Source organism: Mya arenaria, chromosome 3, assembly GCF_026914265.1.
Source record: "Mya arenaria isolate MELC-2E11 chromosome 3, ASM2691426v1".
Classification (NCBI taxonomy): domain Eukaryota; kingdom Metazoa; phylum Mollusca; class Bivalvia; order Myida; family Myidae; genus Mya; species Mya arenaria.
The window spans coordinates 47,556,921-47,845,278 of record NC_069124.1 but is presented as its reverse complement, the minus strand read 5'-3'; the positions used below and the strand labels follow the sequence as shown (position 1 = coordinate 47,845,278).

Sequence of the window (288,358 nt, the reverse complement as noted above, 5' to 3'; positions counted from 1 at the left end):
AGCAAGAAAAGAAAATCATGAACGAAATATATACTAACTCAAACACGTCTTTAAAAATTGATTTGTCCGGTAATTCATTTGTGTGTACATGCACATCTGAATCGTTGGCAACAATTGAATGGCTGAATGCTGGTTCTGGCACATATTTGGTTGGTGATGATGACCAATACACTTGCTCTTTAGAGGGAAAAAGAATCCAGATTATTCCAGATGCTTTGTCGAAGACTAAGACTTTCTGTAGACGAAAGAAAATGATAATGGAACTCATCATTGCAACGCCGACCGTGACCTTTGTTCTCGTGTTAGTTGCTGTTATATTGATAATACGTTCGAAAATAAAAGCCAAGAATTTTGCATTTGAAACAGTATTATCGCAATTGAGAAATGGCTCATTTCGAAAAGAGCATCTTGTTTTCCTTTCGTTTTGTTCGGAAGATGTAAATGTGGCTGTTGACATTAAGCGTGAGATGAAACGGAAGATGAGGGATATTTACAGAATCAGCAACGACAATCTTATCTGCTCTGGAGACACCCACTTCAGACCCGGGTTAAGGATTGGCGATGAAATGATCAGATGCATTGGTAATTCGGCCGTTGTTGTGTTTGTTGTGTCGAACGACTTCTGTCAAAAAGATTGGTGTAGAAGAGAGATTCGGGAATCATTTGATCAGAACAAACCAACAATTATCTTCTTGGTTGACCACGTCGATCCATCTTTAATGGACACGACCTTACAGAATTTGTATGAAAGAACCGTCCATGTGTCTTGCAGACAAAGTGGCATCGAGCTGTGTATACAACCAAGTTGGAATGTTGTTTGTAAAACAATTATTTCACTGGCTACAAAATCCCTAATTGGTGCGGACAGAAGAAACAGTGGTCGCGAGGATGAAAGATCAAGACTTCTAAATTGAATAAGAAAGTTTATGTTTTATGTTAGTCATCGATCTGTACTCAGATGTAGATAATTACTCTTCCATAGTTTTCAACTAGCATAAGCGCATGCATATACATGAGTATACTTTGCTTAAATGTCTAGTTTAAGGAATGAATGGCATGATAATCCCCTGCTGTTCAGGGCCATTTAGGGTCCATTTCGATAATAAAGACCTTCAAAACTGCAGAGCAGGATACTCGGATCAGAGATTTGATAAGACAATTAGATTAAGATCATCACACAGAGGTTGTGTTCTATGGACATTTTTTACGGGGGGAGGGGGGATATTTAAAGAAAGATTGAACTAAGCCTTTAAGGAAGACACATTGCTTAAAGAGTTGATTTATTGGTATTGTGGTAACATTATGGTCTTATCTTTTCTTAACTGTAGTTATCTGGGTTCATCATTTGTATTGTACGTCTTATAAGTTTAAGGTTGCTATCAAATTAATTTTTTGACAAATATGTTTGCTATCAAACAATTTCATCTACATTTGGCGTACTTCTTGTCAGTTGATATAATTGCCAATATACCTGAAAAGATTTGTGATTTAAATACAATGGTTGATACATGCAAGGATCAATATGTACAAGATGGGAATAATGCTATTCACGGTCAACACGGAATGGAATATTATAAAATGTTTAAAACTAACGAGATATAGAAATTACATATTGCTAAAGATACAGTCATAATTTATAATAGAAATGTACTATCCGAATCTACAGTTTCTTCTCGTTGTCTTGATTTTGAAATTGGTATACACAATACATCTCTAGAAATAAAAGTACATGTAAACTAAACTTGAATACTAATTTTACAATGTTTTCAATATACTTATACATGTGTAAAAGTACCTTAATCCTAACATAGAAAAGTTCACTAACAAAATCTCAATAGAATCTCGGACTTTATGCACCAGTCTATTATAACCACATCCCCCAGGTCCGGGGGTATTCCGGGGATAGCCAGGGAAATTGGCCGTGTTTTTACCTTCCATGTGGCCCCGCAGTGCTGTTTGAATGCGGTTGGTTTGTATACGCACCAAATATAGCGGGAACTGGTCCTTACCTAGTGTCCCTGGGATGCGGGGGCATTTGGCAGGGGTTTTACGAGCAGTTCGTCCCCGCAGGGCGGGGATTTTACCCAGGCTTGGCTGGACCGAAAGTCAAAGTCCCCGCTATTCCCCGGACCTGGGGGCGTGGTTACAATTGACTGGTGCATTATGGGTGAAGCATTTGAGCTAAAAGAGGAACTCATTAATTTGTTAGCTTCTTCCTTAGCAGTAATGGCCATCCCACACAATCACAATGAGTGTGTACTTAACCTCCTGGAGGAGCATGTGCCTGTCTCCTGGGTCCATCCTTACTCACACACCGGTACACATTCTTCTTTGATAGATTAAAAACAATTTGTATTCATACATGTATTAAATTAGATGTTAGGAGTGTTCTCTAGAATGTTTGTGTGTGTATGTATGATATTCATATATGGCTACATGTATTGGTCATCTTATTTATATGTTTTCAATGTTAATAGCCAAAGGCAATAAAATATGTCGATTTGCCAATAAACTTTGTTATATGCAGCTACTCAGGCACTATGATATATTTTTGATACTCCGCAAAGAATCGTGTTATGACATGTGACATGTGATTTTTGAAATATTTTTAGTACAATATGTATTGTTACGTATATTTGTTATAAGACTACTGCACTCGGTCACAAACGCTTGTAATTCTGGTTCGTCATGGTTTGTGTATAGAAATGAAGAATGTATGTATTAATTACAAATAATATATTGTTTTATATTACAGATTGGTATAATTTCTTATGATGATAATTATGCATAGACTGTATCACAGTATTTGGTTGTATTTTCACGTCCGTCCATATTAAAGATTCACTTTTACTCACCAACAAAATTTACCACAAATAATACCAATGTTTTGATATACCAAAAGGATGAATAACTATTGACAACAAAGGTTCTTATATAAGATACCGAGTTTAATTTAAAGATGCAGAAAAAATGGTTTATCTACCTTATGAGACTATAGTATATCACAGTTAATCTTTTAGCATTCACCAATCATTTAATATAGTTGCGTTTTCACCTATTAAATACACAGTTACAATCTTATCATCAGTATTTAATATTTTCCATACATGCATTATTTAGTAAGTAGTTAAATGTTAATCAATCAAAATTAATTTTTGGTATACATGTGTATATATTGATTTTGAATTAGAGTATCACTCTAATTAAACGACTTGCATTGTATGTGTTGAAGTGTTTGAATCACGGGCCGCATTGACTCATTCAAATTTATACGTTGTACATATTGATTCTGAATATAAGTGTTGTTTTTTTCTTCTTTTTCTAAAAGCGGATTTTCCGACAAACAGCGATATCATTAATCTTTCATTTTTCTCACACCAAGTTTATTTGTCGTTAGATGAATTTTATATAACCGACCCTCATATTTTCTCTTATTGTTTTCTTCAGAAGTGAGCAAAATAACACTTTCTTTAATGCAAACAATGCAACATATGTTATACATCCCAGTCACCTCCAGGAAAATAATAACGTTAATCTGAAATGAATACACCATTGAGTATTTTAATAAAGGGAGGGAGCGCAAGCTTATGCTATAATTATTCCGAATGATAAAATACAGATGGGAAAATGTTCCTTTGCCCGCTCCTGTTTTATTAGAATAAATGATTTTTTTTGTATTTGCTCCAGTTTCTTCTGTTTCAAATACCTATAACAATTGTTTTTTTATTAATATTAAAGTTTATAATGACAAATACTTTTTTAAGTATGTCGGTACAATTTTAAAAAAATGGGAGGATTTCTGCTGCAAGTAATTGCGCATATCTTAGCTTAAATGTCTATTTGAATGTTATTAAAGTAATAAAGGTTCTAGTGTGAATGAACTCGTCAATTAATGAATACAACCACATTCACAACGCCATTCTGCATTGAAGGGACACTCAATGTGTAGCGCCCAAAAAGCGGTTGCTAGCAGTTAGTCTTCGGCACTTCAAAGATGTTCTGTTTTCGTGCCTACCTTCTGAGCCTTATTTTAAGCTACGCTTTATTTGGCCGGTTAAAGTAAAAGCAATGCAAACTGTACATGAATTGATGCTTTGCGGGTTATTGAAGTATTTTCATCATAGTGATACGACAAAGGTTACGCCTTATCACTGATTATATTGATGTGGAATGTCAACTTGATATGGAATCCACCTGTCGGATTTGGGAGCACTAATGTATCATATGTCATTATCATTCAATGAATCAACTACTAGAAAATTCATTTGCAAACAGTAGTATGGAAGTGTCTTATGGCATGCCATATTTCAGCTATAACCTTCGTCAGTCCTACCATAACAGTGTTATCTACAACCGCCTAACCATTCGTGATAAGATAAAGTAAAACACCTTGCAGTATTAATGAACACAAACAATTAAGGACTACATGTATATCATTTATGCTTAACGTTTTATATTCCTATGATTTATAGATGTTAAGACAATTGCGAGTACTCATAAATAGTTTAAACCCCAAGTGAATTCCTGTTTCGATAACCCTTTGAAGGTCATGAATATGTAAGTGTTAACTGTATTTGTTGTGTTGTGTCGTCGTGAGTCTCAAGCTGCCTGTTAGGCATTGAATTCTCTTACCCAAAATAGGCTCATCGCTAGATGTTTGGCTACTTGAATTAGCCAATGGTAGCCCTGTGGGGTTATTATCCAATGACAGTCCTGTGGAGTAAGCTTATATTATCCCTATGAAGTTAGCCAATGTAAGCAATGTGGAATAAGAAATGTTAGCCCTGTGGAATTGTAAATGTCAGCCATATTGGGTTAGCCAATGCCAGCCACAATGAGTTGACCATGCAAGCCCTGTGGCGTTAGCATATGTAAGCCCCGTTAAGTTACCCAATGTAAGCCCTGTAAAGCTACCCTATGTAAGCCCTGTAGAGTTATCCAATGATAGCCTTGTTGGGTTACCCAATGTAAGTTCTGTGCAGTTAGCCGATGGTAGCCTTGTGGAGTTAGCCAATGTCTACATGGCGCAGAAAGCCAATGTCAGCTCTGTGGAAGTAGTAAATCTTACCCTCTGGAGTAACCCAGTGTAATGCCTTGTGGGGTTAGAAATATGCAGCACTGTGACATTTAGCTAATGTTAGACATGTAAAGTAAGACAAGGTCAGCCCTATAAAGAAAGCCAATGTCAACTATGGATAATTACCCATTGTCGGCCCGGTGGCGTAAGCGTATGTCTGCCCTGTGGCGTAAGCGTACGAATGTCCTGTGGAATTAGCCAATGTATCCCTGTGAACTTAGCCAATGTAGGCCCTGTGGATTTAGCCAGTGTAGGCCTTGTGAACTTAGCCAATGTAGGCCCTGTGGGCGTAGCCAATGTAGACCCTGTGGACTTAGCCAATGTAGGCTTTGTGGACTTAGCCAATGTAGGTCCTGTGGACTTAACCAATGTAGGCCCTGTGGACTTAGCCAGCCAATGTTAGCCCTGCGGACTTAGCCAATGTAGGCCCTGTGGACTTAGCCAATATAGGTCCTATATATTTAGCCAATGTAGGTCCTGTGGACTTAGCCAATGTAGACCATGTGGGCTTAGCCAATGTAGGCCCTGTGGACTTAGCCAATGTAGGCCCTGTGGACTTAGCCAATGGAGGCGCTGTGGACTTAGCCAATGTAGGCCCTGTGGACTTAGCCAATGTAGGCCCTGCTGACTTAGCCAATGTAGACCCTGTGGACTTAGCCAATGTAAGCCCTGTGGACTTAGCCAATGTAGGCCCTGTGGACTTAGCCAATGTAGGCCCTGTGGACTTAGCCAATGTAGGCCCTGTGGACTTAGCCAATGTAGGCCCTGTGGACTTAGCCAATGTAAGCCCTTGTGTACTTAGCCAATGTATGCCCTGTGGATTTAGCCAATGTAGGCCCTGTGGGCTTAGCCAATGTAGGCCATGTGGACTTAGCCAATGTAGGCCCTGTGGACTTAGCCAATGAAGGTCCTGTGTACTTAGCCAATGTAGGCCTTGTGGACATAGTCAATGTAGGCCCTGTGGAGTTAGCCAATGTAGGCCCTGTGGACTTAGCCAATGTAGGCCCTGTGGACTTAGCCAATGTAGACCCTGTGGGCTTAGCCAATGTAGGCCCTGTGGGCTTAGCCAATGTAGGCCATGTGGACTTAGTCAATGTAGGCCCTGTGGACTTAGCCAATGAAGGTCCTGTGTACTTAGCCAATGTAGGCCATGTGGACTTAGCCAATGTAGGCCCTGTGGACTTAGCCAATGTAGGCCCTGTGGACTTAGCCAATGTAGGCCCTCTGGACTTAGCCAATGTAGGCCCTGTGGACTTAGCCAATGTAGGCCCTGTGGACTTAGCCAATGTAAGCCCTTGTGTACTTAGCCAATGTATGCCCTGTGGATTTAGCCAATGTAGGCCCTGTGGGCTTAGCCAATGTAGGCCATGTGGACTTAGCCAGTGTAGGCCCTGTGGACTTAGCCAATGTAAGCCCTGTGGACTTAGCCAATGTAGGCCCTGTGGGCTTAGCCTATGTAGGCCCTGTGGACTAAGCCAGTGTAGGCCCTGTGGACTTAGCCTGTGTAGGCCCTGTGGACTTACCCAATGTAGGCCCTGTGGACTTAGCCAATGTAGGCCCTGTGGACTTAGCCAATGTAGGCCCTGAGGACTTAGCCAATGTAGGCCCTGTGGACTTAGCCAATGTAAGCCCTTGTGTACTTAGCCAATGTAGGCCCTGTGGACTTAGCCAATGTAGGCCCTGTGGGCTTAGCCAATGTAGGCCCTGAGGACTTAGCCAATGTAGGCCCTGCAGACGTAGCCAATGTAGGCCCTGTGGACTTAGCCAATGGAGGCGCTGTGGACTTAGCCAATGTAGGCCCTGTGGACTTAGCCAATGTAGGCCCTGTTGACGTAGCCAATGTAGGCCCTGTGGACTTAGCCAATGTAGGCCCTGTGGACTAAATCAGTGTTGGCCCTGTGGACTTAGCCAGTGTAGACCCTGTGGACTTAGCCAATGAAGGCCCTATGGATTTAGCCAATGTAGGCCTTGTGGACTTAGCCAGTGTAGGCCCTGTGGATTAGCCAAGCCAATGTAGGCCCTGTGGACTAAGCCAGTGTAGACCCTGTGGACTTAGCCAATGTAGGCCTTGTGGACTTAGCCAATGTAGGCCCTGTGGACTTAGCCAATGTAGGCCCTGTGGACTTAGCCAATGTAGGCCCTGTGGACTTAGCCAATTTAGGCCCTGTTGACTTAGCCAATGTAAGCCCTTGTGTTCTAAGCCAATGTATGTCCTTGTGGATTTAGCCAATGTAGGCCCGGTGGGCTTAGCCAATGTAGGCCCTGTTGACTTAGCCAATGTAGGCCCTGTGGACTTAACCAATGTAAGCGCTGTGGAGTTAACCAATGTAAGCCCTGTGGAGTTAGCCAATGTAGGCCCTGTGGACTAAGCCAGTGTAGGCCCTGTGGACTTAGCCAGTGTAGGCCCTGTGGACTTAGCCAATGTAGGCCCTGTGGAGTTAGCCAATGTAGGCCCTGTGGACTTAGCCAATGTAGGCCCTGTGGACTTATCCAATGTAGGCCCTGTGGACTTAGCCAATGTAAACCTTTGTGTACTAAGCCAATATAGGCCCTGTGGACTTAGCCAATATAGGACCTGTGGGCTTAGCCAATGTAGGCCCTGAGGACTTAGCCAATGTAGGCTCGCGGACTTAGCCAATGAAGGCCCTGTTGACGTAGCCAATATAGGCCCTGTGGACTTAGCCAATGAAGGCCCTGTGGACTAAGTCAGTGTTGGCCCTGTAGACTTAGCCAATGTAGACCCTGTGGACTTAGCCAATGTAGGCCCTGTGGACTTAGCCAATGTAGGCTTGTGGACATAGCCAATGTAGGCCCTGTGGACTTAGCCAATGTAGGCCCTGTGGACTTAGCCAATGTAGGCCTGTGGACTTAGCCAATGAAGGCCCTGTGGACTTAGCCAATGTAAGCCCTGTTGACTTAGCCAATGTAGGCCCTGTGGACTTAGCCAATATAGGCCTTGTGGACTTAGCCAATGTAGGCCCTGTGGACTTAGCCAATATAAACCCTGTGGACTTAGCCAATGTAGGCCCTGTGGACTTAGCCAATGTAGGCCCTGTGGGCTTAGCCAATGTAGGCCTTGTGGACTCAGCCAATGTAGGACCTGTGGACTTAGCAATTATTAGCCCTGTGGAATAAGCAAATGTCAACCATGTGGACTAAGCGTACGTCAGCCTTGTTGAGTTACCAAATGTTAGCCATGTGAAGTTAGCGTATGTCAGCCCTGAGGAGTAAGTTAATGTCAACCCTGTGTAATTAACAAATTGAAATTTCGTTGAATTTCAAAATGCAAGCCATGTTGAGTTACATTATATAAGCTCTGTGGAGTTAACTAATGTAAGCCCTGTTAAGTTTCCCAATGTAAGCCATGTGGAATAGACAATGTAAGCCCTATATCATGTAGGTTCAATTGTATTTTTTAATCCTCTGTGGTTTGAGCAACTTACTAGCGAGGCTTTCGATGATTGTTGACTGGTCGAGTTAATTCAACTGCAGCACGCCATGTGCACATCGGAGCCACAGCTGATTTTTCGATAGTAGAAATTCCCCAACGCATCTTCCGCTGTGGGGCCTAGCACCAGAAAATAGAGGTTATGGGTAAAACTAGTCTTTTGTTTCTCCCTTGTAGATTTTAATACGGATACAAAAACACATCGGATAATGAAGTTCTAAACAGGAAATATGTGTTGTTTTAAATGAAAAAATCTGAGCAAAAAATCAAAATCTGATCGTCTAAAACTTGCTCAACTTACTATAAATTAATATTAAAGGCAGAATCTTGATACTTGATATTAATGCAGTGTGCTCGTTCTGTATGTTTAAGTGTTTCCATGACACATGTTTAGCTTTGTTATTCACAAAAGATTACATTTTTACAAATTTTAGATCTTCACTTACTATACTTGATAGACTAGGCTCGATTTAGTTATCGTGTGGTGCCAATGAATGTACTCTTTATGGTGCCAATGCATATACTTGTGGTGACAGTGCACCGTCTGGGCGCCCATGCATTCGATTGTTACTAAGTAGGATAGTATGGTAAAATACTTGATTAAAATAACTTAATTAAGAACTGACGTGGTTGACGTTATTGTTGATTTTTTTAAAAGTATTCACCATCACACTGCATTTGCGTCATTTAACATTAATTTTGTGTTTATGTAAACAAATCTTTAAATGCGAAATACTGCATGTCAAGGGTTTTACGGTATCATGAAGAAATTAAATTCACTCAATTAAAGCCAGATGTCCGCCGACTGAAAAAAAAGATGTGTATAAATGTATGACGCATTCTTTGCAGTATTCATTCTGAAGTATTTAGTTGAAACCCATTTTGCTAAAATATGAATAATGAAATAATAATTGCGCAATACTCAATAGCATGTGTCGCGTAACGCTCGTAGCTAGTCAGAGTTACCTGGCAAGGTTCGGAAGGCCGAGGTGGTTCGCCCTCTTGCGCAAATCCTTTAAGCGAGGCACGAAACGGGGTATAAAGTAGCTGTTGACATAAACTTTATCATTACAGTTGTTTTAAATATAAAGCGTTCAGTGTTTGTACAGTTCTTGGTTAAAAGCAAGCGTTTATTGTTAAGACTCACACATGTTATGCCCAGTGGCGTAGCTACATTGAGGCCTTGTATGCCTAGGTTTACAACTTTTTTGAAACAAATGAGATATTAAAGTATCCCCAAAATGCAATAAAACCTTATAGCTACACAAACACTTGAAACAAAAGTTTCTGTTTTTTTAATCATCTACGATATCGCAAACACCGTCATAAAAGTATAATGTATTCTCCCCAAGTATAATGTATAGGCCCCACTCCGATGAGGAAGTAAATTACGAATGGGAATTTCCATTTAAGAAACTGTATCGGATATTACTTCCTTGTTATTTTGAAAATTGTATGTGTGATCAGATTAAATAAAATTCAGATTCATAATCAGACGCTCAGATTCGTTTACATATATGTCTGAAACAAAATGAAATGAGAATTTATTGGAGATCGTTTAATGACAATATATATACACATATATATTTAATTTTCATGACATTTAAAAATGGGCGGTCTCCAGTCATTTCCGGAGTTTCCGAGTAGAACTCTCGTCGAGGGACAATCATCATGGTACCAAGATTTTGAGAAATATCCTATTGGACGTATTCTAAATGACCTTGATTCTAAAATCAAAGAATAGAATGATATAATTGATAATTTAAAGAAAGGACAAATGAGTAGAGAAAAGAAAATGTACATGTTTTCACTGATGATTCAAACTTCAGATTTTCTAATGAGTATGGTAAGCACATTGTTTCTTTATGTTGTTGTTAAAATGTTGATACATGCGTATATACGATTCCTAAAATATTATGAGTGTATGCGATTACGAGTGTATTATCAGTTTACACGATAACGAGTATATACTTGCGATTACGAGTATATTATGGGTATAAACGATTACGGGTATATTGTGGTAATACACGATAACGAGTATATACTGGCTATGAGCGATAACGAGTGTATTATGAGTATAATCATTAACGAGTATATACTGGGTATAAGCGATTACGAGTACATTATAGGTAGAAACGATTACGTAATATTATGGGAAAACGAGTATAATCTGGATATAAGCGATAACGAATGTATTATGAGTATAAACGTTAACGAGTATATAATGGGAATACACGATGACGAGTATATTATGAGTATAAACGATAACGAGTATATTTTGAGTATATACGTAAAGAGTATACTATGTATATATACGCTTTCAAGTAAATTATGGGTATAAACGATTACGAATATATTATATAGATATAGGAGAAATCTTTCGTTGCACCACAATTGCATAACAAATCCCATACGATGTAAATGTTTGCATAAATAAAAATATATATGAGTACACCAATGAGCAACATATCTAATAGATTTTTTTCGATGAGTCTGGTTAAAGAAAAACAAAACTGAATTTGAATACGAAACCATATATATTATAATTTCTGTTTTCTTAGGTCCCGCCGGAATTTTATACTTCATTCATAAAACAAGGAGCAGATCATAATACACATATACCATATGAGCACCGACACCAACAGGTACCTCGCCACCAGGAAGGTCATCAGAGTGCACATGAGGAAGAGAGAAAGATAAGGCGAGACAATGCACCACCGCGGCCCCAAACTGCATCTCCAGGCGGCAGGAATAATGAGCTGGAAAAACTAAAGAGAGAAAATAAGGAACTGCAGACAAGTTTGAAAGACGTTCAACTGGTTGGAGAAGACCTACAAAGGGAGAAAGAACTTCTCCTTATCAGGTATTTCAGAATCAAAGTTTCTATTCATGGCAAATAACATGCCTCAAGCAATCTTTAGACGTACGGATATGATCGGGAATAGTACCTGTGGTGCCAATATTAATTTCTAAAGACGAACTTAAACATCTAGACAAAACACTAGCGGGTAAACTTGTCAAAGTGATCCTTTGATGCCAATATGGTAGATAATTGATGCGTGCAAGTTTCGTACAACTAAATAAACCCATTGAGGCTTGATTTTGCGAAAACATTCTAGGGCACAAAACCAAAGTACAACGTCTGCCGTCGCGCACACAAGAGGCAGCTACACCCCGTCACAAGGCGCACCCACACCCCGTCACAAGACGCACCAATATCCCTACACAAGACGCACCCACACGCAGTCACAACACGCACCAATATCCCTTCATAAGACGCACCCACACCCCGTCACAAGGCGGACTTATATCCCTTCACAAGACGCAACCACACACGCAGTCACAAGACGCACCAACATCCCGTCACAAGACGAACCCAGACGCAGTCACAAGAAGCGCCATCACAATGAGCCCCTGCAGTTCACTTGAGTCAAAAAATATAAACTATAAAAATGGCACTATGTGAGTTCCACTGAAATCAGTTATCACCAATTTTCATTCTGTTATTGAATGTCTGTTTTTAGGTTAAGTAGATTTGCAGGCGAAAAACTAACAGCAGAGAATCCAAACATAGCTGACCTCAGTGATCCTTGTCGGCCCACCAGGCTCGGGGAACAATACAGCGAGATATATGACAACGAATGGACTAACGCGTTTGAAGGCCTTCTCGACTGTGGTTATACTGATAGTGAAGCTATTGATACACTTAGGGACACGCTCATGGTTAGTTGACTGTTTTGAAGTCATTTTATCTAAACAATGTGTAATATACTTAAATATTCATATATAAACATAACTATATTAAATGACTCAAAAAGCGGACAGATCCATGCAAATCTTGACATTCCCCGGCGAGTTGATATTATGTTATCTTAAGAAACTGGAAAACTAAATAAGAATAATACGATACTTCACTGAATAGTGCCATGTTTGTTCAGATACAAATTGAAATAACCTACAATGACTTATGAAGTGCATGTTTGCGATATAAATTGAATATTTCAATATGATATGTACACTATCCGTTGAAAAATGGCTGTCTTAAATGTTTGTTTTTTTACATTCCAGAATATTGACACGTTTTGCAATCAAAAGGCTGACATGGTTTTGAAAAAGCTGAAGACGCTGTGAATCTTTTGTTTGAAGATTACACAAAATCATTTAACTTCAAGGTGAATAGAAAAATGTTAACATATTCAATAAGAAAATACTTTATAAATGTTAGGTTTATTGTTTTGGTTATAGAACTATGTATTTTTCAGTGCCACAAACATCGTTGTGATTTCGAAATGAAATTTAAAACTATTGTGTTGCATTTTTTTCTGATTTAAGATTGGTATACCTGAAATAACAATACGGAGTGGACGGGTAAGTACACTTTGCTGACTCGATTTCAATTTGTTTTGAAGAATGCATATGAACAAAATATTTTCAGGTTAAATAACTATTTGACGCACATATATTTCGATATTTTATGATTCCAGGTTAACTTAAACGAACAATCAATAGATGTGTCAGCTAAAAAGAAGCACATGGTAAGTCTTTAAAGAACTTCAATCGATGTATGGTTTACTGGAATTGTCCTTCTATTGTTCGTAATAGTTGTAAATCGAAGAGTATGCATTAGTTTTCAGATGTGCTTAATAGCGCTACAATGGGAGCCATGGGCCTGCAGAAAAGGTGGCTACCAAAAGGTGGCAATCAACCAGCATCGCTTTCTGCCATGCAGACAAAACTTGTAAGTGATTTCTTTCATTGTCTTATGTAATGTATCGTAAATTTTATGTATATCTATGTTTATCACTACTTTTGTCTACACTTCAGGACGTAAAACCAGTAAATATTGAAGATAAGCTGAAGAAACTGAGAAAAGAAGTTTCATCTTCGATGGTTCCAATCGTACAACGGGTATTCCAAACAAAGACTTTCCAAAATATATTTGTAATATGTTCATAGCAATTATTAATAAGTTATTTAAAACACACTCCTGCCGTTAAAATTGATTGTATACCTTGGCTATTTGGAATGCAAATTCGAAACTGTTGACATTTTGTTTTTAAGGCCTACATCGAGGCTTTTTGGAACAGAGAGTGTATACCAGTCCTCAAACCATTCGTGAAAGCCTGCCTGCATCTTTGTTGGAAAATGGTCGTCCAGAGTCCGCCTATGCGCTTTAAACTGGTGGTCACCAAAGGTCAACATTTTGATGCCAATTTATATAAGGAGTACATACTTTCTGGAACTACGATTGATTTCGTCGTTTGGCCTGCGCTACTTTTGCATGATGGTGGCCCTCTTATTGCAAAAGGTATTGCGCAACCTGTTGGGAGGAACAAGATTGAGTCATCAGAACGAAACTAGATAAACTCTCCACTTCATTCTAGCGATGTTTTTTTTCCTGTGAGAACGACAAGGTTCACCGAATAATGCTTTAACAAATACATAGTATTGATTGATGTGATTATTCAAACTGTCCGACTGCATTTCGGAATCAAAATCAAATTAAATGTATTCAATGTTTATATGTAGATTAAGATGAACATCTGTGACAATGTTTTGGCTATATCATAATGTGGTGTGATAATTTGACAAAATGTTGAGTCAAGCATTTAAGCAATGCCGAAAATAATGCATCTCACTATAGTGAATACAGTTTTAAGTTTACTTTTAACTTTCAAAATGTGTGTATTGGTGCCTTTAAGAAATACTTTTTCATTGTTACTATGTCGCCTCTTCACGCTTCTTATTGTCCATTTGATTGATATGTTGTTACGTTTTGTTTTTATTGCTTACTAGTGATATCATGTTTTAGTCAAATATTCTGTCTCTGTTGTTTTGAGATCTATAAGAGTCTGTTTGCGCCCATTGGTTGCCTTATGAGTTAACCCTGCTGTACGTCAACTTGTTTATTTTAGGCCCAAAATGGACACGAGTTTTAAGTGACTGCAAATACCTGTCACATTGTAACTGCCAGAAGTTTTATTTTTATTTTTAGTAAGTCTTGCTGGTCTAAAATGTATCTCTCTGATAAATACCGTTCATTACATATTATGAAATGCACTTTATTGGAATGGCCTTTGTTGAAATGAAGTATCTGGTTGGGTTCCCTATCTATTGGTAACCCTACGGTAGTTTTAAAGACGTTTTGTGTTACTAAGAGTTGCCTATTCCTTCCGGTACAGGTTTTCATACCATTGATACTTTTTATTTGTATACTTTTTAACTGAATTTGTTTTATTTGGCACTATTGTTATCACTTGACATATTACTGCATACATCGGATGTAATATAGAGATGGCGAAGTTTAGAAAGTTATATTTATTGTGTTTTGGTTATATGCAAATACACAGTTTATGAAATTAAATACATATTTTAACTGAAAACGAAGTTTCGTTTTGTTTTGCTTTTAGATTTATTGCGCATTTAAAGCAGATCGAATCATATAATAAGAACACATATGGAGTTAAGTAATTAAATATGATAAAATATTTTACCGCGTGAACGTTGCTATGCCAGGTTTTAGTGGACACCCAGTGAAATATATTACGATCTTACACTGAAACAAACAATTATCCTCTATTTATTGCACCAGAATATCAGATCACATTTAACTAGAAAGCAATTAAAGAAAAAAAACATTAACGTACGCCATGATATAAAGCTTGCTGTCCAACATAATGATGTATCATAATTATTCGATGAATATAGTGTTAAGAAACAAATATATAAAAAATCACATTGTACATAGCAAACAGATTTTAATAACATGTAAAAGATTGCCCATTAACATATTCCTGCCTCTGTGTTAATAAAACAAACTTCCAAAATAAGTCTTGGGACGTTCAAGTCTTACTGATAAGATAGTAAGTAGCTCAGTGAACTTCATTTCTTCAAATGATATTTAAAGTAGGAGAGTTGTATTCATTGTAGAAAATAAAATAATCAAAGATGCGTCAACAAGATGTTTGATGTTGTACTAAAGACTCATCTCTCTTTCATCAAAATATATAAATCATTTAAACTATTTATATATTAGCAAAAATAGCGTGTATCAGAAACAAATCATAATGCTTTAAAAATATTAATTCCAAAATTATCATGTGACTGGAAGTTCGCATTGTACCGAATGAGTCTCGGACGGTGAGACTGCAAGTTTGCATTGTACCGAATGAGTCTCGGACGGTGAGACTGCAAGTTCGCATTGTACCGAATGAGTCTCGGACGGTGTGACTGGAAGTTCGCATTGTACCGAATGAGTCTCGGACGGTGAGGGCAATCTAGTCATTAAAAGAGTTTCGTTCGAAGCGCACTATTAATATCTGCAACCAATATGAAAAACGTGTACAAGGATTATGCATAACATTTAGATTTACCTTCCGCCATTCGTCTTATTGAGCTAATTGGAATGGAGCCGTATTTGCAAAAAAACTGCTTGAGACATTTCTTAATTTTAGTCAATTTTTCAAAATGTTCTAAATCATATTGTAAGAAAATTGTATTTTGAAAACAATAGTTTGAAAATTCAATTAAATCAACGAAAATAAAGGCTTTCATATATGATTAGGTTATCATTTATTATTATTACTTTGGGGATATTTAACTTAAGAAATGGTTTTAAGATGTTTTATGAATACCGACCATGGTGAATAGTTACATGGATGGCATCAATACGGCGTGATAAAATAGTAGATATATAATTATGCATCTAGATCAACAGTGAGTGCTGGTGTGTACTTCACAGATATATACTACGTTAAAAGAATTCGAAAGACATTATTGTTGATAATATTGTTAAACATTTAAGGGATAAGAGTGGTCTAATGATATAGGAGTCCACCCCTCGCCTTAATGATTGTGGTTTAGATCCGTACCTGGGATTCCTATTTATGGCCTCTCATAAAGAGCATCGGTCTGGATTTCGGCCTCGCGTGTGATAAGCTATTAACTTCCGCCACAACCGAGCTAAAATATATATCAGTATAAGTCGCTGTTTGTTTAATTCGAACCTTACGTAAACATCTTAACAAGGAATACGTAAAACGGGCAACTAGGTCTACAGGCAATTATTGGAAGTCTTAAGCGGATGTGCGATCTGTTTGTTGAGCATTTGCCTTGCATGTCCACAAATTCAACATACCTATGACAGTAATATTAGACGTTTGCATCCATGAGCTCACATGTTCAAGTTATCGGCTTTTAGGACGTACGTACTGAGAAAACGCGTGTTATAAATCGTTTGAATCATATAAATAATTGAGTTTCGGTGGTGGATATATCAATAAAAACGTTCCAGCCATGTTCGTTATTTTTTATATTTTACCATTATAACATATTATCTGAAGAAAAAATGAACAGTGCATAGTAAAATTCGTCTTAATATTTCCATGAAAAATATCAGTCTGGTTTGTATATATGTTTTATCATAAACTGTATTTAACTACAAAAATATTTCAACACAAAGTGTATACTAGTATACATTTTGGGGATATGTATCGGCTCTAATTTAAAGATATCAACCTTGAAAGATATTGAAAACACCCGGAAGAAGTTTATGGTTATACGAGTAGTCTTCAAACGTTTAAATTCAATGAATTTAAGAGTGGTTTAATACTAATAATTTGTATAATTACGCACCATTTGAAGAATTGTAATATTGTTTCATTAACATAATACTTAGAATAACGGAAATGAGTAGCAGTGACACGATACAATACGGCTTTTCAATAGCTTATTCGTAGAAGTTGTTAAGAGTTAAGAATAGTTTACCTTCGAGAAAGTGGAAGTTGGGAAAATCGACAAGGAAGTTTTAAAGTCAACTGAACTTGAAGGATGATTCTAATTTTGAGGAAATACATTCTTTAATTTCGTTGTTATCTTGTACAAGCCAATCCAAGGTAAGTCGACTTATAGAACAGTACCATATAAATTTATAAATATATCATTGTTATATTTTTCTCATCGAGTCATTTAAATACTGTTAATTTAAACATGTTTAAGAATCTAAATTTTAAACGTACAAAAGCAATTATAAATTGTAAATATAAATTGTTATATTTTAGTACAGAAATGGCAGAGGTTTTAAAAGAAATGCTTAATAGGGACTCAAACAGACCTTCTCCTTACCAAAATTTTGATACGATACCAACTGAAGAGGTCCTAGAGCAGTTAGAGCAGGAAACGAAGAAGTGGACAGAGTATTTAACGAAATTAAGAAGCCAGGAGAAAATTGACGGTCAAACAAAGTTTGAACTTTTCCGGAAAATAGACCAAACATCCGTATCGTTTTCAAAGATGGTAAATATTTGGATACCTATCTGGATATTGGATACCTATCTGGACTATATTTGTTACATTTTAAGTTTACAGACTTGGATCTACACTCAATGTTATCCGTATGTGTTTCAGATTCCACCCGCTGTGCAATCAAAACTCGGATCGAGGGAGACTACAGCTCAAGAACCTGCACCAGTCATAGATACAAAGGTTCCAGCTAATGAACATTTGGAGCCGCGACCTGCATCGCCTATTGCTGTGGAAGAGGAGAAACTTTATTTACAGGAAAATGCGAAGAAAATAAAAGAACAAAACAAAACTCTTGAAGACAAAGTAAAAGAACTTGAACTCGCCATTGAGACTCAAAAGAACAATGAACATATATTGACAGAACAAAATTCAAAACTGGATCAACAATTGAAAACCACTGAATATTCAATGCAAGAAGTTAGGAAACAAAAGGAAGATATGATGCTCAGGTAGAATATATATAATACTTTTATGTTAAGCACTTACTTGAAGGATCTCCTTGAAATAATAAATAAGCTATCAATTATGACCATCATTATATTGCTGAATCAATTTTGATATTTTCAGACTAAGCAAACTTGCTGGGGACAAGCTAACGAAAAATAACCCCGACATTACCGATCTAAGCGACCCGAACCGTCCACTGAAACTTGCTGATAAATACAACGAACTATACGATAATGAATGGACCAACGCTTTTGAGGTCTTGGTAGACAGTGGTTACACAGAAATGGAAGCTATAGAGACGCTCCAACTAACGCTTCTAGTATTTAAATGTTTTTCCCCTTTCATTTCTTATAAATATCTCTGAATTTGACATTCATCGATTGACAAAGAAACTGCAGGCAAACCCCAACAGTCAAGCTATTTCCATTATTTTGTTAAATGTTTTCATTTTCTGGGAACGATAAAACTATCAATTTTATTTTTACTGTATACAGAATGCATTTGAGTTCTGCGAAATAAAAGCAACCTTGGTACTGAAAGACACTGAGAGGGCAATGAATCTGCTGCTCGAGGTTGAATATCCACAGGATGAAAAGGTACGGAGAAATACATCAACGTTTACATAATATCACGTTTTAAACACCGAATTGATATTGCGTTAGTGAATGTGGTTGCCTTTTGTCCCTTTAAATATTTCCTTTTCAAAATCATTTTAGTTTGCTTTTCAGACCGTTCCTGTAATGGCAACAATGCCAAAGAAACGGGTGCGTAGTTTTGCTTCACATACAATTATTAATATATCCTTTTCAAAACGTTTTCTATGAAACACATTTATGTTAAATGCATGGACAATCAAAAACATGTACACCTAAAACTATCTGTTCTTTTAAAGCTTGCCAAAGAATTAGCCCAGTATATGAGACAAAATTCTTCTTTGGAAGACTATAAGTTACAGCAGAAGTGGCAGGCGAAGCGTACAAGTTTTTCCGACCCAAATACAGATGATTCGACAGCTGTGGATCAAGTATGATTATTCATCATCGCTTTAACATAATATCAAATGGTTAAAAATATGTTTTAAAGTTTTAATCTTCTGCAATTGTATTTCAATATCACTTTGCCTATATGAGCATCTTATGTGTGAAATTAACAAAACATAAACATGCCCATTGCATCATCATTTAAGGAAGCTAAATCAGTGCATGTTGATGACCAGATGAAGAACCTCCGTAAAGACGTATCCGTTTCCATGATACCTGTTGTCCAAAGAGTAAGTTTACACGTATGCAAAAAAATCATCGTATACTCGTTGTATCTTTCTTCATTTAATATACGTGTTGGGCCTTTAAAGCAGCACTCTCACAGATATACCATTTTTACAACTTTAATATTTTTTTGTCTTGGAAAGGGCAGTTTTTGCAGAAATATCTGCAAACCAATTATGTAAGATTGCTGACAAAAAATCAGATCGTAGATTATCATACTCCCGTTCGAAAATTAATGTTTTATGGTAACGGTTTATGAAAAATGCATAAAACATCATTTTATGGTTTAAATATAAAAATCTGCGATCTAATTTTTGTAAGCAGTCTTATATAACTGGTTTCCATGGATTTTCGCAGAAATTGGCTCGTTCCAAGACAAACAATAAACAAGTTGTCAAAGCGTTTAGTCTGTGAGAGTGCAGCTTTAAGTGGTAATCATTGAGTTACGCATCGCTTATTCCGCAAACTCTCTTTTTACACGTAGGCTTACATGAAAGCCCGCTGGAGCAAGAAGTGTCTGAACGATCTACAGCCATTCATTCGTGGATGCATAGACCTGTGTTGGTTGATGGTAGTGCAAAGCCCTCCTATGTGTTTCAAACTTCAAGACAAAGACGAGCGTTTTGACACAAATTGCTACAAGCAGTATACAAAGACAGGCCATCTGGTGGACTTTGTTGTTTGGCCAGCACTACTCTTGCACGAAGGCGGATCCCTAGTAGGAAAAGGTGTTGCTCAGGCGAAGAAAGAATGACCTGAATAGCTCACAGTTTGTACATGGTTCATGTGCAGTTCTTTGCATGTTGATACTGATTTCAAATTATATATACAACGAACGTTCTGCGTATGTTTTATTATCTTGATACTCCACTCATTCTTGACGATTATAAATAATCCAGATTGAAATAACTGAAACACTAGATGATATAAATCTGATGTACAATACATGATTGTTTTAAGCTTATTTTATCTCATTCAATTGTAGAAGACTTAATAATATTATACTTAAGTGGTGATTGAGGAAGGTTTTGATGAACATTTCATTGATTCGAATATGTACAAGATAATTTTTTGTATTTGTAAAAATATGTAAGCTGCATTGTTATTGTTTCGCCTATGTATCGCTTTCAGTGTTATAAAGGAATGCCCCTGTAAAACTAAAATTGCAATATTTCTTATCTTTCAATATGCACATTAACATTTGGACGGTGAAGACATGTGTCTGAACCTTTGAACATATTTAAGACCATAAAAAAACGTAACTACCGTCAGGGATATCAACATGAAGCTTATTTTATTCTAACTCACAAAGTTAATTTCATATAGTTGTGACTTAAAACGGTGTCATTTTCTTCAAAACAACTACAGTTTATGGCCGATTTTCAAAAGAAGTTAAGTCCAAATAAAAAAAATATATCTAAAAACCAAGAAAAAATCGACGTCATTATAAATGTTTTTTCTTAATCAGAAACGTCTTTTAAATGGAGTAAACAAATACTGAAATATTAATATATATCAAAATTATATAAACTGTTTTTATAACGAAATAATTTTAAGGATGACCATTAACTTGTCATCATCCTTAAATGTCAACATTGGAAGTTACATCGTACATTAGAAGCAAACCGATATTTGATTCAGAATTTAAAAAGGAAACTTTTACTAGGGAACTACTTTTGGAAAACGTGTTTCAATTAAGAACACCGTAAATTAACGTTCTCCACCAACATCTCATGATCTGTTAAATTGATAACCCGAGATTATTTGAAATTTGAGCTATGCAACCAGAATTAATGCCGAAAGTCAAGAACCAATTATTGTGTCAGAAGATATTTTCAAATTTACGACGATGTTGGAAAAATAACTTATATTAATCTTGATAAAACCATGTCATTTTCACTCAGCGATGCATGAAAAAACGGTTTCAAACGGAAAGCTCAACAAAAATAATAAATGTTTTCGCCCACCAATGAAAAACACTAGATCCAAAGGAGGCAACTGAATTTAAATTTTATATTTGAACGAAATGAGTTGTCGCTGCTCTTTTTGATAAATTGTGTTGATGATAACTCTACTTAAATTATTGTAGTGAAGTGGATGATTATAACCATCAGACATTCAATTAGTTGATTCACACTACAGTTCTTTATTAATCCACGAGGAAAATAATAACTGCTATCTACTTCACTTTTAACCACATTCTAGTTCAATCCGGAAACACCCAATGTAGGCAAAAAAGAAAGGAAGTGAAGTCGGGGTGTATACTGACAGGCGATAACATATCGAACGAGTTCAAAGTTAAAATTCTATAAATTCATGTATTATATCTACGGTTTAGGATTATAAGAATAAAATAAGACAAAGGCTTGATTGTTCATGCGTATACAAGGAGGTTTCATCGTGGCTCATTTGTACTGATATCGACGCTCTGGCGGGATCAAGTACTAAGATAGTTTTACACATTTATGTACAGATGCCACTTGACTCGACTAATGACCACAAGCAGTTGACGACGTTCAGCAGTTGAACGACAGCTTTCAGCAAGTTCGATAGGCCAGTAATTCTATTCGGTTGATTTTCGTACAAGGAAGGAAGAATAGCCACGTGGCAAAGAGCCGGCCCACCACGTGGCAGGGTCTCGTCAGAACCTGATAGAGCCTTAAGGAATCTGCAGAGGCGATAAAGTAGGCCCGGGAAATATATAAATATAAGGGAAGATACTGATTTAGCCCTAAAGTTAAATCACGCGCAATATCGCTTTCTCGTGAATGTCTTCAGAATAACAACAATAGCAATTTATTATTACATCTCAACATTCAAATAGTATAGGCTTTAAACTTTCTATATAAATTATCATAACATCAACACACTACAACTAAATGCATGTTGTTTTAAAGCATAGTATCATTAAAATATGTCACAATAGACATTGATTAATATATTTATGTTTAAATTAAACACTATTAATTGCAATTACAAAGATATTATGCATTTAAGATGGGGTTGTAAGGTTATTCCATCTTTTTTTCGATTTCACATCAAATAAATGGGACATGTTTGTAGCACCAGACAATTTTTTACGAATAAGATACATAACGGCATCATTGTTCTCTAAATGAACTCTTCCCTGATTTAAGGACCAAACCAATAGTAATATTACCTTCTCCGGAATAGACAATACACAACCTTATCACGATAAGTATTTTAAGAGTCATAAAATAAACTAGAACTTACAACTTAAACATTGAAATTGTTTTAGATTTCCGCACTTGAACTAGATACGCCATTGTTATTCTTTAAATTTCATTTGAACGAAAACTTACAATCAAACTTTCCATCAAATATCATAGTGGAATTTCGGTATATGTTTCACCATCATTTCACAGTACACGACGAACAGAACCAACATATTTTAAGCAATTTATATCTCACCACTAGCTACCTAAAAAGGTCATTTTAACTCGCTATTTTAAAACATTAATTTCTGAAGAAATACGTATGCCAGGAACAAAAGCTTCGCAATTGTTTTTTGCATGCACAAATTTATCTTTACAAATATGATATTAAAGCGAAGTCGACAGTTTTCTTATTTTGGAAGTTTTTTTCTCATGACGAGGCGAATTATCATAATAAAAATATAATAATATATAATAAATTTGTATTAACGTAACACTTATCTGTATTACATTGTAGTTCGTATGATTGGTACAAGTTAGTTAGGATGATATACACATTAAGATGCCTCGATCCACCATTTAAAGACGGAAAACCTAACTTTGAGGACTCAAATACATAGATAAATACTATACCATCGGATATTTATCTTGTTTTTACCGTTAGTAAATGTATTAAACATTCTGCCCACATCAATATTGCAAAACACGAGTCGATGATTAAACTCATTGCTCACCAATTGTGTTCTTTTCTTAATTTAAGAAGTCATATAGACCAATGGGAACTTTCTTATTGAATTTTGATTTATCAGTCAGACCACATTGAACATAAGTCGAAGGCTGAGGTATGCTGAGTGAGAGGTCATTGGAATGCTGTGAGATCAGATGCGGTCAATATTTCGCGCTTTAAAATAACATTGAAATATTCAAATAATACAAAAACCCGTCAAACTGAAGGCGAAAACACACCAAGTTGAGAGCAAAAACACGAAATAGTAATACATCGGCAGGTACAATAACATTAAAAAATGAAAACGGCCGCAGATGCTAACTTGCAGTTCAGTTTCTCAACCAAAAGACGAAATATTAAACATAAGCTTTGATAAACGGAACAAAAACCAATTATCTTGATTAGCTTAAATATCATAGAAATTGACATAACATGTAAGCGGAGCTGACCTACATAACTGGCTAGGGAAGTACAAACTAATTTCGTCTAACCTTAACTTAAATATGAAATTCGCTATTAAATTTAAAGGATCAGTCCGTGAAGTTTTCAGCAAACATAACTAAACCTATGGTGGTTGTTTAGTGCCATTCCGTGTTTTCTCCTTTGCGGGGTGAAAATAGTAAAATACTTATGCACAAAATTCTGTCACCCCTTTCGGGCCAAAAGAATAACAAAACTATACAAAACCCGTTAAACATGCCAAATTATTACACGTAATAAATATCTGATGGGGTTTTGTCGAAGAGATGACGATTTATTGTTTTTCTCACTTGGCACTAAAGTCGCTTTTCGTCGTATTTTCGCTCTTTAAGGAAGTGGGGGAACACTTGAACATACCAAACCCGCCACAGGTTACCCGTTTCTTGTCGCGAAGAATACGAAACATGAAAACCCATCAGCAATACGAAAGTGTGAGGGAGAAAAACCGATATTTTCGTGTTTTCGCCCTCGATTTGCTGACTTATCGCCTTCAACTTTGCGGGTGGTCGTAACTTCCTACTTTTGCCAAAAAAGTAAATCAAATATGGAAAAAATGAATTATCATATAAACCCGTGTATTTTTTTCCAACTGAATCCAATGTTTTATATATTCATTTCATACGGAATTAGTGTTACCTAAACAATAATAGGAAGTAAATTCGTGAATAATTGTTCAACTTATTTGACTTCGTTACTGTCAGTCTAATCGACTTTACGATTGTATTCATGAAGATCTTTGTGCTCCTATATAGAAGAAATGTTAATGATTTGACTAGATAAACCTGTTTATAATGCATATAGGACAGGGTGTAAGAAGACTATCCATGGGCTTCAGCCTTATTAAGAGTATCAGACTTGTTAGGTTATGGGTCATAGTACACACATAGAATATATCACTGGTTTAAGATGTCCTGATTCAATAACGTGTGACAGTGTACAACGAAGACTGTTTTTGTTTCGGGGAATCGAACCTGCCTGGCCTGGGTGTTCAATCATGTCTTACCGTTAGCCAACTCAACTACGGGCCCGCCACCCGCACAGTCAGCTTCATATGCGCGTATTGTTCTTTTTATAGAACGCAATTTAGTCTATTTTCGATATAATATTGCAAATTTGGAGTGGTATTTTAATCAGTTATTATTGGAGTGGTAAAATCTACCATTTAAGGAATGAATTGCGGGGTTGATGTCATTATCGGGGTATGAACGCAATTGGGTTGGTCAATGTGTGTGGAGTCCGAAGGACTCCACGCGTACTTTGACCAACCCAATTGCGTTCATATCCCCGATAATGACATCAACCCCGCAATTCATTCCTTATATTTACACCAATAGTTTATTATTTCATTCAAAAATTGTTAAAAAAATTCTTCATTTCATTTAAGAAAACCTTTAAGTAATCCGTTCTTACCCTTCTGTAAATAGAACGACCCGACTATAACCGGAAACATTTTTTTCAAATGACGTCACAATAACGCGGGAAGAGATCAACCACTTGAAATCAATTTAAAACGTAAGATTAAAACACTTCTGGTACCATTATGTATAAAATATAATAAACTAACACTTTTAAAAATGTTGATCTATATTTTACGGGACCTGCAGACACAATATAACCAATAACAAGATCAATAGCTTTCATGTATATTGTTATGCAATGAATTACGATCCGAACATATCCGAAGATGTTGCGTTCATCGATTGATGAACGCAATTGCCTAAAGGCAGTTCATTTAAGGAATGGAAGTTGAGGTGTAGATATATGTAGTTATTCATATTCAGGTCATTCGGGAGCATTGCACTTGACTAGGTATACAATCGCGTGTAACGTATGCAGATTTTAGAGTTAATTTCAACAACATCAGGCAATATACCCATGCGTACACAGGCATAGAAATATGTTCTAAAATGTTTTAGTCAAATGTCATGTACAAGCACAAAATGCTAGGTTTGTGAAATTATAAAACCGGATTTATCTTTATTTTGAATTTCTCATTACAGGTAAATTATGCAATGAAGAGCTATCATACTTCTTAATTTAATATGTTTCTTGTTCAAAACATTTTGTTTTATTTCACCCAAATTGATCCACGTTTTACTTAAGACAGTCAATATAATATATCCGTTCTTGTAAACCACATTCTGACAACAACACAATACCAATAGAATACGATAGCATAAAGACTTGAACACATCTAGATCTAGACCTGATAAGTCTGTGTCATATAAAAAAAAAATCTACATCATTTAGATACATTGAAAACAAAAGCGGAGTCAACGATTTTCTTTGACGAACCCATAACAAACATGTTTAACGACTACTTACAAAAAAGTCCACAGAAGACTTAACAATCAAATACATCGAACAAAAAGCATCTAGTTATTTACCTTTTACTCCAAGATTCATAAGATTATACCATATTATTTATCTTACAACTTTATCAAACACGTTAATGAAGTCCCAAAATGCAGTAGACAACTCTTTGATTCTATTCGATAAGTTATCAGTAGCACTTTGCAAAAACATACCGAAACACCCGTTGGTTTAGTTTATTTTTCCATCCATAGGAACTCTCATACAGAAAACTGATCCAAACGAAATGACAGAATGTTCCTTTAATACAGTATATTTATATAAATAGTGCATATGCTTAATATTGTGATTGTTAAACCACTTTGCAGCCACTCAACATGTTTCATATACTAGATATAATTCGGATTAAACTTGGTAAGAACTAGATTAATGACCGTAAGGATCGCATATGAAATGCATTATACCGCTAACTTTAATTTGTAGGTGCCTTATATGTTATGGGATCGGATATTTAATTTTCAGATATCAAGTTTTGAATTCAGTTACCTGCGCTCTCTGCAATCTGTCTGCCTGCCAAATTTGTATAATACGAAACACTTTATGAACAACATAGATTCATTTAATTTTTTGCTAAACGTACATATTGCAACATTAATGAGAAATAATTGGATACGATGTTACTCTCGATTAAACATTATGAAGCCAGAAGTTGTTTAAAACCGTTATATGAAACCAAGCAATTATCTAACAAATGGTAAAAAAGGCACACAAGCAGATACCTGCTAATAAAATCTTTTCCATTTAATAGGCTGAGCCAATCATGAACAAAAACAAATTAAAGAATCTAGAGAGTACTCAAGGTATCTTCACAATTGTTTCCGTGAAATAAAGAATAAAGGTTATAAATGTAACACATCGAAGTTGAATGTCAAATCCTTTTTATAACATCAAAATGCGTTTGTTCTTCATTGATTTACAATAAAGCCCTGATGTTGCTACTTGTTAACTTGTTGGTCGCCTCGCAAGCATTCATCACCAGCAGCAACGACGAGTACCAAGTATGGCTGACGACAGGCGACGGTTCTAAAAAGCTTCGAAGAGAAGCGCCCTGGCTCCGGACGCCCAACGGCCACGGGTACAGCGTCTGGGTGGATCGAACAAAGCGTCGGCAATCCATGGGGTGCTTTGGCGCATCTTTGACTAACGCGGCCGCCTATGTAATCTATCACAGTCCGAATCGACATTTGATTATGAGGGATCTTTTAGGAAACAGCTTGGATGACCTCGGTAGGTCCATGTTGCATTTCGAATTATTGTTATTCATTGGAATGATTTTCTTGTAGTATTAGGTTCCATTTAATTGTGTCGTGTAAAGTTAATCTACTTAAAGTATTGCAGGAGTAACCTTTCTACGATTAGTGATGGGTGCGTCAGATTTCCAAGGAGTCAATCCCTACACTAACGACGATCTGACAAACAACCACAACACAGACTATGACTTGAATCATTTTAAAGATCGCGCCTTTGTGATACCCAAGAGGCAAACTATATCAATCCCAATCTCCGTATTCTCGCTACGTCGTAGACGGCGCCCGCATGGATGAAAACCTCCCACAATATGTTTGGTGGTGATTTGAACGGCGGCGGGCAATACCTAGAAGCATATGCCAAGTAATGCGTTACTGTATTAGCTTTTATTAAACTTCTATTGCTTTTGTTTTATTGTCCATTTTTTGAATCACGGTTTATGTTTGTTTCATGTCGAATTAAACACTAAGCCAATTTCGTATTTAACACTCCTTATATATATATATATATATATATATATATATATATATATATATATATATATATATATATATATATATATATATATATATATATATATATATATATATATATACGAGGAAGTTTCTAGTAATGTATGTCATCCATTTTCATCAAAGTTGTCTATGTTTTCGTTTGATAGATATTTCGTCAGATTTATCCAAGCGTACCAAAATGAGGGTATACACATCGACTACCTTAGCATTCAAAACGAACCCCTGCTGTCTAGAAACGATTACCCAACTATGGTTATCAACGTTGACCTCATGAAGACTTCCATACGTGATCACGTAGGACCCCAGTTTCGGAAAAACAATATCAATACCAACCTGATAGTTTATGATCATAACTGGTCTGACAGTTGGTATCCCGAACAGCTTCTCAGCGATAGTAAGATTCTTAATAAATCAGTCAATCATTATGTTTATTTGGTAAAGGTGTTTAACTCCCGTCTGAAAACGTTGCAATTGTATGCAATTTGAGCAGCGAACTGTAACGAAAGTGCGTTAAAATAAAATAAATAAGATAAGAATGATTCAAATTTTGTACGTGTAATCGTTAGGCTTGACCAATCAGACATAACTCAATGCAAATAGACTTATTTGAACAACAAGCTATTAATAAACAAGTTATTATATTCATTATATAAGACAGTGTGAAACAATATGTTTCTGGTGTGGCATGGCATGGCTATGACGGTAACCATGATGTTCCAGGATGCCTCCACAACAAACAACTTGACGTCGGTACGGCCTTTAGTTTCAGACTGTATTTGTTTTTTTAATCTGCATGATAAATAATATTATTGAAACTGATATAAATGATGTCTGCCGAATAGCGAAGGGGATATAATAATAGTATGTTTTGACTTATTATCCTTTATTAATTTCCATATTTATGTTTTTGCCTAGAGCATAACATGAAAAGCCTTTCGGGTATTGAATTCAAGGTTTGTATACAGACAGATCTCATACTTGAGAATTGCAGTGCACAAGAACCATAAATCTGCAGAAGTATTTGTGTTATTGACCATTGTCAATTTTCACACTTCAGTTTTGTCCGCTGCATAACTTGAAAAGTCTTAGAGGTTTTTGCTTAAAACTTCATATACAGATATATCTCATTTAGGAAAAGTACAGTGCACACGGACAATAACTCTGGGTGCAGTATATTTTATTAAGTGTCCATTGTTTAATTGTTAGTCGTAAGGCATAGTTGATTCTGTTTTTAATTCGGCGGGTGATATGGCAGTCGGTACCTGCAGTTGTTTAGCTTTATTTTGGCCTTAACACAGGATATTGGTTACCATTTAGGCTATTTGGCTTAAGTCTTAGAGTTTCCATTATTTTATGAAAATGCATAGAAACTTTTTTTACAAATTTCGTTTTCTCACAATCAAACTGGTATGTCATGCCTTGTAAATAATAATAAGTAGTAAACTAAAGCCAAACTATAGAGCACGTTAACTCTATTGGCTGTTTGATATTAAATAATACTATTCAAACTACTCATACACATATTAACATCCATGTCGTCAGTGTGGTAGTCAAGAATCGATGGTTTCAACTTTTTACAGAATTATTATGCACATTAGCGCTGCTTTGTTAGAAACATGCGGGATATAAAAAGGCAGTTCCTCTAAAACGAATAAATGGATTACTTATGTTTGCATAAAATTTTCACTTAAATGGAGATAAATATTTCGACCTTTTAACAACGCAATTTGAATTCAATAAAGGGTCGGCTACTGGTAATTTGAAATGTCCAGGTCCAAGAAGTAAATATGCGGACAAAGATTTCTTAAGACTGTTGACCGTGACCTTAACCCTTCTGACCAAAAACAATAGTGGTTCTCTACTGGTCAATGGCAACCAAGCTTTGTGGTCTCATGGTCCTACGTTAAACTTTAATAAAGTCATTGTGTGAAGTAAACAAATCATCAGACTACTCGCCTGAACACAATAAAGGGGTCATTTAATGGTTAAATCATTGCAGTTTCTATGTCAAAAAGACATGGATTTAAATACAAATGATCATGACCTTGACCTTTCAACTACTGACTTCAAAACAGTTGGGTTCATTTATTTATTAATGGAAAGTTTCCACAGACAAAGCATCGCCTATCGACCGATCTACAAACATATCAAACAGCATCCGGTATAAGTTTGCAAATCCGGTTTACTTGCAAACTTAGTTTTTTTATTATCTTAGATATCAACTTCAAAAGCGACACATAGAGAGTTTGTCCATTAAATTAAAAATATTTTAAGTAAAATTAAAAAAAAAGTTTTAAGAAATATGAAAATTTCAATTCCAAAATTGATTTCTCCCGTTGGCCACCAAATGACCAATTGGATTTTAGGTCCCCCGCGGGGTTTTGGCAAACTCCAATTGGAGAATTTTCCATATGAGCCGAAACGGGGGAAAAAATCAGCAATTTGAAAAAAATCAAATATTACAATTTGGAACAGAAAATTACATTTCTATTTATGTTTTGAGTACTAGAGTTATTAACTTTATTAAAATCTAAAAAAAAATCAAAAATTATGATTTTGTAAAAACGGTTCTCCAATTGGAGAAATTTCCAATTGGAGAATTCCACAGTCAATTTCTATTGATAAAATTCACCAATTGGAGAATACAGAAGTTGGAGAACACAGAAGTTGGAGAAATCACCAGTTGGAGATTTCCACAGTATTACAGCTGCTGGGTTAAAAAAAGTTGGGATATATACATGTCATAATATAATTGCTAATTAATTTAATATTGATAGAATATTCAAGAAAATAACAAATGCAAGATGTTAGTTGTTACCTGATTTCGCGTATACCATCGGCATTTTCAACTTGTGTGTAATCTAAAGCAGTTTTATTATATACAACTGCGTCAGATGTGTAGTTTTATTATTCCTTTTCAGAAAACTGTTTTATCAAAATGCATATTTCACTAATAAATCTAAAAAATCAAACTGTTTGCTTAATTTTGCATTTTCCAAAGATACTTCCTGGTGGTACTTGGTTATAATATTGAAATTTTAATCGACTTTAAGGTTAGAGAACACTGAATGTATTCCTTAAGACCACTCGGTCAAGGATTACCCGTGAAAGCGCAAGCACTTGCTTCAAACAGGGTCCTTTAATTATTTTTCAAAGCACCGATGAAGGGGTACAACTTTCATTGGTTAAATCTAACTAAAATACAAGCTCGATTTTGCTAAAGGTGATTAGCTGATAAAATCACTATCGAGTCCGTTTCCTGGCTAGAAACTGTTAGTGTGTCATTTTTGAGAGGCCATCCATGAGATAGTACCCCTGGTAGGGATCGAACCCACATAGTCATGGGTAAGAAGCAGAAACCTACACCACTAAACCACTTCCATCCTTAAAGTACCGAGAGGCAGGCATCACGCGGCAAAGGGATCGAGCTAAATGGACCATGGAATGAACCCACGACTACGACTTCAATAGGCTACGCCTTAACCAATAGGCTACGGAGACGGTATTAATGCATGTACTCAATTGCAGATTCAGTGGGAGGAGGGGGGGGGGTCAGTCGTCCGTTTATACATTCTTAGTCAATATCGGGGAAAATACAATATTAAGATAAAAATGCCCTATTTCGGACTATAAATTAGAGGAGTACACCTACCCCGGCCCAACATTTTAAGCCATTCAATTTCTGTTCTGAAGGAGGGGCAGATGTGGAAAGATTGAGCCAATGAGTTTCTGTAATCAGAATTGTTGTTTCATAATGTTATAGTTCCTTTAAAAAGTTTAAACGTTTTAGGACATCGAAATAAACAGACGCATGTTCAGTTTAAACATACTCTGTATACAACGTTCTCGTACTCCAGTGCGATGATGCTATGCATTATATTTATCATCCGACCTCTGATGAACAGGAATGACAACGTTTAAAAGCTATTATTTATACAATTATGATCATCTGACTGACTATCTGCCAAAACTTTTCTGTTTAAAGAGACTCTCTCATGTTTTAACACCAGACATATTTTTTTCTCGTAATGCATCTGAACACTTATATTTATTTTACTCCTTGGTACTGAATTTGCAGAAATAATATTTAGTAACCAGGTTGATTTTCTTTTATACTTCAATTGCATTTTTAAAAAAAGATGGGCGCAAGCCCATGCCGGTGCAGATAACACATACTCGAAGATTATGTCAATCAAATGATTGTGCAACAGCCTTTTGTTGAATCGTGTTTGTAACGCATTTCAAAATTTTGGACTTCAAAGACTATATATTTTAGCACATATAAACATTTAGGGTTCCAGCCATCAATAGCTTAGCTTTAACACTTAGTTTGATTCACAATACTTTATTTCGTAATAACAAGCTATAAAATCCAAGTAAAAGATGCATTTTCAAAACCCTGTACGCTTCGCTTAAATTCACTCAAAAACTCAAGTTAGAAAGATTTAAAAAAGTATGTCATAAACATATCCCTTTAGCGGCTGAGGAAGCCGGTCCAAACCATTCACATACTAAAAAACTGAGTTTCTTAATATATAAATCTCTAATAAATTTGCCAAATAAAATTCAGCATGGGTGAACAACTATAAAAAAAATAACGTATTTTATGTATTGCAACATATTTATAAAAAGATAAAGTCAATTGAATCAAATGAATATTTTCAATGTACTTTCTTTCCCGCGGTAAGTGGACTTTTCATCTTACTCCAACAAGCGAGGAGTATGGTTGATTCTCTTCGTGACTGAAATCAACATTTTTAAACACTTGGTGTATTTCAAATCTAGTCCATATAAACATCCCCTTTAGATTCTTTGACGATTGCATTTTCCATGGGAGATCACTGCGTAGGATAATCATACAAGTGTTGTTTAGCCACACTGTGATTTCAATAATGTCAGGGGCGTAGCTAGCCCTCTATTCATGTGGATTCATAAATGTGCTGGGGGTTCGGGGGCATGCCCCCCTCAGAAAATTTTGAAAACCATGGTGCAATCTAGTGCATTCTGGGCGTTTCGATGTGCATTATTTTGTACTGGAAAATAACCAGTTTTTGGATCATGTAGTCAAGTTCGCATACTGCTTCTTCGGTGGTTTTTTTCAGAACCATGTTTTTTCAGCCGCGTATTCACGTATAGGTGGCTACACGCCTGTATGTTGTGCATATGAATGTATAATTTGGTTTATATGATGCATCCTTAATGTAAATCCTCCTTGCTGCTACACTAATAGAAACTTCATTGGATATTAGCAGTAAAAGAACTAGCACTGACGTTCCCAATTTTCGTCTGGGTCATTTAAATAATAGAAAAGAAAACAAATTACAAGATAAACAAATTTGTTTTGACTTCTTTAATGAATTATATAAACACATTGTACAAACATATCGTGACACTTTTAAACAAAAAGTATGGCTGTCAATTAAACAGTATGTTAGCTTTAAAGATTGAGGCAATCCAGCGGACTTAAAAAGGTGTATTTAAAGCTGCAATCTCACTAATTGATCGTTTTGACTACCGGCACTCTTTTATTGTTGGTCTATAAATAGACTATTTTTTGCATAGACCCAATTTTAAGTGATATAAGACTGCTGAAATAAGATCAGATTGCATTTTGTCATATTTATGGCTAAAATGATGTTTTATGGGTATAGTAGCATTACGAACAATTTAATGTAAATGAACTTTTCGGCAGTCTTACCAAACATTTTTGATTGGTTCTGTTGTGAATTATCTAATATGACTGAATTAAAGGAATGATAACCAAATCAGCTTTTGAGACAAATTTTTTAAAGTGTCTAAAATGACAATCTGTGAAAGTGCAGCTTTAAGTTTTGATCATTTACACATTGTTAAATTATAAATAACTGTTTAAAAGGTCTCATGTACAAAATAAGATAATAATTTTCATACAAATATCTAAAATTGATTAAAATAATAAAGTACCATTAACATATTTCTTAATAGTGCTGTTTCTCAACTGACAAAACCATTCAAAGCCATCATTTCAACTATGAAGTTATTTTTAACTTTCAACTTTTTTATAGCATATATATGCAACAAAATATACCAAAAATACAAGCCATGAACAATATGATTGTTCAACTTGCATTGTCCTTGACCTTTTAAAATGACCATTTTCCTGTTCTGTCTATTTGTAAGTTGTGCCCTGGGGAATGAAGTATGACTGCATGAATCACAAAAAGCAATAAAAAAAAATCCCCCCTGTAAATTCTAATACAGCAGTAAAATCAAGCAATGTTCAAGATTGATTGTGCTGCCAAATCAAAAACATGTTTGCCAAAACATTTAGAGCTGCATTCTCACAGATTTACCGTTTTAACAACTTTTGTTTTGTCTTGGAATGAGCAAATTTTTGCGTAAATATCAGCAAACCAATGGTAAAAGATTGCTGACAAAACATCAAATCCCAGATTTCATATTTCCTTCAAAGATTAATGTTACTAACGGTTTAAGAAAAGTGCATAAAACATCAATGTTTTCACTTAAATAAAAAAGTCTGCAATTGAATTTTTTGTCAGTAGTCTTATATTACTGGTTTCCATGCATTTTTCGCAAAGATTGGATGGTACCAATCCAAAACAAACAAGAGGCCCAAAAGGGCCTATGCTCTACTGGCTGGGTTTGTGTGGTCAACATCACTGTTTTCGAAAAGAACCAACCCCTTATGGGTATCTGAATACTCAAAACTGAAGACTGTATCATATTCGCAAGCATTTATTACAAAATAGCATTTTTTATACTATCAAGGCCCATCATCTAATAATTTCAAGGCCAATAATCCAGGAAACATGGGCAGATCAGGTTTTTGAAAGGAACTGAGCTCTAATGGATATACTGGACAAGTTTCATCAAGATACAATCAAAACTGAAGACTGTATCGTGTTACCGAGCAATTGTTTACTGACACACTATTTTTTTTTATTATCAAGGCCCATAATCTTGGCATGCATGGGCGGATCTGGCTGGTTTTCGAAAGGAACCGAGCTCATATGGATATGTAGATACTGTACAAGTTTCATTGAGATACAATCAACAAGAGGACCATGATGGCCCTGTATCGCTCACCTGTAGCTTTGCTAAATAAAGTGAACATTCTGACCTATTATCATAAAGATCCAATGAAAAGTATGGCCCCTAGAGGCCACTCTTTTATTTGTCCCACTGACCTAGTTTTTTACCCCACATGACCCTATCAGTAGGCAATGCTTCAAACCAAATATTTAAGACCTAGTCCTTGTGGCTTCAGACAAGAAAATTTTAATGTTTTTTCCTATGTAAGCCTATGTAAAACTTGTGACACCCAGGGTGAGGCCTCTTTTCACCACAGGTGCACAAATTGAACAATCTTGGTAGCGGGCCACTAGGTTATGCCACATATAAAATGCCAATGTCTTGTTGGTTTAGACAAGAAGTTTTTTGTTCTATATAAGCCTATGCAAAACTTGTGACTCCCCCCAGGATAGGGCCTCTTCTCCCCAGGGGCATAAATTGAACAATCTTGGTAGAGGACCACTTGGTTATGATACATACCAAATATTGAATGCGTAGGCCTTGCATTTTCAGACAAGAAGATTTTTAAACACTTTCCTTATATAAGCCTATGTAAAACTTGTGACCCCCTAGGTGGGGCCTCTTATCACTCAGGGGCATAATTTGAATAATCTCGGTAGAGAACCACAAGGTAAAGCTACATACCATATATCAAATGCCTAGGCCTTGTGGTTTTAGACAAGATTTTAAGTTTTCACTAAATAAGCCTATGTAAAACTTGCGACCCCCGGGCAGGGCCTCTTATCACTCCAGAGGCATAATTAGAACAATCTTGGTAGATGTCCATAAAGAAATTATACATGCCAAATATCAAAGCCCTAGGACTTCTAGTTTTGGAGAAGATTTGTTAAGTTTTCCATATCTAAGTCTATGTAAACCACGTGATCCGGGGCGCGGATGACCCAATATCGAACTTGACCTAAATTTTATAGAGATGATCATTCTGACCAAGTTGCATTGAGATTAGGCTAAAATTGTGACCTCTAATGTGTTCACAAGGTATTTCTACTAATTGACCTACTGACCTAGTTTTTGACCCCAGATGACCCAATATCGAACTTGACCTAGATTTCATAGAGATGATCAGTCTGACCAAGTTTCATAAAGATTAGGTCAAAATTGTGACCTCTGTTGTGTTCACAAGGTTTTTCTAATAATTGACCTAGTGACCTAGTTATTGACTGCGGATGACCCAATATCGAACTTGACCTAGATTTTATAGAGATGATTATTCTGACCAACTTACATTGAGATTAGGCTAAAATTGTGACCTCTATTGTGTTCACAAGGTTTTTGTACTAATTGACCTAGTGACCTAGTTATTGACCGTGAATGACCCAATATCAAACTTGACCTACATTTTACAGCGATGATCATTCTGACCAATTTGCATTGAGATTAGGCTAAAATTGTGACTTCTATTGTGTTCACAAGGTTTTTCTACTAATTGACCTAGTGACCTAGTTATTGACCGCGGATGACCCAATATCGAACTTGACCTAGATTTTATAGAGATGATAATTCTGACCAAGTTGCATTGAGATTAGGCTAAAATTGTGACCTCTAATGTGTTCACAAGGTATTTCTACTAATTGACCTACTGACCTAGTTTTTGACCCCAGATGACCCAATATCGAACTTGACCTAGATTTCATAGAGATGATCAGTCTGACCAAGTTTCATAAAGATTAGGTCAAAATTGTGACCTCTGTTGTGTTCACAAGGTTTTTCTAATAATTGACCTAGTGACCTAGTTATTGACTGCGGATGACCCAATATCGAACTTGACCTAGATTTTATAGAGATGATTATTCTGACCAAGTTGCATTGAGATTAGGCAAAAATTGTGACCTCTATTGTGTTCACAAGGTTTTTGTACTAATTGACCTAGTGACCTAGTTGTTGACCGCGGATGACCCAATATCGACCTTGACCTACATTTTATAGAGATGATCATTCTGACCAAGTTGCATTGAGATTAGGCTAAAATTGTGACCTCTATTGTGTTCACAAGGTTTTTCTACTAATTGACCTAGTGACCTAATTATTGACCGCGGATGACCCAATATCGAACTTGACCTAGATTTTATAGAGATGACCATTCTGACCAAGTTGCATTGAGATTAGGCTAAAATTGTGACCTCTATTGTGTTCACAAGGTTTTTCTACTAATTGACCTAGTGACCTAGTTTTTGACCCCAGATGACCCAATATCGAACTTGGCCTAGATTTTATAGAGATGATCAGTCTGACCAAGTTTCATAAAGATTAGGTCAAAATTGTGACCTCTATTGTGTTCACAAGCAATTGTGAACGGACAGACGGACGGACGGACGGCGGACGAAGAGTGATCACAAAAGCTCACCTTGTCACTACGTGACAGGTGAGCTAAAAAGGCTGTATCATGTTAACGAGCAATTGCCTACTGACACACTGATTTTTGTATACTATCAAGGCCCATAAACTAGGCATACATGGGCGGATCTGGCTGGTTTTCGAAAGGAACTGTAGGCTGTATCATGTAAACGAGGATTGTTTACAGATGCACATACTACGTACACATTACCATCGCATAAGCTCTTCTGGCCTTTGGCCAGTAGAGCTAAAAATGAAAAAAGTTGTCAAAACATCCAAAGTGTGAGAGTGCATCTTTAACATTTGAAAGTAACTCTGTTTGCCTCATGCCCCTTAACAAGGTTTAATCATATTACATGAGCAGTGGGCTTGTCCCCGTATTTTTTATTGTATGATTGCAGTAATGGATACGGGTCTCATTACCTTCTGACAATTTTTCATCAATTTTAAGGAAACAGAAAACACATATTAAGCTCATATAACGCTGTACAAATTTAATCTATTTCATTACGTTGAGAAATAGTCCCTAAAAATATTAATTGTGGAAACATATGTTATTTAAATACATACAGGAAATGGCGACATCATTTACCAATTTAGTATGAAAAATGCAGTTTCCTGATATTTGAATAGTGGTTCTTTATTTAAGCATCTCAATTCATTCAACATACACATAGTATGTATCAAGTTTCAAAAGAAACCAAATCATTGTAACAATTGTTTTCAAAGCAAATATTCACACTCTTGACAAACTTCTCTTCCTAGTTTCAACCTTGAGACTTTTTGATGAGTCTGCACCTTCCCTCCTCTTATACAGTGGCTTCAAGCAATAAAGCTAAAAGCTCAAGTTGCGCAGCTGGTGAACAAGACTGCTGTGTTGATAGTTAGTTGACAAACTGCACACTTGATGCCATAAATCATGTCCATCAACCTCTACAATGAAGAAATGACGCAGCACAGAATTGATTTCAATTGGACCTCTCTGTACTTTCATCCCCTAAGGCCTTGTTGTAGTCAAAGACTATGTCTTAGTGTGCAGTGCGTGATCTTGAGAAGCCTAAATCTGCTCGTCTGAGGAAGTAAGTCTGGCAGAGTGTGAAACTCCTGTCTACTCATATGTTATACGCCTGTGATCTATGTCTTCTTGTGTGTGCCCAACCATCACCTGAAGAGAATTTAGAGGAAGTTAGTGCTTGATTACAAGTTAATGTGACAAAACAAGGTCTTTTATTTATGCCACCAAGATCTAGTATTCCAAGTGTCATATCTTGTATGTTAACTCAAAGCAATTGAGCATAAACTGTTTGGTAATTTATTTTAAGTCACTGCTTCCACTTATACTAGGCCTAAAAAAAAAATGGTTTGGTTAGGGTTACATCCTTTTCAAAAATAGGTAGGGTAGGTAGGCTTTTTTTTTTTTTTTTTTTTTTTTTTTATTAGGCTTTATATAAGAATGTCATTTTCATCATTGGTGAATGGTGTTAAAGTTATCTTCTATATAAGCAATTAAGATTTTAAACTACATATTGAAAAGCAAAAAAAAAAAGAAAAACAATTTTTTATTTTTTTTAGTTTTTCATTTTTTTTTTCAAACTGACTATAAAAACGTTAGAGTCGGCGCCTATTCCGTAGGTAGGGTCGGGTAACCCGAACCAAATGTATTTATTTTTTTAGGCCCTATCAGTAATATTGAACATGAACCGACTGACCCAAATATTATTCTAAATATTTTTATGTGCAGAAACCATAATCCTATTAACCCAAAAGTAATCCAATTGTATGTCTTCACAAAACATTTTACAACAATATTTGTCAATTTAACTCAAATATTGATTATTGTTTTTTTGTCAGACAAACACAGAGATGGCCCTATATATATTGCTCACCAGATTTGAGAAAGGATTCTAAATTAGTTATTGTTTGAACACTTACTGGACACTTTTGGTCTGACTTTATAATGCAGCTGGTGAAAATATTAAATGTCCCTTTATAATGGGCTTACAAAAACATAAAAAAAAATGTATTTGTTTAAAAATTACAAAGGGCCATACTACTTACAAAATAAGTTTGTATTGAGCAGAATAAAAAGGTTTTGCCTAAAATACAACCTCAGAACTATATTTACAAGTAAAACAAAAAAATCTACAACTTGAAATATGTTTGCTATATCTGGTTTTGAGAGAGAATGATCAGAAGAAAACATCACACATTCACAATCATATTAAAAAATAATTTAGTTTTTTTTTTTTTAATAAATTCTATTTCAAAAACACTGCAAAAGACAAGACACTTACATTCAATTTCTTGATTTAATACATTGATGATTATCAATTCTCATGAAGCGAGATGGGTCTTACACTCTAACCAGTGCAACTTGCATGTTCTTAGTTGCTCAGTTATTACCTTTTTTAAATTTCTCCTCTTGATCTGAGCCACGCCAAAATGATGGGAGATGCTTTTGTTGTCTTTTCCATCAGAATGTATAGCACCTCTGTGTTTCTGTTTATTTCCTGAAACAGTAATAGTTTATTAATAATAATAATAATAATTAGTGACTTTTATTGGAATTATTTTCACCGCTTGTGCCTTGCACATTGGGGAACAAAATTGACTCTCGGAAAAATACAAATTCAGGCCAACATCGATAATATATTGGTAAACTAGAAATGTGTCCATAGGACACGGATGCCCCCACTTCGATTTTTTGTCACAGAAAATAAGCCATAATGATTATTCAGGATAATCTGCACATATAGGATAAGTTGAGTTGAGTTGGGTTTTACGGCATCGCAAGACTGTATAGGTTATATGGCGCCATTCAGGCAGGAAAAAACTTGTTGGATCCACATTGGACACATACTTTTCAAGAATTAGATTGGAAACATATATTTTTGAAGTATTTTTGGCAAAAAAGGGCCGTAACTCCTAAATGACTAAAGCGATTTCCATGACTATCGAACTTGATCAAGATATTATGGTCACAAACATGTGTTTAAAGTTTGGTGAGGATTGGACAAACAGTTTTCAAGAATTAGATTGGAAACATATATTTTTGAAGTATTTTTGGCAAAAAAGGGCCGTAACTCCTAAATGACTAAAGCGATTTCCATGACTATCGAACTTGATCAAGATATTATGGTCACAAACATGTGTTTAAAGTTTGGTGAGGATTGGACAAACGGTTTTCAAGAATTAGATCGGAAACAATCTTCGGGACGTACGTACGTACAGACAGACGTACGTACGGACAAGGGCAACCCTATATGCCGCCACTTTGTGGGGGCATAAATATAAATATTTTATTTATAACAGTATGCAGTTGTTGTTTTTTCAAATCCTACATAATTATATTATCAATGATATTTCATAATACAATATAATTTATATAAAAATTGAAATATCACGGCATAGTTGTTGACAGAACATGAACAAATAAATGTGTAAGACTACTACTTTATGGGGTGTAAATAACTCAGGGCTATATTTCACTTTAGGGACATTTGAACACTTTTGGTGAAGATCCACTACCACACCCACTAATCCCCCCCTTCTGAAACCATATTTTTTATGGATCAACATATGGTAAAGGAATTTGACAGATGGTAACCTTAGGAACATTTCTGTGACATTATTTTGAAAACATGCCAGCAGGATCTGAGGAGAAGATTTTTCCATTTAGACATATAGCGAAAAGTAGCTCCGCACCCTACAGCAAGTTTTTTTATGAATCAATATCCGGTGAAGAAAATTCATACAGGGTATTGAAACATTTTTTTTGCTTCATATGAAGATAACTTAACTAGCTCTTCATCATATTAAATAAAAATTAGCACAGTCTATGCCGCACACACAGAGCCCCGCATTTGATCTTTTACCAAAGTTTGATTGAGAGTTTAGTTTCTTGGCACACTATGACAAGTCTTTACAGGTATATTAAAGCTGCACTCTCACAGATTGATCGTTTTGAAAAAGTTTTTTTTTTTGAAAAAGTTTTTTTTTTTATCTTGGAATGAGCCACTTTATGCGAAAATGAATGGAAACCAGTGATATAAGAGTGCTGACAAAAAATCAGATCACCGATTTTAATTTAAAAAATGGATACTTGTGCATTTTTCTTAAACTGTTAGTAATGCTTTATACCATTAAAATTAGTTTAGTCAGATCTTATGTCAGCAGTCTTATATCACTTATAGCAGATATTTTGGCAAAAATTGGCTCATTCAAAGACAAAAGATAAAAGATTTGTCAAAATGGTAAATCCGTGAGAGTGCAGCTTTAAAGTGTTTGAGAAAAGTAATCATCTTATCAACACCGGTAAGAAAACAAATACAGGGCTCTTTGCAGCTGTATAGTCTGTCCTTTAGTTAATTCAAAATGGTGAAGAAAAATAAAAGTTGTCTTCGGTTTTAACTTTTAAGTCATTCAAAGGAATATTGCCTACTGTTGCAGCATTTGTGACTGCACATATCATGTGATATACACACACTGATATAATAACAAAACCAAGTTCATTTGTCTCAGTATTTGCCAATTTTGGGCTTTCACTTCTTGAACATGTTTTGAGTTTTAGTGATCTGAATAGGCTAATGTTTTTTTATGACAATGATGAAGGTGATCTAAAACATATTTTTTTCATCAAATTAAGATCCAGGAATGAACAAATATTTTTTGTGTGAAAAAACAACAGTTCAATTCATTTTTTTATGTAAATTAGTTAAAAACAAAACTTATTTAAGTTAACTATATATATCTCTATATAATTCTATTATTTATTCCACAGAATATATTCCAACAGCAAATTTTAATGATATGCTTTTTTCAACCATTCCAATTTATTTTGTCAATAAGATCATTTAAACTATTAGCAGGCAAATTGACTATATTAAATAAATATCAGAAGGAAAATGACCAACTAAGATCTTAATTATACACAGTAAAGACAGTTACCATGACAATACTTGGTGCTTTTAGATGAAGGCAAAGATAACAGTCAGAGAGTTGCTACTGAAAAATTTCTTATCAAAATTTGATCAGGGTCAGTAGCCTTCAATGATATATTGTCATGGACCTATAAACTATGGTTTATAGGTCCGTGATTTATGTATATTGAATTAAAAATAAATAAAAATGTACATAAATTTTACTATATTCTTCTTTATATCTTAAATTCTGAACAATACAATTTTATTGTTTTATATGTCACTGAATGGAGTGTAGGATGATATCCCCCCCCCCCCGGATGATTCCCCCCCCCCCCCCCCCCCCCCGACATTAGCCCCTAGGACCATATCACCCCCGGATGATAGCCCGTCCAGACAATAGCCCCCCTGCATATATATAAATGACTTTACATATATACACTCTTTTAAAATTGCATATTCATAAATGATTTATTTAAGTATTATTTGACGTTCAATTCGGCAAACAACTTTGATGTTTCCACCATGTGAATAGTATACTATTATGCAATTAATGTGTTAGGTCAATCAGTAATTATCAACTGGATTGCACTAAAACATCTTCAAAAGAAATAAAACATATAATGTCATTATCGCATTAAGGATTATCACCCTATTAAATAATTAAAGGTCAATGCAAATGATAATTAAAGGTGAGAACTTACTGATCAAAGATTATTAAATAAGTGCTTAGTCAACAAATAACAGAGAAAACAATTACCGGTAACTTTTAAAATAATAAATGTTTCATTGTAAAATCAAATGCTTTTTCCATTTCATTTTATAATAAAAATGATATCGTCCGTTTTTTCACTAAGACGGGGGGGGGGGGGGGGGGGGGGGGGCTATCTTCCGGGAGGGCTATGGTCCTATGGGCTAATGTCTGGGGGGGCAATCATCCGGGGGGGATATTATACGTACCTCCACTGAATGCATGACTTGTGTTCTTTTTTAGTTGCTAAACTTTTAATACTAACATGCCACACATATATATTAATGTTTTATGCAGTTTTCTTAAATCGTTAGTAAGGCTTAAGCCATTACTTTATTAATTTCTGACCGAAATATGCCAATCTTTGATGTTAGCTTTTGTCAGCAATCTTCAATCATTGGTTTGCAGATATTTACCAAAAATTTGCTTTTTCCAAGACAAAAATAAAAAAAAAGTTGTAATATTGGTAAATCTGTGAGAGTGAGCTTTAATTTATTATAATTTGGCGATTAATTCACGTTTACATATCATATATGTGTTTCTAGAAATGGAACTTGATTGGATATTTTAAATATCAAAATATATATTTGATAATCCTATTTGAGTGTCAACAATTATTAAAGTGTGTCAACGTTAATATACCATCCTCCACAGCTCCAACCCTGAAGAACACTCGCACAATATTGTCCCCCACCGCCACTAAGGACCTTAAAACTACTTGTGAATAATAATTTATAATTAATATACTGTCATTTAAACCTTAAAGTTGTTGAAATTATAATAGCTGCATTTTCCACATACTAATAAGTCATTTAAATAGCATAATTCTAGGCACCACCCTACTTGTAAGTTTTCTTTTTCTAAGTCTAAATTTAAGTTACTATGAAATGGCCTTATTTATTGCTTTTCCTATGTATTGAATGACTTCGTTCTTTGAAAAAGGCCTTTTCATTGTTTTTATGATCCTTGTGGGAAACAGTGACACCATTCTGTGTATATCATAAACTTGTCAGACACTTTTAAATGTCCCAACAGTAGGACTGCAGGAAAAACCTTGACACTACCTAGTACAGAAAAGATGCAACACTAAATATTAAAAGTTGTAAGTTTCTGGTTCTCAAGCTCTTCAAATTTGTTTAAATTATTACATATAGCTCGATATTTTTAGAATCATTCAATTTTTAAATTATTATCAAAGTGAAGAGTTTGATAAAGATTTAATTTAATACTTTCAATCAATAGCCTTTTTGATACTATAAAATCTATTACTTTACTTATTTTTCGTCCAGAAACCATTCCCTTATATTATAACAAATTGTTCAATAAGGGTATGATTAAGTAAAATCTCCTATTATAAAGAGTACCATATATATTCATAAAAGAAACACAACTTTCACTGCACTACAATTAAAAAGACAAAGCATTTGCAAAGCAAAGTAGAACATTAGGTCTCTGACTAACTGATACATTCACTTAATCATATGACTGAAAATTTTCTTTCTAAAATTTCTTTTTCTCAAGTTCTTCAACTTTCTTTAAAAATTCTAAAATGGAAAATATGACATATATATCTCTACTTCAAGAATAAAAAAATAAATAAAAAAAATCTTTTTCAGGTAAAGAGTATGATTTAGATTTGAATTTTAACAACTTTTTTATGTAAAATCTATTATTTTTCATTGCCTTCATTCTTAAAGCAAACCCCTTAAATTTCCATTTCCAAAATCTCCAATTATAAAGAATTCCATATTCATTACAGAAACACTGTCTGTTTCACTATTAACTAGTCTAATAAATAAGCAAAGCAATTATTTAAACATAAAATGATATGATGATGTAATAAGAAATGCTAACAGCAATACGGGATTTTATTTACATTTAGAAATGGGATCAAAGATGACACTTGACATTCTAAATGAACGAGAATGCTTAGAAAATTTACAGAAATATGGAAGAGGTTTGTTTCTTAATGACACAAATTCAAAGTAATGTTCCTTTCTTGATTGGGTGGGACTAATTTAGCTCCGCCTAAAAATTGTATTAGGTATAATACACAATGTGATTGGATCAAAATCCTGACCAATACAATAAACTCTGAATGGAGGCATCCAATCAAAATCTAGTAATATTTCCATTTGTTTCCAATTGATTGCACCATCAGTGATTTACAAAGTCAGTGATTTATGGCCTTTTAACTTGTAATGGTCAAGTGGCAAGTGCATATATGACTTATGTTAAATCATGTTTTAAGAGCTAATTAGAATTTTGAAGTCTAAGCTATGTGACAGAAAATTAATACCAAAATCTTTTTTTGAATTGTAGTAACTGATTCTTTTGCATTTGATGAGGTCAGACATTTTAAGATATATATAATATTCAGTGGATATGTGTTGATCAAGCATTTAATAACATGCCACAAAGCAGAATATTTATTAGGTCATTTTTTTTTTTACTTCAGACCCTGGGGCAAGTTTGGAGAGTTGCACAGAATGCTTAAAGAACTAAAGTGTTGGGAATCAGTTGCTGTTTGCAGTGTGTGTATACCACGTGATAAATTGCGTCATAAATGCTACGTCAGAAGGCAATATTTTGATTTAAAACAAGAGGGCCAAATGGCCCTGAATTGCTCACCTGTCATATATTGCACAGATTTTTTAAGTTTTCACTATAACACATATAGAGAAAACCCATCAGCCCCAGGGTGTGGCCAATTTTGCCCCCAGGGCCATAATTTGAACAAACTTTGTAGAGGTCCACTAGACGATGAATCATGCCAAATATCTAAGCTCTAAGCCACGTAAGTTCAGAGGAGATGATTTTTGAAGTTTTCACTATAAACATATAGAGAAAACCCATGACCCCCCAGGGGGTGGGGCCAATTTTGATCTCAGGGCCATAATTTGAACAATCTTTGTAGAGGTCCACTAGACGATGAATCATTCCAAATATCTAAGCTCTAGTCCAAGTAAGTTCAGAGGAGAAGATTTTTGAAGTTTTAACTATAAACATACAGAGAATACCCTAACCACCCGGGGCGGGGCCAATTTTGACCCCAAGGCCATAATTTGAACAATCTTTGTAGAGGTCCACTAGACGATGAATCATGCCAAATATCTAAGCTCTAAGCAACGTAAGTTCAGAGGAGATTTTTGATTTTTTTTACTATAAACATATAGAGAAAACCCATGACCCCCCGGGGGCGGGACCAATTTTGATCTCAGGGCCATAATTTGAACAATCTTTGTAGAGGTCCACTAGACGATGAATCATGCCAAATATCTAAGCTCTAGTCCAAGTAAGTTAAGAGGAGAAGATTTTTGAAGTTTTAACTATAAACATATCAAGTATATCCATGACCCCCCGGGGCGGGGTCAATTTTGACCCCAAGGCCATAATTTGAACAGTCTTTGTAGAGGTCCACTAGACGATGAATCATGCCAAATATCTAAGCTCTAGTCCAAGTAAGTTCAAAGGAGAAGATTTTTGAAGTTTTCACTATAAACATATAGAGAAAACCCATGACCCCCCGGGGCGTGGCCAATTTTGACTCCAAGGCCATAATTTGAACAGTCTTTGTAGAGGTCCACTAGACGATGAATCATGCCAAATATCTAAGCTCTAGTCCAAGTAAGTTCAGAGGAGAAGATTTTTGAAGTTTTAACTATAAACATATAGAAAATACCCATGACCCCCCGGGGTGTGGCCAATTTTGCCCCCAGGGCCATAATTTGAACAAAATTTGTAGAGGTCCACTAGACAATGAATCATGCCAAATATCTAAGCTCTAGGCCAAGTAAGTTAAGAGGAGAAGATTTTTTAAGTTTTCACTATAAACATATAGAGAAAACCCATGACCCCCCGGGGCCTGGCCAATTTTGACCCAAGGGCCATAATTTGAATGATCTTGGTAGAGGACTATTTGGTGATCCTAACTACCAAATATCAACGGCCTAAGCCTTGTGGTTTGGGAGAAGAAGATTTTTAAAGTTTTTCCTTTTGGTTGCCATGGCAACCAGAGTTCTGCATGGAATTGAATTCTTTGAACAACTTTGATAGAAGACCACCCAAGGGACATCCCTATGAAGTTTTATTAATATTGGCCCAGCGGTTAAGGAGGAGATGTCTTTTAAGTAAATTGTTGACGGACGACGCACGACGCACGCCGGACAAAAGTGACAGGTGAGCTAAAAAGACTTTAAACAAAGATAACTTTACTATTTCTTCACCATTTTAAATGAAACAAAGCGCAGTCTACGCCACCTACGGAGCCTTGCTTTCGGCCATTTACCAGAGTTTGATTGCGAGTTTAATTGCTTTAAACACTTTGACAAACCTTTTCACAATACGGCCGTCGGACGGAGCACTGTCAAAACATGATTTTGAAAATGGGCGAAGCGTTTGATGAAACTAATGACTTTATCAAATGTCGGTAATAAAACAAATGCGGGGCTCTTTAAGCGGCATAGACTGCCCTTTGTTTCATTTATAATGGTGGTGTAAAAGAAAAGGTATCTTTAATTTAAGTGTTCATTTTAAGCAAAATGTTGCCTTCCGACGTAGCATATATGACATAATTTATCACGTGGTATACACACACTGGTTTGACTATAGGTAATCGGTTCCACTGACGTTGCTGTTTATTAATAGAAGAAATGTTTTTTGACAATACCTGGTACCGTACTTGTAATTTTATTCTTGTACAAAAACTCATCATCCTTTACTCTACTTTTGTTAGGTAAAGGATTGAAAATATCTAGTTAGTGTATTTTATGGAATTATTTTTACCGCCTGTACAATACAGTTTGGGAAAAAAAGTTGACATTGGGAAAAATACAAAATCAGGCTTAAATATCTAATTTAGATTTTAATGGCAAAATATATCATCGAAATTAGCGTTCGGGATGAACAAGCCTGAATTATTACTCTATTGCTTGGCATATTTTTTTTTTTCAAGCCCTGCTATATTAAATTCAGAATTAGAACAAGCCCCGATGACATAATTTTCACCAGTGCAGGATTGTGAGCTTGTGCTTATTCGATATACTACATGTTTTAAAGATTTTTATGCATATATTATTTTGTTAATTTATAGTAAGTCTCGTCAAGATTTTTTATTCATTAATGTTATGAAATCTCCACTTATCAAATTTGGAAAACATAAAATATGGTGAAAAATGGACAAGTTTTCACTAGGGCTTAAAAAAAATTTGTTTGGTTAGGGTTACATCCTTTTCAAAAATAGGTAGGGTAGGTAGGCTTTTTAGTTTTTTTTATTTTATTTTTTTATTAGGCTTTATATAAGAATATCATTTTCATCATTGGAGAATGGTGTTAAAGCAATCTTCTGTATAAGCATTTAAGGTTTAAACTTCATATTGAAAAGCAATTAAAAAAAAAAAAACGAAAAAAAAGATTTTCATATTTTTTTCAAACTGACTATAAAAACGGTAGGGTCGGCGCCTATTCCGTAGGTAGGGTCGGGTAACCCAAACCAAATGTATTTTTTTTTAGGCCTAGGGAAGAAGGCAGTAAGGCAGTAAATTTCACCAAAAAACCCCACTATTAATGTTGTTGTTGCTTTAGCCATATTGTTAATGATTACAACTGAACAAAATTGACAAGATGAAAGAAGAAAAACTGATTTCAGGAACATACTGTCAGTTATTTTTTCATTATAATTGATCATCAGAACATCACTAATTAGTATAGTCTATCTATATCATTATTAAAAAAAAGAACATGGAAATTATATTGATATAGTATATGAAACATATTACTTGAAACTTAATGAAATCTCAAAACGCTGAAGTATAAGCAATAGTGTTGTGCCGAAGATCAATTATAATCGACAATTGATCTGAAAGGCCTTCATCAGCGACAATTAATCGATAGTGAAATTTGAACAATCGATTATAGAAACAAGAGACGTAACCACTACCGACTACCAGTTAAAAGATTGTCTTGAAAATATATTTTGTTTCTGGTCATTACATGTTAATGTTGAAATGTTCATGTGGTACTATGTTGTGTTTTCTAGTCATATTATCATGTCAGTAGCTCACTACAGTACCTTATTACAAATTTTCTTTGTAATTTAACTGCAAAAGGATTGGTTCTCAACATCACACTCTTGTGGTTTTAAAATGTTACCGGTATTGTTTACTTCTTATATCATGTAAAAATTTAGTTTTCTCAGTTTTCTGAAAGAAAATGTTCTTGTAAAACACAGAATATTCAACTGTTTGTTTTACTTGCGTTCTGAATAAATAATGTAATTTATACAAATAAATGTACAAATAATATTGTAAGGGAACATTTTTTCTTAAACTGGTTCATGTAGTTTATCTATATGCCTTATATATGATGACCTCAGATAGTTAAATAATGATTAAAGCGATTAATAATCGATCATTGATTGTTTTCATAAACCGATTATCTACAGTAATATTTCAGTCTGATTCCCAACACTAATAAGCAATAAAAACAGTCAATTGTATATATAATATATATCAACATCTACAGATACTTAGCCATAAGTTTTCAATTTTGGATAAAATTAACAAAATTAGAATTGCATACCTTCTTGTGCACATCTGTTTAATAAAATGAATAAATTTCCTTTATCATTAAGTAAAACAGTTTTTAAAATAACAATTGAAGGATTAAAATTTTGAGCTACTAATTGCATTACCATAGATCTACTCAAATTTTGACTCTTTTTAAAAAATAACCAATAATAATTTCCAAATCTTCAAATGTAAAAGATCTACAGCATTCTTCCAAAATGGAAATATTTCATACTTGACTGAGTTCTTATTGAAAAATTGTCCTGAGGTAAAATGGTATTATTAAAACATGTGCTAACAATATTCCCAAATAATTTGGTACAGTATAAATGACAAACAAATAAGCTCATGATTGTGACGAATCACTGTTTCTATGTACAATTGACTGGTGCAATAGTTAGCAATAGACTTGGCGTCAATTGAATTTAGTTTGAAGGATAAACAATAACACTTTTTTAACACTTTTTTACCTCTTTTTTTTCAAAAAATTGATTGCAGTCAATTGTAACCATGGCCTCCCCAGGTCCGGGGAATAGTGGGGATTTTCGGTCCAGCCAACCCCGGCTTTATAAAGCTACAATAATTAGCAATCAGGGATACTTTTTTATTGTTTTGACATTTGTTATCAAAGTTAACCTGGGAGGAAAAGTGCGCCCGGTGTGGGGCTCGAACCCACAACCGCCGGAACACTAGCATGGCGCTCTAACCAACTGGGCTACCCGGGTGGGCGGCTGGTTCTAACAGACACTAACTACATTATGTATCACTGTCTCGAGTCTGCCATAGTCTAAAAATCTTCAAAAGACTCGATGAAGGCCATTTAGGTGGACTAACCCCCGCTTAAATTCCTTCCCTGCAGGAATGAACTGATGGTAAAATGTCCTCGCACCAAAGGGAACCTAGGTTACGCCCATTCCCGAGGAAATTTTGCGGGGAAAAAGCAGACAAAGCTTTGCGGAGTAATGTCACTATGTGTGTGTGGGGGGGGGGGGGGGGGCGCATACCTGTGCGTGATAAAAAATAACAAACAATTCTTATCATTTAAACCATCATGAAAACAAACGGCATTTAGACTTACCATACAGTTGTCTTCAATAAGTCCATAGCCCAAAATTTTATGATTGTCCATTTCAATCCATTTTTTACACGAATGTTCGTCTGAGGTCACCGGAGTAGGTCCTACTTGTTTGACGCTAAACCGGTTTAAGAAAATGTTCGTCTCCTACGCAGTAACCTCCCCTATTGTACAATAGCAAATATAAAATCCATCACAAAATCTTCGCCTAACTCTCATAAATGTGATTTAAAAATATGTTAATATTTAATCAACGTGTTTAACGATATTCATCTTTGAAACATTATTACAGTATCTTTATCCTCCATTCACAAACACGTAGACATGATATTGATAACCAAAGTACATGCGTATATTTGATAAACGAACAAAAACATGCAAACAGGTAGCAGGATGAAACAATATGAACAATATCATTCCTAATGCTTAGAATGTATACTTGATCAAAGATAATGACATTCAAGACATGAGTTTTTAAACTATCATGAATTGCGTAAAGGGCTATACACTTTTGAAAAAAAAAAATACCCCTTGCAATAGTATTTGGATATATTTACTTCTTATTTATCAATGTAAAGCTATCATTCAGTTACGGCAGGTGTTCAATGTAACTGAGCACAATTTAAGAGTGTAAACGAATTCCGTCACTGCTTTTAGCTACAGCTCCTAAACCCTGAAAATAAGTGAACCGAGATAATGGCTCCTTTTCAAAGAATCATTTGAAATGGATGAATTCTGAAACAAAGAATGATTGTTGAGCTTATTTTTTACGAAGTATTAAGTCAATACACACTATTATAGAACATTTATAAATAATATCACTGACTTATAAATAATTGTTTAACCTATACTGGTAATAGGTTCGTGATAGTGCTATCATACATATATGTACCCATTTCATATGGCAAGAAAAAAACATACCGTGAGTAATGGGAACGAAATAATAAAAAGAAGCCACTTTTGCATAGGATAAAAGATACACATCGAAAGTTTTTTTTTCTTTAAATTGGAGTGATCAAATGAAGTTTGTCACTAAGTCAACATAGTTTAATGTACCTACTGACAATATAAGATGGTGTTCTCTAACCTATTCGATTAACTGAAAGACACAAATTGAGCCCACCAGGAAATGAAGATTAGTAAGTTATTCTTTTTAAAAGTATTTAATATTTTCGAGCATCTAGGACCAGAAGGCTTCAGAAAAGGATAAATAATTCGCAAATCTGACGCAGTTGTATATAAGATCACTGTTTTAGATTGCACACAACGTCACAAGTGAAAACACCGATGTAATACTCGAAATCAGGTAACATCTTGCAATGTTATTTTCTTGAATAATCTACAATATTAAATTAATGAGCAATAATATCATGACATGTATATATCCAAACTTTATTTCTCCCCAGCAGATGTTATACGGTGGAAGTCTCCAACTGGTGATTCCTCCAACTTCTGTGATCACCAACTTCTGTGAACTCCAATTGGTGGCTTTTATCTATACATCAATCCGACCTGTCAATCAGACTAATCATTATTGACCAATGAGAAAGCTGCATATTATTCACCGAGGCCCGTCCGCCATCTTTACCCACACTCACAGCAGCGATAACTGTTGACAACCGGACATTTTTATTGAAGTTTTAAGACTTATTTGTGAAAATGGTTAAACGATGCGGATGGGGAATATGTTATGCGGATGAAAGGTATCCGGAGGGACTAAATGGAGGCCGATTTAAACGATTTCCTACCTATAATCCGACATTGAAAAGTGCAAATGCTGGATTAAAGCCTGTGGACGGCCACACGAGAAACTGAATGTTAAAAGGATAAACCAGCACGAAGATGTCTGCTCGAAGGTTAGTAAATTAAAAATTGGTTTTATCGTAAAACGATCATAATACAATCATTTCAATTAAAATTCTGAACTCTGCAAATGTTTATTTTGTTTACTTTCTTGTGTCCTAAATATTGACTTCCATGATCATGCTAGTTGAAACCTTAAACAGTTTCCATCAGGTAAAGAATGTGTCAAGTTTAAACTACTTTTTATTGTATAATATGTTACTGACTGGCATTGTGGAGTCTTGTCACACTAATTATATTTTACTATTATGCATATTCAAGCACTTTCATGGAGGAAATGGACCATCTAAAGAGTATCCTGACCCATTATAAGCTGATGGTGGAGAATAACATCTTCAAGAAAACTCCACACAAAGCGGTCACTTGGAAAGGAAACTTATGGCAGCATTTATACACAAAATGCAAGTGTATGCATTTTATACAAGATATCACATGCCTGTACGTTAGAGTTTTATTTATCTTTATGGAGTGCGCGAAAGATTGAATAACCTTGAATAACATGTAGGATAAATTGCAAAACTGAGACTGTATTATTTTGTAGACTTCTAATTGGTATGTTACAGAACAGAACACTCAAAAGAACTGAAGAGAACATTATTACACGGAAATTATTCAGTTTTTTTGTGTGTAAATTTGCATATAATTATATCAACATTACAACAATTTCTTTCAGAGAAAAGCTGGTCCAGGATCCTGCAGACACTGTACAAGGAGTAGAAACACAGACCGAATGTCCATGTAAGTGAAACCAACACTCTAACAATGCCTGTGATCTTGTTGTCAGTTCTGTTTTACTTCGGTCTTCACATCTCGCGGTAACATGGCAGATACTTTCCTCTTTCAAAACTTTAATGTCATGAATATAACCTTGTAGAAAGTAATTTAAGCCTTTTCTAAGACCTTTCCCTATAATTTGGCTTTATCTGGTAAATATTTAATTGATATATTGTCCGGAATCTTCGCAAGAGAATCGGATTTTGATGCTTTCGTAACAGCGAGAGCCGCCATTTTGAATTTACGCTTGGGGCGCGTAGTAACAATATCTAAGGGGGCGGAGCTTATCTTGGCATCTCGGATCGATGTATAGAAATTGACTGTGGAATTCTCCAATTGGAATTTTCCCCAATTGGAGAGCCGTTTTTACAAAATCATAATTTTTGATTATTTATTAGATTTTAATTATGTTTATGAATCTAGTACTACAGACATACATAGAAATGTAATTTTCTGTTCCAAATTGTAATATTTGATTTTTTTCAAATTGCTGATTTTTTCCCCCGTTTCGGCTCATATGGAAAATTCTCCAATTGGAGTTTGCCAAAACCCCGCGGGGGACCCAAAATCCAATTGGTGGCCAACGGGAGAAATCAATTTTGGAATTAAAATTTTCATATTTCTTAAAACTTTTTTTTTAATTTTACTTAAAATATTTCTTATTTAATGGGCAAACTTTCTATGTGTCGCTTTTGAAATTGATATCTAAGATAATAAAAAAACTAAGTTTGCAAGTAAACCGGATTTGCAAACTTATACCGGATGCTGTTATCAACTGATAAATAATCCGACGTACAGGCATTTGCAAAGCTAAATACTCTCTTTTTAAGAGCCAGGAAGATAAGTTTAAAGATTGTTTTAAGTCCATATAAGTGCCAAATCTTACTGTGTACATGTAGCTGTGTAATGGAAATACCACCTGGACCGGTATTCATGATACACTTTTAAAACATACAGGAATGTATTTCACGGAGATATCGGGTGGAGGATGGGACACCAACTTTGCCAGCACTCTGACTTGGGATTCAGAATCATTTTTATTGGTCAGACACTGAACTGGGCAAAGGCTGTTGGCCTCTGGAATCTTGCTCTGGGCGAAAACCACGGGCCGAGGGTAAGCCATGTCTCATTTTATTTATTTTGATAATGAAACACCAAGGATAGAAATCTGTTTATTCGTGACAATGTTCTCCAATACTTTGTTGAAATAAAACGTATTAAATTTTATTGAATACTGAATAGTTTTATTTTATTTTGGTAGGTTGGAGTTGGCGGATGTAATGATTGTCGAGGTGTCGAGGTGTAATCACAGTTAGTAACGGGTGGTACACAAAGAACGTTGAATATTACGCTATGCGTCATCTCAGTCGCTTCGTTCGCCCCGGAGCCGTTCGCCTTCAGACCAACACCTTTTGCTGGGATGAGTTGCAGTCGGTCGCCTGCGTAAATGCGGACGGTTCAACGGTGATCGTTGTGCAGAACCCTAGCACATCCAATTCAGCAAGCTTTTCACTAGACTTGGATGCGAAGCATTACCAGTATGATAACCTCCCTCCACAGTCCGTAGTAACATTTGTTAAATAGAAACATATTCCATATATGTATGTATGTGAAAATGAGAAAAATAAGTTATAAATGTTTCTTGAATGTTGAGAGTATTCATTTCGAAAAAACTGCATACTATAGGCACTAACAGAACACTGCTATAGTTGGTATTACTTTTGTTGAAATATACTCAGTACGTTTAAAAAGGTAAACATAGTAAAGACCTATTGACTGAATAATTATTCAATATGGTGACCAACACCTTTTTATGAAAACTGTGAAGTATGCGAAAAAATGTCATAAGCAAAAATGACGTTATATATATGAGGGGGGCCGAATCGCCCCTGTATTTCCCTATATTTCCCTAAAGGACCATGTTCAATAGGACCTTTCTTGGTCAAATCTCATCCAAACACTCAAAACAAATTATTTTAATAAATAAGTATATTGTTCATTAGACAGATGCCTTCCTAGTTGATTTATGAATGACTTTCCACGTCTCTGCAATATGAACCCAAAAAACATCATGATAATTTACAATCCCTCGTAAATCTTTCGAAATTAGAAAACACTACAATTGTTATTTTAAATAGCTTTGCTACTGATGCCAAATATGCTTACACTTATTGCCAAATTTTGAAACTCTAAAAACATTATTGGATTTAAGACTCATCAGAAAGTGTCTGAGTTTCGCAGGTTTCTTTTGAAATTTGGTGAACCCTCAACGAAAGAAAATCTAATGTAAAGTGTTTTATCTGACTGTGCAGACTTTTTCAAATCCTTAAATGAACACTTCGCTTTATAAACATGTTAAAATCGCTTGCAATAAACAAATATTACTATTACAATAATTGTTATTATAAGTTATTTCATACACATAATATTTACTTAGTTATATTTCGGTTTGTTATGAAGCGAATGCTGGAACAAAAGCCTTTTCTGGAAGAAAGGGAACAAAGAAATCGAGTCGAGGCAGAGAAAAAAATAACAAGAGAGAAAGAGGCCCAGTGAAAAAAGAAAAAGGCTTAAGAGAGGAAACGATGCATTACGAAGAGGAGAAATACAATAACAAGCAAAAACTTGCGAGGCGAGAAGCGAGGCGAGAATATGAAGATAGATAAAGGCAGATACCAGAGGAGGAGACGTTTACCAACATAAACAATATCTTGACAATGCAATGTATTGCTATTATAGTGCGGGTTTTGCGGTGAGAGATGGACATTCAATGATGAAAGGGATGGTACATTTTGGAATGGATGTGATGGTTATGTCTTATGTGATAATATAAAAGAACAAGATGAGTTCATGTCTTAGTTAGTTAGGTCTTTAAAGCTGTTTTTCACCTGGGTTTATCTATTCAATTCTTGTAGTCAGTAGGTAGGTGATTAAATGTATAAATAGATTAATAAGATAATGAGTGAATGCATGAATGGGCGATGGAATGGATGAATGAATGCATGCATCAGTGTATTCACGAAAACGCATAAATACAAAAAAATATAATTTACGATAACTTTCAATGATTATATTTTCAGAACTTGCCCCGGTTTGGGCCTTATTTTTTGTAAACAATAAAAGTCACAAATCATCTTTTTTATAATCAGTATACCGGAATATTTATACATAGTACTGGAATAATTATATATAGTACTTTAGATATTATAAATATGTAAATGGAATAATTCAACTTTGAACCTCAACAATGTGTTCAAGGTGTTAAAAAACATTCTACATTTTTCAAAGTAACGCATTCAATTGAGTCCGTGCGTTTTAGTTATACTCTTCACTAATGTTTAACTGGAAGTAAAGATATAGCTTTAACATCATTTAAAAGTTGTTTATATTTAAAACATCATCCAATCGAAATGGGGAACTACCAATCTCTAGGAGAAGAAAGTGCTGCTGGAAATAAAGTTTTCGAAGTTCCAATAGAAACATTACTTATCACAATTGACGATGAATTAAATCTTTGGCGCGACCTACTTTATAACGTGAGAAGGGAGAAGAAATACGACCATGCAGGCCGAACGTGTATTGATCAGACGATACGGGAAACTGGCAGAAAAATAATTGACTATGATAATGCTCTGGTATTTATTTTATTAATGTCATGAATTATGAAAATAATACTTATTTTCATACTTTCCGGTGATTTATTGAAAAATTAACGGTGGGTTATATCCTGATGCATTCACCGTTTCAAACGGTGAGTTAATCCTAACATAAGTTTACTGTTTCTCTCATTTTAATTTTAACCCCTTTTTATTGCCCCCCCCCCCCCCCCCAAAAAAAAATAAAAAAAAATGAAATAAAATAAATAAGATAAAATAATAATAATAAAAAATAAAATAAATAAAGTAAACTCACAGAGTCCTGAGAAGAAAATAAGTGACGAAATTCCTGATATATGATGTCATTGGGCTAAAACATGGCACAATTTGCAATTCAATATCAATTAAATTATTCTTGATAACTTATTAGCATAAAATAAGAAGTATAATTGGTGTTTCAATATAAATTTGTAACATCTTTCACTTCGTTAACACCAAAAGTAGATTTTTTTTTAACGTGACAACGCCACTCGTGAAATACAATTTTAGGTGCTCACTTGGTGAAATATATTGTTTTCTATCACTCAAACGAGCAATTACCTTGAGTGACATTATAAATTTAGACTACGCATCGTGCTCGTAAAATGTATAGGCTTCTGTTTATATTGTGTCCTTCCTACTCTATCACTGTAAATACCATGTATTAAAATAATATATATATATATATAACAGTTTTGCAGAATACCCCTGTATCCATTTTTACCACAACGAGAAAGTGAATATTCAACCGAGAAGCTGAAAAGTAAAGGATTTTTCAAGACGCTTTCGACGGATCAGATGAAAGACATTGTGATACAGAAATCAGAGTGTGTCGATAAACTCCAAAATGAAGCAAGGCAAATGAACGAAGCAATGCAATTTTTAAACGACGATTTGAAACAAAAAACAAAATATGTAGATGACCTGAGACGCGAAAATGCCGCATTGCTTCAACGATTAAGCAAACTGGCAGGCGAGAAACTGACTAGAGATAACCCCGATATCGCGGACCTTAGCGACCGGAACAGGCCGACAAGGCTGGGCGAGATGTTCAACGAGCTTTATGACAACGAGTGGACGGACGCATTCGAGGAACTTGTTGCATCAGGTTACGATGATAGGGAAGCAGTCGATACCCTCCAGATGGCGCTTATGGTAAAATAGTTAACACAATATTGATTTACAATTACAGTTACAGTTACATGTTTAAGTGAAAAATCAATTTATTATCTGACAAATGCTAGATTTCATTTCTATATCATATTCATTTTCAGAAAGTTTTTCAGTTCTGTGAAAAGAAGGCTTCATTGTTGGTGAAACAAACTGAAAATGCTGCTAACCTTTTGTTCGAAGAATTTTCAAGAAGTGGTTTACAAGAAACCAACAAAAACATGGTAATATTAAAGAAATATTTATATCTATGTTCATGAGTCTAAAGTTTGTTCAGTTATAGTTTTGTATTTTTATAATGTATACCATTATCAATTGTCAGAGCCATATGTTTTGTTTTATTACAGCCAGTGGGAAAGAAACCACTGACCATAGACCCAAAACAGGTTTATTGATTAATACGTATTAAAACAAAAAGATCACATATTATACACGATGCAAAGTAAATGAACTGGAAAAGTGTTCATAACCATTGCAAGGCTTTAGTAAATAAATGTTTTAAAAACTTAAAACAGCATTAGGGATTACTACAATTTTTGGTTAAGCGATTCCTAAAATTTTCGGACCAAGATACAAAGAAAGAATTTTTGATAAAGCTAAATACTTTACATTTGATGGATATGAGTTAAATGTTTCACGATGCATTTCTCGGTGACAAATATCTTGTTGCGTTTATTTAGTTGGTAGAGATGAGAGGGGGCCTACAAAGAGAGGGGTCATCTATGGAAGACTTACAAATGCAACGGAAATGGAAACCAAAAATCAAGCCAGATAGAAAACAAACCTACATTCAAACAATGGTTATTTAGCTGATCATATTTGAAGTTGAAAAGCAAAATATAAACCCTGAACTCAGGTCTACATAATACCAATGTCTTATATTGTACTTGCATATTCAGTGAACATATTATTTTTAAACAAAACTCTTATTAAAACAATTTTAGATCCAGTCTCATGTTGTTAATATTTTACAAGCAGTGAAGCTATTTATGTATTGCTCAACGTCAAGGTACTAAGTCACAGGCCGGGTCGAACTCGTATGGATGAAGGGAAAACGTAACACAAGCTTTGAATGAAAATAGGGCATTTATTAATGCCATAAAAGTGTTTTCACGAAATATCGTAAAATAAAACATAAGTGTCAATAGCATGTGTATAATAACATTTCCCGAAATACATATCTGGGTGGAAAAACCGCCAAGAAAATAGGGCATTTATTAATGCCATAAAAGTGTTTTTACGAAATGTCGTAAAATAAAACATAAGTGTCAATAGCATGTGCCTGACAAAAGTGGTGAAGGGAAGCAAAAAACTAACAATACATATGGTAAGAAAATATGAAGAAAACATGGGGTTCACAATTAAATGTGACATGAAAAACAGTTAAATAAGCTCATTTCTCGACCTTGTAAACTGACAAATATTTAAACAGAAGGTGGTGGGGATGGTGGTGGTGTATTATATGAAAACTAAAATAAAACGCCGAGGCTTTCGCCCACGCTAAAAATATATCAGTAATGGCTACAACGTATCGTGATTGGCTGTTCAGAGCCACATGAGATAAAACTCAAAGGTGATTGGCTGAGGCAATAATTTATGCAGGGTGCTGACATGGTTAAATACCACTAAATTAATGGTTGAACAATTCCATAAATAATTTTATGTTTGCATAAAATTTCATTTATGTATTGCTCAACGTCAAGGTACTAAGTCACAGGCCGGGTCGAACTCGTATGGATGAAGGGAAAACGTAACACAAGCTTTGAATGAAAATAGGGCATTTATTAATGCCATAAAAGTGTTTTCACGAAATATCGTAAAATAAAACATAAGTGTCAATAGCATGTGTATAATAACATTTCCCGAAATACATATCTGGGTGGAAAAACCGCCACAAGGAGAATCCTCCGCCGCCACCCAGAGAGACCGGACTGAGATTACTACGAGTTCAACCCAGGTCATGAATGCAAACGGAAAAAAAAAAAAAAAAAAAAAAAAAAGGCAGAAAAAGTTGAAATGATTAATGGTAAATCACTGGAAAACGAACAGTCACAATGTGCTTACTGCATATTCAAATACATGATGTGGTCGAGAACATGAGAAAAATATAAAAACAAACAACAGAAATGCAATCCGACTGCGGCCTTAAACCGTCAGTAATTGTATAGTATTATCATAAATGAACATTTATAAGTGAAAGCATAAAGATGCGGCACTGTACCATCAAAATAAATAAAAAGAATAGATACAGTGATTGCGGCCTAGAACAACAAGGTGAAAACAAAAGCATGAAAAATAAAAACTGCTGCCTTTAACCGTCAGAGATTGTACAAAAAATTGGCAAGAATGACCATTTGGCTATAGGGGCTGTTCGAGATCAGAGGTAAAAGAAGGTTACATGGCACGTAATAAAAACTGCGGCCTTTAACCTTCAGACTATAAACACAAAAACAGAAAACAAAAATGCAATACTTTAAGGGAAAATTGAACCGTCAGACTATAAACACAAAAACAAAAAGCATAACGGCAATACTTTAAAGCAAAATAATTACAGCAATTAAGTACACCACAATTGTGGTAAAACATTTAGCACAGGTTTACCGCGGCCTTAAACTGTCGGTTAAACCAGTGTAATTCATAGAATTATATCAGTAAACATACATGTACATAAAAAAAATGCACCGCGGCCTTAAACCGTCGGTAAAACCAATGTATCTTTAGAACTACATCCGTCAACGGACACATAAAAAAGAGCACCGCGGCCTTAAACCGTCGGGTTAACCAGTGTATCTTTAGAACTACAACAATGAACAACATATAAAAATGAGCACCGCGGCCTTAAACCGTCGGTGAAATGGTTCTAATGTTTATACAGCAAATAACAGCAGGGAAATAGAAATTGAAAAACCACCGCGGCCTTAAACCGTCGGTGAGACTGCGTTTATGCAAAGAGTAGTGTTAACCGTTGGTAATGGCATTCAATATGCTGGGATACTTAAGAGTGATGAGTAGATCTGTTATATAGAACCGTCGGAACTAGTGGTCAAGACGGATGTGAAATAATGGGATGATCTGTTGCCGTTAACCGACAGATCAAAACCGTGTAAGTAGGAATGTAAGCATGAGGGGAGGGTTTCAACATGTGAGAGTTGACGTGTATTATAAGGAAGCAGTAGAATGCCGCTGGCCAGGTTATTGGATATGGGAAATAGTGATGTTGTTGGTGCATGTATAGCTCAAAATGAAACAGGTGGTAACCTGTATACCAGAAAACGGCAAAAAAAAAAGAAAAGAAAAACGAAGAGCATTGAAAAGTGCGGTTTGAGGAAATAGGGTAACATGACCTGAACTAAGCACAATGTAGTGTGCACCTGAAAACATGGGGGGGGGATTTATGTTTGACCAATAAAATTGGTTATACTGTGTCATGGTAATTTGACGGTGTCTCGTTTGCTTGAGAACTTGCAGTGGTAGGCTGCGTGGGACCCCCTGCAGAAACCACAGATGTGAGGGTGCGGGCATTTGGCATTGCGACAAAGCGTTCTTTTGTTGAAATTCCAGCAGGTCTTGTCATGGAACCTATGGATACGGTGGCTGTGCGAGCTATGAAAAGATGTATGGTGGGGAGGCGAAAACGGAGTGGGTTGTTGATGAAAAGATGTACACGCCCTGAGCCAAAACTCAGTATGCAATCTATCCCAGGGGAGGGGGACGGACTCTCGTAACCTTCTGAAATGGATGTCGTAATGGTAAAAAGCAAGACCAGGACAGCGAGCTGCAATGTCCCGGACGATTTCAGCGTACTTCATAAGCTGTGCAGCTTCATGGGGAAATTTGGTTGTATACACTGCTGTGAATTTTATAAAAGCTGATGTCCAGGACTCAATGGTTATGATTTTCTGGGTGCGGGTGGAGGGTCGAAGTGCAAAGTTCGAGTGTTGATCGAGTTGAAATGAGAATTGGGGATCGCAGGTAGACGAAGGGAAAGAGGGTAGTAGAGAAGAGAAGTCGATGAATTTATTTCTCCAAATATCTTTGCAGATAGACCTCTTGATTTGGTTGAGGATGGGTGTATTAATTGGCTCAGTGTATTGAATGCCATTAAATGTCAGGTTGCTTTTGTGATTGGGACTGGCGTGTTGAAAATCATTAGTTATGGAATCATCAGAATCATATAAAGCACTGTCGATCTGCAAATGACGCGGGAGAGGTTGACTCAATGTCAGGCGATGTTGAGAGTGTGAAACAACTGGAATGTTCTGTAGACCATGAAGAGGTTGAACACAGCGTGGAAGCGTAGCACCGGGAGAGGGTTGTAGACAAGGGACTTGAGGAGGGCAAATTGTTTGTTTGTCGCCAGCTGGAATAGAACCATGTAACCTGGTAGTGGTCTCAGGAAGTGCAGGTCCCGGTGGGAAGACTGGTGACAGCGAAATATTGTGGCCAACATTGCAGGTGGTAGTGGCATGGGTAACAGTCCATGTGTGTTGGGGCTGTGTAAGCATGTGAACAGAAGGCTGTTTCCCCTGTTTGTATCTATGGCAAGAAGATTCCGAAGGTGCCTGTCTTTGATTGTCAGCAGGTGTCATCTGAAAGGAACAGGAAAGTTAAATATTGAGAAAGGGATACCACCAATGAGGGTTCCCAAATTTAATTATAATAAAGTGTCGGGATTCATAAACTAATGATGAACCCAGACATTGGTAAAAGGTAAAGGAAGTCTGAAATCATAACCAAGAGCGTAAATTGACTGTCATTAGTGCGAGTCATATTTGAATAGTTGAGAAACACTTGAAGGGTGTAATGTATAATCTGAACCATGTACCCCAAGTACATTTTGTTTGATTTTTTGAATAGCAAGGTGTGTAAATAAAGCCAAGCTGTGAGCACTGGTAGTACCCATGGCGTGTTAATGAAACCAAAGAAAAATTATGCTACAACTTAACTTAGCCAAGCCGTAATTAAGAATAAAGGTCATATCAAATGGTGTGTATAACTAAATCAACGATGGAACAGAGCTCGATTACTTAACCATGCCATAAATCATGTAGTGCATATAGTGTAAACCTAATTATGGCAAAGGATGGATCCGGGCGTGTTAACTAATGCAATCTTGTAGTAAACATAGTAGACTTAGTACTCGTGAGGTAACGAAGACATGATAAATGCGAAGACAATATGCGTTTACAAAGGCAAACCGTTTATACAGCAGTACACATGGTGTAGAAATAAATCAAATTTAATGATAGAAACGGCAAAGCTAACAGCTAACCATTTAATAATGTAGTACACAAGGTGTGCAAACTAAAATATGCCATTTTTGCATGCATGCTAAGTAATGGGACATGGCGTGTAAACTAAGCCAAGCCGTGAATAATACACATGGTGTGATAACTAAACCATGGCAAGCAATTGGACAAGGCGTGTAAACTAAGCCAAGCCGTAAATAAAACACATGGTGTGATAACTAAACCATGGTAAGTAATGGGACAAGGCGTGTAAACTAAGCCAAGCCGTGAATAATACACATGGTGTGATAACTAAAACCATGGCAAGCAATTGGACAAGGCGTGTAAACTAAGCCAAGCCGTTAATAATACACATGGTGTGATAACTAAACCATGGCAAGCAATTGGACAAGGCGTGTAAACTAAGCCAAGCCGTTAATAAAACACATGGTGTGATAACTAAACCATGGTAAGTAAAAATTTGGGACATGGCGTGTAAACTAAGCCAAGCCGTAAATAATACACATGGTGTGATAACTAAACCATGGTAAGCAATTGGACAAGGCATGTAAACTAAGCCAAGCCGTAAATAATACACATGGTGTGGTAACTAAACCATGGTAAGTAATGGGACAAGGCGTGTAAACTAAGCCAAGCCGTAAATAATACACATGGTGTGATAACTAAAACATGGTAAGCAATTGGACAAGGCATGTAAACTAAGCCAAGCCGTAAATAATACACATGGTGTGATAACTAAACCATGGTAAGTAATGGGACAAGGCGTGTAAACTAAGCCCAGTCGTAAATAATACACATGGTGTGATAACTAAACCATGGTAAGTAAAAATTAGGGACATGGCGTGTAAACTAAGCCAAGCCGTAAATAATACACATGGTGTGATAACTAAACCATGGTGAGTAGTGGGACATGGCGTGTAAACTAAGCCAAGTCGTAAATAATACACATGGTGTGATAACTAAACCATGGTAAGAAATGGAACATGGCGTGTAAACTAAGCCAAGCCGTAAATAATACACATGGTGTGATAACTAAACCATGGTAAGTAATGGGACATGGCGTGTAAACTAAGCCAAGCCGTAAAAAATACACATGGTGTGAGAACTAAACCATGGTACGAAAAGAAAAATGTGGCGTGTAAACTAAGCCACACAAAAATTATGATAATATTACAAGCACAGAACGTGCTAGAATATGGAAAAAACTACATATCTTTTCGAGTAAAATCGAATGGACCCAGGGCAGCGACCACAGCAGCATGGGGATGCTGGCGAAGCGAAGAGAGCATGTGACGGAAAGGTGGCAATCATCCAAAGCGAAATGGTAGAATGCATCAACTGAACGGGTCCTGAATCCTTTTTGTAGAATGACTGGAGACACGCGCATGTGATAGTCTAATGTTAAACAATAAGTCCAAATCGGAAATATGCTGAGCAACGTATTCTTGGTTAACATGGGTTAATGACCAGCACGAGAATAATAAGGGCTGAAATCATACACCGTTTTCATATTATCCATTGTTTGAACTAAGCACCAGGAAAACTCCAAGCATAGCACGTAAGGAGGCCCCTATAAGTCCGTATTGGGTATCAAATCACAATAATGACAGAAGAATTCTGGAAGACTTGTAGATGTATCTAAATTGCGACACTGGGCGCTGCCATCTTGAGTCACGTGATCCCGTAAACAGCCGAATTGGTTTGTTGCCTTTTCCGCACAAAACTTCGCTATAAAACAGGGTCGCCACCCTGACATGTTTAATCCAAACCGTAAAGTATAGCAAACAGCTATAAATGACATAAGTAAATAACCGTGAAAGGTACAAACGTTTCATGTATTATATGAAAACTAAAATAAAACGCCGAGGCTTTCGCCCACGCTAAAAATATATCAGTAATGGCTACAACGTATCGTGATTGGCTGTTCAGAGCCACATGAGATAAAACTCAAAGGTGATTGGCTGAGGCAATAATTTATGCAGGGTGCTGACATGGTTAAATACCACTAAATTAATGGTTGAACAATTCCATAAATAATTTTATGTTTGCATAAAATTTCATTTATCCTTTAATAATCCTTTAGGTTCAACCGCGAACAATGAATGTTGAAGACAAACTAAAGCAGATGCGGAAAGGGGTCGCTGAGTCCCTTGTGCCATCAGTACAAAAGGTAGAATTGAAGAACTAATTTTCAATTTACTGGTCCATTGATGTATATATGTAAACTTGTAAATTTTTTACCCCATTAACTTATTATTTCCTTATAATATATCATACTTGATATCTCCTCTATCTGATATTTAACCTGCAATGTCTATTTTGAATTCAACTTCTCGGTTTATTTGTTATCCTACATTATTTTCTATAATAGGCTTACATAAAAACATAATGGGACAACGAGTGTCTTCGAGCCATTAAACCCTTCACCAAGCGCTGCATCTTTATAGCCTGGATGATGGTGGTTCAGACGCCACCGATGTGTTTTGACAGGGAGCTCAAAGAAGGGGCGACTCTCGACGCGGCTCGCTACAGACAGTACACGTCTTCTGGACACGTTGTCCACTTCCTAGTGTGGCCGGCGCTCCTCTTGTATCGTGATGGACCGATCGTCTGCAAAGGAGTTGCACAGGGAAAGAAGAAATAGTGGTGACTTCAACGTGGCACATTTATAGTTTGTCAAATTGAAGTTAGAACTTGCAAAAAACAGTTGTGCACAAACACTAAGAACTACACTTTTGACCAATGAATTGACCTGTATTAAGTACTTCAACGTTTCGCGTTATAAAAGTGTTACTTAGTCGGATATGTTATTGTCTTTGACTGTTTCTGCCTTTCAAATGACGTTATTAGCATTGTAATTTCAGTGTTTTATTAACATCGAAACAAAAATCAAAATATAACAGCAGTATTCCTATTTAAATCGATACATTTGTAAACATTTTATCATTGTAATATATCACATATCATCGGAATATATCATTATTTTTATAAATAAAAAGGGGTATACAGAGACCAGGTACTCAATATCGGCCTTAATTGGATCTAAGAACGATGTTGTTTATCGGATTACTTGTTATTAATAACTGACCGAAAGAGTGGATGAAGTCTATGATTTATGCTCCTGAGATTAACTGGTGTTGCATATTGTAATGACCCTATCATTATACAGGTTACTCACCTGGACATTTACTTGCCATCTTTTTGTGGAACTAATATACAGTACTGAGATATATTTAAAGACTAACGTTACACTTACCTTAGGTTATGTCTGTTTAAATTCCATCCGATCATTGTATTTCTGTTGCTATGTACATACAAGAGTGGTTCTCCACCCACATTACATATACATATTGAATGTATTTGAACTGAGAAGTATAACTGTTCCATAATCTTCTTAACGAGATAAACATTATGTATTCATATTTATCAGTTATGCATACTCTGATTCTAACCCAATTTATTGAACTTACTGGGCGTTTCGGTTAGTCCAATTTAAGAAAATGATGTTTGTTTAATTTCCTTTGTAAGCCTTCTACGGATGTGCGACATAATCGAAAATATGCTAAAATATAATATTTCAAATGTTCGATCCATGCGCACTGAATACGCGAGGCGATGCGCTAATGTTCAAACAAAAAGTACAATTTCGAGAAGATAATAATGACCAAGTCAATATTTACTATAAATTAATATTGATCGCACGAAGAGTGGTTAAACAGAAAACTAAAAGAAGTGTTGTAGGTTCATGTACAATGACTAATTAGCTTTAACTCATTACTTTAGCTTTTTGCTTTGTTTATATGATGTTCTGATTCACAAATTTATAAAGAGAATGATCTATATGATTATTTATAGATCTACAAAAATAGTATAATATGTTTTCAAGCATTTTCGAGTACTTTTTCACTGTGTTAATTACAATTCCAAATAATGCTTCGTTTTCAGATATCTCTTAGAGTACATAAATCAAAGCCTAGCAGAAAAGAAGCAGTTTTAAATGTCTTATTTGTGCACTGCAGTCGAGTATTATTGATCTCGACATATACAGTTACGTAGTTATTGAGCTGATTATTCTCACAAGAATGCACTCAATACTTCATTTGTCGACAGCTATCACGGAAGTAAATATAAGGTCATTTGTCTATTTCATGTCGTGAGATGTATAATTCAAGTTAGAATCATGCCTACGTTTAACATGTATTATTTGTTCAGGAAATTAACACAATTAAATCAAAATAAGAAATTGTGATAACTTAAACGTTACATAAGTGCATTTCCTTTCTGCAACTTTCGATTTCGATTTTGAAAGCAAAACTACACTCGTGTTATACTAGTACAGTACGTAAGAAAAATTAGCTTTACTAATGGGAAATAACAGGTCAAAGGGTGGCCGAGATGCAACGTGTAAAGTTGAGGACGAAACTCTTAAAGAAGTTGAAGAAGAAGTAGCGGAATGGTCGCGAACGATTCAGATAATTAAGGGAAACCAAGGTGGAGAAGGGGCAAAGATGGGTGAACGTGACTTAATCCACCGGATGAACACCACTGCAAAAAAGATTTCTTCTTACATAAGCAATGTAGATGTAAGTGTCATTTCTACTTAAGTCAACTAACTGAAAGTTTGTGTTTGCATACTCAGCTACTCACAACTTGCAATTATCTAACAACATGTGGTTTCTCTCTATCTACATAATGTTATCAATATTATGTAACCAGGAAAATACGGTTATGGAGTAATGATTACTATTAGTGTATGAGATTTTAACAACAAGTATTTAATCCAGTATATATTATGAATCATTGATTGGCGGAACACGGATGGATAGTAATATCGTAATAAAAAGCATAAAATGGACATATTAAGAAGAAAAAACATACATGCGCAGACAAGTATGAGTAACAAAACAAGCAGTACAGTAGCTGGAATAAAGAGTTATACACTAGATTAATACAGTAGCTGGAATAAAGAGTTGTACACTAGATTAATACAGAAGCTTGAAAAATCAAAGCACTGAAAGTTCTGACGAACGTTGGCTCTGAAAGATGGTGGTTTAGGGCATTTAATCAGGATTAGTTATTGTGAGTAAATTTTAGTCGAAATAGTCCATATGGTAAAATAACAGGAATGTGTTTTGCTATTATTATTTTTTTATTTTACATATTTCGATAGTTTTGTAGATTGTTCTTAAATTAAATATGAACTGTCCATGTTCCTATATTATGACACACCGTGTCAGAAATGAATTGATAAGGACATACTTGCGAAAGGGAATGGTAAATAATCAATATTAATCGACAAGCATTCATACCTGTTCAAGGAAATAAACTTTGACGTCAATTATAATGATTGCTTTTTAATTGATGGGTAAGGTCATTATTATTTAATTAACTATTAAAAGATAATGGTCCATTTTATAGGTGGAACTTTTGTTGAAGTCGGCTAACTAATAATAAAAGACAAAATACAATGTTTGTAAACATTTGGCAATAACATGATGCCATACTAGTATTTATTGGAAATAATATTTACACATAACTAAGTAGATGCAATGTTTCCAATAGTTAAATGTAATGATTGTAAAAGATTCGTAAGATTTTTGATTTTAAATGAATTAATATAAACTGTTGATGTTATTGCATATTTTCAGTAAGCAAACGGTGGTCATCTACTCAAAACACAAGGGAACTTTTATACTTTAATCACTTCAGTTAGGAAATTGAAATAAATATATGTTGAAGTAGTGAAATTGATATGCAAATGACATATGCATAAATGCAGAACATAGTAATGAACAGCATTGTACATGGGGAGGCATTTGATTGATAAGGTAATTTGTTTTGTTCCGAATCAAAATCAATTATGTGAGCATTAATGTTGTTCTATTGGAAAGGTAAAAAACTATTTCATGGAGATGACATTGAATATCACATTTCCTTGTTTAATTTTCAACATTATGGTTCTTAAAAGGCATCCTTGAAAGTATGAATAAAGTATTCAGTTGTAATGTGTAAAAACTGTTAAGTTTATGTACCTTTGTTCCATCACAACAACTTGAGTTTAACAATATAAACACAACAGTGATTCACAATAACTATTGGCATAATGAGTTTGAGCAAAATATAAACTTAATAATGAAGTAAGAAATGGCGTGTAATGTTTGTAAAATGGATATATACTATTAAAAATTCACCGTAAATGTTTGTGATTTTTAAGGCGAATTTCCATGGCATTTATTTCAATTGAAACAAAAACCATTGACACAAATTTGCTGATAGAGATATACTGTTGATGGCATAGTTCGAATACATAAATCCTATCTTCTGAAGCAATCAGTTGAACACAAATATTAATTGCTAAATTGTACTTATTAGGATGGCCCTTTGTCGTCATGATGGGCATTGTAATTGATCTATCGTCTATTTATAGCAATATCAGTTATGCCATCGTTATGTTGTTGATGTTTTTTATTCATCTTTTAAATATGAACATTGTAGTAAACTATTTAGCATTTCGCTGAAGTAGTTAAAGTGGAACTTCTTATGTGGAACAAACTTTCTTATACATAAATGTTGAACTCAATCCGTCCGAAGGACTTGATCTTGAGCGCCTTATGGGAGCGTTTAATAATTTCTTAATGGATGTTTATCAGATTGCTAAAATTAAAGGAGATCAAACGTAAACACATGTACTTAATGTAAGACATCAATAAACTGTTAAAATGTGTAAGTTTCGCTGCAAAAAGACCTGTAACTGGTTGTAATTATGAACTAGTACTTATACGCGGTATTCAAGTCTGAAAATGTTTGGACTGTTATTAAACAGTTTCATACATGAAACATATATGTATAAGTTATCAAAAGTTTGTCTACATTGCTAATTCGATGTATGTTACCTTTGTTACAGGAGGATCAGACAGGCCAAGCTGGCTTGCAATCAAGCGTAAATAAAAATGGGTCAATGAATCCGACTTCATCTAGTAAACGAACACAAAACGAAGATGGAACTTGCTCTGGTCATGATCGAGAAGTACACATTAATCCAAGTGATTTGGTTGTGCAAATTGGGTTCCTTAAAGCAGACAGAGAAACAATGAAGAAAGATATTACACGTCTTCAGGAGGAAATTTCAAGAAAACAGGCAGAGAACGACCAATTAAGGATACGGTAAATGATACCATCGTAATGTGAATTATGTATAGCCAGCTACTTCTACTTGAATGCTTGATCATGTCTTTACATTTATTTCTTATATGCATTTTTCTCGGCCTGTCTGTTTGCAAATTTCGCCGGAGTACATTTCGATATATTATGTGTGTGTTATGTTATTGAAAGGTGTAACAACATTTCTCTGTAGGTTAAGCAAATTGGCAGGTGATAAGCTGACAAAAGACAACCCGAACATAGCTGACCTGAGCGATAGGAACCGGCCGACGAAGCTTGGCGAGATTTACAGTGAGCTGTATGACAACGAGTGGACGGATGCGTTTGAAGGTCTGACAAAAGGTGGCGGCTACAAAGATGAGGAAGCAATTAAAGCTCTGCGTACAACATTGGATGTAAGAATAAAATACAGTTATTTTTATTTTTAAACAAATGCAATCAGTCGATTCATTTTGGTCCTTTACACTGTATACATCATGCATGTACATGCAAAGAATACAGTGGGGTATGTACCAGACTATTGACTACTCTTTATTTATTTCCAAGTACCTTGTAAACCATTGTGTGTCCAATTGCCAGGTGTTTGATACCTCATGACATCAATTTGTATGTAAAATTTGATTTAACAATACAATGGAAACGTCAGGGACAAGCCAAGTAGCCTGACAATTAATGAAAACCTGATCTGATTAAAATCCAAAGGCCAGGGCAATGCATGCACTAAATGAGATACAGACAACCTACAAAACAACAGAATGCATGTTTGAGTTATTGCTTCAGAACACTTACGAAACATTGGTTAATATGGGGTTTAAACGAGTTTTATGGGTATGCAACCTTACAACTATTTATAATTTCTTTAAGTATGTGCATCCTTTATTTTAAGAGTGCCTACACGTTTTGTGTGAGAAATTCTAACGAGTTGGTTACCAAAATGGAAGCGGTCGCAGAGAAGTTGTTTGAAGATATAACAAGAGTAAGAATAATCAATGACAACCAATTCTGATCTCTGTTTTTGTGCAAGTTGATATTGTTGATATATAAAACAAAACGTTTGAAACTTAAATTAGTTTAACGATTCACTAAAGAGACAACATATTAACGTTTATGGATGTTTGTAATATTCTTTTCTGTTCTCATGCTTATCAAATACTTCTTTCTTTCAGAGAGAGCATAGTCTTACACTTCCACAGTCTGTAAGTATAGCATCAATCGCACCGTCAGACACCTATTACTGACCGTAACTTACTATTCACAGAGTAACAGAATAAATCTATCATGGGTATCCGACTTTGCATCAATACCTGTTAACATATATTTTCGTGAACAAATCAAATTTTCAATACATTTAGTTTAAAACGAAGTGTATAGTTCAACAATATTACTATTTATAGTTGATTGTTTTGGAAATTCAGCCACTTGGTCGTGTAACAAATCCATTGCTTGCTCTTGAGGACCATTTCATCGAGAGGCACTGGAAACCTAAACAACGCAAGGAAGCACAGACGGACTTGAACAAGCAAACGGTAGGGAAAGGCGATATGCAGGACATTGTTCATTAAAAGATTTGGTAACTTGAATAACGCAATAATGTACTTATGAATTTGCCAAGTAATGCATTGAACAAACTTTAAGGTTGTCCATGAATTAACATTGTAAATGCAAAACGATATAGATTACAATCTTGAAAATTATTCATGTAATTCGTTAATCGACAATGGTTAATCGAGGCACATTCAAGAATTAAAAAGAATAAGGGCGTTTCGCAATATTATTAAATTCAAGATGTTGACGTTTTGTTTTTGTTTTGTTTTATAACACAGTCGGTTGGACCTACAAATATGGGCCAAGAATTGATTAAAATGCGGAAAGGTGTCGCCGTCTCAATGGTTCCTGTCGTGCAACATGTAAATGGCGTTTTTATCTGAGCATTATGTTTGATAGCTTAAAGATGTGAAGTTGGAAACAATCCGATTGAATTTCATTTTTAATAATAACTGAAAAGACATAAAATTGCACTGTTTTAGCGTATCTGATAATGTGTAAAGATATAGTCATATCATAAAAAGTGTGACTTAAAACAGGATAAGAAAATTAGACGTCACCATTTCAAAAAGGTTTGATATTGATAAAACAAAAATGATATTTAAACCACTTTGTACAAGCGTTTAACGGAAAGGTCGCTTTTCAGGAGTGTGTTGTTATTGCTGCTGCTGTTGTGTTTCTTTTATTGATGTTATAAATAAAATAGAATTAAATAAATATCTAACACAATTTTCTATCAAACATTCTATCTTACAGGCATATTTACGCGACAGATGGGACAAGGAATGCATTGAATCACTTAAACCTTTCATTAAGAAGTCCCTTTTCATCTGCTGGATGATGGTGGTTCAAACTCCTCCAATGGTTTTTGACAGTACAACCAAACCCGATTCGCGTTTTGATGCATTGTTGTACAGGCAATACACAGCGAGTGGAGACACCGTAGAGTACGTGGTTTGGCCTGCGATGTTCCTTCATGAAAAAGGATCCCTTGTTCTGAAAGGTGTTGCGCAGCCAAAGAAGCGTGTGTAGTTGATATTTTCTACGTACAAGTATCGTTTCAAAGTATCGTTGGAGTATCCAAGACATCGTTTACCTTTGTTGTTGTGTATTGATTAAGAAACGATAGGATTATATAAACAGAAGGTGTTGTATTTTATTATTACGTAATGTGTCACTCATTGAGTGTCTCTAAGGCTTTGATTCTATCTGACGCCTTTAAACAATATCATACGTGTGCCTGTAGGCTTCATTGTATTATAATCATTGTATCAAAGACAAGTAACTTGTCGCTTACCATGAAAGCATAATAATATGATATAGAGGATATTTGTTGAATTCAGTTTAAGATCGTATTTTATTTTACGAGTGGTCACAGAAAAAATATTATTTTTATGTGACTACGAGTGAAATAAAATACGATCTTACACTGAATTCAACAAAAAAAAATCAACATAATTTCTTTTTAGTTCATGCATATATCGTGTTTTTTTCAATATATGTCCCCGCTAGGGTAAATTTTTGTGGCCTCTTTGCAAAGGAAAGTAACTGCGGCATAATCGCTATATCAAAGTTACCTCCTCTTCTCGCGAGCAGTCCGTCAACTAAAAAAAATTTCCACACTTTATGGAAATGGTTGTTGGAATTGAAATTATGTTTAGATAAAACCCTACTTCCATCAACAAAACCTATCATTTTTAACATTTATTAAGGCACAAAACAAGTATTTAAACAAAAGCATTTCGGAAATAAAAAAAAAATGTATCGCGTAGAACTACAATTCAAAGAAATTTGGCCATGTGACATTTGTGTACATTCAAAAATAATTTCAACAGATTTAAATTAACAATGATGAGTGTGTTTTCGTAGTGTGTATCTTGTCACTGTCGCTCTCAGACTCTGGATCTTACGGTATTTTTTCGGGGTCAATTCATGAACAGTCTGTGCAGCCGAAGGATGCTTTGTTGTTGAGACAGCGAATTATTTTCATATCTATAAAAGTTGAATGTCACGTCCCCGTGTGTTTACCAAGACCCCAGAGGAAATGTCGAGGATGTGCCCGAAGATGCTTTTGAGAGGGATGCTGCGCAGACTTTGAAAGTTTTAAAAAAGAAAAATGAATTGTTGAACTGTTGAATGTAAACTGGAAATTGATCAAATTCAAAATGCTTTTGCATACACGTACGCGGTTAAAGTTTGTAGGAAGAAATGATCTATCAACTCTTTTACTAGCACATGTGGCCAAGTAAATATTCAACCGATACCTACCAAGCAGGTTAATTGTAACAGTATGTTCCATGAAAAAGTTCATACATAAATTGGTAAGCTTGTTCTTTTTTAATAGAATTTTATAATCAATCGCAAAAAAATGTTTGTTTTATTAAAACTATTGCATAATTTGATTTTGACAATTTAATAAGATTCGGTCAATGTGTATAGTACAGCAATAAAGACAACAAACATGTACTTGTGACATACATGTATTTTTTTAAAGTCAAGGGAAGCAAATATTATAAAAGATGGAAAAAATAGTCCCGAGTTGTCTGTATAGAGTGGAATGAGCAAGGGTTATCATTTCACTCGAGCCAGAGTGAAATGATCAAGTTATCAATCACTAATATTTTTCACTCTTTCACCGGTTTGCGTGAAATAAACGCATTATACGCAATATTGCCAATTTCATTTCTGCGAAATGTTTTTAATCTGTGTTTTAGTTTTAAAGAAATGGGAATCTGTTTTGTTGTTGTTGTTTTTTCGACATGATCATATGCTGCGGTTTGCTGTTATTTTAGTTGGAAACAGTCCAGGACCAATCGTCCACTGCTGTTTTGTGACATGATAGCACATTGGTAAACTCTTCATAAGTAACTTGCAAAGTGTACGTTGCAATTACCACTGTTGTTAGCAGCGCGAAAATCGCTGGTTCAACTATGGCAGTGACGGCAGTATAGCAATATAAGCCAATAACTTAAATACAACGTAACGACGGGATAAACGATGGCTGCAAAGTAACGACGGGATACACGATGACTGCAACGTAACGACGGGATCAACGATGGCTGCAACATTACGACGGAATATACGATGGCTGCAACGTAACGATGGGATACACGATGGCTGCAACGTTACGACGGGATAAACGATGGCTGCAAAGTAACGACGGGATACACGATGACTGCAACGTAACGACAGGATCAACGTTGGCTGCAACATCACGACGGGATACACGATGGCTGCAACGTAACGATGGGATACACGATGGCTGCAACGTTACGACGGGATAAACGATTGGATACAAAGTTACGACGGGATACACGATGGCTGCAACGTAACGACGGGATACATGATGGCTGCAACGTAACGACGGGATACACGATGGCTGCATCGTTACGACGGGAAACACGATGGCTGCAACGTAACGACGGGATATACGATGGCTGCAACGTGACGACGGGATAAACGATGGCTGCACGTAACGACGGGCTAAACGATAGCTGCAAAGTAATGACGGGCTAAACGATGGCTGCAACGTAACGACGGGATAAACGATGGCTGCATCGTAACGACGGGATACACGATGGCTGCAACTTAACGACGGGCTAAACGATGGCTGCATCGTAACGACGGAATACACGATGGCTGCAACGTAACGACGGGCTAAACGATGGCTGCATCGTTACGACGGGATACACCATGGCTGCAACGTAACGACGGGATACACGATGGCTGCATCGTAATGACGGGATACACGATGGCTGCATCGTTACGACGGGATACACGATGGCTGCAACGTAACGACGGGATACACGATGGCTGCATCGTAACGACGGGATAAACGATGGCTGCATCGTTACGACGAGATACATGATGGCTGCAACGTAACGACGGGATACACGATGGCTGCATCGTAACGACGGGATAAACGATGGCTGCATCGTAACGACGGGATACACGATGGCTGCATCGTTACGACGGGATACACGATGGCTGCAACGTAACGACGGGATACACGATGGCTGCATCGTAATGACGGGATACACGATGGCTGCATCGTTACGACGGGATACACGATGGCTGCAACGTAACGACGGGATACACGATGGCTGCATCGTAACGACGGGATAAACGATGGCTGCATCGTAACGACGGGATACACGATGGCTGCATCGTAACGACGGGATACACGATGGCTGCATCGTAACGACGGGATAAACGATGGCTGCATCGTAACGACGGGATACACGATGGCTGCATCGTTACGACGGGATACACGATGGCTGCAACGTAACGACGGGATAAACGATGGCTGCAACGTAACGAAATGGATAAACAATGGCAACACAGATTTGCGACGGAATAATCAACGTACCGACGGGATAAACGATGATACAGATAATATGTGATAAACGTTGGCTACAGCGTAGCGATCGGATGAACGGTGTCTACAACGTGATGATGGGATAAACGATGCCTACAGCAAAGTGTACGTTGCAATTACCACTGTTGTTAGCAGCGCGAAAATCGCTGGTTCAACTATGGCAGTGACGGCAGTATAGCAATGTTAGCCAATAACTTAAATACAACGTAACGACGGGATAAACGATGGCTGCAAAGTAACGACGGGATACACGATGACTGCAACGTAACGACGGGATCAACGATGGCTGCAACATTACGACGGGATACACGATGGCTGCAACGTAACGACGGGATAAACGATGGCTGCAACGTAACGAAATGGATAAACGATGGCAACACAGATTTGCGACGGAATAATCAACGTACCGACGGGATAAACGATGATACATATAAGATGTGATAAACGTTGGCTACAGCGTAGCGATCGGATGAACGGTGTCTACAACGTGATGATGGGATAAACGATGCCTACAGCGTAACGACGGGATAATCGATGTCTGCAGCGTAACGATTGGATTAACGATGGCTAAATCATAAAGACTGGATAAATGATGACACAGCCTGGTGACATGATAAACGATGGCTATATCGTACCGATGGGAAAGCGATGTCTAAAGCGTAACGATTGGATAATATATGGTACAACGAAACGTGGAGATAAACGATGGCTATAATGTAACGATTGGATAAACGATTGGTTTAACGTCACTATGGTATGAACTTTGATACAGCGTAACGAGAGAAGAGAAGAACGTACCGAAAATATGTTCGATTGATACTACTTCAAACACAATTTGTTTAATTTCATTATGTCTTAAAGATAGATGCAAATACTATCGAAAATGAAATAAACAATAAAGCAAACACAACTCAACATATTCCATGTACAGGTCAAATCAAAATAGGACAAATCGGGCCTCCAGCACCAAAAGTAGTTCAGATCAATTCTCCTTTAAATTCATATTTAAGCTGCAACAACTGTTTGAAATGATATTTCTCAGTCTGTTTGTTATCCTACATTATTTTCTATAAAGGCATACTTAAAACTATATTGGGGCAACGAATGTCTTCGAGCCATGAAACCCTTATCAAGCACTTGAGCTGTATCGCCTGGATGATGGTTGTTCAGACGGCAACAATGTGTTTTAACATGGAGCTAAAAAAAAAAGGCTACTCTCAAATCGAACTAAGCGACTCCTTAGAAAATTTCCTCTCGAAAATCACTGGTAAATGTAAGAAAACGATGATTTGTGCTTAGCTACGGTTGCGTACTGAGCAACGCGACATAATTATAAAGGCGCTAAGATTCACCATTTGACACGTTCTATGCATGTAAGCTGAACACACTAGCCAATGGGAATACATGTTATATTCTAACTCAGTTATTTAATATTCAGTAACGGGTTTTGGGTTAAAAACGGGCTCCGCCAGTTCCTAATCAATAAGATTCTAATTAAATTATTGAAAAAACTATTTCAATTGTGCTTGCAGCACATCGTTCGAAATACGTCCAGTTCAAATGCTGACGTCTTGTTTCTTGTCAGTGGCGAAGTGATGACACTGTACCCAAACTGTATAATTATATATTGAGTCTCATTACGCAAATTATCATAATCTTATCAAGTACAATAACGAATAGGACACTGTTGAAAACATTGTTATAATTTAGACTTAATGGCACAAATAAAGCTAATGGTAAAACAGAACACACAAAGTAAAGACGTGTAAGTGAATCATATACAATGGCGGACGAACGTTTCAACTCATTTCTACAATAACACCTTATTTTATACAGTATTACCGTAATAGTCTTTATTGAACCACTAGAGACGTCTAAGCCAGTGATTTCCCTTGCGCATGTTGTAGTATGTATAGAATCCCTTTAATTGAATCAAGAAAGGTTTACTTAGGTACAAGTAGAAGGATTTGGTGTTAGAGAGGGCCGCGTCTAAGAAAACCGAAAAAGATATTTCCCATGGCCAATGTAGTATTTCGAATCCTTGCAAATCAACGCCTAGGCAGTAAACTTTAAATAAAAGCTCTCAAAATATGGATAAAAGGGTCTATTTTATCGTTTGACCGAAGCAGTATTTGGATCACTTTCGGGAGTATATTGTATGCAAAATGCAATAATATGCACTAATATACCCATAATAACAATATAAAAAAGATGAGTACATTACTTTTTTGTGTTTGCTTTGATAACATAAAGTTCTGAAACAAACATAAATAAAAAGTAGAATATATATAGGATCACTTATAGGTTATCAATAATATATGTGTTTTCAAACCGTTTTCTTTTATTTGATTAGTTTTTCGTTTCAAAGTATGTTCCGTTTTCAGATATTTCTTAGACTATTATCGGTCTAGCGAAATAGATGTACTACATAAAATTATACATGTCTTACTTGTGTACTTCGCTCGAGTATTAATTATCTTGACACTATCATAAACAATTATGTTAGTAAGTGTTGCCATTGTTCTCACAACAATGTTTATAAATTTTACATATCGACAGCTATCACGGAAGTTAATCCTAGGCCATCGGACCATTTTAGGTCGTGAGTAAGAAATGATTGAAGTATCTGAAGAAATGAAATATCACTAATGTAGTATCATTTTTGTTCAGTCAGTCAATGCAATCGAATTGCGTGAAAGTAAGGAATTTTGATAAGTTTAACATTGCATTAGTGTGAGTTGTTTCGGCAACTTCCGATTTCAAAAACAAACCTAAACTCGTTTATATAGTATGTAAAGACGAATAAACTCTATAATGGGAAATAGCAAGTCAAAAGGTGGCCGAGGTGCAACGTCAAAAGTCGGAGACGAAGTCATTAAAGAAATTAAAAAGGAAGTAAAGAAATGGTCGGAAACGATTCTTGAAATTGAGAAAAACCAAAATGGCGAAGGGGCAAACATATGTGTAGGTGACTTATCTCGCCGAATGCGCAAAACTTCGCAGAAGATTACTGATTATGTGAGCAGTTTAGATGTAAGTGACTTTTACTTCTCAACTCAACTCAACTGAAAATTTCACAAAATTTATATTCAAAGCTTAAATTGAATTAACAAAATATGAATTCTTTTTCATTACATATTGTAATCAATATTATGTTACAAAGAAAATAGTTAATGAATGATTGGCGACTATATATTAAGTGTATTACATTTTAACAAGCACTGTGAATTATTTATTGGGGGAATGTTTATTATTAAGTATACTTCTTATTCAAAACCACAAAATGGAAATATTCAGAAAAATACACATATGTACACAAAAGTATGAATTACAACACAGTCAATAGAGTTGTTGGAATAAAAAGGGCTGTACACTTGAACAAAACAGTAGATTAACTAAACCTAGTTTTATGCTTGATCAATACAGTAGCTGGACTAAACCTAATTGTATACTTGATCAATACAGTAGCTGGCCTAAACCTAGTTTTATGATTGATCAATACAGTAGCTGGCCTAAACCTAGTTTTATGATTGATCAATACAGTAGCTGGCCTAAACCTAGTTTTATGATTGATCAATACAGTAGCTGGCCTAAACCTAGTTTTATGATTGATCAATACAGTAGCTGGCCTAAACCTAGTTTTATGATTGATCAATACAGTAGCTGGCCTAAACCTAGTTTTATGATTGATCAATACAGTAGCTGGACTAAACCTAGTCTTATGATTGATCAATACAGTAGCTGGACTAAACCTAGTTGTATGCTTGACCAATACAGTAGCTGGACTAAACCTAATTGTATGCTTGATCAATACAGTAGCTGGACTAAACCTAATTGTATTCTTGATCAATACAGTAGCTGGACTAAACCTAGTTGTATGCTTGATCAATACAGTAGCTGGACTAAACCTAATTGTATGCTTGATCAATACAGTAGCTGGACTAAACCTAATTGAATGCTTGATCAATACAGTAGCTGGACTAAACCTAATTGTATGCTTGATCAATACAGTAGCTGGACTAAACCTAGTTGTATGCTTGATCAATACAGTAGCTGGACTAAACCTAATTGTATGCTTGATCAATACAGTAGCTGGACTAAACCTAATTGTATGCTTGATCAATACAGTAGCTGGACTAAACCTAATTGTATGCTTGATCAATACAGTAGCTGGACTAAACCTAGTTGTATGCTTGATCAATACAGTAGCTCGACTAAACCTAATTGTATGCTTGATCAATACAGTAGCTGGACTAAACCTAATTGTATGCTTGATCAATACAGTAGCTGGACTAAACCTAATAGAATGCTTGAACAATACAGTAGCTGGACTAAACCTAATTGTATGCTTGATCAATACAGTAGATGGACTAAACCTAGTTGTTATGCTTGATCAATACAGTAGATGGACTAAACCTATTTGTATGCTAGATTAATTCATTAGCTAAGGTATAATAGATGTAGAAAATATTAATACAGTAGCTGGAATACAAAGAGTTGTACATTAGATCAATACAGTAGTTGGAATACGAAGAGTTGTAAACTAGACCAATACAAGTGTTGAAATACAAAGATTTGTATACTAGAATAGTACAGTAGTTGGAATACAAAGAGTTGTACATTAGACCAATACAGTATATGTAGCTGGAAAACAAAGACGTGCACACTAGACCAAAACAGTAGTTGGAATACAAAGAATTGTACACTAGACCAATACAGTAGCTGGAAAACAATGAGTTGTACACTAGATCAATACCGTAGCTGGAATAAAAAGAGCTATACACTAGACCAATTCCGTCTAAAGTAATAAAGCAAACTTTATTTTACAAGTACACCGGTTCTTACATTTTAAAATTCCTACAAACATTAACACCAGTGTGTGTATACCACGTGATAAATTACGTCATATATGCTACGTCGGAAGGCAACCTTTTGCTTAAAATGAAGATTTAAATCAAAGATCACTTTTCTTTTACTACACCAATTTAAATCAAACAAATGGCAGACTATATCACTAAAAGAGCCCGGCCTTTGTTTTATTACCGAAGTTTGATAAGGTGATTAGGTTCATAAATCACTTCGACAAACCTGTTTCCAAAATAATGTTTTGACAGTGGTCCGTCATTCGAAGCAAAATACTGCCTTCCGACGTAGCATTTATGATGCAGTTCATCACATGGTATACACACACTGAACACATGAGGTCTTTTAAAGAGAAGTCTTGGTAAATAAGTATTTCTGTATAAACTAAAAAAGGATAAATAGCTATAAATCGTGCATTTCATCACCAATATCTTTAAGAGGACAAGCAATACACTTTTATTGGCTTGTGGTAAAGCCTTCTTTCTCCATCTAACAATTTCCACATGTAGTTACTGTTATGAAAATATGTTGGAGCAATAAGCATGGTTTTTGGCGATATATGGAGGTTCCCTCCATATCTAACATCAAGGACAAAGAATACATTACTTAGACGAATTAATCAATTGACTAGTGACGGGCCATTGAAATGTAAATTGTGAATGATCTGTATTTCGAATATTGTTACTTATTGCAATACGAGTTATACCATCATTTTTTGTTGCTTTTTCATTCAATTTTGTTCCGATAACGTTGAATTTAAAAGTCATCAAAGGAAACCAAGCTGTACTATTTTTTGACAATAAACAACAAAATGAATTGCTATACACGTAGGTGTTTTTTCTACTGCAAGTGGTTTTGCATCAAATTTTGAGAAGTTAATTATGAACTAATTCTTATGGATGGTTATTTAACAGTTTCATACACTCAGGTAGCATTATAACTTTACCGCGAATGCTGCAAATTAGATGCATTATGTTATGTTTGTAACAGGAGTGCCAGACAGATGATGCTGGCTCGCATTCAAGCAAAAACAGGAAAGGGAAAAATTCAAAGGATTCGGCGAATCAGACAAAACCTGGTAAACAAAATGAAGGCGGAGCTTGTTCAGTTCATGACCTTAAAGAAAACCCTTACATAGACGAGTTGAAGGAGCAAATAAAGACAATACAAAAACAGGAGAAAGAAAATATGCGTCTTCAGGAGAACAGTTCAGGAAAAGTTTTTCCAGAGGTAAACGAAAGACAATTCAACGCACGACTCGTTGACAAACACAGACAAGACAATTCAGCAGCTCAATTGGAAAACAATAAGTTGTTCACTAGATCAAGATAATAGCTAAAATACAAAGAGCTGAACACTAGATTAATACCGTAGCTAGAATACAAAGAACTGTACACTAGAGCAATTCCGTCTAAAGTAATAAAGCAAACTTTATTTTCAAGTACACCGGTTCTTACAATTTAAAATTCCTACAAACATTAACACCAGTGTGTGTACATACCACGTCATAAATTACGTCATATATGCTACGTCGGAAGGCAACCTTTTGCTTAAAATGAAGACTTAAATCAAAGATAACTTTTCTTTTACTACACCAATTTAAATCAAACAAAGGGCAAACTATGCCACTAAAAGAGCCCCGCCATTTTTATTACCGAAGTTTGATCAGGTGATTTGGTTCATAAAACACTTCGTCAAACCTGTTTCCAAAACAATGTTTTGACAGTGGTCCGTCATTCGAAGCAAAATACTGCCTTCCGACGTAGCATTTATGACGCAGTTCATCACATGGTATACACACACTGAACACATGAGGTCTTTTAAAGAATAGTCTTGGCAAATAAGTATTTCTGTATAAACTAAAAAAGGATAACTAGCTATAAATAGTGCATTTCGTCAAAAATATCTTTTAGAGGACAAGCAATACACTTTTATTGGCTTGTGGTAAAGCTTTCTTTCTCCATCTAACAATTTCCACATGTAGTTACTGTTATGAAAATATGTTGGAGCAATAAGCATGGATTTTGGCGATATATGGAGGTACCCTCCATATCTAACATCAAGGACAAAGAATACATTACTTAGACGAATTAATCAATTGACAAGTGACGGGCCATTGAAATGTAAATTGTGAATGATCTGTATTTCGAATATTGTTACTTACTGCAATACGAGTTGTACCATCATTTTTTTGTTGCTTTTTCATTCAATTTTATAACGATAACGTTGAATTTAAAAGTCATCAAAGGAAACCAAGCTGTACTATTTTTTGACAATAAACAACAACATGAATTGCCATAGGTGTTTTTTTCTACTGCAAGTGGTTTTGCATCAAATTTTGAGAAGTTAATAATCAACTAATTATTATGGATTGTTATTAAATAGTTTCATACAGATAACATTATAACTTTACCGCGAATGCTGCTAATTAGATGCATTATGTTTTGTAACAGGAGTGCCAGACAGATGATGCTGGCTCGCATTCAAGCAAAAACAGAAAAGGGAAACATTCAAAGGATTCAGCGAATCAGACAAAACCTGGTAAACAAAATGAAGGCGGAGCTTGTTCAGTTCAAGACCCTAAAGAAAACATTCACACGGACGAGTTGATTACGCAAATGCAGACAGAACAAAAACTCCAGAAAGAAAATATGCGTCTTCAGGAGAACAGTTCAGGAAAAGTTTTTCCAGAGGTAAACGAAAGACAAAACAACGCAAGGCTCGTTGACAACACAGACAAGACAATTCAGCAGCTCAAAATGACGGAAAATGGACTTCGGCAAGAAAATGTAACATTGAGTGATAAAATAAAATCCCAAAATACGACCATTCAAACAATTCAACAAGCCAAGAGTGATCTCCAGGCAGAAAATGACATATTAAGACAACGGTAAATGATAAAATATTAATGTATCTTGTGTCAAGCCAGCTAGTTTCGCTAGAATACTTGATCATTGTGAGCATATATTCGTAGAGTTAACGTTTTTTTCTTCTTGTCTGTTTGTAAAATGCCCCATTATTGTTTTTTATGAAATGCTATAGAATGTTGTTGCTACTTTTCGCTGTAGGTTAAGCAAATTGGCAGGTGATAAGCTGACATTAGACAACCCAAACATAACTGACCTGAGTGAAAGCAATCGGCCGACGAAGCTTGGCGAAATGTACAGTGAGCTGTATGACAACGAGTGGACGGATGCATTTGAGAGCATGACAGAAGATGGTGGCTACAAAGATGGTGAAGCAATCAAGGCTCTCCGTAAGACATTGGATGTAAGCATAAAATGCAGTTAGAAGCAAATGCAATCAGGCGAACAGCTTGGTTCCTTTATACTCTATATAGTGGACATAAAAACGCAAAGAATAAAGTGCGAACCACATTATTTATTTTTCATTATTTACTTTTAAGTACCTTAAACAAACAATTTCAAATTGTCAATTGTTTTATACCTCGACATCATATTTCATGTCATACAAGCTGTGATAATACAATTAAAACAACAGGGTCAAGCCCAGTTGCAAGGGGTTTAACAAAGAACCTGTTAAAAGACACACTGCTACTGCCTTGCAAATACTAGAGGATAGACACACAACCTTAAAAAAACACAGACAGACTACACTTGCATCGAAATAGCGTTATAAATTCATGTTGGAGTTATCGCATCTGATCAGTAAAGAAATATGGGTTCATTTGTGGTTGTAACGAATGTTTAGGTGTCCAATCCCACACTAATTCATCATTTCGACATATTTTTAAGAGCGCCTACACGTTTTGTGAGCGAAATTCCAACGATTTGATTGCCAAGATGGAAGCGGTTGCAAAGGAGATGTTTGAAGACATAACAAGAGTAAGAATGGTCATTGTCAATCAAAACTAATATGTATTGTTGGTAAAGTTGACATTGTTGATAAAGAAAACAAAAGATAGATGCTGAAAATTAGTTTAACGGATAGGTCAATATACTCGTACATATATAACAAAATACGTTTATGAATGTTTGTAATGTACGTATGATCTTTTTTGTGCTGATGCTTACCAAAGAATCATTTCTTTCAGAGAGAGCAAAGTCTTACCTTACCGCATTCTGTAAGTATACCATCAATCCCATCGTTGGACACCTATAACTGACTGTATTCATTTATATTGAGATTAACGGTCGCACGTGGGTATCCGAATATGCATCGTTTCCACTGTACAAAAGTTTTCGAGTGTCAGTTCCAATTCGCAGTACCTGTATTTAAGACAAAGTGTATAGTTCAACAAAGTTACTACTTATAGTTGATCATTTATGAAATTCAGCCACTTGGTCGTGCTCCTAATTCACTGCATGCACTTGAGGAATATTTCATTGAGAGGCACTGGAAACCTAAACAACGCAAGGAAGCACAGAAGAACTGGAACAGGCAAACGGTAGGGAAAGGCGGTATACAGGACGTAAAATTGATAGTGTGCATAAAAGGTTTTAGTGCATTGACTAATGTAGTAATGTACTTACGAATTTGCCACATAATGCATTGAATATACTTTAATGTCCACAATAAAACAAAATTACATTGAAAATTCAAAATGATTTAAGAGTCTACTCTTGAAAATAAATAATGTGAAGTTCATTAATTAAGCGTGAGATATGCATACAAATAAAAACAAGAATAAGGACATTTAGCAGCACGACTCAGAGCTCAGAAACTACGATTTTTTTTTTTAAATAAACTCAACGTTTTTAATTTAACACAGCTGGTTCCACCTGCTCATATGGAACAAGAGTTGAAAAAAATGAGGAAAGGTGTATCCGTTTCAATGGTGCCCGTTGTGCAACAGGTAAATGACATTTTTTCATCTGGCAAAAATCCGTTGCAGTTCATTTTTAATTTGATCTAAAACGACGTTGCATTGCATTGCTTCTGTTTCTTTGTTGTTTTCTTTCCCGTATATTGTGTAAACATTGTGTAAATATTTAATACAATATGATAAATTTCAACAAAAAATCAAATTATTCGTCACAATACTAAAGTGTGTCTTATAAATAAAACATTGTGCGATTAAATCACTTAGCAAGAGTGTAATACAGACAATTTCAGGAATGTTTTGTTGCTATTGTTTGTGTGTTTTGTTTTTTCGAATAATTACCTTGCATTATTTAACTGATCTGCCCTTTCCGATCATGACATTTGTCCAATCTAACTTAGATTGGAAACTGAAAAAAGGATACTAAAATCTCAACGTAGTTTATCCAACACAATTGTTTACCAAAAACACTACCTTGCAGGCATATTTACGACACAGATGGGACAAGGAATGCATTGAATCACTGAAACCTTTCATTAAGAAATCTCTTTTCATCTGCTGGATGATGGTAGTTCAAACTCCTCCAATGGTTTTTGACAGTACAACCGAGCCTGATTCGCGTTTTGACTCATTGTTGTACAGGCAATATACAGCGAGTGGAGACACCATAGAGTACGTGGTTTGGCCTGCGATGTTCCTTCATGAAAAAGGATCCCTTGTTCTGAAAGGTGTTGCGCAGCCAAAGAAGCGTGTTTAGTCGACTGTTTCCATGGACTTTTAAAGCGTCTTTGAAGTATCCCAGACATTGACCACCTTTGTTATGTATTGTTTATGTATCGATAGTGGGATATTATTATAACCAGTGGGTGTCGTTTTGTATTAGGACTTTGTGTCTGTCATGTTTTGATTTATTCTCGTCCCTTCAAACAACATCATAGTTTTATTTTTCTCTGTGTGTCTTGTCCCTAGGCTTCATTGTATCATAACCTTTGTTTATAAGATAAGCAACGTGTCGCTTTGGACTCATGTTTTGTAAATAACTACCATCAAAGCATATATGAAATGTTTATATATACACACGCTTACTATTACCGTTTTCGTTTCTGCAAAATGTTTTGTGTGTGTGTGTGTGTTTGAATTTTAAAGAAATGGGAATCTGTTATGTTGTTGTTGTTTGTTAAGTATAGTGATGGCATTTTGCTGTAATTTTAGAACAAAACAGTCCTGCACAAATAAAGAATCGCTACACTCATGAAAATTGCACGTTACGATAATCAGAGCCTCTAGCAGCGCAATAATCGCCGGTTCAACTATGACAGTGCCGGCAGCTTCGCTTTAATTCGCTTAAAGCACAATTAACGACTCTTTAAACAATAATTAAACGTAAGAACGGGAAAAACGATGGGTACAAAGTAACGAGGGGATACACGATGGTTATATCGTAAAAACGGTACAGACGATGGCTACAACTTAGCGACTAGATCAACAATGGCTACAGCGTAACGACGGGATAAGCGATGGCTACAGCGTAACGACGGGATAAGCGATTGATACAGCGTAACGACGAGATAAACGATTGATACAGCGTAACGACGGGATAAACGATGGCTAAAGCGTAACGACGGGATAAACGATGGCTACAGCGTAACGACGGGCTAAACGATGGCCACAGCATAACGACGGGATAAGAGATTGATACAGCGTAACGACGGGATAAGCGATGGCCCCAGCGTAACGACGGGATAAACAATGGCTACAGCGTAACGACGGGAAAACGATGGCTACAGCGTAACGACGGGATAAACGATGGTTACAGCGTAACGACGGGATAAACGATTGATACAGCGTAACGACGGGAAAAGCGATGGCTACAGCATAACGACGGGATAAACGATAGCTACAGCGTAACGACAGGATAAACGATTGATACAGCGTAACGACGGGAAAAGCGATGGCTACAGCATAACGACGGGATAAACGATAGCTACAGCGTAACGACGGGATAAACGATTGATACAGCGTAACGACGGGATAAGCGATGGCTATAGCATAACGACGGGATAAACGATTGCTACAGCGTAACGACGGGATAAACGATGGCTACAGTGTAACGACGGGATAAACTATGGCTACAGCGTAACGACGGGATAAACGATTGATACAGCGTAACGACGGGATAAGCGATGGCTACAGCGTAACGACGGGATAAACGATGGCTACAGCGTATCGACGGGATAAACGATGGCTACAGCGTAACGACGGGATAAACGATGGCTACAGTGTAACGACGGGATAAACGATTGATACAGCGTAACGACGGGATAAACGATTGATACAGCGTATCGACGGGATAAACGATGACTACAGCGTATCGCCGGGATAAACGATTGATACAGCGTAACGACGGGATAAGCGATGGTTACAGCGTACAGACGGAATATACGATGACTACACGATAACGACGTGATAAAACGTATAGACAATAGTAAAAAAACAATGTTTACTCCCGTCAGCCGAACACCTGACCAGCTGCTGAATTGATCGAAAACTATACTGAGCCGACGATATAACGACTATGCGCGATATTGGCCTGTATCTGCAAGGATATACCAGACCGTATGTTCAGGTGGCACTGTTAGTGTTCTTCATGCCCATCATAGCTTCTAGCTAGCTTCTGGCTGGCCATTCAATACGGAACCTGATGATACCGTAATCACACCCCATCTCAAAGTAACCACTGCCAACGAGGTCCAGATCTTCTTTCCCTGCCGTTCTGCCAAACTCGAACCGGCGATAATCGCACATACGATATAAATTTAAATATTATGATACTGAACCCTTTGCTTTAAGCAATTCTGAATTTAGATATAAAAATTAGGGCATCTCTTATATCATTTGGTGTGAAACTAATAAACAGCCAACAGCTACTTGTGAATATTATTCCTAATCATTGTCGATTAAAATAATCATGGTAAAACATTTCGCTTGGCAGCGAAAAAGTCAGTTATTCAAAACTTTCTTTGGAATATTAACAGACGAAAACTTGAATTATACTTAACTCTCATTGGTCCACAAGTACGTGTATACACTAAAAGATAACGGTGATTTCGGTATTCACGAGGGAACGGAGTAACCGTCGCGATGGCTGTCAAACCCTACTCTGCATGTTGGGAAACATAAACAGTTTGCGGTTGACTCCCCTATAGCAACGTCTAATGTCTTTCTATTTTAAAAGAAAAAAAGTTGTATCGGTGACATGCGCTTCCCGTGGAAAAGCCCTGGTTGAGTGCGGGTCAACTGTTTACGTGCTTGCGCCGAGTAAAGATGATTGGGATGCAGGTTTGTGCTGGTAGCATCCGACAGGAATTGGAAGCAGCTCGTTCGAAACTTGAGCAGTTACATCCCTTAAAGGGAATTGTTAACAATGTTGTAACCAGGTCGCCGTGGATATCCTCTGTAGATGTAAACAAATAAGCATGCGAGCATGTATTTACTGTGAACATTTACGCTGTTTTTAACGTCACACACGTGACGGAACGGAAACATAATGAGGTCGATATTGCGTCATCTATCGTAAACGTCTCCAGCATGAAGTCACTGAATGCCATATTGGGAATTCACTAGCTTATGACATGTCCATGGCTTTGATGGACACCATCAGCCGTCAGTTTGCCCTCGAGCTTGGACAATCATTACATCCGGATAAACTCCATCAACCCGACTCTCGTGTTCACTCAGCAAGCGCAATTGGATCAACACGGCGGAAAACATTGAGCGACTCATGTTTCACACGTTGCTTGGCCACCCGCAGGAAGTGGAAGATTTTGTGCAGCTGACTCATTTTCTGCTCAGCGTCTGCGCACGCATGATCAACGGAAGTGGTCATCTAGTGGACAGAGGTCTTCTTAGCAATATGCCAGTATAGAGCCCTACTGTGTGTTGCTTCCGCAGGTCATGATTAATAGACAGCCCGAACGTTCCATACACAATGTCTGGAATTTTGACAATGAATAAAACAACAATAACGCGCAAAATATGACATTGATTCACTCTTTGTAATATAGTTATGAGATATGCCCATACAATTTTATCATAGCTGATTTTAATTTTTACTTTTCAAAGATATGCATCATGTTATATGTAAATACGTCATGCTTGATAATATTGGTGTGCTGTATCAGTAGTGTGTTGTTTGTTAACACATGAACTGACGTTGTTTCTTTGAAACACATAGAATGATTATGAGTTATTTAAATTATGTGTCACCGCACTTCTCAGCCTGTTTAAGGACAGCCGAACTGGCCAGATAACTTCAAATTCAACTGGCTACTATGATTTGAAAGGACCGGTTACATGATCCCCATTGTCAAAAATAAATGGCACGACGTCGAAATAAGGAGTTGTAGATTACACATTAGGAACGTACGTAAGTATGTGTTTTATTTAACTGGTACCTGAATAATAAATACTGCGTGATAATTAACCAGACCTCAAATCCTTGGAATATTTGAAGTTCCTTATAGCAGGATTAGGCTAAGCTGGCTATTTTTGTATTGGTATGATTTGTGTAATGATGATACGAAGAGTTTTGGACTTTATCCTAAAGCTGCACTCTCACAGATTGAACGATTTGACAACTTTTTAATTTGTGTCTTGGAACGAGCCAATTTTTGCGAAAATCCATTGAAACCAGCTATATAAGACTGCTGACAAAAAATACATGAAGGATTTTTATATTTAAGTTCAAAAATTGATGGTTTAGGCATTTTTCCTAAACCGTTAGTTACGGCTTAAACCATAAAACATTAATTTTCGGACGGAAATATGAAAATCTACGATCTGATCTTTTGTCAGCAACCTTGTATCATTAGTTTGCAGATATTTACGCAAATATTTGCTCTTTCCATGACAAAAAAAATAAAAAATGGTGTAAAAATGGTATATCTGTGAGATTGCAGCTTTAAGGAAAACCACGATAAACTAGCTTATATTTTGTAAAATCAAGATTAAGTAAGACATTTAGCTTGATGAAATAAGCTTCCTTATCTTCCCAATCTTGTTACGCCTGGGCCTGGCCTTGATTTCTCAAAATCTTTTAAAGCTGCACTCTCACAGATTAACCGTTTTGACATCTTTTTTATTTTTTTGTCTTGGAATAAGCCACTTTTTGCGTAAATATAAAACAACCAGTGATATAAGACTGCTGACAAAAGATCATATCGCAGATTTTCATATTTCCATTCGAAAATTAATGATTAATGGATAAAAGCGTTACTAACGCTTGATTAAAATGCATAACACATCAATTTAGAACATAAATATGAAAACCTGCGATCTGATTTTTTGTCAGCAATTTATATATCACTAGTGTCCATGCATTTTCGCAAACATTGGCTCATGTCAAGCCAGTGATTATTAGACAGATAACTTCAGTTAACTGTCCAAAAACTTTTCAAAAAAAATAATCACAAATTATAGAAGAACAAACAAGGCGATCTTAGCTTAATCGTGTTATAATTTAATAAACGTTATGCCGCCAATACATTCTCTGTGAGTTTAGTTTGTGGTCGCCAAGCCGGACTATATGGGTTTCCTCCAGGTACTGCGGTTTCACCCGCAACACAAGACCACTCTCTCGCATAACATCGTGCCCACGAGAATGGTTATTATATCGTGGTATGGGTGTTAGTAAGAAGGCCTAAGACCACAGTTATTTTACTATATGTTTCAAATAGACACTAACATGGCTTTTCACTTTAAAACAGTCCTAGTTGAAAAACGAGTAACTGGCTACTGTAGAACAATCCAAGACACAAAATGCAATCACAAGAAAACATAGGGTTTAACAATGCGTTGTCTCACAAAATTGAGTAGTAATACATGACCCTGAAGTCAAGACGTAAAAAGGCTACAAACAACCAATTTACATAGCTCCACAGGCAATGATTTTTCGAATTTCTACACTGAAAACTATTATTTTTCGCATTACAGTGTGTTTATTTGTGTTAAGCTCTATGCAAAAAGGTCGCCAGTTTCTTCCCTTTCTTTCAACTTTAATAAAATATTGATACTTGAACTCAAGCACTCTTTCTTCTGTATTCACATCCGGAGCCAAAAGAGAAATACTGACATCCCGTCTATATATTTTTCGATGGAAAAGGTTTGATGTCTTTTTCAGAGAAAACCTTTGTTAAGCACTGCTTCAGAAAAAAAATCAGACTAGATCATTTACTAACTGGTGCAAATAGTGAAGAGATTCGGTATGCATGTGACATTATTCAATGAATAAAAATACTTTACTGAAGCAGTTTCGAGAAATCGGCCCCAGGGGTTACAGTGTTGCACTCGGAGTTACTGATAAATAGACTCAACTGATTTCATAACTTTGTAGGATATGTATGCTTCAGGAGAAACCTCTCTTCCAGGTTTTGTTCTTGTTGTTGACTTCGGTTTCCACGGTTTTATTAAAATAAACAAAGAAGACATGACAAAGAAATTTATTACAATGAATATATGCATTATTCTAAAGCATAATTTAACAAACGAAATGTAAAAATATACAATATGATAAACATTGTTAAAACACTAAATAAGCATTAATTCTAGAATATTGCATCGCACTTACCATGCTAATATAGCTGTACAGAATACCCAGTACATGACAATAGCCAATACGGGTACAAATTGATATTCAATTTTATTCAACAAGGGCTGGTATTCATAAAATATCTTAAGTTATTTCCTAACTTAAGTCATGTTATTAACAATGCACTCTTATTCCCAAATAAGATATTCCACAATTAATATAATTGTTTTAATATACCTAAAATGATGAATAAATGTAAAAAAAATGTTATGGAGGAAAACGAGTTTAAGTTGAAAGTTAGGTGCAGAAAGCACGGTATTACTATCTTATGAGACGGTAGTAGATTACAGTAAATATTTTAGCACTCACCAATTACTTATTATTTTTGCGTTTTCAGCTATGAAAAACATTGTTACAATCTTGTTTTCAGTAATGAATATTTTCCATTAATGCATTATTCAGTGAGAAGTTGAAGGTTAACCACTTAAAATATATGTTTGTTATACAAGTGTGTGTCTTGATTTTGAATAAGAGTGTCACTTTATCTATCTCACTGTGGATATGATATTACAACTTAATAATACATTTAGTACTTTAATTGCACTGAATTGATTCAAAATGCATACTTTTATATTAAAAAAATACTAAAACTTTTATCTTAATATGTCTATTAACATTTAAAAAAAATGACTTTAGTTAAGAAATCACTAAAGATGTATAGTGAATACCACCCAAGAACTGCTAACTTCAACTTAAAGATACGTTATACTCAATTGCTATCTCAACGACTAAGTTTTATAAGGTCGTATTTAGTTCAATCCTTTATAACTAGTATATGTAAGCTCATGGTAAAAATACTCAGATAAATATGAAAATTGTACAATTTCATAATAATAATTATATGATACCAATAAAAAGAAATCCTATCTAACGTCATTGTTTCCACTTGTATGTATGAGCTGGTTTGCAAATAAAAAACCAAAAGCAGGCAAAACTAGACAGACACACGAACACTTTAACGAATTTCCTACGCAGTGACCTCCCTTATTGAAACATATAGAGTGGAAGTATCGCTGCGCGGAGTTTGCACAGTAACCAAGTTCCTACTCAGTAACCTCCCCTACTGCAAAACAGAAAGGTGGTATAACACTGCACTGAGTTCGTACTGTAACTAATTTCCTACCCTGTGACCACAGATAGTGCAACACAGACAGGGGAAGTAACACAGCACGGAGTTCGTACTGTAACTGATTTCCTTCTCAGTGATCCCCCTTTTGCATTACATTTATGGGAAGTAACACTGCGCGGAATTTAGCAATATAAAATGTAAAATGTGCTACAAACACATATAACGTACGGTTTTGTAAGTTTTACAAAATAAATACAAGCGTATAAAAGCGTGATTTATCTTGCCCTTTTTAATAAGTGTCCTTTTTTTAATTTCTGGTTTTAACATTAAAATAAATGTTGCAAAGAACATAATCAATCAATTTATTCAACTTTCGGTAAAAAAAACACATTTTTACAAAAAGATAATATCGACACAATGCCTTGGTTAAAAGCTTTTAAAAAATAAATAAAACAGAAACAAATATCTGCAAGGTATTCATTCTTTCTGGAATACAAATATGAACATACATGTATCTGAATGCTTGTCATATGATGAACCCTTTACGTTTAGTTTTCGCCTAAATTCTTGTAAGCATTTTATGGCAAGCAGCTGCTCCTGAATTACATATTCAACAATTTATCAACGCTATACATCCATCTTAATGAATCACAAGATTCAAATTCAAGTTCGTCAAAGTTTCACTCGGATATTTAACAAACAATTCAACACCTTTACTCACGAATCATCATCAGACAGTAATTGTCAAACGATTCACACCAAAACTAACATCTGTTCGTCAAAGCATAAGAAAAGTAAATAGTATAAGCACACTTCAAGGAAAATACATTCGTATTCCTACATAGATTTTATCAGATATTCACAATCATAGTACTTCATAGTCTTGTTGAAGTTGCTGTTTTTTCACATACTTGTATGTCTTGGACTTATTCACAAAGTTTCCTTTTCAAGTTTTTAGATGCCCTGCTTGTCAGTTTGTTTTCAACACTTGCTGTATTTTATTTCGTTACATATATTCGTTTTCAGTTTTAATCTCATTCAAATTTCATATATTGCACAACTACATGTCCAAGACACAGACACAGTGGACTGGTTACTGTTTACATGTGCATATCTGAGATCCTTTTTCAAGAATAAATATGGAGAGACCACGTGACTTCTCGATTTCAATCGATTGGTGGGAAGAAGTCATGTGACAGGTCACGTGGTCGCTCACATGGTCGTGTCGTTCAATGGCTTAGCTGGAGCCTCCTCTGCTTCCTCGTAAGCGTTTAACGTCGCAAACCTGGCGTCACGAAGGTGAGTAATGTTCGCACTCATACACATTAGAAAGTGGATCTGAAACATATGAACGTCCATGTTATAATAAGCTATAACTGATTAAATACAACATTCCTTATAAAGGTTTATCAATATGACTTATCGATATACAGTCGAACCCCGTTGGCTCGAACTCGATTGGCTCGACTTCCTCCTCTTTGGCTCAAACTGAATGAAAGAATCGATTTCTCTCTTTTAAAGGTAATCATTCTCGCTCGGCACGAATTTACCGAGGCTCGTGGTGTTTTCGCCGGTCCCTGGGAGTTCGAGCCAACGGGGTTCGACTGTATTTTGAAAGAGATAATCTTTCATTAAATGCATCTAGTTCTATTAAAAGTGTCACAGTCATAGCAGTTATTGTTTAATTAGTGTTAGGACTTGGGTGGGGCATCTGTAGTTATGAAATACATGCTGTGTACGTACAAGGCTGATGATGATGACGAATGATGAAATGAGTGCCGCGCCGTAGTAGCACAGGAGGTCCTTTCCCTGAATCACAAGAATAATATGTTGTTATGTTCGTAATGACATCCCGATTAAAACAAAGAAATAAAAGAAGCATCGCTCGGTACAAACATTAGCAAATCTCGTTCATTACCACTTTATAACATAATAGATTTCAAAAATCATTTAAATCAATATAAACCTAAACTATCGTTTTAGTGAGTTGACAATTAATTACTACGGATATTTTAAGTTCTTATGTTCCAACTTACATGGTTTGTGAACCTTTCAAGTCCCCTGTCATTGTCCTTGTTGCAAAGCTCGCGGGCGTCAAAACCTGGAGAAGAGGACAAAAACCATGGAAGAATTGTTTACAGGGGAACTGGAGGAGAGGACATAAACCATGATAGAACTGTTAACAGGGGAACTGGAGAAGAGGACATAAACCATGGTACAATTGTTTACAGGGGAACTGGAGGAGAAGACATAAATCATGGTAGAATTGTTTACAGGGGAACTGGAGAAGAGGACATAAACCATGGTAGAATTGTTTACAGGGGAACTGGAGAAGAGGACATAAACCATGGTAGAATTGTTTACAGGAGAACTGGAGGAGAGAACATAAACCATGGTAGAATTGTTTACAGGAGAACTGGAGGAGAGGATATAAACCATGGTAGAATTGTTTACAGGGGAACTGGAGGAGAGGACAAAAAAACATGGTAGAACTGTTAACAGGGGAACTGGAGAAAAGGACATAAACCATGGTACAATTGTTTACAGGGGAACTGGAGGAGAGGACATAAACCATGGTAGAACTGTTTACAGGGGAACTGGAGGAGAGGACATAACCCATGGTACAACTGTTTACAGAGGAACTGGAGAAGAGGCCATAAACCATGATAGAACTGTTTACAGGGGAACTGGAGAAGAGGACATAAACCATGGTACAATTGTTTACAGGGGAACTGAAGGAGATGACAAAAAAAACATGGTACAACTGTTAACAGGGGAACTGGAGAAGAGGACATAAACCATGGTAAAATTGTTTACAGGGGAACTGGAGGAGAGGACATAAACCATGGTAGAACTGTTTACAGGGGAACTGGAGAAGAGGACATAAACCATGGTAGAACTGTTTACAGGGGAACTGGAGAAGAGGACATAAACCATGGTAGAATTGTTTACAGGAGAACTGGAGGAGAGGACATAAACCATGGTAGAATTGTTGACAGGGGAACTGGAGGAGAGGACATAAACCATGGTAGAATTGTTTACAGGAGAACTGGAGGAGAGGACATAAACCATGGTATAACTGATTTCAGGGGAACTGGAGAAGAGGACATAAACCATGGTAGAACTGTTTACCATAGTAGAATTGTTTACAGGGGAACTGGAGAAGAGGCCATAAACCATGGTACAACTGTTTACAGGGGAACTGGAGGAGAGGATATAAACCATAGTAGAATTGTTTACAGGGGAACTGGAGAAGAGGACATAAACCATTGTACAACTGTTTACAGGAGAACTGGAGGAGAGGACATAAACCATGGTACAATTGTTTACAGGGGAACTGGAGGAGAGGACATAAACCATGGTAGAACTGTTTACAGGGGACCTGGAGAAGAGGATATAAACAATAGTAGAATTGTTTACAGGGGAACTGGAGGAGAGGATATAAACCTGGTACAACTGTTTACAGGGGAACTGGAGTAGAGGACATAACCCATGGTACAACTGTTTACAGAGGAACTGGAGAAGAGGACATAAACCATGGTACAATTGTTTACAGGGGAACTGGAGGAGAGGACAAAAAAAAAACATGGTACAACTGTTAACAGGGTAACTGGAGAAGAGGACATAAACCATGGTAGAACTGTTTACAGGGGAACTGGAGAAGAGGACATAAACCATGGTAGAACTGTTTACAGGGGAACTGGAGAAGAGGACATAAACCATGGTAGAACTGTTTACCATAGTAGAATTGTTTACAGGGGAACTGGAGAAGAGGACATAAACCATGGTACAACTGTTTACAGGGGAACTGGAGGAGAGGATATAAACCATAGTAGAATTGTTTACAGGGGAACTGGAGAAGAGGACATAAACCATGGTACAACTGTTTACAGGGGAACTGGAGAAGAGGACATAAACCATAGTAGAATTGTTTACAGGGGAACTGGAGAAGAGGACATAAACCATGGTACAACTGTTTACAGGGGAACTGGAGTAGAGGACATAACCCATGGTACAACTGTTTACAGAGGAACTGGAGAAGAGGCCATAAACCATGATAGAACTGTTTACAGGGGAACTGGAGAAGAGGACATAAACCATGGTACAATTGTTTACAGGGGAACTGGAGATGACAAAAAAAACATGGTACAACTGTTAACAAGGGAACTGGAGAAGAGGACATAAACCATGGTACAATTGTTTACAGGGGAACTGGAGGAGAGGACATACACCATGGTAGAACTGTTTACAGGGGAACTGGAGAAGAGGACATAAACCATGGTAGAACTGTTTACAGGGGAACTGGAGAAGAGGACATAAACCATGGTAGAATTGTTTACAGGAGAACTGGAGGAGAGGACATAAACCATGGTAGAATTGTTTACAGGGGAACTGGAGGAGAGGGCATAAACCATGGTAGAATTGTTTACAGGAGAACTGGAGGAGAGGATATAAACCATGGTATAACTGATTTCAGGCGAACTGTTGAATTTGAAAGCATTACTTCCCCTCAGATGGCGGTTGTATTGGAAAAAGTATGGTATGTATCAGTGTGTAGCACCTCGATTGCAGGATTAATGTGTTTTATATGTCTGTGAATGATAAGTATTACTGAAGCATAGTGTAAGGTTCTGTATTGCTTGTCTGGTATAATGATTCAACTTGTGAAATGTATAATCAAAAGTTCTTGAGTTAAGTGCCAGACTTTCGACGACATCAAATGTTATGTAATTATGAATGATCGGTGCTGTAACAATTACTAGTACACGAAAAATTTATTCAGAAAATATGTATGCGCAATATGTTTGGAATGAACTTTGCTGCCATCCTAGCGAGTTAACGAATGCAATAGTCAAATAATACGCCAAAGCAAACCAATAGGAGCAAGCACTTACCATAGTTTGCAAGGTTGATGCAGTCGACGTGCTTGAAGTCAACGAGGTACCAGAGGAGCCCGAGGGCCGTCACCGGAATGGAGAGTATTGCACTGGTCACCAGCCACGCCACACATAGAATGTAGCTGAGTATTACCATCTGAAAGTACATGTATATACAAATATAATACACATACGAGCGTTAAATGCGTGTAGCTGAGATGTAGCGTCTACATGCGTTATGTACCATAGGGCTAACATTTGAATTGTAGCACCAACACATGTAGTGGAAACGAATATTCGTTTGTATTTTCGACATAATGCAAAGGTTTACCTATGTACTCGTAATGCAACATCGACACATTGTAGCATAGGACTTACAACTGTAATATAGCATGAACAGAATTTGTAATATCATGTTGCATATACCACTTGTTCAAACCTCATATGTAGCGTATTGCGGACATTTTTCAGCCAGAAATTACCGAAGATGTGCAAAGCGGACATTTTTCATGTGCAAAGCGGACATTTTTTTTGCATTTAAATACGCTGCAAGTAGTTCGCGTAGTGATTTCAATATAGCAGTTAATCCTTAGGACATTACGCTTGGAAATCTTAAATATTTATGCAATTATAGGCTTCACTGGCAATCAATTTGGACCAAGTAATACAAAAACACTTTACAACACAACAATATATCAAAAATAGTATTTAAAATTTTACGAACTACTTTTCATGATGTATCGACATATCTCCGATGTTTTTATCGATGGAATATGGCCAAGGTGTTCCGAATGCACGCAGAAATTTAAATTGTATTGCACGAGTTAACATGTTAGGTGTTGATCTTATTAATCGTGTTGATGGTATAAACTAGTTGACATTACGCATAATACATCGTAATAAGTAACTCACGACTATATTGAGAACTCGTCCGCACGTGTTTTTGCTGGAGGTGTTGAAGGCATGTCGGCTGCTAGGCTCACTGGAGAAATGGGCCACAATCAGAAGGCACGTGCCGATCACGAACATGCCGCAGACGACACCGATTATGGTGTACTCGATGAACCATAGCCTGGAATACAAGGCTTATGTAATCTATTGATTATAAAAGAATAGAGCAAACTTCTAACCATGTGGGTATGTGTATGCCATTCGAATCTACAAAGCCCATGTATACAGGGGCGTAGCTAGCCTTCTTTTGATGTGAAATCATAATTGTGCTAGTTGGGCTCGGGGGCATGCGATGGCAGAAAATATTGAAAAACATGGTGCAGTCTAGTGCATTCTGGGAGTTCTGAGGTGCTTCTAATACTGGAAAATGAACAGTTTAAGGGTCATGTGGTCATGTACGCATTCTGCAACGTTGGCTGATTATTTTTAAAGTCAGAATCATGTGGATTCAGTCGCGTGCTCGCGTATAGGCAGCTATGCGCCTGGTATATACCGCTTAAGCAAGACTCTTTTGAGCTTCCGTGTTACACCCTGGTCCCGGCACGGACAAGGACCAATGTACAAAGGTATGGAACATGTTCTGTGTAAACAAATATCTGCATTTCTGTAGCGTTTACTTACAGTCGGTCCTCCTCCAGAAGGTCACGTGTGCGGTCGGCGCCCGCGAGGAGACTTCCGGTGAAGCCGCCCAGCCCAATGAGTAGCAGGATCCATGCGAGCAGTGACGCGCATGGCACGTGACTCAGGCAGTGGAGCGTCCGGTCCAAGCAGCTGTCGCTGTGTGCTGCAAATAGAAAGACACAGTTTTAAGATATAAGTTTCATGACTTTTCTGTTTATCCCTCTGCACGTTTCAACGCCATTGTTAACGTTTTATTTCATGATTTATATAAAAAACTATCACTTGAAGAGATAGAAGTGTGCCATTTCATTTTATCATAAGTTCAATTCCATTTAAGTGAAGGGCTGGGGTCTATAAAAGTGTATGAAGAACAAATGATAACAACGCAAATGATTAAACAAAATATAAAGTTGAAATTCCAGGCTCTAGTTTGAGTTGTTTTGCCTTTTGTTCAGACAAACCATAGTCACCAGATTTGGCAAATTTCTCCGGGATAAGACACGTCATAGTCACCAGAGTTTGGCCAAATTTGACCGGAATCATAGTCAACAAAGTTTGCCTAAATTTTACCGGAATCATAGTCACCAGAGTTTGTCCAAATTTGACCGAAATCATAGTCACCAGAGTTTGTCCAAATTTGACCAGGATCATAGTCACCAGAGTTTGTCCAAATTTGACCGGGATCATAATCACCAAAGTTTGGCCAAAATTTACCGGGATAAGAAAATCGTAGCCACATGAGTCTTACCAAAGTTTGTCCTGGGTATATAAGTCATTGTTCACAGAGTTTGGCAAAATTTGGCCGGGATAAGACAAATCATAGCCACAAAAGTTTGGCCAAATTTGACCGGGATAAGACAAATCATAGTCACTAGAGTCTAGTCAAATACCAAGTATCGTGATTCGTTACCAATAAACGTAAGTTATTCGCTTCCCTCAATGTTTATGTTTTCAAATAAGATAAATCTACAACGTTTAAAACCATGTTCAACGAAGCCGACCATTGATATATTCCATGTTTTTCAACTCTATAAACACACATCATAACATGTGACTGCAGGGGGAAATGTCAGTCATCAGTCTGCGGTGGAATGCGACGCGCACCGATGTCATCTCACCTTGTGACACAGAAAATATCATTATGTAAAAAAAAATTTCGTTCAAACATCTGCACTAGATCTGGTGACGAGTGATCGCTTGAACTATTTGAGTACGACGACAAGGCAAGGTGTCATTTAAACGATTTTTCTTTTCTTTTTTCCATACCAATGGGCAGATTGTTCAGAACTTCGTTTAAGTTAACAACGTTGTTAACGCCATCGTTGTTAACTTCAAATCCTTAATGCCGTGGAAGTCTAATGGATACATTTGTGATCTGCTGTTTGAGACAACTATCGCAACTGTATTTGTTTATATTTAAATGTTGTACACATTGTCAATCATTTCACGCTTAAATGTTAACAATGATGTCGTTTATCACGTCGACGTTAACTTTTTAAAACTTCTGGCCCCAATTTCTCGAAACTGCTTAAGTCCCTATTAAACAGGATTAAGCTAATCTCAATATTTTTGTTGTTAAAATGTGTTATATTTACTTCTTCAAGATTTTTAAAAAAAAATATGTAGGAATATTCGCTATGATTATCAGAATAAACTATTTTTCATTTATCAAAATCCATTTTCAGTATGTATTATGGCTAATTGAAATAAGCGACTTAAGCATGTTAAGCTTAAGAAGTTTCGAGAAATTGGGGCCTAAACATTCGGCCGCATACCATATCCCTACGCGAAAAGAAAATTCATAAGAGCCAGCAAGACCAACAACGATGCAGCGCGTAGGCGATGCACACACCACTTGTGATGGTCATACAACTGGCGGTCTTTGCTACCAAAAACACATGTGAACCTGGTAAGCACATTGTATTGCAATTACCAGCACAGGAAGCTCTCTTTGCGGTCCTGGAACGGCGGGCCCCTGGAATGGGACGGAACTCCGAAACCTCCTCCCTGGGCTCTCCGGGAGAACCAAGATCATGGCCGTTATCCACATTGAATGACGCCGACGCTATTAAATTTGATGACTCCGACATTATTTCCAGAAATTCACAATAGAAGAGATGCAATCTGATAATTAACAATCAATTACAACTGCACTATATTCGCTGCAACAACACTGCTTATACCAGGCTACGTTTCCAGCAACAAGACACCTATTCCCCGGGATCGAATTACATTATAAAAAAAATCCCGAGCGCGCCGCCTGATTGACACCTTGCTCTATAATGAATATTTAATCCGCTTCACTTTTCACATCTATACAATAATGCATTGATGGAGAAAGAGAGAAAAAAGACTCAGTTGCTGCCATTAAAGGAGCCAGGTTAACCTGGATTCCATAGTCAACAATCGATCGCCTCCAATCAATACCTTACGCTCCAATGAATCCTTAAAACGTAAATAGTCTAATAGAAAGTCAAGGCAACGTGATTTCATTAAACCGCTCTTAGACAATAATTAAGCGAAAGAGAGTTGAAAACAAAAAAAACCTTTTTATAGTGTGAGAAAGGAGAAACCGCGTTGATCAATCAATATATCGTTGAATGATCATAAAAGTTGCGAGGACAAGATTCTCGATTCAGTTGACAAAGCAATGGTCTATCTAACCAACAAGACAAACTACTGACGTGAAAAACAAGAGAGTTCTGGGAGCATTCCGATACACGACAATGGTCGATAATGGTAAAGATGGCTTGCAATGCCTCGTTAGATCCGAACTGCAATTGGTTAATGAGAACCGCGAGCACCGCACGCGCTTTTCAATTTACATCAAACGGCAAGATAATTGCAGACTTGTCTGGGTGATCTACTTTATTTTAGTTTGTCATACCTTCTGGGCACGGCATTTGAGGTTAAAGGTTCATAAGCTACCTTTTGAAGCTGCACTCTCACAGATAAAACGTTTTGATAACTTTTTTGTCTTGGAACGAGCCAATTTATGCGAAAATGCATGGAAACCAGTCATATAAGACTGCTGACAAAAATTAGATCGCTGATTTTTATATTTAAGTTCAAAAAATGATGTGTTATGCATTTTTCAGTTAGTAACGCTTTTAGCCATAAAACATTACTTTTCGAACAGAAATATGATAATCTGCGATCTGGTCCTTTGTCACCAGTCTTTTATCATTGGTTTGTAGATATTAACGCAAAAAAATGCTCATTCAAAAACAAAAAATAAAATCGTTGTAAAAACGGTAAATCTGTAAGAGTGCAGCTTTAAAGTAATCGCATTAAAAAAAATCTGAATTCGTAATTAAATTGAAAGCTACCAATACTGCAGCGAGATCATCTACTAGTGGCATAACTGTAAAGCGCAGAAGTGCTTTTATTTTAATTCAGTTCTTGCCGATTATTATTTGAATAGCTATATTTATATTTGTTCTTGAAATTACGCTCTTCTCATACAACAGTAAATGTCAATACTGTTTGTATTGCCGCCGTGAATGTATATATATGCATTTGGCTACGAACATGTAAAGGTTTATGCCTAATAAATGTTCTGTTCTGTTCTGTGTTTAAAAATGTTCAGTATTTCAACAGTAGTCTTATAGAAAATGAAGCCTTTTTATTTTAATTATTAAAGTCATAAATTATACAGGAAAAATCCAGAAAGCTCCCGTCAAACTCAAATAATCTGATGTAGTTTTAAATGTAACAATTTCCTCGTTTTATTCGTAATGATATAACGGTATGTTACATCGGCAACAGTTGACATTCTTCTGAATTGAATAATTGCCCATAATAATTTACACTAATATGTATAGATCTACATAAATATACAAGAGTACATGTTTCAGCTCCCGTTGTGAATTACTAAAACCTAGATCAAAGATGAAACAACACATTAAAGGGTAATCAATTGTAAAACGTTCCTAATTGTTTAATAATGAAACGAATACAGAACAGAACAGAATTGTATTAGACGTACCAACAAAGTACATACATGTAGTCAAACAATAATGTAAAAATATTTACAGATATGTATTCAAAAAGTCATTAAACACAGATGTAGAAGTAATACAAATAAAATAAATTAGGTTTTTTTTTGCAGAACAGAACAGAATATTTATTTTGACTTGAGCATTGCGAGAGTGTTAGATAGTTTCATCCTAACCCAAACGCTGTGTGTTTTACAGAATGAGGTTTCCGCTGAACACCCTGCTCGAGGGTTGGGATAAACCTACACCCTGCTCGAGGGTTGGGATAAACCTACACCCTGCTCGAGGGTTGGGATAAACCTACACCCTGCTCGAGGGTTGGGATAAACCTACACCCTGCTCGAGGGTTGGGATAAACCTACACCCTGCTCGAGGGTTGGATAAACCTACACCCTGCTCGAGGGTTGGGATAAACCTACACCCTGCTCGAGGGTTGGATAAACCTACACCCTGCTCGAGGGTTGGATAAACCTACACCCTGCTCGAGGGTTGGATAAACCTACACCCTGCTCGAGGGTTGGATAAACCTACACCCTACTCGAGGGTTGGATAAACCTACACCCTGCTCGAGGGTTGGGATAAACCTACACCCTGCTCGAGGGTTGGGATAAACCTACACCCTGCTCGAGGGTTGGGATAAACCTACACCCTGCTCGAGGGTCGGGATAAACCCATCTTACACGAGCGGCCATGGTAGATGTTTTTTCTCCCACCTCAGTAAATCACAATATAGTAAGGATGTATTTCAATTTATTTTTACAAACGGGTACTTTTTTATCATCTTTGCCCGTGGGCAAGATAAGGATTTCTAGCATGGCAAAATATTTGGATCTACAGTCAAAACTCGCTATGTGGAAGTCGACTGGATATTGGGAAACAGACAACGAACATTTGATATAACCTATAGACAGATAGTGTATAACAACACCGGAAAAAAAATCGAAAAAGTTCGACATAATCAGAACATCGAGATAACAGAGTTCAACGTAATGAGTTTCGACTGTTATTATCTGGGGTGGGAGAAGTATACAACACGCTCTATTATGTTATACAAAACATGCGTGGAGCATAGTTCACATAAACATATTCCAGCTGAATACCCTCCAGTCAAGTAGTTCGACTTCCAATTGATAGATGTAGAAAATCATCAAAACTCCTCTGACTCAGCTTATTTCGAACATCAAATATCCGGGACATAATCTAAATCGGTCAGAAATAACCTAAAGTTAGATATCTGCAATAATTAAGTCGATTGAGTCTTCGATGAACCTGTAGAGTAGAATCAATCGAATGCTCAATTACAGTAAATAGGGCAATAAATGGTTGATGGTGCTTGGTAATGAGTGCCCGCGCCCCGGGCATCAAGAATATCGGGAAATAGGAAGGGGGTTGTTAATGTAATATGCATATTGCAGTACATCGATTGAATCCCGCTGCATGAACACTGGAGAAATGAAGGAGAACATTTTATATTCAACGAGATTTTACTGGACAGATACGGTATGGGATTATTTCATTTAAATATCATTTACAAGAATCAAGTAGAAAAATTAAATATGTGTCTTACAGCTGCGCTCTCAGAAACCGATATTTTTAGGTGTTGTCTCAGAATCAGCGGATTTTGGTTTCAATGCCATAAATTCAGTCATACAAGATAATTCAAAATAGATCAGATCTCAATTGTATGGAAATCTGCCGAAATTTTCATTTTTCTTAAAGTGTACAAGTGATGCCTTAAGCCATAAAACATCATTTTTCGAACGTAAATATGAAAAACTGCGATCAGATATTTTGTCAGCAGTCTTGTACCACTAGTTTCCAGACATTTACGCAATAATTGGCTCATTTCAAGGCAAACAAATAAATAATAAAAGTTGTCAAAACAGTCAGTCTGTGAAAGTGCAGCTTTAACTCCAAGTCGGCATTACAATTCAAAGCACGTATTATAGACTATAGTCCAGTTTAATTTCAAACGATATTCACTTTTGCGTGACCCCCCATCCTTTGTCGTTCAGTTATATGAGACAGATAAAAGAATAAAATAGAAGTAAATAACATTGAATATGACGTGTGAATTTCCCCTTGAACATCAATATATCAAATTCTTGTTTTCAAGACTCTATCATTAAAAGCATCGCTCGTGACCGATGTTAAAATTACAAGGTAATAACATTGTAATCAGGCAATAAATAATGCATAAAGTGTACAATTACAAAAGGTACACCTTTGTCATAGGTAAGGTTTGACGGGATGTAAAAGCTGAAAGCATGGAAGATGAACCAATCTGAAAACATCAAATAGGAAATACTGAGACATGAATTGTAAGCCGTTTGACAATTTAAAGACATTCCAAGGAGTCTGAATATGTCTGACGGAGGTTGAGCAATGTATACAATCACTTGAATGTGGATTATATCAAACATGTACTGTACAGGAGCTGTATTCAATAAGCATCTTAGTGAATATTATCAACTTATTGAGAATTCGTAATATTTGACAACGAGTATTTCAAAAACCTGCTATAAAATTTTTCATCGGATTTATTCACATGCATATATTGTTTAGACTATTTTCTTGCTTATTTTCATATTTTGGAGGTACAAAAAAAAATCAAATTTGTAAAAAGGCAATATTTCACTAAGTAGATAAGCGTTACTAAGATGCTTAATAAGTGCGGCCCCAGAGACAAAGCGTTACTAAGATGCTTAATGAATGCGGCCCCAGAGTCAAAGCGTTACTAAGATGCTTAATGAATGCGGCCCCAGAGTCAAAGCGTTGCTAAGATGCTTAATGAATGCGGCCCCAGAGTCAAAGCGTTACTAAGATGCTTAATGAATGCGGCCCCAGAGTCAAAGCGTTACTAAGATGCTTAATGAATGCGGCCCCAGAGTCACTGAAGATGTCTACTATAAGAACTATATTGAATAATGCCCCTGAAGTCACATATAATTTCTTTAGAAAGAGCAACTCTTCGACAACAACAACAACAAATATCTTTATTACACTCAGGTCATACATACATGACAACATGAGGACAAATTCAGTAACAGCATCCATCGCGAATGAATGTTTACCTCTTGTATTTGATACTTTAGCGCTATCAGCAGACGAATTCTTGTATGACTTATGAGTTGTAATAATGCAATTACAGGTAAATTGCAATCCACTTGACAAGCTAAAGACAATCCAGGGAGTCTGACTTGTTCTGAGCGAGTTTTATACAACAAGTTGAGCAAAGTATACAATCACAAGGATGTGGATTATATCAAACATGTACTGTACAGAGTCGTTCCGTTTTCTTCACCTGTAAAATTTGGAATTCATGGCATAGTTTATAGTTTGTTTAACGTTACTTTACCCACTTTTTGCCATAAAGCATGAACTTTCGAACAAAAATATAAAGCTGCGATCTGATCTTTGATCAGCATTCTAATACCAGATTTTTATGTAAGAATTTGCTCATTCCAATGCAAAAATAATAAGAAAAAGAAATCTCAAAACGGTAAATGGAGAGAGCAGCTTTAAGGCCATAATGAAAACTGAAATAATGACCACTGGAGAGGCTAAACCATTTTCAACTCGTAGGATTGATTGTGTTGTGGTGTTTAATTAAGCTACTTAATTGTATTTAGACAAACTACTGCTGGCGCCCCCTTTTTCACACCTTCTGGTCATGTGACCTCTAATGGGGTTTTCTGGGAGCCAATTCCTCGCTCCAGCTAGTTATTACATGCGCGCTTATCAGACTGGACGCTGGATTTTATCAACAGATGCAATTTTAATTATTGAGTGTTTATTTTTTTGTTCATAATGTAGTGCGCTTATCATATTATGTAATTGTTTGCCATATTATATCTTGCCTGTGCTTTATATATGTATTATTCGCGCGCTTCTGTAGTTTGGAGCAATAGCTTAGTTCATGTAATAAAGCTCCCTTTAACCCCTTATGCAGTTGTTTGTTTAGCGGGTAATATCAAACAAACAATTATTATAAGTGGCCTCAGTTGCTATACGTGAGAAATAGACGGGTGGTCAGGTTCATCCGTTACCCGGGGAGTTAAATCTTGTAGATGTTCCGTTAAACCGAATATTATCAGCCCATCAGCATCTTTATATCTTCTTTCCTGTTCCCAGGTCAAAATAGATCAGTGGAGATTACACACATGATTAGTCAAAGTCAAGATCGCGGGCGTACCGATGATGTTGCATAAACAGTCGAAACCCGTTTGCTCGATATCGTTTGGCTCGATTCTTCGATGGCTCGAGTTAGTTGTAAAGGCCCAATTTTTAATTTTTACTCTAGGTTAGCATTCCCGTTTGGCTCGAAGTTGTTTTGCCGGTCCCTAGAATATCGAGCCAACGGGTTTCGACTGTATAAAATACACATCAGTGTTACAACACCAAGAATAATGTTTTTTCACATCAGTTTGTATTCAAAATCATGGGAAAACTAGAACACATGCAGTGCTTTTTCAATATTTTTGTGATGAATGGAGCCAGGAGACTTAGAAAAATGGAAATAGCGACAAAATGCCTACAATTGTGAATTAATTATAGTATATTTCAAACAAGGACACAAAGCGAAGGCACTTTAAGATACAGAATTTAAAAAAAATAAAGAAAGTCAATAGATATATTGAAGTTGACTCATTTAGAGTTGAGAAAAATGAAATTTTTGAGCACAATTTTTGCGAAAAAAAATACATTTTGGGATTTGAAAAGGGTCGAATTTCGGCCCCATTTTTAGTCAAAACACTGACATGAAAGCGATAAACGGTATGGACATTCGTAAGAATGATACTGTAAAGCTCAAACTGTATCGCAAATAAAACACATCGCGTGCTATGGTGATACGTATATCATGTTTTCCCTAAATATCGATGCCAATATATCCAGAAATAATATGAATAATTAGCCATTATTATTTATTAGCCCCAGGGCCTATTGTCTACAAAAAGGCTCATCTCAATGTTTTGTAGATAAACCATGGGCCTTTGGGGAATCAAACTTCCTGGAAAATATACAAAGTACTGGATGTTCATGGCAGGGATATGACAGGACTGCGGCATGTATCAATACCCACGGGCTCAATGTACCGGGATATCAACTTCTAATACGCCTTATGTTTAACTGACGAGGTAATGCCGTGTCATTTTTTTACAATACTCAATCAATCAACGAATGAAATGGTGTTTTATAAACTGTTTACAAGAGCAAGCATTTTCGTAAAAAAAGGGTCAGACAAGGAACCCAGCCACGTACATTTAAAGCTGCACTCTCACAAATTGTCAATTTTGACACTTTTTACAACATTTGTCCCATAATCAGCTGATTTTGGCATCAATGTCTTAAATTCAGTCATTTTATATAACTCACAATCAAAATAGATCTCAATTGTTTTGTAAACTGCAGAAAAACTCGTTTTCTTAAAGCGTTAGTAACGCTTTCAGCCATAAACTATTTTCGAGCGTAAATATGATAACCTGAGATTTGATCTTTTTAAGCAGTCTTATACCATTGGTTTCCAGATATTGACGCACATATTAGCTCATTCAAATACAAAAACTACAACTAAAGTTGTCGAAACGATAAATCTGTGAGAAGCTTTAAAGTCCATCAGACATCTTTTTGGCATAATGTTTTTCATTTGCTTATGACTCATAAGATCTTGACAATGCGAATATGAAATTGCTCATATTGATGCGTGAAAAATTATTGTGCGTTACAAGCACAAGTTTTATTGCCAAATAATTTAAGCCCATTATATCATATACCCGCCTCCGTAAAACATTTATATTCATATCCTTTTATCATAAATAGATAGATAAGCGTAAGAAACCAGAGTGCATGTCTAGGAATTGATATCTGATTTGTAATAATATGAAAATAACATAATAAAAGCAACATATTGGCCAAAATCAGGTCGAACAGCTGGGCTATGTATTACGAGAATCTTTGGAGATGAACCTTAGGTGTAAAATCTGTATCAAAATAACAAGTATCTCATTCCAAAATTCTGGGATATATTCATTGAACATACAGTTGTGTCATATAGGATAACTCAATATACTGTTCTGTTCCGTTATACTGTTATGAGAAATGAACATTTACGCCAATCCAGAAACGAATTAATTAGTTTAAGGAACTTAGCAGGAATGCCAACTTGAATAAGAATGCATATTACGTTTAATAAAAAGCATATATTTAAAAAAATGCTCTTAAAAGCGTACGTTGCACAACCACAGATCATGTATGCTTCTTTAAGTTTGTCATTGATAATACGACTTCAATGATATATGATTCAGGGGCGGGACCAGGATTTGACGTTTGAGGGTGCGTTACCTAGGGGCGTAACGTATTGACCTGCACCCCTCCCTCAGAACCGAATTGTTTATGATTAAAGTGTTGGTGGTTGCGGCATTCCTTCAAGATCATTTTTAATAATTTCTAGTCCGAAATGATGCATTTTGGGCGTATTAAATTCCTTTTTAACCCCTACATTGAATTAGAAATAAACTTGGACGATTAAAGGGAGGGGGGAAGGGCACGCAGGGTGTGCCGCCCCCCCCCCCACCTGGATCCCCTAGGGTGATTCATACTTAATCAAACGATTCCCACGTTATGATTAAGCACACTTGCTTTAAGCATATATATGCTGTGTAAAAACATATCGTGTGAATAAGGGGCTTGACGTCTTGTTTTGAAATGGTTTTAATTAATACGTTATCAAGCTGTCACAGAGGGACACTCCATGAAGGGCTTGAATGATGTCAGGGTGACATCTGATGTGTCTATCAAGATTCAAGAAATATTAAGCTTTCAGAACTGCACGTTTCTAAAATGTCATTTGTTTTGTATGCACAAACTACTTCAGCAATTACAAAACACAATGTAACTAAACTCGTGAGAAAGTGTGAGCTAGAGAACTTCCTTTTTCTCAAATTCGCTCGAGCTTTTTTTTACAACTGCCGGGTTTCATTTAAAAAATGCTTATTCCACAAGTTTCAGAACTTCTAGGAGAAAACAATGAATTAAAATCAAGCAATCAATTACTTGTCCCCACAGGGACTATCACATGGTGACATGCCGCCGTTTTAAACATGACGAGCAATAAATTATTCCCTGTAATATTGAAGCAGCTGAAATGTTACACACGTTAAGCAATTGACCTGAGCACCGCGAGCGGATCGCCCGGTGTTCGAAATATATCAAGGCCCATAAATTGACAAATTTTAAAATCAGAGTAATGGATCTTGTCACACATGTGAACATTGTCACTAGGAACAAGTATTCCAAGTTTCGTGTGAATACTTCATGATTCAGCAAGCCGACGACGCCACCGCTGCCAACGACGACGCTACCAAGGCTATGATAATACCCCAACTTTTATTTTGTTTTTAAATCAAACCACATAACAAGAATATATGTAATTTGTTCCTTGTCCAAACTTGAGCATCAGCCCGAAGCAAAAAGGGAATGCCTTCATATTTTTTACAGTTTTAAGTGCACGTTTTGAAAGTTATCAATGATCAATCATTGAAGTCAAGGTTGTGCAGTAGATAACATCAATCAATTCGATTTTACATATTGAGGGATGTAAGCGAAAAGGTTCTATCTTCTTCTTTATTCAATGTCACTTAGAACCTTTTCGCATGAACTGCATGTTTGCTCAGGCGTAAAATCAAAACAAAATAATAATGTTTTATGAACAATATTTCCTTAATGTAGAATAAAAAGTTGTATGGGCGTTCTCCTCTAAAGCGAAGGAAGCTGATGCCGCCTACTGCGCCTGCCACTTACTTAAATTAAAGTTGCTTCCTCCTCACGGATTTCCCCATACCGACAACAATGCAAAGTTTAAATATAAAATCGATTTAGCGCGCAGCAATTATTGTGGACATCTCTTTCTTAGAAACCAAAGCTTGTCTCATAAATCGCACTGATGATTTTGTTCATGATACAATTCTAGTTACACATCTGCAGACATTTGTAAATTGCAGGTCCTTTTTTGGTTTAGTCAAAGTTAACCAAAACGTGTTTTGATTGGTCGCTATTTATTCAATGAATATCGTTAACCAATCAAATTATTTTTATTTGCAAACTTGCCAAAAGATAACTTTTGGACAGTTTATTGATGTTTATTCATTAATAATTCAATTAGCTGCAGAAAAGTTTGTCCCATTTTAGTAAATACTGCTTCGAAAACGAATCAATAATGTATTTGCATTTACCAACTAATTCTAATATGAAAATCATTAATAACAGTGTCGACCATTTTTTTTTTCAAATAGGTTAAGTGTATACCTTTTCCATGTGACCCTTCTTCATTGTGATTGGCTATCAGGGTGCCATTCTCGTCAGCGATTGGTCGGTGCTCCCATACATTATCCATGCTTAAATCCATCCTATCCCTTACAACACGATAACTTCCATTCTTTTGCCTCATATAATACGATTTTTATAAATTCCAACCATACATCTCACGCTGTCCATCTGTTTGTATAATAATATATGAATAAACTTCAAAAGAACCGATGCATGTAAACGAGCGAATGTCCACAAATATGGCCGAAGGCTATTTCATAATTACGTCCTATCCAATACTGTAGCGTACTAATTACTGTGACAGTCAATAATTTATAGTGTCATTTGCAGAGCAATTTAGATTCCGATTGCTTTGAATAAATGTGCAATTATCAATACTAAATTATCACAATGAATCTCGTTATGTTAAAGGAACTCGCTGATGAGTTTGGACCACGAATTAATTTTCCCGGTAATGCGTCTGAAGACTCTTATTTTATCATTATTTTACCCTTTGATTTCGTAGTTGCATAAAAAAAATACAATAATTATAGTATAAAAAGTATATTGGTTTTAGTGGGGTGCGAACCCACGCCGATAAAGTACGCTTTAACAACTAGGCCACCAGGACAGACACCTAAAATTAATAATTATTTTGTACCCTTAGCAATACATTGATAACATTACGTGATAATGTCAATCAACCAGTCACGCAACAACGAATCGCTAAATGTCGTTCTTAACGCTAATGAAAATTGTGGTCTTCAAAGACAATATTTGAGCAAATATAAACATTTGGTGAAGGTTCCAGCTTTTGGTATCTTAGTTTTAACGCTTTTAATGATTTGCCAAACGTTATTTCGACATTTTACCAATTCATGAGCGAGTCCCTTTAATTCACCCTAAACTGAAATAAGCACTGAACGATAAGGCTTGACTTGCTTCCATTGAGAAATCACATCTTAATTTCCTTAATGATATTTGCATGTAATGATTATGATACAAATCAATTCCTATTCATTTCAAAAATAATTTTGACGATCACATCCTTTTGTAAAATATCCTTTTGAATATGCATTGCAGTATTTACTTATTAACCACATCTGGTAAAGCCTTTAAAAATATGTCACTTTAATGGAGCAAACCCGCATCAAACTTACATGTTCACCTGTCAAATACAACAAAGCACACGACACTTTAGCTCTTGTTATTTTAGGCTTTTCTTAAGCATTGTGTTCATTTATATGATCCACTAAAAGTCCACTTATTACTTCAATTGAAGATCCCACAGCAATGGGTAAAACTACGCACTGATTCTCAATTTCAAATCTGTGTTTACAAAACAAATATTCCTATTGAATTTAAGCTTTTTCAGGCTTAAAATCCCCGACGCACAATAACAAAATGTCTTAAACCTAAAACAACTCCTGTTTATTGTATCACCATTCATCCATGCACAATAGCTAGGTATCTATCTGTTTATACAGTAGCGCGTCAATCAGCGTCTATTAAAGCTGCGCCCCTCAACCCCGGGCGACACTGACCAACCAACATTGACCCCGTGATAGAGCACATCAAAACAATTTCCATATTTAATCAACCTCAGTCCAAAACCAAAAATATATATAATGTTTTACACCAATTTGTTATGTCTGAAACATCAAACGATGTAACTACATAACGATCCTTTTTCATCACATCGCTGACTACTGTATCATATATCGTTGTCCTATTATTTTCCTACTTGAGTTGCGATATTAATGCTATGCTTCAATCTCTAAAGGTTAAGGCGGACGACATTTGTCTGTCAACTTAAGCATAGAAGTGACTCCAGTATGCCACATCTGGTCCTTGTATAGACCTATTTATTGCGATCGTACGAAAGACATTTATCATTCAATTTCATGAATGCATTCAACTTGGCTGCTGTATGTAGACGTATTCGTTCAAATGTGCTGTCAACAGTTGTAAATTAGTGTCGATCTAATACATGTTAAATGTGACTGCATAGCTTTTAAAGGGACGCAATGTAGTTTGATGCAAATAAAATAATGAATTATTTTGTTTAACTCATTTGCCTTTCAAAGTAAAAAAAAACAATTGATTTGAGTACTGATAAAAATTATAAGCCTCTCAATTAATAGCTACGTGGCCACACAGTTTTCAATTAAAGATGCACTCTTACTCCCAAATAAGATTTACCACAATTAATAATTTTGCTTTAATATTCCAAGCATAAATATCGAAAACAATGGTTCTTATGAAGGATACCTAGGTTAATTTGAAAGAAATGAGCATAAAACACGGTATTTCTACATTATGAGACTGAAGTAGACCACAGTAAATCTTTTAGCATTCACCAATCATTTAATATTTTTGCGCTTTCTGCTATTAAATACACGGTTACAATCCTGTTATCAGTAATTTATATTTTCCATAAATGCTTTATTTAGTAAGTAGTTAAAAGTGTATCAGTCAAAATTGATGTTTGTTATACATGTGTATGTTTTGATTTTGAATAAGTGTGTCACTTTAAAGCGCCAAAATATTGTTAATACTTTTCATCTGATCACAAATCATACACTTTTTTGCTTTGATCATTAAAGTCAAATAAGTTAAACATAATAATGCATTAGAATAAAAAATCGTTTTTGCATTTACCTATATTAATTATTAAGCCCTTATAAGTACAAAACTGTGTTTTTTAACGAAGTAAATATAAAACTTGTAACGTGTACCAATCGATAAAGACAATACAACAAAACACAAAAACGGGAGGGATGTTTACATGCGTTTAGCTGAAAGATACTCTAAACACTCAAAACCACTCCAGATCACACTGAAATAACTTTAACACGCATGCAATGATCTATCATCTCACTTGATATCACATCTTTCGCCGTATTTGGTAATTTATATAATGTTAAAGTATATACAGCATGCTTGAAATCATCTCGTAACGACGTATTGCACAAACTTTTCAATTGGTTTCACACATGTTTTGATAGACATTTAATTATATGATAGTGACCAAAGGTACACCATGCATAACTATGTATACGTGAGTACGAAGGTAATGCTAAAATGCCACGTTTCTTTTATTATGCAAGGATTTCATTCCGTATATTTTTCATAATACAACGTATTAAGCTTTACCTTTACAAAATACTCAATATAGCCCTCATCCTTCTGCGAAATCATTTCATTCTCTAAATGAGCCAAACTCAACCATTTTCTTACAAGAGAACATTTTATATAGTACTCTACAATAGCCCCCCCCCCCTTCTGATTCAAGTAAGCCTTACCTAAACAACTCTCTTACAAGGTACCATTTTACATAGCACTTTACAAAAGACCCCCCCCCCCGCCCACACACACACACACACACACACACACACACACAAACAGGCTGCCTATACATTTCAGTCTTTAAATGAGCCTAACGCAAACAACTGCCATACAATGGAACATGTTATATACCACTCTACAATTCACCTACCCCTCCCCCACCCACGCCTGCGGTTATTTCAATCTTTAAATAATCCTTATCCATACAACTTTTCACCAAGGGAGAAAGTATTGTTTTAAATCACGTCACCTCACCTGAACTAGTGCTTCGTTCACGACCATGGCCTCGCAGCAAACTCCCGTTCTCCGGGCTGCTGTATCGATACCCAAACGAATAACTCATATGTGTATATATGGTATTTCCTCGGCGACACTATTTGTTGTTGTTTTATAAAGTTAAATCAAGTGACAAAACAGATTGATCCACGTTCACTTGTTACGGTAACACGTTTCTATTACATAAGTATGAATGTCAAATGTAAAAAGTAGCGCCACGACTTCCTACTTTATATTAAATTATTCCATTCTTGCTTTCAGCAGGAAATATATCAAATCGTCAATAATCTATTCGCAGAAACGAATGTTGAAAATAGCCTTTATTTATCCAATGTAACTTTCACACAATATGAACGATCATGCCTCTAAGAAATATTGAAACTTCGTATAGATATTCTCACTTTTAACCAACCTGGCAACAAATCAGTACTGTTCAGTCTCATATCCAACACAATGGTAAAATTAATACATATCCATCTCAGACATAAATTTGAATTTCAACAGACCGTTATATTGTCTCATTTAATTAACATACACTTTGTTCTTCTCTCTATATACACACAGTAAATTAAATAATTAGGATGCACATAGTCAGTTTTAACAACTTAACTGTTGCATAGGAAAAGCTTATTATCATAATTATGTTGCGTTAGCTCAATATACAAAATGAACACCCGGCTTTAATACCTCAGCGAACAAGCGAACATAAAACGCATGCATGTTTTAGTGTTTGTAGAACTATACCTTGTAGTTAACATATTTACAAACTAGTTTATATGCTTCGTTAGTTCGCGCATCTTAGTATGATGATTAAAGAATATGATTATAGGAGTGCACCTTTTATCCGCGCTAATATTGTTGTACATTGAGGCTGAACCGACCACTCCAACCCTAACAGTTTCGGTACGCGTTATTCAACGGCTCTTGAATGAGAACTTATGAAGGTGGTACGTAAATACTTTACAAATTGAAATATTTTTGTAATGATAAAAGTAATAAATCTTGATATCTTGAAATCTTGTTACGCATGATTCGTGTGCATTTATTCAGTATTCGGTACATAAGGCTTTGTTCGAGTACACGCCTACTCCCTTCAAATTCATTCGGAACTTCTTGGACATTTTTCATCGAAAACAACCTCGGATGTATGCCGGTACACCAGTAGAAGTAGTTCGTAAAAATTAAATAACAGTATTAATTTATTGAATTGTTTTAATATGTATTGTGTATTACTTAGTCTAAATTTATTGCCAGTGAAGTGTATAACTGCATAAATAATTATGATTCCTAAGAGTAAAGTCATTAAGTGTAACTGCTAAATTGAAATTACTACGCGATCTACATGCAGCGTAGTTAAAATGTCAAAATTGCTGACACTGTAAACCGTCCATGTACATTCGTGGTTGGTTTCGATAAAAAGGCCAAGGTGACCTGAATGCCTTCAAATTCTGCAATATATCAAACCATTGGCTCTAGCCAAGAAACCTTGTCAAACCCTTCTCATAATTCATCAATCTATAATTGACCCTGGCAAACCAATTTGTACAAAATCACTCACGTTCTCCTAAAACCAATTTCTCGGGCAGCCATGGAATGTGCGCACGTGTAAAAGCCAGAAGTATACATGTGGGGAGTGTTTGGATATGATTTATATACAGTTTATAAACTGATCAAGAATGCATGCCCATGTGGTCAAAGGTATATACCAGCTGTATACCAGATACATGTGTGTTACAATGAAAACTACCATGAAATTATTTTATTTCACATACCGATCGCTCCAAACACATGCGTTTTCTGGTAATAGTCATATTACTTATCAGTGAAAAACGTTGTTAAACTGTACCAAACAAGCCATATGGATCCAAAATACTCATTAATTGAAATAACAAATAAAAAATATCGACTTACAGCTATAAATGTCCATACTGATGGCCGAAACAATGCAATTTAAAAAAGCACTAAATCAAAGAATTTTGTGAACAAATCAACACTCATAAAGAACATGCACAGAAGCTACTAACGTTAGATTTGACCATCATGAACAGTTCTTCAAAGATTGATTAAATAAATTAAGTGCCGGCATTTTCAGAATTCGTTTGATTACATAACATCAAACAGTTTATATGACCACTTGTTAGACATGTTTATTCAAAACTCACCAGAACAGAAAACAAATCGATCAATTCAATACAATATGAAACAAAACTGTTTCATGGTTGCGAAACGAATCCGATAATATATTATAATCAAACAAATATCGGTCAGTGTTACCAGAATTTGCACAACTTGACATAACCTGAAAGTCAAAAATTAATATGTTATAAAATGGTTAATAAAATGGCAGTGTTTAATATGTATTGATATTGCCAGGCGTACACACGCCTTAACTATTGGAATCATAGAGTGTCAAGTCAATCAAACGGGTGAGCTTGAGTCACACGTGCATGCTATGGTAGAATTACGTGATATATAAATGGAGATTTAACAACAGCAAGGTATAAATCTTGACCAACATGTTCCTAGAATACCGTTTCAATATAGAGATTTAGATACTAACTTAATACTTAAAGCTGCACTCTCACAAAATGACAGTTTTGACATTTTAAAAAAATGTCTTAGATTTAGCTCATTTTGGCATTAAAATAACGTACATAAGAACAATGCGATCTGCTCTTTTGTTAACAGTCTTATATCACTGGTTTTCAGACATGTACGCAAAAAAAGCTCATTCCAAGACAAAAAATACAAAAAAAAGCTGTCATAACAATCAATCTGAGAGTACAGCTTTAAATCCTTTTATTATTTAAGGGCCTCTTGTATCACTGTATGAAAGATTGCCTTCACTTAAATAAACTCTTGTAAGTAAACAGAACAATACTGTATACTATCTTGTACTCGATAATTGCATGTCTCCATATGAACCTTCAAAGAAAATCTCCAGGAACGAACAAATTATCAAGGCTTTCTAAATATAAGACGCAAGCTAGAATCAAAATCCATACATAAAATGAAGCCTGTGGGAAATCTTCTTTTCCAATTGATACCACATCTGTGCTGATTCCACATAAAGACAGGATTCAAGACAATTGATCTATCTAGCAATAAAACACCATCCTTTTGAATAATAGACGGAATATTACAACTATAAAATCGTATTTCTCTGTTAATTAGATCATACTAAATAAAGCAGCAAAATTACTTGAATGATGCCTATGTATAATTAATAGATCGAGTACATGAAAGGATTAGATGAGATTGGAACAAAATGGAACAAAATATAAGAAACACAGGTATTGATCTTATTGATTGAATGCAGGTAGTTTTAGACGCTTTTGGAAAGTTAATCAATGCGTCCATGAAACAAATCTATTGAACTGGCTATTGTATATTGTCAATGGATGTCGATGAAAAACAAACATTTTGAAAACTCCCTGTCAATATTGAAGAATGTCAAATCATAGAATATAAGGTTTGTTTCGTTTATCAGAGATCCTGTCTACAATATCCTTTGATATAAGTTCATAGAGACGTCATTAATTAATAACAATTATATAGACACGCTCATCATGTATAAACGTAGTATCATTTTCTAATACTTAAGTTTAGGACGCATTTCATTCTTTAGATCTGATCTACATTGGCACCATTATGAAAAATGAATTGAAAGAAAACGAACGAATGCAACGGAATATCTAATGTCATGTTCCTTGTTCCCTGTTTTCACTTTCTTTTAAATACACCATTTAAGCCATACATGAGTGTTATTCCTAAATCTAACAGACTAATGCGTCGTCACAGATGGACGGCCGTCTGCTCACGTACCGTCGTTTTCCTTGACTGGTTCCGGTTCTGGGTTTGGAGGAAACAGTACGTCCTGCCCGAGGAGTTGGCCCTGCTCTTCGTCCAGTCCACCTTCTTCTGGTTTCGCTTCCCATTCCCCCTCAATGGGTATCCCTACGTCCATCGGTTCGCTCATCGCCGTCTCTGTCTGGCGTCCAACTGTCCACTTAATTATCCTCAAATGCTAAAACTCTGTCCCGACCGCACTCACAACTTCCACCGGTACTAACTTCGGCAGCAAATTGAAACGCAGAAATAACGCCTAGTTGCAGAATTCTAAATCTCGTTATGTATCACTTTATCCACTTTAATTTTTGCATGCTTCCTTATATTTTTTGTCAACTTCTCTGCAAAAGGGAATTCTTTTTAAAGAGTTTTAACCTTAACGCAAAGTAATATACTTTGCAAAAATCTTCAGAGACAAGTATAACATTCGTGCCTTAGCATGCACTCGTAACAATAAATGAATCATAAACTATATTCCAGCAGATCAGAGCATGGCAAACTCTATGAATCCGTTATTAAGATCTAATCTCAATCTGGTATCATCGCCCCAGCATGAAGCTTTCCTGTACATACAGTTCCAGGAGGCTGGTGCTACAGGTCTTCTGTACTGTGTTATAAACAACCATACACAAATATCCGCAATGTTTACAAATAAAAACCTTATAATTCCATTGAGAACAACTCCCGCTCTAATGCCACCGATCTATAAATTGCTAGTATATTATGTCCGCCATCCAGCTCGCATTCAATAGCAACTGTTGGGCATTATCCACAGCCATGCATTTAACATAACAATCACTACAAAAACCCTATACTGAAAGGAAACACAAAACCCATAAAATCCGACATACTCTGAAAACTCAAATTTCCACCGCGCTCAATCTCTCCGCGACCTAAATCCAATATATGGTGCCAATGCAAGCCGTTAGCTCAGAGTCAGCTTTTGTGCACAGTCTCAACTGGTGCGTGCAAAGGTTCTCTTGTTTCTGTAGTATTAATGTATTCTTCAGCCCTGCAATCACATTTGCCTCGGAATTTTCAGCCGGGTCATTACTATCGCAAACAGCATCGGGCAGGTCTTTAACGAGAATTCAATGGAGCCACTCTGATAAGAACGTTAAACTCGGGACCGAGAAAATAGTTCCCTAAACATATTAGAATTCTCTGCCAGTAATGTCTAGCGCCATATACGGGAGAATGAATGTAAGATATGGTACTGCTGTTATAGGCGATCGATATCCAGCTTTCTTGAGATGTATTAATTGTTCAAGGCGCTCAAGGAGAATTTAATGGTCAATGAATATGGATATTTGCAGTAATTCCCGTCAATGAGGATTAGCGTCACACATTTCCTGCTTCGCCCTCAAAACGGAACACAATGTAAATAAGAGAATATTTATATTACAGTGACACTCTTATTCAAAAATCAATACATACACGTGTATAACAAAGATAAATTTTAACTGATAATCTTTAACTACTTACCAAATCCTGCATTTATGGAAAATATTAATTACTGATAACAAGATTGTAACCGTGTATTTAATAGCAGAAAGCGCAAAAATTTCAATTGATTGGTGAATGCTAAAATATTTACTGTGGTCTACTATAGTCTCATAAGGTAGAAATAATTCTACTCAATTCTTTCAAATTAAACTCGGAATCCTTCATAAGAACCATTATTTTCGACATTTCTTAATCCTTTTTCGAATATTAAAACAATTTTATTAATTTTGGTAAATCTTATTTCATCAATGGGAAGAAGAGTGCATCTTTAATGTAATCAATAATCAACTGAAAGTGTTATAATTGTATCTTCATCTAGAAGTGTTTCCATTATAATGTGACAGCTTGTTTTACTTGAAGTTGATATACGTCTATACGGCTATCGATTTAATATAATGCGCATGGTTTTCTTTATACACTCAAAACCTTACTTGTTAGCCTTATTGCTTTATCGCAATACGTATGTTTTGGTTATCTATATTCTCCGTTAGGAATGCAATACCAAAATCCAGCGGCCATATGAACTGTTTCAAATATGCAGCAAACTGCTTAACTATAAATCAACCTCAGCTCACCTATTTTTCATTTAACAAACCCATTATGCCTTAGTTTTTTTACAATTAACTTCATTTATATGTTCAAAAATAAATCATATAACTTGTTTAAAACAATTTCCTTAATAGAACAAAGTATCCAAAACCCTGCAACAGTAATGTCAAGTTGCTGATAAGTCCCGCCTACCTGAGATCCCCTCCTCCTCAACAAGCAGGTGCCCGGACTCGGGGCCTGGCCTCTCCTGGTACGACCGCCGAACCTCCCACACCGCCGACATCTTGTTCAGACCCTGATTACCTAATGTGTCTGGAGCCTCTTCTCAATGGTCTTATTATTGTTCGTTTTATTTATAAATCCAGTAAACCATCCGTTCTCAAAGATGCCAACAGTTTATCCTTCAATTAAACACTTCTATGTCTGTCTGGTGTTTCTATGTCAAAAGTCCACTTAGACAAGATTGAAGGACACCAAGAAATTATATATTATATTATATCCTTATCCAGTTTGATTCTTTTCATGAAAAAGAAACTCGATAATTAAAACCTAAAACAAGAACAATTTCTACCTCTTTCCTTTGTTGCATGAAATGCATTCAAACAATAAACTAATCGGGCAGCCTTATTTTCAATTACATTATTTGCAATCTCATGCATTTAATCATTCCTCTTCGGCTTTTTAGGAGTTGTGCAAACAAACCGAATTATTCTGTGTTTCTGATTGTGCAAATACCCTGGATTAGCTCAAATGTCAAAAGTTTTTTGGTAGAACATGATAGAAATTGTACTGAAATCGCGGTAATACGTGAACAAATACAAATTATCCAGCACTGTTAACATCCTTATCGTAAGCCTCTACTATTTTTTGGAAATGAAATGAAGAAACTAAGAAACGTTTACAGTATTATCCTAATCCATGGGCCAACTGTCTTTTACGTGATTACATTAACAGCTGTGAAACAAAACAAAGACCATACTGTGCATTCTAGTTTGTTTCTCTTTCTGTAATTATGTTTAGCCAGTATGTTCATTCGCCTTATAAACCGATTATGTTGTTGGATACATTTACTGAGAATATAGCTAAATGCAAATGTTACATAAATACGTGTGTATATTCAAAGGTTGTTCAAATTATATTTAGTTTGTTAAACAAGCGAATTTGAAAGCATCTGTCTGCAATAAAGAGGTAGAAAATGTCACTTGATTCTATGAAATTTATTTTCACGTTTTATAACTTAAATATTTATATAAAAAAGAATAAAAAAACACAATTCTTAATAAATGTTCAAGCATAACCAGAAAATCCTGAGACCGATACGGTTATCTACACAGAGAAAACACACGTGTCATTCCACGTGTCCCAAACACTACAATTCCTGCATTTGTGCGGTTTCAGCGCTAGGAGAATGGGCTAATGTCGCAAACTGCTGACAGTTGTAGCATTATTTCCCGAGCGTACGTCCTTCCCCTGTTTCAGCCCTCACATACCTGTCACTTCCAGTCAGAATGTCTGCAGACAACACTACATACCTTCTCTCATGAGAAAAATATGTCTCATGTTTATACGGTTGTCTTTTTAAAGGCGTGGTCTTACCTCTTACACGCGATCGTCGTAATTATGAGTAGCATACTTATTAATCTTTATGCAGTAAAATATTCGTTTATGATTTCAATGATTGTAAGTTATTTTGTGTACAGCTGGTGCCCCTTTTTATCTAGTTCAAAGTGTATCCATTTGTACTAACATATCTTAGAATACCACATCACAAGTAAAAGTCAAGTCGGTTGAACTTAGTTTTGTCACATGAAGGCACTACATAGCATTTTCATCAATCAGCACGGAATGTGTCACACAACAACTGTCATACACAGAACCCTAAGTGCATTCATATCATTTTAGTATTTAAAATCCAGAACAAGCACGTACGCCAAATATACACTTCCATTTTGAATACAAAACGTCCTGCGTATAAAACGTGCTATTGTTTTATTGTCCCCAACGCGCTAGTTTTATCATGTAACATACGATATAATATACGAAGGAATGATAACTGCCTATTTCCGCCAAATTATCATACGTTAAGGCAATAAACCGCTCAAATGCACGAAACAATTCACAATATCTATCTATTGAAAATACAACGTATCTGCATACGAACCTATACCAAGATTCTCCGAACGTTTTATTGTTTCCAGATGCGTGAGTACTTTGATATATTCTCCATTTTGCTATTCAGTTATGTATAATTATGCCAAACAAACAATATTTATTTGTGTTAAAATGATGAATGATTCTCGTCCAACTCATAATCCTATTCGGCTCCCGTGAAAAAATTGCATCATCGTGCAGAAACAATTAAACAGCAAAAAAGAAAATAATAAAGTCATCTTGAAACAATTAACCAACCCTTACAAAGACGATTTTCCTCTTTCTGAGAAAAACGAAAAACAAATTGGTTAGTTATTGTAAGCATGAGATAACTTCTCCGGTTCTTTGTTAAACACTACACAACGAAATATCTGCACCAACACAAAAGGAGAACTGAATTGCTTACATAAGTGGTGTTTCTAAGATGGCCAATTAAGTTAACTAAACGTTGTCAACTTTCACCGCTCTCTCTAGGGCATTTTAACCGCAAAAAAACCATAGTTTTTATATTTTTAAGTATGAAACACTTGCTAAACCGAACTTCTTACTTGCATGGCCACTTAAGATATAGAAGAAATGTCGCATCAAAGTGCTACTGATTCGCAAATGGAAAGCATTTTCAGGACATCGTTTCCTATTGCTTTACTTAATTCAACCCATTGAAAGTTGTCTATAAACTTAGTTTTGTATCGAAAAACTGAAAGACATGTAGTTGCATTTATTTTTCATTGTAATGTTATTGTTGGGCATTATCATGTTGCTACGGCAACAAGAAGCTGCATTTAATAAGTTGAAAAATTTTTGAACCTGTAAATATATATCATTTGCTCATCATTACCAATATACATGTACACACAAATGTATGTTCAACCCCTACAAACAAACTTACTCATCAGTCTGTTTCACATTCTGTTTGTGATAGTACATTTGAATTTAGCGTTCTAATGTGAATTTCTGGACACACATGAGCCGTCATTAAATCGCTGAGGCAATAAAATAAACTGTTCTCCGAGAGTAAATTCTTTCAGAGACCGTGACAATGCTTCCGGGAAAATAATTATGTCAAATCGATGCCCTAATTTGGTTCGCGATTAAGCTCGATTAACAAGGCTGGAATAGTTCCATTAGACGCATGAGGTAGGTTTTAGCTCTCTTGATATAAGTCAACTATTAGTTTTAACTAAGCTGTAACAGCAAGTCTGAATGTCTCAGCTTTTGTTGCACAAACAAAGTTTAAACTATAAATACCCGTGAATATTCCTATGTTTATTGGCAGTTGTGAATTCTGATACAATCTTCCAAGATGTAAGATTACGACAAACTCAAATATCTTTATCTCTTTCTATATGACAATGACTGATATTTGGCAGAAATGAGTAAACTATAGTCAGTTAAAATTCAGCTTAACCTGTTAGTGGTATACTGTGGAATATATTACAAATATACAAACAAGGCGTTATGTACAGCCCATACAAACAAACCCATTTGTCGGTCTGTGTTATTTCCTGAATTAGAATGGTACATTTGAGATCAGTGTTAAGGTGTGATTTGCTGGACAAACATTACCCATGGGCTATCATTTACTCGCTAATGGCAATAAAATAAACTCCTCTCCGAGAGTATGTCAATTATTTCAGAGGCCGAGGCATTGCTGCCGGAAAACAATAATGGCAAATCGATGTTCTTATTTGTTTTGGCTTTTTATCTGTATCAACGGGGCTTGGTTCGCTTTTTTGAATCAGGCAAATGTTAATATCATAGATGTTTCCGAATGGGCAACACCATTAAATTTGAAGAATTATTGTTTTTGTTTTGTTTGTTTTTCTTGCGTTGTTCGAACACGAGTTCATATCCAAACCAGTTTTGTTTGTAAAACGTCAACTGCCTATACATGTATACTGTCTATGAATTTATATTCATTGGCAGTGGTGTAAGATGAAACAATATGGTTACATTCATAACGACAACTATACAAAATAGTCATTCCCCATATATATACTACGCAATAGTAAGATAACAAGAAGTCTAAATGATTAAGAATGGGCCGAGTGAGCGTAATGATCGAGCCCTTCTAACTTATTAACATATTACTTCATGGCATCTAAATGACTTAGAACACAACCTTATTGGCTGTCACATTGTGAACGCAAAACTGAGGCAAGGATTGTGTATCGGACGAGTGGCAGGAGTAAAAAACACCCGCGAAAGTTGAAAAAAATATTTATGATTGAGCCTAGTACTAAATGAATGCCTAACTGCAATTATTCATTGGCTGAGAATGTTGGATGTATTCTAAATTCAGTTACAATCGAGTGGATAATGTATTGCTTGTATCAAATCATGGTGATCTTAACCTTGATGGTGTTGTTGTGTTTTGTTTAAATAACACTTCTAGTATGGCGCATATCATATACACTGAAGGCAATAAGGCAATTATGATTATTTTCCGCTAAGGCATTCAAGTGTTGGGACAAGTCTGAAGTCATGTTCTCCTTAACATATTTTACCCCCCAGTATATACCAATATTTCTGATCATTCCAAGAGAGTAGGTAGCCATGTAATATTGATATTTTTGAAGCATGATCAAAAGTGTGCCGTCTTTGTTATTTCGTGACATAAGTGTATGTTAGTCCTTAACCGTGGGCTTTGCGGCCTGTATTTCATGGTACAATTCAATCGTTCAAGGTTATCAGGAAACTTGGAATAAGACATGCCGATTCGACTTAAGGATATTCCCACCTAAAATTGATAAACTTTCGTTCTTTTCAAATTTTTTATCTGCTGGCAATTATATGTACCTCTAATTTGCAGGAAATTAATTCTGATAACAATCTCAGACAACTGAGTAATTAGCAGAAAAATGCAATCTAACTGCATCGATCTTTATGGTTGCGACTAATAGCAGAGTGTATTTAGAAAATGATTGAAGCTCATCTAATTAAAATCCAAAATTAATTAATTTAAATTCCCTTAATACTTCGCTTTTTACGTAACGATAAAAAAGGCAACATTGGTTGGCGAGTGAGTATAGCATGTACCGAAACCAAAGCCGACACGATCCAGGTTCAACGAGATACCTCGTAAAACATTATTTCCGGGAAAACAAGGATGATATGACAATATATCAATCAACCCATTTATCTTCTCCATAAGTATCTAATAACAACAACATATCTGACCGATTTATTCTAAGTAATTGCAGAAAGAGAGTCGTTTATAGCATAGAACGTATTAATAATGAAAGTAAGATTTCGTTTACACTATACAGCAAACGGTAGACACAAAAATGTGGGTTAGGATGGTAAAACCTTTGAATGTCAGGATTTCAAAATATCTTATATTCAGATAATTTTCTTTTGGAAGCTCTATTAAATGTAGGGGGTTACTAGGAAAATTATGAAAACAATGGTGCAATCTGGTGCATTCTGGGCGTTCTGAGGAAGTTTTATTTAGTACTGGAAATGGACAGTTTTAGGATCGTGTAGTCAAGTACACATACTGCAACTTCGGCTGATTTTTTTTTTTTTTTTTTTTTTTTTGTCAGAATCATGTGGGTTCAGCTGCGTACTCGCGTATAGGCAGCTATACGCGCCTGAAATATAGCCTAGTAGATATTAACTCGTTTTAAGAAGTCTATTGGGATTCAAGTTCACCTATTACATGCCAATGAGTTTAAGACTAGGTTAAAGCTGCACACTCACAGATTGAACTTTTTGATAACTTTTTTTTATTTTTTGTCTTGAAACCAGCAAATATTTGCGTAAATATCTGCAAACCAATTATAAAAGACTGCTGACAAAAGATCAGATCGCAGCTTTACATATTTCCGTCCCAAAATTGATGTTTTATGCATTTTTCTTCAACCGTTTAATAGTAACGGTTTAAGCCATAAAACATTATATTTGGAATGGAAATATGAAGATCTGCGATCTGATCTTTTGTCAGGAGTCTTTCATCATTGATTTGCAGATTTTTACGCAAACATTTTCTAATTCCAAGATAAAAAAAATAAAAAAAAGTTTAAAAAACGGTAAATCCGTGAGAGTGCGGCTTTAAGGGTGCTATATGAACACCCGCTTTGTACACATTATTTAAAAAAGTAGATACAACGTGTGCCTATCATAGACGACATATTAAAAACTGATTGAACTGAAAGATAAAAGCCCTTCTGCGCAACTCTGGTATTACCTCTTGCAGCGTTAAATCTTATCTAGATATAATTAAAGCAAGACTGGCTGAATTTAGATTGCTTGAAAATTAGAGCAAGACTGGTTAATTTAGATTGCTTAATGAAAATTTTAAGTCATTTACAGAATAATTAGCGTACAGTTGTTTAAGAAGTATTGGTTCTAAAAGCTGATTTATATTCAATTTAAAGAAGATTTCGGTATGTAATACCACCGGATTTGAAAACCGTGTTACAGTCAGACTGAGCTGCATTGATTCTTCACATATGTTTGCCAATTTCAATGGCCATGAACCTAAGAACTATTCCGAGAGACCGATAGAATCAGTGCTAACTCAAAAGGCCAGAATTAGCTGCAAATGGTTAACATGACACATACAATTCCTATTTATACCATAGTATTGTGTTTTGTTTGTGCATGTTCCATGGTATTTGGCGATTTCCCATAGAATTGTTACGTTCCGATAACGAAGGACAAACATTTTTTGTCAAAACTCTTGTCACCATCATACAAAGTTTTTGTTCAATCCAAAGACAGCCATAGAAATAAACTCCAAGTCAAGGACATGACCGTGTAGCTATCAACATTTTTTCTCAAAAAAATATGAATTTATAGGAATTTTACTTCAGTCTGACAAAAAACCGTCGTTTTGCACAGTAATCGCATTTTGTTTGAAATATGAATTTTAAACAAATATTACAGAACCCTAAAATGTTGACATCCATATAGTATATTTTGTTCGCGATATCTGCCCTATATAAATTGTAATTCATCCATATTGGCAGATGTAGTGTTATTACATGAAGTGCTAAAGTTATTTTCAACTTATAAACATTTATAATTAGGGAAAATTCTTGTTATTTCTACCAATTCTTAACGAAAGGCGTTTAATAAGAGAGTCAAAAACGTCACCAATGATATATAGAACAATAAATAACTTTCGGCAGTATTAATCAGATGGTGAATGCAATGTCTTATTTGGAGTCAAAGAAAAGCCGTCGGTAAGTCCGTATATAATTTCAAGAATAGCAAGAATCCAATCATAGGAAATGTCAAAGGGTAATCCATACGGTCAATGGATGTCTCAGCGACCTAGCTCCGGAAATTCGCAATAGCATTGGCTGCGTTTAACGTAGCAATCGATGATTTGAATAAATCGTCACACGGAAAATAATGGGCCGGTGTTCCATAAATCACCTGGGATGTGCCACAATGTTTATTTAAGTTTTGTTTTGCTTAAAATGATAATTGATAGTCACATAATGTGCTTTGCTGACCAAACATTTCCCATTCTCCATCATTTACTCGCTAATGGCAATGAAATAAACTCCTCTCTGATAGTATGTCAATTATTTCAGAGGCCGATGCATTGCTGCCGGAAAACAATAACGGCAAATCGATGCTTTTAATCTTTTCAATTTTCCACAAGGCTGCACTAATTTATTTGAACGATTAAGGCTAGCTCTCTTTCTCTGAATCAAACGAATGTTAATATCGAAGATTCTGATGAATTGACAACACCATTTAATTTGAAAGGTTGTCGTTTTGTTCTGTTTGATTTTCTTGCGTGGTTAGAAATTGATTTAATATCCAAACCAGTATCATTTGTAAAACGACAAAGCATAATGTCTATGAAATACAACATGCTTAATTTCATGACGACAACCATATAAAATATTCATTTCTCATTTGTATTGCATTCAGTTTCAGTCAAATTGATACGTGCGTTGCTTGTCCGATATCGTGGTGACCTTGACCTTGATTAATTCTCCAATTGGCACAAGAACACTACACGAACGGCTTCAAATCACATGCATGGAAGGCAATGATTAGGTACATCTAAGGCTTACATTTTAGGGTAGTAGGTCAGGTGTGTGCGCAAGAACAATACTTGTTTAAACCCCAATAAAACAGTTTCGCAGACCGTTTGAAGGCTTTAGCTTCAACATGTATAACTTAACATAATTTGATGCATGTATATTGCGAAGTCAATCTTTGTTTTTTCGTAATGCTGTTTGTCTATCTTTAAAGGTATGCTTGGCCTTAACCGTCGGCTTTGTTACATGGTTTTCGTAAAATATATTGCTGCCTGGGTTATCATGGTATAATAAAATCGTTCCAGGTTATCTGGAAACTTTGAATGAACCATTGCTTTCCATGCCGTTTTACCTAATCCAATCTCACTGAAGTCCTCGATTTTTATTACTGCCACTTATAGCAAAGTATTTAGGAAACATTTGAAGCTAATCTAATTAAAACCCACATTTGATATATTTAAATTCCCTAATCATTTCATTTTAGAAGATTATAATGATAAAAGTGACATTGGTTGACAAGTGATTGTAGCATGTACTGCAACTAAAGTGGACACGATCTAGATTAAGCGAAATACCTCGTCAAACGATAGTTCATGGAAAACAAGGACGATTTTACAATATATCAATCAACCCATTAATCTTCTACATAAGTATCTAATAACAACAACAACAACATATCTGACCGATTTATTCTAAGAAATCGCAGAAAGGGAGTATTTTATAGCATAGAACGTATGTATAAAAATACTATACAGCACAACTATGTTGCAATGGTATATACAAATATGTGAGCTACGATTGTAAAACCTTTTGAGTCAGATCTTTATAAATATATTATGTTCAGTGAATTTTCATTTAGAAGATGCATTCTCTTTAGCCTATGTATTAGCTTGTTTTAAGAACCCATGGTAATTCACATTCATCTATGGCACGCCAAAGGGCTTTGGGTAAGTGGTTTGCTATATACGATATTTTGGTTTGGGTACATTTTATTTTTGCAAAAAAGATACAACGTATTGCAAATATAGATAAGAATTAAGAATTGGGCTGAAATAATTAACGCTGATCTGATATTGCATACGTCTTAAAGGGGCTCGCTCATGTTTAGGGGCCAACTATTAGGGTTTTTTCCTGGTAATGTATCTGAAAACAATCAATTTTATCATTATTTGACTCTATGATATCGAAATTGCTGGAAAAAAAGAGTTTAAAAAGAATTTTAGTTTTAGTTGGGTGCGAACTCAAGCCCGGCGGTAAAGAAAAAGCAGACGCCTTTACCACAAGGCCACCGTCATAAAAAAGAGCATTTTACAAAAAAAAAAAACATTCTCATTCATGTGGTACGCATAGCATCATCACTCTGGTGAACGAGAATGAAAAGAAACATGATCGAGTCCGTTAAAGATTGCATGAAAATTATAGCAAGACTGTTAGATTAAATGTCATTTACAGATTAGTTAATGTAAATATGCACATTTTTGTAGAATTATTTGTTCTAAGATTGATTTAATTTCAACTTGAATAAGAACTAAAAGTTATTCAATACCACCAGATTTAATATCCGTGTTACAATCAGACTGAGCTGTATCGATTATCAGGCAGTTCTGACGGTTTGAATGACTCTGAACTTTAGAATTATTCCGGGAAACCGGAATTAGCTGCAAATGGCAAACATGACACATACAATACCTATGTATACCATAGTATTGTATTTTGTTCATGCATGTTCCATGGGTTAGGGCAATTTTCAACAGAATCGTTACGTTCCGATATCGAATGACAAACATTTTTTTCGAAAGCATTGTCGCCTTTATACTATTATTTTTGTGATCTAAAAATGACAGTCCATGTCTTCAACATGGCGGCAAAGCTATCCACACTTAGTATTTTGCATTAAGTTCACGTGGTACGTATACTATTACGTTTAATCATTGACAGGCGGCAGATGGTATGTTGTTGTTGTTGTTTTTTGCAATTTGATATTACGTTTCTTCATGTTTTAGGCCCATTGTTAGGCCGTAAATGTTGCACGTGAATCAAAATTAGCCTGGTGGTTTTTGGTGGAGGGAAAGCGTCAATCATTCAATGCTTCAAGACCTTGAAATGCTTAGTTCATTTGCAAATAGTAGTAAAACCAAACTATATGTCAAAATGTATAATAATGCATCTTTTCAAAAAAAAAGTCTTTGAACACAAAATATTTTTTGAAATCTGAATATTCGAAGGGTTTAATCATCTTAGTACACTGCGTTCTTGTTTTTTTCTTTCAAAGGCTGTACTTTAAAGTGTAACCGAAGTCTAACATTCATCATTAATACGTTCTGTGCTATAAAAGACACTCTTTCTGCGATTTCTTAAAATAAATCGGTCAGATATGTTGTTGTTATTAGATACTTATGCAGAAAATTAATGGGTTGATTGATATATTGTCATATTGATTTCAAGGAAATCCTGTTTTACGAGATATCTAACTGAATCTGGATAGTGTCTGCTTTGGTTTCAGGTAATGCTGCAATCACTTAGCACCATTTTTCCTTTATATTTTCTATCATGTAAAAATGAACTATCTAGGGCATCTAAATAGATTATACACTCTGTTTTTTATGCGCAGCAATAAAGATCGAGGACTTAAGCATGGAAAGCAATGGTGAATTCCAAGTTTTCAGATAACCTAGAATAATTGAATAATACCAGGACAATCCAGGATGCAAAGGATTTAACGAAGACCCTGTTACGAGGCAAAACATACACTTAACGAGAGACAAACATCTTCACAAAGACCCTGTTACGAGACACACGGTTAGGATAACATACAACAAACGAGAGACAAACATCTTCACAAAGACCCTGTAACGAGTCACACGGTTAGGGTAACATACACTTAACGAGAGACAAACATCTTCACAAAGACCCTGTAACGAGTCACACGGTTAGGGTAACATACACTAAACGAGAGACAAACATCTTCACAAAGACTCTGTTACGAGACACACGGTTAGGGTAACATACACTAAACGAGAGACAAACATCTTCACAAAGACCCTGTAACGAGTCACACGGTAAGGTTAACATACACTAAACGAGAGACAAACATCTTCACAAAGACTCTGTTACGAGACACACGGTTAGGGTAACATACACTAAACGAGAGACAAACATCTTCACAAAGACCCTGTAACGAGTCACACGGTTAGGGTAACATACACTAAACGAGAGACAAACATCTTCACAAAGACTCTGTTACGAGTCACACGGTTAGGGTAACATACACTAAACGAGAGACAAACATCTTCACAAAGACCCTGTAACGAGTCACACGGTTAGGGTAACATACACTAAACGAGAGACAAACATCTTCACAAAGACTCTGTTACGAGACACACGGTAAGGGTAACATACAATAAACGAGAGACAAACATCTTCACAAAGACCCTGTTACGAGTCACACGGTTAGGGTAACATACACTAAACGAGAGACAAACATCTTCACAAAGACCCTGTTACGAGACACACGGTTAGGGTAACATACACTAAACGAGAGACAAACATCTTCACAAAGACTCTGTTACGAGGCACACGGTTAGGGTAACATACACTAAACGAGAGACAAACATCTTCACAAAGACCCTGTTACGAGACACACGGTTAGGGTAACATACACTAAACGAGAGACAAACATCTTCACAAAGACTCTGTTACGAGGCACACGGTTAGGGTAACATACACTAAACGAGAGACAAACATCTTCACAAAGACCCTGTTACGAGACACACGGTTAGGGTAACATACACTAAACGAGAGACAAACATCTTCACAAAGACTCTGTTACGAGACACACGGTTAGGGTAACATACACTAAACGAGAGACAAACATCTTCACAAAGACCCTGTTACGAGACACACGGTTAGGGTAACATACACTTAACGAGAGACAAACATCTTCACAAAGACCCTGTTACGAGACACACGGTTAGGGTAACATACACTAAACGAGAGACAAACATCTTCACAAAGACCCTGTAACGAGTCAAACGGTTAGGGTAACATACACTAAACGAGAGACAAACATCTTCACAAAGACCCTGTTACGAGACACACGGTTAGGCTAAACTTCACTAAACGAGAGACAAACATCTTCGCAAAGACCCTGTAACGAGTCACACGGTTATGGTAACATACACTTAACGAAAGACAAACAACTTCACATAGACCCTGTTACGAGGCAAAACATACACTAAACGAGAGACAAACAACTTCACAAAGACCCTGTTACGAGGCACACGGTTAGGGTAACATACACTTAACGAGAGACAAACATCTTCACAAAGACCCTGTTACGAGACACACGGTTAGGGTAACATACACTAAACGAGAGACAAACATCTTCACAAAGACCCTGTAACGAGTCACACGGTTAGGGTAACATACACTAAACGAGAGACAAACATCTTCACAAAGACCCTGTAACGAGTCACACGGTTAGGGTAACATACACTAAACGAGAGACAAACATCTTCACAAAGACCCTGTTACGAGACACACGGTTAGGGTAACATACACTAAACGAGAGACAAACATCTTCACAAAGATCCTGTTACGAGACACACGGTTAGGGTAACATACACTAAACGAGAGACAAACATCTTCACAAAGACCCTGTTACGAGTCAGACGGTTAGGGTAACATACACTAAACGAGAGACAAACAACTTCACAAAGACCCTGTTACGAGGCACACGGTTAGGGTAACATACACTAAACGAGAGACAAACATCTTCACAAAGACTCTGTTACGAGGCACACGGTTAGGGTAACATACACTAAACGAGAGACAAACATCTTCACAAAGACCCTGTTACGAGGCACACGGTTAGGGTAACATACACTAAACGAGAGACAAACATCTTCACAAAGACTCTGTTACGAGGCACACGGTTAGGGTAACATACACTAAACGAGAGACAAACATCTTCACAAAGACCCTGTTACGAGACACACGGTTAGGGTAACATACACTAAACGAGAGACAAACATCTTCACAAAGACCCTGTTACGAGACACACGGTTAGGGTAACATACACTTAACGAGAGACAAACATCTTCACAAAGACCCTGTTACGAGACACACGGTTAGGGTAACATACACTAAACGAGAGAAAACATCTTCACAAAGATCCTGTTACGAGACACACGGTTAGGGTAACATACACTAAACGAGAGACAAACATCTTCACAAAGACCCTGTTACGAGTCAGACGGTTAGGGTAACATACACTAAACGAGAGACAAACAACTTCACAAAGACCCTGTTACGAGGCACACGGTTAGGGTAACATACACTAAACGAGAGACAAACATCTTCACAAAGACTCTGTTACGAGGCACACGGTTAGGGTAACATACACTAAACGAGAGACACAACTTCACAAAGACACTGTAACGAGGCACACGGTTAGAGTAACATACAATAAACGAGAGACAAACATCTTCACAAAGACCCTGTAACGAGTCACACGGTTAGGGTAACATACACTAAACGAGAGACAAACTTCTTCACAAAGACCCTGTTACGAGACACATGGTTAGGGTAACATACACTTAACGAGAGACAAACATCTTCACAAAGACCCTGTTACGAGGCACACGGTTAGGGTTACATACACTTAACGAGAGACAAACATCTTCACAAAGACCCTGTAACGAGACACACGGTTAGGGTAACATACACTAAACGAGAGAAAAACATCTTCACAAATACCCTGTTACGAGACACACGGTTAGGGTAACATACACTAAATGAGAGACAAACATCTTCACAAAGACCCTGTTACGAGGAACACGGTTAGGGTAACATACACTAAACGAGAGACAAACATCTTCACAAAGACCCTGTTACGAGGCACACGGTTAGGGTAACATACACTAAACGAGAGACACAACTTCACAAAGACCCTGTTACGAGTCACACGGTTAGGGTAACATACACTTAACGAGAGACAAACATCTTCACAAAGACTCTGTTACGAGTCACACGGTTAGGGTCACATACACTAAACGAGAGACAAAACTTCACAAAGACATTGTAACGAGGCACACGGTTAGGGTAACATACACTAAACGAGAGACAAACATCTTCACAAAGACCCTGTTACGAGGCACACGGTTAGGGTAACATACACTAAACGAGAGACACAACTTCACAAAGACCCTGTTACGAGTCACACGGTTAGGGTAACATACACTAAACGAGAGACAAACAACTTCACAAAACCCTGTTACGAGACACACGGTTAGGGTAACATACACTTAACAAGAGACAAGCAACTTCACAAAGACCCTGTAACGAGGCACACGGTTAGGGTAACATACACTTAACGAGAGACAAACATCTTCACAAAGACCCTGTAACGAGTCACACGGTTAGGGTAACATACACTAAACGAGAGACAAACATCTTCACAAAGACCCTGTTACGAGGCACACGGTTAGGGTAACATACACTAAACGAGAGACAAACATCTTCACAAAGACCCTGTTACGAGGCACACGGTTAGGGTAACATACACTAAACGAGAGACAAACATCTTCACAAAGACCCTGTTACGAAGCGCACGGTTAGGGTAACATACACTAAACGAGAGACAAACATCTTCACAAAGACCCTGTTACGAGGCAAAACATACACTTAACGAGAGACAAATATCTTCACAAAGACCCTGTTACGAGACACACGGTTAGGGTAACATACACTAAACGAGAGACAAACATCTTCACAAAGACCCTGTAACGAGTCACACGGTTAGGGTAACATACACTTAACGAGAGACAAACATCTTCACAAAGACCCTGTTACGAGACACACGGTTAGGGTAACATACACTAAACGAGAGACAAACATCTTCACAAAGACCCTGTTACGAGGCACACGGTTAGGGTAACATACACTTAACGAGAGACAAACATCTTCACAAAGACCCTGTTACGAGGCACACGGTTAGGGTAACATACACTAAACGAGAGACAAACATCTTCACAAAGACCCTGTAACGAGTCACACGGTTAGGGTAACATACACTAAACGAGAGACAAACTTCTTCACAAAGACCCTGTTACGAGGCACACGGTTAGGGTAACATACACTAAACGAGAGACAAACATCTTCACAAAGACCCTGTAACGAGTCATACGGTTAGGGTAACATACACTAAACGAGAGACAAACATCTTCACAAAGACCCTGTAACGAGTCACACGGTTAGGGTAACATACACTAAACGAGAGACAAACAACTTCACAAAGACCCTGTTACGAGACACACGGTTAGGGTGACATACACTAAACGAGAGACAAACATCTTCACAAAGACCCTGTTACGAGTCAGACGGTTAGGGTAACATACACTAAACGAGAGACAAACAACTTCACAAAGACCCTGTTACGAGGCACACGGTTAGGGTAACATACACTAAACGAGGGACACCTATATATATCAAAATATATTCATTAACAAATGTTGGGGCTTACCGCCTTGGAGAGTTCAGCGAAACTGGTGTTTACTGGGGTGTTAACATGTTTATGAGTACTTTACATCAAACTTGTCCATACACTTAAATTTGATTAAAACTGAATGCAATACATATGAGAAATGAATATTGTAGTACAGTATTATTTTGCCAATTCGAGAATCCATCAAGGTAGAGATCATCATGATATCGGACAAGCAACCCATTATCAATTTGATTAAAACTGAATGCAATACATATGAGAAATGAATATTTTGTATGGTTTTCATCATGAAAGTAAGCATACAGTATTATTGTTCACCACTGCCAACGATTATTGATTCATAGACAGTATGTTTTGTCGTTTTCAAAAGGTACTGGTTTGAATATGGAATCATTTTCGAACAACGCGAAAAAGACAAACACAACAAAACAACAACTGTTCAAATAATGTTATTGATGTGGTCCATTCATCGGGATTTCTGATATAACCACATGCCTGATCCAAAGAAGGAGAACCAACCTCAATCGTTCAGATGAATAAATGCAGCTTTGCTGGTAGAGATAAATCTCAAAAACAAATTAGAGCATCGATTTGCCATCATTGTTTCCGGCAGCAATTCACACCATAACAGTTATCAATTATCAATTTTAGCAAAATCAAAGTTAGCTTTAAAGTAATTAAAAATGAATTGTAGTAAATCCCAGGTGATTTAAGAAACACCAACCCATTAACTTTCATGTGACGTTTTCACTTTAACATCGATTTCTACATCAAACGAGGCCACTCACTGGTACTGTAATTATTTCGCTGCTAGTCTCACTAAGACATTTCTTGACCGAGTGGAATACATTGTGACATTTCCTATGATTTGTTTGTTGTTATTCCTTATACTTTATGTGAACAGACCGAAACTGCTGATCGAAGGAATTTTCTTCTACTCCAAATAAAACATATTGCATTCGCCATCTGAGTTTTGCTCCTTGTAGTAATTTATTTGTCTTTTATATCATTGGTATCGTATGTAGGTTTTCTTAATTTAACCCTATAAACTTATTTCCAAAACAATCAGAAATAATTCGTTTAAGTTTAACATGTACTGGTAACATTTTGGCTAAGGCATACATATTCACAAAACACGCCTTACTTTAGGTCTTACTAATTAGTTACTCGCCATGTTTGACGTAGAAATCGATGCTTAAATGAAAACGTCTCACGGAAACTAGTGGGCTTGTGTTCCATAAATCACCTGCGATGTGCCATTATTTTTGTTCTTTATATAATTTGAGATTATTTTAATGTTGCTCAGTTCATAATTGATAAAAATGTACACATTAATTGATGAAATGTACACACTTATTGATAGAAATGTGCACTCTCATTGAGAGAAATGTACACTCTCATTGATAAAATGTACACATTAATTGATGAAATGTACACATTAATTGATGAAATTTGCACTCTCATTGATAGAAATGTACACTCTCATTGATAGAAATGTACACATTAATTGATGAAATGTACACATTAATTGATGAAATGTACACATTAATTGATGAAATGTACACTCTTATTGATAGAAATGTACACTCTCATTGATAGAAATGTACACATTAATTGATGAAATGTACACTCTTATTGATAGAAATGTACACTCTCATTGATAGAAATGTACACATTAATTGATGGAATGTACACACTTATTGATAGAAATGTACACTCTGATTGATTCAAAATAAATAAATTGTAAGTCAATATTTTATATGAGTTATACAATTGAAATGTCCAACTTGTGATTGACATGTTTTAATGTAAATACTGTCCAGAACATATTCATCTACACACACTCTTATGTGATCCTAATAGCTGGGTTATCAATACTTCGCAATAGTGGTTGAAAAATAAAGGTAATCGCATTCAGGTAGACGGGATATAACCGTAGAATTAGCTTTAATCATGTTGGCAACGATGACTTCCCCTTGGTGTATCGGTACGTAAAATAAGTGTATATAGACAAACGCATTGCAGCATTCGGAACTCCTCGGGCATTTTCCATCGAAAACAATCTAACATGTATATGGGCGTTAACAATGTAATAATAACGAGAACGCAGTACAAAAAGACACAATCATCCGTAGAAAAGCACACGATGTCAGTGCCTACAAATGCACGTATATAACCAGCAATCTTTAAAAAATCTTCTCGATATATTAAGCAGAAGCATCTCCAGGTCTTTACCTTTCTGTGTGCAATTTGCATTGTCTAAACATTTGATTAATCTGAGATCGAATATATTACTCAATCTGACAGATTAGTAAAACTGTCAAGAAACGATTTTCCAGACACATTCTTCAAACTACGTTGCTGTCGATCGCTAAGACAGAAAGGGCAGATTAACGAGGGCGTAATTGGCATAAGCAGTCTGCAACAACAGGCGTGCATCATCTTGAGACTAAACACTGCAACGAGGGACTTGTGCCAAATCCATCAAACCTTAGCTATTTAACAAGGACCATGAACTGTCTGATTGCGTTAATGCATTACATTATAGGTTTCGTGTAGTATATTAGACAAGTATGAACATATTTGTTTGCAAACGTTCAAGTTTGAAAACTGAAAAATAAAGGTACAATCGAACCCCCGTTGGCTCGAACTCCTACGTACCGGCGAAAATACCTCGAGCCTCGGAAAATTCGAGCCAATCGGGAATGCTTACATTCATTATAATGAAATCGATACGTTACATCCATTTCGAGCCAACGAGGAATTCGAACCAAGCGAGTTCGAGCCAACGGGGTTTGACTCTAACTTGATTGTACGGCACGCTTATTAGCTGTCTACGAAGATAGAATAAAGTAAAACACATCAGGAACAAAACGCCATTTCTTCATAATACTCAGTACAGGGGATCAAACTCTAGATTCTCTGATATACTCTGCAATCAGCAATCAACACCCGTGATTTGCTCACGGTATATAAAATAATTACAAATACAGAATCTTAGTAAGGTTCTATAAAATAAAAAGAAACTTCTAAAAGCATAACGCTGCATTCAAGTGCTTTATTGGCCATTGTTTTATCTAGTACACGAACATAATTGTACATACCCAAGTAACTCATCCATATCGAATATATTCCCATATCTTTATGTTCCCTACATGAACTTTCTATTCATGTATATATGTATATGATTTATGTAAAATACAGTTGAATTTATCAGTCGCAAATAAGTTCTTTATATATTATTAAGTATATTTGTCTTTAGTAATTCATCCATATTTTTTTTTTAAATTATACTCTATATGAAATTAAATACGAAAATAAAACAATAATTGTCACAGTGAAAATAAGGAATATTACTTTTTTATACAGCTGCATTCCCCTAAGAATTCCTATGGCTTTTCTGTTAAAGTCCTTATAGTATCTCAAGTGGCTGACACTTAAACAAAACCTCAACACAAATAGATGCGAAACAAGCTCTCGGAACTAAAATGTTAAGTGCATGATGTATTTGTCTTAATAAGGAAATGTATCGTTTAATCATGGACACGTAATCAAAAAAGAAATAACATACGTACCATACCATATTCTCTGTCCCATGATAGGGAAGCGAGGAACTTTGGCACATGCAAAACTATGGTGTATATTGTCAAGAGATATTTAGTCTCATACTTGCGCTGACAAGTGTGTCCTTAAAGTTGCACTCTCACAGATATACCGATTTTACAACTTTTTTTATTTATTTTTTTGTCTTAAAAAGAGCAATTTTTTGCGTTAATATCTGCAAACCAATGATATTAGATTGCTGGCAAAAATCAGATCGTAGATTTTCATACTTCTGTTCGAAAATTAATGTTTTATGGCTTAAACCGTTACTAACGGTTCATGAAATATGCATTCAACATCAATTTTGAACTTAAATGTAAAAATCTGCGATCTATTTTTTTCTCATCAGACTTATATAACTGGTTTCCATAGATTTTCGCAAAAATTGGCTCGATCACAGACAAAAAATAAAAAAGTTGTCAAAACATTCAATCTGTGAGTGTGAAGCTTTAATGGCAATTATTCAGGAACACTTAAATGTGCACTCAGATTCGTAGCATATGATCACTTATGCATTTATTCCAACACTTAAACTATACGCTATGCATTGCATGGTTTCTATGCGAATGTGATACTTCCATCTTAACGTTATAACAAATAGCGATGATTTTTCCAGAATTAGGATTTGTCACGACACATTTCTTTAAATCACAGCACCAGAACTGTTATCAGTATAAATATCAACATCATACAATCATGCAGCTGCACTGATTGCCATGTACGCACTCGGAGGAGTTTTTGCTCACGTTTTCATCAGAGTTAATGCACAAACAGCAGCATAAGTTGCAATTCAAAACGTCTATATTATTTATAGGTACAGTGCATGAGTTGGAATATTTGGAATATATTCACAATGTCTGTACTCCAAATTTTCAACACAAAACACGGTTTCCTAAAGCTTTCATCATATATTTATGATCCGATACAGAGTCTAATAGCTCTATCTTTATAACGTGATTATGATAATGGTCTATGGTGGACGTTCCATCCTAGCGCCGGTAAATTGTACTAATGACCATCATTTGTTTGTAATCAAATATTAGCTTAATGTTCACATGATTAACCTTCGAGAGTTTACGGTCATAAGAAAGTTGGTTGTGAATATATCTGTTGTTATGCACCAGTCAACTGTAACCACGGCCCCCAGATCCGGGGGTATACCGGGGATAGCCGGGGATATGGGCCGTGTGTTTACCATCCAGGTGGCCCAGCAGTGCCGGGTGAATGCGGTGGTTTTGTCTTCGCGCCAAAAATAGTGGTGGATTGGCCTTACTTAAGGTCCCTGGTGTGCGGGGGCATTTGGCGGGGATTTTACCTGCAGTTCGTTCCCACAGGGCGAGTATTTCACCCGGGCTTGGCTGTTCCGAAAGTCAAAGTATCTGACCTAGGTTGGGAAGGCGTGGCTACTATTGACTGGTGAATTAGTTAAGCATGTGTTTCAAACCAATTCAGAAATGTTGTAGAAGTGTAAAAAACCAAACAGATAATTTCTGCATGATGTTAGTAAGTTATTTTCAACAAACGATATTTGCAGGTGTTGCAATATACAGAGGGGCAGAGTTTAGCCACATGATATCATTGTCTTTTGATCTAGCAAAGAGGTTAATAACCAGGGGATCTGTTTATCTATTGGTTCAAACATGCAGTCGACCTAAAAAAAACGTATGCTATAATAGCATCAACAATCATCTGCTTAGTTGTACATGTATAAATAATCCTCTGTATTATTCGGCAAATCGATATCATTCGCTTCCTTCTGTACTTGTACCAAACGAAATGTTTATGAATGTACTTTAACTTATAGTTTTGTAACCTGAACAATGATTTGTTTATTCACTTTGGTATGTAAAACATGTATTTCTGAAAACTTATAATGATTACAACTTCTTAAATAGGTGAGAAACATCTATTGAAAGGGTTGTAATTTAACACTGGTTGATATTATACTGACCACTGCTCGAATTTCTACAGTAGTAGCAGTAACCTACATTAAAGTGAAAACAAACAATGTGGAAACAAAACAATAACAATAAAAACAACAAAACAACATACCGGAAATTTTATCCACCATGGTCCAGAACTAGAGTAGTTCGTTCATCAAGGTTCAAAACTTGCTATAGATGTAAACAAAAATATACAGAAATCAAAGAATAGATATAGCAACTTATACTGAGATTTTAGAAACCGACTTTTATCGACCAGGTAGTGCAGTGTATCAAATATTACAGCAATATGTTACCAAACACTTAAGCAGAGTTGTGACATTGGCAGACGGACAAGTACGTGTGATAGCTGCTTCTCAGCAGTCAGCGACAAATGAACTTACAGTGACAAGACCCGATACATCTTTATAAATTATCAACGTTCATTCATAGCGTTACTTGTTTTGTTCTGGTATTTGATTTATGCGTAATGTTTACGAATGGCTTGGTTATTGTAAAATACAACCCATAAGCTTGTAAAATAGCAATACTACTCAAATACCATTCAAGTAATTATGTATCATGTTACGTTTTACTTTAATACTGATGTAATATTTCGGAACAAATTGCACTAACAGTGCGTGCGTAGCACTCGGTATTGACGATCAACGATAATAACTGAGAATGTTACAGGTATGATTGATCGTTGGATTACTGTAGTAGCGGCTTACACACAGGTTGAAAGATCAACATCTAAGTCGTTTATTGTGAATCGTCAATTTTGAGACTGGTTACGAGATTAACTGTAAATACATATCTACTTCTGCAACCTAATAATGTTGAGATGAACAGTCATTCATTTAGTTATTGGTGTTTTGGCTCTCAGTAACGTTCTCATTTCAAAATTTGACAACGCTTGTGCATGACAGTCATAAAGAACAGAATAGAACAGAAAAAAATACATGAACAATTTAGTTAAGTGTTATATATATAAACATTACAACTATACTTTGCATTGACATATCTTATTGGCATAACAGGATGAAGTAAACAGATACTTGAAACAACTCTCAACGACTTCCTAATCACCAACATCTAGCACGGCAACGTTTCAATGTAAAATGCTTCTCGGGTCAGGCACCAACTTCTCGGGCAGTCGTAAGCTTTTATCATAGAATCTAGTACACTATGTTTTTGTTTCAGTATAAAGTGTGTAATGTTATAAAATTTGGAGAATTGTAAAGTGTTAGCTTTAAAGATCATCGGAAAAAAATATATTTTTGTTTTGTAAAATCAAGCTTAAGCAAGTAATTCAAAAATATGCTAAAACGTGTTGATCTTAAGATAATTTTTAGAACCATATCTTTGTTTTAATTGGATTGACACAATCATTTACACGTAACAATGTTGCCTTAACTCCATGAGATCAAATATGCACCTCACTCAAACACAAATGTAAGTAAACCTGTAAAATACAACTTTTGTGAAGTCAGGATCTGCAGGTAATAGGAGGGTGTCATTATCTCCACCCTGCAGCTGCACCCAGTAAATACTTGACCTGAGCCAAACTTCAATAAGAATGTTTGCATTGAAGCCAAATCTGCTCATACGTATATTTAACAGCACAGAAGAACTAACTGTACCAAATTTTCTTTAAAATGCATGCCATGTGATTAAGATATGTGTGTACATGCAGAATGTTGATGTGTATCCCTTAATCAAAACAAAATACTGCTTTGCACCAAAGTGTCGTCCGGATAACTGCCATCTATAGAGTCACTTCGTGCAATTTTTTAGCACTACGAGAACCAGAGTAGTCTGATTCACAGACAGTGGAAGTAACGCCTACGAAACTCCACATTAAATCCGATAATCATTATGATAACGATGTGCATGTGATCATTTCATAATAGAACAATAACAGATGGCTAAAATCACAGAACACGCTTTTTACCATCGGAACATTTTGGCTTGCCTCATTAGCTATTGCAATTTTAAAGCCATACTTGTTTTTGTAACAATGTATGCACAGATTGTCCACAGAGCACCATCCTGTGAAAAAAGTGATAGTTTGTCCTGTTAAAATATTCTACATATTTGATTATGATGATTTCTGTTGATTTTAAGCAGTTTATACAAATCTGCTTTCGTTAAGATATGGTGTAGTAAGTACAAAAAGCAGGTATGAAGCATGTTAATTTACTAGTTATATTTTACAATCAATGTATGCGAGTCTGGAATATAAAAAAAGGAAATTTAGCTATTTCTTCAAATTCGAATAATAACCAGAGGATGTGTTTGTTTGTTCGTCCAACGAATTTGCAAATCAATGTAAACTTACCAATGGTAAATCTCAAATAAACATTAATAATTCAATACAAAACATGTGTTATTTGTGCACACATAAAGGCATTCTCCGACTGTTTCATTTAAACCATCTTGTGCCAAATGAAAGTGTTGATGCACATTTATAGTTGTAACACATACATTGTTCATTTTTCTTCGTTTTTCCTTATTGTTAATAAACACTGGATGGGTATTTTATAGATCATCTTTCCGCGACATACGGCGCAAAATTTCTACATAAAAATTTTGAAAACAAGTAATCAACCATAATTATTGTAATAAGGTTCTTCAAGGCATGCCGCGATATTAAAAACAAAAAAAAACGTATCGGAGATTCTATTCTACAAGCAAAAAAGAAAGACTCACCATACCAGATTCTGACCATCACAGTCCAGACTTAAGAAAGTTAGCTAAGCACAGTTTAAATCTCACTAGATACAATTATATTTCGATATGGTAATAAAAGAATGGATAAAGCAACTTTAATATACGAAGGTTTTAGAAAGCACGAGCTATCGACCTTGCTAAGAATTGCAGTGTATAAAATCGAACAGCAATCTGTTACCAAGCATTAAGCAGTGTTGTGACACTGTAATACGGACAAATACGGGGGATAAGACACTCATAACATCTGAACAGTCAACGACAATCACTGATACTAAAGCGTAGATAGAGAGTACTGCAACATGCATATTAAATCATAGGGTTGCTTCTTTTTTGAAGTGATTTGAAATTGTCGATTACACATTTTAATTGTGTAATTTATATCAATAATCTATACATGTACTCTATTTCATCTATGCTATAATGAATTATGTATTTTTCTTGTCATTGTTATAGTTTCTGAAAAACCTGAACAGGCAGTAAAGTGTGGATTGAAACCAAACTACTTCTTTAGTAATAAACGATGGAGTTGAACAAAATCAAAGTTATATTCTTATCCTTTTTGTTAGGGTCTGGATATAACAATGATGATACAAATGTATATCAAGAACGTGAAAAAAGATAATTACTTTTAGGTTACCTGTGAGAACTTTATATCAAGTGCCACCGTAAAACACATCTAAATATCTAATCTTGTAATGATTAGATGATCATTTTCAGTTCAGTTATTAGAAGTTGCGTTGAGCTATCGAGGGTATTACCTCAGCATTGTACCTATCTGATAAGTAGAAAATGCACATGTGCTTGGTAGCTACGTTTTAAACAGATAACAACTATTATATAAGTCCTACGTTACTCACAAACCTTTCTACCTTATATGACGTTACTCATTCCGGGTACTACATCTTTGAGCACCAGTGATGTAACACTTTGCATGTATCAATGTTACCTCGATTTTGAACGGTAAGATATATTACTCAATCAAAAATATCAAAACACCTTTCACAGTTCTTCATCGACAGTATGACAGTGACAAAAGCGGGGTTTTCAGTACATTAACTATCTGATGGCATTACCCCTCTTATCACTAAAGCTATTAAAACACATACTAGCAACAAAATACTTACCGTACCAAATTCTCTGTCCCATTCCCAGGAACAGGGGTATATGAGTACATGCAGAATGAGGTAGTGTATTCCTTTATCACGACAATTATTTGCACCAAAGTTACGCTTAGAAAACTGCTGACTGGGATTCACATAAATGTATTCCTGACAGTTTCGAGTAAATGATGTTTGATTTTAAGCGTGTGGCCATTCATTGCTTATTATTCCAAATCGCATTCAATAGTCAGTGAATGATTTCTATTAGAACATAACTATTCAATCCAGAGACATTGTTTTCATAGGACAAAAACAATTTCGGCGATGACATTTCCGATTCTGGAATATTTCGCGATACATTCCTCACACAAGAACATCAAAATATGCCGTTATATATCTAGGCTGGTAATGTATTCGGACGAAATATATCTGATTGCATGGTTGTCAGCGAGACAATATAAGTGCACACTTCAGAGCAATGATATTTCGATGATTCGTCATAAGTTACATAGGCTGCATGTTCTACACATATAGATTATTTATATTATTAGTGCATGAGAGGGAACAGTTGGTTTTCCATGTGCACTCCCGTAATCCAAATTTCCTACACAAAAATAGTTTCCCACGAGCTTCCATAAAATATGTATGATTCCTTGTAGAGTCTGACAGTCCTGTCTTTATATTGTGATGATGATAATGGTCAATGTTGGACATTCCATAGCATCAGGAAATTGTACTAATGACGAACGTTTGTTTGTAATCAAATCTTGGCATCCTGTGAAACAAGTGATATCGACTAGTTTACAACCATTCAGGAGTTGATTATGAAGATTTGGGCTGTCAGTTAGGCAATTATTTCCCAACAACTTGCGTCTAGATATGTTGTAGGTGTGACAAAAGCCTATATGATGCACGTTGATTTAGTAGTTTTATTTAACGAACCATATTTGCGGGTGGTGTAATAAACGGTTAAGCCTACGAGAGTTATCTTTTGATCCAGCAAATAGGTAATAATCAAGGAATCCGTTTATTAATTGATCCAAAGAATTTGTGAATCAGTGCAGGCTTGCTTATGTTCGATCTCAAAATAGCAATTCTGCACGTAATATCATCAGCAACCATGTACTATTTTTGCATACAATAAAACTTTCTCACATTTTTCAAACAAAATTGCTCTCATAAAGAGCTTCTTGTTTTGTCGACGCCTATAGCAAATACTTAGCTTTTGTATTTAATGCTTTCTGGTTGTTTCTTCTCTGCCCTCGTTGCTAATTAAAACTGGCTGGTAATATATTGTCCACTTATCCGCGTTATAAAACTCGATTTACTACTAAACAAATTTGAAAAAGCATGCATGCCTTGTTTGGTATGGTTGAAAGCATAGTATGTCATGGGTATTATCCTTCATTAAAGCGGAATCAAAATATACAAAACCAACTAACAATACTACATTTAACCACCATAGTCCACGTAAACGGATGGCTCATAAGATTGTCAACTGATTAGCTGAAAACATAATTTTGTCTTTGTAATGGAGACAAGGAACATATATAACAACTATCATATCGATATAGAGAATAAAACTTTTATCGACAAGGACATGCAGTTTGTTTAAGAGTACATCCATCTGGTACCACGCATTTAAGCAGCGTTGTGACATTGTCAGCCTGACAAATACGGGTAATAAGATACCCGCTGCTTCTAAACAGTTATCGACAAATGAACTATGCCCGATACCAGAAGAGAGTTTCACTTAAATGCTGTCTTAGTTTGGTCACAGCGAAATTTGCTTGTGTGCAAACATTTGACTGTTTTCCTGATTAACTTGGTCACTTTAAAGGAGAAATGACTTTAACTGGTTACAGTTGACTATAACTGGCTATTACTTTGGTAATTTGTGAACAACACAACATTGATGTTTTGGTTGGGAGGAATGAATTCATCTCAAGGTTCGGATATAAGAAAGGGTATGACAGTCGTGAAGTAAACACAAAACAACCCTAAAAGGTCAGCAAATTCTCCTCTAGCAACGCAAAAGTTTAAAAGTTAAATGTTTCTAGGAACGAGCCCCGTCCACACAAACAATCTATGATTTAAGCTCCTGCACAAAATCAAGCGCAACAACTTTTTCTGTTCTGTATAATTTGTGTAAAGGTGTTTTTTTTCAAATTTGTTTGAGACCCAGATGTAATAACCTCTTTATCTTTGCCTTGTGCCCATGTTGCATCGACTGCATAAAATCCACTTTACTACTCAATTAAAACATAGTAGTAAACATGTCAAATACCTATTCCACAGACATTCTCTAAAACCCTTATATGAAGACGATAGTTGTTAATATACGTGAGTATCATCATGAGGGTGACATCAGCAATTTGGGGCGTGCACTGATTTCAGTCAACATTGAACCGGCGCCAACCTAATTAACCTAACTTCTTTTATGAGTGTCTGTATGCTCACTAAAGTTGTTCAGATACAAAAGTACTTACCGTACCAAATTCGAAGTCCCATGCCAGTGGAGTAAGATTTCTGTGGACATGCAGAATTTGGACGTGCATTCCTTAATCAAAACAAACACTTGCACCAAAGTTACGTTCTGAATACTGTCATCTAATGAAACGTCTTAAAGCTGAGGTAAAGGTGCAGTCTGGTCTTCTTCAGCCAACGATCCGATTATCATTGAAAGATTTCAGTAAAAATATGATTATTCCATAATAGAACAAACGATATTGCGATGATAAATATCTGGAATTTGTCCAGTGCACGGTTCCTAACGTAAGAGAATTTGATTTATCTCACCTGCTATTGCAAAAACAAAAACGAATAGGCACCAGTGATAATTGCTATGTTCCTTAGCGTAACTTGGCAACCTCTGCACAGCAATGTCTACAGTTTATGCTTTTCTGGCATTTGTTGCATTTCTAAACGTCTATTCCTATTTATATTTTAATTGTAATTACTGAAATCGTTGTAAAATTAACTGCATTCACTACTACCATACTCCAAAGTTCCATACTCCAAAGTTCCATACACAAAACGAGTTCTCCTCAAAGCTTCCTTCACATATTTATGATCCGATGCAGTTATGTTTATTAGTTCATTATGATAATGGTCATTGATAAACGGTCCATCCTAGCACCAGTAAATTGTACTAATGACGACCATTTGTTTGTTATCAAATATTGGTATCCATCGAAACAAGTGATAGCATTTAGTTTACGATCATTCAGTATTTGATTATGAAGATATTTGTTAAGCAATTATTCACTTGTGCGTTCAGATATGTTGTAGAAGTGGGAAAAGCAGATATGAAGCATGCTGTTTTAATTGCTATATCTAACAAACGAGTGTTTTCGGGTAGCGAAATATAAAACAGGAAAACCCCTGTGAGAGTTGAGTTTGGCCTACCAATCGGGTTAATAAGCAGGGATTATGTTTATGTATTGGTTCAACGGATAGGCAATTCAATGCAAACATGTCCACATTCGATATCAAGAAAACAATAATAATTATTTAATGTCATTTTAATAGAGAAATCATTCACCAAATTCTTAGACAGTTAGCCCGAATCCGTACCATACAGAGCAAAACCCTTATAGTATTTTAAAGTTTTGTTTATTTGTACAATATTTTGGTTATGCCATTTTGGATTTGCATGTGAAATTTATTTCTGAGCATAGAAGTATTAGCGACAACTACAGATAAGCGACCATAATCACTGATATAATGTTTTACATGCGTTCATAATAATTAACGCCGGATATGTATTATACTGTGTGCATGTCCACAACATACGAATCAAATGTCTTCATAACAAATCCAAACAAGAAATATCTTTAAAAAATACTTGGCCGTGGTAAACCAGCGGAATGACAAGTGTTCGAATGGTTTGAATGCTCGACAGTTTGGTGTAATTGCTGTTACGTAGTTCCAGAGTCAGTGCAGCTTTTTGAAAGGAATATCATGTTTGACTTAACAGGTATTTTTTAATACAGAAAAATTGCACCAATAAAAAGGAATGGAACAGCATGGGCTGTATTAATAAATTTAATGTAGGGAGTATATATATATATATATATATGACCAACAGGAACTAACGTCTTGAGAACATTAGATAAGACTATGATAATCGACCGTGAAGGTAGTATGCCAGGTAACTTATGGCGCGTAAATAAACGCTCTTATAAAATATACAAATATATATTTTTAATAAAATATCATTATAAAATTAATATTAAACAAACTAACAAAACACAATGAAACATAAAATAACTCTTCATACTACTTTCTTTTCACTAGTAACAATTTCCTTCTAAATCTTTACGGCCAGCAATTGCTCAGCCGTCTCCCTCTATTTCTATATCGTCAGCTAATTGGTCAGCACGACCCGAAAGGACGAAAATCATAGCAAGACTGTATTACACCAAAAACAATGTGTATAGAATTTAAGCGTTTTTCTCGTTGTGTTTACCAGTAAAAGATGATCTATCTAACTTTCTGGAAAAAATCGTCACCGAGGAAATAAAATTATTCAACTTTTAAACAATCATAGTTATTAAGAGCTCGTTTCCGATACTCCTTATTTGATTGGATTAAGTTTGCAATGACGCTTATTACTAGAAATCAATGTATTTCTGATCTCCAGTTCAAATACGTTATTTCAGTATTTGATTATTTATTGTAGTATTTAAGCATTTTTTTCAAATACTTCACAACAACTAAGTACTGACCGAACAAATTCCCTGTCCCAGGCCAATGAAGTAAGATATTTAGGTACATGCAGAATGTTGCAGCATATTTCTTTATCAGAACAGATCATGATTACAACCAACGTTCCGTTCAGAAAACTGCCATCTGATTTAACTTTTTTTTATTCCTGACAACTACAAATTAAAAGACAGTCTTATCTTAAGTAAGTGGTCATTTATAGCAACCTATTCCACATCCTATGCAATATTCACTGCATCATTTGTATGAGAATATGATTCGACCAATAATCATGTAATATCATTATTATCATAGAACAACAACAATTGGCGATGATATTTCCAAATCTTGTTTCTGTGTGATACGTTCCTTATATCAGAACTTGACGTTATATTAATGGGTCACTATTTGATTTGGGCGAAAAAGTGTCAACACTGATTGCCCTCATGCGTACCTTTTAAGATTGTTATATAATTTGAAATGGCCCTCGCAGAATTTGGACGTGCACTCCTTTATCAAAACACAGCCTTGCACCAAGGTTCCGTTCTGAATGCTGTCAAATAGCGTCGCTATGTGTTTTATCAAAGATGAGTTAAATAAGCAATCCCATTTGAACAATGGACTCATGTATAGCAAATGAAAATCAAAATAATATCCGATAATCATTTAATAGTGTATGAGAACATGTAATTACTCAATACGGAACAAAAACACGATGTGAAGTTATATTAGAATCAGAAAATTGTCGAGAGGGCTGTTTATAACAAAGGATCAATTTGATTTCACTCAGATGCAAAGGCAAAGGCATCTGAGTGCTTATTGCTATGTTTGTAACAATTTGTGAGCACAATCTCCATAGAGCAATCTTAACATTTTATGTGAATCTGGCAACAATTGTTGCATTTCTAAGCGTGTATTTTCGTTTGCATTTCAATTGCATGAATTGAAATCGTTTAAGTATATACTTCATTCACTACTTAAACAAAATGTGTTCTCTCAAAAGCTTGGACCATCAAATATTTATGATCCGATGTACTCTAATACTCCCTTATTAGGTAGCCATGATTTGCACTAATGACGACCATGTTAACATGATTAAGCTTGGAGATTTTACGGTCATTCGGAAGTTGGTTATGAATATTCGTGTTGTCTGTTTAATAATTATTTCAATCTACATGCGTTCAGATAGTTTGTAGAGAAAACTATACATGTTGTTTTCTAATAACATGTTTATTAAACAATCGATAGCTTTTCATATAAACTGTTTTCAAAGACCAGTCACTTGCTGAATCAACATCATGTTTAGCCAAAATAAATGCATTTTTTAGGAATTCCTATAGACATTCCGCTTTCATCTGCATCCACTTGTTTTGTTTAAGATTACGTGTATTCTAGACATTAATTAAGTGTGCTGCTTAAAGATCATTTAGGTTATGTAACTAATTATCTCGATTCGAAATGTCTGTCTGGTACATAACCAGTAAAGCCTATGACAATGAAACAGCACGTACGTAGAGTGATTAAAACACTATGTGGTATGCATTATGTAATAAACTATTTATTACTACAAACTCGTTTCTTTATAGATTTCGTATATTTGTTTCTTTTCTTTCTTCTCTGTCATCATGCTAGTTTGTAATCTGCAATTATACACCACCTCTCAAATAGGTAAAACATCAGGCAAAAAAAGTATGGTAAAGATTAAATCCTTTTCAAAAAGAAGCAGGGTAGGTAGGTATTTTTCTTTATGTAAGAATTGTCATCAATGGGAAAATGTAATAAAAATGTTAAAGTAAAATTTGTATACAGCTTTATATGTTGATTTAAACAACATATAAAATCACATACTTATAAAAATATTTTTTTATTTATTTTTTTTGAAAATTTACGGTCTATAAAATCTTTAGGCGCGGCGTCTATTTCGCAGAAAGGGCTGGGTAACCGAACCGAAAGTATTTTTTCGACCACAATTGTTATTTTTACACAACAAGAAACAACCCCTGAAATAAAACTCCCAAAGCGAAAACATTACTTAATAATAGACTCACCATACCATTGTACGGAGATACAAAGCAAAATGTATCGACCAGTATTGCAGTATATTAAATATTACAACAAATCTATCACAAAGCATTTAAGCAGGGTTGTGACCTTGGTAGACGGACAAAAACGGGTTTTAAGACGTCCGCTACTTCTCAACAGTCAGCGACAAGTGAACTAACAGCAACAACACAATTCGAGTTTATATCAAGGTCTGCCCGCCATCGGGAAAATTGTGTTTAAATGTCATAAGTGACATGAGATAGAAGTGACTGCGCCACCCAGCCAAATGGTCATTATTTAAATATGACTATAATACGCTATTTGTTGTGTATAATTATATTAAATATAATAATACGCATGCACCCTAATGGCTTATATCTGATTTATCATGCGCACTTTTGCACATTTTTTTTTCTGAAAAAAAAACGAGCATTACCTATCAAATGTGTAAAGGTTTCTGAATTCTTCATTTTGGATATTGTATGGAATACAAGAGAGGGGAAAATAACAGATAAAAGTCATATTTGATTGATTGCGAAAAGAATTTGTTGTTTTCGGTATGTACGGGTGAAAAGATCACCATTAAAGTGCTCTTTCGTTCCCGCCCGCTAGGGTCTGAATGATGCAATAAATGAAGAAGGTCGGAAAGATCAATAAATGAAGAAGGTCGGAAAGATCAATAAATGAAGAAGGTCGGAAAGATCATAAACTCAAGTTTGTTGCTCAAGGAAGCATGCTGGGCAAAGGTATAAAACAAATATTTGTTGCTTAATGTTTTAAAAAAGAGGCTGTTATATTTTCAGTTATAAACCACAATTGTAACATGCAGTGTGCCATAGACCTTTTTTGCTCTGGTAATGTGCCGAAATCATAAAAACATGGCGGGAAATAAAAATAAATTCTATTTGTCCCAATTATGTAGAAAGTATTGCAAAAAATGGATACCTACCTTATTGGTTCGGTATTTATTATAATATGTATTTATAATAAGTAGTAATAATAAAACAATATAGTCTAGAAAAGTCACATAGTTGGCAACATGTGGAATCATCTGCATTCCATGGGTATGGGTATGTGTATGTCCTCGAAAAACAGTATGGATATTTCAAATAAAAATAGCTAAAGTAGATGTTAGAAATACATGTTTAGTTTTTGTCTTGTTTAGTATTTTTTTTTATCTTAGAAGTAATACTCAATTAATGTGTGGATTCAATACAAAATCATGTATACTTTAAAACATATGATAATTTATGTATCTAATAATATACGTGCAAAAGGTATTTAAACAAAATCGGGCTCTCTATAATTTTAGATTGTACAAAAAAAATCAATTTGTCAGTTATGAGTAAAAAACTATTTATTTAGTTATAGTAATAATCACTCACATGCGCTTTCTATTTCCGAGTCACCGTATTTTTTGGAATGTCTATTCACTAAATATCCGCGGAAAGGCATAGTAGAAAATTCAAATTTTAAACGCTCTTTAAAAATTATCAAAATTATAGTACTATAGTGAATCGTCTCTCAACAAAAGCCGCTGATATCGATATGAACTATATATCAAGTATCAAGTAAAATATGCAAACTAAAGTGACGTTGATGACTTAGATCCGTTTCGCAGAAAAGTGTACAAACAAACGATTTTGATTTAGCCTGATCTCCGGACTGTATCAACCGGGTCTCTGTGTGTCTCTCTTGTCTGTTTTCAACCTACAGCCAACATTTGCTAAAACAACAATGATCCTGAAAACTTGATTAATTTAAAAAGTGAAAACGTGTTACATATATGAACTTGACCCCGGCACGGGAAAAGAAACCCCAAATACTCGACCTAGACAAAGAAGGCCAACCACCAGGAAAAGGGTGGGGGTAACTACAGTAAACACAGATTCAAGAAGGAAGTGTTCACTAACTTTTAAAGAGATAAACTCTCGTCTCATTACAATGGAAAGCAGTATGATACGACTTTTGCCGTTAGAAAAAGATATCACTAACTTGAAATCAAAGTTTGAAGTCGTTCTGGATTTAAACAAATCATTGTCGTCATGGTTATCAAAAGTAGAGATTTTCAGTCAAAAATTCAATGGAATTGTATGTGATTTTATATCCAGGAAAAGAAATATACAAGAACAAATAACTGATCTGAACACACAAAACACTGAGTTGCATTCCAAAATGAACACGTATTCCCATCAAAACGCATACTTAAAATCAAGGTACTTCTGTTTGCAATGCAGGCTCATGTAAAACGACCTGATTATATTTAGTATGGATGAGGCCCTGCAAGGCCGAAATGGACCGACCACACCGGCAGAGAAAAAAATGAATGAGTCCACCGAGTAGTGCTCCGTATATACATAACTAGTTTAGCGTTCATGAAGTATCTAGCCAGAGTCTCGTCGACGTCGCAAGTATGAATTTCACCAAAGTCAACCATGTTGAAAGACCGAGTCAACCGTCGTCAAACGGACGACCCCGACCCATAATTGCTACCTTTGAAAAAACATACACAGTGAGGCAGTACGACGTGCGGGACTTATACTAAATAGGCTAAATAAGACTCAGAGACATTCAGACATCGAATGAGCTCGTTTCCGAAACTCCTGTATAGTGTTTGACTAATTTTACACTGACAAATTTGATTTAGTATTTAAGGTTATAATGAACAATGAAAATCTTAATTTAATTCAGTTCATCTCTGTGAATTTTACAGGAATTCACTGTGATTTCAAACAGTCTTACCGCCTAGTTGTATCCTAAAGCAAAAAGGACACAAAATAAATCACTTCAAAACGACTCACAGTCAAGCTCTAAGGCACGTTTAAAGAACGCAACTTTGATCGATTAAATCTTACAGCCATTTACAATTTCAGACCAGCACAATTAATACAGGTGATAAGACGCCCGTTGCTTCTCAACAATTAACGACGATCCCCGATACTTCAACATACGACGTGGTTATTCAGGTTATCTTCATGACATTATCATGGTGTTGTTTGATCGAGAACTGATTTTAAACAATTTCGACGCTAGCAAGAATCACCTTTACATTTTAACTTCAGCTGTGTCATGTATATGAATTACATTGGCGTGTTTTCATTTTCATCTCTTTTAGAATCGGGCATTTCACTTCTGAAATTATTGATATGGTTTCTGTTTTAATAAGCTGATACATGCTGTGAAATGTGTGTAGAACTCTCGAAATTATTCGTTGTTAATTAATGATGGTTTAAATCGAATAAATAACATATGTATTATTAATAGCGGAATGTATTTGAAGTAGCGAAACATATTAGAGGTTGCTTTAATCAATGTCAAAATGTCATATTGGTTATTGTACATTAATTAGGTGAATGAGATCGTTACTTATTCGATAAGGTTATTCTTTCGTAATTTGATAAACATGTGATGTGCAAGTTATTGAAACCTGTTTGAGTAAGAGAAGCCGTCAAAATCAGAAAAAAAAAACAAGTACAAATCACAACACGTAGGAACCAGGTAGCATGGATAGGTCCCATTTCCGATTTTCATAATCGAAATTCTTGACATCGCTCCAGTGACAATCCAGTGACTATCAGTGTCTACTCTGAGGCATTTTGGTCGAGTAAATTACTCAATGTGGACATTCGCCTAGTCCTTCGTGTTACATTTTTTAGAACAAATTGTAGAAGAAACTGCTAATTTTTAATGAACATTTATTTTAGAGATACTTATTTTTCGCAGCAGGACAACCGAGCAAATTCCATGAAGTGCGATGTTTACTACAGCACAAAAACAAAACAAAATGCGATAAATCCTTTACCGAAACGGATTGAACAACCTTCCAAAGAACTACCTTTTAGACACTGTAAATATCATAATGACGTTGACGGTCGATGCAGTAAGTTTATCGCGCGTTATGTTCTCACAGAATTTGGACGTGCACTCCTTTATCAAAACAGATACTTGTGCAAAGGTTTCGTTCTGAATACTGTCATATAGCGTCGCTATGTGTCCCTCTAAAAATGAAGTCATTTTAGCAATACTATCATTTAATAATGTACGTGAACATCTTATTATTCCAACCCAGAACAAAACATCTTATGTTATATCAGAATCTGGAAGTTATTGAGAGGACCTGTTTGATTTCACCCGGGCACCAGTGCTTACTGTTACGTTTGAAAGCGTAACACTTTGTACACACAGACTCCATAGAGCAGTTATTACATTTTATGTTTATCTTGCAACAGTTGTTGCAATTCTAAACGTCTATTCTTATTTGTATTTCCTTTGCATGACTTGGAATCGTTGGAACATTTACTGCATTCACGACTTCCATACACAAAAACTGTTCTCTCAAAAGCTTCCATCAAATATTTATGAACCAATGTCCTCTAATAGTCCTTATGGTTTGTTCCATGGTGAACTTCGCATCCTAGCACCAGTAAATTGCACTAATGACGATCATTTGCTTGTAATCAAATTTCGGCGCCCTGTTAACATTTGGATGTTAGTTGTGAACATTTGTGATGTCGGACATATTGATATTTTGAAGAAGTGAAAAAGTATGCATGTTGTTTTCCAGTTCCATGTATATTAAACAATTAATATTGACGGGTGACGAAAATATAAAACACAGAATATTTTGTATACCAAACAGGATTATAATTAAACGGATCTCCTTTTTGTTATACATATTTTGAAACCGTTCCCAACATGTACTCAACGCTGAGGACATAAATGTTAGGTTTTGATTTTAACTTTTCAAAATCCAATCACTTGCTGAATCAACATCATGTTCATCCAAAATAAAAAAGGAGTTTATTTGGAATTCCTATAGACATTCCGCTGTCATCTACACCCACTTGTCCTGTTCCCGATGACGTATATGCGAGACATTAATGGCATATGTAACTGATGATCTTGATTCAAAATGATTGTCTTGTGTATAAACTGTAAAGCTTATTACAAAGAAGTAGCACGTATATAAAATTATTAAAAACAGTATGTGATTAGCGTTATGCTTCTTTATAAATATTGCTTTTACAAGTTCATAGATTTGTTTCTTTTCTTTCAACTCTGTCATCGTTTATATTATTAAAGTCTTGTTTGTCATCTGCAATGATATACCGCCTCTGAAACCACAACTTACGAAATATTCCTTCGAGGCCAAACATCAGCTCGTATTTGTACATAACAAGTAACATCCCAATATAACTCCAAAAGCGGGAACAAGACTTAACCATATACAACCAATGGACTCATCATACCAGATTTAAAAAAAGCATACTCCAGAACTAATATGGCGTGTTCAAAGTCAATCTAAATACTTTTAATTTTCATATAAGATATGACTGTATGGAAATTTGAAGAGGCAACATCTATCGACCAAATATAGCAGTATATCAAATTTTACAGCCATCTATTACCAGGCATTCCGCGGAGTTGTGACCTTTCCAGACGAACAAATACGGGTGATAAGATGCCTGCTGCTTCTAAACAATCGACAGCAATAGAACTAACAGAAACATGACCCGATGATATTTTTGCAACTGTTTATCGACATTTAGTCATTTTGTGCAGTGTTAATTTATTTATGACATTTTTAAATATAAGTATGATAGACTATGTGTGTTGTAATTATATAAAACAAAATTATATGCATATTCCCAGATTGCTTATACATTGTATCTGATTTATCATGCGCATCGTCACTTGTGTACATGATTTTTCTTAAAAACGGGCAGTATCTGTAAAATGTGTGTGGAACTCTCAATTGTTCATTTTAGTGTATGGAAAATAGAGAGAGAAAATAACACAAGCCAGATATGATTGATTGCAAAAATGTATTTGTTGATTTTGGTTTGTTACAGGTAAAAAGATCAACATCAAAGTGCTCTTTTGTTCCCGCCCGCTGGGGTCTGAACGATACAATAAATCAAGAAGGTCTGAAAGATCATTAGCTCAAGTATGTTGCTCCAGTAAGCATGCTGGGAAGCTGGGCAATGATATAAAACACATATTTGTTTCTTTAATGTTATAAAAAAGAGGCTGATTTGTTTTCACATATAAACCGCTGTTGTAACAAACTGTGTGCCATAAATCTTTTTGCCATGACAAAGTACTGAATTTCAGGAAAAAATGGAAAAAAAATATTGCCACAAATTATGTAGAAATAATTGCAAAAAATAGACACCTTTTTGGTACGGTAATTATGCTATGTAGTAATAAGCAGTAATAATAATAAAGCAATATATTCTTCAAAAGTCGCATACTTTTGTTAATAAATTAAATATTTCGAATCATTTGCATTCCATAGGTATGCGTATGCAATTGTATGTCTTGTTTTTTTCAAATAAAAGTTTCTGCTTTGGTTTTTAGAAATAAACTTTTAGTTTTAGTTGAAAAAGTTAGGTTTTTTATTATCTTTAATGTGCTAATCATAATAAGTATGGATACAATACAAACTCATTTTAGTCAGAGAGGTGTTATAGCATATGTCTCTAAGATATGAATACGTGAAAGAGCATATGTGTTTCTATTTGTTTAGATTATACAATTATTCAATTCGTCAGCTATGAACAATAAATTTGATAACAAATTAAAAAAAAATATATTAATAATCACTCACATTCGTTATCTATTTCCCCGGTAACGTACATCTTCGCCTGTCTTTGTACTGAATATCCACGGAAAGGCATAGTAAATAGTAACCTTAACAATAATCACTTATATCAATCAATTAAGCAATAATATCGCCACTTTTGTCACTTCCCGATACCTGTCCCATAATATAGATATGCTATTTATTGACTGCGCAATAAAAATCACTGATTCTGCAATGTATTACCTTTACCATAAATAGTTTAATGATATCAAAACGGCGGCCTTGGTAAACGTTTAGTAACGTAAATGACAATTAATTATGGTATCGTCTGAACAACCAAATCATACTACAACAACAGGCAGATATATTCGAAAACAATGTACATAATTAGTATTTAATTGCCGCCTACAATTGTCCAGCCAAGAGCTAGATGACCCGTGGCTACGACCTGTCAGAAGAAAGTTGGATGACAAGTCGTCTTGATACACTTTCTCCTAGGCACTTCGCTGCACAAACGAAACATCATGCATGTAATATTTTACTCGGATTATTTGTTGAGTAAACATTTTGGGTACAAAAACTGTGTCGGCAATATTTTGTTAAGTTATACACAATAGTCGTTTATCTCATATCTTATAGAGTAAAATAACACAAATTATTTATTCCCAGGCTCTCAAGCTAATAATTTCCTCGGACCATTTGTTGTATAAACATTTTTGGCAAACAAAACTGAATTTGGCTTGCATTTTTTTATATATACAGAACAGTCGTTTACTTAAAATCTGCACTCTAACAGATTTACAGTGTTAACAAATGTTTTAATTTTGTCTCAGAATCAGGTGATTTTGTCATAAATGCCTTCAATTCAGTCATATATATAAGATAACTCACAATAAAACAAAATACATTTTTTCGAAACGGTCGAAAATTTAAATATAATATTTAAGCGTTAATGACGCGTTTAGCCATAACATCAATGTTCGACCATAAAAATGAAAAACTGCGATCTATTCTTTACTCAGCCTTCTTAAATCACTTGTTTCCGGACATGTTTGCAAAAATTTGCTCATTCCAAAATAAAAAAAAGTTGTCAAAACGATACATCTGTTAACGTGTAAGACTAAAATAGTACAAGTTATTTGTTAGCATTCTCTCAGGCTTGCCAACAGACGCACCATTAACATTTGTAAAGTATTGAAAGCTAAACAATCTCACTTTTACAGCTGGGAGAATGGAATAAATTTTCCAAGAACAATTTTCATGCCGGGTGTTATGAGATAAACCACTTTTTCATGGTAATCAATGGGCAATCAACATTGTTAGGCAAGAAACACTGACTGTCGCGAAGCTAGTTTGTTTACTCTGATCACCTACACAGACCGGTTTCATACTTTCGTATTAACGATAATCGTATAAACACCTGTAGCCGTGCACAACAACTCTCCTGAGAATGCATGGAGATCTTGACAACGTGCCAGTAAACAATATAACATCAACCGATTTATTACTTCGTACTGAAAACTTCGCATATCAGATTTAATGAATTAGGAATCGTTATACCTGTTCAAAACATGCATGTTTTAATAAGAGTTCCAGAAACCTACTTGCATAACACTTCTATTGTCAACAATGATCGAACTCAGAACAGTCTACAAAATATTGTTTATGTCCACATGTCTAAATAGAATAAAAGGTATACAACAACAAAAAGGCCGTAGTACGTGACCTGAGAATATGAGTACAAACGGCAATGCTAAAAGATCGCTATTTCTGACAATTATTTCAAATGTTATTAAGCAAACTAATAGATATGTTCGTAAAAGTAATAATTATCTGCAATATATGTTAGTTTAACTTTATATTATAATTGCATTTGAAATAGAAATCCACGAAAATACTCTGACCATTAAACTCAAAAATGTTAATGTAGTAAAATTCCTTGAAACACTAAACTTCGGTAGGGTTAAGAGTATTATTAGTAAATACACTTACTGCACATCTGGTAGGCACTGTATTCCAATAATTTGATAAAAAAAAATATAAGTAAGGAATGCGACTAAAGTTTATGTTCCTCTCTTGCAGATTAAGAAACACTTCAGCTCCCGTCTCACGAATGCTAGTTATAACATTATTGTCAAAATGTCATCTAAAATACCCTACAAAACGGAAAACTATTCTCAGACCAGACTTCGGAATTACCAAATCTCCGGTTTACAGTATTTTGAGATGGATGCGCCTCATCCCCAATGTCGATAATACAGGGAAGATATTTTGGGAGAAAGGTAAACACATGGAGAACTGCTTGTTCAATAGACACCGATCGTTTGAGCTTTTTGCGATCAGGGATATATATACGAATAGAGCCTTTATATAAACCAATTAACTTTATATTTCGTTTTTACTAACAATCTGGTTATTTTATTCCACATTGATTCTGGGCGTGATAAAACTTCAAAGAGTTATTGCTATGACATAAAGCACCGTCAACCGTTTCGGTCAGACGGGTATACAATTATATATATGTATATATATATATATATATATATATATATATATATATATATATATATATATATAAATATATATATAAACATTATTTGTAACGATCTTTCTAACAGCTTTTAAAGATGCACTCTTACTCACAAATTATGTAAGATGTACCACAATTAATACAATTGTTTCAATTTACCGAAAGGGATTAATAAATACATATGGTTCTTATGAAGGATACCGTGTTTAATTTAAAAGAAAGGTGCATATAACAGGTATTTATACCTTATGAGAGTTGATCACTGTAAATATTTTAGGACCCACCAATCATTTAACATTTGTGCGTTTTCAGCTATTAAATACACGGTTACAATCATGTTATTAGTACTTAATATTTTCCAAAAATGCATCATTTAGTAAGAAGTTATAGGTATATTTCTCAAAAAAATATGTTTGTTATACATGTGTATGTATTGATTTTAATTACGAGTGTCACTTTAAGGTTGGGTTCACAGAAACGTTATAGTAAATGCATTAAACTATCATAAGATTAGTTAAACCAATACTTTCGAATGTTATCAATTTAGTATGGTGGTTGATTTCTTCTTTTTAATGTTGACGGTTTTTCGAGGCGAAACGGCGTAAACCTGTCACGCGAACAGCAACCAACTTGCTACTTCATCGCGTCTGCAGTGGCTGATTTGCGTTCAGGCTAAGGCGAACGGTCGCTCACGTTGGCTCATGGTTATGTTTTGAATTCCTGTTATGTTTTAGCTCATTATATGCAAGTGGGAAACCAAATCGTTTAACGTTAGCTATCGAGAGTACCTGTTAGCCTGCACTTCACCACGCATGGCTTGAAGCCAAACAAAAATACGACAAAGAAGCGGTTTGGTGTGTGCAAGTGTTGCGAGTTTTTGGTCCGCTACGAGAAAATGCGAAAACTGAAGGCGAAAAGCCGCCAAATCGAAGACAAAAACACGACCTATCGGAAGGGTGGATTTTCACGTTGACGGACTATACTTTTGCTACGCTTTCGCCCTTCATTTGGCGCCTTTGTGTTTTCGTGAGGACTTTTTCGCGCGACGGGTTTTCTCGTTTCCACGTAGCAGATTATCACGTAGGATCTTTTTACCTGTCTTTGCCCGTTTGTCTATATTTTTATCATTTTAGCTTAATAATATTGTGACAAAATCATACCCATAAGTAATTAAGGAGCCCTTGAACATATTCGCCTATTTGAAGAACATTGTTGATATGTTGTCATAAAACACTATCCACGTTTACATTTACTAAAGGAAATTTATTTGTGCCTTTTCCTTTATAGTAATACAAATGTAATGAAATACCATGTTTTCCCGGAATTGGAATATGTTTTAATAGGTCACGGAATGATAGATAACTACTTATCCGGACATATCCATTCGACGTAGTTCATCGTAATATTTCAGTTCATCATATTTAATTAGGTTGTATAATCGCAAACGCAATATATTTGACTTTTCTACTTACTTTAAGTCCCTTGAGCGTCATTGCATGTACTGTCAATGTTCATACATTGTGTCTTTCTTAAATGAATTAGCAGATTCAGGCCACGCCCCCCCCCCCCCCCCCTTACCCCTAATATTGTCAAAAATTACTTTTTATGTCCAAATCGGAGAAAAAGGTTAGAAAATACGCCCAAAATGCACCATTTCGTATTCGAAAATACTTATTTTTTCTAGGGCGAGTACGATCTCCCACCTACCACTGCCAACTTCTTAAACCATTTCAATTCCGGTTCGAGACAGGGCGAATGTCATGAGGTTGTGCCCCTAACTTACGCCCCTTTTAATTTCAATTCATGAAACCGCTCCTAAAATGGATTCACATACAAGCACTAATGTATAAAATGTTTGGTGTTGCCGGAACCTTAGAAATAAAATCATGTATTGAACTCAACCAAATTTAGCATATAGTTAAGACACGATAGTTTTTAATGTTGTTTTTTTTTCAAATTAATATATAACAATCTTTTGACACAAAAAAAAACATTTCATTACTTACTATTAATTGTTCCATTTCATAGATGCCATATCGATGGTAAAAAATGATAGGGGAAGTAACCGCTGCATATAACTTGTAACAACGAGAAAGTATTGTGCTTTGTGGTCTGTAACCATTTATGAAACTGTTGATTGCAAAAGTAACGAGTGCTACCAAGAAATCAACATATTTTTTGTAAATACGAAACATGTACATTTGTTTTGAATTTAAGAGTTTAATGATTCTAACCAGGCCTTAGTCCCAGATTTAACTAAGCTATGAATCGATTTTATTGGTCAGATACTTCGCCCGCCCTGGGAGAGGTCCACATCACTCAACAAGTCGGCGTAGCACTCTATGATGGCGCGGATAAGGTACAAAACTACACTATCACTAAGTCTAATTGACTATATTCATAATATTGTTTGTATTGACAACTTCCGGGAACCTAACACTTCCATTAGACTCACAACCATTTAACGTGATAAATTTACAGGTCATCGACCCATTGATAGGGCTACCAGACAAATCGGCCCCTTACCAAATCGGCCCCTAGTTCAAACGGTTACCTTTTCGGCCCCTTACCAAATCGTCCCCATCACGTAGACGTTTCGGCCCCTGATTACCGAGACGTTTCGGCCCTTATTTTAATAGACAAAGCTATACTGTATACATGCATACAAAGGTATAGATAAAAATAGATTTAAAGAAAATATCTGTACACTTGAAAACATGTAAAGATTTCTTCACGAGATATTTTTATAAAACGAAATAGAGTTGAAGAAGAAATGTTTAAACTTATTTTTTTTAAATAATCTTTAAATATTATACACAACTATGTTGCTAATAATATGTATAATGACATGTCCATTGTCTAACATCAGTCTTGACCAAACACCAGATGCCTTTTAAGATGGATATTGATGGATAATGATTTATGAACAGAAGAGAACAGATATTTTATAAGAACTATTATTATACAGTACATCTTCTTATTAACTACAATTTAATAATAAAAAACAAACACATGGAAAGAAAGTTATACATTTTATGAAATTCAGTAATTTATATTCAAATCAGGTAAGGATGAAAAAAACTATTATTAATCTTATATTGAATACGTATGCAAAACCATACTGGCTTAAAAGGTGTTTTTAGACAGACGGTCTTATGGCGAATTGTCATTCCACAGAGGTATCAGGCGTTGGTATTGTGACACTTTGTGTTTACAAGCTTATAAATACGTCTACAAGGATTGTTCCGACTTTCCCAACCGCTAATTCTCACACTTACAGAATAATACCAATCAACTGTAAATAACATTAACAAATTAAAGACAATTATTCATTCACACGTTTTTGAATGTCTTTTTCACACCCACAGTTTGCCTTGCAAAGAACGCATGGTTCAAAGACAATTTTTCTTTGAAGTCTTTAATGATCAATTAATAATTAACAGTTAAAACAAATAAAAATTCTTAGATTTTCTAACATTTTATTTTAAAAATCAGGGTATTTTTTAAATCAGTCATATCATTGTTTTTCATGCATATTTGTCTATTTGTAAATTTAAATATGTTATTTACAACTTATTTACAGATCTCATTTACATTTATAAGAAGACCTACAATGTTTTACTTTATACTCAAGATAAAAAATAAAATAAAATTAAGGGGCCGAAATGTCTCTGTTGAAAATCACTAAGGGGCCGAAACGTCTCGAGTCATTTTAATTAAGGGGACGAAATGGCAGGGCCGAAACGTCTTAGGGGCCGATTTGGTAGTAGGCCGATTTGGTAAGGGGCCGATTTGTCTTGATCCCATTGATAGCCCTGCTAATTAGTCCACTACTCGGCACTAGCCCTGCTAATCAGTTCCATAGTATTTATATTAACTGTATTGCCCTTTGGCTTTGCCTGGGTACAGGTAACAGGTTTTATTTTGATCTGTGTTATTAAGAATTATAAAACATATTTAGACAGCGAGATAGTGTGGCTAATGCACCAGTTAACTGTAACCATGGCCCTCCCAGGTCTGGGGAATAGCGGGGACTTTGACTTTCGGTCCAGCCAAGCCCGGGCAGAATCCCTGTCCTGCAGGGACCAACTGCTGGTAAAATCCCCGCACCCTAGTGACCCTAGGTAAGGCCCATTCCCCAAGACATAACCACTGCATTCAGCCGGCACTGGGGAGCCACCTGGTAGGTAAAAACACGGTCCATTTCCCTGGCTATCCTAAGTATACTTCCGAACTTAGGGATTGACATAATGGTGCATAATATGTGAACACATCAGATAACAAGATAAGTCACTAGGTGCTCTAAACCTTTTGGTAAAAAATAACTTTAGTCGGACTACTTGCAGACATGTGAATCTTTGGCAATGACAGAGAGGTAGATTTAGGTCTCAAAAGCGGTAGTTTGGGGTCAAAAGCGGTAGAATTTATATTTCCTTTAATTTTCAGGTAAAAACAATGATGGAAACATTAATGTTAACAAAAACTTGATAATTTCTTTCTATTTAGATTTTTGGAAAATACGCATAAAATATGTCATGGTTGAGAGACTTGTCAAATGTCACTGTTTTTGATTGAGAAATAGAAGGAATATTACCTCTGCTTTGTAAAAACAAGTTTATATTCAGAAGAGCAGCTAAAAAATGAAATCACATGGTTGAGAGAGGCATAAAATATGTCATGGTTGAGAGACTTGTCAAATGTCACTGTTTTTGATTGAGAAATAGAAGGAATATTACCTCTGACTTGTAAAAACAAGTTTATATTCAGAAGAGCAGCTAAAAAATAAAATCAGACTGCCAAAACAGGTCGGAGTGTAAGTGCAGACGACTGCAGAATTGTGTTTGTCAATTTTCACTCCAACTTGTCGTAAAATTTTATACACAGTAGATAATTATAACACATTGGAAATGTTGTTTTCTTGAATGTTTTGACAGTTTTATAATGTTTTTGATATTTACAAAATGCTAATTAGTTGGATGCCAATTAACAAAGAATGCTGATTAGTGGTCTTCTGTACCATACTGGTAACTTAGCAACGATCTCGGCTAAAGTGTGAAGTGATTTGACAAGTTGTTTATTGCACCATGTTCTTTAAAGTGACAGATTAATATGGTATTTCAGCATGGTTGATAGAATTTTGAGGTTTTTAAAAGAAAGTACGAGGCCAATTTTATATAAAATTGAGGGTTTTTTTTCAAAGAGCTTTCAATATCGGTAGATTTCAACGGGAAAGCGGTATGGCGTTAGAAGGGTCTCAAAAGCGGTATATTTTACCTACCGCCGGTAGATTTCACATGTATGCTTCTTGCACAGTACACTCAATGAGTTAGACCCACTTTCCTCAATCACATTGAGGGATAAAGTCCATGATTGCAGACTGCCTCCGAGGGTAAAACTGTTTCCCTCATTTAATTCCCCCGAGTTCCTCCAAGTGGCTGGTTTACCGTGGAGTTAAAAAAGAAAGATAGCGATGGTAATCGTCCGATTTTATGACCCCACAGTGGAACTCAGCATCTTATCAGATAAGCAAGAAAACGTTCTTGTTCAGAAGTTTTTTTTTTTATGCTTATGTACATTGTTAGTTGTAAAAGATTCTTACTAGAGAAAATCCGCGGAGGGAAACGGAAAGTGGGTCTTACTCGTTGAGTGTATTGTAATGTAACATATTAATGACTTATGTTCTGTCCGGTATCGGGTCAAATTGGCCCAATTACCTTTACAGCCTGGTACAATTTCAGCAGACTTTTTTTTAAAAATTTATCTACTTTTTGCCATTCTTTTCAGTCTCTCAAAGACGAAAAAATAATATGTTTGTAAACTTAATATTCTATATAGAATTGATGTCATAGATGTTAGATAAACACATCGCTGTTAATTTGGGATATTTTTTAATAATAATAATACAAAGATTGGCTGAAATGGATCAGACCAAAATGGTTACTGGGCCAAAAAGGTAATTGGGCTGAGTTGACCGGGCTTCGTTTTGTCCCATTGTCGCGGATCGGCTGACAAATCCAGGTGAAAATTATTATATTTAACTCTTGCATTTAATACATAGAGTATCCAAATTTTGTCGAAAGTTTTTGAGATAAAGATATTCCAGGCTTAAAAAAATATATATTTGGACAAGACAAATTCTTGAATGATTGCAGTCTCATCTGGTCTGTCAAAATCTTGCCTTTCAGAAATCATCAGTACGGTAGTATACTGGCATTTATGAAAAACGTGTATCTGTCTGTTTTCCTCTCATTTCAGACTAACTTTGTTGGTGGCATTTTAAGTTTAACAAGTCACAAATTGCTCTGGAAAGAAAACTATGGAAAGGTTTGTTTTCAAGTTCACCTACATATAAGATTATATTAAATGTAATTTGTTATTAGACTTATTGAATTATCTTACTTGAAACACGAACATTCTAGTACCGTAAGCATTTAAATATGATGAGCTTTTTAAATTGTGTAATATAAAACACAAGTGTTGTTCCATTGCTGTTCAATAAGAATTATAATTGAAATTTGATCAAGAAGGTCAACATTGGTAACCATCGATAGTGAGTTGTTCATAATTGATTATTGAAATGTACATTTGAAAACAGAAATTTTCTTCAAGTGAGGAAAAACATGAGTAATTTGTAGTTATAAAATAATGAGTGAAGGGTTTGCACAAAAATAATAAATTATTGACTAATTATCGTTCTGTTTTCAATCGATAGTAAGTTTGGTCAGAGTCAAGCATTATAATTATATGTTATATATCACAGACCAGCTGCCTTTGCCTGCCTCTTCCACTTGTTGTCTATCTGGAGGAGCAGCCTTCAGGTTTTGCTAAAAGGTAAGAAAATTAAAAAGCCATGAACATGTTTCGTGTCAGGAAAAGTTTAGAGGACCACAGATTCTACATTAATTGTTAAAAGAGAGCATAAGGTGATTTTTTAATACTTATAAACAGACATACATGAAAGTTTTCATCTGAAATAACTTATTGACTCTTGTCTGAGGTGACTCTTTGTCATTTGTCAACGTTTTTGTGGATATTAATGTTTGCTTTTAGCAAACAATCTACCTATTGTCATGGTGAGTTTCTTTTTCTTCAGTGCCAAGATAGTTGTTCACCTGACAGCCCCTGAGCCTGGCCAGACCTCGGGTCCAGTTGCCAGCAGCAAGTTTGACTATATACGGCTCTCCTTCAGGGACAGCGGTCAATCAGAGGTGAGCTCTTTAATATTAAGTAATTGTTTGATCTTTGTTCTTCTTTATTTCTTCTGTAACGATGGAATGAACAAGGAAAATGTTGTTGTAGGTTGAAAGAATAAAGTTTTTGGAACAGACAATTAAATACACCTAAAGAATAAGTGAAATATTTGTGTTAATTGTTTGTTTTCATGGCCTGAAGATAAACACATGGATGGTTTTGATGTTGACCACATTTTTTCTGTATTGCAGTTTATGCGCTACTTTACCCAGGCGATCAAGGATCAGAAGTGGAAGGAAAAGGTGCTGCCCCCTGGCCAGGCTGGTGTTACGGTAGGTTAAGTCCACAAGAGACAGTTAACTACTTCTCATAGTCTATTTTAACCTCCAAATTGATTTCCATTTACTCATCCAAGATCTTAACCTAAGACATCACAGATCTCATTTTAGCCACTAAAATGTTTAAATGCCCTTGCCAGCAAATGAAATGAAAGCCTCCATGCATGCTATTTTTAAAATTATCCCGGGCACCAAACAAATCATACGACACTGATGTGTATTTTTTCTTTCAGGGAGGCCGCCATAGGCCAGGTATTGTTGGCATTGAGCGCTCCTTACAACAAAGGAACAAGCAGACAGACTCCTCCATCAGTCAGTCATTCCAGGATCTGAAAAAACTCATGGATAAGGCAAGTTGAGTCTGAAGTAATATTTATGTGTGTTTTAGATTGCTGAAACTTTGCGAGGGATTCAATTTTGGGAATGTTCATGAATCGATTAGATGGCCGAATGTTAAACCGAGGAAAATTGTTGAGATAATGGTGTTAGATAGATAGATGTATTTATTTGAACATAAAATTACAATTTACACGCATTTTAAAATTAAGACATCTAGTTGCAGAACAATATATATGAATAAATAAAGCCATGTCAATCAAAATTATATGTTAGGATATCACAAAAAGAGTTAAAATAAAACATAAATTGAGTGACATGGCCAAAAAGCACCTTGCAAAATTAAAACATTATGCCATATAGCCATCATATTATAAGATCTGTACACTTAAAGTCTTAATATTATTAAAAGAGATAATTTGTGAATACTAGCGTGTAGCATTCTCAAAGTTCAGAATTGTAATACTTACTCGGAAGTTACTCCATAGTTACATGTATACTTTTGTTGAGACACTAGATAACAAATGAGCTAAAGACCTTTCTATTTAATATTCTGATTTGTATAAAGACAATTTAATAGAAATAGTGGGATCTCAGTATGTTGTATTTCTTTATTTGCAGGCAAAGGATATGGTAGCCTTGTCAAAGACGATAGTGAACAAAATCAAAGACAAACAGGGTGATATCACAGAGGATGAGGTGTGTTAGCAGAGTGTTCATATGTTGGGGTTGCGAGTTTTTCAGGATGGGGTATGGGGGAGGAGGAGAAAGGGTGTCGTCTGTGTTATGAAGCAAGTTTCTACTGTATACTACAAACACATATGCATGGGGTTTTTGGTACATGTACATGCATATTAAAGATCTACTTTTCCATTTATGATCAATCATTTTGTTATCAAATGTAGGCGCTTTATTGTTTGTAAGAATTTTTATCAATATTACTTTCTTCTGTGGAACAAAAGTTTGATGTATAACAGAACATATAATGTATTTTGTCAATTGATAAATACTTTACCGATGTTCTAAAATATTTCATGCGTGTCTTTGCAGACAGTGAAGTTTAAAGCATACCTGCTCAGTATGGGCATTCCGAACCCCGTTACCCGGGAGACCCACGGAACTGGGGACAGGTACTACCAGGAATTGGCACGGGAACTTGGAAAAGTCCTTGAAAAGCCCATACAGGTATAGTTTAGGAGGAAGGTTTTGGTAAAAGCCATCTAAAAACATGTTACATGAAATGCTGTAGTGTCTTTTCGAAGTCATTTAAAATGAATAAGCCCATACAAATTAGCCGATGTTCCGGGTCAAATCAAAGAAATAGATATGTTGAATTCCTTCAATGTATCTGATTTGGGTGCATCTGTGTTCAGACAGTTGTCACTTACTTGACTTAGCCAGACGACAATAAGGTTTCCCCGGGTACATTAGTTTCCTCCACAACATAAAACCATACAGTCTTGTGATATTGTGTTCCTGAGAGTAACTAATACAATGTTGTAAAAAAATGTTTCAAAGTCATTTTGAAATGGATAAGTAAAAACAAAGTAATGTCTCTGACTCTGTATATACAATTGTTGTTTCAGGAGTGTGGGGGTATGATGACCATGACTGATGTCTACTGTAGGGTGAATAGAGCCAGAGGAATGGAGGTATTGTGCATTTATAGTATTTAACAATTAATGATTTGAATATGTCGTAACAATGTTTTGAATTAATGTATTAAAACAATTTTAAACTCTGGTTTTCATGAAAGTAGATCATTCTTATGCCATTAAGTCTGCTAATGTGTTTTATCAAATTCAGCCTTTTTTAATTCATGAATTATAAGCTGGGAGTAGGACTGTTATTAGACCCAGGTTTAAGTGTTACAGTTTACATTGCATACATTGTTTTTATGCCCCCGAAGGTGGGCATATTAAAATCGCACCGTCCGTCCGTCCGGCTCTGTAACTTTCCCTTGTATGGACAGATTTTAAAATAACTTGCCACATGTGTTCCACATACCAAGACGACGTGTGGCGTGCAAGACTCTATCCCTACCTTAAAGGTCAAGGTCACACTTAGTGTTTATTCACAATGGAGTGCTGCATATAAGGACATAGAGTATAGGTTGTTGTGTCCGGGCTGTAACTTTCTCTTGTATGGACAGATTTTAAAATAACTTGCCACATGTGTTCCACATACCAAGACGACGTGTCGCGTGCAAGACCTGTGTCCCTACCTCAAAGGTCAAGGTCCCACTTAGTGTTTATTTACAATGGAGTGCTGCATATAAGGACATAGAGTATAGGTTGTCGTGTCCGGGCTGTAACTTTCCCTTGTATGGACAGATTTTAAAATAACTTGCCACATGTGTTCCACATACCAAGACGACGTGTCGCGTGCAAGACCCATGTCCCTACCTTAAAGGTCAAGGTCACACTTAGTGTTTATTCACAATGGAGTGCTACATATAAGGACATACAGTATAGGTTGTCGTGTCCGGGCTGTAACTTTCTCTTGTATGGACAGATTTTAAAATAACTTGCCACATGTGTTCCACATACCAAGATGATGTGTCGCGTGCAAGACCCGTGTCCCTGCCTCAAAGGTCAAGGTCACACATAGTGTTTATTCACAATGGAGTGCTGCATATAAGGACATAGAGTATAGGTTGTCGTGTCCGGGCTGTATATTTCCCTTGTATGGACAGATTTTAAATTAACTTGCCACATGTGTTCCACATACCAAGACGACGTGTCGCGTGCAAGACCCGTGTCCCTACCTCAAAGGTCAAGGTCACACTAAGTGTTTATTCACAATGGAGTGCTGCATACAAGGACATGGGGTATAGGTTGTCGTGTCAGGGCTGTAACTTTCTCTTGTATGGACAGATTTTAAAATAACTTGCTACATGTGTTCCACATACGAAGACGACGTGTCGTGTGCAAGACCCATGTCCCTACCTATAAGGTGAAAGTTACACTAAGTGTTTATTCACAAGGGAATTCTGAATATAAGGACATAACAGTGTAGGTTGTCAAGTATGGGTGGTATTTTTTTATGTTCAGAGGCAATTTAAAATAACTTGCCATATGTATTTGACACGTAAAGGCAAGATCAACTTTTCATGTACTGACCTTGTTCGTGGGGGGCATTCGTCACATACTGTGACAGCTCTTGTTAAAAAATCTATTTCAGCTGATTTCACCCGAGGATTTACTGAATGCTTGTGAGATGTTTGAGTATCTAAAGCTACCTATCAGGTACGTCATGGTAACCCTATTATGGCCAATGGACAGGTCAGCTTTATTACCTAGCTCGTCTTTTTTTCAAAGAAAATAGTCCAGGTATTGTCATAGGCTTGGTGATGTGGGTGTTGTTGCGCAAAAACTCTAACATTGGCTATAACTCAAAAACCGTATAAAATATTCAATTAAAACCTGGTACACATGTTGCCAGATAGAATACACTCAAGTATATGGCGCCAAGTGCACATAACTTTGGCTGTAATAATAATTGAGTTATGCCTATTATTTAGCTGAGAAAACTAGGACAGACAGCATTTGCATTCAATCTGTGGTGCTCTAGTCTTAAATTAGTGAAACAGTAGTACTCAAAAGAAGTTTTTTTGGACAACTTTTCAAGTGTCAATGTCCGGCAAATTTATTGACCAGAGCCTGCATAATTCATATTAAAATTAAATCGAGTTACTAAATTTTTCAATGCAAGATGCTAAGCTACCAATGAATAATATAAATTATATGTTAATAATGTTTCTTGGTATATTACCATTGTAAGATAACTTGTAAACTTGAGGGTCTTATGGTTTATCTGTTCTTTTTCATTGCCTCCAAAATGGACGCCAGTACTGGTTTCAACCAAGGAAAACGTCTCAAACTTTGATTCTGTAAGCTATTTGTTTTGGTAACATTCAAACACACTGAGAAATTATTGTAAACTAATGTGTATTCTCATTCAGGCTGCGGACGTTTGACAGCGGGGTGGTAGTTCTCCAGTCCAATACCCACAGTGAGACAGAGGTCATCAGGCAAACTGTAGAAGCTGTGAGTCATATAGCACTCCTTGGTGGAAGGATGTATTATTTTATATGACTCTTTCATAGTGTTTAACAGGGTTTTAGAAAAAACAGGGTTCTGCAGATTTAATATATTGTTTCACCTTTGAAAGAATATTTCCTCAACTATTAAACAAATCATAATAATCATATAATAATTTTGCACATGTTTATAAAGAAAGGCCGTTACTCTAAAATGATGACATTATTATTTGCCTTCTTAGTAATGATTCTGGGTATACAATATATGTTCCAGGTTCAAGGCAGTGGATCTTTAACAGCTGAGGAGCTGGCTCAGTTGATTGGATTATCTGTGATACTCACAAAAGAAAGGCAAGAAAGCTATAATTAACTTTTCTTCTTTTCTGAAAAAAAAACATTCAGATCTAGTCATACCTTTGCAGGTGGTGCTGTTGCATGTGGTGCTGTTGCAGGTGGTGCTGTTGCAGGTGGTGCTGTTGTGCAGAAACTTAACCTTGATCTTAACTGAATAATGGTTCAAAATATTCACATGTAATTTAATACACATGTTACCAGTGACAATTTGAACATGTGTAGCAAGGCCGATAACTCTGACCTTAAAATTTGATTGGGTTATTTCCCTTGATTGACACAAAACAAGCGAGCATTGGCATCCGCTTGCGGTGCTCTTGATTATATTTGATGTTATATTGTAGCAGCCGTTTCATATGAAATTATATGACATTTTGAGTTGTGCAGTGAGTCAGATATAGGTATATGCTCATAGCATCCTCAATAGAATTATGTCTCCCCCTCTCTGGGGGAGACATATTGTTTTTGCCCTGTTCGTCAGTCCGGTAGTCCGTCAGTCCGTCAGTCCGTCCGTACGTCACACTTCGTTTCCGATCGATAACTGGAAAACCGCATGACCTAGGATCACCAAACTTGGTAGGGAGGTTGGTCGTGAGGTGTAGAGGATCCCTATTGTTTTTGGGGTCACTAGGTCAAAGGTCAAGGTCGCAGCGACCCCCAATATAAAAAACATTTCTGCTCAAAATCTTGAGAACGGTTTGACCTAGGTTCACCAAACTTGGTAGGGAGGTTGGTCATTAGGTGTAGAAGATCCCTATTGTTTTTGGGGTCACTAGGTCAAAGGTCAAGGTCGCGGCGACCCCCAATGTAAAAAACATTTCCGCTCAATATCTTGACAATGGTTTGACCTAGGTTCACCAAACTTGGTAGGGAGGTTGGTCATGAGGTGTAGAAGATCCCTATTGTTTTTGGGTTCACTAGGTCAAAGGTCAAGGTCGCGGCGACCCCCAATGTAAAAAACATTTCCGCTCAATATCTTGAGAATGGTTTGACCTAGGTTCACCAAACTTGGTAGGGAGGTTGGTCGTGAGGTGTAGAGGATCCCTATTGTTTTTGGGGTCACTAGGTCAAAGGTCAAGGTCGCGGCGACCCCCAATATAAAAAACATTTCTGCTCAAAATCTTGAGAACGGTTTGACCTAGGTTCACCAAACTTGGTAGGGAGGTTGGTCATGAGGTGTAGAAGATCCCTATTGTTTTTGGGGTCACTAGGTCAAAGGTCAAGGTCGCGGCGACCCCCAATGTAAAAAACATTTCCGCTCAATATCTTGAGAATGGTTTGACCTAGGTTCACCAAACTTGGTAGGGAGGTTGATCATGAGGTTTAGAAAACTCCTATATTTTGGGGGGTCACAAGGTCAAAGGTCAACGTCGCTGTGACCTCTAATGTAAAAACATATTTCCGTGCAATATCAGGAGAATGCTTTGATCTAGTTTGAATATTCCTGTTTATTTGATTTCTCATCAACTTACTATTGAATTGATAAAGGTTTTTTTAGTTTAATAAAATAAACTTAATGTCTATCTTTTAATGATAAACATGTATTGCAGGTTACTGCTGACAGAGAGAGAGGGTGGGGTATGTCGGGACGATTCTGAGGAAGGACTTCGCTTCTACCCAAATCACTTTCTGACGACAACCTGAACACTTCCAGACACAAAACCCTTAATGTTTTTGAACTTTGATGATACCATTTCCAGACATAATCTGTTTTGGATTCCTTTCCTTGGAACCCACAGGGACAAATATTTTTTAATATGTATCAAGGGTGTGGCAGTGAAGCTCTAAGTGACATTAAATAAATAAGCAGGCTCAAGTTTCTAGAAATATCTTAAGCATAGCGTACACATGCCATACCTGGAATCTTGCTCCATTATATTATCAGTTGTGATTTATGTACTTCTTGTAGAGCTGAGTATTTAATTGATGTTCGCAACCTGAAATTGTATTAAGTGCAATATGTTGTAACAGTGGTCGAAATTAGCATAAGCCCACAAGCCCTGCACTGGTAAAATGCTTTCTTCGGGCTTGCTCAAATTCTGGGTTTTATACAGCAGAGCTTGTTCAAAAATGTAATGCCAAGCATTAGTATCTGAATTCAGGCTTGTTCATCCAAAAGACTCATTTCGATGACTGTTGTTAATGATATTTTATAATTCTTTTGTATACATGTAATTGGTACCTGACTTCTATGAAGATTTCTTTTCAAGTAGTGTGTATAATTCTTATGTATAGTATACATATAATTGGTACATAACTTTTATTTGTTATTTCTCTTCAAGAAGTGTATGTTTCTTGTACTGTAGGGTCACCTTTTTTTCTATTTTTGTGTGTATGTTTTGTTTTTAACAATAAACAGGTGTACAGTATACACATAATACAACTGCCATTGTTTACATTCAAGAAAAACTTGACATGAAATATAGATAATAAATTGACTGATATAGATCGAATTTTTTATCAGATTTTTAAAATTGCTAAGTTTTTCATGAAAAAATATAACACTAAAATGTGTTGTTATTAGCTTTTAATAGTGCAACTTTAGCATTATGACAGCACAAATCATTGTGGTAGGCTAACGAGCTGCATCCATATAGTTCATCACCCAATCAAAAAGTTTATGTTGAAATGTCCTGTTTTGTACAGTATACTTACTTAAACATAAAATTTAACTCTGACAATGGCTCGACATCACATTCACAGGCCCAATATCACAAAAATACTTTAAGTCTCAACTTGTTTTACCATATAGCATCAGACATTATTGAAAATAATATGTTTTTACACTTTCTAAACCCACATTCTATCTTTGGTTCGATCCCCCGTCGCATCACTAAAAAAACTAATCGTCTTCCGGGAGGGACGTTAAATGGGGGTCCCGTGTGACAGTGCTATACAGTGGTGCACGTTAAAGAACCAGGGTAGCTCTAACCAGGGTTACATTTTGTCTGTGCACATTGCTCCAAAAAAACCTAAAATGACTAACAATCTTAACGGAGCACTCGCCGAATGGGCAAGGCCCGAGTGCGAGTATAAATAAGCTTACACACCCACCTCAAAACCGCAGAAGACCGTCTCCGTGGCCTTGTGGTTAAGGCGTCCGCCTACGGAGCGGATGTTCGTGGGTTCGATCACGGGCCGCGTCATACCGAAAGACGTTAAAAGCTGGTACAAGTAGCTCCCTTGCCTGGCGCTCGGCATCCAAAGGAAAAGTGGTGTTCTCAGTACTGGTTCAACCCAGGAAAGTTGTATCCTGTGTATCGGTGCTTTACACCGAGCACGTTAAAAAACCAAGAGGTCTCTTCGCAAAGAGCTAGGGTATCGCACCAGGATCTATTGTATCTCACTCTGTTTCTTCAAGTCTTCCAATGTCTGGATTTGACTGCGAATTGCTGTCACTTCTATCTCATGTCACTTATGGCATTTAAATAAACACAATTTAAGTCGTGATGGCGTCACGGCGGGGTCAAGCCATAATGCAGCCAATGGGCGCGGGCAGACCTTGATAAACTCAAACAATAAAATCAAAACCGCAGAAAATGTTGAAAGCCAAATTTTGTTCAAAATTGCCAAAATCGCAAGATGCGGCTCATATATTACTTTACATTTTATTAATACTTTGAAATATTATTTAATGGTGATGTCACCGTCTTTAACCTTAAAGAAAAAAATAAACATTTATGAAGCAAAACACTTGAACGGGTTAATAATCCGTGTTGCATAGTATGTATAAATGACCTGACAGATATTACCTTTAACGGTGCTAACTCCTCTTACATACACTGACAGCCATTTTAAACTATGCGTACTATAATACTTGAAATATAATGTGGTATGTTCTAGCTGTTTTCTAGTGTTATGCTGTAAAACTTCATTACACAAAAGTACTCGAAATTTGTGTTATGCTGTAAAATTTCGAGTACTTTTGTGTAATGAAGTTTTACGAAATGTCATTAATACTTTTCATGTTTCATAATTTTAGAATATTTTGTCTGTTAGAAACATACATTTCTGGTGCTTAAAGTGAATTTTGATAATAGCCAAATTATTTCATGACATTTATTACTCTATTGAAACATAGTTGTCAAACTTTATATTATAGTATACACAGCGTATAGCATTTTTATTATCAATTAGTCTGTGGAATTATTTTTCTTGACAACCTATCACTACGTCTAAAGATTGTTGCGAAACTTTAGATTGTAATAAAAACAGAATGCCCGGCTTAACTGATAATTGAGATTAAGTCAGACAATGACATTTTTAGGGCCCAGCCCCTAGTGTCGCCTGCGTCTGGATTAATTGTCTCAATTTCATTGGCCATGTATTGCCATGACTTTTTGTAACATCCTTTGTCATTGGATGATGATAGTTTTGGCAATTCTCTAAAAGTTGTGTCTTTCCTCGCTCGAGTCACTTTTACTGTTGACTTCGAAGTGTTTCATCTCATAATAAAACCAGGAAATAGACACATTTCTTGATCCTTTTTAGATCTCGGGAAGGAGTCATTAGGAGTCGTCCACGCGGCACAAAACTAGCATTAAACTACTGCTTTCTTTCTGTCAGAATGTTGATAGAGTTAATAAAATACACGAGTGAGTTGCAAGATTCCTTGACGATGAGAATTCTGAACAGTTTAAAAATATCGAAGACATAAACAGACAATATGCAAGTAACGAAGACTTCATACGAAATCTAACATCATCTTTCAAGACACACCCCACGGTATGAGATGAATTTACGTGTATTAACTCGCCGACACTCGTACCACGTCTGGCAAATGACGTGGCGGTGTAACGGGTATGATGTACTGCAGTAGGGCAAGTTTGACCACTTTTCAATTAAATAAAATATTTATTTGTAAAGACTGTCCAAAGTGGATTTTTATTGAAAAAAAATCACTATTTTTTACATTTTTCATCGTATTTTTTAGTTAAAATGATAAGGGTTTTTTGTTGTTTTTAAACACGGTTCTGAGGTTAATATTTGGTTAGTTTTCATTGTTATAGTGGCTACATGGAGTCCGATTTCATGCACGATCACATATAGTAGGAGAGGTTGTCGACATTATAACAGTTCAAGTTCATCGCTTCATAATTTTCATGAATTAGAACATACAGTATATGAAAAGCAATAATTAACTTATCTCCGACCTGAGGGTATTGAGTAAGAACGGCCAAGCTGTGTGAATTTCCATTCAACTCGAACGCGCTAATATTTCAATGCGCTGATATTAATTGATCTTTGTTAAATATTTCATGACTCCTTTATATGAATTTAAATGTACTTAATGAACAACAACCTTTGCTTTTTACTTGCGCGTATTCTTTAGATCATGTCAATCGCTCCGAAAAGCTGGGTTAGAGCGGAGTCTAGAATAATTAATGTTAAAAACGGGTTTCTTCTAATCCCTATACATTTAGGGGAAATAAGCTCGTTTTCATAATATTTTACGGACATAATATGCGTTACCACAGAACCCGATCGGAAAAACTGGCCGAAAATGGGGTCAAACCAATTTGTACGTGAACGATTTGCCATAAAGTGAATCGTAAATAAATTCGTCCACGTACAATTATTTAGACTAGGTAAGAGCTTATATCGTAAATGCGCAGTCGTAAATGACATTAAATGCAGACACTAGAGCTCCCCATATTGTTAACCCGTTCCTTCTATCCATCTGCGAGGGAGCTTTATGGCTGTGACATGCCATCATAGGTGACACATGGCTGAAAGGGCTCCTCCTCCGCTTTATCGGACCCTATCATGATCGTCTTCTTCTCTGTCGTGAAAACGATCCTCAAGTTGATTGTTGTCAGCTGGCCAATAGATCTGTCGTGAGTACTGGATTTTTAGTTCCTAATAAAATTATGTTTATTGAATGCTCCGGATACCATCAGATACAATTCTTTCCTCCAATATTCGGTGCGCTAGCGGAATTCTGTTAGGGTCATCGCCTGTGAATGTGTTGATCTGAAACGCGATACTCGATAGTACTACGGTAAAATCACGATATCACAAAACTACGATAACGAACATGCGACAGTACGATAATGAAAAGCGATAATACGACAGTACGATGATAATAATGCGATGTAATGTCGTGTTTTCACCATCGTACCGTCGCGTGTTAACCAGATAAGGCAAAGTCAGGGGCGTAGCTTCTTATAGGCCGTGTAGGCCGCGGCCTACACAATTTTTAGAAAAAAAGCCAAATCTGCAATAAAATCTTAATTAATATATCGCAAACCAGGTATTTCAAATCTATCGTTTTCCTTTTCACTAAAATACACATTCATACGACATTAATGTTACGTATATAATTTGTCGAAATTTGCATACCAGTAGTCTGCGCTTTGACGCTGTTCATTACATAAACATTTATTTAAGGTAAAACATATTGATATCGTTACTCTCATTAATGTTTGTACAACAAAGAAATATACGCTAAAACGCACCCAGGACCACCTAGCTAATACGTAATCCCGGGGATGCATGCCCTCGTGACCCCCCCTCCTCAGAAAGTGGCCTACACATGAACTTTCGTCAAGCTACGCCCCTGAAAGTTCAAGGTCAATGTGAACTGATGTTTGGACAATTTGTCCAGGAAACGTTTGCACTAGGACTATGATGAACCTTAAATGGTAGGACGACTTTAACGGGTTGATAATACGCTGCGAAGTTAAGGTAACCCCTTTCGCTTTCGGGGTTCAAGAAGGACTAACTCCTGAGACTATTATATCAGAGTTGTGTGACTATCAGTGAGCAATATTAAGCTTAACATGTATCCATTTTTATAATCGTGACAACCGTGACAGTCTTTCTTCAAATTATTCAACGATGATAAAAAAAACGGAACGGGACTCAAGGCGACCTGTTTTCAAAGTTCCTGTAAGTGGATACTTGTTCGTATAAAAGAAAAATCGGGGCCAACCAAAATAAACCGTGCGACAAACACTGGCATTTGTGCATATACTGCATATACTGCGTTAGATTGTTATGTTTATATTGTATGGTCATACAATTGGTGTAACTTTGTCAATAATATTGTGTTTGACTTGAACCCATTGTATACATGTATGTATTGCCCTCATGCTACTTCATGCATGAAATAACTTTTTCTACTTTCATATTTAAACATATATATATTACATTGTGTTCAAATCTCCCATGCGGAGGATATATTGAAATAAATGAATGAATGTGTTACTTTAGAAAACAATCATTTACCAAACCTTCCCTATAACCACACTAATTGTACTAGTTTATGACCGTGAACAAAATTGAATTAAAAACCAATGTCGCACGAGTCTTCCACGAACTTGTTCATGAAGTTCCATTTTAATTAGATTATATAAAACACTGTTAAGTAAGTCATATATCACGCATAACCGTTTTGGTAGAAGCAGAACATGACCGTGAAGATGAATATTAATGCGTTACAAAACGTCTTGATATTAGTTATAGTGGTCTGTCAAAAATACGCAGTTAAACAGCTGTTCTTTAAGTTATATGCACATGATTCTATATGTGTGCCTTGTTTAACGCGGTTCCAAAATGAATAAAGAACAGGACTGTGTAGAAAAAGAACCATTGACTAATGGAGGCGTAGAATTACACGACATCCATAATGACAGTCTTGTAAAAGCTGAGACCGAAGTTGATAATGAAGATGAACCGAAGATAATAGAAGATTTCGGCGCGAAGCTCATCATATATGGCGTGAATGAGACGCCGCCTTTACATGTCACTCTCGTGTGTGCAATGCAGGTAAGTAATTATTTAGTTTGTTACGAGACTTTGATGGAAATTTCTCGCTTAAACAAATGTGTAAAGAAGAAAAAAATACTGCTTCACAATCATACCAGACTGGTGCTGTAGTACCATTCGGATCAACTCGGCCATTGTCCATCGAAAACAACCTCGGATGTTAATGGACGGTCTACATACCAGCTTTAAATATATTTATGTATTTGTCTCATGAAACTCAATTAATATCGGAACACGCAGCCTAGACGTCTATAACTGAACTTTTTTAAGTACCCGTCGGTTATTACTCGAAGTCAATAATGTATTCGCCAGCAAAGCCTGTCGGCGCTAGCAAGCCAGCTTATTGTGTCGTTACTGGTGGCGGACGTGGTGTGCGCCTCCCAGCGTGAGGACATCAAAGCGAGGCTGCTCAGCTCCACCCTCCTCATGAGTGGCGTCACCACACTGTTAATGAACCTCATTGGCATCAGGTACGTGTAAAACAGTGAATACCAATGGTTACAACTAGGGAATACGCGGGTTATTACTAAACGAGTGCATAATTACAACCCGTTTCAGCCCTAGATGGCACTTTTATGCACGAGTGCTAAAATATGCTGACAAATTAAATGTCTTGATAAAAAAAAAACGAAAAGTATTGATGAAACATTTTACGGTAGCAAATTAGTAATGCAAACAGCTTCCTTTTTATGTCAGAGAGTTCCATGTTTACACTAAATGATGAAAAATGCAATGAGAGCGAATAAAAAAGTGCCCACTCTATATCATTTCTTTTCAGACTGCCGTTGTTCCAGGGTGCGACGACTGTGTACATCATTCCTCTACTGCTCATGTCTGGGATTGACGATACATTCTGTACCGGCCGGGAAACAGACCCAGGCTTAGGTAGGGCAACTTCATAAGAGTAAATCGCGAAATCAAATGAAAAGGTAAAACGGCGAACACGTGCCAAATTGACACTTTTGCGACTGTTCGCAGACGAAAACGTGGGAAATGGAAGGCGACCATGCCCAAACATCGAGGACGAAAACACGACGAACTTAATAAGGTATCGAAGTTTTGCAATGGCGGGTATAACTATATCGTGTTTTTGCCAACTGGCACCAGAGCAACAAACTTAAAAACATATTTTAAAAAAAAGAAATATCTTAATTGAAAATTGTGCCATCTAGAAGTTCTACTTGCATAATCAAAACAATTGTGTTTGAATGCAATGTCGGTAACATAATAATTATATTATAATGACTTAAAACATCAATTCAATTAATTGAAGCACATACACATACGTGAGGCCAGCAGGGACAGTATTCATTACTATTCTTATCCTTAGGTATGCCACAGTGAATAACGTTCAGTCTATTGCTCAGATATGTTAACAGTCCTATCGAAACACTCAGATTCTACTCTCAACTGTTTTGCAAGGTTGATTTTATTCAGAAAGTATAGCTTTAATCACGGTTTCAGATAAAGTGCTGGTTGAGTCGTCCATTTTCGTTGCTTCTAGAAAGTCACGCGATATGCAAATGTCCTAGTGGCGCTTCCCACGCTAAATTTAGAATCCACTTTCGGTTTTGTTGCATTTAGTGATTGCAATAAATGCATATTTTTTATCCTCCTCGAGGTTAAAAACGTCTTAAAAGGCTAAGAGAAGTCATTTAGATATACATACAAAAAATAAGTTTGCATCACTATTTAAAACATAATGGGACTTTAAAGGGACTGTGTCACAGATTGGCACCCAAAAAAAGTTTTTTTTCTGTAACGAATCTCAGGACAATTATCTAATAGAATGTTACGCTTTGATATCATAATTGTAAAAAAAGTACCAAAATGTAAAAAAAAATTGTGTCGGATACCGGGTTCGAACCCGCGTCGCCAAAATTGAACACCAGCGCCTTACTCACTGAGCTACAAAGGCTTATTCTAAACGGGTGACAGAATTAAGCTATACACCTAATACCGACTAGCCGATCACGCATCAGGAATGAATTCTACCTGGTAGACATACCCAGTAATCTTTTTAATGGAAAAATACGAAATAACTGCTAAACTTAAATACATTGTAAACTATGTGGTACTTCAGTTAGTAAGTTTCAATGCATTGTACACATTGATGCCAAGTTAATGTCAGTTTTCGACAATTTCATTTTATTTCGCTATTTTATCATACGTGAGACAGCCCCTTTAAGTAAGATCTATATTGGTTATTGTCTCATTATCACGCCCAAAAATCCGCTAACACGAAATAATTCCAGAAGTACAGCCATCATAGAAAACTGACCAGTTGTCTAAGCTGTATGATGATTACGATATTTTTCTTAAGTGTATACCTAACAAATAAGCGAAATAACTTTTGAAATTGGTAAATCCTTCATTCAACAACGATATCATAAAAAATAATCTGTTTGAACATTATACTGATACAGTGTATTGGCTTATTAAAGGTCTCCTTGTCAACAACATGACGAACGAAACTCTAATACATGCTGCTGATGTCTTCGAGGAGAGAATATTCAACAATATCCGATCTGTAAGAAGTATTATCCCTTTGTTGATTTTAAAGGGACTCGCTCATGTTCTGGCACAAATTATTTAAGTTTTTTATACAGACATTGCAGAAGAAATACACTTAAAGTATCAAAAAGCTCTTGTTTTAGTGTGTTGCGAACCCACGCCAGTACAGTGAGTGAAGAAAAGAATAGAAAAACTGACAACAAAACCATTCGCTAAAAAGGACTCATACACTAACATAAGGATAACTTAACCTTTGGCCATTTGTGAACCACGTCACTAACGATGTTCCAGGTCGTGGACTTCTACGACAGTATCTGAGATTTTATCAACACTTGCTGAAGGGTTCCAGCCGTCAGTATTTTAGATTAACACTCTTTATGATTTGCCACACTTAGTACATCAAATAAAACATGCATTTTACATAAACATGAGCGAGTCCCTTTTAAATGTATACTGACCAGTCGTATTAGAACATTCAAAGACAACTTAAACGGACATGACGATGATGATAATACAGTAAAGGTCAGTTCGTTGTTAAGTGTAATGTACTTGACTGATCGTGTCATCGATGCATATATATTTTGATTTGTGCTGCAAACGCTGTAAACTTTCCTTACAGCTGCAGGGGAGCTTGATGGCGGCGGGGGTCATGCATGGCATTATAGGGGCCACGGGATTAATTGGGCTCTTGCTCCGCTTCATCGGGCCCCTGACAATTGTTCCTACCATGATCCTCATCTTCGTCTTCTTCGTGAAAACCGTCCTTAAGTTTGTCGTCGTCAGCTGGGCAATATCTCTTTCGTGAGTTCGGTGATCATTTTGCTAATAGTGGGGCCTAGGTGGTTCTACCAAAGTTTACAATCGCTATTATGTTTGCCGGTCGTCTGCTATAACAAAAAGCAATAGCGCAAAGCATTCGATCGTTGTTATATTTGTGATGACTGTACTTCTAGTATAACACCGATGCATTCCAAGTTGTTCCAACTGTTACACATGATATTTTCCTAAAGCCATAAAACGTTCAGTCGTACGATGGTATGTACGATGCAACGACACACCATAATAACCTACAGTCCAACACCGTTGGCTCGAACTCTCTTGGCTCGAATTCCTCCTTGGCTCGAACTGGATGTAAAACACCGATAACCTCAACGTGAGCATTTCCGTTTGGCTAGAATTTTTCGAGACTCGAGGTATTTTTACCAGTCACTGGGAGTTCGAGCGAACGAGGCTCGACTGAATTGCACTCGCACAATCATAAGTGGGTCAATGGTCGTTAGCTTTTTTTTTAATTTAAGAGACGTTCAGAATGATTATAACTATAGAAATCACGATTCTATTCCATGACATTCATGTATGCAGCATTAACTAGACCCTGGTAGACAGCAAATATATTCATCGTGAATGATTATGAATTCAAAGCATGTGTTTTTAACTTTTTATTGACACCATATATATATATATTATATGATGCACTACGCAAGGAACATCTGGCCTTATTATACCCCCGACAAACGACGTTTAAAGGGGGTAATTTGGAGTCACTCTGTGATCGATCGATTTGGCGGTTGGTCAGTCGGTCGGTCCGTTGCCAGGTATTCTTGCCGCTCTATTCAAGGACTCGCTACAACTCGCCCCTCCCCGTGTGTACGCCCAGGGCCGGTTGTAGGGTTATACGATATCCGCTACATTAAATATTCACTATTAGTTGGTAGAACATAATAAACACTAACGGTGCATGTCACTTTATTCCAGGACGGTGTGCCTATCAGTGATTTTGTTCCTGTATCTGTCTCGCTACAACATGCCCCTCCCCGTGTGGACGCCCAGTGGCGGCTGTCGGGTCATCAGATACCCACTACACCAGATTTTCGCCGTTAGTACAACGCCAAGAATATTACTGATAAGATCTAACAAATGCACTAATTATAAATAAAGTTTTCATCTAACATTCAATTGAAATTTAAAAAAAGGTTTCAAGTGTGTCAATTAAATGCATTGTAATTTTCGATCGCCATGAATATTGTGTGCACTGTTGGTGTCTTGTTATTGTTAATGAAGTGACTATTATATAATTTCACTTCGAGGCTTTATAAAAGGGTATGTGCCTATTTTATATTACCTTGTAGATCCTGATCTCGATCGTATTTCACTGGTTGATTTGCGGATTGTTAACCGCATATGACGTGTTTCCCAATGATCCTACTTCCCCCAGCTTCAACGCGCGTACGGACGCACGGTCTGATATCATCTATACAAACCCCTGGATCGCAACACCATATCCGGGTTCGTTGAAGTCCTTTTGAGTAAAAGTAAAAGAAAACACGTAAAGAAGAAATTGTTTCTTTATTTGCTGCCATATTATTTTTTAAATTTCGAATGTTCCGGCATGCAGTCATTTTAACAGGGATGGATCCAGGAATGGACGTAAGAGGGGGCGTAAACCTTTTACTTGCCCCCATCCTTCAGACTCGAATTGTTTTGGCTTATAATGTTGGGAGGGGGATTTGGAGTATTACCAATTTTTTTAAGAATTTCTAGTTGGAATAGTGCATTTTGATTGAATTTTATTACTATTGTTCTCCAATATTGAAATACAAAGTAAACTTGGACGATTTTAGTGGGAGGGCTGTGCGCCGGGTTCTCCCCTCCCCCCGATTACGCTAGTGTTAAACGTTTATATGTATGTACGCCGTTTACAGGTCAATACGGACCAGTATCAATTAGTTCTTCCGCATTGCTGGCATTCTTCATAGCAACGCTGATCTCTATACTGGACTCCATCGGTGATTACTACGCATGCGCACGTGTGTGTCGTGTGCCGCCCCCTCCCGCCCACGGCGTAAATCGAGGGATCATGATCGAGGGCCTGTGCACCTTCCTGTCAGGGACAGTGGGCTGTGGCCATGCAACCTCAACATATGGAGGCAACATAGGAGCTATCGGAGTCAGCAAGGTTCAACACATGTTTTTTCTGCAGTTTTGTTGCTACAGATATGTAGGGTTTTCGTTCAATTGCCTTAAGAAATGGTTGACACATGACTGAGATTTCTTCCTAGGGTTTATTTGCAATCATGGTCATTACCATTTGGAGGCAATTTTTCCGGTTTCTTTTCTAACCATGTTTAAGTGTGGCTGACATTTACATGTTCGAGTTTTCTATTTATCCAAAGGTTGCCAGCCGGACAGTGTTTATTTGGTCGGGAATAATCTACATACTTTTCGGTTTCTTCGGCAAGTTCTCCGCGTTCTTCATCACTATACCCTACCCCGTGCTCGGCGGCTCATTTGTCGTCATGATCGGCATATTTTTCGGCGTTGTCATCAGTAACCTAGAGGTGAGTTTTTCATAGTCACTGTACACCGACAGTGAAATGGTGTGTTACAGCTCGTGTCTTAATACCACTTATATTAGCGCACGCTTATTCTGATTCTGCAGCGAACAAAAACTGTATTATACTTCACCGGCAAACATAAAAGGTGTTTAAACATAACAAAATTGGCCATATAGTACCGTGCTAAGTGCACAATACGTCGTAAAGAAATAGATGCAAAAACCCGAAAATAAAATGCTAAAATAGGTCCCATTAAAACGGTGTATTTTAATTAAAAACACAGTTTCAAGTCACGATTTTTTTCTATTTTCACTTTGTAAACAATCAATCGCTCAGCTTATACATTCACTAACATTTTTGGCCTCTAGAAACATAGGTTAAAAGCCCGAGAGGAGCTTACACGTCTGGCCTCCGGAAAGGGGCAATTATATTGAAATAAGTGATATAACCTTACTTATCAGGTCAAAATATCCTTCGAACACATCCAAATACTTAAAAATCCGCCATTTTGTTCTGCATCGAACATGTCCGTCACTTAAAATTCCGCAAAAATAAATTACGTTGGACCCTTTGTTTAATTATCAAACCAAAAACAAAACGATGATATGTAAACCATGTAGATTAAAGTTATATCTTATTCTCCAGGTGACAAATATGTCCTCGCCTCGGAACATCGCCATACTGGGGCTGTCAGTTCTTATAGGTCTCGCTGTCCCCACCTGGGCCCAGGCATCACCTGTACCAATACACACTGGTAAATGTTCAAACCAATACACACTGGTAAATTATAAAACTTTTGTACTTCAGAACTAAAGCGAATAACTGTGTTCATTTCAATTCCATACCTTTGTGTCACAGTAATTCTTGCGCAAAATAAAAATGTTTAATTGTTTTCATTATTTTTTATTATTTGAATGCATTATTTTGTCAAACTAGTCCGTCTCTTAACGATCAAAACTAAACAATATGATTTGTGTTCAGATAAAAATTTATTTTGGCGCTTTTTAATGGCAACGTAGCTATTATTTGGATTTTTTTCATATAAAGGCTTACATTTTCATGTTTGTGTTTGTTTGATCATTAAAGTCTGATGTGTTTAACATTATAATACATTAAAACTTTTTTTCATAAACCTAAATCGTTTCTCTTTATCAGTTATCTTTTTAAGCATTTTTCGTACATTAAATTGAAAACAACATATTCCCTGTATGTCTTGCACCAGGTAATGACCAATTTGACCAGATCGTGTCCATGTTCCTCAAGAACCCGAACACAGTGGGCACCGTCATCGCCTTTTTCCTTGACAACACTGTACCAGGTAAAACATTGGGCTCAGTTTACGGGTTGAGTCCTATTTTTCGTTCTTTCAGTCCATTAAGAAGGGAAGATTGCATCATCGCACCCAAGCGGAACGATAAGCCCTTTCTAAAATTAGTATTTACAGACTTTTGCTTACAAGGGTCAATCAATTTAAATACTTATCAACCAAGTGTTCTCTCTAGTCATCTTGGGCAGAAAGAAATGACAAACTATGTAAATTGAATCATTTAGTATTTCCGTTTTATGATTGCAAAGCATTTTTTGTTGGGATATTTTTTCTCAGATCGGGATACCGGGAGTTAGTTTACGATCTTCTCCCACCTCAGATAAGTAGATCCAAATATTTGGCCATGCTGAAAATCCTTATCTTGCCCACGGGCAAAGAAAAAATAGTACCCGGTAGTAGAAATAAATTTCATATCTACTGTATTTTGTTTAACTGAAGTAGGAGAAAATGTATCTACCATGGCCGCTCGTGTAAGATGCGCGCAGGGCGTTTTACAGAAACTCGGATAACCTCGTTTCCACAAAACACACTTCGCTCGGGTTGGGATGAATCTATCTTACACTCTCGGCCATGGAAGATAATCATAGTCTTGCTTTTTGAACTAGCCACCATCACATGTTTTACCTAATGTTTCAAATATAAATTTTCTCATACAGGTACAATTAAGGAACGTGGTATGTTCGGACAGGAGGAGGCGAGCGAGGACGAGGTCAATGTTAGCTTTAACGAGGGTTACGAAGTGTATGACCCGCTGTTCCCAAAGAAATGGTTGTCATGGAAACTCGTCAAATATTTACCATTCTTTCCATATATGGCAGAAGAAATGGACTCTCCGGCTTGATTGTACATATATATATTTAATTGATTGAAATATTAAGCAAAAGCAAATCTTTGCTATAGAAAACAGATCTTAACATGTACAGCAAGTAGAGAACGTGTTTAAAGAGTGTTGATCATGCCAAAAACACTTCAACTTTCAGGGAATTGCTGTGAAGCTGTAATTCACTTTGATTCCGTATCTTAATCTGATTATGTTCTTTGGTCCCCAGCAAGTATTTGTTTAGAAAAAATAAACGTCAAACACCTTTAAAGGCTGTCTAATGCTTTATTCAGATTTTTAGCCTTTCTCATGTTTGCGTCAAATGCTAATTTATTTCTTAGAAAAGTTCATGTTCTTACTTGTATAAGACTGATTTTCTTGGCTTGGGGACATTTAAAACAAGAGCCCCATGCGGGCTTATGCTCTACTGGCATCGAGATTGTGGTCATTTTCAATCCAGAGCATGTAAGCATGGGTAATAAGCAACAAACTTATAATTCACTTTGAACATGATGTGTTTGAGTAAGCTGAAAACGATGCATGTTCAACATACGAGGAAAGAAAATTTAGGAGGCAGATAAGTCGGATGAACTGTTTTAATATGTACCAGAGACAGTTGCTCATATCCAACGCATATACATACTAGTAACAGGCACTATATTGAACCAGCAGTGAACCATGTTTCAAAGGGCAAAGGGTGCCAATACAATACTTATTCACAACTATCTGTAAGTCGTCTCCCTTCGAGATATATTTTGATAACGCTACACCAGTTATAGGGCCGTTATCCATTCATACATGGATGGATCTAGCTGGCCTTAAAATGGAACCAAACTCTCATTGATATCGAACTGCTGTGTATATTTGGATGAGATACAATATGGCCCTTAATCGATACAATATGGCCCTTAATCGATACAATATGGTCCTGAATCGATACAATATGGCCCTGAATCGATACAACATGGCCCTTAATCGATACAATATGGCCCTGAATCGATACAATATGGCCCTTAATCGATCACCTGGGTAAAAGTTGTAAACCCTTGTTACCACTAGCAATGTTACACACCAACTATCTTAGCTCTATGTATTTCGGTTTCAGACAAGAAAATTCTAAGTTATTTCCATTTATATCTCTATGTTAAACAGGTGAACCTCGTGACGGGGCCAAACTTGAACCCAGTGGTATAACTTGGACTTTACCAGACTTAGTAGAGGACCATTAGACATTGCTACATACCAAATATCTAAGCTTGATATTTGTTCTCAATTACTGTTCACATTGTCCAAATTGCATTGCTGTAGCTTTGAAATAAGAAAGTAGGTCAAAAGGTCACCTGTCAATGTCATTATTGCTATTTGTTGCAAAACTGTACAAATGGTCCAAATCGTATACCAGTAGTTTCAAAAATAAGGTCAAAAGGTCACAGTCAAGATCATTCAAGTACTACATAGACATTTGTTTTCTAAACAGTACAAATGGTCCAGATTTCATTGTTGTATCTTCGAAACTAAGAGAGAAGGTCTAAAGGGATGGGGCCAGTTTTGACCCCAGGGGCAAAATTTTATCAAACTTGGTAGCGGGCCATCACATGATGCTACATGACAAATATCAAAGGTCTGGGGCTTGTGGTATGAGACAAGAAGATTTAAAAAAAGAAATGTATGCAAGTCTATTGAAGACGTTTGACCTCTGAGGCAGGGCATGTTTAGAGCCCAAGGGCATAATTTGAACCATCTTGGTAAAGGACCCCTACATGATGCTACATTTTTGTAATATCAATTGTCAGGGAGTTTAGACAAGAAGATTTTCAAAGTTTTTCCTATATAAGTCTATAGGAATCTTTTGAACCCTTGGGTGTGGCCAGTTTTGACTCCAGGGGCATGATTTGAACATACGCATAGAATCCATTGTGTACAGACGGACACACGAACGACCAGACACTGCACCATGGCATAAGCTCTTCTTGCCTTTGGCCAGTAGAACTGAAAATCAACAAACCCTTTTAAACTGTGATTTTCACCTCTTTATTAAAAGCAAGAAAGATAACAAACACTAAAAACAAGTTGCCTCTCTTAGACTGTAATATGTAAATTTCACTAGGCTACAACAGCAATTTTGATCTGGGAATGAGAGATACAATTAAAACTGTATTGTGTTCAGAAGAAAGTGTTTACAAACGCAAACCGGGCCATGATATAAGCTCTCCTGGCCTTTGGACCGTAGAGCTTAAAAATGAATCTATTCACAAGAGGGTGATAGAGGCCCTATAAGAAATGTTGTAGATGTTATGAAACCATTCTAGTTAAGTTCAATGAAGAGTGTGTAAATCGTGTGGCCTTTTTTGTTGTATGACTTTCATTTTACTAGGACTTAATACTTACCAATAATTGACCTTATTCTGTGTTGTCATTTCTGCATACATCCGAACTCAAGTTTGTCCTATCTTTTGACAGTGGAGAAAGTTTTAACCCCTATGAAACAGGACATATTCATGTAGGAAATACCAGTATGAAATGTATGTCCTAGCCTATGAAACATTGTTTTTCTTGCATTTAACATAGTGACCTAGTGAGCATCGGGTCTCTTATAAACCTGACCTTGACCTCATCCCAACAAAACTTATAAAACAATTGAGTACGTGGAAGTACAAACTTTTTGATAATGACATTGTGTCCCAGCGTTTTTTCAACAGACATGTTTTGTAATGGGTTTTGGCTTCATTTCAATTTGACCTTATTTTACGAAATCTGACCCATACTAGAATTTTACATAGAGTTTATGAAAACAAACTATTTAAATAACTTACTATATGAGTATATGTTGTCTCTTGTACCATAAATGACACTGATCTTAACTTGACCTTCATTTACATTCAGTTTGTGTGATCTTCCTAAATGTTGATGGCTGACACACAAACACTCACCACGTTCAAGATTTTAAGCATATGTTGTACTTAACTTCTGGCTGTAACCAGGCTATCAAAGTTCTATCATTTCTCCTGTGACCTCAACTCTGGTAAAAATGTTTTAACCACTTCAAAACAGAAATTTTAACTAGTGTTTGAAATATTGCATTTATTTAAGAAAGACATACTGAATTATTCAAACTTTACGATAAATTAAACGGGTCAGCAATACACTAAAAAGAGGAAAATAATTCAGCTCTGGGTCTTTTAAATATTTATTAAAACATCTACAATGATATTAATTATATGACAATAGACCCAGTTATTGTCATCTTTTCCCGACCAGCAGGTTGTTCTTTGGTGTACAAGAGAGGGGCTGGAGTGAGCACAGGGACACGTTGTAACCCCGCTCCATGGCCAGCCTTGCACGGTCGGTGTCCACAAGGCCCATACACTGCCGACCTGTATATAGAACAGTTACAATTACAATTGTCCAGCCTAAAACATTCTTAAAGTATTTGTTCTCTTTAAACAAGCCAGTGTAGGGCATGGATGCCATGCACTCTATTTTGGTTATTGGTGTACTGGACTTAATTGATTCATTCATTCGGCCATGAAATCGTACTTTAAGTCAATGATCTACTTACTTGAGTTTCAATGATAAACTATAAGTTGGTTATAGTTTATTTTTTACGAATTGAACTTATTCCATTTCATTCTCTTAAAAAAAAGTATGCATAATTTGCAATGGATAAACTTTAAATAAATACATACTGATCAAACAAAATAATAATTCAGTCAACGATTAACAAGGTTAATGTCAAAAGATACTCCAGATCCAAGCCAATAGTTATTTCATATACTTTAACATTGTTCCGTACCTTTCAGTTCTTGCTACAACTTATACCTTTGTTATGACAGTAAATTTTTTGTATATATTAATTATCAAATTTATCAAATTTAACTCATTTTGTTTCAGAATGGAATTCTTTATCACTAATTTCAGTAATGGTTTTCATGATGTATTGCTCATCTTGTAACTAACATATCAAGTCCAGACTCCAAATGGACTTACCCTGATCATACAGCTCCGTGGCCTTTTCTGTCTGGTCTCCAGCATGGCCCAACACTATCAGATCCTAAAAATACAAACCACAAAAGCATGCTCATTTTCTTACAAGAAGCTGAACTGTTGTTGTTTTTTATGTTCAAACACAGGTAAAAACATCTCCACATTTCAAAACATTTCTTAAATGAAATGTTGCACACAATATTTTCAAGAACAAGTCCTACATATATAAAGAACTTTTACTTTGGTTTACATTATTACAACCAGTCCCCAATATATAAAGCGCTCAGTTTGGCAACTTATCAAGGTCAATAAGCAATGTTTCTCAGCTATTCTACTGGATAATGCAACTAAATGTACATGTATGCTATTAGTACCTAAACAAAATATAATCCAATAATTTGCCAACCCTTAATTAGCATAACATGATAAACACTATCTATATTTTACATTAATTGTGTCTATGATGAATGTGTTGTGTAATGTGGAATAATTAAAACATGTAAAAACATAATTGCCAACTGCTGGCTTGATTGAAGGCTGGCGACTGGTCAATCAATGTAGATGTAACCTACATAATCTGAGATGCCTGCCTCCCTGAAAAGCTGACTGCGGGGGTAGGTGATGAGATGGGTGTTGTGGATGCTGCCATAGCAACAGGGGCAGATGACAAAGTTGGCTCCACGCTCCAAGCACTGTTGTAGAACCAGGTCAGTGGCCACACCACACGCATGCAGGCACACACCAATGTCAAAACTGCCTTGAAAGTAGTCCAGGTTACACTGAAAGAAGATTCTTTATGTAAGACTATGTTGTAAGGATATTTAGCTGTACACTGCTTCTTTCGTGCACATATATGCATTATTTGGCATTTAAAATGGATGTTTTACGAAGAATATGTGCCTTTATCACAGTCAAAAATCTACAAACGAAATAACAACTGACAGAAAACCAAATAACGGGGAGGTTGTTCAATAAAAATATTTTCACAAATATGGAACTGATATTGCTTTAATGGCTCAAATTCCCACATGCATGGCATATTCAATATAGTTCCTATAATTATCCCTTTATAAGGCATTTTTCAGTCATTCCTTTCAGTCTGTCCACCAATTTATTCTACAATGCAATCAAATCCCTCACATTAATTTATCAAAATCAAATTCGGTCTAAGGAAATTGAATTTGGCCCTTAGACAAGCCCAATCCATCAAATTTTGACAACTCATGCTCAAGTGTAACCTTGACAGTTGACCTGCCTGGCATGGGATTTCCACACGACATGCCAGCTTCACATGGTGAACATTTTTGCCAAATTATCTTAAAATTCCATGGAGCATCTCGAAGTAACAGCCCAGAAAAGCCATCATCCGATGGATGGACAAAATGAAATACCCTCAACTGACCGCCATTGTAACTATGTTGAGCTCTGCACATGCAGGTTCGAAAATGCAAATAGGCTCAACAAAAAATAACTTCTTCAGTACATGTAGTGTTACAATTTGAAAATAAATTAGTGAATACTCAATAGTTTTACTCAATAGTTTGAATATTTCTTTATCAGCCTTTAAAACCTGGATTCTCTGAAGTGTTTAGATATGCTTCAAAGTCACAATAATCACAAATGATATTCAAAGGTGTTACCTGGTAGAGGGTAACATTATCCAGGCCCAGCTTTATCACCCTGTCCCGGGCCCGGCCCAGTGACTCTTCCTTGTTCTCCACCAAATACACCTTACATTCCGGGAGCAAGTAGGCAATGATGATGCCAAGGTGACCCTAAAAACACCAACTGAGAGTTAAACCATGAAAGAATACTTGCCCAAATATCACAGGAATACTTAGGACAAATCTCAATCTCAGCTCAACACACTACACGAGAGCGTGGCATGATTAAACAGCTCAACACACTACACGAGAGCGTGGCATGATTAAACAGCTCAACACACTACACGAGAGCGTGGCATGATTAAACAGCTCAACACACTACACGAGAGCGTGGCATGATTAAACAGCTCAACACACTACACGAGAGCGTGGCATGATTAAACAGCTCAACACACTACACGAGAGCGTGGCATGATTAAACAGCTCAACACACTACACGAGAGCGTGGCATGATTAAACAGCTCAACACACTACACGAGAGCGTGGCATGATTAAACAGCTCAACACACTACACGAGAGCGTGGCATGATTAAACAGCTCAACACACTACACGAGAGCGTGGCATGATTAAACAGCTCAACACACTACACGAGAGCGTGGCATGATTAAACAGCTCAACACACTACACGAGAGCGTGGCATGATTAAACAGCTCAACACACTACACGAGAGCATGGCATGATTAAACAATCTTATGTTTTCTCTTTTTAAAATTGCATTCTCATTGAGTATGTTCATACAAATATTTTCGTCAGTATTCTAAATAATAATCAAGGGCAGAAAATGTACTTGGGCAATAGCTCAAACATAATGAATCATCCTATACATAATAATTGACATTATTTAACCAAATCACATATCAAATAACAATCTCATATTCAATGAGAGAATGCACATTTAAAAAGAGAAAAACATGTGCGAGTTTTGATCCTGAATTGCTGTTATTTGGTCAAATAAGTTGAGATTCTGCATTACCAGTACTTTTGACCCAAATATCACAAAAATTAATACTTAAGCTTTTTTTAATTAACTCAACACTTAGTAATTCTTTACACATAACAATTTGTTACACTTCTACAGTTCACCCAAGACAACATAAAAGCAGGAACCATTTGTCAAAAGTAGTCTGTCACCTTAAAATTCGTCTTAAAACTTGCTGATGTAGATTAATTCTATCAGTGTTAGTAAACATGAAATTATCCTGGGCTGACAATTATCCTGGGCTGACTTTAGCATGTAAGTATAACTCACAGCTCCACTACAGAAGTCCACAATGACGTCCCCTGGTTTGGCCAGTGACTGTACGGCTGTCGCTAGGTTCTCTAGCTGTTCACACTTTCTGGATACACGTTTCTCTGGTAACTCTGGAAAATAATGACTTTTATTTGTTTACTGTTTAATTACTCAAATGTTTGAAATTGGCGATATCAAAAACTGAGAATGCAGATATAAATTCCATTGAAAAATCCAAGTGTTTCTTTTACGATTTTCTGTGAATTATCATGTTATTTTCGCTGAATATGGCGTTCACTGCTCTCTGATTAAAATATTTTAAATGTGTCATAATTTTATGTTTCTCTCGCAAAATTCCAATTAAACACCAATTAAATTTTACTTAAATTTTAAAAAAAAAAATAAAAAAAAAATAAAAGAAGTAGAAAAATTATTAAATTTCGATGAAGATCAAAAATTATTTCCCTTGTGAACACAGAGAATAATATTTTACTCATGGTAGTGCCACTCAATACTGCTTTCTCTGATCATGTTATTACAGTTAATTAAATTTTGATCTTATGCTGAAATGCAATTTGAACAAATAATCTCTATTATGTTTGCCAATAATTAAATATTGGTGTCCTAACTTCTAAACAAGACAAAAAAGATGGGTCAAAATGAAAAAAGGTCAGTTTAAATGAAATAATTGAACACTAGAGCAGTGCAATTGGATGTTAAAGCTCATTCCTTCTTTCTTTGTCTATCAAGGATCATAACTCGCCAATCAACTTAACAGGCTCCACATTTTGATAGGAACTTTTTCATTGGTACTTGTGAATATCTTGAATGGTTTTTTTGCAACATGATGACAACACCATAGCAATGACAATACCTCAATTTTCTTAATAGAAAAACCAATGGACTACCCAGTAATAACAAGCTGTTGAAATCAATTTGTTAGTTTTTTGTTTTCTTCATTCAAAGCATTATTTGTGTAAAGAATACAAATTATAAAACATCCTACCACATTTGGGACTGGCCTGGAGGGGCACAGTTGTCCAGTCCATGTGAACATTGCTACCACAAGGATGCTCGCCGGGCTCAGTCTGTATTCTCCCCTCCTGAATACAACATACACACATTGGATTAACACTGTCAACAGATTAAAAAAAGAGGACTCTTCATTAATCACAATTTTTTGGCGCTCAAAAGTAGGATTTTTCATCTTTGCAATATCTTTGTTAATTGAACTTCCACTGTACTTCTCATTTTTATAAGACAGTCCAAAAGCTCAAAAGCTCTTTAAAGCCTATGTTCATTTTTATTAGTCAGTTCAAAAGCTCAAAAGCTTTGTTAAGCATATGTCAACAGAACTTGGTGTATATTGTATGGTTTATAACTTGTAAATTCAGAATAATGAGTATTTTATCTTATAAACATGTAACAAAGTTTTAACTGACATGCTTAATAAAGGACATATTAACTTGCTCACAGTTCAGTAAACCTACAAACAATTACTCAACTGAAGTTTTACATTATGTCAAACATGAGTTACCTTCACTTTCTCCAAGACCACAGCAACATCCTTCTTAAGTGCCTTCTGTTTGGCTTTTGAACTGCGCCTGGTAAAAATACAAATAGGTTTGAGCAAATATAAGGGAGATACTGGTTACGGACAACTTTTTTGCCAATAGCGATTATTTGCCCACCCTCTAAAATCCTTGTTTAACAAATCCAGCATGATTGTTTTTTATACAAATGCTATTCTGCATTTAAATAAAGCTTAAAAATAGACAAATTAATATTTTTCTCAGAAAATGAGCAATAAATTAGCAATATTGAAATTGTTCCAGGTAACTTCATATTTCTACCTGTGGGGTATTTTTACCACTCAACATCATTTATCATTGGTTAAGTGACGCCGTGCAAGCCCACTCAGAATACAATATTGTAATTATAACCAATTACGCCATAACAGCTTATGTGTTATACAATATAATTCAATGATTATGAACCATATGTTCCCTCTATATACAAAAGGTAGTCATATCGAAATACCCATATATATATAAAAAAAAAATTGTATTTCACTCTTAAATACTTTTGTAATAAACATTTCCTTCAGGACAATAAAACTACCCACCCAATTTCAGGGTTATCCTCTTCCACGTCCAAGGTAACAGGGGGTATGGAGAACTCTGTAGGGAACTGCAGCCCCTCCCCCTTCAGGCACCCCTCCATGCTACTCACATCGTAACCACACTGCAGGGATGTCTGACGTATCTTAGGTAGACCCATCACATGGACCAGCCATTTCTTGATGTTAGGGGCGTTGTCTAAAAGCTGAGTCTTGCCAAAACCCATCGACTCCTTCAAATTATATTTGTACAATGAAAGGAAAGAGTATATCTACATTTTTTTATCATTATTATGCAATGAGATAAATCTCTTCTTACTTGGCAATCTGACTCATAAATATGTGAATATCAGAGAATCAGGTGACCATATTGTTTCGGAATCATTTGAAATGGGTTTCGTTAAAAAAAAAAAAAGTTAAAAATAATTTCAAAAAATTCATAACAAAAAATTATCATCCCATTTAAAAAAGGGAAACTTGTAATTTTACATCCAATATCAGTTGAAATAAGAGCATTTATTGAAAAAGTACCGATAGAGTGTACATGTAGACAAACAGGATCACATCAGCCACGGTGAAGCTGGTCCCTTCAGCATACACATGCTCATAGATCACGTCATGTATAGTCAGAGTCTTTATGAACGTAGATAACTCATCTAAGGAACCAATGCCAAGATCTGTATCCCCATTTACGTTCAACCCATTTTTTAAAACTTCTTGGCTTTCTATGGTAGTCTTTTCATCACAGTTTCGTTCATTCATCCTAGCGTTCCTATTCTGCTGCAGCTCTTCCTTGCGTTTCAGTTTTTCCCTATCATTACACCTGGCGCACCACTTGATCAGTTTGTTCTCAGTACATCCGTACCTGCACACCTCCCCGTTCTCTGTGTTGATATCAAACTTCTTCTCCTCTTTCTCTGCCTTCGTCTGAACTCTGTTATTAGGGGAAAGTGATACCTGATCATAATAATTATATAATAGAATTAGCCATTTCGATAAATGATAGATTTTAGTTTAAATGTAAATGCTTTAAATGTAGTGGTATGAACGAATTTCACCAAGTTACATCACAGTAAACTGCTGTATTTTGCAATTAAATGAAAAACCATAGATTTTATATAGTTGTGTTTAATTTATTAAGTCATTCATTAATTCATTGTTTTTGTTTGTTAATTCTTCAATATTATGCATTTATATTTAAGTCAATGAGGCTACTCGACAATAATCAATTCTATAATTATGCAAGGAATTCAACATATGAGACAAAAACATAAAAGTGGTGACTTTTCCATTCCAGCAATTTAAGGGTGACAACAAAAATATTTCAATCATTATAAAGTGTACTGCTAATAAATAACAAAAAGTACAGATACATTTAAATGCAATTTTAGGCTCTAAAAATGCTAAAAACCCAGAAGCTCCAATAAGCCCCCTTGACCTACAACATAAAGTGGTGACAAAATTCAAATTCCCAGAGTGAATCCTGCAAAATTTGACCACCTCGGTCATAAACAATCTATTTACAATGGATTGTTTCAACAGTGCTGGATGGTCGTGTTCTCCCTACCTGTAATACACACTTCCATGTGGCATGACTGCCTCCCTGGTCTGAAAGAACTCATCAACAATATCAGGGCCTCCCTCCTTTCCACAAGCTGAAATCAGGGCCTCCGCTTCTGTCTGAACATCTTTCAGCACCTGTCGCTTTTTCTTGTCGTCATTATGCAGCACTGGTGGCTTGTCAAAGTGTAGCTCAAAGGTCATCAAACATTCGGGGATATCCATAGACACTGGCTTGTCATCTCTGTGTTAGGAAAAGCTACTTCGGAACTTTGTTACAGTTAACAACATCATTTACATCATCGTTGTTTACTTTAAAATCCTTACTGTTCTGGAACAAGCTTTGAAACGTGCTGTTTCAGCTGTACATGTTTTACCTAAATATATGAGTACATCATCAAATATTTCACGTTTAAACATTAACTGTTACACAACGATATCGTTAATCAGGTTATTAATTTTAAAAGCCTTGTTTAAGCCTTCTATAAGTGACCCCCCCCCCCCAACCTGTGTATAGTACACAGCCTCTGTTTATTGATCTTAATCTACTTGCCTTGATCCTTCTTATCTGATCTCTGATCTGAGCATCCTGCTTTGCAGTTTTGAAAGTTTTATTATTAAGAATGGACCTTAAACGACCCTGAGCCATTAAACGAATACACAGGAAATTGGCCCCTACTGTGACACCAGTGTCATTAGCAGGGGATGCACAGCAGGGGATTATCATGCCAAACATTCCTTAAACTAGGCCTTTAACAAAGGTTCTGAACAATCTGCCCAATGTGTTATTGAATGTAACGTCCTTGATAAAGGTGGCCTAGAGGTGTTGAGTAACTTAAGTACCTTAAGAGTTACTGTTTAGGAACAAGTGAGACCCAAGGGGGGAGAAAAGTCTAGTGGAATAGGTGTCTCTCACCCAAGAGGTTGTGGATTTGATCCTCACCAGGGGAACTTTCTCATGGCCTTTTAAAGAGGAAGGCGTACCAGTTTCTGCTCAGAAAACAAGACTCCAGAGTGATTTTATGAGCTATAATTTTGTATCAGCTTTCATCCCCATTCAGCTAAAATAAATAAAAGTATAAACTAAACCCAAATAAGTAGCAAAAAAGCTTATGAAGCAAGTAGGATAGACATTTTCACCTGTAAGCATACTGAATGTATCCAAAACCTACCAGTGTGTAACAAAACTCAGTCGCAAAAAAATTACTAATTAAGTAGGATAATAACTATTATCTCCTCTTAGCATACCTAAGGCCAAAATGAATTTGTTTGTTTCCTATACACTGCAACAAAAATAGGGTCAGTGGGTCAGAAAACTTCTCTTTCTTTGTTTTAAAAGTAAAGCAGTGTCTGTAAAATGTCCTTTTCATACAAAACAGTCCGGGTCACTCTATAAAATCACTTCATTTACGTGTCTTCCTGTAAAATAGATTTACCAGAAAAGAGAAATAATGGTTCAGGTGGCAGTAAAGAATTTAGGATTGGTAGCAAAAAATTAAGGCTGATTGGGAAACCAGACACTACCTTTTCTTTGTTAAGTCTAATGGGTTATGTATGACCTAGTTGTACCTGAGAGTGGAGATGAGCCCACCTATGGCCTTGGGCAGCTCCACCTCACACAGTCTTGTCCACCCAGAAACTTCCGCACATGCTTTCACACTTCCAGCCCTAAAACCCTTTAAACAACAAACACATATTCAGAAAAACAACAACAAGAAAACATGGCTACACTGTGACACCGATATGGCCTACAATGTCACCTACTACAGCAACCATGCTGAATTCATATGGAAAAGTATGATAATGTGTTCATTAAACTACATTCTTTTTCACACAAATAATATGTTAAGTTTTACCAGGAGATCTATCAATGTATGTCCCTTCTTGACTGCTGCCATGTGGCTGACTTGCACAACATATCGGGCCACACAGCACAGGCCACTACGAACAGTGTGGGCTGCTATGTCCTGCAATAATGTAACAAATACAATCTTAATTATTAAATAGAAAAAAAAACATTTAAAATATCTAGTTCTATGAATGCAAATTCTGTTGTTAATTAAAATTCTAAACTTTGAGCTATTATCTCAAAGGGTTCTTTTATATCCTTTATATGCATATAATAAAAAGAAAGTGTTTTTTCAAGGTATGATCGCAATATATTTCACCTTGTGAACACCAAAACTTAATACTTTACTTGGCTGCACCACTTGTAAATATAACTTTCTGTGCTCACTCAGTAAAATATATTATGATCTTCCACTGAAACAAACACTTATCCTCTATGTACTCCCTCTACAATGTACCTGAATGACTGGGAGGCTGCAATTCAACACTAAATCTATGCCATCCATTGTGTTCATAAACTGGTGAGATATATTCTGTGTGCAGGCCTCTGGGACTTTAACAACTGTTTCCCCATTATGTTCCTGATCAATGAAGCAGACATGGAAACTGTTTGAATGTGGGTGGCAGTAGTTGAGCAAATAAAGGATGACTGCGGATGACAGTGGGGCTTCTACTGTTCCATCTTCACCCAAACCTCCATAGAGATATATCTTCATTCTATGTGAAAGTATATTCTTAACACTGGAAAAAATGAAAAGTGTACTTGAGTTTAAACAATAACAATAAAGTATAGGTATTAAAGGATAAAGCTTATAGTTTATGAATTTTATGCATTTATAACAGCAAAAGTTTCCACTGGAACATGTTCATTTAAATTGCCAAACTTGAACTATACCAATGTAACATGATTATGGATGCTTCTTAATTAATTATGTTAGTTACCTGTCGCCTTTTGCATGCATCAAAGAAAAACCTTTTCATTTTTGTTGAAATAAAATGAAATGAACGCAACGCACATACTGGAGAGAGCATATAATGATGCCATATCCCGTTTGTTCATTATATCACTATATAGCATAAACCAGCGACAAACTTCTTTTGATGGGTTTGACAAAATCTAATACATGATTTAATGATAAATCTTTTTTTAACCATTTTGAGTCTGTCTCTAGAATGTCTCTTGGTTTAATACTCCCAGACAAAACTTGGTAACACATTGTATCAAATTTCATTACTTCATAAATAGATGACATACCCTCTGTGATAATTGATCATACCCAATATCTACTATCAGTTTACTGAAAATGTACTTTGTCCAAACATACTGAGGTAAGATTAAACGGCAATAGTTGCACATCGTAACATATCGAATTGTATCTGGGGCGAATTTGTACTAGTATGAAACTTTTGGTAACGAAAAATGATATTCGGATATCTTCTTAGATTTTCATTACTCTGGTGAATGCTCAGAAAAAAGAAGCGTTCAAGGAACATTAAAATGTTGTCAGCAGGAAAGTGTTACTTCAAAGGAATGTTAGTGCGGTGGGAAAATAGCATGACATTTTAAAATAAACAAACAAACATTACATAGAAGTAGGTCAGTGGGATCGCCTGGCTGTCGCCATTTGCAATGACGTCAGACTGTGAGCCTTCGCGAGCCTTTTCACATTGTTACATACAAAATAGGTCCTTAGGGTGGTAACGTTACTGAATAATAATGAGGAAAAAAATGCAAAAAATATTATTTTTGTCTCCAGCTAACGCGTGACCTGTCCTTTTAAGCTTATTATAGTAAATAACCTTTCAATATTTTAGGACAATATAGTGCTTGCGTAGTAATATTATTTACCGATTAAGTTATTAGGCTTTCCGTCAGACTGTCGCCAGTTTCAATGGCAAAGAATTTTCCCTAAATTGAGTGAAAGTGTGACATTGTTTTCAGATATATGTAAGATGTTTTCTCATTTATTTTCAAATCATGTATATATTTATATGTATCAAAACCTAGTTTATTTAGCGTATGTGAATCGGGTCAGTGTTGAGTTTTTTTACAGCAATACACTAAAGTTGTGTATTCAACTTCTGTTTATGACCATGTGCACTTGGTGACTTTAATTGTTATTTTAGTTTTAATTCATAGTTCAAGTTGTGATTTCAAACAGTTTTGAAACCCTTCTTTGTTTGTCTTTGGTCACATTTGATTCCCATGTAATCGAATATATTGAATTGCATAGGAGTGTTGATGATGAGTAACAAAATAACATTTTAAAAACAATACAAACTATTTCATGTTTAGAAATGATGATTGCCATTATTCGCTATAATTAGTATTATGACATTGTAGATAAGTTTAAGCAGTTTCCATCATGTAAGAAAAAATAGACATATGATATAATTCTGAATCTAACATTTGTATCTTTATTGATTATGATGTCCACTGATTTCCAGGATACTGGGTTTTGGGTTGGTGGCATAGAAACATGAAGACTAAGTTACCACATGGTTTCTTGTAATCATATGACAACATTTGAGAAGCTGTTGCAATAGACAGTGTTTTGAACATATTTTGATGTATTATATAATGACCCATTTGGATACTGTTGAACATTTAGTGACTTGGCTATAAAACCAAATGTAACCCAATTGGAGATTTGGCCTTGGACAGTCATGATTTTGTTTGTTTTGAAAACAAGGTACATCAGACACAACAGACCCTCATGCTATGACATGATAAAAATATTTTTTTGCTAAACAATAATATTTCAATGATAATTTAGTTATTACTTTTCATTATAGAAAAGATCAATGAAATATTTTTTGATGTATTTCATTTCAAGAAAACACCAGAGAACTAGAAATTGTCCCAGTAATCACAGTACTCCGTAATCCCAAACCATCTCATACAGAAAAAATGTTCAATTACAGCTATTTTTGTATATTTTTGTTTAACAAAAAAAGAGATGAAGTTTACTGATGATATTTTTATTCTTTTTAACTTGTACCTCAACAATTTTGGAAAATCTTGAAAATGTCTCAGAACTGCATGTAACTCTTCAACTGGTACTGGTAATTTGATAAATATGAACCAATAGAGAATGTACAGAACTTAATGATGTCTTTATTTGAACAAGTTATTATGAAGTAATCTTGATGTTAAACAAAACAAAAACATGTAATCGAAAAGCAAGGTTTTTGGCTTCTGGAACATCAATATAATCTACATAAAAGGTGTAGCTTTGAAAATATTTCAGCTTTATCATTAACCAAAAAACTAATTAGGTGTAACATTATACTTTACTATGTTTATGCAAATATATATTTTTGGGTAGAAAATTATGTGTGTGCACAACTGCACAAACAAATCTACTAGAAATGTAAAATTAACAGTATGTAAGGTACTGGAAAATATGGAATTCAGATTAAAAAGATAGAAATGGAAATAAATGGAATGGAATGAAAATCTCTTTTTTGAGGCAGTAATAAAGAACACTGTGTGACGTCATGACTTGCTTCTGATATTATAAAATCTAGATAGAATTTCATCTTACTTGTCAATAGCACCTGCTGGTCTAGTCAGCTTTTTTAATTGACTCGATGATGGAATTTTTTTATATAGAGAATGTAATCAAAATTATAATATTCACAGAAATGAAATCGAAAGTTCTTTGATTACTGGTATGTTGGTATTTTCATACCATTTCAATTCAGTTCTTATTGAATCTGCTGTGTTGTTGTTCGCTTTTTTTTCGTAAAAAATCTCTTTGCTTAGCTAAGTAAGAGTTTCAATTGCAGTTTAAGAGATTGATTTCATGCGCCCTTTGTTGTGTCCATTTCAAAATCTTGTAAAGATTACTTCTCAGTGATGCCACCATGACCATATTGTTAAATATATATTGCATAATGGCGTATATGTCTTATAAGATGCACCGGATGTGTGTCGTTTAAAAACCCTGCACGCTTAATTATTGAAACTTTTTCATCACCGTGAGATTCAATGATCAGGTTATTAAATAGCGTATAGGTTTATATGCATTATGTCTGGTGCACTTGTATAAACAATCCCTTATCATGGAATCAATTATTTTTTTAAGGGTTATAAGCTTAACATTGTTAAAGTGCAAAATCCAAAAATAGACCAACGAAAACACTCACTGCGTGTCTATTAGGTCATGCACAATTAGGGCATGCGCATATGAAGGGTCATTTTCGGTAGTCAAAAAGTGATGATCAAAGAACCTTAATAATAATCATATACGGCTGTACATGTACTTTCAGGTCAGGTGCAAAACGGTTGCATTAATTATTCTTGGAATAGAATTGCACATGTGTACATGTGCTTTCAGGGATGTGATTTGTCCGCGGATTCGCGGAATTCCACGGATCTAATGGCCCAAAAGACACACCCCCACCCCCACCAAAAAAAAAAAAAAAACGGAAAAAAAATATTTGGTTGCTTTCAGCTGTTTAAGTTAATATTCAAGTTTGCTTCAAATATATAGTCAGGAGAGCCCTCAAAAGAGTTTCTAAAAAGCCATTTTTTCTTCTACAGCAGTGGGCTTTTGATTCCAAGAGCGCCCCATAAAATCATGGCCGAAAATGTTTCAGCCCTCCAGCTGCCAGGTCAATCACATCCCTGGCTTAGTATACTGTACATACACATTTTATGAGCATGCACCAGTAAATGTTAATGGGGTGATGAAGTTTTGCACCTGGGGTTTTGTTTTCCACTGCACTTAGTAAACCACATTTATGGCCCTTGAATAAGCAAAAATTGGAATAAATTTTCTGGATTTGTGTTGATCATAACTAAAATTATTTCACCTACAGTCAAGAAACCTTAAGAAATGTCAAGATTGTTAATGGGGTGATGAGGTTTTGCACCTGGTGCTTTGTTTGGTACTGCACATAGTAATACCAGAGTTGTGGTCCTTGAATTAGAAAAAAAATTAGCATTTCTGGACTTGTGTTGCTCAAAACTCCAAAACTATATAATCTATAGTCATGAAATCTTAGCGCAGTGTTAATGGGATGATGTTGTGCACCTTGGGTTTCGTTTCCCACTGCACTTAGTAAAACTAATGCACCTTGAATTAGCAAAAATTTCTAGACTTGTGTCGCTTAAAACGCCAAAACTATTTCACGAGTCAAGAAAGTTTTATTTTAAGGCAGAGTTTTATTTTAAGGTGATGAAGTTGTGCATCTGCACTTGCTGGTAGTTGGAACTCAAAATTTTGATGCACATTTATGGAGAATGGACAAAATAATTGCCCTTTGCTTTTGTGACAAATGTGGCGTATGAAAACATCCTTGACACATTTGTAGTTGTGTGTTTTATATAAACAATAGATTATTATCAACATTTAAAGCGGACACATATTTGAGAGTTTTTATAGTTGCCAACCTCTGTTGTCCTCTTTGAGTATTGCAATTCCTTCATTCCTCTGTGACAATAATTTTGGTTCTCTATATGAGCAGTACAATATTTAATACAGACATAAAACAAAGACCGTTTTTTCCTGAATTTTACCAATTTGGTTAAATTGCTTCAGTGAATTATGGAGAAAATGCATGATAGTTTATTGTTTCCTGATTCTAATTTCCATAATAATTGAAAGAGAATAACGTAGTTTGGAAGTTCTCCCTTTTTGTAATTCTATGACCCATATATTGATTGTGTGCTGTTGATGCCCAGCTCTCCAGATAATAAAAGAATGAGTTTTTCTGCGCTTGGTGAATCATGAGCCTCTCTTCCCCCCCCCCCTTTCCAGTTTCGCTGCTTAAGAATGATTGTTCTAATTGCTACTGCGGCAAGGCCTTGGGTGATTTGTGGTCAATTACAAGTGATTTCGTTCTTGTACTTGTTGAAATATTTCCTCCTTGTGTAAAAAATGCCAGATGTTGCTCATGTAACAATTTAAGATTTAATTGGCATGTAAGCTCCTTAGTTTCGACTTGTGCAATTGTTTGACTGGAAAGAATATGATTTTAATTATACTTAACTTCAAGTTATCACTATTCATCTTAATAGAACTTAAAAGATATTGAACTATTTAGCAAGCCATAAAATTGTAATAACATATGAAATAAATTTATATTGCCCAGAGCATGTTTTTGTTCTTATAAGAAAATCTCATTAAAATCTGACACATCACAGATTTCTGTTTTGTTATGAACTGTTTGATATTTCATTTGATATTTTATAGATAGTGAGTTAATTAAGGTTTATTAAGGGCCATTAGCAGGATTTTGAGGGTCCATGTGAGGACAAGTGCTTGAGGGTCTGACTTCAAAGGGGGCTGGTGACAAGGCTGTCAGCAAGGTGTCACTGACTTGCCCCATGCTACTTTGATATGAAATAATAACAACATTGTTTTGATAAGAAGATTTTGAGTAATTTATTAACTTTTTCTTGTTTCATGTTCCTTGATTCATTTATTATACTTGTATTAAATATTAGTTTTTTTTTATCCATTAACTCCATCTTGCTTAGTGTTTTTGCTAAAATACATTTTCAATTATTATACATAATATTGTGTTAGTAGTTTGTTTGAAGATGGAAAAAAGGAACATTTTATGTTTTTGAAGTTAAGCATTACTTCAAAATTATAGTTACCCGTATTTATAGCTTGTCTGTTTGAAGAAATCATTTTGAGTTATAGTGATAGCCTTTGGTATTGTGGTCATTGTCATGGTGCAAAAACTTGGTCATGTCTTTAAAAGTATTAAAGGATTTTCTAATGAAACTCTGTACACATGATTGTAATACCGGTGACAAAACGCACATGACACTGTAGCAACTTGGCACATAATTCTTAGTTGAATAATTGTTGAGACATGACCCTCTTCATACAAAAACAAACTGATGAATGATGTTATTCACATGGGTTGCTTTTGTTCCAATGGTCAAAGTTAACACAAGCCCGCAAGCCTTGCATTGCTAAAATGTTTCCCGGGCTTGCTTAAATTCTTAATTCTATAATGCAGGGCTTGTTTAAAAAAAAATTATGTCAAGCAATAATATAAGAATTCGGGCTTGTTCATCCAAAAGTCTAATTTCGATGACTGTTGTTCTGTCTCATGATGGTTTTCTCATGTTAAACACTTTTTGACTGTTGTACAGTGTTTTTTCCTGCCCTTTATTGAGTCAAAACTCGTCCCCATTCCCCTCCTGAAAAAAGTGTACATCTTTTCCCTACCCAGGTAAAAAAAATCCCTTTTAGAGGAGCATTGAGCTCTAAACATACAGTGATGCAGTCATTGAAATTAGACTTTCGGATGAACAAGCCCGAATTCTTATACTATTGCATGGAATCATATTTTTGAACAAGCCCTTCTATATAAAATTCAGAATTTGAGCAAGCCCGGAAGACATTTTACCAGTGCAGGGCTTGCGGGCTTGTGCTAATTTCGACCACTGGCCATGCCATTCATGAATTTGTCAATAAGTTAGTAAGGTTTGAAAACAAGTTGAATTTTATATGTCAATCATGTAAGCATATCCCCTTTTTTGCCAAAACAAAGCTAGTTTTACCTTATCAAAGTGGAAAAAAACTGGTGTTGTATGACTTTAAACTAAGTACACATGAGCAATCATAGCATAGCTTTATGTGTTTAAATGTCATTTGAAATAACCAAAACCTTGGGATGTACAGTATAAGAATATAAAGAAAAAAATCATGCAAATTTTATTTATTTTTTGTTCAGTTCTCCCTGAATTATATCATAACTTATTTGGAAAAAAAATATAGGTTAGCCTAAAATAAAAATAAAAAATCAATAAAAAATGTACATTTCTATTTTTAAGTTTTCCTATATATAAATCTATACAATGTACAATACATGTCAATCAAAGTCATCAGATGTGAAATGCATTAATGATTGAATGGTAAATCCATCTTGATTTTCTTGTCCATTTTTCCAAGAAACGATTTTTTTCTCATTTGCAATAAAAAAAAAATGTTTTGGTGTGTGTGCCAATTGCCCTGAAGGATATTTTGTATGTTAAGTATATCTAAAAACTATTAAGAATGATGACAGTACTATCAAATCACCTTCATCAGTTGGTGTGAAATCTGGCAATGTCACATCAGATAAAATTATTAATACTAGAACTAGTCACTCCAGTTTCAATTGTTATTGTACATGTGCGTGGAAAGAATAAACAAGGCTCATATTCATGTGATATTTGTGGTTTCTGTACCAGTGGAAATAAAAAAAGAACGGGCAATATTGACTCATGCGTATTTTGGAGAGGGGAAAAACGTGATGTGTATTTGGTGTAATCAGGGATATGAATTGTCCTACGAGGCAGGCAGTAGTTAAGTTTATTGGTTCAGATTGCGATACACTTCCATAGCTGGTAGTGGGCTAATAGTGGCATTCTACAGAGCTGTCTTAAATTCCGGAAGAAACTGAGGTTTGTGGTGTTGTTTTAGGAGGATATGAATTTTTATGATAAAATGTTGATTATGTTACTTTGATTTGAAGAACAAAATAATGATTGAGATTGATTTTTATTTTTAGATTTTAAAGTTGAATAATGATTTTATTAATTGCGTACATGTCATGTTTGACATGTATAATGTTTACCATGTATATATATGTTAATGACTGTCATGATAATCATTTAATTTTGTATCTAATGTCTTATGAAATTTTTTTTTGTTTAACTGCCGATCGATGCCCATGTCTTGAAAGCAAATGTCATTAAACATGCTACATTTTGTACACATTTTATTACAGTTACAATAATTTTTGTGAAGTATTGTTAATTTTTTCAAATACATAAACACTGTATTGGAACAAAGGAAGGAAACTGTCACGACTTGTGGGTTTACAAAATGGTATTATTATTACATTGTTATTGCGCGCTACCCACACCCGGATTTCTGTTCAGCTAGGTTAATGTCAGAGATGCATTTTGGGATATATTTCATATCAAGACAACAGACATATATATATCCTTACATCATACATTTAACATATTTAAATATTTAATAAAAGAAGAGAGTTGACAACAATTTAATATTATCAGTTATTTTCGCATTTTGATTTATTTTTGAATTTTCAGGCCTGTAGGATATTCCTCACAAAGCAGCTCATTAAGCTTAATTTATTTCGTGGTTTCAAGGAATGTGTAGTTTTAGAGACTCTGAGAATGAAAATTTTGATTAAAATTAAAAAGTCAGGATTTCATTGTTTTATACACAGCTTTGATTTGAATCAATAGTACCAAGCAAATTGTTTATTCAGATCATTGTGTCATGTTTTACAAGTAATTATTTTCGAAGTTAAGGTTTTATACTGGAGCTTTGTGGAATCTAGATATATGTTTCATGTTCTGTTTAATATAACAGGTGTCAGAATTCTTTCAAATGATTCTGTACATGTTGGTCTGTTTGTTTTGTACAGCTGTGTGTTTATTGAAGGCAGTTTGTTATTATTTTATCAGTCATGTATGTAGAAGATAAAGCATGATTTCTAGCTTTACAGTGCACTGCAGTATTGACAGATGGTAAATTGCATTTTTCGTGCACAAGAGCTCTTTTATGCTGTAAAGAATATCAAAGATGTAATTAGGAGGTGTCAACACTCAGAAATTCTTCAATCTATTTGCACTGCATTTCTGTAAATGGTAGTCTGAATAAATCTTCCTGTTGTCACCCCCACACCTTATTCTATAGGCTCTTTTCTGTAGATTGTGAACGTTATAAAATAGCTATGGGTGGTCATGTCATAGTAAAATATAAATAGCTTCATACCATTCATTGTTCATTGTTTTTCACAGAAAAATGATATTTTGAGACTGAATTAATTCCTATTTTGCCTGGAATAAGATATTTTGTGACTGCTTTTAATTCAAATTTCGTCTGAAACATGATGTTTTGAGAATAACAGATTAAGTAAGGTGCTGATGCCTTTGCATAATCTTCCCGAAATGTGTTAAAATTGAGAGACTGGATGTCGCCGGTGCCAGTGTAAATTGATGTGCTCTTTTCTGCAAAGCCTTAAAATTCCATTGTAGCATTATATTTAATTGAATGAAGGCACGTCTGTCAATAAATTCTCATAATTTTTAGCTTTATTTCTAGTTTTAGTTTTTACAATAGCAAAAACAAGTGTTTTCCCAGAGATATTTATCATTGGAAGTTATTATTTTGGATGATTTTAAGGAAAAGGTCTATGGAATTGTTACCGTATTTCCATAAAATAATTAGAAATCATGATTGCATTTATGGGAAGTTTTTGCGTTTAGATGGAATTCATGTATTTTATTTTTAAAGCCCTAATAATTAGGAAACCATCTTAATTTCTATTCTATTAAAGCTTTTTTTATACAGGCTCTCCTGCATTCCTACTTTTTTAATTTTTGTGTGAAAAAAGCTGATTTATGTATCAGTTTCTATTACATGTATTAGTTAATTTTGTTCACTGATATGTCCAAGGTGACACGCGTATATAAGTCGGCTGAAACATTGCTGACTTGAAACTTATTGTTTTCAGTGTTAGTTTCATCACATGTTTGATGCAATATGTATAATACGTTAAAAAATGTTCGGTTAATAAGATGGAAAAAGGATGTAAACTGATCTTAAACTTATGTACTTATATACATAGAACTTTTCTGATTTTCCTATTGTGTTGCCAAAATGTAAGTACAGTGGAGACCCCGATGGCTCGGTCTCATTGGGCTCGAATTCCTCGTTGGCTTGTACTGGATGTAAAAGAACGATTTCTTTATATTGCAGGTAATCATTCCCACTTGGCTCAAATTTGCCGAGGCTCAAAGTATTTTGCCGGTCCTTGAAAGTTCGAGCCAACGGAGTTTGACTGTATTTGAATCAGACTTTTCTGTGGAATATTTTGGAGAGCCTGTACATGTCTTTTTTCATTTTATGTTAACTGCAAACATAAAATATACCAGTTAACGTAATTTTTTCTTCTATTTACAGATAGAGGCAATGTCCTCGACAATATCAAGCCTGAACAGCCTGTTCTCGTTCACGAGCCCTGCGGTGAAGCGGCTCCTGGGCTGGAAGCAGGGAGATGAGGAGGAGAAGTGGGCGGAGAAGGCCGTCGACTCCCTCGTAAAGAAACTAAAGAAGAAGAAAGGGGCCTTGGAGGACCTTGAGAAGGCTCTCAGCTCAACTGGCTCGCCTAGCAAGTGTGTGACTATACCACGGTCACTCGATGGTAGATTACAGGTAAAGTGAAGCTCTACAGATTTTTATATTTCTCATCTATTTCTCATCATGACAAAAGAATAATTTCATTTTTGGCAATTATTTATGTATTTTGACACCAGAAATTCACTATCAGTAGCTAAGTTTATGTTAGAGTTCAATTTTGACGATATACAAAAAATATAGCTCTATGTTCCGTAGATCTTCAAATTTAGACTTACACTGTAATAACCTATTTGGTGTTTTGGTGTACACTTTAAATCGATCTTCATAAAACTTATGAACAGGAATTTTGAAATTCTCATTTATGCTTGGCCCACACGAAAACGCAAACACCAAAAGATTTTAAATTTCATAAATGTCACAAAGATTATTTAAAAAATAAAATTCAGCAAATGCATTTACTTACTATTGTAGCAGCAGATTGACATTTGCAAATATGAGCAATGTTGCACTACAGTGTAACTCTTTTATAAGCCAAGTGACTAAGTTTCTCAAACAACAGTAGATGTTGGAATTATTTTTAATAATGTCTCACGGACAAGATATTTTGGCGACCAGGTTGTCTAAGATTGTTCTTGCCTGTGTTAATTCAAAAAGCCTTATAATAAACACAAGAGAGTTTTGTTTCCATTACAATATTTTAGAAACCAATGTTCCATGTTTCAGGTGTCACACAGGAAGGGCCTGCCCCACGTGATCTACTGTCGAGTGTGGCGTTGGCCAGACCTACAGAGCCACCATGAGTTGAAGGCCCTCGACTGCTGTGAGTTCCCATTCAATGCCAAACACAAGGAGGTCTGCATCAATCCCTACCACTACAAGAGAGTCGAGAGTCCAGGTACAACTTTTGGGCAATTTGTCATAGATTTAATTGTCTTGTAGATAGCATGATATGTACAAAACTGAAAGAAAAACCAGTGCTAGCTCACTTTATTCATTGAAAAATGCCTGTTACTGATTTGTTCCACTGATTTAGTGTATACTTTACCAGTATCTTACCGAATATGTCCTATCCAATACTCAGGACACCTTTTTTTTTGAGAACCCTTGCGCTAAGAAGGCATTTTTCGCGATTCAGCAACTTTTTAAAATCTGCTAGATTTGAGTCAAAAACATGAAAATACGATCAGTATCTGCTGCATCGTAGCTGTATACATACCCTGCTGTGTAAATCAATAAAATGGTCTACTGAACACATGGCTTCAGTATATCAATTCTCAACTTTCGACAATTTTATCGCCACTATCATTGTGTACAATATGGTATGTTTTTTTGGTATATGCTTGAAGTCAGCAGGTGCATTAAAATAGTGGGTGTAGGAATGCTATTCATTGAATGAATTGCATTTTTTGGAGTTTAGGGTTAATATTTTCTTCATTCATGTCACATAATCTGAAATAAAGATTCACGAAAAATACCATTGTCATGGAGGTCATGCACGCTTAAAGCTGCACTCTCATAGATTTACCATTTTTACAACTTTTTTATTTTTTGTCTTGGAAAGATCTTTTTTTGCGTAAATATCTGCAAACCAATGATGTAAGACTGCTGACAAAAGATCATATCGCAGATTTTCATATTTCCGTTCGAAAATTAATATTTTATGGCTTAAACAACGGTTTAAGGAAAATGCATAAAACATCTTCTTCTTTTTTGTCAGCAGTCTTATATAACTGGTTTCCATGGATTTTCGCAAAAATTTGCTCGTTTCAAAACAAAAAATAAAAAAGTCGTTAAACATTCAATCTGTGAGAGTGCAGCTTTAATAGGACATTTATCATGGTATTTCATCTTATATATGTGAAAATACTATATAGTGCCACAAGAGCTTCATGTATATATATTGATGTATCCAACGAATATAAGAGTTTGTAACTTATGAATTTAAATCAACACATATTTCTTCAAGGATAGTGTTGTAACAGCAGATACAGTGGTCGAATAAAGCAAATGCCTGCAAGCTGGTGAAACACTTTAGGTTTACTCAAATTCTGGATTTTAAATAGGGTGGCTGTGCAAAGCACTAAATGTTTATTTTCAGGCTTGTTCATTTAAAAAGTGTAATTTTGATGAGTGCAGAATGATATTTTACTTTAAATTTGTTCTGTTACAGTGGATGTTTGTGTTTTACAGTGCTGCCGCCGGTTCTTGTTCCAAGGTACAGCGAGTTTCCAGCTGGCCAGGGCCCTCCTTCAATGCCGCCCTTCCAATCTGTGCCAGAGCCCTCAATGCCTCACAATGTGACATACCCAAACAACTTCCACATTGGGCCCACATCACCAGCCAGCTCAGGCCCTGGCAGCCCTTACGGTGTTCCAGGTAGGAATTGCATTGAATATGTGTGATCTGTTTCAACGATTCTTTGTAGATAATCAAAATGTCAAAAGTCCTACAAACTGCATTCCAAAATTGTTTTGACATCATTTGGGTTTTTCAAGTCTGTATTGGCTGCAAAACGAACTGGTAAAGATAACATGAGGTTGCTGTATTATTATAAGTTATTTTTAGCTTGTCTGTTTTTTTCAAAGAAAAAAGGTTGAGGTATTGATATCTATAGCCTTAGTGATGTCAGCTTTGTTGGCTTGCTAAGTCTTAAACCTTCACCATAACTCAAAACCCATTTGAGATGATCAAATTAAACTTGTACACATGTTGCCATAGACAATATTCACATATTTAGCAAGGCCTATAACTCTGGCTTTCATGATTGCCAAGTTATGTCCCTTGTTGGGACTGAAACTAGTTGAAGAGTGTTTTGCATTTGCTCTTTGGGGATTTTTCAGTGTTTATGGTATACATTGTTTGTGCTGCTTGAACTTACTTTGTTTTCATGATACATATAAAAACAGTTCATAAAAAATTCTTTCTATATCCTTGCCGATTAACTATTATCAGACCGACTTACCATTTTTTACTTCACACTCAACTGTTTGGAGGTCTTTTGTAATGATTACTTTGTTAACTGTATTTTATTTCTTCTATAACAGCGGATACACCGCCCCCAGCCTACCAGGCCCATGACGATAGTAACTCCCCCAGCAGCAATAGAAGTGGGGGCCAGCCCATGGACACCAGTATGCCCCCACCTCGTGCCCCACCCCCAACTGTCAACATACCCATGAGTGACAAATATCCAGCACGTGAGTACACCAATTCATAGTTTCCAGTGTATGAAAGAAGCACAAGACTAATCTCAATACAATGTTCTTGCATAGAACCTCCTTCAGGATAAATGGTGTATGTACAACAATTACAGACCGCAGTACCTTGAGTTGGAACTCCTTTAAGAGTGTTAATAAAATTGTGGTCATATGCTGCCATACTTGTTCAAATATGCATTTAACATTGCAATTTCTTAGCCATAATGTTACATAGGACTCAGACTTTCAGTTTTGATAACAATTTTTTTTGTTGTACGGTATATGTTATAAGTTAATTTATCTTTTGTATCTTATTCAATATTCTTTAAATAAAAAATGTTTGTATTTGCTGTATTTTACAATTTTCAAAAATAAAATTCAAGCCATCAGGGTTACGAAACTTGATACTTGTTCTTTGTAATAAATGAATGTATAGTTAGAAGTTTCGCTAATGAGAAATGGCAGAGTGCTGTATACTGTCCTTTTTTGATAGAACCCTTCTGCACTTATGGAGACTATCATGGGAGCCCATCTGCCGTCATAGAAATGTTAAAACTGTCAAATGTTTCTTTAGTTTTATGAGTATACATATACATGTACATACAAACTACATATTTTGCAGAAACCTGTAACTTAAATTGAACACATTTTCTGTCAAATCCATAATGTTAAAGTTCATCACAGCTCCAAACAATTAGCCCTTTTCATCCTTTAGTTAGCATCGAGTCTCTTTTTGGCAGCTCAAATCCCATGTTAAGATCTGGCTAAAACTCTACATATTGATATACATAAAGTTATTTTCATTAATCTGTCACAGATATGCAGCCGGTGACATACCAGGAACCCCAGTACTGGTGCTCAATCGTGTACTATGAGCTGAACAATCGTGTTGGAGAGGCCTTCCACGCCTCACAGACCAGTATAGTAGTTGACGGCTTCACAGACCCATCAAACAACGCCGATCGCTTCTGCCTCGGCCTCCTGTCCAATGTGAACAGAAACTCAACCATTGAAAACACTCGCCGTCACATCTCCAAAGGTATGCTTCTTAACTTCAATTGTGATTAGGCCTTTTGACATGGAAAATGATCTGTATTTAAGTGCTTTTCTAGCCAATCTTTGTTTAAAAGGGTTTAAAAATAATGGCAACTAATCAATATATCTTCTGAACTTGTCTTGTTATTTCTTGTGTATCATCTACTAAGTTATATACTTGTTTGCACACCAAGATTGCCTGGGTTGTTTTGACGATAATCCAATTACACTATTTTAAGTATGCTGAAAATTGGTAAACCAGTTTATAAAAGTCTGTTTGAATCATCTGTCAGTGATAAAATCTAATGATCCACTTCTATATAGATTTCTTATGATCAAGTTTGAATGATGTCTTAATGTTTGGATGCCAATTGATGTAATAATGTTTTGAATTTGCAATTACTTTCATTTTATTTAAAAAACATTTATATATGCTATTTTCAGGAGTGCACCTCTACTATGTGGGGGGAGAGGTGTTCGCCGAGTGTCTAAGTGACAGCTCAATATTTGTACAGAGTCGTAACTGTAACTACCACCATGGTTTTCACCCAACCACTGTCTGCAAAATCCCACCGGGATGCAGCCTTAAGATCTTCAACAATCAAGAGTTTGCAGCCCTGCTTAGCCAGAGTGTAAACCACGGTTTCGAGGCAGTGTACGAACTCACAAAAATGTGCACAATCCGAATGAGCTTTGTGAAAGGCTGGGGAGCGGAGTACCATCGACAAGACGTGACGAGCACTCCCTGTTGGATTGAAATACACTTGAACGGGCCCCTACAGTGGCTAGACAAGGTGCTCACCCAGATGGGCTCCCCTCATAATGCAATCTCTTCCGTTTCATGATGGCTCCTGTTGTTGATAATCTTGCGTACATTGTATGTTGTCAATTCCCAAAGGAGAAGTTCATTACAACTGTCATTGCTATAATATGGTACTATATGAAAAAAAAATATACATACTTAATGCTTTTAAGGTGTATTTAAAGGAAGATTTCATGCCAGCCTTGTTGCCGAATTTTCCAAGACGAGATCAGTAATGTGTGTCAGGCTTTGAGACATGTTGAATGCATAATAAAAAGGTTGTCCTCACAAATAGGTGAAATGTAAATACTACTGACAAGAATGAACATTTTATAGAAATATTCATTATGATCAACAGTCTAGATTTATATTAAGTTATAACTATGGTATGTCTTTCTGATAAGTCAGACAAGGAGTGCATGATGATCAAAGCTAATTTAATCCGCGCTTCATGATAATGGTTTTTTCTTCTTGTATTTCATGTATATTTAGTGTCTGTTTGAATTTTGTGGAGTATTTATGAGTTTGTTGTTAAAATTCATAACATCTCAGGAAAGATCAGCTGCTGCAAAAAAAATATATCGGTCTACCATAATGGTGTGAGATTGTTTCTGTTAATGCATTTAGTTTTCTGTTCACACGATCAAATGTACAGTGTGTGTTATTAATGCTTAGATATTATGATCTATAAGTGGACATGAATTGTGCAGATGTTGTAAAATCTGTTAGTTTTAATGGGCAAAAATCAAATATGTCCCTGATAAATGGACCAGATATGTGGAGATGGTGTTAAAGCTGCACCCTCACAGATTGACATTTATGAAATATTTTTTTTTTACTTTTGCCGCAGAATTAGACGATTTTGTTAACAATGCCTTCAATTCATTTATGTAAGATAACTCGCAATAGAAAAGATTTTAAGTATTTAAAAAACAGCTTTTAGCCATAAAACATCAGTTTTTAAAGTTAGTATGAAAAACCACGATCTGAGCTTATGTACATCATCACTACATGTAAACAGTCATGTAACCAGTCTTGTATCATTGGTTCCCAGACATTAATGCAAAAATTGGCTCATTCCAAGACACAAAAAAAGTGTCAGAACGATTAACCTGTGAGAGTGCAGCTTTAGTCTATTCGTTTCAATGGGCAAAAATCAAATATATCCATCCTACATTGATATAAACTCAACAAGACAATAGAAATATTGGATGTTGAATGTTGACACGTTAATTAGCTTGACTATGATAATTATTTATAACGAATCTTGACATTGTGCATGGTTGTTCAGAAGTGCTAAGTGTATTCTACAATAATGTCATAATGGGTGCTTGAACAAAAAAAACAACCTTTGTTCTCTTATGTTTATATACATATACATTCTATGGCCCCATTTTCTCAAAGAATCTTAAGTGTAACAGGGTTAAGTAGGCTTAAGTATGTTAATTCAATTTGTTCAATTGCTTTCTTAGGGCCATACAAAATCGTTTCTACGTTTAGCGTCCGTGGACTGATAAGTTTTGAGCTTCCTGGTCAAAAAAACAATACATCTTTCATGATCAAAGACCTTGCCAAATGTTCTTTATTTTATTTTTACTGAATTTTAGCTTAGCTTAATATTATTATAAGGAATTTAAGATTGTTGGAGAAATTGGGGCATGGTGATTTCAATGTGAAACTGTTGATATGCTTTGTTAAGATTTTATTTGGAAGTTTGATCGTGATTGGATTAACTATATTGACTGAAGTCATTGGAATGGCCATCTGTTTTTGCTGAAATACTCTTGTCAACATTCTAGGGCGAAATGAGTAATGAGTGTTAATTGTTTAATAAGATATTTAAATAGCATATTTATTTTGATTTTATTTACTTGCTGATAGGCATTCTAGTATCTACAGTCAATGTTGTTTCGTTGAAGCATGCCAGCTGTTTTTAGTTAAATATTTACAAACTGTTGAATTTGTTTCCGAAAGATATGTTCTTTATTTCAGTGTTTTGAACATTACTGGCAAATGATTTAATCGCTTGTTATGTATAAAAGAAATTATATTGAAAGTTACCAGAAATGAGTGTGGATTATTCATATTTTACATATCTTTGTAATGAGTGTTTTTAATTGTTTTATTCATTAATTAGTTTGTGTAATTGTTGAATGGAAACCTTCCTGAATATTTTGCAATACTGCTTTTCATACAGTCATAATTTCAAGGTTATTTGTTTATATATTTTTACTTTTCATATAATCATTGACATATTACATATATATATATGTATGTATTTTGATAGTCATTTATTCATTTCAATGTCTTCATTGTCTTCATTTCCATTATAATTCATCTATTGTACATACCATGTATATAATTCAGCAGTGTAGAATATTTTAGATGACAAATTTGCTTTCCAAATATTGAGGGATTTTTAATGTTGCAAATTTTGTGGAAAAGAAATCAGAGGTTCTCTTTACTCTTACGGGGTGGGGGGGGGGGGGGATTTTTTCATCAATGAAAATGTCACATTATTTTCTCTATTTTTCTTTAAGATTCAAGACTAGGATAAAGTCATCGTCTGAACCCATGCAATGTGGTTACCATTACTCTACGGAATACGCTGTGGAAAAATAGGCTGGCGAAACTTCGTAAAGCATGATTTGAAAGTCATATTCAGTTGTAAATTCTCGGATATTTCTGATTGGTGGGAGGTGTGTCTCAGGTGTCCAATCATAAGTCTGGATTTAACCTCGTTCATTATTCAGGAGTATGAAGTTTCTGCGGTCAATTTTCCTAGTGTTTAAAATAGAGTTATATGTTATGAATAGAATTGGAACCTAGGACGATAAAAAAAGGGAATTGAGGATGGTTTACATTTTTAGCAGAATGGGTACTGAGAACGAGATTTAGTATGCACAAAGAAAGCTATGATGTTAGTATCTAGAACAGGGTAGAAAAAGTATGCGAGAAAACTAACATAAACTTGATCTCTTTATATTTCTATGTATCTTTACTTGCTGTAACCTGTCTGTTGGGTCATCTTATGAACGATCGAAAAACAATACCTTATGATCAAGAATTTCGATTTAATATTAAAGCTGCACTCTCACAGATTGATTGTTTGACTCTTCTCTTTTTTTTTTGCTTTTTTTTAACGTAAATAAGACTGCGATTTGGTTCTTTGTCAGCAGTCCTATATTACTGGTTCTCAGACAGTTGCAAATTTGCTCATTCTGAGAAAAAAAAAATGTTGGCAAAACAGTCCATCTGTGAGAGTACAGCTGTGGGTGTCATAATTGAAATCAGAGTTTTGCTTGCAAAATCATGTACACTTTGCCTAAACTGACATATAAGGCTTTATTTTTTAAATAAATGGTATAACAATTCAGATATATTAATTCGAAATAGCGATCGTACGATCACTGCGTTAAAAGATGGCCCCTGTATGTAAAGTGTCTGCATAATGATAATGATAACATGAGGATGTCTTTATCTTAAAACCTCGAGTAGATTGGATTCTTCAGATTTTTACTATCTGTTGAATAAATGACTATTTTTTGCAATAGATTAGAAATTTGCATTTAAACTTCAATTACACCTTACGTAAATGAATATTATTTTATCTGTTTTGTATGTAAACAAAAGTCCATCTTAGTGATGTCAGACAAAATTTGTGTCCCAATTTTAATTTGGTATATGGTTTTTTTTCTGAGTTATGCTGAAAATTTTGAAATCTTCATTGGCATTTAAATCTTTTTCAAAATCGTGTAAACTTATTTATACAGATCCATGATACTAAAGGACACAATTTTTGTTCATCAGCTTGATTTTTGCTGCAATGTTAATGTTAAAACTGTGTCCCTAGATAAAAGTAAAACCATGTATGATATCAAACTTTTGGTATGTTATGTTACCATATCTCCTACATGTAATTACTAAATAAGAATTGAATAACTGATAGTTTTCATTGGTATTAACTGCTTATGAGCTAGACACCGTAGGCAGAAATGAGCTGACAATATCGCAATACAAACTCTACAAGTCTGTTGTACAAGTCATTTGCACCAATGGGTTTCATGACAATTTAAGTTAAAGCTTGAACATGTTGCAACACTTTACATAATGTTTCATGTATCAAAATGAATATGTATCAGCACATGCAGAAAATGTGAATAAATATGCTTTATTTCAAACTTGATTTTGTTTTGTTGTTGTTGTTGTTGTTTCCCTTGTCAAGGTGTCTCTCTTAATTATGACATTAAACAATTTGGTTTGGGTAATGCATTAAAGACGGTTCTAATAATTTACATTGCTTATTATTGCATACTTGAAATGGAATTTTCAATGCGGATAATCAAGTCGACCTGAAGATATTTTTTTGAACTGAGAAAGGTCTGGTGGCACATGTGTTTGCCTCACAATTAAGAGCCTTTATTGGCATGTTAAAGGGACTAGACACCAGATGGTCCCACATTCGGCAAATACAGTATTTCCTCAAAACAAGCCCAGAATTGTCTATACGATCTAGTATGAGGCCGATGATACATCAATTTACATGATTAAAAGAATATTTCGTCGATGTCCTAGCTGAATTTACCCGTTTAAAAATAGCACATATTGGTTTTCAAGTCTAGTGTGTATATTTAGCTTGTGAAAGTCACCTGATTGGAACAGATATCGACGCTTTTTTAAATTTACTGTTATTTACATGGTAGAAAGATTGGAAATGGGGGTAGGATAGGCTATTCTTCCCAGCCTGGAATGAGCATTTTCTTGCGAACATATCTGGAAACAAGTGATCTAAGAAGGCTGACTAAGGATGAGATCGCATTTTTTTGTCACAAATTGATGTTTTATTGCTAAAGGCGTCACTCACTAACTAACGCTTTAAGAAAATTGAACTTTTCGGCCGTTCTTTTGAACAATTGAGATTTGTTTTTCTATTATGAGTTATCTTACATGACTGCAGGTATTGATGCAAAAATCAGCTGATTCTGAGAGAAAAAAAGGGTCAAAACTCTTTAAGTCTGCACCTTAACATGGGTGCAAATCTAAAGTGGTCGTTCAAGACACTCAAATCCCGGGTCCGTTACTCACAGAAAAACTTTATAGGCTTTATGTAAGAACATTATCGTTATCAATGGAGAATGGTGTTAAAGTAATATTTTGAATACATTTTTAAAGGTGTTAAATTTGATATTAAAATGCACACTTATTTTGTTTACCAACTGACTACAAAAAACGGTAGGGTCGGCGCCTATTTCTTATTTCCAGGTATGTTCGGTTAACCCGAACCGAAAGTATTTTTAGGCCTTAGAGAACATACTTAGCAATAATTTATATTATTTCCCCAAGAGATGAAGTATTTTGATATGGACTGATTATTAAGACCAGTATCTAGTTATTTTGATGCAAGCGATGAAGTCTTTTGATATGGACTGATAATTTAGACCAGTATCTACTGATTTTGATGCATTTCATAGTTTATTAACATTTACAGTTTTTGTGTCGTCTGAAAAGGCCACTTATAGGTATAACTTTTGACGAATCAATTTACTCTTAAAGGCGCGCAATAAAGGTTGATGCATTTTTCAATGCATTAATATGTTGAACTCATTTGATTTAAATTATAAAAGCAAAGAGCATATGATTAAGGTGCAGCGTCATAAATGCTACGTCGTAAGGCAATATTATGCTTCGAATGTGAAATTAATCACCTTATAAAACTCCGGTAATAAAACGAAGACGGGGCTCTGCAAGCCGCAAAGACTGCCATTTGTTTCATTTAAAATGGTGTAGAAAAAGAAAAGTAATCTTTTTTAAGTCTTCATTTTAAGCAAAATGTTGCCTTCCAACGTAGCATATACGACGTAATTTATCACGTGGTATACACACACGGTTATGGCATTCGTGTATTTCAATATGGTGTAAAACAAGAGAAAACCGGGCAGTTAATTCTGCATACACCCGCTATATCTAGCATAAGAACACCATTGTCGTTCTATGTAAGCATTGCATAGAAATGTCGCGAAATGCCGATCTTAACAACCATGACACCTTGGTTTGAATTTGAGTTTTCCAGCGACGCCCTCCATACTGAATGGAAAAAATGGTTTGTGAAAAACCTATAACGACTACAGGCCTCAAGCTTGCCTTGATGACAGTTAATAATTTTCATTGCTTATTAATGCAGACTCGAGATGCGGATACTCAAGTCGACCTTGAGACAATTTCATATGGTTTGTGCCAATGCTTTATTTGCCTGTCAATAAAGACGCAAGTTCTGGTCTTTTCGTGGGAAATTACATATAGAGTTATTAACATTAGCTAACAGCTGTCCCTACAACCAAACTTAAAAAATAGTATAAATAATTTCTTTCAGATACTTACCTAATTGTACATGTCTTCTTGATTCCTGCGCAAACAGTAAGAAACATCAGCCCGAAGCATCCTGATATTTAGGGTCATGTGGAATAAACACAACTTCAAGTTGAAATCGAAACAGAACGAAGCTGCATCAGCTGATATGCTTAAATGGGAGCAGATATAAAATTGTCGTGTTGGACTCAAATCCTTGGGCCGTAACTCATAAAGCAATGTCAACTTAGCTTAGTAATTGGCTACTGTTTAGCCAAGCAATAGATTGTGGTCTTTTCACGACAAATAAAGTTAATTGATATTTACTGATTATGCTCTCCAAGTATGGAAGAAACGAAATTTTAATGTATCTTTTTATGCATCTACCGGTTTATATTAATATACAGTGTTTGTGTCGTCTGAACAGGCGAGATATATAGGTATTCGTTTTGAAATCTCAATCTTACTACAGAGTTCCGCTTCTAAAATTAAATGAAACTTTAATCATTATACTAGTTTGGCTATGATTGGTGTTCTAAACATACATTACATCAATTTCCGGGAATTCTGGTCATTAAGTCAACTTCCTGAAACGTCAATAAAATCATTCTTAGATGTATTAATGATTCGAGCCCTGGATAAAAAATTATAACCTTGACAATAGGCCTGCGCAGATCCAACATTAGTAAAGTTGAGCAGAATATATGGACACAAGGGACATGAAAAGAAAGGCTTAAACTATTGACCTAGAGTTGACCTTTGTTGGAGCATTTCAAGCGGCCTTAACATGTGGCCCAAATGACATTAATTTCCTTGCATTGGTATAAAAGATTATGATCGGATACGAACACAGAAGTACAGACACAATTATCAAATAAATAATAACGTCTAACCCAATCCTGATTTTTGCTTAACTGGTTACATAAGAATATTCCTGAAGTTTTATTATATTTATTTGCCGTTTATGACAAAAGCTAATAATGTTAAAAAACATTATCAAACCAATTTCCATTATGATTAGTGAAGACTCGCCATTGATTTTGAAGCCGGCTCCCAGGACAGCCTTCTGAATCTCCTCGCGGCCCCAACATGCGCCGTAGCCGACGTGCGGTTCCTCTGACATACTGTTGGCCAGACATGTAAAATTACTGACGATGTCATGTCACCAGCGTTGTCCACCGGGTCGCTATGAAAACCAAAATCGACCAGGCTGAGGAATCCGTCAGGCTTCAGTGTTCGATAACTCTGTTGTAATACTTTGTGTGGGTCCGGTAAGTCGTGTAGAACGTCATAGACGAACACCATATCGAAGTCGTCCGTCCAGTCTTCCGGGAGTTTATGTGCGTCACCCATCACAAAAGTCACCTTGGATAAACCACAATCGGCCTTTCCTCTGTTGGCCATTTTTATAGCGGTGTCCGAGAAATCGAGCCCAACGAAAGTGGAATTGGAAAATCGCTGTGCAAGAATGATCGTTATTTATCTTTCAAAGAAATGCCCCTAATATAATTACATTTACAGGGATTCACAAATGACTATGGAACAATATCAGACTCATTGTTCAATCACACATAACTTACAACTAAGTGACGAACGACGACGACCAGAATTTGCATGGATCAACGTCAATCTCTGGCGACCAAAACCGTCAGAAACCGGTTGTCGAAAATATTTGACTGTTTGGCGAGTGGTTGCCATGCTCGAACGGTGAAAGTCAACCCGTTCAAGATTTTTTCCAGAACAATATTTATCAAGCTGCTGATTAATGAATTACTTTATTCAGTTGGTGTGACGATAGCGGCACAAGTGACAACCGCAAATGTCTCTTTCGTCTTCCTAGCAACTTTGCCTGACCGTCGCGAAACGCTCGACGTTCAGTTCGCCGTCTGCCAGGAACCAGTCAGCTTCTTGTCCGCGATAAGACACCAACCGGATTAATTGGAGGTTAATACATGGCAAAGCCGGGCTGTTGAGTCATAATTGGCCCGAGTGGATCATAACGACCCGAGTCTAAGTCGACTTTTATAAACTGTGTTTGCCACCCTTTTTCATATAAAACATTTTTGCACTTCATGATTTCGCAAGTCACCAGGTTCGTTTAAAAGCGGAAATTGAATTCACGTGCAAACTTTATACAGATAAAAACAATGATCGATAATCGACCCGGGCCGCATAATTGATAATCGCCCAATCATGCAATTTATCTCGAAAACCCTGTACAAATGTGTTACTATACATAGTAATTTGCAGTAACATAGCTTATAATATAAAATAAAACCTTTAAGGCGACCACTTAGGACGGCAATAGGTCTAATCTGCAGCGGAAAAGACTTCCGGGTCAGAAAAATAGTCCTAATCGAGTCGCCGATCAATTACATTACATCATAGGCCCATAAAATACTTTCAGGAACCTTTCTGAAGTCTTTTAGAAACTAATGGTGGCTGGAGGACGTTCATCAGTCGTAGGTTATGTGTGACTTGGGTTAAGTTTAAGATTAATGAAGTTCTTGGTCTCATCTCATCTCATCTCATCTCAGAGGTCGAATGTACTATACTTATATAAAGAGTTCTGACTCGATAATTGAGGTTTCCAATACTAAATAACGTACTGTATGTTTTCACATGGGCAGTGGTTTATTGAATTTTTAAGAAACGTTGGATGAAGACAATGCAATTTGGAAGTGAGTGTGACAATTTCTGATGGGGTAGATTATTTAAATATTTGTCCGACACACTCTCGGCAAAACGGATAGGGGCCGAAATGTTTTAATACCGTCACACACTTACCTAAACGTGGAATAAAATGTCTGACTGCTGCATCCACGTAGGTTCAATCTCGCTCTTCATCGTGAGTTCGCCTAAGTTGCTCCGAAAGCCGCTGAACCACTCCAACCATTCAGGGCTTTCCGCAAAACTAATGCCTGAAATGATAATACTTATTAATTATTATCAATCATAGTACCTTCTGAAGTTACTCATTACTAATAGTAAGTGAATAAGGCTATAATGCAGCTCGTAAATTTTTACTTGGACGTATCTGTCGGCTGAGATATTGGCATATTCGCGTCAACTCATACATTATTTAATATACGTAATGTACCACCTCATTGTTTCAAAACGACATTGGACATCATTATCACCTCAGCAAAGGTACAACCATCCATTACATAAAACTTCAGCATATGGTTGGCTCATCCTGCTTACACATTATACTAATCTTATCAACTGGGCAATAAACACACCATATGATGGTGAACTAAAGCAAAGTTTTGCGTCCATTAAAGTTCCAAACCAAGTCCAACCGAAGGAGGGGAGAGAACGCAAGTATTCTTGCATTGAATAATGACTAGAGTTATATGGCCACGTTGCATTAAAGATTGTTAAAGAAGGCTATAGCCAATGTCATTTGGGAAGCTGGAATAGCAAACTAATACATTAAAATTAAATCCTGAATCCGTCATACACTCATCTAGACATGGAATGCGTGACTGTTGCTTCCATGTGTGTTCGCCAATGTCGCTCCTGTAACAATTGAACCACTCAAACCACTCAGGGCTTTTTACAGAACTTGAAATATGCCTGTACGAATAATGCTAATGAATTGTTCGCTAGAATATGGACAGATGTCAAAATTTTCAGCTCTAGTAGTAAACTTTTCAGATATCATAAATTAAGGAAAACTTTCGCAAAATCTTTTAATGGTCATTATAATATTATATGTAAGTACAAAAGTAGTCTTAAATCGCTGATTACTAACAGTTTTGCTCATCCCGATTTTTATGGTGATTTGTTTAAAGAAAACTCGTAATTTTAAAAAGTTTCCAGCAGCTAGTTGCGCAGATATACTCAATAATTTGCTTGGTTCTTATTTAAGCCGAGGATATACTCATAATGGCAATATTTTAAAGAGTACTTGCCTTCTGGATTTTGAGGATGAATTCCTTATAAAAATGAAAAAAGTGAATATAGCGTCCGTGAATACATAACTAACTTTTCAGTCATTTAATTTAATTTAAAAAAATGCAGATTCTTGTTATCTTTAAAACCGTTTTTTTCTTTCGTGTGGCTCGCTCGGAATGTTTCAGTGTGTGTCGTCAATTTCTTAAAATTTTACTTAGAGTTATCATTTTGAGGAAGATTTGAGCAAATATATCTTGTTTTTTAATACTGTTTTCTTTGTTTGTTCCTTGACTTAGTACAAGTACGCTATGCTCACATATTTTTAAACCTTTTATTTGCTAATGCAGACAGAGTCGGATTCTTGAGTTTCAAACAATAACTGCATATATTTTTTTTCATTATGTACTCTATTGTATTCCTTCGTCAGCAGATAGGGTCGGGATCCCATATCAAAGAAGTACTTGGGGTTTACTAGTTTATTAGTATTTGTTTTGTTATTAAGTTTCCTCAAGTTAATGCATTCTTTGATTTATCATGTATGTTTTTACATTATTCGGGATTGTTGAGATAAGAGTGAGGTTGTGCACGCAAACCAGTTGAAAACTCCCAAGTTAATTCACATTTTACTGACCGTTCTAATGCGTTACCTTACGATTCTTAATAAACACCCCTTGACGCTTAATATATTACATATGTAGTGTGATTTGTGTGCTGTTGCTCCATGTTTCTGGTATGTGATGGTTTGTTTCTGTGTTCTATGTCTTTGGTGTTGACCCTTGGCCATCAAACGGGGTTGTTTTAAAGTTTGACTACAGTACTTGTTTCTGTAGTTTTTCATATAAATATTAAAACAATTGCATATGGTTCGAGCCAAAACTTTATTTGCATGTCAATAAAGACACAAGTAGGAGTATGTTCGTAGGAAATACATTATAGAGTGTTTTACATATTCATGTAGCTGTCTCTACAATCAAACTAATACAATGGTATAAATAATTTCTTTCAGCTATATACCTAGCTAAATATATTTTTGATTCAAGCGCGAAAGGTTGGAAGAATCAAATCGATGCATCCTGATAGTACGGGTGTTGTGAATTAAATAACTTCAAGTTAAAATCGGAAAGGAACGAAACTGCAGGGGAATCGATCAGAATTCTAGTGATGTGACTGATATTCTCAAATGGGATCATATTTAAATTGGTCGTGTTGGATTCAAATTATGGGCCTGTTACTCACAATGCAATTTCACCTTAAGGAGATTGGCCACTTTTTAGCAAAGTAATAATTTGTATTCTTCGACAAAAAATAAAGTTTATTGAAATGTACTGAATATGCTTTCGATGAGGAAATGAAAAAAAACACACATCTATTTTCTTTTTTATGCTTAACTAAGTCATAACAATATGCAGTATTTGTGTCGCCTAAACAGTCGACATATAGGTAAAACTTTTGGCATCTCAGTTTATTACAAGGTTTCGCTTCTAAAAACATGTTTTCATAATACTGTTTTGACTATGACTGATGCTCTAAACAGACGTTACATTACTTTCCGGGAATTCTTTGTCATTTATTGACATTATGTGATAAAAAGGAAGTTATGATTTTTTGTAAATATATTAAAGAAGCATTTGTTATACGCAACTCATTTATAAATTATTATTTTTTAATATTATAGTGCTTGTGATAATTTTTTTATCACTGGCAATGTTAATAAGTAATAATAAAATGTTATTGTTTTAGACATTGACCTTCATTTTAATAAATTAAATAATAACTTTATTATATCATATGTTTAGAAACGCAATATGCATATATTTATAACTATACGTATTAAAGACTATTAGTCTAAAAACCGTCTGTTTTGTTTTGTTAAAAAATGCTTGAACATATACAAAAGAAGCATTTGTTACGCAAATCGTTTATTAATAATACAACTTAGTTTAAAACGCTATATGATAATTTCCCTCACTGCCAATGTTAACATTATAACCATTTTGTATTCAATTTACCTAAACTATGGGTTTTCATCAAATTATATTATATTATGTTATATATTTACGTTTAGATACGTGCCATGTTTATATATAACCATATGTATAACGACGATGTATTCTTGTACAAGTAGAATTAACTGTCTGTTCTGTTCTGTTTGATTTCTCATGCACAATGTAAAACACTGTCATAAATCTCAAATCGCAGCGAAATTAAAAAAATGTATGGCCGGTTTAACTGCTTTTATCCAGCTTGATAGAAACTAATGAATAATATTTTTACATATTTGATTCCTTTCATTTGATCATATGAATATATGGAGAATAATAGACATGTCCTGATGTCCCAGGACGGACGGACTTCTCCCTACTTGAAAAAAACAACAACCCTAAACGTGTATTTTATGTGGTTTTCAAAACAAAACAAAATCAATTACACTCCTTATCCTAATGGACCCAGCCACTCCTAAACACCTTAAAGTAAGCCCGGACGGACGGACCGACTGACTGACGGGACATTGTGATTTCAATACAGCCCACTCTTCCAAGTGGTGTGGGTATAATAAGGGTGTATTGTTTTTCACAGAATGTTTTGGCATTCATATAAAAAGCAGTCTGTTGGCTTCATGACACAACAGCTTATTTTAACTTTCTCAGGTGCACAACATGGGCGGATCCGAGAATTGACGTAAGAGGGAGCGTAACTTAGGGGAACAGAACCGAAATGGTTTAAAATGTTGGTAGGTGGGTTTTGGGGTACTTAATAACGATTTTTAGTCCGAAATGGTGCATATCGAGCGTCTTCTATTACTTTTTTCTCCGATATTGAGATAAGAAGTAAATTGGATGATTTTAGGTGTGTGTGTGCGGGGGGGGGGGGAGGGGTCGTCGGTCTGTCCCCTGAATCCGCTAGTACATAGAACAGTATTGTTTCGTGCACTTGTACAAACATATTCCGACGATTGACCGATGATGAATACAGCTAGTAAACTGACTGTATAAGTTTGCAACTATGGAAGAACATGGAAACAAAAATCACATATTGCATTCTGACCTGTACATCTTGCAATCTGACCTGTACATCTTGCTTTCTTACTTGTACATCTTGCTTTATTGCATCTTGAATTCGTTATTCGATCAACTGCATACTAATCTTTTATGTGTACTTATGTCGCCATTTGTTAATAATTGTTGACTTTTTTTATTTGCGAAAGATCTCTTGTAGAGCATACTATCACATATAAAATCATAAAGATTCGTAAAAATTACGAAGCAGAATCATCACTCAAAATTAAGTTTTCAAATACGCTGAGAAGTCCAAAGAGTTTACCAATTATCGAATAATTTGTGTATATTATGGCATGTATGTGAATTATAACGTGTACATTTTGCTGATACATTAGGCTTTTTTCTCATTTATTTTGAACCTAGATATTATAATAACTGAATAACAAACAATATCAATCACAGTATAAATCATATCTATGTTGTTTCATATTTTCAGAAGATCAAAAATTACACACACACACACGCACGCACGCACGCACGCAAGCACGCAAGCCCGCACGCACGCACGCATGCACGTACGCACGCACGCTCGCACGTACACATACACACACACGCACATACGTCCCCTTTTTATTTATGTTTTTACTATATGGTTGTTTTAAAAAGAAACGAACTTTCTACTATAAATATGCATTTTGGTTCTGAATACAATCGATATTGTAATTATTTTAAAATCATACTTTAATACATTCCATTTGAGAGTGTGGGAATCATATCTATCGTTTTGTAGAGCAATATGTCCTTCATTTTTTTGTCTGAGAGTTAAATATTGTAAGTAGGCATTAAATGATGGGATAGTGTTTCGGTGTTTCATTGAGAATATATAGAATTTCATTAATAAATTAAGAAAAATTACATATAAGTGTGTATTTAGATTTGATATGGATACCGAAAAATGCTATTTCTTTTGTAATAACGTTATTTATGGACCGTTGTTTAATAAAGTCATTTAATGCATTCCATTCCACTTTCTGACAGTCACAACATATGTGATCAATTGTTTCGATATGTATATTACAAAAATCACATAAGTTCGAAGTTTTTATTTAACATTTATGCAAATATGTATTTGTCGGTATTATTCTTAGTAAGAATTTGTATAGAAAACTTCGTAATGATGTATCATTTGAGCTTACATAAATTGTAAAAATATATTTTTCCAACCAATATATTCTATATTCGGAAATGTAAGCTGCCATTTAGTTTCAGAATCTGATGAGGGTTTGATTTTTTTTTTGTATCGATTACAGAAATTTATTTGTTTGCTTCGATTCTTTTATCTTATCTGTAATGTTTTGGAGCCTGTTTTGAATGATATTTTCGGATTTCAGATGAATTGGAATACAATTAACTAGTGGCAGATATTTTAAGAAATAGTTTCAACTTATGTCGTATAAACGTTTTATTTCTTCAAAACTGTAAAACTCATTTATCCTGTAGTCGTATATGTGTTCAAGAATTGTATGCCTCTTTTTTGTCACCATTATAGAAAAAATTTAAATTATCGGCAAAAAAAGTTTGCTTTATTATTTTGTCAGTAATTATAATTCCTTTTATGTAATCATTTAGTTTTTAAATTTAGATAGTGTTTGAAAGCAAATTATAAATAATTTAGCCGACAATGGGCAGCCCTGTCGAACGCCCTTTTCTAGTCGAAATGACGGCTTATATGTCCATTATTAATTATCAGACTCTGAATGTTGTTGTAGAAAAGAGTTACCCAATTTAAAACATTTGGTCCGAACTTCAATGATTTCATGCATTCAAGGATACAACTGTGGTTTAAACTGTCAAAAGCTTTGACAAAGTCGACAAAAATAAGAGTCCTGGTTTATTGTTTTCTTGTAAATATTCTATGATTTCAAAAATTACTCTAACGCTTTCTCCTATATATCTACCCTTAACAAACCCAGATTGTTCATGACTTATAATTGGTAGTAAGCCTTTGTTTATTCGACTATTTATGGCTTTAGTTGCAATTTTATAATCTACGTTTAGTAAATTTATGGGTCTCCAGTTTGTTAACTCATCAAGGTCCTTATTTAGTTTTGGTATATGTGTTATAAACCCTTGTTTCTGTAGTTGTGTTAATTGTACAGCAGTGAATGAGTAGTTAAGTGATTTAATAAGGTATTGTTGTATGTCTTTTCAAAAGGTTTCCTTCAATTATGCAGTTAATCCATCAGAACCCGGGCTTTTATTGTTTTGCATATCTTTTAGGGCTAGTTCATATTCGTAGCTGGTCAAAGGCCATCACACGCACATATTTCATCTTCGTTAAGTGTTCTGTAAGGGTTTTCTAGAAAATGTTTCATATCTTCCTTATTAATTTGTTTATCTTTAGAGTATACATTTGTGTAATATCTAACTTCCTCGTTTAGGATGTTTTCTATACCTGATATTCTTTTGTTTTTAACCTTTAGAGTTATTTATTGATTTTCCTTCAGCGCGTTTCTTCTCAAGGTTGGCAAAATATTTCGTGTTCTTTTCGTTGTGTTCAACGTGAATTGATTTAGCTCCTAATACGTTTACATGTAGTTGTGTTTGTGTTATTTCATCTAGTTTTTGTTTTTTTAGTTATGGTAATTTCAATTTCATATTTCAGATTGAGTTTTGTTTCTTATGTTTGTATTTCATTTTGTAGTTGTTTTTTTTCTCATTCTTTTTAATCTTTCTTAGATGAGTTGTAAACTTAATTGTTTCATTCCTATTTGAACCCATTATCAGTTTCCATAGGGTATTTGCAATGCATTCGGTGTTATTACTTTTATACAAGTTTGTATGCTGTCTTGATAAACTGGATCTAATAAGACAGAGTCATTTATTTGGAAATACACCTGGCCTTTTTTTTTTATCTTAGACGTGTTTAAACTAATTGACACCAGTCAGTGGTCTGATTTATAGCCGGACTGTATAGTAGTTTCTTCTAAAATGTTCATTTAATCATCGGAAACTAAACAGTAGTCAAGTTTACAGTGGATGTGAGGTTTTGTGTTCGAGTGCCATGTATTTTTTTTCGGGATGTTTAAGTCTCTCTTAACTTTGAGGAGCTTAACATTTCAAATATTTTGCTCTGCATTTTTTATGAGTTCCAGTTTTGCCATTTTTCTTGACTATGTTTTTGTTTAAAATGTATTAAAGTTTGGCCCATATAAATCTTTTGCCATTATTGTTAAGCATACAATTTTCAAGTTGCAAGAACAGAAGTGGTTCAACTTTATTTGGCCCATATATGTTAATCAATGAAAGTTCTGAGTCATGTATTGTTATGTCAACAATTAAAATTCTACCTCATATCAAATTTGTTTCTTGTTTTAGTTCAATCTTGTGTTTTGTTGAAAAGAAATGCAACACCCTCACTATTTGATTTGTTTCCGCTGAATATGCCATCAGCCCCCAATTTTGTTTTCCATTTTTAAATCAAAACCTTCCTACAGTGTATCTCATGAAGCATACATATATCATAATGACTAGTTATAAGCCATTCAAACATGCGTTTCCGTTTCTGATAATTGCCTAAACCACGAACATTAAGAGTTGCTATTTTCGTCTCCATAAGCCAAAAACATCCAGCTCAAAATCATTGTACTAAGAAAGAATAACGCATTATAAAACATGTTCTTTGTTTGTATCAGTGTTTTTTTTTTCTTTAGACCATTAGCTCATTTGATATTTTTTTTAATTGCTGTAAAAACATGATGTGTAAGCAATATTAGCTATTTGTATTAGAGCTAAAGGTGTGATTTATTGATTTCTATTTCGGGTATACATTTACATATGTTTATTTTCATTTAAAAATAATCATGATATAGGTTTTCAAAAAAGGTAAATTGAAAAGCACCGTGTAATGTTGTTAAAAAGAGTGTGAACAATACTCAATAGTATCAAAATCTTATCAGATTGATTAATGTGTTAATTTATTGTATTTCTTTTCGTGTTAATTATATCACGGATGCATTAGATATCATTAAATAAGATTGATTTATGCTTACTGCATTGCTCAAATAAACTTTAAATTTAGGTGCATTGGCACCTTATTTCTAAGTGAAAATGTTATGTTTTAATTTTATTTTGTGTGTCTATGTATTTATAATCAGAAATGATATATGAAAAAGATGCGGGCTGTTGATTTGCCGCACGCAAAAATATACATTGTATAATATTCTAAAGTATTTTCAATCAAAACAACAAATCGGTACGTTTGTTTTACTAATACATATACAAGAGTTTGGCCTTTAATGCTTTACTCACTATTTCTGATGTTTTACTTAATGCACATTTTATACACATCAGATGCATTGTGTATAATAACCTTTTCATATAAGGCGTTTCAATTAACAAAATGCACAATAATATAAACACACAAATTCATTATTAATAAGTAATAATGCGAGGTAGGTTCTGATTTTGGGTCTATTCCTTCGAAAAATAGCGAAAATTGGAACAGAATCGTTACAAAACTAACTCGTCTTACAATATAGCATTGATATAAACCGTTCGTATATCCCTTAAAAAAGTACAGAGAGAAAAAGGTTTCTTGACAATATGATAAAAAGAATATTACCAAGGTTTTTAAATATGTCTAATTTAAGATTAAGATACATTAGGCGTTGCGGGGGGTATTATCCACATTCTGTTATAATCCTAGCTGTTTGATTATTTAAAGCAATGATAATTAGCATTTGTAAGATCAAATAGCTTGTTTTCTTATGTAGACAGTTGTAAGTATACAATATGCGTGTAAGTTGAGATTATCTCTGCATTATCAGTATTTTCTCTCCGAAACCCAACCGATGCTCAACCTTGTTTTTAAGTATCTTGTTCTGTTGTCATTGATAATGACCAATCAATGGTGTGAGAAGATGGACGGATTCGAATATCGACAATATGCTGGCTAAACGTCGGCTATATATGAATATCCCGATGTTTAGCCATGTTGCATATCCGATATCGGCTGGACGAAATATTCCTTAACGGCCTGACATCGCGCCAACAAAAATGTTTTCTGGGTAGCTTCAAAATGTGATTAATTAAGCTAAGATATAATCGTATTTTAGCTATACTTCGTTCTAGCTCTTCTTACAGCTAATTTCCTGCACACTTTCTAAATAAATTACAAATGTTAATAAGCGACGTTATTTTTCAATGTTCTGATATTTACGTGGTAGACAAACCCGGTCAATTTTGAATTGGAATAACACGCAAACACTGCGAAAGATACATGTGTCGTAAGCGATTTGATACATCAGAGCGTTGTACACAAAGCTATGAATAAAATGTTTTGTTTTAAATTTCTTTTTTTCTCTTGCAATCGTATCATCTGGTATCTAGTCCCTTTTAAAAAGACACCAGTACTGGGGTGGTATTCATTAAACTTTTTAAGTCATTTCTTAACTTACGCCACTTTACTAATTTTAGTGTCTCTTTAGCCATATGAAATAAAACTTAAGAATTTCCAAAATACATAATTTTCATTGACCTTATTGAGAAAAAAAACTCTTTAATGTTAAAAAGAGTTATACCTTTCATTTTATTTCACTGTAGAAGTTTAAAGAAATCGAATTTAGTTAGAAATGACTTCACATGCTTTATGAATACAGCCCCTGGTTTGTTCCTTTGAAATAACTACAGCACATGATTCGTTCCAGCTAACAGCTTTCTCTACATTCCAACTTAAACGGACAGGTAAAAATAGTTTGAACTCTATATGTTTTTATTCCGATGCAAAAAGTAAGAGACAAAAATTCAAAGCATTCTGACGTTTAGTGTCATATTAAATCAATTAAGTAGGCTTTTTTATGAGGCTTTATGTAAGAACGTTATTGCTATCACTGGAGAATGGCGTTAAATTAATATTTTGTAAAAAGCTTTAAAGGTTTTATACTATTAAAACACACACTCATTTTTGTTCATCAACTGACTATTAACGAGTTAGGGTCGTCGCTTATTTCGTAGGTAGGGTCAGGTAACCCGAACCAAACGTAATTTTATAGGCATCAGAGAAAATGGTAAATTAGAGCATTATTTGTATGCATTTAATAGTTTATAACCATCTACCAACTGAAGAATATGTAATTTAAATGAACTTTCTCATTTAAAAACAATTTCAACACAAGCATGCAACATGTATATATATATATCTATATATCTATATATATATATATATATATATATATATATATATATATATATATATATATATATATATATATATATATATATATATATATATATATATTCACTTGGTACAACAGAAGAAAAAATGTTTCTCGATAACGACTGGCGAAGATTCGCCATTGATTTGGAAGCCAGCTCCGAGAATAGCCTTTTGAATCTCCTCGCGACCCCAGCACGCACCGAAGCCGACCCATAGTTCCTCTGTCATACAAGAGGCCAATAATCTGAAAACACTGCAGCTGTAGTACATGGCGGCCGTCATGTCGCCAGCGTTTTCTACCGGGTCGCTATGAAAACCGAAATCGATCAGGCTGAGAAATCCATTTGGTTTCAGAATTCGATGAATCTGTTTTAACACATTGTATGGGTGTGTCAAGTCGTGTAGAACGTCATATACGAACACCATATCGAAGTGGGCCGCCCAGTCTTCCGGGAGTTTATGTGCGTCACCCATCATAAAAGTCACCTTGGATAAACCACGATCGGCCTTCCTCTGTTGGCCATTTTTATAGCGGTGTCGGAGAAATCGAGCCCAAGCCCCAGTGGAATTGGAAAATCGCTGTGCAAGAATATTTGTAAAATTCCCAGGCCCACAACCAAGATCAAGCACTTTGATACCACTCTCTGTAACAAAGATCGTTATTTATCTTTCAAAGAAATGCCCCTAATATAATTACATTTACAGGGATTCACAAATGACTATGGAACAATATCAGACGCATTGTTCAATCACACATAACTTACAACTAAGTGACGAACGACAACGACCAGAATTTGCATGGATCAACGTCAATCTCTGGCGACCAAAACCGTCAGATACCGGTTGTCGAAAATATTTGACTGTTTGGCGAGTGGTTGCCATGCTCGAACGGTGAAAGTCAACCCGTTCAAGATTTTTTCCAGAACAATATTTATCAAGCTGCTGATTAATGAATTACTTTATAGTGTGACGATAGCGGCACAAGTGACAACCGCAAATGTCTCTTTCGTCTTCCTAGCAACTTTGCCTGACCGTCGCGAAACGCTCGACGTTCAGTTCGCCGTCTGCCAGGAACCAGTCAGCTTCTCGTCCGCGATAAGACACCAACCGGATTAACTGGAGGTTAATACATGGCAAAGCCGGGCTGTTGAGTCATAATTGGCCCGATTGGATCATGACGACCAGAGTCGAAGTCGACTTTTATAAACTGTGTTTGCCGCCCTTTTTTCATATAAAACATATTTGCACTTCATGATTTCGCAAGTCACCAGGTTCGTTTAAAAGCGGAAATTGAATTCACGTGCAAACTTTATACAGATAAAAACAATGATCGATAATCGACCCGGGCCGCATAATTGATAATTGCCCAATCATGCAATTTATCTCGAAAACCCTGTACAAATGTGTTACTATACATAGTAATTTGCAGTAACATAGCTTATAATATAAAATAAAACCTTTTAGGCGACCACTTAGGACGGCAATAGGTCTCATCTGCAGCGGAAAAGACTTCCGGGCCAGAAAAATGGTCCTAATCCAGTCGCCGAGCAATTACATTACATCGTAGACCCATAAAATATTTTCAGGAACCTTTCTGAAGTCTTTTAGAAACTAATGTTGGCTGGAGGACATTCATCAGTCGTAGGTTATGTGTGACTTGGATTAAGTTTAAGATTAATGAAGTTCTTGGTCTCATCTCATCTCATCTCATCTCAGAGGTGGAATGTACTATACTTATATAAAGAGTTCTGACTCGATAATTGAGGTTTCCAATACTAAATAACGTACTGTATGTTTTCACATGGGCAGTGGTTTATTGAATTTTTAGGAAACGTTGGATGATGACAATGCAATTTGGAAGTGAGTGTGACAATTTCTGATGGGGTAGATTATTTAAATATTTGTCCGACACACTCTCGGCAAAACGGATAGGGGCCGAAATGTTTTAATACCGTCACACACTTACCTAAACGTGGAATAAAATGTCTGACTGCTGCATCCACGTAGGTTCAATCTCGCTCTTCATCGTGAGTTCGCCTAAGTTGCTCCGAAAGCCGCTGAACCACTCCAACCATTCAGGGCTTTCCGCAAAACTAATGCCTGAAATGATAATACTAATTAATTATTATCAATCATAGTACCTTCTGAAGTTACTCATTACTAATAGTAAGTGAAAAAAGGCTATAATGCAGCTCGTAAATTTTTACTTGGACGTATCTGTCGGCTGAGATATTGGCATATTCGCGTAAACTCATACATTACTTAATTAACGTAATGTACCACCTCATTGTTTCAAAACAACATTGGACATCATTATCACCTCAGCAAAGGTACAAACATCCATTACATTAAACTTCAGCATATGGTTGGCTCTTCCTGCTTACACATTATACTAATCTTACCAACTGGGCAATAAACACACCATACGATGGTTAACTAAAGCAAAGTTTTGCGTCCATTAAAGTTCCAAACTCAGTCCAACCGAAGGAGGGGAGAGAACGCAAGTATACTTGCAATGAATAATGACTAGAGTTATATGGCCACGTTGCATTAAAGATTGTTAAAGAAGGCTATAGCCAATGTCATTTGGGAAGCTGAAATAGCTAACTAATACATTAAAATTGTTCGACACACCCTTGTCACACAGGATAAGAGGCCAAAATGTCCTGAATCCGTCATACACTCATCTAGACATGGAATGCGTGACTTGCTTCCATGTGTGTTCGCCAATGTCGCTCCTGTAACAATTGAACCACTCAAACCACTCAGGGCTTTTTACAGAACTTGATATATGCCTGTACGAATAATGCTAATGAATTGTTCGCTAGAATATGGACAGATGTCAAAATTTTCAGCTCTAGTAGTAAACTTTTCAGATATCATAAATTAAGGAAAACTTTCGCAAAATCTTTTAATGGTCATTATAATATTATATGTAAGTACAAAAGTAGTCTTAAATCGCTGATTACTAACAGTTTTGCTCATCCCGATTTTTATGGTGATTTGTTTAAAGAAAACTCGTAATTTTAAAAAGTTTCCAGCAGCTAGTTGCGCAGATATACTCAATAATTTGCTTGGTTCTTATTTAAGCCGAGGATATACTCATAATGGCAATATTTTAAAGAGTACTTGTCTTCTGGATTTTGAGGATGAATTCCTTATACAAATGAAACAAAGTTGAATATAGCGTCCGTGAATACATAACTAACTTTTCAGTCATTTAATTTAATTTTAAAAAATGCAGATTCCTGTTATCTTTAAAACCGTTTTTCCTTTCGTGTGGCTCACTCGGAATGTTTCAGTGTGTGTCGTCAATTTCTTAAAATTTTACTTAGGGTTATCATTTTGAGGAAGATTTTAGCAAATATATCTTGTTTTTTAATACTGTTTTCTTTGTTTGTTCCTAGACTTAGTACAAGTACGCTATGCTCACATATTTTTAAACCTTTTATTTGCTAATGCAGACAGAGTCGGATTCTTGAGTTTCAAACAATAACTGCATATTTTTTTCATTATGTACTCTAAATGTATTCCTTCATCAGCAGATAGGGTCGGGATCCCATATCAAAAAAGTACTTGGGGTTTACTAGTTTATTAGTATTTGTTTTGTTATTAAGTTTCCTCAAGTTAATGCATTCTTTGATTTATCATGTATGTTTTTACATTATTCGGGATTGTTGAGATAAGAGTGAGGTTGTGCACGCAAACCAGTTGAAAACTCCCAAGTTAATTCACATTTTACTGACCGTTCTAAGGCGTTACCTTACGCTCCTTAATAATAAACACCCCTTGACGCTTAATATATTACATATGTAGTGTGATTTGTGTGCTGTTGCTCCATGTTTCTGGTATGTGATGGTTTGTTTCTGTGTTCTATGTCTTTGGTGTTGACTCTTGGCCATCAAAAGGGGTTGTTTTAAATTTTGACTACAGTACTTGTTTCTGTAGTTTTTCATATAAATATTAAAACAATTGCATATGGTTCGAGCCAAAACTTTATTTGCCTGTCAATAAAGACACACGTATGAGTGTGTTCATAGGAAATACATTTTAGAGTGTTTTACATATTCATGTAGCTGTCTCTACAATCAAACTAATACAATGGTATAAATAGTTTCTTTCAACTGTAAACCTAGCTAAATATATTTTTGATTCAAGCGCGAAAGGTTGGAAGAATCAAATCGATGCATCCTGATACATGTGTTGCGAATTAAATACAACTTCAAGTTGAAATCGGAGAGGAATGAAACTGCAGGGGAATCGATCAGAATTCTAGTGATGTGACTGATATTCTCAAATGGTATCATATTTAAATTGGTCGTGTTGGATTCAAATACTGGGCTCACAATGCAATTTCAACTGAAGGAGATTGGCCACTATTTTGCAAAGTAATAATTTGTATTCTTTCGACAAAAATTAAAGTTTATTGAAATGTACTAAATATGCTCTCGACGAGGAAATGAAAAATATATATCTTCTATTTTATACTTAACTAAGTCATAACAATATGCAGTATTTGTGTCGCCTAAATAGACGACATATAGGTATTTTGGCATCTCAGTTTATTACAAGGTTTCGCTTCTAAAAAATGTTATCATAATACTGGTTTGACTATGACTGATGCTTTAAACAGACGTCACATCAATTTCCGTGAATTCTGGTAATTAATTCAAGGTTCAAAACGCCATTAAAAATACACCGATATGTTTGAATAATTCGGGCACTGGATATATAACATTGGGATATTGACCATAGACTTGCGCAGTTCGAACATTAGTGCGTGTTGAGCAGAATATTTGGACACAAGGGATACGAAAAGAAAGGTTTAAACTATTAACCTAGTGTTGACTTTTGTTAAGCTTTTTACAGTACACATGTGGCCCAAATGGCATTAATATCCTTGCATTGGTATTAAAGATTAGGATTGGCTACAAACACGGACGGACAGACACAATAATCAAATAAATAATAACGTTTAATAAAATCCGGATTATTTATTAATTGAGTTTATGTTAATTCAGAATAGTCATTAAGCCATATTATATTTGCGGCGTTTATAGATAGATTTATTCGTAGATAGATTTATTCGTGTTTATGACAAAAACGAAGAATGTTTAACAGACACTTTCGTTTAAGAATAAATTCTTTCAACATAATAATGTACATTATAGGAAATGTAATATTGTTAAGAGATTTGTTAATTATTGGGTACAATAGAAAAAACACTTTGTTTCTGTAACGACTATTGAATACTCGCAGTTAATTTTGAATCCCAGGACAGCCTTCTGAATTTCCTCCCAAATCCTAAATCATGTAGAAAGTCACAAACGAGCACCATATCGAAGTCGCCCGTCCAGTCATCCGGCAGTTTATATGCGTCACCCATCATAAAAGTCATGTTAAATAAACCCCGATTGGCCTTGTCTCTATTGGCTATTTCAATAGCAGCGTCCGAGTAGTCGAGCCCAACGAAAGTGGAATTGGGAAATCGTTGTGCAAGAATGTTTGTAAAATTTCCAGGCCCACAGCCGAGATCTAGCACATTGATACCATTTTCTGATAGAAAGAAAAATAGATTATAACACTATTTTACTTTCAAAGAAATGCCCTTAATATAATTACTTTAACAAAATTTAACAAATGGCACTAAAACAATATAAGACTTTTTGTTGGCACGCATTTTTTTCAACTTAGTGAAGACCGACAATGACCAGAATTTGCATGGATCATCGACAATCTCTAGCGACTGAAACTGACCACCAGCAACCGCTCAAATGACCGTCGGAAACCGACGAAAATATTTGACTGGTTGGCAAGTGGTCGCCGATGCTCGAACGGTATAAGTTAACCTGTTCACGTTTATTTTCAGGGCAGTCCGGACACATTCTCATAATTCAACAAGCTGCTGAATTAGAAGTATTTTTTTCATCTGGAGTATGGGTAGCTGCAGTAATGACAACCGCAAATGTCTCTTTCCTTTTCCTGGTAACGGTGCCAGAAAATCGCGATGTTCAGTTCGGCGTCATCCAGGAACCAGTTAGCTTCCCGTCAGTGATAAGACACCGGCGGAAATAATTGGAGGTTAATTGGCCCTAGTGTCTAATAAAGAAATTCGGATAACGTAGCAAGAACTGCACTTCACGTGCGAACGTTTAACAGGCAAAACTGTTATCGATTTCCGGGTAGGGCCGCAAACTAATAATCGCCGAGTCATGTAATTTACCTCCGAAACTCTGTACAAATGTGTTACTATATACATATAGTAATTTCAATATTAAAAATTTGAAATAAGACTAACTATAACCTTTTGACGGCCACTTTTGACGGCAACATGTTCACCTGCAGCAGTAAAGACTTCAGGGCCACAAAACTGGTCTTAATCCTATCGCCGATAAAATACAACATGAAACAGGCCCATAAAGTATTTCCAGCAACATATTTTAAGTCTTCTAAAAACCACTGTTCGCCTAGCGACGTTTGTCAGTAGTAGGCTTTGTGTGACTTGGGTTTATGTTTAAGATTAACGAAGTTCTTGATTTTAAGGGTAGGACGTTTTTTTATTATTATTATTTTACATTTATAACGAATTCCGAATCGATAAGTGAGGATTCCAATACTATAAAACGTAATGTATGTATTCACATGAACATTGATGAGTTTTAAATCAAAAGTTTGGATAAAGTCAATGCCATTTGAATCTGAGAATGACAATTTCTGTTCGGGTAAATTATTTAAACATTTATTCCACGCACGCTTGTCACAATATATATAGCGCCGTAATGTCCTGCTACCGTCACACACTCACCTAGACGTGGAACAATGTCTGACTGTTTCTTCCACACAGGTACAATCACGGTGTTCACCTTGTGTTCGACCGTTTGGCCCCGGAAGCTGTAAAACCACTCAAACCACTCAGGGCTTTCTGCAAAACTAATGCCTGAAACGAGAATTCTTATTTAACGTGATCAAGTATCGTACCTTCTAAAATAATTTCAAACTAAATGTAAGGGCCTATGGCTATGGCGCAGCTCTTAAATGTTACATGGACGTATCTTTTGGTTGAGATTGGCGTAAACTCCTGCATAATTGTATTAACGTTTTGTGCCACCTTTTTGTTTAAAACGACATTGGACATCACTATCATTCCTACCATTTCAGTTATAATTAATGTGTATACTACCGTAAGGCCCATTCTCTTGGAAACACTTTTTGATGAGGTCGGCCCTGGTGGACAGGCTGATAAGGATTGGTGCGAATCCCGTGTTTCTCAGTAGGGCGGACTTGTGACCCTCGGGCACGTTGTAGAGGCGCGAATTCCGGTCTTGCTGCAGAATACCAGCGGCTACCATTGTCGAACGCCATTCTTTCGTATACCTAAACACATGGTATATGCGAGTTCTGACACTTTTTTCCGAAGAAACAGGGAATAACACTGACTAAAGGTACGTACCAGGTATAGTTGTACTTATCGCTGTATTTTATGTCTCTGGCATTCGTGTATTTTAATAGTGTAAAAATGAGTAATTATATTCCGCACACAAAAGCAACAGCTAGAATCCAATGACGTTCTGTAAAAGCATAACATAGAAATATGGAGAAATGGCGATCTTAACCAGCATTATACCTTGGTTTGAAATTTAATTTTCCAGCGATGCCCTCCGAGCTGAATGGCCCCGGTGCTTCACAGATGGCCTTAAAGAGTCCCAGCTCGTGCCCAATGGCAACAGATAGCATGACACACCCACCCCCGTAGATGCCTGTAAGGTATTGGCTGAACGCGTCCTGGTCCATTCCATATTTGCCCCCCGTAGCCATTGAGACTATTTAAGTTTTAACTAAAATACAAAACACGTTTTAATTGCTGTATCAGTAAACTTCTCTTAATGTAATATTCTTAAATGGTTTTATCTTGCTTCTTACTATTTTCTTCTCAACAGAAAAATATCCAGGTATAATGTAATTTGGTTAACTATCTCCTATTATTTGCTTCTAAATCGTAAAATGTGTAAGCGTTAAAATAGAGGTCATCAAAAAGTATAACCATCCATAATGTAAAACTTCAAAAATGTTTATCCTACTAACATGTCATACTTGAAGAATTATTGAGTCAGTCAGTTGGCAATCAAAAGCACACCCAGCTAGTTTTATATGCACGCAATTTGCACATTTTATGACAATTTAAGCAAACTTTTGCCTTTTTACAATAGTTTTTATGCATGTCTTAAAATGAGTATGTATCAGCACCTGCATACAATGTGAATGCAAACACTTTTTACATGTTTTGCTATTTAGGTAGCATAACTTTCTATTTGGGTTTGTCTCAATTCTACCCAAGTATCGCGACATAACAAAAAAAAAAACGAGACGAGGAGCAAGGAAATGCTATCTTGTTTGAAAGTGACGTGCTCCAATTTTGTGTAGAAGTCAACGCATAATTAGTCAAATCTTGAAAATACTACTTTGCTCGTGCAAGGGTCAGATCAGACGGACAGACGTACACACATACGTGAAATTTACATTTTTTTCGCCTCATAATTGTGAACCTCCATGGCAAGTCTTTTTGGAAAATCCTATAATGCATGGTAAAAATACTGCCCGAGCATTTAGTCCAGACCAGTCCTCTCAAAAGTAGTCATTTTGACATTAAACCTCTAAGTGAAACATACACAGTTGAGGTACAGACATTGTAGATTTGACTAATGATTCGTTTACTTCTGCACAAGAATTGAATATGTCACTTTCAAGAAAGATAACCTTCGTGATATCTTGCATTTGTAGTCCACTAAACTGTGAAAGAGACATACTACATTTCCAAAAGCGAAAACATCACTTTTTCCTTCCCAAAGTTCGCTGACAATCGCATTCAAAGCACACTCTATACGCCTGTTACACATGCCATTTGCAAAGGTTGCAACACTTTGCAATATGTTTGAATAAATATGAATGTGGCCAGCTAAATTAATGCATGAAAACAATTTAGTCGGAGGTATTCGAATAACGGCTACTAGCCTAAAGCATGCCTTGAAAATTTAATGCATACTCGGAAAATATTTTTTTAAATTGTTGGTAATCATTAATTCGACCATGAGACAATTTTATATGGTTCGAGCCAATGCTACATTTGGCTGTCAATAAAGACAAAAGTTCTGGTATGTTCGTAAGAAATAACTTTCAGATTGATTCACACCAAAGGTGCTCGTCACATTGCCTGGATACAGTAATATATTTTTTTTATTATTATTATTTATTTTGGTCAAAATAGTGAATATATGTCATTTAAAATTTATTCCACAATTTTTCATGAAAGAAAATTAGTATAATATATAAAAAAATATAAGGTAAACATGTGCAAAAAATCATTAATTCCAAACGGACCTAATCAATAGAGCATAGTTCCTAAAATAATTGAGTTAATCTAATAATGTTTACAGTTCTGATAAGGTAAGATTACCATCTACAAGAAAAATATAACTTTTATGCTAGTATGATTGACCTTTACGGCATATTCAAACAAAATGCACCGACCAGCAGCTGAAATTCGCCATTACGAAAGAACCGGGAGGTTGAAAAACAACGGACTCCCCCCCCCCCCAAAAAAAAAAAACACGTTAAAAACAGACTGACATGCAAACTTTGCGCATGCATAACATAGAGAAGCTTAAAATATCATTCCTACCGATAAAAACTCGTTGAGTAAGACGCGTATTTATCCAAATAGAACGTTTTTCGTTTCGAATAATCCAACCGCTGGTACACGTTTTACTTTATTTCTTTTGTGCTAGCATAATAGTATCGATTTTGTGACTGTGTAAATCCGGAGCATGCTATCCCACTTTGAGAAACTTAATCGTCTTACACGGCGACTTCCCTTAATTATAGTTTAGCCAGTGTATTTGTTTATGCTATACATAAAGTAACTGTTTCGATTCAGTCATGAAGAGACAATATTCGAACGTAGGTCTTATTATTATCTTTAAATATCATATATGTAAATTCCATTTTCTGCACGTCTCGAATCCCATATAACAAAATGGCGGCCGACCCTCGTGTGCTTTGACGATGACGTCATCGACCAAATTATGGAAGCGACCAAATTCGGGCAGCGAACATGGTAGGGTAGCATTTAGGCGCGAACTTCAGTCCGATTCTTGGTAGTCTTTTTTAGGTAGAATCTACCGATTTTATACCATATATTGGTAAACGAACATGGTCTGGTAAATTGGTAAATAAGGCGTTGCCATCTTGGTTTCTGGTTCGGATTTTTAAATAAAATTAAGAAAATGAAGGCTTGCACCATTTAGATTTTGGCAATAATATAGGGCTAATACACCTTTTTGATGTCGTTACCATCTGCAAAGACCTGCAAAATGGTTTACAGATCGAGTGATATCCAATGTCGTTTTGAAATAATAAAGTGGTGTATTTCGTTAAAAAATATGTATGAGTTTGCGCCAATATCTCAACCGATAGAAACGTCCCAGTTTACAAAGCAGAATCATTTACTTAAATTAAGTTTTCAAATACGCTTAGAATTTCAAGGTTTTTACCAGTACTCGAATATTTTGTATGGACATTGTGTACATGTATGTAAATTATAACGTATACATTTTAATGATACATAAGGTTGTACTGGAGTATTATCCACAGTCTGTGGCTATGATAATTAGCATTTGTAAGATCAAATAGCTTGTTTTCTTATGTAGACAGACATGTTGAGATTGTTTCTGCATTATCATTATTTTTTCTCTGAAACCAAACCGATGCCAAACCATGTTTTAAAGTATCTTGTTCTGTTGTCATTGAGAATGACCAATAAATGGTGTGAGAATATAGACGGATTCAAATATCTGCATAATGCTTGCTATACGTCGGCTATATACGATGTTTAGCTCTGTTGTATATCCGGCATCGGCCTGATGAAATGTTCCATATCGGCCTGACATCGGGCCAACAAAAAAGATAACAATTCATCTAGCTCAATGATCGTATAGTGGTAATTTAACATTATGTTCTTCTTCATTTAAAATAAAATAATATAATGTGAAATCCAAAAACATGACTTCGAACACGTTGGCCCTTAAATCCATGGCGAAATTGGAGTTTGATTAATAGGAGCGCCTCCGGGTCCAAAGTGGGCGCTTCTTAAATAGTCCCAGTGTTTTGGGTGTGGAGTCCAGGTTTATCCGGTGGTTAGACAGTCTTTCCCGGCCAATTCAATTCGCTTACGGTCAACTGATTATGTAAATAGATTTCTATTTATCTAAGGTGAATATTTTTGCTTAGTCAACACTTTGGTCACGTTTTGAAAGATACTGACCGAAACAGTATTATATTTGATATACCGAAATCAGCAATGACCTAATAGTGTCACATTTACAAATGGAATTGAAGAGACCCAGCTCGTGTCCAATGGCGACAGAAAGCATGACACATCCACCCTGGTAAATGCCCTCAGAATAAAAAGTGGTCATCCACCGGTCAGGCCCAACATTCATGTCAAGTTTGCTGACCATAAGTTCAGGAATTGTCGAGTTTTCCTTCAAGGTAACTTTTATCTTAACCTTTGACCCAACGACCCCTAAAATCAAAAGGGGTTATCTACTGGTCAGGCCCAACCTCCAAAGCAGCTTCGGTGGCCATGGGTGCAGGCATTGTTGAGATATCACTCGGACAACCTTTTATCATTCAAGGTCACTGTGACCTTGACCTTTTGCCCGATGACCCCCAAAATCAAAAGAGGTGTTTGACTGGTCAGGCCCAACCTCTATGTCAAGTGTGATGACCATGGGTGCAGGCATTGTTGAGTTATCACTTGGACAACCTTTTATCATTCAAGTTCATTGTGACGGTTTATCTACTGGTCAGGCCTAGTCTCCATGTCAAGTTTTATTACCATAGATGTAAGTATCGTTGAGTTATCGCTCGGACAAGCTTTAAAATCCTTTAACCATGAAAGGTCACTGAGACCTTGACCTTTGACCCGATGACCCCTATAATGAATACTGTTCATCTACTGGTCAGGCCAATCCTTCATGGCAAGTTTGATGACCATATGTCCAGGAATAGTTAAGTTATCACTCGGACAAGCTTTGGTCTACCGACCGAGCGACCTACCGGCCTACCGACTGACCGACATGAACACACCATGAACACACCAATATACTCCTCTTCTTCGAAGGGAGCTATTATAAATAAAAACTGGTTACTTCGAATACTCATATATATTTATTATAATAATGGCGTTGATAACGAGAGCGAAGAATGTTTAACAACCATTTCCATTTAAAAACAAATCTTTCAACACGAACATGTACAATTTAGGAAATGGAATCCCTTTAAAAGTTTTGTTTATCATTTGGTACAATAGAAGAAACACTTTGATTTCACAATAACGAGTGAAGACTCGCTGTTCATTTTGAATCCAGCTTCAAGTACTGTCTTCTGAATCTCCTCGCGGCCCCAACATGCGCCGTAGCCGGTGTGCGGCTCCTCTAACATGCTGTTGGCCAGACACATAAAATTACTGACGCTGTAACTAAATGCGGCCATCATGTCACCAGCGTTGTCTACCGGGTCGCTATGAAAACCGAAATCGACCAGGCTGAGGAATCCGTCAGGCTTCAGAGCTCTACGAATCTGTTCCAATGCTTTCTTCGGGTTCGGTAAGTCGTGTAGAACGTCAAATACGAGCACCATATCGAAGTTCGCAGTCCAGTGTTCCGGTAGTTTATGTGCGTCACCTTTCTCATAAGTCACGTTGGATAAGCTTCGATCAGCCGTGTCTCTTTTGGCTATTTCTAAAGCGTCGTCCGAGGGGTCGAGCCCAAAGAAAGTGGATTTGGGAAATCGCTGTGCAAGAATGTTGGTTAAATTCCCTGGCCCACAGCCGAGATCTAGCACCTTGATGCCTTTCTCTGAAACAAGTATAGCAAACACTATTTATCTATGAAAGAAATCCCCTCCTTCGCACCTCGATATAATTACAATTACAAAGATTGACAAAATACACTGAAATAATATCAGACGAATTGTTCATTCACATATCTAACAACTAACGTGGATTAACGGCAATCTTTGTTGACCAAAAACCGGCCACCACCAATCGCTCAGTCGAAAACCTTTAGTTGAAAATACTTGTTGGCGAGTGGTTGCCGATATTGGATCTGTGGAAGTCAACCACTCCCGATTGTTTCGAGGACAGTCCGGACATAACTGTCATTATTGAACATGCTGAAGAAGATATGACTTTGATCAGCTGATGTAGCGGTAACTGCAGTAATGACAACCGCAAATGTCTCTTTCGTTCTATTCTGGCTACTGTGTCAGACAGTTGCGAAGCTGTCGACGTTCAGTTCGGCGTCTTTAAGAAAGCAGACACCGACATAAGTAATTGGAGGTTAGTTCATGGCGAAGTCGGGCTGTTGAGGGTTAATTGGTCCGAGTGTCTCATAACGACCCTAGATCCTAGACGTTTTCATATAATATATTTTTGCACCGATCAATATTTTGTTATGACTTACCTAAAGCCGTACATCATTTAATGCCTGACGTACAACTCCTTTTGACAACATGAACCTGGTATACGCTTCAATATTAATGACTTACTGTGTATATATATATGTGAATGATAACTGTTTTAAATAAATTAAAACGAACAACAATATTTCACAATATTTACATAAAAAGTATTGCAAAGATTAATAAATATCTGTAACGTAGCTAAAGCTGGTCTTCATGATGCCAAAACTGAATTCACGTAAAAACCTTTTTCATGCACTATTTTATCGATAATCGGCCTGGGCCGCAACACTGATAATTGCTGAGTCATTCAATGAATCTCGGAAACCCTGAGCAGATGCATTACTTTATATACTAATTTCTGTAACATATGTATTAATACCAAATAAGACCTTTTCGCAAGTACTTCAGACGCCACAAAAACTGGTCTTGATTCAGTCGCCGATCAATTACAACATGTAACTGGCCTATTAATGACTTTCATTAACCTTTTGAAATCTTTTCACATCTGCTGGTCGCCGGAGGACGTTTGTCAGTCTTAGGCTATGTGTGACTTGGGAAATGCATACTTTGATAAGATTTAGCTTTTGCGTTTTTTTTTCTTTATTTAGGATTATTGGGATAAGAGTGAGGTTTGTGCACTTAAACTGGTTTAAACCCCCAGTAAATTTACATTTTACTGACCGTTCCAAGGCGGTACCTTACAATCTTTGATAAACACCTTAGTGTTTTTTAAATAGTTAGAATACATGTAAAGAGCTGTTTGTGGAGTTTTGTGCTCTTGTTCCATTTTTCTGGTTTGTGATTTTTTTCTATGTCTTTGGCGTTTACCATGTGCCATTAAACGGGGTTAATGTTTCCTCAAGTTTATGCATACGTGATAAGATTCAATTTCATTTTTTAAACTTTATTCGGGGTTGTTAGGATAAGACCGAGGTTGTGCACACAAACTGGTTTAAACCCCCAGTAAATTTACCATTAACTGACCGTTCCAAGGCGGTACCTAACAATTCTTGATAAACATACCCAGTTTTTTTATATATAGTATGAATGCAATGTGCTGTTTGTCGATTTTGTGCTGTTTTTCCATTTTTCTTGTTTGTGGTTTTTATGTTCTCTGTCTTTGGCGTTTACCCAGTGCCATTAAACCGGGCTTATGTTTAAACGTTTTGCTGCTGAGCTTGTTTCTGTAGTTTTTCGCAGATCTCAGAGGTCAATTAAGTATACATATATAAAGAAATTGACTCAAAGCGCGAAGTTTCCAATACTAGAAAACGTTTGTTTGGTCTTCACATGGATAGCGGCGATTTGATTTTTTATCAATCGTTGGATATAGTCAATGCCATTCGGAACTGAATGTGACATATATTTTTTGTTAAACATTTGTCCGACACACTCTTGGCAAAATGGATAGGGGCCGAAATGTCCTTAGACCGTCACACACTCACCTAGACGGGGAATTATGTCTGACTGCTTTTTCCACGTAGGTACAATCTCGCTGTTCACGGTGTGTTCGGCTGACTGGTTCCGGTAGCCGTTGAACCACTTCAACCACTCAGGGCCGTCTGCAAAACTTACGCCTGAAACGGTAATATTATATAAATACGCATCGGGTGACATTCTGCACTCGGTTTGACTATATCAATGTCACAAATGCTGCCATATGATATTTGTTTTATTATACTGAACAAAATTAAGTAGATAGAAAGTTTAAAAATATTTTTAATACAATAAATAGAACTAGTTTAACAAGGTAAACAAAATAAAACATAATCAAATAATTACATCTAGAACAAGATTCCACCGTTAATTATGCAAAAAAAATCCTTCTAAAACTAATCCTGTCGGCTGATGTTTATGTGTACAACTTGACTAGTGACGTCTCTGCTATATGTGTATAAGAGAAGCAATCACGTCATTATATACTAAAATATTGAAGCAGTTATTTGCACTTACATGACATTCAAAATATCACTGCGGTCACATGACCTGACAGTTATTTTTGCTTGGTCACGTGTCAAAAAGGTTTAAAATGTTTCTGATAGATAAAATATCCCTTTTTTTCGGGTCATGGGATTTTAAGATTGTAGAGAAAAGTGAGGTAAAATAAACTAATTTATTATGATCAATCATCGTAACTTCTGAAATAACCGTTATAACGAAATCGTTCGTGTTGTTATATATATATAATTAACGGCGCAGGAGTGATATAACCCCATGCAATAATTTTCATATATAACTTGTGTAATAACTATGCAAATTAGGTAACCGCATCACAGAAAAATGTACGATGTTTCAAACGAAAACATGTCAGTGACTACAAACTCAACTCCACGATGAAACGAATGGAGAAGAAGGCTAGGCTTAGTTCAAACAAACAGAAATTGAATGACAACAATGTTCCTGCAAACTAGATTATGCAAACATCGGTGCACAAGAAAAGATCGCATCTATAAAAACTATAGCCTAGTAAAATCCAAATCAACACAATGAAATGTCCAGCATCCTGTACGCCAGTGAAAATACCCCGTCAACTTTCTCGCAAAATGCTCATTCTAGGCAGTTCGCCAGCAATGCTCAAGTTCACACACTGTCACACGCACTGATTCCACATGAAATCCCACTTTTTTCTGGTGGATTTCACAGCATGTATGTAGCTACAATTCACGGAGGTAATGTCCTTATGCCCAACCATTGAAAATACAAAAATCCATCTTGCAATCGACCAGCTACAAAGCGAATTCGCACTATTGAAAGCAACTGCGACCCTGACTGCGACCCTGACTTATAAATGTTCTTTTTAAATTTCAACCGCCAAATGTCATGTACACACTCGCGTGCTTTCGTATGACGTCACGCAGTTGTAACATTGCTCTTATTATTGATTTGACTTATTGAAATGGGTCGAATCTATTTTGTTGTTGTTTTAGTGAAAATCGGTTGATAATTTAGACATTATTTATGTTTTTTCTACTGTTCATAAAATATTTTATTACAGGCTCTTTTTTCCTGCGGATGAATCATCCTAATAACACACTATGTAATTTCTTTGCACCATGACAAGAGAAGTGAATTTAAGAAACATTGACCAGGATTTCGTAAATGAGTTATGTTATATAAATAAAACCTCCAATTCGTGTTTATTTTGTATCAAATTTATTAAACTCGTCATTTAAAACGATAAAAACTCGACTGAGACTCGTTTTTATCGTTTTAAAATGAACTCGTTGCATGGTTTTATTAACGTAATGTATCACATTACTGTTTGACATTAGATATTATTACGGTTGCAACTATTTCAAAAATAGTTAATATGTATCTACCGTAAGGTCCATCCTCTTGGAAACACTTTTTGATCAGGTCGGCCCTGGCAGCGAGGGCAAAAAGGACTGGTGCGAGTCCCGTGTCTCTCAACAGAGCGGGCTTGTGACCATCGGGAACGGTGTAGAGCCGCGAATCACGGTCTTGGTGCAGAATACCAGCTGCTACCATTGTCGACAGCCATTCCTTAGTATATCTAAACATGAAAGTGAAATGTTTTGAGTTCTTTAATTTGTTTCCAAGGACACAGAGAGTATTTTTCAAACGACAACAGTCACGAAAATTAAAGTAGTTGTAGTTACCCCTGTAACTTTTTTCTTTGGCATTTGTTTCTTTCAAAAGTGCAAAAATGAGTTAAATGGGCATTATTTGCACATACGCTATAGAAAGAAGACCAATGGCGTTCTGTGTTAAGCAAAGCATAGATATATCACGAAATGCCGATCATATCCCCACCATGATACATTGGTTCGAATTTAAGTTGAGTGAAGAAACATAACTGTTAAAGTTATAGAAATCACTGTGCATTTTATGCGACTATCGTTTCCTGCATTCGTTTTTTTTCATTTTTTCATTAAATAAAAATTAACATAGCGGGCATGTAATTCCGCAACAGCAATCTATAGCTTACCTTGGTTTGAATTTAAGTTTTCCGGCGATGGCTTCTAAACTGAATGGCCCCGGCTCTTTACAGACGGCTTTGAATAGTCCAAGCTCATGCCCAATGGCGACGGAAATCATGACGCCTCCACCACCATAGATGCCCCCTAGGTATTTGCTGAACGTGATCGGGTCCATACCAGATTTGTTCTCCTCAGCCATTGATCCTATTTAGTTTTAACTAAAATGTTTAACGTTTATCAATTGCTATATCAGTAAACTGTTCAAAATATGATTGTCGAAGATTGATCATGTTTCATATTCATTGTTCTACTCAACAGATAAATATCCAGGAACAATCCATATATTTAAAAACAGATGTCCCTCAAAAATGTATTTATCCATGATAAAAAGCTACAAAATATGTTAATCCTGCTAGCAACACCCTCGCCATATTAGATTATACTGTACACTATACTCTACGAACACCCTCGCCATATAAGATTACATTGTACACTATACTCTACGAACACCCTCGCCATATTAGATTATACTGTACACTATACTCTACGAACACCCTCGCCATATTAGATTATACGGTACACTATACTCTACGAACACCCTCGCTATATTAGATTATACTGTACACTATACTCTACGAACACCCTCGTCATATAAGATTATACTGTACACTATATTCTAGGCACACCCTCGCCATATTAGATTATACTGTACACTATACTCTAGGAACACCCTCGCCATTTTAGATTATACTGTACACTATACTCTAGGCACACCCTCGCCATATTAGATTATACTGTACACTATACTCTACGAACACCCTCGCCATATTAGATTATACTGTACACTATACTCTACGAACACCCTCGCCATATTAGATTATACTGTACACTATACTCTAGGAACACCCTCGCCATATAAGATTATACTGTACACTATACTCTAGGAACACCCTCGCCATATAAGATTATACTGTACACTATACTCTAGGAACACCCTCGCCATATAAGATTATACTGTACACTATGCTCTAGGAACACCCTCGCCATACTAGATTATACTGTACAATATTCTCTAGGAACACCCTCGCCATACTAGATTATACTGTACACTATGCTCTTGGAACACCCTCGCCATATAAGATTATACTGTATACTATACTCTTGGAACCCCCTCGCCATACTAGATTATACTGTACACTATACTCTAGGAACACCCTCGCCATATTAGATTATACTGTACACTATGCTCTAGGAACACCCTCGCCATATTAGATTATACTGTACACTATACTCTACGAACACCCTCGCCATATAAGATTATACTATGCACTATACTCTAGGAACACCCTCGCCATACTAGATTATACTGTACACTATGCTCTAGGAACACCCTCGCCATATTAGATTATACTGTACACTATACTCTAGGAACACCCTCGCCATATTAGATTATACTGTACACTATGCTCTAGGAACACTCTCGCCATATTAGATTATACTGTACACTATATTCTAGGAACACCCTCGCCATATTAGATTATACTATACACTATACTTTAGGAACACCCTCGCCATATAAGATTATACTGTACACTATACTCTAGGAACACCCTCGCCATTTTAGATTATACTGTACACTATACTCTAGGAACACCATCGCCATATAAGATTATACTGTACACTATACTCTAGGAACACCCTCGCCATATTAGATTATACTATACACTATACTCTAGGAACACCCTCGCCATATTAGATTATACTGTACACTATACTCTACGAACACCCTCGCCATATAAGATTATACTGTACACTATACTCTACGAACACCCTCGCCATAAAAGATTATACTGTACACTATACTCTAGGAACACCCTCGCCATTTTAGATTATACTATACACTATACTCTAGGAACACCCTCGCCATAAAAGATTATACTGTACACTATATTCTAGGAACATCCTCGCCATATAAGATTATACTGTACACTATACTCTCGGAACACCCTCGCCATACTAGATTATACTGTACACTATACTCTAGGAACACCCTCGCCATATTAGATTATACTGTACACTATACTCTAGGAACATCCTCGCCATATTAGATTATACTGTACACTATACTCTAGGAACACCCTCGCCATTTTAGATTATACTGTACACTATACTCTAGGAATACCCTCGCCATATTAGATTATACTGTACACTATACTCTAGGAACACCCTCGCCATTTTAGATTATACTGTACACTATACTCTAGGAACACCCTCGCCATAAAAGATTATACTGTACACTATACTCTAGGAACATCCTCGCCATATTAGATTATACTGTACACTATATTCTAGGAACACCCTCGCCATTTTAGATTATACTGTACACTATACTCTAGGAACACCCTCGCCATATTAGATTATACTGTACACTATACTCTAGGAACACCCTCGCCATTTTAGATTATACTATACACTATACTCTAGGAACACCCTCGCCATAAAAGATTATACTGTACACTATACTCTAGGAACATCCTCGCCATATTAGATTATACTGTACACTATACTCTAGGAACACCCTCGCCATTTTAGATTATACTGTACACTATACTCTAGGAACACCCTCGCCATATTAGATTATACTGTACACTATACTCTAGGAACACCCTCGCCATTTTAGATTATACTGTACACTATACTCTAGGAACACCCTCGCCATATTAGATTATACTGTACACTATACTCTAGGAACACCCTCGCCATATTAGATTATACTGTACACTATACTCTACGAACACCCTCGCCATTTTAGATTATACTGTACACTATACTCTAGGAACACCCTCGCCATACTAGATTATACTGTACACTATACTCTAGGAACACCCGTGTCCAGATTGTAAACTTGGGATTTATCTATTAGTTGATTAGTATTTGTTTTGTTATTTAGTTTCCTCAAACTAGACAATATTGCATGAGACATTTCAATACATAAACAGACAGAAAAACATGATAGTGTTGCTACCAGTTCACAAAATCCAATCTTAATTTTATATATAAATTTATAACTCACTCCAAGACACTATATTCGTTAAAGGTATAGTTTAAGGAATGTTTGGTATGACAGCCCCCTGCTGTGCTTTACCTGTTTATTGGGTATTGCTATTTGTTTATTGGCTCTGTGCATAGCAGGATTTTCAGATTGGTGATCAGATAAGTCGGCACAAGGCAATAAGAGAAAGATCATTACACAGAGGTTGTGTAATATAGACCGATTTAGGGGGGAGGGAGTTTATAAAAGGCTTAAGCTAGGCTTGTAAACGTGACAGGCTTATTCAATATATATATCGGTTCGGTGACTTTTTCGACATTGAAAACCGCGAGCGACCGTTTCAGTTTCAGTCCATTGCTATGGCTACGGATCATAAAATGTGAAAAGTTATAGACTCATGTATAATGCTTGATCTATCATTTAAACATTTGTGTGTATCCAACACTACCACCAATATCACACCACAACCACCACCACCACCATAATCATCATCACCACCACCACCAACAACACACCCTACAACGACAAAGCCAGGTGACAAGTTATAGACTAATGTACAATGCTTAATATATTATTTTTATCATTTCTGTGTATCCAACACTACCACCATTATCACACCACCATCATCATTATCATCATCATCATCATCATCATCATCATCATCATCATCATCATCATCGTTAATCACCATAAATAGCAACATAATCAATAACATCACAACCTACAACCTACAACGCCATGTGACAAGATAAAAACTTATGTATAATGCTTGATATACTATTTTAGCATGTTCGAGTATCCAATACTTCCAATACCACTACAACACCACAACCACCGCCAACATAATCATCATCATCACCATCATCACCACTATCAACAACAGCACTACCATCTACACCAACAACACCACCACCACCACCATCACTATCATCACAACAATTACCACCATAGGACCTGTCACAAGGAGAACCATCACCACCGCCAACAACAACAGCAACAACACCAACAACATTAAAATCATCACCACATATTACAACAACAACAACATCATCATCATCATTTTCATCACCACCAAAACACTATTAACACCACAAGCACCATAACAACAAAATACATTATACTTGTACAGTGTTTTTTTTTATGAATTACAGGATTATTATATACAATGAAGGCATATATGGATACATTTCAGTTACGTCTGATTTAAATTTATTTATTTTTATTATTGCGTTAGAATGTATATTTTCAACGTCTTTCATAGTTTACACGTACTCTAAAACTGTAGTTATTTTTTCCTCGAACCCATTTGTCTGTTTTAGTAAAAAGTTGTTTCTATTTTTAATACTCATGATATCAAAAAGTTAACCAAACCCGATCAAATGAAATGTTCTATGAATTTAAATGTTAAAATGTTCTGGCATTAAATATAATTAAACGAAATAAGTAACTTACTCGGGCTTGTCCAACCACAAACAAAGTAATAAAAATATGACTCTTAAGAAATGCTACTGCGGAATATTTTAGTCAAAGTCAAACACCGTTTGTGCACTCTCTTAGCGACATAGCAAATTAGGTCAAGTACAAAACATATATACATGGCGGCAGATACATTGTTAAATTCAACCTACATTGCATATGTTACCCTATATGGGTATCGGAGAGTCATTCGCATGAAATCAGATACCACGATTGACAAATCACATTGAATAAGGTTATAGCTATAGTATAAGTATTAAAGGGGCTGTCTCACGTATGATAAAATAGCGAAAAAAAGAAATTGTCGAAAACTGACATAAAGTTGGCATCGATGTGTACAATAAATTGAAACTTACTAACTGAAGTACCACATAGTTTACATTTTTTTTTAAGATTAGAAGTAATTTCGTATTTTTCCATTAAAAAAGATTACTGGGTATGTCTACCAGGTAGACTTCATTCTTTATGCGTGACTGGCTAGTCGGTGTTATCAGGTGATATAACCGAGGTAGGTGTATAGCTTAATTATGCCACCAGATTAGTAAAAGCCTCTGTAGCTCAGTGAGTAAGACGCTAGACATCAATTTTAGCGACGCGGGTTCGAACCAGGTCTCCGACACAATTTTTTTTTACATTTTGGTACTTTTTTTTGCAATTATGACAAAGCGTAACACATTCTATTACATAATTGTCATGAGATTCGTTACAGAAAAAACAGTCCCTTTAACTTTGGATCACTTGTACATAATGAAAAGAGTCTCTAATAATTGTGTGGCTAATTTGAACATGCGTTTTGAAAAATATGATCAATATCGACAGCACTGTTTTGATAAAATCTTCGTTTTAATTGAACAATGTCAAAACATTAATATAATTACAAAACGCCTAATAAATATATTTCATCTCTTTTCCCTTATCAAAAGTCAAGTCAACCATACAATGTCCCTTCTTTAGCGCATCTAGTGCAAAACAAGCTACATATGAAATGTTTTTGTAAGCCAATTCAGCCGGAAGTATCACCTTTTAAACCCATCTTGCTTTTTTCCAACCTTATGTGTTAATATTCTACTACCAAACAATCCTCCAAACATCTTCCCCCAGCCTGGGGCCCAGGTCAAAACAGTATTTAGAAGAGAAAACACGTGTTTCTATAATTCCACTGAATTCCTCAAACTCCGTTAGGACTCAATTTCAAAGTTTGTATCCAGATACAAAATAGGTATCCAGCAGCCCTTTGCATCCTTATTGTATTTACAGACAAGCCGACTAATTATAAAACAAGCCCCAGACGGGCTCTTAAAAAGACAAACCAGAGCTCATGCAACCTCATTATGGCTACAATCAACCCATATCTGCCATACAGTTACCACAGACAGACTGCTCTCAAGTCCAATGAGTGTCCAATAAACCTTTTATGCCAAACAAACAATAAAGAGCCTCTATGTAGCTCTGATTCTTGAGCGCGACACATCCACATGCTATGTTATTCATCTGCCAAAAATCAGTACATGAATGAGAAAGATATAGAATCGACACAAACAGGACAGAGGGACTGACTGTCGTACGGAAAGGCGTGATAACACGAGAGATTCCTGAATAATCCCCGCTTGACTGTGAAGCGGGAATATAATGAATACACTGTTTTCTGTGACCATAACGTAATCAAATCAGGTTCATTGGTTTGTAAAAAAGGGCAAACAAAAATTAGCATAACAAAAATGCAGCAAAGTTATACATATCCCACCCGTAATCAAACAAAAGAACCGAAAAGATAACATTGTGAGGTCATGTTTTAACTTTTAATTCTCCTACTTGTGTATGTGAATGAGGTGATAAAATGCTTTAGAAGGGTTGTATATATACATTTTGTATGCAAGCATGTACCTCCTTTTCAAGAACGTTTTTAGGCTTGAGCTTAAGTTCAAGACTTTTGTTATAGACCACAAAAATTCAATTGAGTCCATGTGGAGTTGAAAATCGTACTCGAAAGCACCAAATTTCAATGAAAATCAGTCTCTGTAACATACCTAAGATAATGTTTGATTTACAAATTATGTTCATGTACGATTATGTAATATTTTGCGTATATTAACAGTAAAACACACGGAGATGATAGGGAAAACTCTCATTAACTGAAAAACTCTTTGAAGGTCTATTCTTGAGCCTAATGTAACAGTGTTGCATAATAATTCTATAAATAAGATACTACAGGGCCACTCAGATGTACAATAAATAATAATTAATTCAGGCGAGAGAGTTAGCGAGCGAGTGCCATGCTATCATTCATATGATCTCTTTTTATTATCAAAAAGAAGGAATCATCGCTCAAGCCGTTCAGCACTATCACTGCTTTGATTATACATGCAATTCATTCATGACAAATTTAATGCTAATATACTGAAATTGGCCAGTACAAAAAACATCTGGGAATATACACAGTGAATAGTCCAGCAGGATGACATGCTAAGTGATGATTTATTGACTGGTTCAATTTTAAAGACTAATAAGCCCTTTTCTCAAAGTGAGGAGTTCGGGAGGCAATTTCCCTGGCTGAGTAGAGTGATTCGTTCTGGCTTAAAGCTGTCTTTACATTCAAACGTAGAAGGGCAGTTTAAGTATTTGTTGAACTAATTATATTCTTCATTCCGATGCGAAACGTAAGGCACATAAAATCAAAGCATTCCGGAGTTGAGGGCCATATGAAATCATTAAACTTGCGTTGAACTGCCTTTAAACGGTGCAGACATAAAAAACAACTTCGTGGAAAATTTCAACAGCTTAAAAGGGTTTTAACTACATATTTAAATACACTCTTAATTTTATCTCCACGTACTGACTATTAAAGGGCTAGGGTTGTTGCCTAATTTGTAGGTAAGTCGAATAACCGAACAAAAAGCAATTTTTATAGGCGTTAGAGAAAACAATAGTTTATATAATTTTCACAAGTAGAGATGATATGGTTGATGAATTATTAGACTATATGACTTTAATGCAAATTAACAAAGTAAATAATTAAAGGTAACGTGGCCATACATATCCCAATTCAAATAGCGCGAAATGGTCGCTAATGTTTTTATCTGTACCTAAAGCATATGCATGTGTGTTTTGTTTTCATTAAAGTCAAATGAGTTAAACATGATTATGCATTGAAATAAAACTGTTTTTCACCTTTTACTGTGAGCCTTTAAAACTCGTCAATATTGTTATCATACTATTAGTAAGACTAGGATTGGCGCTCTAAACAGGCGATTGATCCATTTCCGGGAGTTCTAGTGTTCAAGTCAACTTCCAAAAAGCCAGTAAAATTATTTTGTTTGAATACATGTCCTGAATACTATATATTGTGCTTGAATACAGGCCCTGAATACAAACTATAGATGTCGTCTCTGGACATGCACAGTTCCAACATTGGTGTGCTTAGAAAACTAGTTGGACACACGGGACACGATTAGCGAAGACACGCCATTGATTTGGAGGCCAGCTCCCAGAAACACCTTCTGAATCTCCTCGTGGCCCCAACATGCGCCGAAGCCGACCCATAATTCCACAGTCATACAAGAGGCCAATACTCTGAAAACACAACAGCTGTAGTACATGGCGACCGTCAGGTCACCAGCCTTGTCTATCGGGTCAATATTATATATTTTCAATATTCGATGGATCTGTTTTTAACACTTTGTGTGGGTCCGGTAAGTCGTGTAGATCAGTCGTGTTGATCAGACATATAAACATGATGCAGTTTTAGAACAGGGCGGCCGTCTTGTCGCCAGCGGAGTCTACCGTGTCGCTATGAAAACCGAAATCGATCAGGCTGGGAAATCCATTTGATTTCAATATTCGATGGATCTGTTTTAATACTTTGTGTGGGTCCGGTATATGTCATATACGAACACCATATCGAAGTCGGCCGCCCATTCTTCCGGCAGTTTATGTGCGTCACCCATCAAGTCACGTTGGATAAAACCACGATCGGCATTGTCTCTGTTGGCCATTTCTATAGCGATGTCCGAGAAGTCGAGCCGAACGAAATTGGTATTGGGAAATCGCTGTGCAAAAATGTTTATAAAATTCCCAGGCTAATAGCCAAGATCAAGCACTTTGATACCATTCTCTGAAACAATGATTAGAATAGAAATAGAATTACAATTATAGAGATAAACAAATGACAATGGAACGATATCATACTTCAGTTCGGCTTCTGCCAGAAACCAGTCAGCGTCATGGCGGCGATAAGACACCGACCGAATTAATTGGAGGTTAAAACATGGCAAAGCCGGGCTGTTGCGTGATAATTGTCTCGAGTTTCTCATAACGACCTGAGAAGAAGTCGACTTTCATAAACTGCGTTCGAGTTTGCCACCCTTTATATTTTCATAATAATATATTTGAACAGATCAAAAACGTGATATAACGTAACTAAAACTGCACTTCATGATTTCGCCAGTGAAAATTTTCGTTTAAAAGCGAAACTTTAATTCATGTGCGAACGTTATACAGGCAAAACGATAATCGATAAACGGCCCAGGGCGCAAACTGATTATCGCCGAGCCATGCAATTAATCTCGGAAACCCTGTACAAATGTGTTCCTATAATAGTACTTTCAGTAACATATGTATTACTACCAAATAAAGCCTTTTTGGCGACCACTTAGGACGGCAATAGGTCTCACCTGCAGCAGCAAAGACCTCCAGGCCACAAAACTGGTCTTAATCCAGCCATCGATCAAGTACAACATGTACAAGGCCCAATAAATACTTGCAACATGCTTTTGAAGTCTTTTAGCAACTTCTGGTGGATGAAGGACGTTTTATAGTCGTAGGCTATGTGTGACGTGGGTTTAAGTTTAAGATTAACAAGTTCTTGATTTAAGGGGTTAGAGGTATAAAACATATTCCTCGATAAGTGAGTTTCCAATACTATAAACCGTATGGTATGTATTCACATGGGCAGTGATGCATTGAATTTTAATCACAAGTTTGGATGAACTCAATGCCATTTGGAGCTGAATGTGACATTTTCTAATCTGGTAAATTATTTAAACATTTGCTCGATATACTATTGTCACACAAGATAGGGGCAGAAATATTCTGATACCGTCACATACTCACCAAGACGTGGAATAATGTGTGCTTGCTGCTTCCACAAAGGTGCATTCTAACAACCGGTACCAATACTACCATTTCAATAATAATGTATATTTTACTGTAAGGCCCATCCTTTCTGAAAATACCTGTTGGTGAGGTCGGCCCTGGCGGCGAGGCTTATCATGATGGGTGCGAATCCCCTTGTTTTTAGTAGGGAGGGCTTGTGACCTTCGAGCACGATGTAAAGGCGCGAATCCCTGTTAAGGTGCAGATTACCGGCTGCTACCATTGTCGACAGCCATTCTTTCGTATACCTTCAACATGCAAAGTGTTATATGTGTGTTCTTTCATTTTTTCGCTCAGGAATACGTTGTTTTTCATTTCAAACTAAAATAACAATATGTGAACATCCGTAACTGTATTAGAAATCACTGAATTTAATAGTATTTAAATTTGTGACAGCCGTCTCTGGCATTCGTTTCTTTCAAAAGTATAAAAAATGAACACACAAGCTATGACTAGAAATTCACTGGTATTTTGTGTAAGCATTGCATAGAAATGTCGCGAAATACTGATCTTGATCACCATAATACCTTGGTTTGAGTTTAAATTTTCCAGCGATGCCCTACAATCTTGAATGCCCAAGTGTTTCACAGATGACCTTGAAGAGTCCCAGCTCTTTCCCAATGGAAAGCATGACGCATCCAACCCCGTAGATGCCCGTCAGGTATTAGCTGAACGCGCTCGGACCATACCAGTTCTGCACCCCTCAGCCATTGAGACTATTAAATTTTAACTAAAACTCAAAACGTTTTTCAGTTGCTTTATCAGTAATCTGTTTTAAATGTGATATTCCTAAATGGTTTTATCTTGCTTCTTTTTTCAACTCATCTAATAAATATCCAGGTACAATGTATTTAAGCTGCACTCTCACAGATTTACAATTTCGAAAACGTTTTTTTTTTTGTCTTTGAACTAGCCAATTTTTTGCGATAATCCATGGAAACCTTTTATGTAAGACTGCTGACAAAAAATTAGATCACAGATCTTTATATTTAAGTTCATAAATTGATGTTTTATGCATTTGTCTTAAACCGTTAGTAACTGTTTAAGCCATGATAAAACATTAATTTTCGAACGGAAATGTGCAAATCAGCGATCTGATCTTTTGTCAACAGTCTTATATCACTGGTTTGCAGATATTTGCGCAAAAATTTGCTCTTTCCAAGACAAAAAAAAATAAAAAAAGTTGTAAAAATGGTAAATTTGTGAGAGTGCAGCTTTAAGGTTAACTTATCTGCTTGATAACCCTGATGTGCATGTTTTTTGCACATATCATGACAATTTAAGTGAACGGCATGCAGATGTTCCCTTTTTATAATATTGTTTTTATGTCTCAAATAAGAATGTATCATCAAGTGCATACAATGTGAATGCAAATGATTTTTTTACATGTTTTGCTATTGATATTTCAATTTGCCATTTAAGTAGGATGACATTTTATTTGGTTTTGTCTCAATTGTGCAAACCATTTGCAACATTACATTTAAAATGAGGTGAAAGGAGAAGTGAAAATGACATAATCCGTTTTGTGTTTAACAAATCATAAAGGCAAATCTTGAAAATATTACTTTGCCTGGACAATGTTTAGATCGGAAGGACGAACCTACCCACTTACGGGGAATCCACGACACTTCGCCGCTATACGTTGATCCTTGACGGCATTTGAAAATCCTAATTCACTGTAAAGAAACGGCCCGGACAAGGTTCAGTCCAGAACAGTCCTGTCAAAAGTACTCATTTTGACAATTATCAATTTAGTGTGACCTTGACTTTTGAGAACTTAGACTTGCACGAGACACGCCACTACACCATGTTAATCATTCATGAAAAGTGTTATTGGAAATACTGTAAAGCCTGGTTAAGATGAGACCCGGACAAGGTATAGTCTTACCAGTAGTAATCTTTTAAAAATTGACATCAAAGCGTGCCTTGACCTTTGAGGTAAAGACCTGGGTCTTGTGCGCATCAAGCCGTCTTATTGTGAGTAACTTTCAAGGCCAGTTTTTTTTTTAAATCATTAAAAGTAGGGATGCAAACGAATGGCAAAATTGATATTCGAATATTCGGTAATTCTTTCGATCGAATATTCGAATATTCGAATACTAAAATTATCCTTTAAAAATGGTAGTAAACTAATATTCACTAACGTAATAGCAAGGGCCCGGTAACTATTCTTTGTCGAACTCAGTACACGCGACGGACACTTACTTATTGTTCCACAAATTAGCCTCTGAATTTCCCCATTTTCAGAATATATCCCAAGAAAAAAGCGATATATTTTTAACAAAAAAACGAACTATTTCAATTCCTCTGCGTTCACTTTTGTAAACAATGCAAAATAAGATCGGGGAATTTCGTTTTTCCCTGTTAAATGATGATATGTGCCAACGTGGTAATTGCAGCCTCGTTCGGGGATTGATGTTTACGGAATAGATTTATAGAAAACGACACCAACCATGCCCAAACGTCGAATTTGACTGATGTTTTGTAGAACAATACATGACATATATCCTTAAACGTTTAACCATACAGTTACTTTTCAACGGAAGAGCGTTGTATCGAAACATGGAAAACAGTTTAAAGCACATAACTTGCACATGTCCTTTGAATTATCAAGGCGATTTGCGCAATATCGCCAAGCTTGATAAGCAGTGAAGACAACACATTGGTATAAAGGCTTGTCTAACAGCCAGTAAATGCAAAATTACGGGGACTGTTTATAGTTCCCGACGATATATCCGATATGGCGCGTGTATAGTGTCATCAAGTTCATTCCTCTGGCATTACGGGTCCATCGTTGTAAAAACAAAACAGACGAAGATGACAGTTGTAGGCAAAAAGTTTATTGATTTATTAATTCAACAAAAACATCGAATATTCAAATACCAATTTTGACATTCGAATACCAAACGTTCGATCTTATATTCGAATATTCGTTTGCATCCCTAATTAAAAGCATGGTCGGGATACACCTAAAGGTTCAGTACAGACTAATCTTAACATTATAGTTTTTGTTTTGGCATTTAATCTCAAAGAGTGACCTTGACCTAGGGTCTTGTGTCTCATAATGATTAACCTACAAGGCAAGAGATTTAAAAAATCCTTTAACGCATGTTCAAGATTCAGACGGACACGGCTCAGTCTTGACGGACGCAGTTACGCATGCACTAACGCACAAACGCACTTACACGGAACCGCCATTGTGACAACTTTTCGAGCTCAGCGCAAGCGGTCAAAACACTCTAGTATATTTAAAGTTTGACTAATGATTCTTTCATTTCTAAAAAAGAATCAATGTTTAAAGATGGATAACATTTTCTTCCTCCTCATTTCCTAATATTGGAGGTCATATGAAATAAATTAAACATAGTTAAAATCGATTTGGAAGGACGGCTTTTTCTCTGTCACAGAGAAGGTGATATGACTGACGTCATTTTATAATAATAATAATAATAATAATAATAATAATAATAATAATAATAATAATAATAATAATAATGACAATTATAACAATTATAATAATAACATCATTTTTGAATGATAAACCTTTAACTACTTACTTAATAATGCATTTAGGCAAATTATTAGTTACTGATAATAAAATTGAAATCGTGTTTTTAAAAGCAGAAAACGCAAAAATAATAAATGATTGTCTCATATCTTAAGGTAGAAATACCATGTTTTATGATCATTTCTTTCAAATTATACTCGGTACCCTTCATAAGAACCATTGTTTTCTATGAATTCATCCTTTTGTGAATATAAAAACAATATTATTAATTGTGGTAAATATTTCTCTCAGGACAGCCGTCTGAATCTCCTCGCGACCCCAACATGAGCCATAGCCGACTCGTGGTTCCTCGGTCATACTGTTGGCCAGACATGTAAAAATACTCACGCTGTAAAACATGGCGGCCGTCTTGTCGCCAGCGTTGTCTACCGGGTCGCTATGGAAACCGAAATCGATCAGGCTGAGAAATCCGTCAGGCTTCAGAATTCGATGAATCTGTTTTAATGTTTTGTGTGGGTCCGGTAAGTCGTGTAGAACGTCATAGACGAACACCATATCGAAGTCTGCCGTCCAGTCTTCCGGGAGCTTATGTGCGTCACCCTTCACAAAAGTCACGTTGGATAAACCCCGATCGGCCAGTTCTCGGTTCGACATTTCTATAGCGGCGTCCGAGTAGTCGAGTCCAACGAAAGTGGAATTGGGAAATCGCTGTGCAAGAACGTTGGTAAAAATCCCAGGCCCACAGCCGAGGTCAAGTACATTGATACCACTCTCTAAAACATAGAAAAACGCTATTTATCTTTCAAAGAAATGCCGCATATCGAATTACAATTACAAAGTACTTAAACAATATCAGACTTTTGGTTAGATCACACATATCTTACAACTATATGGCCAATATATATGCGGCCTGGGCGCATGTGTGTTTGGTTTGTGGTCACCAAGTCGGACAAGTGGGTTTCCTCCAGGTATTCCGGTTTCCCCCACAACACAAGACCATACTCTCGCGCAACATCGTGCCAACGAGTGTGATTAATATATGTTGCAAAAGCTTATTTCACAATCGTTGTAAAATAAATAAGTTTAAACTGCATGGCGAACGACGACGACCAGAATTTGGGTGCACAAACGAAAATCTCTGGCGACCAAAACAGACCACCAGCAACCGCTCATTTGACGGTCCAAAACCGGTAGTCGAAATCGACATTCTGTTCGGCGTCTGCTAGTCAGTGTCCCGTCGGCAATAGGACACCGACTTAATTAAGTGGAGGTTTATACATGGTGAAGTCCATTGTCCAATGAGTGATTATTGGCCCGAGTGTCACATGACGACCCGAGACATAGTCGAATTTCATTAACTGCTTTCCCTATTTTTTCTTATTATTATTATTATTTTAACAGATCAATAAACTGTAATATCGTAGCTAAAACTGCACTTCATGGGTCCGCCAGTAGCAAATTTCGTGTAGACGCTAATATTAAATTCACGGGCGAACGTTAAACAGGCAAATCGATAATCGATAGACGATTATTGATCCGGACCTCAAAACTGATAATCGCCGAAAAATGCAATTATCCCGCAATTATGTGTAACTATATATGGTAAGCTCAGTAGCAAATCTTTAAAGACAAAATTAAACATTTTCACGACCACTTCGGATGGCAAAAGGTCTAACCTGCAGAAGCAAAGACATCCGGGCCACAAAACTGGTCTTAATCCAGTTGCCGTTCAATTACAACATGTAATTGGCCCATAAATTTCTTTTGACGTCTTCTAGCACTTTCTTGTCGCCAAAGGACATTTGTCGGTCTTTCAACATCCTTTATGATTTCAGAGAGCAGATAAATTATTCATTTACAACGAGTTTGAACTCGATAAATGAGGCTTCTAATACTTTAAAACGTATTCTATGTATTCGCATGGACAGTGGTGAATTGGATTTTTAGTCAATAGTTTAAAAGTATAGTCAATGCCATTTGGAACTGAGAACGACCATTTCCGATCGTTATCTAAAAAGTTGTTGACACACTCTTTTCACATAGGATAGGGAACCGAAATGTCCTAACACCGTCACACACTCACCTAGACGTGGAATAATGTCTGACTGCTTCTTCCACATATGCACAATGCTATTCACCGTGTATTCGCTCATGTTGCTCCGAAAGCTGGTGAACCGCTCAAAACACTCAGGGCTTTCTGCAAAACCTATGCCTGTAACGAACAAACTCATTAATTATGATCAATCATCGTAACTTTTGTATAAAAAATAGCTATTAATAGTGAATGCTTAAGGCTTTACTAAGCCATGAATGGCGCAACTCGTAAATTTGAACTTGGAGATATTGGTGCAAACTTACACATATTTTTACTAACGTTTTGGCAAACTTACACATATTTTTACTAACGTTTTGTACCACATAATTGTTCCAAACAGTATTGGACATCATTACTGGTCTTATACCATTTCAATAATAATTAATGTGTATCTTACCGTAGCCCATCTTCTTTGAAACACTTTTTGATGAGGCCGGCCCTGTCGGCGATGGAGATAAGAATGGGTGCAAATCCCGTGTCTCTCAGTAGGGCTGGCTTGTGACCCTCGGGCACGGTGTAGAGGCGCGAATACCGGTCTTGGTGCAGAATACCGGCTGATACCATTGACGACAGCCACTCCTTCGTATACCTTAACATGCAAAGTGGAATATGTGTGTTCTTTTTAAAAAATCATGATACTGCAATGCTGTTTTGTTTTATTTCAAACGACCACCATAACAATGAGTGAAGATACAAATACATGGAAGAAAACAGATAAAAACAGGCATTTAATTCCGCACACAATAGGTGAAGCTTACCTTGGTTTGAATTTTAGTTTTCCGACGATGCCCTCCAAGCTGAATGGTCCCGGTGCTTCACAGATGGCCTTGAAGAGTCCTAGCTCGTGCCCAATTGCGACGGAAAGCGTGACACATCCACCCCCGTAGATGTCTGTTAGGTATTGGCTAAATGCGTCCGGGTTCATTCCAGATTTGTCCGCCCCAGCCATTTAGACAATATAGTTTTGAAACTAAAATGCAAAACGTGTATCCCTTGCTATATCAGAAATCTGTTCTAAATATGACAGTCTAAACTTGATTCTATTTTTCTCTGCTCAACAGGTACAAGTCCACGTTTAATGCATGAAGGTATGCTTGTTTCTTGTTTCTAAATTGTTATGATGTGAACTCGTTAAAACAAAGGTCCTCCAAAAGGTATAACCATTCATAATATAAAACTTCAAAATATGGTTATCCTGCTAACACATAATAATAATACAAATAAGAATTGAATAATTGATACAAACTTCACACATCAAAAGATTATATTTCGTAGATAACATCGCAATCAAAAGCACACTTGACACGTATATTGTGCATGCTATTTGCATAGCTCATGACAATTTAACCAAACGGCACGCAGATGTTCCCTTTATTGTAATATATTTTTGTACGTCTAAATGTATCAGCACTTGCACACGATGTGAATGCAAACGTTTTTTTACATGTAGTGGTTTGTTATTTCCATTTGCCAATTAAGTAGCATAACATTCTATTTGGTCTTGTCTCAATTGTGCAAAACATTCGCAACATAACAAATGAAATGAGGAGGAATGAGATGTTATCTTTCTTGAACGAAACATACTTCATGTTTGTGTCAAATTTACTTCGCCTGGACAAGGTTCAGATCGGAGGGACGGACGAATACATGGTGAACCTCCATGGCAAGTGGGTTTTTTAAATGCTATAAAGCAGGTAGGTAAAGATTCAGTCCGGACAAGGTTCAGTCCACACCAGTCCTGTCAAAAGTACTCAGTTTTACTTTTAACCTCTAACTGTGACATTAACATCTTGTTAAACATTCATGAAAAATGTCTTGAAAATCTTGTAATGCCTTGTTAAGATGCGGACCAAGAAGGTATTCCGCTTTCGGTGTAAACAATACCACTTTTTCTGCACCTGGAAAAAATACGTTTAACAACTTTCTACAGGCGTTTCTCGAAGAAATTTTGAAGCAGCGTTTATCAAATGGGTAAGGGTGTCAAATCAATCCACACATCTCAACCAAACCTTGTCTGAACAAGCACCCACAGGCCTACGAGGTGAAATAGGAGTCAAAAGAGAAAAGTTATTTCCCCTGGTGTCGAATCCATAGACAAGAAATCTGGACAATCCTCGGGTTCTGATACTGGAAGTGATTACAGTCGATGCAGTAACTTGGTTGACAAAAGTCCCAAACCATCAAAAGACATCTCTAATACAAACGAGTACGGGAAAGCTACAAAGGAACCCTAAGCAAACATTATCCCAAATACAACCTCTGTCAATATTAGAAAGGTATCTGCCAACTGTACACCTCAGTAACAACGACAGTATGCATAAACCCCTACACAATTGCCCCTAGTTCCAGTTTACAAGCAATCTCCTATCCAAATGGGCTTTCAGATGCAACCAAAAGGCCCCACCAACATTCAACAGCCATCCGTGCTATCTAATAATGATATTCAAAGAACAATCACTTCTCTGTGGGTATTTTTAAGAGAGGACATGGCGGCCATGGTCAACTCTGTCATCAATGAGCAGGTGAAGCTCCTTTAAGAAGAGGTGACACAGCTTAAAATCTAGGTAAATAACCTTATATTGAAATGGATTCTGCCAATACAATACATATATACAATGTAGTAGAAGGAACTGTGTTTTTATAAGCAACATCAATGAGGAGCCTGGTGAGAACACTGACACTATTACCCTGCAGGTGGCTAATGAAGATGGCCTGGATATATCCTCTAATGACATTGACAGGTCCCACAGAAATAGTAGGCCAAAAGACAAAACTTCATTGTCAAGTTTGTATCATATAAGATCAAAAGTGCATTCATGGAAATTAGGAAAGAGCTGAGACAAAAGAAGAGCAAGGCATTTATTAATGAGCATTTAACACCAAACAAAAGTGACCTTGCTTACCAGTGTAGGCATTCAAAAAAGAACAAACATTCCCTTGACACTGACAGTTGGTCATTTGGTGGCAATATTGAAATCATAAGAGGGCCATGGTAGCCCTAAATCGCTCACCTTAGTAAAGGTGTTTGACTTTTGTATTCACTATAGCTTGAAATGTGTTGTACACATGATCAAAATGTCAAAACTGTATCATCAACAATAAGAAAGCAGGTCAAAATATTACCTGACATTGTCAATATTGACATTTGTTTTCAAAACTGTACACATACTCAAAATTTAATTAAAGTAGGTCAAAATAAGGTCATCTAAGGACAATATTGATTTATTTTTCAAAACTGTACACATGACCTTAATGTCTTTGCTTTAGCTTCAAAAAATAAAAATAGTAACTTAAGGTCACAATTCAGTTCATCCAAGAACAACATTGATATCTGGTGACAATCCTGTACACATGGTTCAAAAATGTTGTCGCAATTTTAAGGTCACAGTCAAGGTCATCCAAGGTAAACATTATTATTTGTTATCAAAACTCTACACATGGCTCAAATTTCATTGTTGTAGCTTCAAACATAAGAAAGTAGGTCAAAAAGTCACAGTCAAGGTCATCCAATGACAACATTGGTATTTATTTTCAAAACTCTTAACATGGTCAAAATGTCATTGCTGTAGAGTCGAAAATAAGAAAGTAGGTCAAAATGTAACAGTCAATGTCTTCAAAGCACAGCAATGAAAAATGCTTACAAAACTGTACAAATGGTCAAAATTTCATTCATGTAGCTTTAAAAGCAAGAGGGTCATGATGGCCCTAAATCGCTCACATGATCAAACGTGTTTGACTTTTGTAATCACTTCTGCTAGATATTTGTTCTCACAGCTGTACGCATAGTCCAAATTTTAAAAATGTAGCTTAAAAAAGGTAGGGCAAAAGGTCACCTGAGAAATTCAATATTGATATTTGTTCTCAAATCAGTACACTTGCTCGAAATTCCTTTACAGTAGCTTTAAAAAGAAGAAAGTAGGTTAAAAAGTCATAATAAAGGTCATTCAAGCACAGCAATAATATATGTTTTCTAAACTGTTTTTATGATCCGATTTTCATTGCTGTAGATTCATAAATAAGAAAATAGGTCAAACGGTCATAGTCAATGTTATCCAAAGATAACACTGATATTTGATTTGAAAATTGTATAAATGGTCTAAATTTCATTGCTGCAGCTTAAAGAATAATCAAAGTAGGTCGAAAGGTCACAGTCAAAAGCATCCAAGGACAACATTGATAACTGTGTACAACCTTTACACATGATCCAAATGTTATTGCTGTAGCTTTAAAGACAAGAAATTATGTCAAAAGATCATTGACAATGTAATCAGAGGACAATATTAATATTAGTTTTCAGAACTCTACACAATGTCCGATTTACATTGCTGCCGCTTCAAACACAAGAAAGAAGGTCGAAAGGTAACAGTCAAGGTCACCCGAGTCAAGGTCATCCGATAGAAATACCGATATTGGTATTTGTTTTCACAACCCTATATATGGCCCAAATGTCATTGCTGTAGCTACAAAAATAAGAAAGTATGTCAAAAGGTCACAGTCAAGGTCATCAGAGAACAACATTGATATGTGTTTTCAGAACTCTGCATAAGGTCCAAATTAAATTGCTTCAGCTTCAAAAATAAGAAACTAGGTCTTAAGGTCACAGTCAATGACATGTTCCAAAAAAAGGTATAAATGGTCCAAATTTCATTGCTCTAGCTTCAAAAATAAGGCAGTAGGTTTAAAGAACATTCAAGGATAACACTGATATCTGTTGACAAAACTGTACACATGGTCCAAAACTATTTCTTGTAGCTTCAAAACAAGAAAGATGGTCAAAAGGGCAAAGTCAAGGTCATCCGAAAACAACTTTGGTATTTGTTTTCAAAACTCTATACAAAGCCCAAATTCCATTAATGTAGCTTAAACAATACAGAAAGTAGGTTAAAAGGTCACAGTCTAGAAAATTAAGAAACATAATAATTATTTTTACCTATAAACCTATAATAATTACCTTAGAAAAGACTATTTTGAAGAATTATTTAAATCTTAAATATATTGCTTTGTTTCTAAAAATACACAATAATTCAATCTCCAGCAGAAAGGGAGACAATATATCAAGACCGGCTGCCCTTGCTTCAAGAGTAAACTTTACATAACTTTCAGATTTTAACAAAATGAGTTTATAGTAAACTTGTTTCCCACGGACTAGGGCCAATATTGACTCCAGGGGCATAATTTGAACAAACTCGGTAGTCAACTACTAGACAATGTTACACACCAAACATCTAAGCTCTATGCATTATAGTGTTTGTCGACATGAGTTTTGTAGTTATTTCTTAATGTTGCCATTGCAACCAGAGTTCTGCATGGAATTCATTTCTTTGAAAGAGCACCAACCAAGGAACATTCCCATAAAGTTTCATCAAAATTGTCGAGGCTGTTTTGGAGAAGATTATGTCTGTAAGCAATTGATGACGTAATTGGACGACGGACAACAGACGACGGACGATGATCGAAGGACGACGGACGACGGATGCCGCACAAAGACCGATCTCAATAGCTCACCTTGAGCACTTACTCAGATATTTACCTTGTTATTCATTTTTCAAACACCTACATTCTCCATAGGTTTATATCATTGAATAATAATATTTATAGTTATCTTGCCTCATGTTACAATCCATGTCATTTGTTGTTATTCCAAGTATAGTTAAAATAACTTTTAACTTAAATTCCATATCTTCGAACATAAATAATATAGTTTTACACCTATAATATGTTATGAATTTTTCTTAAGGGTGCAAAAGTGGGTGGGAAAGGTCAAAATAAAACGTTTCAAATGTTCATGTTTTATCAAATTTTGAGGAACGATCCTTTCTTGGTGACATTTTGGAGTAGTAAGGAGTTGAACAGATTTTACAAAAGAACATTTTATTAAATTTAAGATATAAAATCATTTACATTCTTTCGGAAACGTCTGACGACATTATTACTTTGTTTTGTGTCAAAATCAACAATGTCATAAGAGTTCTTGATGATATATTTTCAAATAAGTTTATTTCAAATAATAATGGAAAATTGTTGATGAAATGCATTTCTTGGTTACAAAAAAAATGCATTTCTTTTTTAAAAATATACCTGCAATCGCAACAAAGCCTCAATACATTGTCGATTTGGAAGTTCTGATAAATTTGACTCAAAAACATATTGTAAATAGCCATTTCCGGAAAATACATGAATGCTTTTTGATCGGAAATCTGATAAAATCTTCTTTCGTAAAACTGCTCAACCCCTAATTACGGCTTCACATGTTGCAACGGATATTGAATTATGCTTGCTAAATATTGAACCTCAAAACTACATAAAAAGTCATTTTTAAACATTTTAAATATTGGTCCGTCAAACGACATTTGCATTGCGGCCGGCACTTAATATGACGGTGTACATGCATATCACACATATATATATATATATTATATTGACTATGCAATTACTTTTTGGTGTGTACAATATGCTACACTTCTAATTTACTAAATCCAGGACTCTAGCATGTATATAAAAAGTACTCATAACAAGTTTAAATTCCATAAATATTTCGATGAATGCATCTTGTAGCACTAACACTGAATTGCATCTGTTCTTAAGTCGTTAAACATGTTACAACCTTTAAAGGGACTGTACACCAGATTGGCACCAAAAAAAGTTTTTTTCTGTAACTAATCTCAGGACAGTTATCTAATAGAATGTGTTACGCTTTGATATCATAATTGTAAAAAAGGACCAAAATTTAAAAACAGAATTTGTGTCGGAGACCGGGTTCGAACCCGTGTCGCCAAAATTGCAGTCCTGCGTCGTATCCACTGAGCTACGACGACTTACTCTAATTGGGTGACATAATTAAGCTATACACCTAACTCAGTAATATCACGTGATATCACCGACTAGCCAATCACGCATAAGGAATGAATTCTACCTGGTAGACATACCCAGCAATCTTTTTAATGGAAAAGTACGAAATAACTGCTAAACTTAAATAAATTGTAAACTATCGGGTACTTCAGTTAGTAAGTTTCAATGCATTGTACACATCGATGCCAGGTTTATGTCAGTTTTTGACAATTTTCTCTTTTTTTTCGCTTTTTTATCATACGGAGTACAGCTCCTTTAAGATTATGCTTTTAAAATCTTTCTTGGCTACACTTTCAAAACTCTTAGAATGCATGTCATGTATGTCAAATATAATACTATATTTAACCAATAGTTACATTTCAAACAGATACCTTACAATTTGATGTATATGAGCTTCATGCTGAATTATTATTCATTAGATAAACATTAATACTTCAATGTACATTGTTGCTTCTTGATGTCTATATTATTTATACTGTTATTTAAGTATTTCTGAAATTGTAACTTCAAATGTTGACACAATGAGCTTTACTGAGATGTGTATTATGGATAGTAAAGATATCAAGCTCAGCCTTTATTTATATTTTCTTATTGCATAAATCCATTTTCCAGGCAATGTATCAAAATGGTCTAAATCTGAATGACTGACATCAGTTTTTATGTGTGTATGTCCACAAAAAGTTTCCAAATACTGCCTTGTATGGAACTATTATTCACATGATAAGTCGAGAATGCAATGTAAATTGCTTTGATCTTGATGTTTACCCTAATCATTGGAAGTTCGCGGAATTGTAAAATAACTTATATATTCATATATATATATTGCCGCTTTCTACAGCACAGTTGACTTTCCGGGATCATTAAAAAACTCTAGCTTCCGGCATTTTCGCGACGCAAACACATTGATGACGCGGTCAACATCTATGATCATGCCTTTGTGGCTGTGGATTAGGGTCAAGGATGATAACCTGTCGCTTTTCATTGTCGTTTGCAGGAAGTTTTTTATTCGTTTCATTCCACTAAACGACCTTTCACAAGAGGCTGATGTAGGTGGCATAGTAAGAAGAACCTCGAATATTGTAAATATGCTAGGATTCAGGTCCTTGTTGGTCTGCTTCGTGGTCTCTTGCAGTCTAGATAAACTTGCGGCTGCGATGCTCCATCTCACATTGCATTCTGTTTTAAATGTGTCAAATGTTTCGTGGCGATTAGGCGCCTTAGCAGCATAAATTGATGGCAGCATGTCGTTCTGCAGAATTTCCAGTTTTGAAGGCAATAAATGTTGTGCACTGTATCTGTCTCTGAAGACATTGAACAAGGTTAATCTGAAGTAGTCAGATGGTGTTTGCACCTCAAGATTTGCTCTGTTTTGCTGTCGACCAACTCTTCTCGGCATTGATGGTTGAATGTCGAAGCCTGTGCTTAATATATCCGTTGCTTTCATGTACAGTCTAATCTACACATCAGGATCAGCCCTCCACTCATTGCACAATTCGACAATGACGTTTGTTTCTTCAACAGCGTGTAGATCATTGCCTTCCTTCTGAAGAAGATTTGTTAGGTTCACGGTAGTACCCAATGTGTTGCGCCACTACAAGTGTGATTATGAATTCAAAGCGCAGTACAGCGGACAAATACTGGCCGGCCTTCTCGTCTCCGTCTTTATTAATAGTTTTAAGTGCGTGGACCACAACGGGGAACGCATTTTGGAACGTTTCGAGTGCGTCCGCACGACTGAAACATCGTGTCTAACATAACGAGCGAAGCTTAGTGCGCCGGTTCATTTCCTCTTTCGTTGCGACCTTTCTAGAAAGCTCGTCCTGAAACGCTGCTAGACGATTTGCTGAAAAATTGAACAAGAATCCAATGTTCTGAACTGTGTCCATCATAGTTCGGATACTCGGATGGAAACTGGTACTGGAGGCATGATTGCCATGTTCCTTCTAGCAGTTGTTGTTTGGTATCTTTATCTATTGAAGTCAAATTGAGACTTTCGAGATCAGGATACGTAGGACTATGTTCGGCAATAATGGCGCCAGACCGTTTACAATTTCAAATAATAAAACGCCCGCAAACTTTTACCAAGCCGATTGGAAATGTTTAATGTAAGGCGTCAACGCGCAGACTACTGGTATGCAACTTTCGATAATTCATAAACGAAACATTAATGTCGCGTGAAAATGTACTTTAGATCGGAGAAAAACGATATATTTGAAATACCAGGTTTCCTATATATTAAAGCGCATTTGTCGGAAGTTCATATTTTAGCCCTCAGCCTCCTATGCCTTCAGTTTTTATTGCAGATTTGGCATTTTTATCTTTTCGGTTTTCTGAAAAATGTGTAGGCCGCGGCCTACACGGCCTATAGGAAGCTACGCCCCTGTTCTTTACTGTTACTTAAACATGTAATAACTGTTACCTATAAATATGACCCGGTGACGAAGTCCAGCGCGGCATTGATCGGTGTTTATGACATTTAGCGAAAACCGTTATTAGAGTCACAGGGAATATGCTGGGGCAACCGGCCATTAGAGTGACAGGGAATATGCTGGGGCAGCCGGCCATTAGAGTGACAGGGAATATGCTGGGGCAGCCGGCCAATAGAGTGACAGGGAATATGCTGGGGCAGTCGGCCATTAGGGTGACAGGGAATATGCTGGGGCAGCCGGCCATTAGAGTGACATGGAATATGCTGGGGCAATCGGCCATTAGAGTGACAGGGAATATGCTGGGGCAACCGGCCATTAGAGTGACAGGGTATATGCTGGGGCAACCGGCCATTAGAGTGACTGGGTATATGCTGGGGCAACCGGCCATTAGAGTGACAGGGTATATGCTGGAGCATCCGGCCATTAGAGTGACTGGGTTTATGCTGGGGCAGCCGGCCATTAGAGTGACAGAGTATATGCTGGGGCAACCGGTCATTAGAGTGGCAGGGTATATTATGCTGGGGCAACCGGCCATTAGAGTGACAAGGAATATGCTGGGGCAGCCGGCCATTAGAGTGACAGGGAATATGCTGGGGCAGCCGGCCATTAGAGTGACAGGGAATATGCTGGGGCAATCGGCCATTAGAGTGACAGGGAATATGCTGGGGCAATCGGCCATTAGAGTGACAGGGAATATGCTGGGGCAACCGGCCATTAGAGTGACAGGGTATATGCTGGGGCAGCCGGCCATTAGAGTGACAGGGAATATGCTGGGGCAATCGGCCATTAGAGTGACAGGGAATATGCTGGGGCAATCGGCCATTAGAGTGACAGGGTATATGCTGGGGCACCTGGCCATTAAAGTGACAGGGCATATGCTGGGGCAACCGGCTATTAAAGTAACAGGGCTATGCTGGGGCAAGCGGCCATTTAAGTAACAGGGAATATGCTGGGACAACCAGCCATCAAAGTAACACGGCCATTAAAGTAACAGGGCATAAGCTAGAGCAACCGGCCATTAAAGTAACAGGGCATATGCTGGGGCAACCGGCCATTAAAGTAATTGGGCATATGCTGGGGCAACCGGTCATTAAAGTAACACGGCCATTAAAGTAACAGGGCATAAGCTAGAATAACCGGCCATTAAAGTAACAGGGAATATGCTGGGACAACCGGCCATTAAAGTAAAAGGGCATATGCTTGGGTAACCGGCCATTAGAGTGACTGGGTTTATGCTGGGGCAGCCGGCCATTAGAGTGACAGAGTATATGCTGGGGCAACCGGTCATTAGAGTGGCAGGGTATATTATGCTGGGGCAACCGGCCATTAGAGTGACAGGGAATATGCTGGGGCAGCCGGCCATTAGAGTGACAGGGAATATGCTGGGGCAGCCGGCCATTAGAGTGACAGGGAATATGCTGGGGCAATCGGCCATTAGAGTGACAGGGAATATGCTGGGGCAATCGGCCATTAGAGTAACAGGGCATATGCTGGGTCAACCGGCCATTAAAGTAAAACGGCCATTAAAGTAACAGGACATAAGCTAGAGCAACCTGCCATTAAAGTAACAGGGCATGTGCTGGGGTAACCGGCCATCAAAGTAACACGGCCATTAAAGTAACAGGGCATAAGCTAGAGCAACCTGCCATTAAAGTAACAGGGCATGTGCTGGGGTCCCGGCCATCAAAGTAGCACGGCCATTAAGGTAACAGGGTAAATGCTGGGGCAACCGGCCATCTAAGTAAAACGGTCATTAAAGTAACAGGGCATAAGCTAGAGCAACCGGCCATCAAAGTAACAGGGCATATGCTGCCGCAACCGGCCATTAAAGTAAAAAGGCATATGCTGGGGTAACCGGCCATCAAAGTAACACGGCCATTAAAGTAACAGGGCATAAGCTAGAGCAACCGACCATTAAAGTAACAGGGCATATGCTGGGGTAACCGGCCATCAAAGTAACACGGCCATTAAAGTAACAGGGCATATGCTGAGGCAACCGGCCATTAAAGTAAAACGACCACTAAAGTAACTGGGCATATGCTGGTGCAACCGGCCATTAAAGTAATAGGGCATATGCTGGGGTAACCGGCCATCAAAGTAACACGGCCATTAAAGTAACAGGGCATATGCTGGGACAACTGGCCATTAAAGTATCATGGCATATGCTAGGGTAACCGGACATTCATGTAACAGAGCAAATGCTGGGGCAACCAGCCATTAAAGAAACATGGCATATGCTGGGGTAACCGGCCATTAATGTAACAGGGCATATGCTGGGTCAACCGGCCATTAAAGTAACATGGCATATGCTAGGGCAACCGGCCATTAATGTAACAAGGCATATGCTAGGGCAACCGGCCATTAAAGTAACAGGGCATATGCTAGGGCAACCGGCCATTAAAGTAACATGGCATATGCTGGGGTTACCGGCCATTAATGTAACAGGGCATATGCTGGGGTAACCGGCCATTAAAGTAACAGGGCATATGCTGGGGCAACCGGCCATTAAAGTAACAGGGCTATGCTGGGGCAATCGGCCATTAAAGTGTCAGGACTATGCTGGGGCAACCGGCCATTAAAGTAACAGGGCTATGCTGGGGCAACCGGCCATTATAGTAACAGGGTATATGCTTGGGTATCAGGCAATTAAAGTTACAGGGCAAATGCTTGGGCAACCGGCCATTAAAGTAACAGGGCATATGCTGGGGGCAACCAGCCATTAAAGTTACAGGGCATATGCTGTGGCAAGCGACCGGCCTTTAAAGGGACAAGGCATTTCCTGGGATATGATGGATTTACCTGACAGAGTTTAAAAGTATTCATCAAACAACTTCATCAAGGATAGCAAATCACAATTGTTATCAATACTGGTGATCATCATTATATCTGTCACAAATCAATTTCGTAACAGTTGTTGTCGTGATAACCGTCACCATGAGACTCAAGGATGGTGAGGAGTGGAGTTATCATCTAAATCAGTACCCAAATAATCATCACCAGCGTTTTTATAACTTTCTGATCATCAATGTAGATTTGAATTATCCTTGGATTATGACCCGAAATATCGGTGTACCGATTAAAATGGATTTTTCTGCGAGATGTTGCATTCGTATACATGTATAAGATTACTTGCATGGTCCAAAAATGCCTGTGAATACTGTGTGTGTGGTATCATTATGTTGCGCACTCACTTGGATCAACTAGGTAAACCAAGTTACGTGTCTCTACGAAGTACAGTGTAAGTGCTGCTTTATACACGTGTTCATCGCGCAATCAAGAACATTATAGCGGTAACGTAATAAGATTCGTGTTTCACCACTTATCTATAAATATATTAATACAACTGGTTATGTACTTATGATTTGCGTATTTCACTTAGTAAGTGGTTACACGAATCGTATTACGTTAACCAGTTAGTATGTTACCGACGAAGTGGAATTCGCAAACCATAACAAGTTAACCTGCTAGTGTTGTACAGCTAAAAAGGGTAATATTAGGTTGAAGTTCTGGGCTCTTTCAAGCCTGTTTTTAGTCTTATGATATTTATCTTACCAAAAGATAACGCGAATATTAACTAGATAGCTAGATAATCATCGCGAAAATTAAGTGGTTAACACAAAACAATTGGCGAACGTTAACAGGCCATCGTACGGCAGTCATATGCCACCATGCTATTCTGATTGACTGATTGCTGTTTGTTGAGTGCTCCGTAATGGCGGACAAAAATTAATTTTCTTTCGATTAATTTCGGCTAGTTATAACATATGAACGGCAGTTAAGCCTGAACAGACAGTTTTTCCGGATCTACAAACAACAAATTATATTATAGTTGCATTTGAGTCGTTCCAACTGTGCAATATTGGGAAAATGGGCCCACGTGGAAAGCAAAATGAACTTTCAGTAGAGGAGATCGAGGCGATCGCCAAGTGTGTGACCAAAAAATGGACGCTAAATTAGACCTTTTTGAAAAATTCGTGTTGCTAGGTACCGTGGTGATGCTCTTGAGCAATACTCTCGGAGGGAAAACATCAGGTTGCATAATGTCAATGAAAATGAGAGAGAACATTTACTTGAGGTTGTATTGAGTATCGTTAATGCGGCCAAGTCATTCAAGGGCAACGAAGATACCCCAGATGTCAGTCCTGATGATCTTTTTACTAAGAAAGACATAAGTGTTTGTCATCGTGTAGGCAGTAAAGCTCATGGACGAAATCATTCTATGAAGCCAAGACAGATTCTTGTGCGTTTCATTAGTCGGCAAAGTATCCAGTCAATCTTCAGATGTAAGAAAAATCTAAAAAAAACATCATGCAGTTCAAAAACATTATAATTACAGATGATGTCACTGTACTACGTTTGCGACTGAAGGCAATCATTAAAGACACTCCTGGTGTTACCAAGGTTCATACCCGTGACGGCAATATTGTGTTCACCAAAGATGGACGAGTAAACACAGTTTCTTCTCCTGATGACCTACACAAGACCGGCATTGACGTTGATCTGACAGCACTTGGCTTGGAAGATCTAGGCTAGGAAGAGGAGGATGATGTTGGGAACGATGATGTTCTGAGCGGTATAAACTCTGTCCCGTGTGTCATTGTACAGAACTCTTTGGTGATGTCAATAATGAACCTAAAGACGATAGTCATGTTATTTAAACTCAGATTGATATAAAATCTAGTCATAATTTAAATGATCATGCATATTGTAAAAGTTTTGATTGTAAAACTCTGAAATTTGTTCGTTTGAATGTTTGTGGTATTATCTCGAAATTATGTTTCCCTGATTTTGATAAGTTTATGTTAAAATGTGATATTTTTTGTTTAACTGAGACAAAGTTAGATGATTTCGATAACGTGGATGTTAGTGTTTTTAAATTCCAAGGTGTTCACAGAATTGGAGGCTTAAAGAAGTCTGGTGGAATATGGGTTTTTGTCAAAGATTACTTATGGAAATATGTTAAATTTGTTAATTGTAACAATGACAATTGTTTGTGGTTTAAAATTGATAGTAAGCTTTCAAATGAAAAATGTATGTTTGGTGTAATTTATATACCACCTGAAAGTTTTGTATATTCCTTTGTTGATATATTTGATAAGTTAGAGAGTGATATTATTGATTTTAAAGCTGAGGGTTACAGCATATGTCTTCTTGGTGATTTCAATGCTCGTACAGTACAATTATCTGACTTTGTCTCAGTTGATGATGTTTTAACTGATAATTAGTTTGACTATCAAACACAATGTGAATTTAATAGGAATAATCTTGAAGTATTAGGCTTTGTGACAGATCGTCACTCAGAAGACAGTGTTTGCAATAAGTACGGGTATCGTTTCAGTGAACGTTGTAAACCCCTTGATGTTCACATTGTAAATCTCTTAATGTTTACATTGTAAATGGTAGATTAGGCAGTGATGTATTCATTGGCAAAACCACATGTAAGAATGTTAGTGTTATTGACTATCTTGTTTTGTCACCTTGCTTGTTTCCAAAAATTGATAAGTTTGACATCCTTCCATTTGATCCTTTATTGTCAGATGTTCATGATCCTATTAGTTTTGATTTCATATGTAATAGTCAAGTACATATAGGACATAGTTGCAGTAATGTTAAGACTGATAATAATAGGGCTCCTATTTATATGTGGTAAAATGATAAATTGCCAGATTATTTGGCAAGTATTGACCGTGACGAATTAAGTCGAATATGTACTGAGATTAATAATGCTTGTGATGACATTAATACGTGTACAAACAAATTTGTCAATGTTATTACTAAAAGAATTGGAGTCATTTTAACAGACGCTGCATGTAATTGCAATCTTATACGAACCAAGGTTCGGTCTGGTAATAAAAAGAAGCATGAATCAAAACCATGGTTTGATAATTATTGTAAGGCTAAACAAAAAAATATCATGAAAGTAAAAGTGAATATAAAATGGTTAATTCGATTCATAATTTCGATGAGTTAAAGGCTGCAAGCAAAGAATATAAAAAATCCCTAAATAAAAAGTTTAAGGATTATCATTTAGGCGTTGAGAAAAAAATGAGAAATTTGATAAACATGTCCCAAGGACTATTGGACCTTATTAAACAAATATGCAGGTGGAAAAAAGAAATACTTAATAAGATTTCATTGAAACATTTTATGAACAATTTAAAAATCTCAATAGTGATGAAACTGCTGGTGATATTGGTGACTTCATTATTAATGATATTAGTGAATATAATAATTGGTTAAATGAGCATTTTACGGTCAAGGAAATTGAAAAAGCTATTAGTAAACTTAAGAATAACAAAGCATGTTCACCTTTGGACAATATATTAAATGGATATACAAAGTACTCAAAACAGGAAATGCTTCCTATATATTGTAAATTATTTTATATATTATTAGATTCTGGTCAAGTTCCAGATTCTTGGTGTGTTTGAATTATCCTTCCAATCTATAAAAATAAGGGTAATTCTGATGATACAGACAATTATAGAGGGATAACAATATTAAGTTTTTTGGGGAAACTGTTAACTTCATTCATAAATGATAGAATCAATGGCTTTTTAGAAGATTCAAATTTGCTAATTGAGGAAATAGCGGGTTTTCGTGCAAAGTATGGTACTGTTGATCATATTTACACTCTCAAGATGTTGGTAGGCTTTTACTTATATAAAAAAATACTGTTCATTTATTGACTACCGTAAGGCGTTCGACTGTGTTGATAGAACTGCTTTATGGGTGAAGTTACTGAACAATATTGACGGGAAAATTTTGAAACTAATAAGCAATATTTATCAGAAGGCCAAGTATTTTGTAAAAGGTTAATGGTGAGCTGTCCAATACGTTCAGTAATTCTCTAGGGGTGCACCAGGGTGAAAATCTTTCGCCAATACTTCACTATTTCTTAATGATCTAGTTCAATTTATTTCTGTAAATTGTGAATGTCTTTCTCTTTTGACATCTGAAACTCACACATATACTTTGATACAAGTGAGTTGGATGTTTATCTGAGGTTATATCTTTTGCTTTATGCGGACGATACAGTAGTTTTCCTGAAAATGAAAATGAATTGCAAATAGCTCTTAATACAATGTTTGAGTATTGTCAGAAATGGCACCTTACTGTAAACTCTGCTAAAGCGAAAGTGGTAGTGTTTTCAAGAGGTAACATAAGAATTAAACCTACTGTTTAT

At 35.9% G+C, this 288,358-nt stretch overlaps 12 protein-coding genes, 2 long non-coding RNA genes and 1 pseudogene across 40 annotated transcripts; 8 read left to right on the top strand and 7 right to left on the bottom strand.

Moving 5' to 3' along the window:
• Window positions 1-9,928: 9,928 nt before the first annotated feature.
• Window positions 9,929-14,902, top strand: LOC128229342 (uncharacterized). Of its 2 annotated transcripts, none has more exons than XR_008260077.1 (9): window positions 9,929-10,199; window positions 11,087-11,388; window positions 12,050-12,248; window positions 12,594-12,697; window positions 12,858-12,893; window positions 13,010-13,060; window positions 13,153-13,263; window positions 13,350-13,433; window positions 13,587-14,902. It is a non-coding gene; the product is annotated as an uncharacterized LOC128229342 (long non-coding RNA). The 2 variants fall into 2 exon arrangements; XR_008260076.1 differs by having other exon boundaries at window positions 9,929-10,371.
• A 1,910-nt stretch (window positions 14,903-16,812) lies between these two features.
• On the top strand, window positions 16,813-20,639 carry LOC128229309 (uncharacterized). Of its 4 annotated transcripts, XM_052941150.1 has the most exons (10): window positions 16,813-16,927; window positions 17,203-17,419; window positions 17,585-17,819; window positions 17,931-18,277; window positions 18,396-18,594; window positions 18,770-18,871; window positions 18,992-19,039; window positions 19,168-19,299; window positions 19,462-19,545; window positions 20,025-20,639. In XM_052941150.1, exons 3-10 carry the CDS (start codon window positions 17,592-17,594, stop codon window positions 20,292-20,294), a joined length of 1,410 nt encoding a protein of 469 aa, XP_052797110.1. In that variant the 5' UTR covers window positions 16,813-16,927; window positions 17,203-17,419; window positions 17,585-17,591; the 3' UTR covers window positions 20,295-20,639. The 4 variants fall into 4 exon arrangements, with proteins under 4 accessions (XP_052797110.1, XP_052797111.1, XP_052797109.1 ...); XM_052941151.1 differs by lacking the exon at window positions 16,813-16,927 and having other exon boundaries at window positions 16,993-17,419; window positions 17,590-17,819; XM_052941149.1 differs by lacking the exon at window positions 16,813-16,927 and having other exon boundaries at window positions 16,995-17,419.
• Window positions 20,640-27,225: 6,586 nt separating this feature from the next.
• On the top strand, window positions 27,226-55,886 carry LOC128226079 (uncharacterized; annotated as a pseudogene).
• Window positions 33,424-50,889, bottom strand: LOC128229307 (uncharacterized). The gene is made up of 3 exons (XR_008260070.1): window positions 50,800-50,889; window positions 39,889-39,995; window positions 33,424-38,650 (listed from the first exon to the last, which is right to left on the bottom strand). It is a non-coding gene; the product is annotated as an uncharacterized LOC128229307 (long non-coding RNA).
• Window positions 55,887-55,966: 80 nt separating the features above from the next.
• On the top strand, window positions 55,967-74,928 carry LOC128226078 (uncharacterized). Its single transcript, XM_052935972.1, has 15 exons — window positions 55,967-56,218; window positions 57,762-58,223; window positions 58,343-58,462; window positions 58,586-58,624; window positions 58,919-59,038; window positions 65,571-65,657; window positions 67,507-67,510; window positions 67,835-68,070; window positions 70,392-70,651; window positions 70,842-71,043; window positions 71,535-71,624; window positions 71,815-71,844; window positions 72,064-72,174; window positions 72,472-72,555; window positions 72,950-74,928. Exons 1-15 carry the CDS (start codon window positions 56,156-56,158, stop codon window positions 73,223-73,225), a joined length of 2,184 nt encoding a protein of 727 aa, XP_052791932.1. The 5' UTR covers window positions 55,967-56,155; the 3' UTR covers window positions 73,226-74,928.
• On the bottom strand, window positions 60,697-65,561 carry LOC128229306 (uncharacterized). Its single transcript, XM_052941148.1, has 2 exons — window positions 65,316-65,561; window positions 60,697-62,827 (listed from the first exon to the last, which is right to left on the bottom strand). Exon 2 carries the CDS (start codon window positions 62,825-62,827, stop codon window positions 61,664-61,666), a length of 1,164 nt encoding a protein of 387 aa, XP_052797108.1. The 5' UTR covers window positions 65,316-65,561; the 3' UTR covers window positions 60,697-61,663.
• A 4,218-nt stretch (window positions 74,929-79,146) lies between the features above and the next one.
• On the top strand, window positions 79,147-87,377 carry LOC128228650 (uncharacterized). Of its 2 annotated transcripts, XM_052940083.1 has the most exons (9): window positions 79,147-79,604; window positions 82,425-82,664; window positions 83,888-84,324; window positions 84,503-84,704; window positions 85,190-85,279; window positions 85,489-85,518; window positions 85,732-85,842; window positions 86,167-86,250; window positions 86,699-87,377. In XM_052940083.1, exons 1-9 carry the CDS (start codon window positions 79,386-79,388, stop codon window positions 86,972-86,974), a joined length of 1,689 nt encoding a protein of 562 aa, XP_052796043.1. In that variant the 5' UTR covers window positions 79,147-79,385; the 3' UTR covers window positions 86,975-87,377. The 2 variants fall into 2 exon arrangements, with proteins under 2 accessions (XP_052796043.1, XP_052796044.1); XM_052940084.1 differs by lacking the exon at window positions 82,425-82,664.
• Window positions 87,378-92,698: 5,321 nt separating this feature from the next.
• On the bottom strand, window positions 92,699-162,809 carry LOC128227336 (neuronal membrane glycoprotein M6-a-like). 13 transcript variants are annotated; one of them, XM_052937749.1, is made up of 8 exons: window positions 113,556-114,399; window positions 112,684-113,081; window positions 100,382-100,544; window positions 99,722-99,881; window positions 98,828-98,966; window positions 95,969-96,033; window positions 95,676-95,741; window positions 92,699-95,270 (listed from the first exon to the last, which is right to left on the bottom strand). In XM_052937749.1, exons 2-8 carry the CDS (start codon window positions 112,823-112,825, stop codon window positions 95,145-95,147), a joined length of 861 nt encoding a protein of 286 aa, XP_052793709.1. In that variant the 5' UTR covers window positions 112,826-113,081; window positions 113,556-114,399; the 3' UTR covers window positions 92,699-95,144. The 13 variants fall into 13 exon arrangements, with proteins under 13 accessions (XP_052793709.1, XP_052793710.1, XP_052793711.1 ...); XM_052937750.1 differs by having other exon boundaries at window positions 113,844-114,399; XM_052937751.1 differs by having other exon boundaries at window positions 112,684-113,054; window positions 113,844-114,399.
• Window positions 162,810-165,260: 2,451 nt separating this feature from the next.
• On the top strand, window positions 165,261-177,866 carry LOC128226554 (vacuolar protein-sorting-associated protein 36-like). The gene is made up of 13 exons (XM_052936491.1): window positions 165,261-165,454; window positions 169,351-169,419; window positions 169,856-169,926; window positions 170,189-170,303; window positions 170,538-170,618; window positions 170,858-170,974; window positions 171,582-171,659; window positions 172,011-172,145; window positions 172,547-172,612; window positions 174,144-174,208; window positions 174,925-175,009; window positions 175,277-175,353; window positions 176,904-177,866. Exons 1-13 carry the CDS (start codon window positions 165,359-165,361, stop codon window positions 176,995-176,997), a joined length of 1,149 nt encoding a protein of 382 aa, XP_052792451.1. The 5' UTR covers window positions 165,261-165,358; the 3' UTR covers window positions 176,998-177,866.
• A 4,922-nt stretch (window positions 177,867-182,788) lies between these two features.
• On the top strand, window positions 182,789-191,390 carry LOC128228858 (solute carrier family 23 member 1-like). 2 transcript variants are annotated; one of them, XM_052940385.1, is made up of 12 exons: window positions 182,789-183,123; window positions 183,436-183,593; window positions 183,902-184,008; window positions 185,568-185,653; window positions 186,257-186,438; window positions 187,393-187,513; window positions 187,767-187,923; window positions 188,340-188,593; window positions 188,811-188,975; window positions 189,618-189,726; window positions 190,195-190,290; window positions 190,956-191,390. In XM_052940385.1, the coding sequence occupies exons 1-12, from the start codon at window positions 182,911-182,913 to the stop codon at window positions 191,138-191,140; spliced, it is 1,833 nt and encodes a 610-aa protein (XP_052796345.1). In that variant the 5' UTR covers window positions 182,789-182,910; the 3' UTR covers window positions 191,141-191,390. The 2 variants fall into 2 exon arrangements, with proteins under 2 accessions (XP_052796345.1, XP_052796344.1); XM_052940384.1 differs by having other exon boundaries at window positions 189,618-189,752.
• Window positions 191,391-194,288: 2,898 nt separating this feature from the next.
• On the bottom strand, window positions 194,289-205,182 carry LOC128227130 (glutathione S-transferase C-terminal domain-containing protein-like). Its single transcript, XM_052937360.1, has 14 exons — window positions 205,114-205,182; window positions 203,985-204,267; window positions 203,535-203,645; window positions 203,248-203,354; window positions 201,686-201,922; window positions 200,650-201,052; window positions 200,125-200,351; window positions 199,537-199,603; window positions 199,006-199,102; window positions 198,018-198,130; window positions 196,744-196,878; window positions 195,676-195,882; window positions 195,107-195,170; window positions 194,289-194,493 (listed from the first exon to the last, which is right to left on the bottom strand). The coding sequence occupies exons 2-14, from the start codon at window positions 204,240-204,242 to the stop codon at window positions 194,360-194,362; spliced, it is 2,160 nt and encodes a 719-aa protein (XP_052793320.1). The 5' UTR covers window positions 204,243-204,267; window positions 205,114-205,182; the 3' UTR covers window positions 194,289-194,359.
• Window positions 205,036-223,875, top strand: LOC128227131 (mothers against decapentaplegic homolog 5-like). 4 transcript variants are annotated; one of them, XM_052937363.1, is made up of 7 exons: window positions 205,036-205,059; window positions 214,479-214,730; window positions 215,379-215,550; window positions 216,846-217,031; window positions 217,700-217,852; window positions 218,670-218,891; window positions 219,332-223,875. In XM_052937363.1, the coding sequence occupies exons 2-7, from the start codon at window positions 214,488-214,490 to the stop codon at window positions 219,730-219,732; spliced, it is 1,377 nt and encodes a 458-aa protein (XP_052793323.1). In that variant the 5' UTR covers window positions 205,036-205,059; window positions 214,479-214,487; the 3' UTR covers window positions 219,733-223,875. The 4 variants fall into 4 exon arrangements, with proteins under 4 accessions (XP_052793323.1, XP_052793324.1, XP_052793321.1 ...); XM_052937364.1 differs by lacking the exon at window positions 205,036-205,059 and adding an exon at window positions 205,151-205,169; XM_052937361.1 differs by lacking the exon at window positions 205,036-205,059 and adding an exon at window positions 205,309-205,474.
• A 15,356-nt stretch (window positions 223,876-239,231) lies between these two features.
• LOC128226077 (S-adenosylmethionine-dependent methyltransferase Rv2258c-like) lies at window positions 239,232-246,965 on the bottom strand. Its single transcript, XM_052935971.1, has 5 exons — window positions 246,775-246,965; window positions 246,331-246,524; window positions 245,956-246,087; window positions 244,480-244,706; window positions 239,232-239,729 (listed from the first exon to the last, which is right to left on the bottom strand). The coding sequence occupies exons 1-5, from the start codon at window positions 246,963-246,965 to the stop codon at window positions 239,232-239,234; spliced, it is 1,242 nt and encodes a 413-aa protein (XP_052791931.1).
• Window positions 246,966-251,356: 4,391 nt separating this feature from the next.
• On the bottom strand, window positions 251,357-267,119 carry LOC128226848 (S-adenosylmethionine-dependent methyltransferase Rv2258c-like). 4 transcript variants are annotated; one of them, XM_052936925.1, is made up of 7 exons: window positions 266,819-267,119; window positions 266,372-266,539; window positions 264,309-265,251; window positions 256,621-256,816; window positions 255,992-256,185; window positions 254,117-254,248; window positions 251,357-252,064 (listed from the first exon to the last, which is right to left on the bottom strand). In XM_052936925.1, the coding sequence occupies exons 4-7, from the start codon at window positions 256,809-256,811 to the stop codon at window positions 251,502-251,504; spliced, it is 1,080 nt and encodes a 359-aa protein (XP_052792885.1). In that variant the 5' UTR covers window positions 256,812-256,816; window positions 264,309-265,251; window positions 266,372-266,539; window positions 266,819-267,119; the 3' UTR covers window positions 251,357-251,501. The 4 variants fall into 4 exon arrangements, with proteins under 4 accessions (XP_052792885.1, XP_052792886.1, XP_052792883.1 ...); XM_052936926.1 differs by lacking the exon at window positions 264,309-265,251; XM_052936923.1 differs by lacking the exons at window positions 264,309-265,251; window positions 266,372-266,539; window positions 266,819-267,119 and adding an exon at window positions 261,117-261,259 and having other exon boundaries at window positions 256,621-256,830.
• Window positions 267,120-267,649: 530 nt separating this feature from the next.
• Window positions 267,650-272,859, bottom strand: LOC128229054 (S-adenosylmethionine-dependent methyltransferase Rv2258c-like). 3 transcript variants are annotated; one of them, XM_052940701.1, is made up of 5 exons: window positions 272,653-272,859; window positions 272,292-272,483; window positions 271,883-272,011; window positions 270,187-270,572; window positions 267,650-268,009 (listed from the first exon to the last, which is right to left on the bottom strand). In XM_052940701.1, the coding sequence occupies exons 2-5, from the start codon at window positions 272,299-272,301 to the stop codon at window positions 267,965-267,967; spliced, it is 570 nt and encodes a 189-aa protein (XP_052796661.1). In that variant the 5' UTR covers window positions 272,302-272,483; window positions 272,653-272,859; the 3' UTR covers window positions 267,650-267,964. The 3 variants fall into 3 exon arrangements, with proteins under 3 accessions (XP_052796661.1, XP_052796662.1, XP_052796660.1); XM_052940702.1 differs by having other exon boundaries at window positions 267,650-267,967; XM_052940700.1 differs by lacking the exon at window positions 267,650-268,009 and having other exon boundaries at window positions 269,906-270,572.
• Between the last annotated feature and the right edge of the window lie 15,499 nt (window positions 272,860-288,358).

Excerpts from the sequence above, each read along its gene's own strand:
- LOC128227131 (XM_052937363.1), top strand. The coding sequence starts at position 214,488 with ATGTCCTCGACAATATCAAGCCTGAACAGCCTGTTCTCGTTCACGAGC. Across the intron at positions 215,551-216,845 it reads CAAGAGAGTCGAGAGTCCAG|TGCTGCCGCCGGTTCTTGTT; the intron begins GTACAACTTTTG and ends TGTGTTTTACAG. Across the intron at positions 218,892-219,331 it reads TCGCCGTCACATCTCCAAAG|GAGTGCACCTCTACTATGTG; the intron begins GTATGCTTCTTA and ends TGCTATTTTCAG.
- LOC128228858 (XM_052940384.1), top strand. The coding sequence starts at position 182,911 with ATGAATAAAGAACAGGACTGTGTAGAAAAAGAACCATTGACTAATGGA. Across the intron at positions 185,654-186,256 it reads TATTCAACAATATCCGATCT|CTGCAGGGGAGCTTGATGGC; the intron begins GTAAGAAGTATT and ends CTTTCCTTACAG. Across the intron at positions 187,924-188,339 it reads GATCGCAACACCATATCCGG|GTCAATACGGACCAGTATCA; the intron begins GTTCGTTGAAGT and ends CGCCGTTTACAG.
- LOC128227336 (XM_052937748.1), bottom strand. The coding sequence starts at position 120,286 with ATGAGCGAACCGATGGACGTAGGGATACCCATTGAGGGGGAATGGGAA. Across the intron at positions 99,882-100,381 it reads CTTCTGGAGGAGGACCGACT|GCTATGGTTCATCGAGTACA; the intron begins GTAAGTAAACGC and ends CTTGTATTCCAG. Across the intron at positions 98,967-99,721 it reads GACGAGTTCTCAATATAGTC|ATGGTAATACTCAGCTACAT; the intron begins GTGAGTTACTTA and ends ATGTACTTTCAG.
- LOC128229054 (XM_052940700.1), bottom strand. Across the intron at positions 270,573-271,882 it reads AGACATTATTCCACGTCTAG|AGAGTGGTATCAATGTACTT; the intron begins GTGAGTGTGTGA and ends TCTATGTTTTAG.
- LOC128227130 (XM_052937360.1), bottom strand. The coding sequence starts at position 204,242 with ATGAAGATATATCTCTATGGAGGTTTGGGTGAAGATGGAACAGTAGAA. Across the intron at positions 196,879-198,017 it reads TGGACTTCTGTAGTGGAGCT|GGTCACCTTGGCATCATCAT; the intron begins GTGAGTTATACT and ends TGGTGTTTTTAG. Across the intron at positions 195,171-195,675 it reads AGGCAGGCATCTCAGATTAT|GATCTGATAGTGTTGGGCCA; the intron begins GTAGGTTACATC and ends TTGTATTTTTAG.
- LOC128226848 (XM_052936925.1), bottom strand. The coding sequence starts at position 256,811 with ATGGCTGAGGAGAACAAATCTGGTATGGACCCGATCACGTTCAGCAAA. Across the intron at positions 256,186-256,620 it reads AAACTTAAATTCAAACCAAG|ATATACTAAGGAATGGCTGT; the intron begins GTAAGCTATAGA and ends TTTCATGTTTAG. Across the intron at positions 254,249-255,991 it reads CCAAGAGGATGGACCTTACG|GCGTAAGTTTTGCAGACGGC; the intron begins GTAGATACATAT and ends TTACCGTTTCAG.
- LOC128228650 (XM_052940083.1), top strand. The coding sequence starts at position 79,386 with ATGGGAAATAGCAAGTCAAAAGGTGGCCGAGGTGCAACGTCAAAAGTC. Across the intron at positions 85,280-85,488 it reads TGTTTGAAGACATAACAAGA|AGAGAGCAAAGTCTTACCTT; the intron begins GTAAGAATGGTC and ends CATTTCTTTCAG. Across the intron at positions 85,519-85,731 it reads GTCTTACCTTACCGCATTCT|CCACTTGGTCGTGCTCCTAA; the intron begins GTAAGTATACCA and ends TATGAAATTCAG.
- LOC128226077 (XM_052935971.1), bottom strand. The coding sequence starts at position 246,965 with ATGGCTACGGGGGGCAAATATGGAATGGACCAGGACGCGTTCAGCCAA. Across the intron at positions 246,525-246,774 it reads AAATTAAATTTCAAACCAAG|GTATACGAAAGAATGGCGTT; the intron begins GTATAATGCTGG and ends CCATGTGTTTAG. Across the intron at positions 239,730-244,479 it reads GCGACTTCGATATGGTGCTC|CGATTTTCCAATTCCACTGG; the intron begins GTTTGTGACTTT and ends ATTCTTGCACAG.
- LOC128226554 (XM_052936491.1), top strand. The coding sequence starts at position 165,359 with ATGAATCGATTTTATTGGTCAGATACTTCGCCCGCCCTGGGAGAGGTC. Across the intron at positions 170,975-171,581 it reads TGAAAAAACTCATGGATAAG|GCAAAGGATATGGTAGCCTT; the intron begins GCAAGTTGAGTC and ends CTTTATTTGCAG. Across the intron at positions 172,613-174,143 it reads ATAGAGCCAGAGGAATGGAG|CTGATTTCACCCGAGGATTT; the intron begins GTATTGTGCATT and ends AATCTATTTCAG.
- LOC128229309 (XM_052941150.1), top strand. The coding sequence starts at position 17,592 with ATGGCAGAGGTTTTAAAAGAAATGCTTAATAGGGACTCAAACAGACCT. Across the intron at positions 18,278-18,395 it reads AAGGAAGATATGATGCTCAG|ACTAAGCAAACTTGCTGGGG; the intron begins GTAGAATATATA and ends TGATATTTTCAG. Across the intron at positions 19,040-19,167 it reads CAACAATGCCAAAGAAACGG|CTTGCCAAAGAATTAGCCCA; the intron begins GTGCGTAGTTTT and ends GTTCTTTTAAAG.
- LOC128226078 (XM_052935972.1), top strand. The coding sequence starts at position 56,156 with ATGTATTGCTATTATAGTGCGGGTTTTGCGGTGAGAGATGGACATTCA. Across the intron at positions 58,224-58,342 it reads CCCTCCAGATGGCGCTTATG|AAAGTTTTTCAGTTCTGTGA; the intron begins GTAAAATAGTTA and ends ATTCATTTTCAG. Across the intron at positions 72,556-72,949 it reads TGGTTCCTGTCGTGCAACAT|GCATATTTACGCGACAGATG; the intron begins GTAAATGGCGTT and ends TCTATCTTACAG.
- LOC128229306 (XM_052941148.1), bottom strand. The coding sequence starts at position 62,827 with ATGACACCTGCTGACAATCAAAGACAGGCACCTTCGGAATCTTCTTGC.